We start from the raw sequence: 242329 nt of genomic DNA, 5'->3' as shown, positions 1-242329 counted from the left end.
ATTATATCATTAATATCCCAGGTAAATAGACTCTGTGAGAGAGAAAGCTACACTCAGATTACAGCTATTCCTACAACTGGGAATAGGAATGGTACCAGAACTGTTTCTGCTTCATGTGGCACTGAAAGTAATAAATGATTTAGTAAATACTGTACAGGTCTGACAATTTGAGAAAAAAAATTCTCAGTATCAAAACTTCAACTGACTTCAGTGGGAACAAAACCAAACTGTTGCAGTAACTAGCATCAATTTTAAAAATCTGGATTATGGGTAGCCCTCAATTAAACCTTTTTGATTATATGTTTAAATTATGCTAATACAGCCTTTGAATGTTTTATCAATTCCACTGAGCAACCTGGCTGTCTCCCAGCTGGTTGAAAGCAGGTCAAAGTTAGGCAATGCTTCCAGGGCAAGCTCCTGCCAGAGATGAGTAATTACCTCAAAATCTTACTCCTGAGAACTCTTTCTAAATTATGTGAAAAATAGCCCATGTTAAACTGCATTTTCCAAATTGACATTTTCTCTCCATATCAGGCTTTTAGTTAAGTAGGCCAGGTGTTCATAGGAAAACCCTGGCTGTATTGTAAACCGTTTATTCCTCTGTTTCAGAAAATAGCTTAAAAAAGGAAGGCAAGACAAAGCCTGTTCTTCTACAATGCTACTCAGTTCATTTACCTGCTCCTCCTGAAACAGCAAAATAAAAGTGATGATTCCATGAAACTATAAAATTAACCTTGATACATTTATATAGATTTGTGTTGCAAATAATCCAAATTTGGAAATGGTTGAAAACAGATGTGTGCACTGCATCTGTTTTCCACTGCTCCTACATCCATATATCTACTTTTCCTACTTCGTGGAGATTTTTCTGATTATAAGTTGCTGGCTTGCTTCCTCATTTCCTCTGCCTAAAGTATGTCTTAAGAAGTGAAATGTACATTACCATTATTAAATTTTACATCATGACCTCATGTAATTTCATGAGAAACACAAAATCCCAGTCAAAGGGAATGAGGACAGTGAAATAATGTTTCTCTATTTGTGAGGGGGATGTTGTAGCTATGCTGACGAGGTCTGTCAATTTACTTTGTGTTCTGCAACCTCAAGAGTATTTCACTGCTTGCCTTCATTTAACTGCAGACCATTAATCAGTCAAAAATGTATGTTTTGGCTTTAGAAAGTACTCACAAACCACTAGAGGAAGGCCATAAAATAATATTCAGTATGACCTAATCTGAACTCAGAAGCAAACCCAGTAGATTCTTTTATTACTTCTCCTGTGTTTTTTCTTTGAATTCAGTTAATCTGTATAAAAGATCCACAAAGTTGATCAATAAGGATGTAATTTTATCATTATCTTTTTTAAATCATTTCAGTTTTCAACCTCATCCATTGATGGTAAAAAAAAAATTTAAAAATCTGTCTTAATTGTCTTTTTGCTTCCAGTAACTACATTAATAGTTGTTCTACCTCCTCTACTCTACCACCTCATGTTATTAATTTGATTTTAATTTGGTATTTAGGTGAGCATGATTTGAGGGGTTATTTGCATCCAGTGTATGGCACAAGTGTCACTCAGTTACTTGGGCCACAGCTAACTAAGAGATTTCACAGAACAAGGAAATGAAACTCAAATATCCACAATGCAAATGTTCTTATCCATAGCTAAGACCAGGCTGCCATAGGCACTACCATAGACCTATGGCTGTTGGATCAGTCAGCAGCAGAAATTTGAACAATAGAAGGATCTACCCAGATCACATTCAGATGTGACAGAAATAGAATATAAATTACAGAGCTTATACTGGCTATATATTTTCACATGAGTTTTCAGGGTCTGTCAGAGGACAGGTGATTCCTGTTCTTGTATAATGTGTCATAGTAAGAGACAACTGTTGATATAAATAGCACAAGAGTGACCCAGTAAGTATTTTAAACAAAGCTGAACTATCAGAGAAACTTAATGCCAAAGATCAAAGTTTTGGGTTTCTGCAGCAGCACATTTTTAAACTACTTGTACTAATCCAAAAGCCGAACTTAATATTTTGTTAAACCCTTACCCAAAGTGGTTCTAGCATCTGTGACTCCATGTCTGCAGCATTATACCTCTGATTTTCATAAGTAATGTGGGTGGGTTTTTTAATTTCACTTCTAGTTTATCACCATGGAAGTGCTTATCTGAAACCTTAAATAAACATCACTAGGCAGTAATACCTAAAGATTGGAAAAATCAGTCTAATCTGACATGCAATTTTTTCTCCACATTTAGCCCCTGTGATCTAACAGACATCTTGATCTAGCAGTGAATACCTGAAGCTGTTTGAACCACCAACTTTTCCATGGTGATCCCAACCAAGCACAATATCAGTGTCTGAGCATTGCTTTGAATATTAATCTCTAAAGATTTACCAGTTCATGGTCAATCCTATTAATCATCTGTTTCTGCTCTTCTCCGACTCCATCCCACCATATGCCCCCATCCCAGTCATCTGCAGTCACATATTCACCAACATCACTGAGGTGCATTTCCCTTCACCTTCTGCAGTCCAGTTCTCTTGCTCCCCTACAACATCATGGAGACACAAAAAGCCAGTTTTGAGCAGTAAACACACTAACACATGCTCAGGATAATATTAAAAGACACTGTTTATGTTCATAAAACCTTTAAAGGAAGATAAGAACTCAGTTCAAGTAAATTCTGATGGTTATTTACAAAAAACAACAGTGAAGCAACAATAACAACACTTGGATTTTACAGCTAAGTAACATGGTAAATGACCAACCGCAGATGTAGTTTCAAATGGCAAACTCCAAAGAATTCTACAGATATTTTCAAGCAAAGAATGATTTACAAACTACTCTCAAAAGCAAACATCCACAAAACAAACACCCAGAAGTATCAATCAGCTTATTTCTTACAAGCAATACATACTTTAATCAGTCACATACTAGGCAAAGTCATGATTCAAACACAAAGACTGACTTTTACCATCTGTTTTGAAATTGTTGGACCACCACTTAAAGAAAAAACACAAGCTGGCATTTCGTAAGACTGAAGCCATTAGTGAGAAGAGATTCATTAAGTGCTAGTTTATTTTCTTGCCAAAGAGAATCTTGTACAAATTTAAGATATGGTAGTGTGTGAGTGTTTTCACAGATATTGTTTATTTACCATATTTATATCTCTAGTTTCAGCCTAAGATTTATATCATTTTTTCATATGCATCAAAATGCTAAGCAAGCATGACTCCATTTTGCAAGCAGCACAAAACACATGGTTCTTAAACATTGTCCTTTAAAATAATACTGAATGGGACAAGCAAATGAATATATGAAGATACGCACATCATCATGGCAATGTGCAAGCAACTAAACAGAGCACACAGATGCACTCTGACTTTTGACAGCACTTTTCCCTCAACTCTGAGGTTGATTAAAGCACAAAATGAGCAATGCCTCACCAGTTCCTCCCATCTCTGACACAGCAGTTGTGGAGATAGGTTCTGCTCTAAGAGGAGAAGGGCAATCTTAATACTGTCTGTTATTGTCAGAGAACCAGTCAGTGCTGACTAATTTCAACAGAAAAAAACACTTTCGACTGAACCCTTCCACCCACAGGCTGTTAACTACTCGTTAAAGGCATTGCTTTTCTCCATGCATTCATCCAACACATCCTAAACAGAGTCTAACTCAAAATGGGGGTCACAATTTCAGATGGGAGCACCACTGGCAACAAGCTGTGAAACCAAACATTTTAGGTTCATTTTACCCTTCCATCCAGAGATCCTTTCAAATGTATTGGTTATTTAATATACTTGTCAAACCAGTTATCACAGTGCTTTTAGCAATATCCAAATAGAAGTTTGTTTCTGCCTTTTTAATAATGCAGTGGGTGTAATGAGTCACAATGCAATGAGTGAAAATAAGGAGTACTGACTCATGTCTATTAAAACATGTCTTGACTAGGTGCATGTTGAGTAGGTGATTACACACTAAATAGCATGAGGACATTAGGAAGCAGAAGTGAAGGTCTGCTTGTCCATAAACCTCAAGAAGGATACATCTACACTATCTAGATATGATATTGTTAATCAGCTCCTTCAACACATGGCCATGTGCCTGACAGTAAAATGTGTCCCAAATATATATAAAACTAAAAAGTCTTTCAGCACAGTGAGATGCTAAGATTACACCAGGAGCCCCTGGGCTCTGGCTGTTGGAAGCAGAATTGGCCACATGCATTGGACACTGATGCAGAACGAGATCCCAAATCTTATTCTCATCTGTGATCATGTTGGGAATCACTATTCCTATTTACTGCAGCCCCAAACCACAGGTTCATCCCTAACAACACAACTTACTAAGGCGCAGTAATTCTGAATAATGGATCAAGGAGCACAACATTTTGAATACACATAATCCCTGTGGGATTTGGCAGGATTTACCCCAGCCCCAAATCTGCTGAAATTTATCATTCTTCATATTTGGCCAGGTTTTTTTTTTGTTTGTTTGCTTTGTGGACACAGAGTAAACCATGCTGTGACCCTGGCAAACATCCTGGAGGGGCACAACACAGACCAGCCAGCACTGCAGGGAAACTGAAGGCTCCTACAGCAACAAGATGCACAAGAGTCAACAATATGCTCTGGCACTGAAGAAGGCTGACAGCATTTGGCCTGTGTTAACAGAGCCATAGCAAAATAAGCAAAAGAAGTTATTTTTACCATTTACTTATTACTTGTTGAACCATATCTAGAATAGTGCATCCAGTTTTGGGACACCTTTCTCCTCCAGTACAACAATGACATTGACTAGCTGGAGCAAATCCATCAGAGGACCACCAAGATGGTTAGAGACTGGAGCATTTGCCCTTTGAAGAGAAAATGACTGATCTGGGCTTGTTCAGCCCAGAGAAGACACAGCTCCAGAAGGACTTTGGAGTAGCCTTCTCTAACATAAAAATAAGTGCTGTGCTCTTCACATCTCTGCCCTACCTCTGTGCATGTAAATCCCAACAGATGAAACTAGTTTACCAAGTCCTCTGAACAGAGGACAATAATTTTTGTTACTTTCACTAGCAGCAATTGGCTGTTCATTAGGAAGAAACAGGAAGTATGGAGTTTTCCACTTGTGCTGCTACTGAGATGGAACCCCACTAGTTAAGTACTTGAACAAGAAGCAACACAAAATTAAGTGCCCCTGTTCCATGTTTGCAGGCTGTTCTCCTCCTGGGCCACCCCTAGCAGACAAAAGCATTAACTTTGCAGTGCTCTGCCTGGGCTGGCTCCTAATTTAGCAGCTCTAGATACTATATTTAAATAAAAAAATTTGTGACAGACCTCAAGTTTGAAATGAAAATGAATAGGCCAGTTTGCCCTACTTAAATACTGTGGATATAAGTAAATCAAAACATTTGACTGGAACAACTGGGTACTCCTAACTGCTCTCCCCCCATCCCTAAGCTAACTGCAGGACAAATAACCTTTACTAAATTCCAGTCAAATGAGCTGAAGCCCTCCAACCAGGAAGTACATTTGCTTTAGATGCAAAATTCCTCCATCTTTTTAGTTACTGACAACCATGAGTGCAACTTACAGAAAAGAACAACCCCCCAGTACAACTTCCATCCACCAACACCCTTCCACTTATATGCATGTTTCCTTCATCCAACACATTATCAAAAACATATATATTCATGCTAATGCCAAAGAAAACATTCATGGGTGCACATTTTTTATAATAGCTTTCCAGAAGATGGGAAAATATTTAAAGCCAAATTGTTCATTAAAATGTCTCATGAAAAGTATGTATTGCTCAGGCCTGAGCATTCTCAGATGTTTTCTGTATTAATAGCCATATTAACTAAAGTCAACAGTTCCAAAGGATATTTGCCAGCTCAGATCAAATCTATTAATCACATTTCAGTAGCTATTCTGGGAATTCAAATCCCTAGACAACTTTGAAAATTCTACCCACAGAGTACCTTCAGCATTCAATACAGGATTTACAAATACAACCCCAGAGTATTTTCTGTACGAGACTTCCTTCATTAATTCTTCTGAAGTGTTAAGACTTTCTACCAACATGGGACATTTCATCTACCACCATGCTGCAAAAGAGCTCTGTGAGCAATTACAGTCCTGTCTTCAGGGCGATTCATTCTCTTTAATTAAATGCCCTTGAAATATTTCTGCTATGAATGTCATCAGATGCAGCCTTTGTTTGAAAATAAGATCAAGAAGGACAGAACAAAAGCAGAACTAACTTTCTCAGCCCCAAGAAACTCAGGAATTAATTTTGCACTTTTTTTTTTAAATTATTCTCAGTTCTACAAAACTGAGATTCCCTTACATTTTAATTCCAAAAACTAAGTCCTTCAAAAATGCCTTTTAAGGAATTACCATGTCTGTATTCAGATGAGAATGACCAAGGAGCAACAAAACAAAAGCAAGAACCAATAAACAAAACGCACAATTAACATAGCAATTGAGCCATTACTTAAATGTTTCCTTCAGTGCTATGTCACCCCAGAATTTAGCTTCCATCCTGGGTGCTGGCTGTGTGTTGATGCATCTCATTCTGCCAGTCAAGATAAATCCAAATTTCAGAGGTGTATCTTATGGCAAGGGGCACAGAAGTAAAAGTGTCAGTCTTTAGAAACTTGTTCTCTGTGGCTGATGTACCATTAAAACTAAGAACAGCACACCAGAAACAGATTCTTTTATATTGGGAGGGGTAAACAGGTTCTAATGTGGTTTGCAGGATCAGAGCATTTGCTGTACTTGGCAATTACTTCCAAGTTCTTAATTTGTATTTTAAAGTCACATTCCTTTTTTCATAGGCCAAGAACCATCAGAAGAAAACTAGGGGAGGAAAAAAAAACTTAAACACATAAATACATGCATCAACTCCTGAGATACAGATCTAACCTCCCAGTAACTACAAAGAGAAGCCAGCTCACCCACCATGTCTGAAACCTGTTAGGACTATAACCTGTGAATTACAGGTCCATAAATTTTAAGACTTCTGCAGCATCCTCTTCAGAAGATTCCACAAAAATGTTACAGGGATTTCAGTCCAGATTTCACAGGTTACATTCTAGCCTATTTTGGATGTAGTTCAGGGTAATAATTTTTCTTGGTGAGTTCCAAGAATAACGGTATTTCTTGCTACTTGGCATCTTTTCAAAATACAGACAGCAGCTCTTACAGCCAATTTCAGTTCCCCCTTCCCCCCCGTTTCCACCCCCAGACACATATTTGTTTAGGTGATCCAGGGTCATTTACAGAAAGAGGATACCAATTTCAAAATTATTCCATAACATTTAATTCTGCTGTTTTCTCAGGTTCTATATACAACAAATACTTCATGTGTTCAGTTTCTTGCTAAGAAAATGTAACTACTGCCACTGAAAGTCATGTTTAATATTCTCTGTTTATTCTAAGGACTTGCTGAGCTGGTTTTTGTTCTGTCCTGACTTACATGCATGGGACTAAGGTAGCAGGGGACTACTTAAAAAACTGTACACAGCTTTGACAATTAGAAGTAGATGAAATCTGGACTGGCTAGAAAACCTCCACTGATTTGTACACTTAGGATTGATTATAAGGCATGTAGAGAAGCTGTATTAACCTATTCTCATTACAGTTGTGCAACTCCCATTCCCATTCAAACCTCAAAAGTGTGATCTTGCAAACTCTGAAAACAATCAGCCTCAGTTCAGCACTCCAAGATTATTCTCAAATCTTCCAGCTGGGGTTAAGGCACAAACTGAGGTCATAGAATGCCAAATTGGAAGGGGAGCTCCAGCATCATCTTGTCCAAATCTTCCTGGCAAAAGCAAGAAGTCCCAACACCCTATCCCATTGAATCTTAAATGTGTCCAGCGTTGGGGAATCCAGCACTTCCCTGAGGAGATTATTCCAATAGCTGATTGTTAACAGCTGATAGGATGTAAGCTTACAGCAGATAACCAGGCTGTACTTAAGAGCTCTGGCTTTTTCAATAGGATGATTTTCTGAATGTCTCCAAGACCAGAAAAATGCATACCAGAAGCAATCCTGGCCTTGGGCAGGATGATGAAGCCCTTTCCAAACCTGTTCTCATTGCAAGAAAAGCAGACAGATGTAACTGTTCACAAAATCAACAACTCAATTAACATAGAATGTAATGGGAAAAAGAATCTGACATAGGGAGTTCCACAGCTTACTCCACCTCACCATGGCAAGTAACGACATCATTGTTTTTCTTGATTATGTATAAATTAAATAGTTCTCAGAGAGTACATAGCTTTATGAGGATGGTGTTTCCTACCCACTTCAATCAAGCATATCTTAGAAATAAGCCAGCAAACATCAGTATTTTTCCCCTGCTTAACAGTTCAGCACCAGACCAATCCACACAGTCTTTAAAAGCTCTAGGGGGAAGCAGCACTGCTAACAGCAATAAGAGAAGGACCATCACTTCCCTGTTTGGGCCCATTGTAACAGGTTTTAGCATGTTGGTGTTTATTAGCCTTCTCTTCATGCAGGCAACACATTTTTGAAGGTAATAAAGATGTTATAAAAGACAGTGTCTCCATTCGGAATCTGTTTTTGAGACTTATCCTTGAAACACACAGTTGGGTATTACCTTTCTTCAAAGATAAACAATTTAAAAACAATATATCTGCAAATATAAAAATTAGCTTGAACATGAATTTGCCTATAAAATAATGTACAGAAATGAGACAAAAAGCCATTGGACCAGGAAAATACTAATTTGTCAATAGTCCACAGATCTCAGCCAGTCTAAATAGATAAAATATTTTTGCAATTATGCACCAAGGAAAAAAAAAAAAAACAACCAACCTTTTCTTGATTTTTTCCTTCAGAAAACTATGTAGCATTTTATAATGAAATCTGTCATAAATGGAAACTGTCCAAAAATGTGTCCTCAAAAGCAAAAGCTTCCACCTATGAGCACACCTCCTCAGATGAAAGAGACTACTATAGTCTATATAATTACCCATCAGACACAGGAACAGGCTTTTAGAGTTCCCATTACAGAGTCATTAAACTGGTTATGTCAAAAAGTTGGTTTATATTTTCTTAATTAAAAGGAAAATCATGTCTGAGCAAAAGTAGAAGCAAGAAAATAACTCCCTCAACAAAAAAATTGCACCCAAAGCATCTCTTCTCCATAACTTTGCACCACCTGTTGTACCAGGTTTTATATTCTCATTAACTAATTGCTTCATTATTTATAAAATCAAATATGTAAAGGACTGTGAAGCACTAAGTTTTATTTCGTAAGGTGTCCGTAGTGGGGGATTACCGGAGTGGAGCAGAAGCAGCAAGGAACAGGCTCTGCGAACGGAGCGGGTGCAGAGCACCTCCTGCTAAAGCAGGGGCACGAGTGGGAGCTCTCAGTCACCAGCCGCCAGCACACGGAGCGAGCGGCACTGCTACTGAAAGGGAGGATTATTGCTCCTGCAAACCTTCTGCCGGGATTTAACCAGCGGGAAGCCACACCGATCCAGGGCTGGAGCCTCAAAGCTCGGAGAAGGAAGGAGGCGTGTGCGGGACAATGCGCCTGCAGGGCAAGAGCTGAGCGAGGCGCTGCCACCGCCACGCGCTGAAACCTCACAGCTGAGCCCAACGGGGAAGCAGCCGGGGCACTTGAGGGAAAGCGAATGAGGGGAAACAATAAAAAAACAAAAAGTGCTATCCGGAGCTCACGGGGACCCATAGACCGCCGTGCTCCGGCGGGGTGAGCGCAGCGCCCCGGCTGAGGGACCCCGGCCGGGCCGGGCAGCCCCGCCGGCCCTTCTCGAGCCCAGAGGCGCCCGCCTCCGGCCCGCCAATGCCGCGCGCTGATTGGCGGCCCGTTCGCGCTGTAAGGCGGCCGGCGATTGGCGGCGGTGGGTGCCGCGCTGTAAGGCGGCCGGCGATTGGCGGGCGGGCCGGCCCGTGCGGGCGCTGCCCGGCTTTGTACACGCGCGGCCCTTTAACAATGGGCGCGGCGCGCGGCGCCGCGTGATGGCGGCGGAGCCCCGGGGCCGCCGCGCCGCGCTCGGGTGTCCCGGGCCGCGCCCCGCCGCCTCCCCCGCGGCCGCCGCCACCTCCGCGACCCCCTCACCCGGCCGTGCCCCGCGGCGGGAGGGGGCGGCTTAACGAGCCGCACTTGTGCCCCGCATGGCGGCCAGCTGGGCTGGGGGGCCGGGGGTGCCCCGCGGCAGCTGATCGCGGTTAACCGGGGGCGAGCCAGAAAGGGGCGAGGGTGGCGCTGCCTGTCCCGCCCTCAGCGAGCGCCGCTTCCTCCCCGGTGCCTGGGCCCGGGCGCCGCGCCGCGCCGCCGATGGAGCTGGAGGCGCAGTGGTGGACAGGACAGCTGGCGGCCGATATCCACCAAGCGCTGCGATACAAGGTAGCCCGGGGGCCGCTGGGCTGGGCTGGGCTGGGCTGGGGGGACCCAGCGCCTTTGTGAGGCCCCGGACGGCGGAGCCGCCGCGGGGGCAGCGGGCGGGGAGCGCGCGTGGGGCGGCCTCGCTCTGCCGCCGCGGCTCGGCGGGGTTGGCTTTTGTGAACTCGGAGTCCGCCGTGGCGTCCCTCCGCGGGCGCTGGGGCCGTCTGTCCGTCTGTCCGCGGCCGTGACAGCTGATCGGGATGGCCGGACTGCGCTCCCGCTGCTCTCCGGACAGGGGAAGGGCTCACGGTGCGCCCGCTGCTGCTCTTGAGATGTTTGCAAGGCTTAAACTCGGCAGAAAGCATTGTGGTGTTATTGGAACAAAAAATCCCGACCAACCAAGCAAAAACCCACAGAAGGAAACGCTGGGTGCGTTAATAATAGTAGAGGGTTTAGGCAATTGCTTAGAAGTTGCTTCGACTGTCTCAGAGTTGTCCCTCGGGACTGTTTCCGTAAAGCACATCTTAAATACCCGGGCTGAAAATCAGTTTGCAGTGACTGAACCTACTAAAAACGTGCTTTTGTTGCCTGATGATCCTCGATGAGCGGATTACTTTTCCCGGAGTCTTGATTGCTTTACTCTTTTCCGGTGATAGAGGGAAATAAGGGAAGGACGCGATCATTTACTTGCTGCCAAAGTTATCTTTACTAAAGCTAAGTTAGTGCTGTGAGAGGTGAATTATAAAGCCTAGTAGGTAGGAAGTTAGTTTTGGGCTTTTGTTTCACTTACGTTAAAACTTTGAAAAATTGGTGTGACTCCATTCCAACATGATGTCATTAAGTTAAATTAATCAAGATAATTTCCACTGGAAATGTAATTGTACTCAAAATCCTACTTGAACACAGCGTGTGGGTGCACATTCTGTCTCGTAAATTTATTCATAATATCAGAGGACTGCACTGCTGTTCTGCTGCAAACAAGAAGAGGTAGTGGCTACTCAGCAGTAGCCTGAAGGGATCTTTTTTTTTCTACCAGTCCAAATTTTGTATTCAAAATAGATCATGGCACAGATTTTCTCAAATGCGGTGTTTCTAGGACCTTTGTTTTGTGTGGTACTCCAAATCTGAGACCCTATGAGCTTAACTAACTGCTTTAGAGCACACTGCAGTGTCAGTGTGACATCAATCATATCGGGTCAGTGTTTTAACATACACTTGAGGTGAACGTTGGTTCAATGCACGCCCCGTTCCTCTTCCTAAGGTTCAGCTGGCTGTCAGAGATCTTTTCCTGGAGGCATCGGCAGGAGATCTGGCAGCTCTAGAACACGCAAACACTAAGTGCAAAGTCTGGTTGCCCAGATTGAGCTATAGCAAGAGAGGGGTTGAGTTAAACTATTGAGCTTTGCATTGAAGCAGCTGAGGAATACTTGCATGCCCTTGTACAGCCTTTGCAGCAGAGGTAATACAACAGACATGGTAAAAGCTGAAGTCACTCTGGCTGATTGCCCTAATGAAATATGTTAAATTTTGTTAATATTGTGCAGAAACAAAGTAATTTTTAGTTGTTCTGTAATACAGCAAATAGATTTTGTTCACTGTGAAGGGATATTGAAATGATGAGAAGGGAGAAATCCTTTGAAACTTCTGTTATAAATATTAAAATATCAGCTATATTAATCTGATACCACTTCAAACTAAGTTATGGTTTTAATAACATTACCTGCTGTGGTCCATCTAGGAGCTAAAACTGCCTTCTTACAAAGGCCAGTCTCCCCAGTTACACCTGAGAAGATACTTTGCAGACCTGATTGCCATTGTGAGCAACCGGTTCAGGCTCTGTCCTGCTGCGCGCCACCTGGCTGTGTACCTGCTGGACCTCTTCATGGACCGCTATGACATATCCACACAGCAACTGCACGTGGTTGCTCTGTCCTGTTTACTTTTAGCAAGTAAGTATGTGGCACCCAACTTTAACTAGACTACTACTACTAGATTCTACTGCCAAATGCAAGGTGTGTCCTGGTGGGATGGAGCAGGTGGGGGAAACAAAGTAGTTATAAATGATGAGCAGCGCATACCAGTTTGGCATAATTGGTAGAGCATTTCTTTAGACATGTTTTGATTTCTGTTGGCATCTGATGAAACTGAGGGTGGGAAAAAACAAGCTGTGATTAAAACCTAATGTTTATATTTGTAAACAGATTATTCTAATGTGAACTTTAAGACCTGTGTTGTAGGAACAGAAAGACTGTCTTTCTAGGGGTATCTCAAAATACGTATGTCCTGTGCTGGAAATGAGAAATTTGCATATCTCTGATAAAGAAAGAAATTAAATAAACCACATGTTGACTGCACTGCATTCTGTTGATTGTGCTGTGTAGTTCTGGAATACTCCAGGTTTTGTAAATGTAACTGTTATTTAAGCAAGCTATGCCTAACATAAATCCTGTATTGTCACATATAAAATACATTGGTGAGTACACAATACTCTGAAGACAATTAATTGCAAACATTAATTATAAACAGTGCTGCTTATATTGACCTCAGTTAGATTCTTGTGGCATGTACCCATCTTTCACCATGTGGGGACCCTTTTTCAATATCCCTGAAAAAATAAGGGTACCGTTTGCTGGGAAACCTGCTGGCACTTGTTCTTAGACAAATAAAGTCAGAGAAACTGGTCCTGGCAGCAGAACTAAGTGTTGGTTCAGTTTCTGCTGATCTGTTTCTCTGAATGTATTCTCATTTTCTCCAGTAAGGGCTCTAGGCCCTCTTTGCTACAAAACTGGAGTGCAGTGGTATTGGACAGATTTCATCTTTTCACTGCATCCCGTGTCCACCAATACAGCTATTCAGCAGAGCAGTTAAACCAGAAAAAGAGTTATTTCAGATTCTTCTGAGGGTAGACTTTGACTAGGTGCCACCAGCCAGTCAGTAATCTTCTCTTGGCAAAGACTGTCGTGCCGAGTATGAAAACATTGCCTCAGAAACCACCATAATCCATTTAGGAAAATGGATTGGCTTTGAACTAATGCTGTATTTTCAAATTAAATTCATGTTCTGAAGAGAATTTTTTGCTTTGTTGTGTTTTAAACAAATCTCTGCCATCATTCATGGCAAGCTGCAAGTAGAGATTTGAAAGCTTGGAGTACTCACTCTTCTGAGAAGCACTGTATGGGTTGGTTGAGAGAGAAGCAAAATGCTGTTTTAAACTTTTGCCCTGTGTGGCTTAAACAAGCAGTTTAATCAGTGGTCTAACAAGTTATGACATTGTGGTATATCTGATAAGGTTAAGGAAATAATAAGAGAAATTATTATGTGACTCCTGAAGTTTTTATTTCTGTAATTACTGGAGTATGGGAAACAAAAACTAACAGACTGGCACTGGTATTGGATTAAGTCCTATATAAGTACCTCCATTGTTGAAAAAAGTTCATGTATGTTCCATCCTGCAAAACTCAAAGAATGTACATTTACAGCCTATCATGTAGCACTAAATAGAGAGTGTAAGATGGAAAGAATTTGCAATGAAATTGAAATAGCACAACCATATGGCAAACTGTATAGAAATGTGACACTTGTTTCTCTTATTAATGGGCTTTCTACATACACAGTTTTGCTTTAGGCTAAAAACATACAGGCCTGATAAGTTGAAAGTCCAAGGGAGGTTGCAACAGTGTATGTGGCAGAGGAGGTTTTCAGATGCACGCTGCTGAAATCCACTTGTTTGCCAGATCTCAAGTATAAAACTGCACCTACCATTGCAGGCAATAAAAGCAGCCAGGTTGGCTGGAGCTCTAGCTATGCTCTAATGAGTTTTAGACACAAAAAGGGTGTGTGGGGGTGGGAGGGTGATTAAAGCCAAATGCTCTTGTGGTGTGTGTGCCAAGTCACATCAAAGTGGTATTTCACTGATGATGGGAAACATTATACAATAATTTGGTGACAAAAACTTGCATATGCAGTGTCAGTGATGTCCTAATATTCTGCTCTTGGCAGCTGGCTCCTGTGTGCCAGCATGGGAAAACCAACAGGAAACATGGCACTGCACAATATCCTACACAGTGTTTGACATTATCTGCTGAAATTTAGCTCATTTTAGTACATACCCCTTTTTGTCTCTAATGACATAATCCATTTGAGCTTTGAATCTGCAGGAAAGTCTCAAGCTTGTTTGACACAGTAGAATTGAAATATGACCAACAAGACATTAGCTGCAATCCATTTTATAGTTCATTTGTGCTGAACCTTTTTTTTCCCTTCTCTTTCTGTTCACCTGAAGGTAAATTTGAAGAAAAGGAAGACAGTGTTCCCAAACTTGAACAGTTGAACAGCCTGGGTTGTATGACGAACATGAATTTGGTACTAACAAAACAGAATTTGCTTCATATGGAGTTGTTGTTGCTAGAAACATTTCAGTGGAATTTGTGCCTCCCTACTGCTGCTCATTTCATCGACTATTATCTTTCTATTGCTGTCCATGAGACTGATCTTCATGATGGCTGGCCAATGGTTTGCTTAGAGAAGACTAAGTTATATATGGCAAAATATGCTGATTACTTTCTGGAAGTATCATTGCAAGGTGAGTTACAGATTTCAAATGACTTCTTGGTTGTCTTGACAGACAATGCCAAACTTAAATGAATTTTTTTCTCATTCCTTCTTTCTAGATCATGAATTTTTAAATTATGCCCCTTCTTTAGTTGCTACTGCATGTGTAGCTTCTTCAAGGATTATCTTGCGTCTCTCACCCACGTGGCCTACGCGGCTGCATCACCTGACTGCCTACTCCTGGGACTTCCTGGTGCCGTGTATTGAGCGACTCTTAATGTGAGTTAACACCAGTGGCTTTTTAAAGCCCATTTCTGCATCTGTTGTTACGCTTAATTGCTGCCAATAGTGCAATTACATTTCTTTATAAATTTCCGTTCCTTTGTTCTAAAAATACTTATGTATTAGGGAACACAAGTTTGGTAGATCTTTTTAGGCAATAACTGTCTTGCTCTTTCCAACAGAGAAAACTTTATCAGATCTAATCTCTTTCCTGATCTTTCAACAAATAAACTTATGCCTTGCATTTTCACTGAACATCTGGGATGCTTTGAGCATCTTCAATAGTTTGTTTCCAATCTCTAGTCGGCTCCGAGAGCAAAGAGCTGTTGAAGAGTACTAAAGGCATAGGAGCTTTTATAGAGAAGACTGTATGCCTTCGAAGTTCAAGGCATGCTTCAAAGAGACGATGGATCAAACTTGCAGATTATTTGAGTGGCCAGTTTGGTGGGAGGAAATGACCAGGAGTTTGTATCTATTTTTGCTGTATCCATTTTTGCATTACAACTGACATGAGATAAAAATGTCAGTGAATACCAAGTGAACCTTCCTGGGTAGGCATGTTACACAGTCTGCTTTCCCTTTACAGAAATTTGCTCTTACCCAAGTCTAACATAGTTGTGATCAGCAGATGCATAGCTGTATCTGGAAGAACCACGTCAGCCTTAGAAATGTGACATTATCACCCTTGATGGCCTCTGCTGGCTTCACTTATGTGTATAATGAAAGGAGTAGTACCTAAAGCATGCAAGTGCTGTTACAGAAGTGTTCTCAGTATTGCTCTGGAACAGAGGGAGGGCACCAAAGTTAGGAATGAAATGTGTAGGTGGCATCTGCTTAACCTCAGCGTAGAATTAAAAAAGAGAGTGTGTCTAGATACATTTCAGACAGTTGTAAATCAAAGGTAATTCAGATGAGCCATACTGGATAGGCTAGAAAAAAGGTGAGAGGAAGAAAAAAAAAAAGTCTCTAGAACAGGATCCAATATGAATATGCATACAACAGTAACAGTAGGTATCGCAAACCTTTGTGGTGTCTTTTCTTTAGAAACCTTATGCTGTGTGTAATTTAAATTAGGTTGAAGCAGCAAGTTCAGGTAATCTGGTAATTTATTGGGCTACTAAAGTACAGTAGCAAACTTTATTGCACTGTAATTCTAGATCCCGCTCTACTACATGTATTGTACTTGGCTTTTATCTGTATTTATTGCTATACAGTGAAGTGAAATGCTGGAAAGAGAGACTGTACCCTAACCAGATTTTGAAACCATAGGTGATTGTAAAGGGTAGCTAAAACTGGTTTTGTTTTTTTTTTTTTTAATTATTTTTAAAGTTTTGGAAGCTGTCAGATACTTGTATCATTTTTTAGAGTGCTCTTAAACATTAACTCAAAGGAATTTAAATGATATTAATATATATTTTTATTCATTTTGTCTTTTCAATTTGTTTTAGTGCGCATGATAACGATGTGAAGGAAGCGAACAAGCAGAAAGGACAACAGGCTCAGTCTGCCCAGCACGCTGTGTTTCAGCCCCCAGCTCCAAGTGCCCAGCAGGCCAATGCTCAGCAGCACGTACCACAGTACCTGCAGGCTCATCAGTCTTCCCTGCAGTACCACCACCCAGCATCACAGCAGCCAAGCTGCCAGCAGATATTATCATCCACTCACACAGCCTCTTACCCGCTCCAGACTTGCCCTGCTGCCTTACAGACCAGTGCTCAGGCTCGAGGCCACGTCCAGGGTGCTGCCATGTCGCTGGCTGTGCCACTGGAAGTGAAGCCATGTATAAGTGTCTCCTACAACCGGACGTACCAAGTGAATGGACGATACTCCTGTATTACTCCCTGCTTTGAGAGGTGATAAGTACAAAATGGTTTTGTGCTTGTTTGTTTGGGGCAGAGAGTTGCCTGGAAAATGGTTTCATTTTTTTTTGTTAAACCTCAAAGTTTGAGGGCAAAAAAATTAAATAAAAAAGGTGTCTTCCCAGGAAAAAAAGCAACTGGATTGGCAACTGGTACCACAGCTCAAATAACAGCCTGCAAAAAGTTAGCACACAGACCATCCTCTGAAAAAGAATCTGTATGCATGGGGATAATGCATTCTTACTCTGACTCTCAGAATATTCTGCTTCTAATGTGTGTCTGTGAAATAGTATTCAAAAGAAAAACAACTGTGGACTAACTACAGACTTCTAATGAAGGAGAAATGCAGTATTACTTTGAAGACATTTATGTCATCCCACCGTACAGTATTAACACGTTATACTTACTGAAACTTAAGAATCCACGGAATGCCAGACCTCTGCAGGTACATGGAAATCACAGGAAGAAACAAATCTCATGTGGCTAACTCCATAATCTTGCCCCTGTTTCATGACTTGTGTTGGTTATTTGCTTTAGGGTAACGCATGTGAATTAACTGGTATTTTGGCTAGTTTTTAGGTTTTGTACCTTACAGGACAGACAATATATTTTTGCCTCTTTTATCCTCCCTATCTTTTTTGTGCTTAAAGTAACTCTTTCATACTAACTCAGGGACTTTTCTACTCATTACTCTGTGCTGCTGGTTTGTACACTAATTGGGTATAACTTGGGGAAGGAAGGTAGAGAGGGAAGAGACTAATAGCAAGTGGAGTCAGGGCATCTATGCAGAGTACCAAAGGGATATGTTAGTGTTCACAAAATGTAGATGTGAACTACTGCCCAGCAGTGTGATAATTGAAGAAAAGAGAAGGTTTCAACTGAACTTGTACTGTACCAGAACTACTACAGGGCTATGATTTCTCTGTGTACACACACACAAACACATGAATATTATTAACTAACAGAAAGCATCCTCCAGTTGTACTGACAGTATCATCCCTACAGAAAAACTACACTTAAATGCTGACAGAAATCCAGTTCTGTCATGTTTATAGTGGAGGGAAATTCTCAGGTAATAAAGGGGCAACTTTTTCTTCTACTATTTGGAAGTTCCAGAAGATGTAGAGATTTGCTCTTCCAAGTGGGTGGATCAAAAATATTTTGAAGAGTGAACTGCTTCATCACAAGTAAGGTGCTAATAATATAACTTTATGGAATTACACTATCTCCTGTGGAGTGGGTAGTCTTAGGGTTTTCATCCACCTCTTGGATGAAAATTATAGTAGAGTTATTAATGGAGATGGTTTTTGGGGTTGTGTGTTTGTTGGGGTTTTTTGGGGGGTTTGTTTGTTTGGTTGTTTTTTTTTTTGTTTAAATACAAGAAGATATCAGACTTTCTCCAGTGATAGAATATGGGAGGAAGTGGTATGAATGACAAGATTCTTACTACTTTAAAATATCTTTATAGTATATGGGTTTAAGGCTTTTTTTTTGGTAGTTTCATTTGGTTTTTTACCATCTTCTTCCCTGTCTTAGTGGCAGCACTTAAAATTGTGTACCATCAAATAATACTGAATTATTGTGACTTACAGAAACTGTTTTGAAAGCAGGGGCAATTAAATTACATGATCAATATGAATATGAAAGCTTTATCACCATAATGTTCAGAATGGAGGAAGGACAGCTGTGTTCATTCTTTCTGGGGCTAAATTATAACATGCTACAAAATATGTATTGTTAAGGAGAAGAAATCCTGTTTCTCTCGTTTTGTCTTTTCAATCTCAATTTTTGTTGTGGGCTTTTGTAGCATAGATGTGCAAGTCAAGAAGAATAGGAGGATGAATGGAAAAGACGACCCTCTCCCTTTTATCCTAGAGAATCAACTTTGAAATAGGCATAGTGTGGTCAATTCTTTATTAAAATGAAAGTTGGATTGTTTTTTCCCCTCTCCTCTTTTCATCTCTTAATGAATATTTCCCTGTGTCTGAGAGTAGTGTTAAGTAGAGATTTTCCACCTCCTAAGATGCCATGCTTTTTACTCGGCACTATTACCCATTTTAGAGGGAAATGGTTTCATTTTGTTGAAATGCTGTATCCAAGTCCAGGTGCTCTAACTACCTCTGATGCTATGAATGTACAGTCTTATAATAGACCATGACTTGAAATAACAGCAGATGCCTGTAGCAATTTTTTTTCTGTAAAATCTTCAAATCAGCTAACTTGTCATCTTTTTTTGTGACACAGCAGTATAGGCTCTTCTTTTTTGGGGGGTATTAGTAAATTTATCCCATAGGCATTTGGTATATAAAAAATTAACTAATACTTAACACTGGAATTATAATGGGTGGGGGGCTTATTCAGTTAGTTAATACCACAGCTTTACATATAATAGGGTATTTTTATTTGACTATTTTAAGACATTAGGTCAATTGTAAAAAGATCCACTACATACTGTTTGTTTTTAATTTATTACTTAGTCTGAGTTTTTTCTGACACTACAGCTGCATCATTACTACAGAGAAAATGTACACTGAACAGTTTCAATCTATATTATTTAAAAGGGCTTTATCAGTGTACATTAAAAATACACTGTTCTTACTATTAGAACCAAAATGTGTTTTTTATGGCATAAATAAGAATGGTGCTTCTAAATGCAAAATGTCCAAAACAATGGAATCTTTGTGAGTGCTATGCATTCAACTTATTTTTTAAAATAAAACTAGTTTTGAGTAAGAAGGCTCCAGTGTGTATTATGCTTTGTATTGTTTTTTTTAAATATGTAAACTGTCTTGCTCTGTGTAACTGGCTGAAGCTGTAAGGACTTCCTTCTCTCCCTCCCCCCTTGTTTTCTGTGACATATCGTAAGCTTCAGGAACACTCAGACTTCACAATTGAAAAAAAAAGTAGAAAGGAAATCGTGCAGGAAGGAGCTTTAAAACTAACTGCAGCCACAGCATATGCTAAATATTGTCCACTTCAACAATGAGTCTAGTACACAGCTGTAACAAAGAAATAAAGAACAAAAGAACTCGAGTATTGCAAGAGCCAGTGGGTGGAATTAATTTTGTTCTAACACAAAAAAGCAACCATTAATACTGGCAATCTCAGATTTCTAATACTAGAAATCATTAAGGAGACATAGGAATAACCTCTTGTCAAGAGCTACAAGCACTTGTGTTATTTTCAATAACTGTGAAGGCTCAGTCATGCTGCAGGCACTGTAGAATCACATGATGTATCCTCACAGATATTTTTGATTGTTTTGAACTTCTGATAACTGCTGCTTACTAGAAGTTCTATTTCTTCCTAACACTGTGCACATTTTGTATTTGTAGCAAGGCTGTGATTATGGCCCAAGTCACAAAAATGAATAAGCTTGCTTAAAATTTAATTTGTCTGAAGTTACTCCATTTAGGAGTAAACCACTGATAGTGAAAACCTTTTTGGAGGACCTAGGGCCAGAGGGAGAGCAAGCTGTACTCCATTCCTGTAAGGAACAAGGGCAATGATAGCATGCATATTACATGGATACTTTGATCTGGAAAGTTTGTCCTCACTCTTAAGGCAGCAAAAGTCAAGTCTGTCCAGACTGTGACCTTGAAATCTAAAGTAGTTATATTTTTTTTTCACTGTTATTACAAAATAGGAACTACCCATGACATTTCTGAATCTCCTAACAACTACAGGGACTGCCAAATACTTTCCAACATTTCAGTAGAAGTCTCAGCTTCAGATTTGAAATTGCAAGTCTGAAGCTATTTTTGTGTTTATACATAACAAGAAAAGCCTTATCTCTGCTTCCCATGACCCAGGTTCATTATTTACTTTAAATGGGAGGATATTTATGGTCTTCCAGCATTGCAAATTTAGCTTAAAATATGAATTTTAAAGTCAACATTTTAGTGACTGACACATAATCAGAAAAAAACTCTTCCAATGTAATACTGTGGTGACAATATATATAAGCCAGAAAGTAATGTAGCATATTCCTGCAATAATTTATTAACTCTGCATTCTAAATGTTCACAAGAACAAAAGTCTTGTGAGTAGATAAGACTTTATCTGAGTGAGTGCAAGTGCCTGGTTGGTCATCCTGTATTAAAAGGTTGTCAACAGCAATTTTTCAAAACACCAAGTAAAGCAGCAATAACAAAATACACACTGTTATTTTTAGTCTCCGTCTCAGTGATATTTTAGAAGTTAGGGCACAAGTACAATTTTGAAGCTTACATTAGACTGTTTGCTCTTTGCTGGAATTAAATGTAATGTAAGAAATTTCTATAACTTCAATAGGCATGCATTCTGACAAAAGAAAGCATTTGCTACTGAACATTGAAAAGAAAAACCCTCCCTTCAGTTTGACCTACAGATTTATTAATGAGACTCCATGCAAAAGAGGACAGATTGTCAATGCGCCTGTTGTTAACACAATGTCATGAAAGATTTTGCCAAATGGTGTTCTGATTTACCCTCTCCAACCACTATTAACTATGTTACTTAGAGTTCTCTATTATTTTGTTTTAAGAACACAAAGCTACAGACAGTAGCAAGGCTTTGCTAAGTGCTTCTGTATGCTTGGACAGACAGATTTAGCAGGAGGGTGGATGACACTTCAGACAGCAGTGCTGCAGATCTCCAGAGGTGGAGAAAGTCTTCAGAAATACCACAGAGCCTGAGTTTCCAGGCAAAGTGCCTGTATCTTGGAGAGCAGTTCTATGCTTCTGTCCTTGCATCTCATCTCAGTGTTCACATCTTAGCTCCTGTTTGCTGTGCTGCAATAAGGACAATGTCCAAGGACTTGGATATTCCATTCCCTTTTAGCAGAAACTATGAATACCTTGAAGACTATCTGCACTGACAGATGAAGGAGTAGATTGTGGCCACGCATCCAAAAGAATGCTGAATGGCAAATGGGAAAATTGGATAAGGCCCTACTGGGCAACGGCTTTTCTAACTAGTAGGAAAGTCCCCATTAGACTTCTATACCTGAGTTAAGGTTATGTGCTCTAAAGGGATCCTCCCACCATACAGAGGTGGTTATAAGACTCTTTTGGGAATTTCTTGTAAAGTATCCTAAGACTTAAGAGAACTAGTTGCTAAAAAGGTAGCAAGCATGCAACACTACACCTGCAAGAGACCATCAAGAACTTTTTCCACCTCCTTGATTAACCAGACTGTGACAACACTTTCTCCTGGAAAAAGCTGCCTGTTTTGTTTGTTCCATAAGCCATCCCTGTTTATATGTGCCTGTTTATACTTGATGTTAGTACATGCCTTGTTTTTTTTTAATAGGAAACTATCCTATCTCCACATGCTTAAATTCTCCCCATTCACAATGCAGTAAGTATTCTGGAGAGGATAAAAAAGTATCAAACTGCTCATAACATATCCTCTTGCAATACAGCGCCATTAAGAGATTCCAAAAGAATTTTTCAAGAGTTAGTACAAATGCAATTTTCCCTCCTATATCAACGCAAAATGGATAACAGAAATTACATGTATTTCCATTAGAAAAGTAAAAACACTATTTAGCTTCCTTACATACTTGCAGTAATATAAACAGATTTAAAGCAGCACTTTCTTCTGCAACCTTTTGCAAGTTGTCTATTTCCTTTGGAAAAAAGGTGCAGGACAACTCTGAATAATTTTAAGTCTTTCATATGTTAAAAGAATAATTACAGCAAAAATCACAGCTGCCTCAAATATTACTCTATGTTGAAATAACAGGATTAAAGACAACTTCTGTAAGTATTTAATTTTACCTCACTTCAACTGCAGTGACTGCACTGACAGATTGAAAAAAGTGGTACTGTTTAAAAGAAGATTCTAAGACCAAACTGTAGAGGGATGCAAAATAATAAGATAAAGGAAAAAAACTGTGTTCTTATTCATCTTGCCATAAAAAACAAAAACAAAAACAAACAAACAAAAAACCAAAAAACCAAACAAGGATGATTAAGTAGAACTGAAAGGCTATATATTTAAATCAAAATTAACTAGAACAAATTATCACAGCTTTCAATGAGGGCAAGAGCTTAGCAGGATTTTCAAGAGATTAAGCCCTTACATAGCTAATGAAATCATTCAGGATTTAAGCCAAATACTAATGGAGGTAAGGAAGAAATATCTCTTAATGCAAATTAGTCAGTTGGATCTATGATGGGATTTCTTGCACCTTCCACTCAGTGAATCTGATTAAATGCAGAAAGCAGAGCACTTTCCTAGACTTGATCCAGTTACTTTTCAATACAATTTTGTGGAATAATAGATGTGTATATTCAGTTCAACTGAACACTGCATGTGCTGTATGCTTTCCTAGGCACAGAAATAAAAAAGTGCAAACATTTATTGAATTGAAGGCTTAGTTCTAAAACAGACATTCCCAAAAGCAAATATTATTTTAAAAACACCTTTAGGAATTGTGATAAAAATTACATTTTACTGGTTCAGCTTCCTCAGTCACTACTAGCAAGCTGTCAATTACAGTATTAAATTGTCAGTCAAAGAGTGGGACTTGATGATGCTTGTGGATCCCTTCCAACTCAGAATGTTCAGTGAATCTGTGAAATTCACAAATTATGCTTTTTTTACTGGATGCTAAAATAACTTGAGATCAACATTCAATAGCTCATGGCACATTCAGCACTTTTAATACAGTTCATTACTAAAGCTGTTTTTCCTTCTTTGTTAGACCACAAGTTATTATTTATTCTATTTGGAAATTGTGTTTTATAATTCTTTTAGAAATACATGTTCTTTGAAGAACTATTTTTTTCAGTATCCTATGAACTATAACAGACAAATTACTTTGATTTGTAACTTCAAAGCCTGACTACAGAGGAAAATTATGTAGGTAAATAATATTATGTGCTCCAAGGCATTAGGAAATAAATGTCTAATTCAAGGTGTATCCAAGGAAAACTTGTGGTACAGTCATATGAAATCCACTTCAATTAATGTATTTTTGCTAACATGTCTGTATTGTATAAAATAATTTTAATACAACATAAAATATGGTGTTTAAGGTATTAAATACATTTTACTCATATTATATCACTTGAAATAAAAGGAAAATTTAATTATTTATATCTTCCTCAAAGGATTCTACTTGCTAAGTTCTGTAAAAGGACACCAACACTTGACAAGAAGAACAGTAGTGGACTTTTCCTGTGACAAAATATCTTGGGAAATCCTCCTCTAGTTTCAGAGAAGTAGAATAGACACCTTGGAATAATGCAGTTAAATACTGACAATCTAAGGAACCTGTAAAATTAAATGGACTTGGCAGTCATTTCAACCTACATGATTCTATGGTTCTATTCTATCATGTTAAGACATCTAGTATTCTGCAATTCACTTTCCATAACTCTATTCAAATTGAAAAAGTTAAAAGTTATTTAAAACTTATTTCAATAAAAGGACTCTAAAACAGCCTATTAAACATTTTATTGTTAACAGCCATATTCTAAATATCCTTAATTTAATTTTTTCTTCCAACTTCCTACAGTGTATATGCTCAAGAGAGTCATCAGCTATGAACACAGAGTCTGGAGCTTGAATAGACTAGAATCCACTGAACTTTCTATTCTTCTTGGAATTCCTTGTGTTGCTCAGACAAACTTAATTTCAGCTCCTCCTTGAGGCCTCCATGCTCTCCTCACCATGAGGGAAATATGCTAGCACCTTTCATTGTAGTCACAAATCAGAAAAAGAAGTGCTTCCTTAACAGGATTTGGGAAAAGACTTTGGAATCATGCTACAAAAGTAGGGAGCCGTCTTCATATCTGCTCCAAGACACACAGAGACACCAAGAGCTCTCACAAATACACTGGAGCTGTTGTTATAATATGTACTACTGGACTCTGTAGAATGTCATCACTCTGAAAACCTTATCACCTTGCTTTTATAACAACAAATAAAAAGCTCCTACAGATTTTTTGCAATACCACAGAAATATTTTGTATTTAATTTTGCATGATTTCCAATTGCTCCAGAGGAGCTGAGAACAGAATAACTGATCCAAGCCAGTTCTTTCTCATATGAGTGGCCAACACATAACCTTAAACACATCCTATCAAAAGCAAAGATGATATAACTGTGAACAAAAAGCTAAAACTATTTGTTGGCAGATTGAACAAGAAACAACAGTGCTGCTGGTATAGGTACCAGAAATGGTTCCTCATATGCTAGCTTGGATCTAGCCAGTTTTCTTAGATCATCCAAGATGGAGCACAGAGTCGATGTAGTCATATCATTTCCAAAGCCCACAGAAGTCAGACATGATTTTCATATATTATTGTACTTTGAAGTAAGCACTGCTGGATCCAAAATGATGCAGTGCAAATCAAAGACTCAAGAGTCCTAAGCTTAGAGTTCACCTTTTCAAATTGATACAAAAATGACAGCTAGCCAAAAAAAAAACCCAAAACACAGAAGAGCAAAATAACTATTCCAAATTGTAGTTGCAGTATCCTAGAGCAATTTCAGTATATCAGTTCAAGGGCTCTCAGTTGTGAACACTTTCTCATTTCACCACTCCTCAAACATCCCTTTTCATGGAAAGAGAAGCTGTCTGCTTCACATCAAAGCACCTGGAAAGTTCCCTCTGATGACAGATTTGAACTATCTGGAGAACAGTAATACAGCAGTAGGACAGAACTAGTAATACAGTAGTAACTGAAAACATGGAAACAGAAGTCTTGTAAAGGGGTCTGGAGCTCAGCACAGAGAAAGACGAAAACTTTAAAATACTATAAAGGCAGAGATGTCAGGTTCTGGTTACACAGGTAAAGCTACAATACCAGTGTTTTCCTGCCACCTACTGATAACTTCCAACTCCCTTTTTACCTGGCAGTTTACTCATAAGATGTTCTATAGATTAATAAGTAACTCAGCTGCTTCTGACATCTGCTCATGCAACTATAAATTTCTTTGGAATTACTAGAATCTTAAAATAAGCAAGTGATGAATAGCCCTGTGTACAGCTGCCACTGACAGCGCTCATGTGGACACATCTGTTTACAAGAAAGGTATAAAATAATTTTTAATATCTATAATGATAACAACTGCATAATTAGCCAGGAAGGGATTATTTCATGGTCATTATTATTATTTCAAGGTCACCATGCTACAAAGGGTTTGAAAATTGAGATAATAGATACCTCAAACTATCAGTCTATTGTTTGTACCAATCATCACAGTTTTTATTCCCATTTCTGTTCTCTGCATGATTTGGAAACCCACAACATTTTTTCTGGCCTCATCTGCAACTATCAAGAAAAGCATAAACATTGGCAGGAAACTATAAAAAATCTCCATAAAAACGGACCTCTATGTCAAAAACAAATAACTCTCAGAATATACCCATCCTTTGCATGAAAGAGTTTAAAACCCATTAATTTCATAGCTAATCTTACCATAAAGATAGAGCACTATGAAAGTATTTATTACCAGAAAAATAATCCCTAATTTATTTAGTTCAATGAATGGGAAAGCTTCAGAAAGAGTTGCAAGAAACATTTACAAGAAAACTTGCATTCTAGAGACAGTGAAGAAAGTCAATTTAACTTCATAAACATAGAGTGCCACCAAAAGCCTACAGCTCTACTCAAGAAGATCATATCTAGTATGGGATCCTGAACCAGCAGATATGGGCACACCACAAAAGAATCCAGGAAGCTGACTAGTGATAAATTTAAACTGGAGTACATGATAGAAATAAAGCATTGTGATATCTAAGTATTAGGACAGCTCTTCTAGGGGTGTGATAGATATTTCCTCATGATATCCAATTTTTGAAACAACTAATTGAAAGAGGAGCTGTAAGACTTCTTAATGAAGGAAAAGATAGAAGTTTATATCAGTTGGCTTCTTGAAAAAAACTTCGAGCATTTCAACAACAAAAGTATTTCACAGGATGTCAGGTTCCTTTGTAAAATTCTAAATGTAGCTGAAGAGTTCACACTTTAGAGAACCCAGAATTTTTCCCAAACCAAAAACATTACAAAGGAATAATGTCCATACTGCTGTAGTGCCACTGCCTTTGCTGACTCTTGCTCTGCCTCAGAGCTCCATCTCATGATAAATTGTGGCAGCTCAGTGTGAGGATTCACAAAGTTTCATAGAATATACAATCCCATCAATCAAGAATGTGAAGTATTGCAGTCTACAAAATTCAGCATGCTAGATGCAGTATCTAATAAAAATGTTTGGTTTCAATTACATTTCAAAGTTTTTACCCAGAGCTTCACTTAGTAAACATTTGAGAGAAAAACTGTGAATTTTGTTCAAAGGACCATAGCATCTGACTATGTATCTAATACCTGTAAGTAAAATTTTGCAAGCTATAATAAAATTCTTACTGGATTTTTATCATATAATTGGTACTGTTAAGTAATACATCTAATATGCTTCTAATTATAGTAAATCCAAATGTGTTGAAAGTATCAATAGAGACTTTCAACTTAGGTTGATAGTGAACAAAATTCTCTGCTACATAAACATATAAAAGAACAGAAAAGATTGATTCAGAAAACATAAAAGAAGTCACAGAATAAATGTAACACCACTTATCAAATGTAAGTTTAAAACACAGACTGTATCTGAAACACCAAATTACTGGAATACTGTATGTTGTAGCTACCTATAAACAGAAGTTTTACTACTGCAACAGCTGGAAACATTTACATTTTTTAATAGCTTCTTCAGTAACAAAGTTAAATTCTTCTTGCAGCTGCTCAAAAGTATTTTGGAATGGTTTGTTCCCTGGATCCTGCATACTGTGAAAGAATGTAAGGGCACAGCTGGAGGGCTTTACAAATTGCCTCAATTTCAAAATAACTTTTTTCTTAATTAACCTTTACAGACATTACACAAACTTCTTCAAGACTTCTGATATGTCTTTCTGACTAGCACCAGTAGCATAAGTATATGCTAGTACATGGCTTATCTGAGCCAAAATTATTTATCAGGTCTAATTGAAATCTCTTTTAATTGAAAACAAGTTCACACTTTTTTTTCTGAAGTGAATTTTTGAAAAGTAGAAAAATATGTGTACTTTTACTTTAAATTGTACATAAATATTTTTCTGCATTACAAGCATTTTAAAAATGTCCTCTTCTAAGAAGCAGTGTTGTAAATTAAAGATGTTTCTTACAAAATAATTTCATTTGTTTTTTTCTCTTTTCACTGGATTAGCAGATATTACTGATAATAACCTGTTAGTCACGAGATGCATCACACACAGGGAGCACAAGCAGGTGAGCTGCACAGGACACACATAAATCCAGCACAGCCCTCACACATCCGAACGGAGGCCTGAGCTCTCCAGGGTTAATCTGAGCTCATGCAATAAACCCACTGTGTTCAGAACATCCCAGAGTTACTGAGTGCTCACAGGACATCTGGGTGTCCTGGAGAGGACAGACCTTTATCCCAGGCACACAAGTGACCTTTCCGCAACTGCAGCAGAAGATACAGCTTCCTCTGTGTGGCTGTTCTGGTATGAGACCTAATCTCAGGCAACAGTCCTGCTTTGGGGTTTTAAATAACTGTGATAACTACTTCAGTTTGTTCCCATGCTTTGCTTTTATCCACTGAACTTTTAAAAAACATAACGAGCCTTAACTTGGTCCCTGTTATTTGTAATCTTAAAGCCAAGGAACTTGATGAAAAATATTAAGAGTATCTACAATTACCCTGTCACCTAATACAGTACAGACAATATGTATTTCCTTCTAAAAAAACATGTAGAGGGATTATCAAATCTGCTAAACATTACCATAACTAATTCCATCGTATACGAATACCCTCATACATGAATACTTAGCATATTTGGGATCAAACTCAACTGCTTTAACCCATTTGATAAATCTGTCTGTGACTAAGCCATCAAATTTCAGTAGCTATTTCTGCATTGATATTTCTTGGCACAATAAGATAAAACCATCTATCATTAATTGCAGAACATTTAAAGGAACAAATATTTATGGCAACAGAAATTTCTTATAATGTAGGCAATTTTTAGAACACATTTCAAATTCTGACAGATTAATTAGGTTATCTGGTTTAACATTTCAGTTATTTAAAAAAATAAACTAGGAAGCACTAAGAAACCCTAACCCAACTCGCAAACAGTTCCCACAGATCTGAACATGAAATTCTAACAGATGAGAAAGCTGATAAAACTTAAAAATATGCAATTCATTACCACCTGCATCAAGAAGAATTTATCAGCTGTGAAACAGGAGCTACAGGAAAGCACTTCCTCCATCAGGTGCCTGTGATAAAGCATGCATACCTTTGCCTGACATCAGAGCATGTAGTTTCTTCTTCATCTTGAAAGAAAGGTAAATCAAAATTTGTTGACAGAAGAGAAAAAGCCATTCAATAAGACTGTGTGTATATATATACACATATTTTATATATTTGAAAAGTCATCCTCTCTGCCCCTCCAAATAAAGTGAAACTTCCACTTGATTTTAATGGACCATAGAAACTATGTGGTTTTCGAACAAAATTTACATTTTGCCGCCTCACAGCCATAGCAACTCCACCTGCATTCTGACATCTGAATTGCTGATGAGCTTATATTTCCCTGAAGGAGGATGCTTTCTTGAATTTACAGTTAATGGAGGAGAAAAAATGAATTCTCTAAAACCTTCCGTAAACATGCTCCACAAACAAACACTTGACGAAACAGTTAGAGGTCAATATTGACAGCCTGTCAGATCAGAGTTCAAAGAGGATTCTTTTTGGTGAGGAAATATCATATTCCTCGGTGTCTCCTTTCAGGACAAGGACATGGTGTTCAGAACTCAGCCCAGACCTCATCTGTTTTTTTTGAGCTGTCACTTACTGTAGCTGTAACAGAACTTACCACAGAAAGGGTACAGTTAGAGAACTTGGGCACTTTTAGTACAAAGCATGCTACTTTCACTTCAAATTATTTTACAACCTGTAAAATAAGTAAACTGGCCCACCTTGACTGGTGTAATTTTAAAAGCACCTGAGCACCTCACAACCTTCCCTATGGTTGTTCCAGTAACACTTCATCAGTTAATGAAGTGCCACTCAGCCATTTCAGTACAAAAGAGCAAAAAGATGTACCTACAAAAGCATTAGCTGCTTTTATTCAGGCATTAGTCATTTGACATCTAAATTATTGTCAAAGTGACTATGAAGAACAGTTATACTACCCCCCATTTTTTAAGTAACAATGACTTTTTAATGGCTACAAATGCAAATTTTCATGACTGAGTCGTAAAGAGATCTGCACCATTATGTACGAGTACCTCCTTCCAGCAGCAGATTTTTCTCAGCAATTATTTTAGATCAATTTCAGGTAAGTAGAAAGAAAAGTACTCAAATTTCAGATTATTAAAAATAATGAGCTGTGGATTCCCCGATCCTGGAAGTGTTCAAGCCCAGGTTAGATGGAACTCTGAATAACATGATCTAGTGGAAGGTGTCCCTGTCCATGCAGGGGCTTTGGAACTACATGATCTTTAAGGTCTCTTCAAACCCAAACCATTCTATGACTCTGTGATTATATGATTCAGACATACTACTGATTTCACAGAAAGTGCTTCTGTGTGATAACAATTTATCCCATCTGGTGGCAGTTTTATTAAGGTCTAATTTATTTATCCAAATTTTCATATGTTTAATATATGATTACTAATACTATATATGACAATTCTTTCTGAACTATTATCTGATACTAACACTAAGATTAGTAGTCTTAAAAATATTTAATTAAATTTATCAAATAGGTTTGTAATTTAAATGATTTTTAAAGTAAGATTTACATCAGCTGAATCATCATATTCTGTCATTCAGTCATTGATACAATCTCTTATGTTTTCAGTTCTTGAGGGTTGGTGTCAACCCTCCTACAAGCAATACTATTTCTCTGAACCTTATTATATCAGGACCATGCAAAGCAGAGATATTCACAGTGCAAGTAAATTAGATAACTGTATTTTAGGATTAAGATCAATTTGGTACCCAAATGCTAAGTATCTGATGAATGAATATCTGATATTGATCAGATAGCACTTTAAAAACTAACTAAGGAAGATAGTGATATGCTGAAGACATGCTTACAATTTAAAAATATTTTTATAAAAGACTTGTAGAATTTCCAGTTTATTTGTGTTCCAGCATGTGGTTTACAATCCACAGGAGCTAAAGAAGAAACAAGAGGAAGAGATTTAGTCAGAAAACAGAAACAAAGCACCACAAGATGAATGAAGAATGTCTGAGCAGAGGGGAAGAAAGTCAACTGAAAATTGCAGAAGACTGAATTTAGTACTGGTCCCAGCTTTCAGGTAGAATACCTGGCAGGCAGATGTGCCTAACCTGACCTGGAGAAAAAGGCACAGTTGCTGCAGCAGGCACTGTCATCCTGGACTTGCTCCAAGAGCAGGGGATTGTGAAGAGAGGTTGTTTGTGAACATACACTTAGAGAAACTTAAATGGGGTCACAGTCAGCTCCAGCAGGACCAGGCCATCAGGTTGTCTTAGAAAGTTTCAGAACTTCCTCCAACTACTAACTCTATACAAGTGAGCAACCATTTGTATACTTATTTTCTTCTCATAATATATTTAATAATACAACTAAATACATATACAAGTTTCCTTACTGATCTCAGTAAAATAAATACTTACATGTCCTAAGGAAGACTTGTTCTACCAGATGCTCCATTCAGAATGGTACCATTAAGTCTAGATCAAGGTACAGAACTGTCACTCTAAATGCACATCATTCATGCTAGACCAGATTTTCCAGTTAATAGCAGTGCCATTTGTTTTATGACACAGCGTAAACAGCAGAGAGGATGCAAAAAAAAAAAAAAGGTCTGTCTAGGCACTATTCAATCTCCAATAAAGACAATACAATGCATCTGCAGAACAAGCAAATGATACTTTCTTTAAATACTCTTTAAATTTTAGATAGTCTGTATTTTGCATACTGCTGTACCAACACTGTTCAAGTAGGGGCAAAGTTGAGGCTGAGGTGATGGGGATGGCAGAGACAGCAGCACGGATTCCTTATTTAGGGCAGTGAAAGTATTTACAGAGGTTTGGGTGCATCCAGATCATCTGCAGTTACTAGTACTGCTGCTGAGAGAACAAGAAAACTAAATTCAGAAACTTCTACCTTAAACCATGAGAAATGTCACCAAGTTTAATGGGACTATTCAGTATAAGCACATAAAAATAAAATTAATACATTCCTAACTGACTTGTTAAGTTTTGCTGCACAATAGCAGGAAAATATGTAAATAAGTATTTTTATTGTACTACCTTCCAGCAGGTTCTGATTTACAAGCCATTCCATTTGTCGTATACCAACATCCTCAGCGTCTCCAGCAAGGTGTGCAAAACCAATCAGGACTAACATCCAGTGGAGCACAAACCCCACGTATTTTTTCCCTATACGCTAAATGCTTGCCCAGCGTGTCCCGTTCCCACCGGCGCGGCTTTCAGGAGCCGCAAGGCAGCGCCGCTCCGCCGGGCGAGCCCGAACGCCCGGCCGGGGCGGCGCTGAGGCGCAGGAAATGAAAAGAGCGGCTTTATTTAATCTGCATTGCTTCTGGATGTTGCTGCGTGCTTCCAAAAATCAGAGCAAAGCGATTTCGGGGAAATGCTGTAAAGAACCTACCACGTTCAAACCAATATTTAACACTTACTGCATCAGAAGTATTGGGTAGTGTCACACTGTACTGCCGAACACAGAATTCAGATATTCAGCGGGCTGTTTTAACGTTTTCCTGAAAGTCAAGGTCACCTTTCCAAGATCTTTGGTTTACAGGCACGGCTCAGCCATGATTATTTCATCTTCTTTTAATCTAACAATATAATCAAACTGCCTACAAGCATCCCTCAAAAATGCACAAATATTTATTTGTAACAAGTCAAAGCCAAATCACTTGATGCAAGTTTTCCTTTTTCAAAAAGGACTCTGCTCTCACCTACAATAATGCAAATCCACACATTCAAAAACAAGAGTTATTACTGATCTATACCAGCATTATTAACAAAACGCTGTCTCCTGTCCTTTTCAATTTCTACTGACATCCCAAAGACTAAGATTAAAATGAATTTCAATTAATGATTCAATTAAAAATATAAGTGCTGATGTTTAGTAATTAGGCAGGAAATAAAAATTGTTAAATACTAAACGAAATATGCAAAAATGAAGAGGTACGATCTATTAGTTTGTACTGAGCACCAAGAGGGCTCATCCAATATGGAATGCATCACAAGCAGTATATGGAAAGGGGATCTCTAAGTTCCATACATGAGGCACCTAAAAATTGCTGCCCCAAAGCACTTACTCAAGACTGAAGGAAATATTTCAGGAAAAAAAGATACCACAGAGCAAAGAAAAACGTAGTCGAAATGTACTTGCTCCATGAGCCGTGTTAAAGGATACCGTATCAAGCAGAAATAAAAACGAATTAACAAACAAATTCCGAGGACCAACAGAACAACAGCTGTTTCCCTGTAAATCATGGTTTAACTTTTCGGAACGTGCTTCTAGTACTGACAACCATCCCGGCCTCCTCCCACAGACACCAGCTCAGAGCGGTGCGCAGGTTCACACAGCAGTAACAAACTTCAAGAACTTTTAAAACAAAACCAAATCGGTTAAAGCCTGTGAGGCAGATGATGAGCTGTTTTTTAAATCGGCATGACTCGCACATCCTTGACCACTGCTCTATTCCGAAGCACACGCCCGCAGGACGAGCCCTCACAGCCTCCCCGAGGCTGCGGCGCTCCCGGCCCCGCCCCGCGCACGCGCGGAGCCGCCGCCGCCCCTCGCCCCATTGGCCGCGCGCCCCGCGCCCCGCCCCGCCGCCGCGCAGGCGCAGTCGCGGCCCTTTCGGGAAGGTTCTGTGTCGCACCAGCCTTTCCTTCCTCCGCCAGGGAAATCCTGTCCGGGTACGGGCCGCCCGCAGCCCCGCTCCTCTCCGCCCCGCCCCGCCGCCGCACGGGCTCTTCCCTCTCACCGTCTGCAGCCTGCGCCCTTCCCCTCACAGCCCGCCCGCCTCCCTCCACCGCCGCCTGCCCGCCCCCCGCAGCAGGGCCGCGACCTTCCCCCGCCCCGGTCTCTAGTCTGTCCCTGCCCCGAGCTCAGCCGCTGTCTTGCCCTGGGCCGGCCCCGCAGCCCGTCCTGCCCCGGGGACACGCGGCTGTGCGGGGCAGCCTCAGCAGCGTCATCCGTGGAGCGGGGCCACGGGGGCCGCTCCCCTCGCCCTCCCCAGCCCGGGCCCCCCAGGGTCGGCGGGCGTCCAGCGGGATCGGAGCCGTCTAGGTTAGGGGGGGGCAGGTGATGGTTCTTCATTGCTGAGGTGCCTGCCTCGCCTCTTGCAGCTGCCTGAGGTTCTGCTCGTTGAGACGGGTTCTAACTGGGAGCGCAAGGGCGAATTAGACGGCTCCGAGCCGCAGGAGTGGGACAGAAGGGACTGCCAGGAAGATCTTCGTGCCTGCAGCGCTGCTGCCAGAGTTACAGAGAAACCTGCCGCCTCTCCTCTCTCTTTCTTGTGATCACCTGGAGAGGAGAGGTGAGTTGTCTTTCCCTCTTGTCGTGCTACTGTAGCAGTGGAGAAATAGGCTAGCTTGCAGAGGTGCAGACCTTGTTCAGGACGGCTTCAAGCCCCAGCTGGCTGCTTGGTTTGTTTTATTTGAGACTCAGCCCTATGCAAAGGCCCCACTGATGGAGAAAGAGATTAGCACCGTGTTAACCGCGCGGTTCTCTCTCCTTTGCTGCAGTGCCCACTTTCACCGCTGCCTCCTGCTCTGCCTGCTCCTGCTTTCAGCATGGTAAAGAAGAATACTATCCCTGATGGGTAAGTATCCCTCACACTAAGCAAGAGGCAGGAGCGGGCATCCCACAGAGAGGGGCACTGACTGCCCCAGGCGCTTTCTTGCCTCAAGCATCTTCACCACCTACAGACAGGTTAAGGTAGGTATCTTCTCCAAGACAGGAACAGCCCAGCCATTCATTCCCCAGGTGAGTATAATGCTCCAGCCTGTCTGTGAACACTTCTCCTTCATTGGCCACGCACAGTTCCTTCTTCCTAATCTTCTTGCCCCAAGTGTATGTGTACTGGGGAAATGGGAGAGTAGACCATGCTCCTGACTAGGAATGGCAGAAGAGTTAAGATGGGAGCAAGTGGTTGCATGCACAAGATTAAAGAATATTTTTGTGAATTCATATCCAGAAACATCCCATGTTTGTTTCTAACAAGAGGACGACAGAAATGTATCAGCAAAAATAATCCCAAATTATCCCAAACGCACTATACAGGCCTTGTGATATGTGGATCACAGAATGATGTAATTTAAAACAGATACAGTTCTATTCTTCAGCTCTAAATAAAGCACAACAAAAGAAGTCCAAGTTGAGTTTTAACCCATGTGTTCTTGATTACAGCAATACAAACTTTTTGGATGGGAGGGTGTGCTGAGATATGAAGTCACTCTGGAATGGGGCAATAATTTGCCCTGTTTATACATTATTTGAGGAAATAATTATGCTGGTTTCAAGGGGAGTGTTAAGTAGATTTATTAAAAGCATTCTTAGGAGGACCAATAAGATACAAAAAACATGCAATCCTGTAATATTTGTTGTTCAAAACCCAGTAAATAGAAACAGATGAACAGAATTTAAGAAATAAAGAAGCTGAAGTGTTTTCCATGGCTGAAACTCAGGGATTAAAATTAGACTAAACTTTAAAAAAAACTGTTTAAACATGTCTTTCTTTGAAAACTTCTATGAAATTTCAGTTACATGTTGGATAAAAGTGAGCTAAAATAGGTTAGTTTTTTAAGCAGTGATTCAGAAATCAGAAAGCAATTAATTGTCCTTGTTTTCTTCATCCTTGGAAATTGCTACTAAAACTTTGAGAATCATTTATCCATTCTTTTCCCTCCTTGCATTTAACTAGAGAAGCTTTCAGGTTACATAGATTTCTTAAGTATGGAAGAATCAGTGGACTGTACCTTTGACTTGTACAATTGGAAACTAATGCCTTTCAGGGAGAGAAACGGCTACTGTCAAGTATTTGATTAGAAAGTTAGTATTACCTTCTGACAAAGTCCCTGATACTGAAGTGCTTTCAACTTCTCCATATAGTTTTTTTACAGCTAAGAATTTAAGCTAGACATCCACTGTAACAGGGGTTTGGCAGCAAAGAAGTTGAAGGCCTTTCCAGCCCCTCAGTCTCCTGCAGCATGGTATGGATGTCACCCTTGTGCTAGCACTGCATGTTGTTCTTCACTATCAGTTCAGTAGGCCAGGAAGACATAGAAGTAGAGCCTGGAAGGGACTTAAGGAAACTAATTTGAGTCTAGGTGATCCTGCATATGCAAGTTACTGGTCCCACAAATGGGTGTTGGCAGAAGTGAGATTGTGGTACCCTGGAGCATAAGCACAAGTGCAGACTGTGGAAGCACAACCTCAGTCTCCATGTGTAATAGCAATACTCTCAACTCTTCTGGTTTAATGGTACTGCAAGAGATAAGGAGATAAGGGTAAGTCTTCCTGTTAGTGCCTCAATTCTTAACACTTTTAATCCAAATTTCATTATGCTAATTAAAGTGATAAAATAAATTGGGGGTTTTGGTTAAGGTAGTAAGTAGGAATAGTGCAACTAAACAAGAAATGGTGAACCTTTTTTTAGGACAAGGGGTAATGACTTTAAAGTTGGACAGGTCTTCATCAGATGCAAGGAAGAAATTTTTCAGTATAAGGATGGTGATGCACAAGAATGGGTTTCCCAGAGAAGTTCTGGGTGCCCTTCATTGCAAGTGCTTTCAAGGCTGGTTGGATGGGTCTTTGAGCAACCTGCTCTAGTGGAAGATGTCCCTCCCTGTTACAGGAGAGTTGGAACTAGATGATGCTTAAGGCTTATTCTAACCCAAGCCATTCTATGATAAAGAAAATTAAAATTTTTCTTTTTTACCAGTAATGTCTTGGAGCAGAGCTATGGTGTAGTGTCCATTGCAGTCTCAAACCTACAAAATAGTCCTGGTGAAGTAATTTTGTATCAAAATGAGACATCAGTGTAAAAGAGGGGTTCAAGTGACCCCTTGCACTGTGGTTTCCACATGGAGTCAAGTTCTGGTTCTTCAGTGTCTGAAATCGTTTCAGTTGTTGTACACTGATGTTTTAGTGGAGAATCAGACAGTCCAAGCTGTAACCAGTCAAAAAATGCTATGATGTTTTTACAAATTTATATGCATCTGTGCTTCAGCATCCAAAATTCTGCTGTGTGTATAATTACGTAAACTTCAGTTCAGTTCTGAAGAGCATCTGCAGAAATGTCACCTTCTGGCAAGTTTCCCTTGAACAGTGTAAAAAATACTGAATGGGGTCTTTTTGTTGGAAGGGCAAAGCTGAATTATTTTTGCCTATGCACTATAAACGTACTTCTTTAACTGAATTTTTCCTGTCCAAACTTAAAGCATCAGCATTTTCATTAAGACAGGAATTAAATATTGTGGCATAATGAATTGTGCATGTTCAACAGTGAGTGGGAGAGAAGGATGATATTTTCCTTGTGTTTCCTACCGTCAATTTTGAATCTGGTGTCTATAGAGGTACGGAAATCACCTGGAAAATCAGGCTGCATTTATGTCATGCAGTATAAGTAGCCAAAACAAGGTCAAGAGGTTACAAGTAGTATTTTCTAAATGGTCTTGCTAGAGGTGACAGTAATTGTTAAAGTAAATCTTACTATGAATCAGTTATAAACCAGAAAATTTTTCTGGAAATTAAAGCTTCTGTATGACCTTAACAATGTTAATGTTAAAATAAATTATGAAAAAAAACCATATATTTTCCACAGCTGACTCTATTAAAACTTTAAATGCAAAGCAGATAAAATGTGCAGCTAAATGTAATCCAGAAGCAGTTTCTTCATGTCCAGCCTGGTTTTCACTCAAGCCTCTGTAGCTCTTAGTTACTTGTACAGGGATAGTGATGGTGCCAAGTATTCTGATAACAACTCTGACTCCTGCCTTTCTTCCTTGCACTCATGTTCAAGCAGGATACAAATCACGTGTTACAAGTCTCATTCATACTTGCTAAAATGCTTAGTTGAGTCTTTGTTCCTCTAATTCCTGTTTATGTGACCACCTGCAGCTCATGTTTGCTCATTCTGCCTTTATCTATACTTATTCTGTAGTTTGACTTTCTTTAGTCCAGGCCACTTTTAATTCCCAGCCAGGTTCCTTTGTTGAGAACAGAACAAATGTGAATTTATTTCCTTAGCTAATTTTTGGTTAATTTCAATCTGGTAGTTTTATTTTTAGTTTTGCAGCAGTGTGCTGAAATTTCCTTTTAAAATACCATTTTAAAGATAACATGGAACGCATATCCTTTATATTTTTGGTGAAAAGTGCCTTCTGCTCATTTTCTACCATAGAGCTGTCAGTAGCTTTTGAGTTTCTTGCTCATTGTGCAGATTTTCTTTTTCTGGGAGAATTTAAATGGCTTTAAATACAAGAGAATAAAGCCCCAAGTTTATTAAGGTCTGACAACAAATTGGATAATCCTGGGGTATTGTTCTGTAAATCCCCTAATATGAAAAAAAATCAGAATTTTTACAAAGCCTTTTTTACATTGTTAATTAAATAAAAGATTTTAAAGCCCTTTTTTGGTACTTTCTTTTTAACTTCTAAATGCTCCTATCTCTAATAATTATGGTTTATTTCCACTCATAGGTTTCCAAGACAAAGCATGTTAAAATAGGACTGAATTTCTGATCTTAATTGATTAATGTACAATTTATATCTCTTAAATAGGAGTAAATGGAATATAGTCTCAGATTTTTGTTTTCATACTTCACAGCCAGCATAAAACTACCAGACTCCTGAGTTTACAAACTTGAAAATTCATTTAAGAAGACTTATCCTGCAAAAAAATAGAGAATTTAGTAAAAGATTTTATTGGAAACAGCTTTCGATGATCTCATATCTAGCTTGCCCTTACACTTTCTCTCCCTGTATCTGTCTTCTACAGACCAGCTGTTTGCAATAGCCTTCCTGTTAATGAGTTGTTATTACTCCTTTGTTGCTTCATTTGTTGTCCATTAAATCAAGCACCTGTATGTCTGCACTGTGAGCCTTGATCTGTTCTTTGCCTCATGATGAAGATTAGAGCTAAATTAGTGCTAAAGACATGGCTGTAGAGATTATGTGACAGGTTAATATCAAATACACTTCGGTCACCCTGCTTTGTGTTTCCATTGTTACTTCCAAGCATCTCTGAATGGTGACATTATTTATACACTATGACAGACATAATTATAGATATTTCATTGAGAATTTCTCCAGTGGTTTATTTCATTAAATGGTGTAGTTTTATGGACAACAGAAAGGAAATCTAGAAGCTGTTGGATGCTCCCTTCAAAGGGAGAGATTAATTTAAGCATTAATCAGAAAATTGCGAGGGAATGGACACCAGAGTTAAAGAATCTAATGGGAATGTTTTGTATTTTAATAGTTGAGGTATTAGCCAAAAGTGGAAAAAGCCTGTGTAGATTTTAAGTCATCCAGCTGCACCTTGTTAGGTTATAGAGATAATTTGCACTTGGCAGAAGAACAAATAATAGTTCTAGGTTTAGTAAGTTACCTCTTTGAAGGTAAAATTGATCTGCTGATTCACTTACTTTCCTCTTCAGATAATGCTTTTCATAGTTTTTTTAAAAACCAAAATCTCTGAAATATTAGCTATAATGTTATATATGGGGAGCTTTTTCAGCACAATGTCGAACTTGTGCATATTAGGTCTGTGGTTTTGGAATTACAGGTGTTTTGAGTGTTGTAACAAATCTTATTGGTGATTTGTGGTAGATTTTGGTGGGATGGAATATCCTCTATATTTTCCAAAATGGTAAGAGAAAGTTGAATTAAGAGTGTTTTCTTTGAAAAAGAAGCATATTACAAAGGAAACATTTTTGGAAAATAGAGATGATTTGTATTGTTAATGAAAGTAAACTTTGCATTTCATTGTCAATTAAATGATTGATGTGTGCCTATGGCAACTTTTTTAAGGTGTTTGATTCAGTCATGTTGAAAAATGTCCGCCAACTACAACAATACATTTTTACTTGTTGAACTGTACACATCTGCTTTGCTTTATGTTGGTGCTACTTTGTAAATATTATCCTGCCATTTTGAGGCGAGGAATTTCTTGGAAGTTGAAGAAGAAGGAGAAAGACTCTTTTCAGGTGTCCTGGTGATACTTTGAAACTGCTTGATGGAATAATTGCAAATTTGGGGACCTAATTACACTTTATGATGACAGCAATTTTTGTGCTTTGTGCTGCAGGTGTCTTCTGTTGAATCATGCAACTAGAAAAAATTTTAAAATTAGTATTTCTTTCCTTGCAGATGGCGGAGTTTGACACCCGTTGGACAGCCCATTCCAGGAACGAGATTTATTGCATTCAAAGTACCTTTAAAAGGGGTAGGTATAAAAGTAACTGCAAATTGGCTGTATTAGATAAATTGCAAAAGTAATAAAGATTAGCATGACTATACATGCAAATTTCAAGAAAGTTTTTTAAAAAGTAATTTATTCAGATTTAAGCCTTTTAACCATCTGGCTTTTTAAAATAACATTCTTTTTTTTTCTTATTTTTCTTTATTTCTGATGTTACTCTTTTTATTTATCTTTTTAAAATAATCAAGCTTCTAAATCAATCAGCATACTTCATTTGATCACTATTAAGTGGCCTAAATTCATAATCTTAGTTAATATATTTTCATGGCTTTTTTAAGAAAGTCATATGGAAGAGCTTATGATATGAATAACAGTCTAGGCAATGTAAGCCAAAGTATAGCTTTATGGAAATTAAGCACTCATTGAAGGATACTAGCCACTGCAGAACTTTTAAAATTATAGATCCATACTGGCAATTTCATTAGTGAAAAGCTTCAGTGATCTGTTGGAATGTATTATAGCTGAAAATGAAGTCTTCTTCTATTTTACTAATTAATTAATTTTAAAAGCATTTTTATTAGTATTTCCTTTAGAGTCTTGCTAACAAGAAGTGCCATCCTAAGCTATTAAATACTGAGTTAAATCTTTAAGTTCTTTGTTTCTAAAATATGTGGAGGTTGTCATGTTGAGACTGTTCAGTTCTTTAGTGCCTAGGCCTTTTTGGAGGCATAGGGCAAATTAGTGTTAATTTATACAGTAGGGCAAATAGGACAAGTGCTGCATAAATTGACTTCTATAAGTCCTTGATTTAGATACAGAGAAAATAAAAGTTTCTAATTACTTTCAAAGAAACTACAGTGGTCTGACATAACTCTAGCAGTTAAAGGGAAATGTTATCTCTAAGCTTTTGTCTTCAGATTGCTCTATAGTATTCATACACAAAAACTTTGATTCTTTGTAATATACTACCCATTATGTTTTCAGTCACTATTCAGTTCAATTTTATTAGGAATGATCAAAGTGAAATGCAGGATTTTCTTCCTGCAGCTGCTTTTACAGCTTTAGGATGATGGTTTGGTTCCTTGGACACAAGGATCTCATACTTAGCATGCCATGTTCTCCAAGATGTGGATGGATTGTACAGCAGTCACGTGATTTTCCACCAAGACTGCCAGTCAACAAATCAAGCAGTAAATATGAAATCCAGTAGAGTTACAATTGGCTTCTTTGCTCTTGTCACAAGGACCACTACACATCAGCATGTTACTCATTTCTTGTCCTACTGATCTCACTGGGCCATAGATCTCTGTTCTGGGAAGCTGTCTTGGCCAGACATAAAGTCTGGTACTCAAGGATGCAAAATCTGTACCATTTCTGTCCCTTCAGTTTGTTTGGTCTCAACTGTGCAAGACAGGGAAATGACAAGTCTGCCAGAGACTTGTGCTTGAAGGTCATGGAGTTTGTGGCAGAACACACATAAAATGTGTAACTGGCTAGCCTGTAAAGTCTTTGCAGAGGTGGTCAGTAAATCTGTCTGAAAATGCTGAAGTTCCAATGGGTTATAGTTTGTCAGAAGTTCTATTATTTATTAAATTGGTGGAACAGACCTCTTAAATATGCAGCAGTTTGCTTCTTTGCTGTGTATTAGGAACTTGATTGGTGATTTCTCCCAAAGGGAGACAACATATTTTCAGTATTTGAAGGTACAGGGTTGTTGTCCTAAAAGATAGGCCATTAGTAAAGATCATGTCTTTACTTGGAAGGATTTTCTGTCTTTCCTTTCGCATCACCATTATAATGCTAACCCATGCCATTAGGAGGATTTTTAGAATTGGTTCAGATTTCTCATGTTCTCAAAACCCTATTAAACACCTAAACTACTGAATACTCAGCAGGAGTTTTTCAGAAAATTCTAGCAAGCCTTTCAAAACAGTGTTTCATAACACATTATCAATATGTTTGAAGGTACCTTATTTTTGTAAACTACATTCCTCCTCAGTTTCTGTCATGTCATATAGTAAAAATGCTTTAATATTCTACCATAGACCTTTTGCAGATTCACCTTTGTCACCTCAAAGTTGTTAAGTTCAGTTTCAGATTGTACTGAGTCACTGCTGAGTAGCAGTGACATAACAGACTCATGTTCATTTTGTTAAAATTTCTACGATATCCACTTTATTCAGCAATGTGCTGGTGTCTGAAATGCATAGGACTGAATACTTTATTGCATCCTTTCTATCCTCCTCCTTTCTATGCTCCTTTCAGCTCAAGCTTCCTAGTCACATACCAGCTTTGGTATGACTGCCCTGCTATTTATACTTTACTTCAGTTTCTTGTCTCTGTTTCCACACTTAAGACAAGTGCTTGCTAGCATTTTACATTAGAATCTGTACAGTCAAAACAAGGAATGGTTAGTTACCCTATAGCATCTGTGGTTCTAAGAAGTATGTGGTCTGTGGCTGCCTTCCTTTCCAATAGTTCTGAGTCCAGTCTGCTTGAATTTCTTGTTGACAAAGGAACTGACAGGTGGTTGAGGCTGCTGCATCTTTTACCACTGTCTTTATTGGTTCTGGCTGAGCCTGTGTCAAAAGGCTCTCACAATGGACAAGTGCACTGTTCAGAGAAAATCCAGTCTTGAGTATATGATGCATTTTCATACCTAAAGTGAAGAACACATTTCAAAAACCACAGCTACAATAGGGTGAGTAAACATTTTCTCACTGTTTGAAATGAATTATTCATTATCCACCAACACACAGCTTTCTTAGTCACGATATTTAGTCTTATTTAATATTCCCCAGTCCTAAATGGTATGCAAGTACACTCTGTCAAGAGATAAAGGAGAGAGAAAAATGTCTGCACGACATTTGTGGGAAGAAGGTTAAATCTTTAGAAATGAAGTCTTGTACCACAATTTCTTATGTTTTATGTGAAATACACTTCTAGTTTTAAGTTACTGTGCAGGACAAAATTTGGGGGAAATAGATTGTAGTGTTTGCTTTTTAGTGTGTTTAGTTACATAAAACTCAATATATACATGCTGCATTTTTCAGAATTTTTCTGTCTATCAAATTAGAGCTAATTTCAATAATGTTTGTTAACACTGTGCAAGCAGAAATGCTCACATGGTCTTGCATTTTCATCTAAATAGGAATACATAAATTTTTGCTTTTTTTGGTTCCTCTTACCCATATAATATATGGATGTGGTTCTGATAATTAAACACTCTCTTTTACATATGGTTATTTCCTAGTACTAATTAAAACAGCTGAATACTACAAATGTCTTACTATTAGAATGTAAAAAAAAAAAATTATTTTCCGTTTTCTTCATAGGCAATTAACCAGAGGCTTACCCCAAACCAGAAATTTACACCAAAAGACTTAATTGCTGCAATGAAAGCCCTAAATGTGGAGCTTGGATTAATTATTGATTTAACATATACCACACGATACTATGAAGTTAAGGTAACAAAAGCCTAATACAAATGTACAAATAGTTACTACAACTTTTGTTTTAAAGTGTTTACACATTTTCTTTCCTTGAATTGGAATAGACAAGCTATCTAGACTACTTTTATGTGTCCAATAGGAAAGAAATGTTTTATCACAGAGGAAATAGCTCATTCTCCCATCTGTTTGCATTTATGGCTTATTGGTATTATGGTAACTCAGTAGTGGATGAAGACTTCAGTGCCAGGCACTGCAGAAAAAGTGCAGAAGAGTTATGTCCTGTGTCCTTCAGATATTCTCATGTATTCCTAGGTGGTTCTTTTTACTGATCCTCAGTAGAATCTACTTAAGAAGGTATACATTTTTAAACTACTTTATCAATTTAAAAGTTTTTGCCTGGATGGTTCAAACAACTGTGATTAATCAGCCTCCTGTTGAAAAGGAGAATAAATGACAGTGTTATTATCAGAATGGAGATTTTTGTATGCACATGGGCTCTAGGCATTAAGGGAGTGAATTTGTGAGTATGTACATGATTGTGGGTAGGAGGGACAAATACTAGTAATAATTGTAAAATGGGTTAGAATGGAGTGCCAAGAAACTGCTCCGTTAGTTAATGTGCAGCCTTATTAGCAGGGATAAATAAATCTTATGTGGGAACAGTTCCATGTCTGAGACAGTCTTTAATGTAGAAATGTTACTGGGAGTTTCTGAGCGTGTATCTCTATACAGTTGTGTCAAGATTGTTTTCACTTTCTATTCAGGATTTGAACAACTGGTTTACATTGTCATTATGTTAGATACTGCTTAAGGTTTCTCATTGTTGCAAGACTAAAGTATTTTTTACCATTGCTTTTTTCTTTCTTTGTTAGGATTTACCTAAAAGTGTGCAGTATAAGAAACTTTATACTGTTGGACTGGAAGTCCCTGATAATGCTACTATCCTACAGTTCAAAAAGTGGGTCAGAAAATTCCTTTGGGAAAATGCAGGAAATGGTAAATATCAGCATCCTATGCTGTAAAAAAAAAAAAATCTCACCAAAATTTTATTTCAGTACTAACTGTGTCATTTACTAATTTCAATATTCAATAAAATTTATGACACTAGGGATCTTGGGCTTTCTGCAGCACTTTCCACTTTATTATCATAAGATCCATTTTGCAAACCACTACATATATTTTTCAATCAAAACATGTTGTTTTCAGAAATGACTAGTAACTCAAATGCCCTTCTTAATAGTGTTGCATTTATGTTATGTGTCAAAGTAACTGCAGCAAGGCCTTCCTCTGTGTGACCCAAATTGTTTACCATCAGCTGAGTGTTGCAGCTGCCAGCCTTTGATGGATGTTTTAAATAGCCGTGGGTCTCTGATGGCACTGGGCACTGATTTGTATGAGCATCTTCAGTCCATTTAATCTGATGTAGTGTTCTTTTGACTTAGCAGTCCATTATTGCCCTCGGATCTGAACAGTTCTTGAAAATCTGATTACAGACCCAGTGTCAGTATTTCCACAGTGTGGCTGTGCTGCTATTTCAGTGTCTATGCAACAGGACACTTCTTGCTGAGATTGGATAAGGTGATTTCTGTGAAAATAATTTAGTGTGTATTTTTGCCACAGTATGTTTGTAGCTTTAAACTTCCCACTTCTTTTGGTAGTGATTCTTTATAGGCAGATTTTACCTGTTTGTTTATCCAGTAATGGTGGACCATTCTTTCAGGCCTTTTTTCACATTTGCTGTGGTTCCTTTGGCATTCTCTTTGAAAAAGTAGACACATTTACTGCCCAAATGCATACAGTTTTTACTGCAAAACATAACCAGTGTCTTCCTGTTGGTGATCAACTGTTTTGTGAAAAAGTTCTGACTTAAATTTCAGATCTGAGAGCCTGAATTCGAATTAGTGGGATGATGAAAAAGTGTAAGAAAAAGCCTTTGTCAGGAAGTTAGAAATTTGCTCAGGAAGTTAGTTTGTAGTTCTTCCTTTGCTCTTTTTTGGCTTAAGGAAATTACCTGGTGATTACTAGTTTTCTCTTGGTTTGGATCTAGTGCTGTTTTGTGTGACAAAGAATAGTGTGCATCTGAATCTGATCTTGAGAGAATCTATTCTTGATTTGTTACTGGATGTTGACCTGCAGTTCCAGCTTGTAAGGGCATTTTGGCAGCTTGAGAGACTTGAGAGAACTAATTTGGCCTCTGTTTTAGATAATCCATAAAACATCTCAGAATTCTTTTTACAAATACTTTTTAAGAAGGTGGGTCTCTTTTAGTGTTTGAGTTGTTAGGACATCAACTTGTAATGAAATTCTGTGGCAATTTGACTGTCACGATCTGTGGGAAACACATTTTGTCTCAGTTATATTTTATGTCATTCAAACGTTTATCAATGTCCTGTTTTAAAGACCATCTGTCAGTACTGCCTCTGCCAAAATTTTGTTCTTCTGATGATCATCATTTTTGTTCAAAAATCTAGCCTAAAACCTAATTAGTTATAAATTTATTCTTATATAAGCTTTGCCCTTTAAGTATTGTTCTCTGTCCCCATTATTACATTCAGTACCTCAGATTTGGTTTTACAGGCTAAGATAACCTTCCTTCTTTTATGGCCAACACAGTAATCCTTTCTGTGTGTATATATATATATAACTTGTTTGTTTTTCATTACATTTTAATATGAATATAAATAGTCTGTATGGGGTCATGCAGTGCCTTGCATGGTTGTATTAGGGTTTCCATGTTGCTATTGGAAGTATCTCATTTGTAACACCTTAGCAATAGTAGGTTATTCTGCTTTTTAGCCTTTGGCTGAGTAGCGTAATCTTTTAAAAAATATTTCTGTAGACATTACTGGTCCTTTTTTCTTCCATGTATTAGACTCCTAAGCATTTCATACTTTCAGGTGCATCATACTTTCAGGTGCATTATGTGTAAGTTAAGTTCCTCAGTTTATATATTTGTTTGTTGCGATTTGCTTTCAAACCCATATTTTATTCTTTTTTTCTGTTACTGCAATGGCTGAGGTTAGGTGCTTTACCTGCCATCACTCTTTATTTTTCCTACATTCTGCAGAGTCAATCTCAGCCATCACAGGTTTGGAAGTAGTAAGCTGACAGCTGCTAGAGATCCAGCATGGAAAGGACGTGTCTTGTCTGGATATGTCTCTTGTCTTACAGGAGTGACAGTAGAATTTGTAAATAGCAAGCATTAATTATCATTACTTTGCTAGAAAAGCAGAGATTTTTTTTTTTGTATTGTGCTAGCTTTCTATTGATTTTCTTTCTGAACTATTAAAGACTCTTTCCTTTTTTGATAGAGAAACTCATTGGCGTGCACTGTACTAACGGAATTAATAGAACTGGCTATCTTATATGTAGGTAAGGCTGTATGAAAGCAGAAATTATTCTTCACAAAAAATAGCATCCTTATATTGTTCTCTGTTCCCTTTGGGACAATAACATAGTCATATTTTGATTCAGGTATCTTATTGATGTTGAAGGCTGGGATCCAGAGGCAGCAATTCAAGGTAGGTATATATTTTTTGAACTAAGGCACATGTCAGGTTGTACTTCACAATTACTAAAAACTCACAAATGCAACAATTCTATTTCATTATCTTTTCAGTAATTTCATGTGCTGGCTTATATAGAAGATTTTATAGATGACTGTTGATTCTATTTCAGGCAGGACTTGAACAATAGCAAACTGACAGCATAGGAGGAGTATGTTTTAGCTGTTTAATTTTTTTATTTTTACTTGAAAGAGTTTTCACTCATAGTTTACTACCACTACTAGTTTCAGGGGTCTTTTTAAAAAAATGCTGCAATGATGCCAGCTTGCTGAAGTACTTAATGCCAAGTTAGAATTATTTCAAATTCAGCATCTCATGGGGAACAGAAACTTGCCTTTCATATTTTCATGGCTCAGTTTGACCACATTTCATTAGATTTATTTTTTTCTTTAGCTTTTGGCGATGCCAGAGGTCATCGCATGGATGGCCTTGTGTATCTCACAGATCTCAGGACACAGCCGATGCGAAGGTAAACAAAAGCTTTTAGCTGTATGCTTAAGATCTTCCAGTATGTCTCCTGGCATTTTTTAAAAGTTCACTTCCAGTCCTAAGCCAAAATTATTTCCCTCTTAAACCTCTAATATGAAACTACACATAGATGTAAAACATGTGTAGTTGTTTGTGTATTCTCAGATGAATAACGTAAAGTGCACTGTACTTTGTTAATCTTTTCAATGTATATGGTTTGAAAGATCGTTTTTAGTCTGACAGCTACTACTGAACATTGTTGTGCTTTTATCATACTGTGACAAGTGTATTGAGTCTGTGTTCTCTCAGAAGCTGAAAGGAGCCACTGCAAAGGTATCTTTGTAAGCTCTGTGGTCTGTCTGCTGTTGTTGGCACTGTAGAACAAGACATTAAAAACAAAATAGTAGAACCATTTTAAGAATAAAAAAATACAGGAAAGTGGAACATTGTTCTTGTCCCCTCTGTTCATAGTAGTTGTATTTCTGATGTTTAAAAAGTTTTATGCTTATCATCTTCTAAGAACAGCCAACCTTTATGTCTTCCTAAGGTATTTGTGCCAATGATGCCTTCTAGCAGTAAATGGATTTTAAAATTAATACCTGAGTGATATGTTTCTTTTTAGATTAATTGAAGATCCTTTGTTTTGCTCTTATTGTTGTTTCATAATCTGTGCAAGATTAAGTTGGAGTCATGTCAGATTTTAAAAATAAATGTACAAGATTAGTATTTTCTGAGTTGTATGTAAGTTTTACTTAACATAAAATTTCTGTCATTCAGAACTGAAGAATTTTATGGGAATGGGTTTTTTCTCTGTCAGTACTATGCTTTAAAAAAGGACGCTTATGTGAGCTTTTTTTTCCCCCTCTCATAGTAACCTTGGAATGGATGTATGGGATGCAGATGAAGATATTATCCCACCACCACATGCAATGGAAGGATCTGTAGAGCGGTTCCCAAATGAAGATTTTCAGGGGTAATAGGCTGGAAAATGGAATTCAAAACAAAAAAACAACCAACCAAAAAAAGCCACCAAAAAAGCCAAAAGGGAAAAGAATTGTTTCTTATTGAGAACACCCTAGATACTCTTTATTAATATAGCCTAGTCATGTAAAATGTATTTACATAATTTGATAAAAACAGCAGCAAGATATGGGTAAGAAAGGGAATGTATGCTATTAGAAGTCTGTAAGTAATTGGTTCACTTAGGAGAATTCTGTTTTACTTTGCCTGTCCTTCATTATTCTGCAATGGTCTTTTAATTAATTTTGAATCACTGGTTTTGCCTGTGTAACAAGTACAATAGAATTACAATTGAATGTTTGTCACAGCTTCTGCTTTAACACTGAAAGTTTTATAATGTTACATACAGTTTGGATTATTAATAATTTTGATACCTTCGTATTTGCAATGTCTTTCATGTAAATTCTTGGTTAAAAAGGAATTGTTTTTATTAATGACTTATAGCACTTTTAAGCATGATACTCAATACTTCTCAACAGGTCTGGGAAAAGGTTAAGAATTTATGATGACCACTCTCACAGCGATTTGCAAGGACAGATGCAGTTGCGAGATTTTGACTTCGTTAATAAGGGGCCTGGACAAAGACGAAGATCATTTCATGACCATCAAACTCAGGATGAATTAAGAGCATCAGTGCAGATGAGAAACTGGGACTACAACAGGGGACCAGAACAAAGAGCCTTTACTGATCACCAGTTTTATGATGATTATCAAGAAGACACGCAGCTGAAGGACCTAGACTTCAGTAGCAAGGGACATGGACAGAGTTTGAGACCTTTCCATGGACACCAGTTTCGTGATGATTTGCAAGCAGACAGACAGTCTTTTGACTTCAACAGAGGACGGGAACAGAGGCAGAGATCCTTTCCTGACCATCCATCTCCTAATGATTTGCAGGAAGACAGGCAGTCAAAGGATTTTGATTTTGGTAGCAGGAGCCTTGGCCAGAGGCGAAAACTGTTCCATGACCACCAATCTCATGATGAATTTCAGACTCAAATGCATTTTAAAGAATTGGATTCTGCCAGTAGAGGTCCTGGCCAAAGAGTAAGATCCTTCCATGACTATGAGTCACGTGATGGCTTGCAGACACAGATGCAATTGGGAGATTTTGAATTTGTTAAGAGGGGTCGTGGACAGAGGTTGAGACCTTATAATGATCACCAGCCTCGCAATGACTTAAAAACAGAGATGCAACTGAAAGATTATGATAATAAAGGTCCTGGGCAAAGGTGCAGACCTTTTCATGACCCTCAGCCTTATGATGGCTTACAGGAACAGACTCAATCAAAAGATTTTGATTATGGTAATAAAGGGCACGGACAAAGGCCGAGACCTTTTCATGATCATCCAGGTCACAATGACTTGCCACATGAATGGTGTTCAGACAGGTAAAGCATCCTTGAGCTGTGAGAGCAGAATTAGTGAATAAAAGTGTAAACCTCAGCAGTTTTAACTTAAAATTTAAGTTAAATATTTTTTAATACATTTCTTAAAATCAATTATCTATTTACTATATAAATGCTTGGCTCATTAACTTTTCTTATTTTGACGTACAGAAGGGTTTGATATAAGCTGGAATATTGCAACTTCAAAAGCCAATGTTTTCTTAATTAGAAGGTTGTGCTTCTTTAAAATTTGTGTTTTCTTTGCCTTTTAGTCAACTTGAAGCAAAATTCTTGTCCCACTTTGTTTTGTACAGAAATTTATGCTTAAAAAGAAGTCCTCTGGGCAAAAGAGGATATGAAATTTTATTTATGCCCTCAGCCAAACACAGATAAACAGGAGTGCTACAAGGAAGTTTGATTTGCCTTTCTTTATTCCCAGAGTTAATAATTTGTTAGAAATCTCGTTCAGAACTTGCATTATATTTTCACAAATATATACATCACTTACTAGTAAACCTATTGGGTTCTGACATACTTCAAAATACTTTTAATATTGTAGAACGTATTTCAGATTTATTGGACTAGGTAAGTTTGACTTAATTTGTTCCATTGTACAGCTAAAACAGAAGATGTTATTACAGTGAAGTATATGATTTTGAGGTATTAAATTAATACAGTTATTACAATTTTTATTAAAATAATAAATATTTTATTTCATTTGATGTGTATTTTTTTCCAAATCTTAAAACTGTTGGCAGTCTTCTCAACATTCAATTCTTTTGGTTATTTGCAGAAGTCAGTCCTTTCCTGCCCATGAAAATGTACCAGAACCACATTTTTCCTCATCTCCTTCACTTCACAGAGATTATGGGTCTGATAACGATGACTTTAACAGAAATTATAGGTAAGTATCAGATATCATACATTGTTTTCTTACTTACCTTTGTAGTATTAGTCCCCATATTTCCCAGATAAGAAATACAAATTAAATGCACAGTGTAAAAATCTGTGTCAGTATTTTTGCTTAAATGCAGTTTAACCCATTGCATGTGAGCACTGAGCAAATAATGTGACTAATTTGTGGTCCATTGATACTGAGTTCTGAGTGTTATTATTGTGTGAATCCCTGACATAATCATTGACATGACAAGCACAGTTCAAGTTAATGAACTACATAAATGAAGCATCAGTAAGCAAAAAAAGCAAAGCACGGGTGCCGTATTTAACTCTTAAGCACTGTGTACGAGGAGCTATGGAGTTTTACCGTGTGGGATGGGCGGGCACTGAACTGGGCTGCCCAGAGCCACTGTCCCACATCCTTTAAGAATGGACATAGCCCCTGCACAAACTCATCTAATGAGACTTAGTTTGAGTGACTCTAGCTACTTCTAGAGATCCTTTCCAGTATAAATGAATCTATGGTTCAGTAAGGGAGAAGATTTTAAAATTTTAAAGATTGTTTTGAATTTGCTTTATACACCACTTACTTTACCAAGTAAGGAAGGTATTTGAGAGTAAAGAGAATTGCACTGTGTGTGTGTATATATATACACGCACACATGTGTATATAGCATTTGCATTTTTAGATAATACCATATGTATTTTATAGGAGAGTGAATCTTCTATTGCAGAAGAAATAATAATTAAAATATTTTCCAAAGTATATTATTGCCTGTTGAGACTATGTACTAGAGAGCTATTGTTACATATTGTACACAAAAATGAAAACACGGACTTAGGAAAATATATCCCCTAGGTAAAGATATCCTCAGTAAACAGGTAATTTTAATTGTAAACAGCACTTGAAACTAAACTTTGTTTAGTAGAATTACTTACTGTAAAGAGCTGTAATTTTAATCACTAGAATTGGAAAATTAATACAAACAAATTTGCAATATCCATAGAGAGGATTTTAATTTCAGGGGGTAAAAACAAGAATGAGGGTTTGAATTGTTCTTTCAGTGTTAAACAGTTAATTTCTAGTGGTGGCCTTCAACAAAAAATCAACTGGTTTATTTCTCAGAATTTCACTGTTCATGTTTGTACTTGCAGTAATCGACCACATTGTCCTGAAGACAATAGGAGAATGCATCCCTCAGAAGAATTTAATAGAGTAAAAAACAGATTTGCACCATACTCTTCACGAACAATGCACCCGTCTTCATCCATACACCAAGACGATAGTTCAATAGACTATGAAAGAAAGCCTTTTCAGGGTGAAACTACCAGAAGCATGGAACAAAGTAAAAGATTACCAGTTGTAACAGTTGATTACAATTATGGTCTGCCATTAGACTGTGTACCTGAAGAGGATGAGAGATCCCATTATGATTTACCACCAAGAGATCACTACAACTGGAACTGAATAAAAAGGACAATGTTTGCTCAGCTTAGAATTGCTTTTCCCCATTTCATTTTGTATGTGGACCAATTTTTTTTTAAAGCAAATTAGGTAAAAGAAAATGTTGGTAATGTCAGTAGTAAAGAACAGGTCTCCATTGTAAGATTAGCTTCTGCTGATACTTGGTTCTTTAAATTTATTAGGCTGTATTTATTAAGTGTCATTGGAGACAATGTCTCTGTACACATGGAATTAAAGCAGTCCTTCCTTTTAGTAAAATTGCAACCCTGAAACAAACAACCCCTTAAAACGAGCAACTTTCTGAGTGATTGTGTTTGTTTTTGTTTTACAGTTCTTTAAAATATTTGTGATTTCCAGATGCATAATAAAACACTGCACTATCAGGTAGACTAGCACTGAAATTACAGGGCAAATACTTAGAAATTAATGAAGCCAGGTTATGTCCAGTTCATCCTTTAATTTGAAAACAGAACTTTGAATTACTGCTAAAAGTCACTGCAGCACAACAATTTATTTCCATATTATCTGTACCATCAAATGAACTGACCCAGTTGCATTCTTTTTCATAGCAGAATTTTTCCCAGATTGCTAAGAACATATAAACAAGTGGAATTTGAATATTCTAAATGTCAAGCTTGCTTTTCAGTAATTGGAATAGCTCATCCTGATTGTGTATTTTTTTCCTGATCCCTTAGGTTATCTTATGTTTCAGAATAGTCCACTGCAGGTAAATTTCACCAGTTTCTCAGCAACAGATCCTGAGGAAGGTAGGTCATGTGTGTCACCTTCACTGTCTCGACTGGCCAAGGGCACTGGCACCTATGTACTTAAACTTCCTTGTTTGTCAGTCACATCTGTCCTACTTCTCAGTTCTATTGTTTACTAGTTTCTTCTTACAGCAGAGCAATGTAATCAGAAAACTTACTTCTTCAGGTGAACTCCTTTTAAGGGTCATGTATTGAACAGTCTCCTGAACTGCTTGTGGCTCTCACAAAGGCAGTGCAACAAACAGTAACCGAATTTATGCCAGCAGCTGCATGCTAGCACCAACAGCTCCTACTATGGGTAAGGAAATCATTCCATAGGATGGAAGACAGTATCACTATAATACTTAGGTAAATTTAAATACCTACATTTTTCATTATTACATTTTAATAAAGTAATACTGAAAAGGGTTCCCAATAAATAAGAATAAAGGGAGATCATTATGTTAAAATAAACAATTTAGTGCAAGCTACTTGAGCTTGTTAAGACACTGCCTTAAAAGCAAAGCTTTAAAGCATCAAGCAAGAGGGTGTAGGTATACATTGGAAAACTGGGGGAAAAAATGTTAGTACCAAAACCCAGAGAGGTTTCTTTTTGCTTTTAGTGGCAGCAGAAAACCAAGATTTCTGAATTTGTGGTTCTGTACTAAATAAGAACTAGATTGGACTACCTTGTAACTCCTGTTGTTTTGTATTACATGCAAATAATTCCCCTAGTCAAAGGACTCAATGGATATAAATTCATACTGCAAATGCTTCTACAACTGGTAGAACAACTGTGGCTTTGTTCTTTGTACAAAGTAAATAGTTTTCTCATTTTCACAGCAGCTTTGTATTTCCCATTAAATTGTATTTGCCATCAAATCTGATGGTGAGCTTCATTCATGTGGCCCCAGGAATGAAGCCCTGTCTATATAAACCGGTTGTGGAACTGAACACTAAATGTTACGAAAAGGCATTTGTTCCTTCACTTGCCTTTTTTTTTTTTCTTTTTTTTTTTTTTTAATTGAGCTGTAAGACAAGAATCTTCATCTAGATTTCTTTATCTGGAAGTAAGAAAGATCTGCATCATGGGCTACTATAGTACTAGATCCTGTTGAAAAATCAGCAAAAAACACCCTTCCTGGCATTTTCCAGCAGGGACCCAAGAATTTCAGACTGATATTGCAGACTGATCTTACCTTGTATAAAGTGAATAAAGAGCAGCAAACATTTACCCTTTGTATTTTTGTTCTGGGGGTTTGTTATTTAGGATTGCAGTGACCCTAGAGTCAATCCTTTGCTGCTTCAGACTGGAGAGCTGAAAAGCTGGTGCACTGGAATGCTCAGTGAAGAAGAAATGTGGCATAAGAAGTTAGGATCAGCATCAGCTCTTACCAGCCCTTGTCAGTTCCTGCAGGACTCTGTGAGGGTTTAGGTGCAAACAACCAGGTCGTGCAATTCTGTTATCTAACAAAATGAGCATCACTTTCCTACCTATGTTGAGTGTCTCTCTTCAGGGAATATTGTTAGACATGATGTTTCCACAAATGGTTTTGAGAGGACTATATGAAAATAGATATAATTTTATTTATTTATTTATTTATTTATTATTTAGGATAAAGCTTTCCACCTTATTTTGTTCCTAATGAAATTATGCAGAACTAAGCCCACATAATACATTATGAACTCCAGCTGACATTTATCTCAAATTCCACAGGTGGTTCATCACTGTGTATTCACATCTGCACTATTAATTAATTGCTAATTAAATTCACATGGTAGAGAATGAAATTACATGTTTCTTGTTTTTTTAAGGGGATATTGTATTACATCAGCACTCATAAATAAAACACAATACTTTTATTTATTTCACAGTTGTACAAAAATGTTATAAAATGTTGCTGGTTTCTTTAATGTATGTTTGCAGCAAACAGAACTAGCTGTTGTTGTGTCACAGAGCATAAAAAGCCAGATAGTGTTGGTTACCCACTGCCCTGAGTGTGAGATTTTGAAGAAAAACACAAGAATACAGAAAATTCAGACTGAGCACAAAATTATTTAATGAAATTATAACAGTTCTAATATATATAGCTGTTGAACTCAACTCTCAGAAAACTTCTTTTCTGTTGCTGTCCTGAAGCCATATGTTCACTGGATTTTTATCAGATGGTGAAGTCTTCATGCCAGCTTGCCTGGAGCTATGATGATCTTGAGTTAGGAAATGTTCAGGTGACTCCTGGAAAATACTGAAAGTTCATATGAGCTCTGTGCAGAAGGCTGATTCCCAAGAATGGCTTGGGAAAAGGAGAAGTGAGCTCCAACAGAAAACCAGAACAAAGGATACAAGTAAATTTATACGTAGAAATCTACAATGTACAGCGTTCAGTTTTCTAAGTGAAGAACAAGGTTACCTATAAAAGGGCTAGAATGGTTTGCATGTTTGTTTTTTCTCTCAGCTGAGGCAAAAGGTAAATGACCTACAAGGAGCCACGAGTGTAATTGGGATCCTTCTCTGTTTGCCTCTGCAGTAACTGCTAGCAAGCTGCAGGTTTTCTCTTCGTGTGTGCAAAAATGATCAGTGATGTTACCCTTCAAATTTGGGGTGCACTACAACCAATGTGCAACCAGTGTACAACCAGCAGTTCAATGACCTGAGCAGCATCTTCTCAAAGATCAATTCTTTCTTAAAATGTCTTAGGTGAAGCACCTAGAAATGCAGGCATCCAAAGGTCTTTTGTGGCCTAAGAACCTGGTCAGTGCTGAGAAAAGAAGGAAGGTATCCCCCATCTGGGATTTAGCAAGGGGGTATGAATCTTTGGGTGCTGTGAAGAGCAGTTTATTTAAAACATGTGTGCAAACAAAAAGCAATAGGTTCCATGCTGTCACCAGCCACTAGAGCTTGTTTCCTCTCCAGGATGTTACTTGCACCAGGTATCAGCAGACTGTGCTTTACTGGTTCCAGTGGACAGCAATTACCAAACCAGCAGCTCCCTTTCTTCCTCTTGTGGAGAGCCAGAAAAACAGATGACAAAAACAAACCAGGTGAGAAAGCAACTTGATTCTTTGTCCTCCTGAGATGAGAAGACAATGCAGAGGTTGCAGGGAAAGGAGAGGAAAAGAAATGTTTTAAAAAAGAAAAATGAAGGAGGGAAAATGAAAATGCAAGTATCAGGGGGAGAGAGTATGAGGGAAGAAACGTGCAAAAGGTGCATGTGTAAAAAGCTGATGAAAGATTACTGGGTATAAAAAGAGGACACATGCTGGAGGAGGAGTTCCTGGCAACTTCTTATCTGGGTCTTCTAAGCTGTGCATGTGGCTCTGTGTGAGCTGATGTAAATAAAAGTTATCAAAAAAACACAGGAGCACTCAGATCTCTAATCCTACAGGAAAGTCATGTGGGATCTTAAAACTAATAATGCTTTTCTCTAAGCTTTAAATTTAGTCTATGTGTAGTATAATATCCTGATTATATTCCCTGTAGAATTCAATGAGAATTTCACACAATCAAGTAAGAAACTGCTCCATAAACCTATTCCATCCACATTGAAAATGAGCTCAGTTTTTACTGGGTATCAGGAATCCCATCATTTGAGGAAATCTGTGAATAAAAATTAAATTTGTCTATTACAGGTACATACGTGTCTTATCTCACACTTTCAGGACAGCAGAAAAACACACTATAAAGTTGCTATTACTGTACCCATCACACAAAACTTACAGTTATAAATTAGTTAAAGTGTAACAAACAAATCTAAAGTAACTCTCTAAGAAGTACAACAAGCAGGTCAATACAAGACATACTGAAAGCAGGAGACATTTATTGCTTTATGAGGAACACTCAAGACTGAATGTTCCACAAACGAAGATGAAAGAACCCTCAACACAGATAAGTCTGATAAAGTTGCTACAGATGAGGATGTTCCCCATGTAGTTCTTCAAAGGGCCTCTTCTAACATAAACAGAAGTTTTTTCTTTCAGAGTTATGCTGCCAAACAAAAGTCCATAAGACAAGATAAACTTTTAGGAGAAGAAAACAGAATTCAAACTGTTCAATCTGTTTATGTCAGTCAATCTTTGAGATGCACAAAGTAAATTTTAAAAAAGTATAAAAAGGTATATCCAAATGATGGAGCTGGTTGATGCTTGTTTGCACACCTCAGATGAAAAACAGGATCATCCCATCCTGGTATCAACATCATGCTGTAGATATTAAATAGCAATTCTGGTATACAGTAAATGGTAAATTATGATATTCACACTACATGCTGGAAATCTTTCACAGGCCTAAAATATATTTTGAGAAACAATATTTGCAAATTAAAAGTTACTGCTTTCTATCACTTAAATACAGGAGTTAAAATATATAGAGAGCAAAGAGTACGTGCACCAGACTTGTTTTTAAATCTAATTTAAACTCATTAACTGCTGCAGAACTTGTGATGATGGCAACAGATTAGCTTTCTTTTTTATCTTTGAAAAGCAACAGCTTTTGGAAAGAGCTGGACTAGATGTGAAACCTCTGGCCTTGTTTATTCAGCATTATAGTGTGCTTCTGAATCCTTATGTCCCTGATGACAGAGGTGCTTTTCTATTTATACTCTTTGTATTCAGTTTGTGCACATTGGAATTTTATGCACTTTTTTTTAACTGCACGGACTAATGTCCCTCTTGCATTAGGTCATGAAAAATAAAGAAGAGTCAGACTACTGAAATTAAATAAAGAAAAAGCCCTTAGAACCACACAACTTCAGATAATAGAAAAATTTAGTAAAAGGTCTTTAGTTGTTTCTGTCATGTTATTTTCATGTTGCTTCTTTCTACAGGACTATGTAGAAAGACTTGCAGACTTCTAGGAAGAGTTTGACCTCATTATTTTCCTTTCTCTTTGTCTCTGACTGGCTCCTTTGTGTCTGTTACCTTGATCCAAACAAGCCCAATTAGATACTTGTCATCTTGACATTAGCTTTTCTCCCCTTCAGTTACTGTTAATCTCTTTATACTTCAAAATTAAGTTTATTTACTGAATGTAAATTTACTTTAGTTACTTTCTTGACATAGAAAGTGGTGTAGTTCCATGTGCAGAGACGTCAAAAGAAGGAGGCTCTAAATGTAAACATAACAGCTTGTTTGAAAAAAAGACCAACTGTATGCAATTGATAGATAATACCATTTCCTAAAAATGCCACAGTAACAATAAACTACCCAAACTGTAAAATATTTATTGAACTTAGGATAGCATGGATAACTGCTAGACAAAACTAAGAAATTTACAGGGTTTGTACATAAAAGGTTTTCAAAGGATATGAGTTATTTATGGCTTCATAAGATGGGGTGGCAAACAGAGCTGAGTTAAAAAATGGGAAATTCATGATAATGGAAATATATGCTGAAGAAATTAAAGTCCATGGCTACCAAAAACAAGGTGGTTGTACAACCTTATACATCAAGGCTGATCACTTATACAGAATATCTGTTTAAAATGGAAATAGGCAAGAAGCAACACTTCTGAACAAGTCTGTGCCATCTCATGAGATAAAATCCCTGAGATTAGAAAATTACAAGAAGAGAAACACAAGTTTTCCATCTCTCTTTGTCATATCACGAGCCTCTCATTCAGAAAATTGTCACAAATTGACAATATTAAATATGATCAGAGGTAATGAAATCTAATGAGATAATTACACAGCTCTGGTGACATTGGGAATCTTTTAGATGCTGGTGATTTTCCCTACCTAGTGGTTATTGCAATCCTGTTTGATGTTGAGAAATTGAAGCCCATCAAACATTTTTCAGAAATGTTGCTGCTGCATGTTGTGGGTGGCAATGCTTTGCCCTGATTTGTCTCTCAGAATCCAGCACTTCCTTGGTATCTGAGGTGTTTTTAAACTACTAGAGCTATCAGTCAGCATCCAGCCTCCAGCACTTATTGTGAAGAACTTAAAAGGAAGGCCATGAACAAGTTGACTTTTTATTAAGAGGCTTTCATAACGTTATGCAGCTACTAAAAAACTTCATTGGAGTAAAAATAAGACAATTAAAAGCCATGAGTTGGCATGGAAACTAGTGAAAAATAAATACACCTTTAAATAAAAATCAAACAGAATAGCAAGAGACACTATTAGTTAGAAACAAGAGAATACTCAACTAAAACAATTTTCAGCAATAAGAACTCTGATTTTGACAACACTACTAAAGAGGGGCCTAACCTACAGAGATAAAATGTCAAATAAAAACAAGGAAGATTAAATAATACTTGAAGAAGAAGTAGATAAATGTATAAAAACAAATAAGAATTTTAAAGTTTAAATGTTGGAAATAGTCTACAAGATATCTAGTTTGCAGACCTCAGAACAGATAGCATTCTTAAGAAATACATGTTATAAAGAACCTGAACCATTTTCCTGCATAAGTTCATACTGTATAAATGTATCTCCCAGATTTTTTTTGCACAGATTATCAAAATAATAATAGAGATTAAGACACCGGCAGAGAAGCTGTCTAAGCAAACTGCTAAGAAGGGGCAAGCTTCTAAGACTAACTTGTCTTCAGACAAGTTTTCCAAGGGAATTTGGAAATCAAATAACATAGACACTAAAATACATGTAAGCTATTATGAAAATAGTCTTTTTTTATTAGACTAGAAGGCAGCAAATGTTATACCTACCACTACAGAGAGGCTGATGTAATCCTGAGCAGTACAAATCTTCAAATCTTCAGGACACAAACAAAACTAACTGGAAGTTAGTCCTCTAAGAGTCTAGAACATGTAAAAGATTATGTTATGTCAGGTCTAATCAGGAGGGATTCCACTGAAAAACGGTGTCTCAGTCATCTGCTATTTGCACAGCTGGAGCACTTGGAGGCTGCACCTCTTTCTGCCTGGGCTCTGGCAGCCAACAGGGCACAGACCCGAGCTGCTGTCACTGTGCATCTGCAGCCTGAGCAAGGAGCTCACAAGTGAACACAGCTGGCAGGAGGGAGAAAGCAAAATAAAACCAGTTGAGATGGATGCAGAAAGTACTCATTAAAACATACCAAAGGAGTGTAATTACTGAGTTTTATTTAATTTAGGAGCAGGTTGGAGAGAGTATACTGGCACACAACAGATTTTCAGGGGGGGATTCTTTTAACAGAAGAAGAAGGAAGGAAATGTATAGGTACTCCTTGAAAAATAGGTCCAAAAAATGCAAACAAAATTGGTGTGACTTATAGAGGTGCTGAACAGATGCATGGACAAAGAAGAATTAGTTTTCATAGAGTGTAGGGAAATAATTGAGCAGAAGATACAAGTGAATAGTTAAATAATGATGTGCTTTATATAAATATCACATCAAAATACAAATATATATGGTGTGATACTTGAATGAATTGTGTTTGAGTCCAGAATGCCTGCTATAACAGATCATTCTTTCTGTCTTTTGCAGATTGTTTTGCTGGAAGTGCAGTTTAACATAATTTCAGCAAGTACTCAGTGCATACGACCCACTACCAATATTTTCCCTGCATTTATTTTTATCAGGTAGGAGCTGTTCAAAACATTTTATTGCATATTTGATGTGTCCTCTGCCTTGACTGCTATTAAAATTGTTTTTAAGGAATGTAAGAGGAAATAGGATGTTAGAATTGGAAATACCACCTGAGGATCATTTCAATAACGTCCACAGCAGGACAGGATGGCTGTTGATTCCTGGCTAAACAAACACGGAAATACTATCAGGGATGTTTGCTATGCATCCATGTCAACAGCATCAAACATACAAGGAAAATATCTCTGCCCTCAGTCTGTTGCTTGCTGCTCCCTACCCCAATTCCCTGCTTCCCTCCCCATACTTGTCTAAATCAAACATGGACACACACAGGACAGGAGCAGGCATGTGCCTGGGATCACGGGCAGGGACCCAGGCAAGTGCACCTGCAACACGAGGATATGGGATGGCAGAAAGGAAGGTGTGGGGAGTCTTTGGAGTACTCTGGTGAGTGGCTCTTGTCCTCCAGCTATACCCACTGCACTTTTTGTGTGTATTCAACTACAGAAGGTATACTGAGCTGTTTAAAGGTAGCTACTGCATCAGAGCCATGACAGGCAAAAGGCATTATCTGGGTCATTGAACTGTTGTCACTGTGACAAAACCCACGTCCACCACTGAAAAACAGGTCTGTAGTTTGCTCTGGCCACACTCCGTGCTCAGAGGCCTCAGGCTGACTCTCACTGCCACTGTTTGGGGCCACTCCAATGCCAGTTTTCAGTTGCCACAGTGCTCCCACCAAAGGACAGGAGGGACAGGCAGGAAAGCAGCATGCCTGGCATAGTTTAGGAAAGGCTGAAGTATAGGCTGGACCTGCATGGGTAAGGATAGATTGAAGCATTATCCCAGTGTCTTCAGAGAACTGTCAAAAGCCAGTGATAATGCAGAGAGCATTAGGATGTTTGTTTAGAATATGTGCTCGTGCAGACAGAATGAGTGAGCCATACATGAAGAGTTAACTCTCCGAGGAGAGGGAGACCAACCAGAAAGGCTGGGGCGAGCAGAAATCCCTTTAGAAGGGTTGGGTGTGAAGCACTCACACCACAATGGGCTTCAGAGGAAAACTTTATCATACAGCACTATGCAAATTTATGTTTATCCAAGTCTATGCCATCACAGGAAAAAAAAAATCCATTATTTTGTTTCCAACTTATCACATGAAAGGTTACCTACGTCAGCTAACTTTATGTACCAGTCTGGGACCATTAATTTAAATGATTAGTCGAAGGCTAATTTCTTAATCTGGATCTGATGGAAGCTGATAGCGAGCACTTGGGAGCCTGGTGTGCCTGCCCGCGACAAGGGGCACTGCCGGGATGGGTTCCAGGGCTCTTTCAGCATCGCCGGGCCGGGAGGACGGGCCGCTGCCCCAGCCGGAGCGACGGCTCAGAGCGGGAAACAACGTGGCCCCTCACAGAGAAGCCGTGACCGGGCCGGACCAGCCGCCCCGTCGCTGCCCGGCGTGGCTGGCGACGCTTACAAACCCTTGGGTGTTCCCACGCTCGTGTGCCACAAGCCCTCTGCAGTGCCAGCCCGCTGTGTGACAGCCGCCCCTCACTGCGGGGCTCCGGAGCGGCGCCCGCCCGCAAGGACGGCGGGGCCCGCGGCCGAGCCCGGCCAAGCGCGAGGCATGCCGGGAGTTGTAGTCCCACCGGCAGAGACTTCGCGCCGCAGCACCGGGCATGGCCGATGGACAGCGGACCTCGGCAAGAGCGGGGTGCGGCGTTGGTTCAGCGACTACCGACCGCCCTGTCCCGCCGTGTTGGCGAGGCAGAAGGGTTACCACCCAGTAGACATGGAAGGAAAAGCGTTTACTCCGCGTTCTCGTGTCCTTTTCTCCTCTCAGGGTTCGGGACTGGAACTCTGTCTTTTGTGTTCTTCCCCCCCACCATCGCCGTGCAGGTGGAACGCCCCGGCAGAGGCCGGCACCCCCGCCCCCCCACCACAAGCCGGCCCGGCGGGCTCCATGGCCGATCCTGCTCAGTGCGGGCGCTGCGCGCTCCCGCCCTCCTTGCTCTTAGAAGCGCTCCCGCCATTGGCTGCGGCTGGACGCTCTTGCCAATCAGGAAGCGGCTCTCATGGAGGAAGGGAATAAATACAAGATGGCTGCTCATATAAAACCAGGCATTGGGCTTCGCCCCGGTGATGGGGGAATCGAGGCTTTAACCCGCGCTCCGAGGGTCTTTCGCCGCTCTTGCCCACGCCGCCGCCGCCCCGCCCGGGGGAGCGACACTCCGACCGCCGCCGGGCTCTGCCGCGCTCAGCCGCTGCCCGCGGATCGCCGGCGGGGCCGAGGCCGGGTGCGGCGCCCCAGGCCCGAGCGAGGCCCAGCGCCCTCGGCCCGGGCAGTGCCCCGGCCCCCCCGTCCCGCCGCCCGCCGTCAGCCCGGCCCGGCTCCAGGCGGCCATGGCCGTCTCCAGGTCGGTGGGAGCTGGAAAATTGGGGGGAGTTAGGGCCGACAGCGGCGACTCCCGGCTCTCCGTGTGGCCTCGTGTGGGGGAGGAGGAGGGGTGCCCGCTTTCCGTCTCCTTTTGCTTCGGGAGCCTGCGACCTCGCTGCGGCCGCCCCGCTGGGGCCCGGGGTGCCTGCATGCTGTGGCGCCGGGCTTGGGTCCTGGCCGGGGGTGAGCCCCGTGCCCCCTCCCTCCCTCGGGCCGCAGGGGCTCTGCCTGGGGCGTCTCGGGCTTCCTCCTGAGTTCGACACCTTCGTGTTGTTGGCCAGTCTTTCCTAGGGTGATTAAACTGTTAGGGAATAGGAAGTTACGATATTGAGTCCCAAAAACTGGCGAGAAACCGTTTTTTGCGTTTTAGAGCCCTTGGTTGTAAAGTAACCAAAATGAAACAGGCTTTCATGGAGAAAAGTGATCACGGTATTCTGGCTCTGCCTCAAAATGTTGGGCAGTATCTGCTTGCACACATGTGCTCTGGGGTGTGCCAGCTTTTAAAGCATTCACAGATACAGAGGTGTGTCTTAACCGAGCTACAGAGCTGTTTTATAATAAAAAATGCTGACCACAAATTCCTGCTTTTTTTTTTTTTTTTTTTTTTTTTTTTTTTTTTTTTTTTTTTTTTTTTTTGTGTGTGTGTGCGTGAAACGGCCGGGTTAAGCTTCCGAACAGAATAATTGAAAGGAAACCATAAATCCAAATTAAGCTTGTGATAGATTAGCTCCAAGTCACGTGTTGTAGTATCTCTACCTCCAAAGTGCTATCACAAAAGTAAATTCTGTTTCAGTAGCTGTGTGTGAATAAGTTTGCAATTCTATGTAGCAAAGTAAAGGTGTGCATATTTGTAAGGAAATCAGAATTAATGTCAGCAATGCACCTTTTAGGGGCTTCTAGTAGCAGGTATAACAGATGATTCTTTCTGTCTTTTGCAGATTGTTTTAAGCTTTGTAGTTTGTACAAAGTATCCCTTTGTTTTATTCTACTCTTATTTTTTTATGAACTTGTTATATGTTTGTTGTGGCTTTTTCTCATCCCCCAAATCTGTCCAGAAGAATGTGGAAGTAGTAAGGATTGCTGTAACAAGATTACCGTGTACATTGAAATAAGTCATCATGTAAAGTAGAGGAGTCGTCTAATTACATGAGGTCTGGTCAGTCTGCTTAACCACCTTTGCTGATGTACATGTGATATAGAGGCTAACAGGAATATCAAGATAGAGCGTTTCAACTGTGTGCTGAGGCTGTGTCTGCTCTAAAGGCTGGTTTCCATTTCAGTTGCCAAGGTTGCTTTGGTGGAAAACAGCAGTACAAAGATTTAGTTAACACCGTTTGGGAACTGAAAGTAAAGCTAGATGTGGCTCATTCTAAGATTCAGTGTGAAGCATTGGAAGTTGGTATGTTAATAATAGTGTTAGATGTTGCTTCAGATTATCGTTGTAGTATCCAAATGTTACACAACTGAACACAAGGTATTGAACCTCAGGAGAGGTGCTGTAATACTGGTGAGTTGGTACAGAGTTGTTTCAGCTTCATTTGTAACTTAGGTTACAAGCTGAAAAAAAAGAAAGAAGCTTAAAAAAAAAATACACATTTTGGAGTGCTGTAACATCTTGAGTATTCCTGGTAAGCACCAATGTTAATATAATTGTAAGAAGTAATGATGTGTAAATTTTGTCTGTCTGTGTCCCTTTGAAGTTAGACAGCATCTCCTGATAAATGGAGTTTCCTTTCTGCTGCTGGACCATAGGAACACTCATACAGTGTCAGTACTGCTTTCAGAAAGAAAGATACCTTTCCTCACCTTTTACTTCAGAACATTGAACTTCAAAGGTCCTTCCCTTTCAGACATGTTACAAATAGTTTGTGCACTTGTGTGTATAACTGCATAACTGCTTTTTGTTCGGTTTAGTTGGTCCAGCATCTGTTCTAATTCCACTTGTCCTCTAGGTAGTTACAGTTACTGTATTTTACCATAATATTTCATTGTTGAATGCCTCTTACCTGTACAAGTTTGCAGAGTGAGGAAGAAGCTGACTCAAATTCATCTTTCTCTGAAGTCCACAGTCCTTGGAGTGTATACCAAGCATTACTATTAACAATAATTTCATTAGGGGTAGTTCTATATTGGAACAACTCTTTTAAAAATAACTTATTTTGGAAGTGAGGGTCAAAATAGTTTTACATTCTCAAAACAATAAATTATCAGGTGGTTGTTTTCTCAGGAAGTTTTGTTTCTGCTTTTTGACCAGTTGAAAACCTTTCACAAAATCCTAATCTGTTCAGGGAGATAAAAAAAAAACATAGGGAATGCTTTGAAATCTCCACATTAGATTGAGAATTTGCAGCTTTGCTATTAGTACTGTCATCTTAAAAGTAATTGTAAAATATTGACAAAAAAGTCTGATATTTAATTCTGCAATTTATGTTACATGGATTGAAGACCTCCTTCTATAAAACATTTGTGTTGATGCTGTAGAAAACAGACATAAAGCGAAACAGTAGATACCTCATCCCAAAAGAAGTTGCAGAATATTTGCATTGTATATGTTGATCTCTTTGGTGGTTTATGCTGGAGAGACTAATGAACACCATCCTCCAGAATGGTGATAGGTGGGTGGGAAGGTTGGTTTTCCTTCTGTGAATGTGCAAACTAATTTGGTAGGCCTTAGCTTCTGTCACCAATCTCTGTCACTTACTTCATCTTACAGATGTAGTATAATGTTTGCATAGTTAATAAAAAAATCCCAATGTTTTTGATAGTGGAACTGAGAAGGTAAAAAGGAAGTGAAAAGTTTTGCTTCAGCTTCATTCCTGCAAAGTGCCTGATCCAGGTGAATGATTGCAGATTCAAGGTCACCAGTGATCTTTTGAGATACTTCAGAAGGCAAAATAATACTTCCAAGAGGATGACAACTCAGATTACTCAGAATGGTAGAGTTTCAGTAGGTAATAAAATGATAATAGTCCTCCAGTATCTAATAAAACTTTTTTCCACTTTCTTAATGTGTTTAAAGGCACCCCATGTTATTGTAACACCAAGGTGTTAATGCCTTTCTCCTGTTTTTGGGTGCCTTTGCAGTGTGAAGGAGAACCAATGTAACAAAATTATGAGGCTGGTGAGGTGAATTAAGAGTAAACAATTTTATTTTAGTTGGTATATCCTCTAAGTTCTCCCTGAAATGCCTTGAAGACAACCTCTTCAGGGTGTGTTCAGGATAATTCCTTACAGAAATATAGAGAGCATTATTTGCTGCTCTTGCAACCCATTCTTGATTTGATCTGTGTAAGATTAATACTGTTTTCTAGAGTGTTCAGTGGTTTTATTTGAATTTTTGTATGACTGGTAATATGTAGATTAGGAACCTAGTTTTTATTTTAAAGTGAATAATGTCAGAAGGCTGTGAGAGTAAAGCTCCTGTGAACTAAGCAAGGCTCATTTATTGCTCTCAGCTTTTGAAGTATAGGGCTGTGACTTCCCAAGAACAAGTGGCTGCACTGGCTGGCATCATTACTTATGTAACATTTCAAATTGAATACTGCATCAAAAATTTCTTTCAGAAATTTTTTTGGGGTTATCACAGACTTTGTCTATGAAGAACTCAGCTTTTAGGTTCTGTGGAAGTTATTACTTCATGGCTGCTCTTGCATAAAAAGCAGGAGTTAACCTGAGCAAGTATGTGTTCACTACTGCTTAAAGGCCTATGCCCAAAGCATTACAATAAATGTTCTATAGCCAATGTGCTTATGGGAGTTCAGACTCAAAAGAGGGGAAAGAATAATGTAACTCTTCTCTTGTTGGTGGAGATTAACTTGAAGACCAGAACAGTGGACTGCCTTCTGTGCTGCTCTTTGTGGGAGGGCTGATACAGTCAGGGGAAGGGGGGAAGCAGAGCTGGCATGTGCACTGCTGCCCAAGTGAGATAGAGCTCTCAGTTTCTCAGACACACTTTTCTGATGGACTGAAGGGAAAATTGAAAGTCAGAATTGCTTGCTGATAAGAATGCCAACCTGCTCCAGCAGATGGAATTTGAATAGTCACTGAGGTGTTCACTTTGTAACTTACTGATACACATCTTGTATTAGTCTGTCCTGACAGCTGCTTCAGCTTGCAGTTCTCTCACAGGTTTTGTAATGTAATTTGTCACATTTTGGGGTGCATTGTTAGTTGTAGATACATATGTAATAGTTAACAAGTAAAACTTGTACAGCATAAAGTTGTAGATAATACATAAAACATACAGCCCATATGGAATTAATTATACCAATTTCAGCATTTGGTTGGATTCCATATGCAGTGTATAGTACTGTGACCTGGTGTGGTCATGGAGCTGTTGTCCACAGTCCCACCTTCATAAGTGTTTGCACACCAAGGAGAAGTAAAATCACAATCCATTTTTTGTGTGTCATTGCACTTCTGGGTTTTGTTCTGAATTCTGTTGAGTGGGTTTTTTTTTCTCTTACTGGCTGATTGACTGTTTGAAAGTTGCTTATTTGATTACTTAACTGTTCATATGAGTGAATGTTTAGAGCTGACCAAGCTAGGATTTGACCAAATCATGAAGTGACAGCAGAGGACTGGTAGGTCAACAAGAAGAGTCAGACTCCATTAGAACTTAGGTTGAATTTCACCCTTGTCAAGTCTAAAGTTTAATTTAGAGATGCTTTCAAGGTGTCTGGGCTATTTCTGTATAAAGAAATAGTGCCTGGGAGGAAGGTTTCTGGATGTTGAAAATACCAACTCCTAAGAGGATTCCCTTGCCTTCTGATGGGTGCTAGCTAGCAGCTTTTCAAAGAGCTCTAGGCAGAGCTTGACATTACTGTTCCAGGGACTATGCCACTAAGGATTTTTTGTACAGTCATGCAATTTTAATGGGTTGGAGCATATGCTAAGGTAGTTGCAAGTTGTTCATACCAGATGGCCTTTATTATTAGAGATTGTTCTCAGGACAGTTTAACATGCTGGGGCACAGAGATGTAAAGTCCAAACAGGTCGTTTCATGGGCAGCAGTGACCAGAAAATGGAATCACAGTGGTACCTGGAGAATGCCACCACTTAGTTGTGGTGGTTCTTCTGTAGGTGAAGCATCTCAAATGTTACTGGATGCCTGTACTTAAGCACCTGCATTGATGCCTGTGTCAGAAACATTTCTAATGGACTTTGTGGTAGTGTAAAAGGTGCTTCTTAGAAGAAAAAATTGAGTGGAGTGCTGATCATAAGAACTTCGAATTGTTGCTCTCAGTCATGTCTTTCTGATATACTTCAACAGAGACTAGAAAAGTCTTGGATTTCTAAAGTGTGAGGAAGAAATTACCTCTTTGAGCAAGGTAGTTCTTTGTGCTGAGCTCATACAGCATGAATTCATATCAAAGTCTTATGTGGTTGCTGTCCTGTTGATGAGGTGTAGTTGGTATGGGATAGGAGGATGACAGAAGGATCTAAACCATTGTTTAAAAGTGAAGAACTTCATGTTTTTAAGTTCTGATTGCAGCAGTTAAGTGCAGAAGTAGCTTTAGAGATATCTTTAATTTTTAGCATGCATTTGTATTTAAATTTTCATAATAATTTACAATTCTTTCTCATCATTTATAAATCTTTTTGGTTTTATTCTTTTTCTTCCCCAAAGTATTCATTATGTTTCTGTTGCTTGCTTGTGTCTTCTATAGGCGTAGAATAATTTTTTTTAGAGTTGAAGTATGTAATAAAATAATTAAAAATTTTATCTACATTGTAGGGCATCTCACTCTACGACGTTGCTTCACACTTCTGGGAGTTATGTGAAGCACATGGTGCCCTGCCTACAGCACTGACTAGCATGAGAAGCAGAGAACCACATGCCACTAGAAAACTTGGTTCTCTCTAGTAACGTGTTTAGAGACTGCTAGTTTGTTCGGAAAATGAAAACCTTGTCAGAATTTAGAAAACTTCTTTTTAAACTGAAGGTACTCAAAACTAACTGGTTTGGAATTTTTAGTGAGTTTTTTTTTCATTCTTATTGAAACTCAGACTTGAAAGCTTTAATTTGAAAAACAGACCAACTAGCACTGCTGATCATAGACAACTTTTTCAGTGCTACCCTTCCAACTCGTGCAGAATTGAGGCTCTGCCATACTCTGCTGCAGCAACACTGACACTTAATTTGAAAATCTTAATAGGTCCAAAATATTATAGTTTGGGAATTTTACATCCTCCTGCAGGAGGAAAAGAGAATTATTAGTGTGACCAGGACTACTGTTAGTCAGATGTTGTTGTCTGTGTTTGCTAATCCTATTTCCATGTATTTTGCTGGAGTTGAAAGCTGAAACCTTCCTGTAGTGATGTCAGACAAGTGAAAGATTTTTTTGTTTGTTTGGTTTGCATTTGTGTGTAATTTAAGCAGATTACAATTTAAAATAACAAATTCCAAACCAATCACACTGTAGGTAAAGAAAACTCCCAATGAAACAGAGTGTATTTTGTAGGTAACACAGCTTCAGAAAGTTGTGGGTTTTAGGTGTGAAGATGTAGTGTTGTAACTACATCTGGAATTCAGGTTGAGTTTTTGAGGGTAGGCTGACTTAGTGGTTTCCTCCTGTTTTGACTCATGAAGAGTTCTAGCTGGGGAAGTGGTCACAGTTACGCATTGTCCTTGATTTGAGATTTAAAAAGATAATTTGATAATTAAAGGATCTTGTGGTACTAGATGGCAAACTTGAGTATGGAACACTGAAGTTTCATAGAGAACTTAAGAATGAAGGGGGTGAGAACAAGCAAGTTTGAGCTAACAGTGGTTATTCTGAAAGCCACTGTGTTTTGTACTGAATAATAGTGACTGCTGCAAATTAGGTTGGGTTATTACTGTGAGAAGTACTGAAGAAAAAATACTGGCAACTAATGAGGTACTAGGTATGCTTCGCCTGACTATTGGGGATTCATCTACTGGGGATTCAGAAGTGATGGATCTGTAAAGCTTTTTTCTACTTGATTGTCTGATCACACAAAATTGCTGGATTAGATGTATCTGGGATTTAATTTTTGTGACTTTAAAATAACTTACTAACTAGTAAATCTTAGCAATTGAAAATATTTTTATCTACAGAGATTGAAATAAGCTCACCTATTGCAGTAGTAGGAAGATAATTATTTCTAGGATGGCAGATAGCAGAATTGTGTCTAAAAAGTTATAATTATTTTAAATCTAATAAATACTTAATCTAATACCTCTATTTATGAGAGTATTTGGGTTTTGGTATTGCCTTGGCCCTGCACTGTAGTTCCTATTTTGTTGTGGCCCATTAAGATATACTCAGGATTAAGTGCAGTTTAAGCATGCCAAAGAAAATAGAAAATGCAGTGATGTTGGAAAGAGGTTTTGGTGGATTTTTTAATGTTCTTTTTACATTGTTGGAACTAATGTCAGAGGCAATTTACATGAAATGTAATTAGTAGCAACAGACTAACAGGACAAGGCATTTGTCCTTTCCTGTGTGTGCTCAAACTAAGGATGTGTGTTTATGAAGACAGTTGTCCAGGATATCTATATCTTTATTCTGCCAGGCTGGTCTAGGTGAGCTTCACTGCTGTGTAAGGTCTGGTTTTGTACTGTTGCAGTTCTTGGAGGAGTATTTTTATGATAAGTCTGGAATGAACAATTTTAATTGCACTGTTTGAACAGGTTCTAGATTCTTATTCATAATAATCTCATACTGGCCAATAACTAAAGCATAAACTTGGCACTCATTAGAGAGTTCTGATCAACCCACTGATAGTGGAGGGAATAATGAATACTTCAGTCATGGATTTGAGTATCTAGATAGCTATGTGAATATATACACAAAGATATACTTTATTTCTCACAGTAACAAGAAAGAAATTTATTGTTCTACAAAGAGATGATTTGAGTCTTTCACTAAATACAGAGTTACAGTGGAAACAGATATGCTGGTTAAATCCCTGTATTTTGTGGGAAGACCAGAAGCATCAGATGACTTCCAAGCTGTAAATACAAGAGGTTTTGTTTTATGTATTCCACGTAATTAGGGGGAAAAGACGTGAAAAGTAAAAATTTGTTGTCCTGGAGAAGCAGAGTTTGGTGTTACAGATAACAAGCTGTGTTGTCAATAGAAGTGATAATGCATAATAGGAGCAGATGAGCCCTCTGCTTTTTCTGTCAAATAGAATATAATGATCACTCACAACATATTTATGTTTCAAGATTGAAAATGTTCTATCACAGTAGTAATACAGGATTTTTTTATTGTAACTGAAGATTTTTTAAAACTAGCATTTCTCACAATTACTCTTCTTTTGTTACCGAATTAAATGTGCTTTTAGAACAGCTATGCTTAGTATTAGAAAAATAGTACATTATTCACCCTGCCAACTGACAGTCTTCAGGCAGACATCTCTTCTCTTTGAGTTATATAAACTGAAAAATGTGGGGGAATATTAATAGAAATGGACAGCTGAGCTATGAATAGCATAACTTTTTGGTTTTTGTCAATCACATTTAGGCTTGATCGTCTCTTTATTTTACTGGACACTGGTACAACACCTGTAACAAGAAAAGCAGCTGCACAGCAACTTGGGGAAGTAGTGAAACTGCATCCTCATGAACTGAATAATCTCTTATCTAAAGTAAGCATATGTTTTTCCATAGTACTGTAATGGTGAGAATAAATATAGTTTAAAGGGGTGTGCTTCTGTGGGAAGAAGAAAATGCATTGTGGTCTTGGTTTTTTCAAAAGCAAGAGAATGAAGAAAATTAGGGGCTGCTTCTGTTGCAGGTACTGTTCTGTCAGCTTCTGAAATGATTGTTAGTGAGGTTTCACTTAGCATTCAATATTGATATTCATCATTTGCTGTAAGTTCAGACCTTTTTCTGTAAAGAGAAGCTCTACTGCATTACAAAGATTTCTGCACTTGCCTTTAAAGATTATCACTTGTGTGATAAAACATTAAAAAAGTCCGAGGCTGCATGTCTTTGAAAGGGCTGAAAATTGGGAAGAGTTTTCCGTTAGCTTGAGACTTCAAACTGATCAAGTCTAGTAAAACCACCAAAAATAGTCCATATCTGACAGCTGGAGATGGCTCAGTGACCTCAGTTCTGTTCTTACTGAACAGATGCTCTCACCACAATTGATGTTATCAACAGAGTGGCCAAGGAATCATGAATATCAAACTGCTTTCAGAGAAAGAAGTGGTTTTTCCAGATTGTGACATAGTGATAAATTAGTTTTGAAGAGCATGTATTGCTTCAAGTGATCCATGTTTTATCTCTTCTTGGGTTAAATGACTTCAGGGTTTTAAGGTCTGTTAATCAATTTTGAATGCTTCCTTGTAGAAAAAAAGCCAGCAAGAAACCAACCAACCAAAAAAATAAAACATGTCTCAAGCCTTGTTCAGTACCTGGAGGAAATCAAGCTTCAGTTTAACTGATTGGACTAAATATATCTTACAAAGTCTTAAGGTCTCGCTCTGGCAAGTGTTCTGCTAAGCAGTGAGCAATATAGAGAAGGCTGGTGACATTTATTGGTTTGGTTTTTTTTTGTCCTTTGTGCTTTTGTTTTGAATGTTGTATTAATCCATAGCATTAAAGTAATTGTGTTTTAATAGAGCATAACAGCTGATGGATTTTTTTGGAAGTACATTTTAAGCAAATACTTATTTATTATTCATCTCTCCTTAAAGGTGTTAGTGTATTTAAGAAGTACGAATTGGGATACTCGTATTGCGGCTGGCCAGGCTGTCGAAGCAATAGTGAAAAATGTACCTGAGTGGAATCCAACTCCAAGATCAAAACAAGGTGCTCCTCAAATTAATTGTGTATAACTCATTGTTTATCTTATGCAAACTGTCTGTGATATGAGACTTTTCAAGGCATCTCTGTCATTTGGTTTTCTGTGAGCACAGATTCTTATTTGAATGCTAGTTGTTTGGAGCAGGGTGCTAATAATGCCTATGTTCAGTCCCTGTATGGGCCATTCACTTAAGATCTGCGCTTGATGGTCCTTCTGGGTCCCTTCCAACTCAGACTATTCTATGATTCTGTGAAGTAGACTGTAAGTAAATCTCTTTGGCTTTAGATCCTCCTGATCAGTTGTACCTGACCTTTATTTCTTTCAGAATGCTTGTGCTTTGTACCCTCATAAAGATTTTATAAAGAAAAGGAATAACTAGTAAAATGATAAAATGTTTAACCAATCAACTTTGTCATGATAGTTTGCAGAAACTCTTTTCTTTGTTGTTCCCTTAATCTGAGCACCTTTCTGAGAGAGGTGGATTGGCAGTTTGCTCGAGTCTGTTCTATTTCTTTTCATCTGAAATCATCATGTTGGGGATGTTAGTTTCCTTAATTGTTGAATTATGGATTAAGTGATTTTGTCCAAATCTGTGTCTATGCTCACAACTTTGTGGCACAGGTTCCATAAATTCACTGACTTTTTTAAAAACAGACACACACTCCCTAGAACAGCAACAGTGAAACTTGCATCTGTTTGAGATGATCTCATATTTGTTTCACGTGGTGCCTCTCAGTTCTGTTGGCTTTGAATTTGAGATAAAGTTCTGCATCTTCCTTGTCTGTTGTCTTTATTTTTGTAAACCATCATATTTGCTCTCGTCCAACAACTTCTTTTCATGTTGAAGATTTCCAGTCTCTTTAGTCTTTCCTCACAAGTCAGCTGCTTTGTCTTTTAATAACTTCGTATTTCTCTGTGCTTTCTCTTACTTGTGTCCTCTTTGAGATGCACAGAACTCCACAGAGTCTACCTACATCTCTTGAGTACTGAAATTTACACATAGTGACAACATTATGTGCTTTGTCCTGCCATCACTGTCCTTCCTGGTGAGATCCAGTACTTTGTTGTCTGCTGTGGCTTTCACTGCTTAATAAACAGATGAATACAGAAAACTGTCAGAAATGCCTCTAAGATTGTTACTGAATGCAGTGTTGTGTAGGCATGGTTTAGGTTATTCATTTACACCTTGTGTGCTTATTTGCCCATTAGTCTGTTCTGAGAGTCCTTCTTGGATTCCTTAGTGCCTTTGTGATTTCAGGCTACCCAAAAGAGTTTAGTGTTGCCTGCATGCTTGGAGAAGAGTGCATTAGTGAATGTCTTTTCCATCAGTTAAAGGACTGGTGCCCCAGAGGACTCCAGAACTGATTTCTGTCTTTCAGTTTGTGAAAGGATGTTCTCCCCAGCTCTGTGCTAACCTGGTTCTTTTGATTTATTCTTTCATATGAATCCTTGCCAAAAGCTTTTAAATGTATTATGTTCACTGGATGTCCTCCATCCACTTGTTTCAGCTCTTTAAGGACATTGATAATCACGTTATTGAATTTTTTTTTTCAGAGCAATTCTCTTTCCCAGTGACTAATATTTAACCATATATGTAATTATTTAGTTATAGAATCATAGAATAGTTTGAATTGGAAAAAACCTTAAAGATCATCTAGTTTCAACCCCTTCTACCACAGGTGGGGACTCTGCTACTGTATACTCTATCTTACCAAGGATAGAAGTCCATTTCACTTCTCTAGCTCAAGGATTACTTCCAGCATGCCTTTTGTACATGGAAGTTATGTAACCTGTTAGTCTTAGAGTACAGCATTGTCCAGTTCTGGCAGATCTGCCTATCGGATCATTAATGAAATTGAAAAGTTAATTGTGTGTTTAAGGAAAAGGTACTGTTTGGGAACAGCTCACAGCTAGATGCCTGCAGCCCTTTCTCCCACACCGTTTAGACACTCTCCAGCTTCCCAGTTTTGGATGCTTGGCTGGTAGGGATATGCAGCAGTGTTGGTGTGTTTGTGATCCTATTTGTGAGCCATGTACAGTTCAAAACTGTAAGCTGGCCCTTTGTGTACAGAGAAGGCCTGGTGGTAGGTCAGTGTCTAAGATTTTAAAAAGCTACATTTATCAAGGGAAAAACATTTTTTTCCTTCAGGTATGTTTAGTGACCTATTTCAGTTTGTATTTGTGAAAATGGAGCTTTTATACTTTGAATTAAAATGCTGTATGTCTGATCATTCTTTGGAGGAGAGATATTATTTCTTGCTTTTCTTTCATCTTCTGCCAGAATTTTGAACAAAAATTCCATCATGTCCTTAATATTTTTTTTTATTTCCTACCTAGAACCAGGCTCAGAAAGTCCTAATGAGGATTCACCTTCAACAGATCGGTTGCGTTTTGACAGATTTGATATATGTCGGTTGTTAAAACATGGTGCATCTCTTCTTGGATCTGCTGGTGCAGAATTTGAAGTACAAGATGATAAATCAGGTATCTATATTTTACTTGCAGACAAGAAGGCTTACTGATTTGAAAAAGTTTGTTCTGGTAGCACTATGAACCTAGCCATCCATGGATTCTCAGAATGTTAGGGAATAATGACAGAAACTATTCCCCAACATATGGTTTGTATTTTCTTCCTCAAGTACCGCAGTTTTTTAGGAGGGATGTATTGGTTTTTTGGGTTTTTGCCATAACAGTGTTACTGTGGTACAATGGGGAAGAAGGGGTGGAAACCTGAAAAAGCATCAAAGATTTCTGTAGACTTTTTTAAAAGGGGCAGGCACTATCACTGCTTGTTCTTCACCTAAACAGTGTTCCCACATACAGAAGTAGGATGTGGCTTATTTAAAAGTTTGAAGGTTTCCGAGTATAGAAAGACTGCATGAAAAATACTGTTATAAGACTGCCAAAGTAGGAAGATCAAATACCAGTGCCTGTGTGATGTTTTTTGTTTCAAGAGACTTGTCTAATATTTTTCTGTAATTTTTTAGCTGAGAGTTGTTTTGTCAGTGTAATGGCAAACTGAATTATTTTCATCTAAGCTATTTTTTTTGCTATTACTGTATTTCCCTGTTCTTAATTCCAGGACATCTACCAGTTTCTGTACTAAATTAAGTGATGCTATTGATAAGAATCTGACTGTGTAGCCCTGATTCCTTTGTTCCCTGTGTGTGATGGGTTGTGTGCAGGGTACTCAGAACATCAAGGAGCAGAACTTGTGGCTGCTGAAACTTGAGCAGTGTCCTGTCTCTTCAGGCTGGTAGCTAATTTATTGCTTGCCATCTTTTAAGCTAGATTAATAAAGTGGTGTACAGGTTTCACCTCATCTGATGAAACCCAACACTTGATTTCATAGAAGCCTGGTATTTATTCCAGTGTCACATGATTTCACATAAAAAACTTCAAGAATGAAAATAAGAAATTCAATATCAAAACATAAACAAATGAAACAAAAATCTTTAGTTGCTGCCTTTTTTAGCTCATAGGAAAATGTGCAGTCTGCTTTCTCTTCTGTGTTCTGTAGCAACTTCCCTTTCCAAGAAAGTAGACAACATGAATGGACGTAATGTAACTTAATCTTTATAATAAGCAGTCTTTGACAATTATTCCTGAAATTATGTTATAAAAGAAAAATATTTTTTAAAGAATGGAGTTTGCTTGTATTTGCTTGTCAGCTAAATGTAGTTTAAAAAAACTTAACTGGTATAGACAGTTGTAACTACTAGTTACTACTTAACCTGATGTACACCCCAAAATTGTGTCTGTATTGGTTACCTACCTGAGAGTTTCTGCTGGTAATCAAAAAAAAACCAAAAAAACACAACACCAAGAAAGTAAAGCAACAAAAAACCCTCCTCCTGACTAGTTTCTGTACTGTGCATGTAAAGAGTGAAGTCTGACAGCAAATTTTGGGTTGTTTGGAGGTTTTATTCTACTTGGGTGCTAAAATCTTACATTTTTAATGTAAATGTAGGTGCTCCCGAAGTCCAGATGTTCTATAGCTAGTATTGAAACTTCACACATTCTTGAGGTGGCATCTGTTAATTTTCAAAATGAACCTTACTTGATCACAGTTGAAGTACTTGTGTAGTTACAGTAGCAGAAAAGGTCTTCCTGGGTATCTGTGATGTGTTTTAGAACATTGTATTAGCCAAGTACAATTTAATCCTGTAAATTTTGGCTTTGTTATGTACATTGAGCAGGTCATTAGTGAAATACCCAGTTGGAAATATGACACATCTTATTTTATAATCCCTTTTTAAGGTGAAATTGATCCTAAAGAGAGGATAGCACGACAGAGGAAACTGCTGCAAAAGAAACTTGGCTTAGATATGGGTGCTGCAATTGGAATGAATACTGAGGATCTGTTCAATGATGAAGATTTGGACTATTCTCCTTCTTCAGTTTTACTAGTAAACAAACAACCTGTAGGTAAAACCTTGGGCTATTTGATTGCAAGGAATAATACAGTGGGTTTTCTTTATTTGAGCTTCTGTGGTTATAATATTTCTATCGTAAATAAGACAATTAGCATCTAATGTGGTGTGCTTTGGCGTCCTGAGTTCTTACATCCCATAGTTGCTTGTTAGTATTATTAGATGTCAAACTACTGAAATGTTTGAAATGGAGGGTTGGAGAAGTTGTGAGAGCATTGTGGGTTTGAGAATTTTTCAGGACTTCCATCATAAGAAGAATTGACAATGAATAACTTTTCTTTCAGACTCTTCAGGCTGCTGAGTTAATTGACTCAGAATTTCGAGCTGGTATGAGCAGTAGACAAAAGAATAAAGCCAAAAGAATGGCTAAGCTATTTGCAAAGCAAAGATCCAGAGATGCAGTGGAAGCTAATGAGAAGAGGTATAATAGTGAGCTGGTTTCCTTTTATTTCTGTTAAGCTGGGATTGTGATTTGATTTATCTGTTGAGAAACTTCCTACAGTCTTTGCATCTTAAATCTCTTATGTGCTAATTGTGCTGATGGTGGAAAGTTTGTATGCAGTGCTTGTTCCCAGGAGAGCTTTGTTGAGGACCCATCTTCAGAGGCATCTTGACGTAATGGGATGCTACAGCTGAAATGTGTGGCTTGTCCCTGTTATTAAATATGGCTTGAGAATAAAGCACGAAAATGATGGATTTTAAGAAGATGAACAACTGACAATTTAGGATACAATTTTCTGATGTGTTCTTCACTGTAGTTAGAGTAGCATATTATTGTGTCTACTGTGTTCATAATGAGTGATGAACAAAATTCTTGATCTTATTTAGGAATTGCTGGGTTTCTTGAATAAATCTGAGATAGATTATGAATTTGGGACAGCATTCTGCTGTCTCCTCACTGCATTTTTTTGTTTTTACATGTAAACTCAGCTAACTTGCATATTTCACAATGTTAAACCTCTTTGCTTTGTATTCTTGCCATAGTTTATTGTATCTGAAGACTTAAGTTGTAGATGTAATTACTTCCCTTAAAGCATACCTCGAGTTCATAAACATGTATTTGCTCCTTCTCAGCAATGATAGCACTGATGGGGAACCAGAAGAAAAAAGAAGAAAAGTTGCAAATGTTGTCATCAATCAGCCTGCCACAGACTCCAAAACATTGGTAGAAAATGCTCAGGAAGAGGTATGATGTGTTGTGCTGTTAGCAGGAGTGATTGTTCTGTTTTTTAGCAGAGTAATTTGAAACAACATTCCTTCATGTGCCCAAATTCTTTAGTCCATTTAGCATTCAGGGAAGTGGAATGAAGAATGTCATGGCCAGCTTACTTTTATACATAATGAAGCAAGTGACCTTCTAACTGTGTTACAGCATTGAGGAAGAAAACACATTTAATCCTTTGGTAGCAGTTTGTGACCCAAATTAACACAAGTAGGTGGCTACAGGTGTCAGACCTGGGTATTAAACTGGAAAACTGTGCTAAACATTTACATGGTAGGATTACAGCGAGCCACAAATAATTTGATCTAAATGCTTACCTAATTTTTATTTAATCTTTGCTGTACTTTAATTAGGCTTAATTTAGAATTAAGTTCTATATTTAATTGTTGAAGATTAAAACAACTACCTTAGTCTTGGAAAAAACTGTGTTTGTTTCAATAGACTGAAAAGCTAAAAATTAAGAAATGTTAAACCAGAATATAAATGACACATAGAAGTTTATTTGAGAAGATTATCTAGATAAGTCTGTGTTCTACAAAAATAGTTTTTCAGACATAGTTCAGTAATTAAATTTTTATTTGCATAAAAATGGTTGGAAAACTAATCTGAAATATTAATGATAAGTACAGGCTGAATAGCTGCTGATTTTAGCTGTCTTTGAGTTGCTTTGTGTATTGGATGATGTGAACATACTAATGGAAATAAAAATTCCTTTCCACAGCCTTGTCAATTTCCTTGTAGAAAATTTTGGGGTAGTGGATATGCTTTGGTTTTCATAAAGTGGAATGTGTTTGGAAAAGGGTGCGGTTTATTGGTGGATTCATTGACCTAAGTTTGTTATTTAGTGTGTTTTCAAACTGAGACTTACCCATTATGTTCTTTAAAGACAAAGTTCATAAATTTAAAGGGCCACTGGGTAGAATAAGAAACTCTGCTTAATTTTCTTCTTTAGCATGGTTTCTAAAGGAAAGGTGAATGCCATATCATCAAAATTAATACCCATAGAGAAGAAGTTATACTGTTAACAGAAACTTCATAAACTTCATTAGAGATCCAGTGCTAATCAGTGAAGTTTCTGAGCTGGGGAAGAAGATTGTTTTTTCAATTCTGTCCAGTAATGAAAAGTACTTAAGCTTTTGGAGTTTCTTGTATGCCATTTAAGTATGCAAAGACAACAATATTAGAAGTGTTCATGATTCCTTTCTTTTTTAATCTCATACTTAATAATTTTTTATGGATTTAGGCAAATGAATGGCCCCTGGAAAGCTTTTGTGAAGAGGTGTGCAATGATCTGTTTAACCCTTCTTGGGAGGTAAGACACATGCACTATTTAAGGTGGAGCTAAAAGTTTTTTAAAAAGGGCTTCAACAGAAATATAAACATTTTATGTGTGGGACTTACGAGAATTTTGCCAGATATCAAAACTTAAATAATTTGCGCATACAGATTACATAGCCAAGACAAATTTGCTTCTAGCAAATTTAAGTGGTTTTTAGACTCATTTAAAGGGGAGTGGAAAACGTGTGTAATGTATACTTGTGGAGAGTGAGAAAGATATGAAAAGCAGTCAGTGAGAAAGTGAGAATTTTGGGAGTATTGAAATTCAAGCAAAATAAAATCACATCAATCTATGGTTAAAAAGATTAAGCAATTAAGCTTGGATTTATCAAGACTTTGAGGAATATTATGTGACTGTTGCTGGCAACAGTGGCATGTTTGTCTAATGCTGTGCTAGTAGAAAAGTTACTAAATACTTTAGTAAGTACAAAAACTATATGTTTGGTTGCTTAGACCATTTATTTTCAAGATTCAAAGTGGTTAATATTAACAGCAACTCTTAACATCCTTATGTGTATCTGTAGCACAGTCTCAGTGATGTCAGTATGGCAGAAGCCAGCTTGCTCTCAAACTTGGAAACAGAGATAGATCATATGCAGCCAGCACAATTATTTTGGTCCCAGATAAAGAATCATTATATTTGTGTGGCACATCATTGTATTTGAGCTAAAAAGCCTCACCTTATTTGAAAGCAGGCTGTTTGCAATTGAAGGCCAGGTCCACTTGTCTTCTGGTATATAGATGTTCTCATGGCTTTTTTAGTACATTTGATGTAAGACACGTATGTCTTAATGGGGAAGTAGAACAATACACAATCATTACAGTATGTTCTGGGTGAAAAACAGGCTAACCTGCCTCAAAATTTGTTTAAAGTGGCTCTCTGGCAGCATCTTGCTATGTCTAGAAGCTAACTGGGTGACTACTTCAGACTGCTTGTCATGCTTACAGGCTGTTAAAGTCAGGCAGGATGAATTGGTATTGCCTTTATGCATTTGTGTCTTGCTGGTTGGTATTTGCAGAAGCTGAGAGATTAACTAGCAGAGTCTCCTTCTTTTGACTTGTAAAACTTAGCTCATGAGCTATCTTGGATCAAATAAATTGTTGGTTTATGAACAATTAGGATTTTAAGACTAGATTTCCTGGCTGGTTTTTATTGGCTTGCTTTTAGCTTTAAACAGCAGGCACTGAGCTGTACATACGGCGACATATCTGTTTGTTTTTTATATAAGATACTCTGATGATGGGAGGAGCTACCAAGTACTCAGTTCTAGCTGTTACTGCCATGAAATGAAATGCAACAATTTTCTGCTAGCAACAAGCATGTATATGAACTGTTCTTAAAAAAAAGTGTTAATTCTCTTCCAACTTACGTAAAGACCTCTCAATGAGAGTCCAGTTCAAAACTCTGCTTTTGCAACTTTGCATATCTGTTGAGTGAGCTTTCCTTGAGAAGCCCATTACTAGTCCAATTAGGTATCAAAAATACCCCAAACAGGTGTGTCTTTAGAACATTTTTCTAGTGGTCTTCTTTTATTTCCAGAACTCTTCTCAACATGTTCAGCTGTTCATATTTGGTGAGAGCATGCAAGTGCCTATAATTTGCTTTCCCATATCGTTAGTTCATTTAGTTCTAAAATCCAGTCAAGCAAGGCAGGTTTGTAAGTTATGCAGAATAGAAATTCCCAGAAATTTGTTTTGCAGACTCCAGAATACTCAGTGAGGATCCAAACTATTTTTAAGTGATACAGAGAGTGATATAAAATATTAAACATGAAGTGCTTGGAACTGTAATAATATTGATTTGCTTTAGCTTATAAACTTAATAAAAATTAATATCTTCAAACTTCTCTTTGAAAACTAGTGCCATATAGATAGTGAGATAAAAGTAAATTAATGTTGGCTACATTGCAGCAAATATCATAACATGTTAGAAAATAGAAGCAGTTCTTAATTGCTTCTGTTCATAAACTGGCAGATACTTGGGGACAAGGAGGTTGATTTTTGGACAGGTGAATATTCTAATATGTGATTTGATCTAATAATTCCCGCAAGTCTAAGTAGTTCTAGTTCTGCAGCTCTTGAAGCATCTCTTTTAAGAATACAGTAGTATTATTTTAATTTTCCAGCCTGGGTTTTGTCTTCTGTTGCCTAGTATTTAAAAACTGACTTTTTATTTCACTTTTTTAGGTTCGACATGGTGCAGGTACTGGACTGAGAGAGATACTTAAAGCTCATGGGAAAAGTGGTGGTAAAATGGGAGATAGCTCTTTAGAGGAGGTAAGTTTCCAGTCATGTAGACTTAATATTTTTAAATGAAGTTTAGAAAAGAGACTTCTTAAAATACTTTGTAATAGGTCTGTGATGTGGGGGAGTATAAAGACTTTTCTGCTCAGAATCACCTGGATGACATCACCGTATGCACTGACAAAACATTGTTTTTAAAGGTCAATGCAGAACCCAGTACTACAGTATTATTAGCCATTGTGTTGGTTGTGTATAAAGTTATTAAAAATTAGCTTCCATATTAGAATATACTGTTTTCAAGTCCTGGTAAGACTGTACTGGAACAAAATTGACAAGTTGATTGTGTTACTCTGGTACAGTGTCTCAGACTATCTAACTCTACTTGCTTAAATAGTAAGAGGACTCTACCAACCTGCTCTCTTTATAATAAGAAAAGGAATTAAAATAGTCTTTTTAAAAGGAGAACAATTTTTTAAAAATATCCTGACAGTAATAGCTTGTTTACTAATAGTGAATTTCATCCAGATTCCTACTGACTCACCTGCTGAAGAAGCAGCTGGAAGAGCTTGTGACTTAGAGAGTTGAAGAATGAGATGTAAATCAGTGTACTTCGGCATACTTTGTAAATAGGGAAAGCAAAAACTTCTGTCTCCTTGCTTCCCTGTAGAGTAGTGTTTGTTCCATGGAGATGGCTGGGTGGGTAATAACACAATCTGCAATCATAAAATACTTTAAACCATTTGTTAACTACTTGCGGAAAATGTGTGTACTCCAGCTAGCTTCAAAGCCTGCTGTATATGCCCTATGCTGGGTATAATTTTTTGGCATGTATGGGAATATGAAATCCAAAATATGCTTTGAGTTTTGTTCATTAAAAAGGTAGTTCGCAAGTGAAGTGGTGACCTAGTAGGCACATAGTAGAGATAAGAAAGATGATGCCTGAGCAGTTTTCTTTATGGAACTTCTGCTCTGAGACAGAAAGTTAGATTTATTGATCTCTAGCAGAGACCAAAACTTCAAGGTGAGCTTTGGTAAATCTGAAGGAGATGGGACTGAAAAGAAAGTTCATTTCACTGGGTCTCCCACAATGAAATACTGCTTTAGAGTTTCTTGACTTGTAAATATGCTTCCAGCATATTAATTGACTTGCCTAGGATTTGTTGCTGTTTGTGCTGTGTAGGAATAAATTGTCCACCTTACAAGATGGTCTCAAGCTGTTGTGTTTCAGCTCCAGCAGGCAAGGAAGCATCACAGTCTCTCTCATTCCCCACTTTGGCGGTTATGGGGAGGGTTAGGGCACCATCAGGAAAGAAGCAAAATTCATGGGTTGAGAAAGCAACAGTTTCATAATTGAAACAAAGTAAAATATTGTAATGTTAGTACTAATTGTAGTAACAGTAATAACAGTAGTGAAAAGGAGAGAGATAATTAAAATCCAAGAAAAACAAGTGCTGCACAGTATTATTGCTTACCACCCTCTGATCAATGCCCAGCCCAGCCCTAAGCACTACTCGGCTCCTTCTGGATACCTCCCCCAGTTTATATACTAGACATGACATTCTGTGGTGTGGAATGTCCCTTTTTCACTTATCCCAGATATGCTTGCTCTCTTTTTGTGTACACCCTCACTGGCAGAGCATGAGACATTCAGAAAGTTTTGACTTAGGTCAGCATAATGTAGCAGCAACCAAATCATCAGTGTGGTATCACCATTATTCTTCCACTGACTCCAGAACACAGCACTGTACCAGCTACTGAGAAAAAACCTAACTCTGTCCCAACTGAAAGCAGGACATTAGCCTTTTGATTAAAGTATTGTGTTTTTAGAGGAGAAAACATCCAAGTTATTATGTTTATAATAATCTGAGTTTAATTAGTGCTGACTACTTGGCCTGGACTGTGTCTGCAAGAGAACTATATTGAGTCAATGTGAACATTTGCTGTCATGTCTTTTACAGATTGTAGCTAAGTAAACACATCAGAAATGCTTCATGAATAAATGTAGTCAAGGTGTTCAATTTCTCTTTTCATACAGATGATTCAGCAGCATCAGGAGTGGCTAGAAGACTTGGTTATTAGACTTCTTTGTGTGTTTGCACTAGACAGATTTGGAGACTTTGTTTCAGATGAAGTAAGTTTAAGTTACCTTTGCATGAACAGATAGATCAGCAGGCTTCTGCAGGAGATAACATTGCAGCAGCTTGGCTGTGCCTTGTGTAGTGCTACTGCATGTGCCCCTTAGAACTCCTTACAGATGCTTGTTATAAGGTAGCTGATACATGAGCTTCACCTTGTTTGTATAGCAGTTTGGTCATTTGACTCTTAAGTCAAATTTCATAAAGAAGTATCTGTTTCACTGTTTACTTTTTCCTAGGTAGTGGCACCTGTACGTGAGACTTGTGCTCAGACTTTGGGAGTAGTATTGAAACACATGAATGAAACTGGTGTTCATAAAACTGTGGATGTTCTCCTGAAGCTGCTCACACAGGAACAGTGGGAAGTGAGACATGGTGGTCTCCTAGGAATAAAGTATGCTTTGGCAGTACGTCAGGTAATAACCCTCATGACAAATTGTTGAGAACTTTGGATCAAAAATCTCTGCTCAAAGTAGAGGATGTGGATGATAGTAGCTAGGTGTGATAAAGCAAGCTTGCTTGCAGTGCAGTCCTGTGGGTTGAGGTGTGTGACTACACATTTATAGCCATGCTACAAGTATATAGTGCAAGCTGTGCTTGCAGAAAACATTAGAAATAGAAGATATGCCTGCCTGGTCATGGTGATACTCTCATTTGTAAGGTAACAGAGCAGAGAAGCTTAGGCTATCTGTGGTGGTATTCTGCGGACACTGAGCTTTGTTTGTACCAAAACTGAGCTGATTTACAGTTCATTAAATGTATAACCTATGTTTGGTTTCATGAATGGTAACTTAAAATATTTAGATTACAATGTTGGACCTGTACCATCCTTTTGAAACAAGCAGGTTCTTTCACACACGCAGAGTACATCTTAATTGATTGTATCTTTATAATCTTTGGTTTAAAAATGCTTTTGGTCTTTTTGGCAGGACATGATCAACACTTTGTTGCCTAAAGTGTTGCCTGCGATCATTGAAGGTCTGCAAGATCTGGATGATGATGTCCGAGCTGTTGCTGCAGCATCTTTGGTACCAGTAGTGGAAAGCCTGGTCCAACTTCAATCTCAGAAGGTGACTGAACTATTTTAGGTTCATTTTTGGTCTAAGTGAAGAAGATAATACTTAAAGGCAGCACTGGTTTCATTGTTTTTTGTTTTTTTAATGATAACCCCCCTCTGCTTATTTGTGTAGGTGCCTTTTATCCTTAATACCTTGTGGGATGCACTTCTGGAGTTGGATGACCTGACAGCTTCCACAAACAGTATCATGATCCTTCTTTCATCCCTTCTGACTTACCCTCAGGTCCGCAAATGCAGGTAACTTTTCAATTCGTTTTGCTTCAGTATTCCAGGTCTGAGTGTCCACTTACTGTCAAATTGGAATTATTGGTTTCTTTTGTATTGTGTACCAAGGAGATGATTAATTTAACTCAGTATTTTATTTCTGTTCTGGTTTTTCCGTGAAGTGAAGGCTATGACAGTGCTTCTCTTCTGATTATGTTACTGAAATGCAACAAAGGAACTAAGAATTGTATTAGGCATTGTTAATATGTGATTTTTTTCCCTGTAGAACTTTGGTATTGGAACAGTTCTGAAATAAGCTATAAACATAAATTCACATTGATAGTACGACCAGTAATTCCGACTGGTTGATGACACTGCCTAGTTGCTGTCTCTCTGAGACTCTGACAAATTTAAAGGAACTGCATCTTAGTATGTTAAATTTTTCATAGTACACATGAAAAACTGTAAACTGACAGTATCTGCACTTATATCAAATGTGTACAGTATCTACCTTTTCTCATCATATATGATTAGCACTGTTGAAGTTGGTAAATATAAAATAAAGAATGGAGTTTTCTTACTAATGCAGTCTTTAATTCAGCATGTACTACTTGCATCAGCTGGTATGCCAGTTGCATCAGCTGGTATGCCAGTTGCATCAGTTGATATGCCAGTTCATGCAAAAAAGATGCAAGATTGTTTTAAATTATTTGTAAAGTCATAAATGCTCAACATAAACTTCAGAACAGAAACAGCCCCTTATTTTTTCTAAACAGTTGAACGAAGCCTAACATGTAATCTGGGGAAAAAACATGCCAAAAATACATGCTTAAATTGACTAGTTCTCTATACCAGTTTTAAAAAACACAAACCAGTATTTTCCTGAAAAAAGCTATCAGCTCAAACTATTTTAAATGTATAAGCTGTGGTGATTTAATCCTTCACTTAAAATCCCCAAGTATATGCAATACTTTCTTTTCTTAAAGCTTTCTTTTGGATAAAATGAGAATAAACAAAATTAACTTAGCTCTTTGTGCATGTGTGTTTTTATTCCTGACACTGGCTCTTTCTCTCCCTCTCCTGTAGTATCCAGCAATCCCTGACAGTTTTGGTCCCACGTGTGTGGCCGTTCTTGCATCACACGATATCTTCTGTGCGAAAAGCAGCACTGGAAACATTATTCACACTGTTGTCTACCCAAGACCAGGTAAGAATTAGAGTTATTAATGTCATACTGTGATGCTCATTGGAATATACTTGGTCATATGATATCCTTGTTTCAGAGTTCTTCAACATGGCTGACTCCAATTCTGCAAGACATGTTGAGGCACATATTTCAGTTTTGTATCTTAGAAAGCAACCAAGAAATTCTGGATCTTATTCACAAGGTATTTGCATTACTTTCTCCTGGATGTAGTGCCTGTGTATCCCTCTCTTTCAAATCCTCTGTGCTTTTGTGCAGATGAAGAATAGTGGCTAATGTTAAATACTTCGCAATTGCTCTGTGTGATGCTTTACTGTAGAGCAAATGAGAGTGTTCCTGTGGTTTCTCAGCATGTGTATGATCTTATGTAGACCAGGTACAAATTTATCATGATTTCTACTGTGATTCTTTCCCAAGGTGTGGCTGGAACTGTTAAACAAAGCATCTGTACAGTATGTTGTTGCAGCTGCTTGTCCATGGATGGGAGCCTGGCTCTGCTTAATGATGCAGCCATCTCATTTGCCTATTGACTTAAACATGTTGCTAGAAGTAAAAACCAGGTCCAAAGTAAGTGAAATGTGGTCTCACTGACTGTTCTGAGGAAAGCGGGAAATTGCTTAGCTTTGTATAAAACATGTTCTAAAGACGTTAGAGGGGCGTAGTGGTGCCTTTCTATAGTTCTGAATGTAAACTTGTCTTACAAGCCTCAATTCCACAGAGGAAAAGGGTTCTTGTCAGCTTATCCATGAAGAATTAAGTTCTGTGTAGTGTTCTCTGTGGATGCTTTATAAAAAGTCTTTATTTACATGGCTCTAAAGCCATCTGCTTGCAGGACTGAGTTAAATCCAAAAGCATTGTGTTATTTCTGAAAAGATGCTGAGAGAGCTTTACTTTTTCCTCTGTCTGTTTATCAGCTCTATGTCAAGTATTAACCTTAATATTATAGTGAAGGAATGTAGCATATATTTAATTGGACTACAGAATGCTGTTAATGAAGAGATGATTTACAAGTATTGACTGCTTGAAGAAATCTGTTACCCAAGAAGTGTTCTGTCTTTGTCCAACTTTTCCATGATGCAGTGATTATTTGTATTTTTATGGAATATGAATTCATCTTATCATTGCAAGCACACTTTCAACCTTTCCTTTATTCCACAGGAAAAAGCAGGTGCTAAACTGCGTCAAGGTCAAACCCAGAATAAGGAAGTGATTCAGGAATATATTGCTGGGGCAGACAGCATTGCAGAAGATCCAGCAACCAGGGATTACGTTGTCATGCGTGCTCGGATGATGGCAGCAAAGTCAGTTTACTGGAAATATGAAAAAAAATACATAAAAGCAATGTATTTTTTTCATAACATAGTGTTTTTGCCAAAATCTAATTACCATTTTCACATCTTCATTTTGAATCACTGATTGCAGAGTAATTGTAACATTGAAGTGACTGTTCTTTTTCGTCTTGTTAGGTTGCTGGGAGCACTTTGTTGCTGCATTTGTGACCCAGGTGTAAATACTGTTACTCAAGAAATAAAGCCAGCTGAATCATTAGCTCAGCTACTGCTCTTCCACTTGAATTCAAAATCTGCCTTGCAGAGGATTAGTGTTGCGTTAGTAATCTGTGAGTGGGCAGCCTTGCAAAAGGTAGGATGTTTCTGCAGGAAAAATATATTTTACTTACTATCTCAACCCATTGCTTGTTGTGTGGTACTTAGCTTGAAATAAGATTTCGGAGTTAAGCTAAAATGGTGTTTATAGATCTAAATACCAAAATCTTGATTGTTAGACAATGGAGGAATACAGGACTCAGTAGATAAATGCCAGCTGTCAGAACTATGAGTCAGTAAATATGATCACATTTTTTCTACAAATAAATCTATTCTCAAGATACCTTTATTGAAGGCCAGTGATTCCTTTTAAGATGATTGTCTTTTATCTACTCAGTATCATTTTTAGTGGCAGACTTTTTGTTCCTAATCCTTTATCTTTAATATTCTTGGTTATGAATGTTAATAGTCCCTCTAAAAACTGGATTTTTATAGCTAGATTGAGCTGTCCAAGACTGAACAAAAGAAACTGTGATTATTCAGAAATGCAAATTTTGTTTTTCTGTTACAGGAGTGTACAACTGTGGCTATTTGTGTTCAACCTCGTTTACTTGGAGTCCTTTCTGAGCATCTCTATTATGATGAAATTGCTGTTCCTTTTACACGAATGCAAAATGAATGTAAACAACTCATCTCATTGCTAGCTGATTCGCACATTGACATTGGAAACAGAGTAAACTGCAGTGTATTTACAATAGATCAAGCTAATGAGCTGGTAAGTAGAGGCATGCCTGCATTTCCTCCAAATCTGTTCTTGCCTTGAAATACACCTTCAGCATAATTATTACATAGACAGTAACTTGCAGAAATAATGTGGTGATCTTTGCATATCTCAGGAATAAGATTGTGTAAAGATTCTTACTGTTTCCCCTGATGTGTCTTTACAAAAAATCAAATGCAATGCAAGGTACATACTTAATGGGAGAACCAAACTGAGTGTTCTGATTCCAGGTGTGGATTCACTATTGGAATGTACACACAAGAAAACAAAGCAGGCTTCAAAACCATTGTCAGAAGAATTGTAAATAGACTATGTAAATTCTAGACCTTCTCCCACCTTGCCCCTGACATTTTAATCTTTTTTTAATCTTTTTCCAGTGAAAGATTTAAGCAACAATAGTCAACGATATGTGAGTGGGAAAGGATATGGAAGGTTCTGCATCTACTTTGTTGTGCTTTTTTCTTAGATTTTTATCCTAGTCTCTTTCCTCAAAAGAAAATCAGCTGAGAAACAACTTGTTAGTGTACAGGACCTTGCACAACCTTTCTGGATTATTGTATTCACATTCTTATTTGCTAAACTGTTACATGCATACATATTTCCAGAATATCTAGGTAGAACCAGCAGATATGGGACAATCCAAATTTTTTGGAGTACATGAAACTGTTCTTGTACCTTTGGGAATCTAGGCTTTACGTGTTTATGATACACCTGATTTCTCTTTGATCTGCAGTTCAGGATTCCCAGAAATACGTTTTGGAGCATTTCCTGTTATTTACTGGGAATATGGAGACAGTGATATGTGCTCAAGTGACTCATGTTGTACAATGAAGATATCTTGTTTTATAGTCAATGAAACAGATTTTTAATTCCTTTTTTCCTTTTTCTTAGGTTACTTCTGTTTTCAATGAGGTGACATCATCCTTCACTTTGAATCCCAAAGTTCTGCAACAGTTGGACAGTAAAAGGCAGCAAGTCCAAATGACTGTTACAGAAACAAATCAAGAATGGCAAGTGTTGCATCTGCGAGTCCATACCTTTGCTGCATGTGCAGTTGTGAACTTGCAGCAACTTCCAGAAAAACTTAATCCTGTTATAAAACCCTTAATGGAAGCTATCAAAAAAGAAGAGAATACACTCATACAAAACTATGTGGCTTCATGTATAGCAAAGTTACTTCAGCAGTGTACAACAAGGTCTCCTTGTCCCAACTCAAAGATTGTAAAAAATCTCTGCAACTCCCTGTGTGTGGATCCACATCTTACCCCACTGGCAGCATGTCCTGCACAGCCTCAGAGTAGCCATGAAAACTCAAAAGGTATGACATCTGAGACTGCCAGGATTCTTAATATGTCTGAGCTGTTGAAATGAGTATTTGAATGAGGCTTGTTTCCACTAATTTTTAAAATGCCAGCATCTTAGTATTTATTAATAATGATTCTGTTTATATATTTTAACCTGTGTGCAACTAATGTGTATTGTTTTATGTCTTTAAGGTTTGACTATTGTATGTTCTACTCTTTATTAATGAATGTGTTCTCCTTTATCTCAGAATAAAATAACATTCATATCTGATTGAAAATGAAGCTCTAGTATAAATGGAAACGTCAACAAATGCGAAGATACTGATGGCATCTTTTACTGTATCATGACAGAAATATTGAACTGTTTTAAAGGACACAGAACATAAATTGGTTGGAACTTTAGAACATAATGTGTTCATGTGTTCAAGATAGCATATGTGTTACCTGTGTTCTTCCTGAATTATAATTTCTGGTAGTTTTCACATATCTCATTCAGAGTCTATAATGTGGTCCTAGCACAGTAGCTCTTTGTACAGAAGCTCCATCTTCCTCAAGGATGGAAAAAATTACAGGTTTTTTAAAGCACAATCAGCAGATGACTTGTAGGTAGCTCTCACTTCCTCCTATGTGTTAAACTGCAGCTTAAATTGTTCTCAGCTGTTCTCCCTTTTTTTTTAGGGCCCAACTCTGATAAAGATGGGATGCAGCACACAGTTACTAAGCACAGGGGCATAATTACACTGTACAGACATCAGAAAGCTGCTTTTGCCATCACAAGTCGGCGAGGTCCTACTCCAAAAGCTCCAAAAGCCCCTATTGCAGATCTCCCCACAGGCAGCAGTGGAAGCATTCCAACAGAGCTTGATGAGGTACATTTCAAAAGCTTGAATTTGTAGCTTCACATCTACCCCTCCTTTCCATTACTTTGAATTCACTGGAGTTGACACCATTGCAGTAGGGATGGCAAGGGTTTTGCATCACAAAACAGGAGGTTTTGTGATGCAAGCAGCTTATGGTTGATGTTTTAAATGTTTGACATTAAGAACATTAATAACTCCTGAAATATTGTATTTACTATAGAATATGAATATCCAGTATAAGTTCATGCAGATGGATTTCCACAATGGGGGGAACAAACACAAGAGGATACAAACTGTGCTAGTGTTGGTCCAACTCAGTGCCTGGTGGATGCCTCTGAAGCATTAAAACCAGCAATTGAAATATGATTGTGTAAAACAGCATGTGTGTGTGACTTCCATACTTGATGTCCTAAACTCTTCCCTTTCATTAATTTCAAATTTCAGCATGCTTTAATAAGATTCTAGTCAGGACTGTGAACTTCTAAATAGTGTTGTGGAATTTGTTCTTAATTATTAGTGTCTTTAATAACTTCTGCTTGCCAAAGAGGATGGGAGCAAGAGAAGGGGGATAAATAACAAATCAAGTATTGTAAGTTTTCTAGTATAGTACTGTTCTTGGTATCACTGTATTGGCCATATCTGAGGTTCTGGAACCAGAACCACTTGGAAGCATCTTGTTTAAATGGATCTGCATCAGCAAAGGCCCAATCTCAAATTTATAGACTTTACATAATTGGCTACATAGATTTTTGGTTTTTTACATGTATCTAAAGAATAGAGGAAATAACTTGGGGAAAAAAATCTATTCATTAATGTGTTGTAGGTAGCTATAAACACAATCAGAATTGAATGCCTATGTAATGTCACCCATGACAATAATCGTTATTAAGTGTATCTAACCTTGCTACTTTGAATTGTTTAATTCTAGGCTCAGAAACCTTATGTTGTACAGAGAAGAGGAGCTGAATTTGCCTTATCTACTATAGCGAAACATTTTGGTGCTGAAATGGCAACAGGATTGCCACATCTCTGGGATGCTATGGTTGGTTCGTTAAGGAACAACATTCACATAAATAATTTTGGTAATTACACTTCTGCTTTGAGCTGGGAGGGGTGGCAGGCTGGAGTCGGTATGTCAGTCTTAAACTGAGCACCTTTCTGTTTTTACCAGACCGAAAGGCATTGCTGGAGAAAGGAGATGCTCCTGCCCAGGAGCTGGTGAATTCCTTGCAGGTTTTTGAAACAACAGCAGCTTCAATGGACACTCAGCTACATCCTCTGGTAATTGGCTTTTGTATGAAACACTTAGTCTCTTTCTTGCTAGTGGTTTAAGTGTTCTTTTCTTTTTAAGATGCTTTTCTGATTTTGCTCAAATGGTGTTTTAGTCACTCACTAGCCTGTGTGTTCTCTAAGTCCTTTGTCCTAGTCTTGATAAACTGAACACATAGCTTCCAGCAGTCAAGATGTGCCATTTTAAAGCTGTTCTTTCCCCTTTATTCTGTGGGATGTTAAATTCTGTCGTTTATGCAGGTCGTAGAATAAACCACAAAAGCAAACAGCTACCTAAAAGTTTAGCCTTGGCCTACCCTTTTTTTGAGGAGGTCCTAATCAAGATTGTGTCCCATGTTTGAGTTATGATAATATTTATGTTGTTGTGTTACATTGGAATCAGCATCTCTGCTCTGCTTTATTCTAACTCTGTAGTTCCTAAATCTGGAGAACAGACTGGTAATATGATGCCTTCTGTTTGTTATGAAAATACAGATAAAAATGTGGTTATGCAGAACTGTGTGGCCAACTGAAAGACTTTTTTAGTACGGGCATTTTATATATATACACATAAATGTGGTATGTAGTTATTGTGTAGATTCTTTTGGTGGTGCTAATACTGTATGCAGTTTAAAAAAAGTTTGTAGAAAGTCAAAGAGGCTGAACTTGGTTCATCAAAGCCAATATTTAGGGACTTTCATGCTAGGAAAAACCTGACCATCTGTTTAGGTATCTGATACAAAAGTGTATCTGCACTGATTAAAATGAAGACACATGCACACACCAAAGACACAGATGTATACCCTGCTGAGGAGATGCAGATTTCCTTCTGGGTGTCCTCTTTGTCACACAGAATTATTGAGATTCCCAACATGAGTAATTAATCTGCCTAAACACAAAGGGAATGAGTCTAGGATATATTTGCTAGCTGGAAGGAATTCTTAAATCTGAATATCGGTATTTAAGAAATAATTATTTTCTCTTTAATAAAAAGTTCTGGGTATTTAGTTCTCTATTTTTGGTGTGAAACACTTCCTTGCTAATTAAGGGCTTCATTAATTTTGATTTTGACTGAAATACTGAATATTTTGTTACTCTGAATTTTATCTGCACTGAGGAGTAATACACGTTCAAAGTTCAAATTGCCTTTTTCTTCTGAAATAATTTTTTTTGTTTTAATTATATCTTGCAAATTAGTTGCAAACAATTATATCATTTTAAGCATTCTTAAATTACTTTAAAAGACTCTGTAGTTCAAAAAAGGATCACTTATTTTTTTATAATTAATATTAACCTTTAATCCCCACACCTTTTTGTTTTATTCAGTTAATACAGCATTTGCCTCATCTTTACATGTGCCTTCAACATCCCAGCACTGCTGTGAGACACATGGCTTCCCGTTGTGTGGGTGTTATGAGCAAAATAGCAACCATGGAAACAATGAATATCTTTCTAGAGAAAGTTCTGCCGTGGCTGGGAGCAATAGACGACAACACCAAACAGGAGGGTGCAATTGAAGCACTTGCATGTATCCTTGCTTGGGTATTCAAAAATGCAGAAACTTCTTTACTGTTGTTTCATTTGGGTGAACAAAAATGGGAGGAGGAATGAAATAAAATACTAAGCTGATCTTTCTGCTGTGGAAAGAAACAGAGGAAACTTTCATTTCCATTGCCGTTATTTTATCTACCAAGTGATGTGTTGATGGAGGTAATTCACTTTTTCAAACCATGCTCTTTGCTAGCTAAATATAATTGGGTAGATCAGATTTCCCTGCTTCTGTATTGCTTTGTTACTAGAATTCATTCATGTGAGTGTAACAATTAATTAATGGCTCTTACTGAGTGTGAAATCTCCTGGATGTAGACTTGTCAGACAAACCTGAACTGCTAAAAACTATTTCCTTAATAACCACTCCAGGTGTAATGGAGCAGCTGGATGTTGGTATTGTCCCATACATTGTTCTTCTAGTGGTTCCAGTTCTGGGTAGGATGAGTGATCAGACAAACAGTGTACGTTTTATGGCCACTCAGTGCTTTGCCACACTGATCAGACTGATGCCTCTTGAGGTAAGCTTGAGCTGTAAATATATGGATATGTGAACTGTCCTGTGTCCACTCTCACCAGCTGCAAAGTCCAGGCTTCTGGCTTATTAAATGCTGAATGAGTAACTGGGTTTATAGGTGTTGAGTCTATATCAGAAAATAGATGATGTGCCCTTTTTAAGTAAAATGAACAAAATTAGACAATGTGCTAGCAATTTTCTAATTTAATGTTAAAATAAAATTTTTCTTTATAGGATGCTCATGTCAGCTGTATACATAAAATTAAGTGGTAGATTTTGTGTGTAATGCTGCTTTTCTTAGTTTGGGTTTAAAAGTTTTAGGTGTTCTATGTGCACTCTCCTTGGGTATGTGTGTTGCTGAATATGTTGTCAAGAGAAATGCAAAAAGCAATACTGGTTTAAAAGCCATCAAAAATAACAGTAATAGAAATAGTGTGGGAATAAGTAGGGTCACTTATTACTAGTTTCTAAAATCAAAAAGCACCACCCTACATATTTAGGCAAAATATTGTATATTATGATGCAGTAGTGTTTAATCAGTACAGATCTGCTTCAGTCTTTCACTCCTGCTACAATTTGCATACCTCACGCAAATTCTGATGTTATGCATCAAGGACTGCAATACTTCTAAGTAGCTTAATGTGACCACCAGATGGTAATAGAAGACAGTTTAGAATTTCCACAGCAATAATGAAAGACAATTGACAGCTTAATACATTTTTTGTTCTTTCACTTTTTAATTTAGCATAATAAAATTTTAGAATCTGATAACTAGTGATCTGCCTTAACAGGAGCACACTTACTTTGTGTGCTTACACTGAGATGTTTGACAAGTTGAAAGCGAGCAAAGAACTTAATTCATAGCATGTTCATTGCAGTGCCATTTGCACCAGGGCCCTTCTTCATATGCATCTGAAACACAGTCCTGTGGAATACACATAGCTTAGGGCTTGGGGGCGGGTTAAAGCTATTTTAATAAAGTTTAGTGAGAATTTCTTAAAACATACTGTACTTGTTTTTATTAATTGCATGCATATGCATGATCACTTCATATTTCTTTTCCATAGTTATGGAAGAAGTGCCTTCAAATTTCCCTTTCTGGTTAAGTTCAGTATCACATATTGAACTATATTAAATATGTAAGCATAGAGTGAAGCACATTAATAGTGAGAGAAAAGTCTTGTCATGGAACAGTATTTTATTTAACAATAAATTAATAGCATTGTGAGTGAGTTGGGGAAACTTAAATGTGCTCTGTTTCCTGCATCTTTATGCTCAAATTGATTATTGCTGCAACCATAAAAATGAAAGTATGATTGAAAGAAGGTTTGTAAGATAAATGGTTCAACTTTATCAAACTTGTATTCATAAGCAATTCTGCTGCAAGCTGACAACATATTTGAACCAAATTACCTGCCATAGTGTTCATACTGCAGGTAAGTTCTCAAAGGGAGTGTAGGCAGAGCATTTTGAACCAGGAGGCTGCTGTCTCTGTGTGTGCTTCAATATCATATGGGACATTACTAACATCCCCTTCCTTACTAACCACATACACAGTGGGATTATTTGGCAAAGTTTTTTTTTTTAGCCAGGAGCCCTCTGTAAGTGGGCTTACAGATTAGTAAGATGAGTGTTGAAGTAAAGCTGACTAAAGATGGAAGAGGCCCAGAAAAATGGGATGACAGATGTGATGGTGGGAAAATAGCAGTGCCTTTGCTGCTGCTGTATGTTATTAGCAAGGAAGAATGAGCATATTTGGCCCCCCAAATGCCTTCTTTGGGCTTTTGGCCTGGTATGGGGAGTACTTAGGAAGTAAAGGTCAGCTGTTAAAAACCTAGAGGGGTTTAGGTTTTTTTTTTCTCCTCCTAATAGTTTCCAAATGCTTGAATTCATCCTATGGGTTTCAGTATCACTTTAGATCTAATTCTATTAAGTAGGAAAAAAATCCATCAAACTTTGGATGGTAGCTTGTGGCTCAAGAGGAGTTGGGTATCATGGGATTCTCTAACCAGCCAGATAAACCCTCTGATTAGAGGTAGAATAGCTCAGTCTTTGTAGAATCTTAGAATCTTTGTCTCTTGCACCTTACAACCCTGCATGTGTTGACCTACAATTAATCAAACAAGTATAGCTAACTCTTGTATTTAAGTTCTGAGTTTAGAATCATAGAGTTGAGACGATTGCAGATCTTTGTGTGTTTAAAATATCTGAGTAGTATGAGGTTTAAGTTCTCTGTGTGGCAGTTAAGTCTTATAGCCCTTACATGACTGCTTTAAAAATGTTACCTTAGGCTGGTATACCAGACCCACCAAACATGTCTGAAGAATTAATCAGAATGAAGGCTAAAGAACGTCACTTTCTGGAACAATTACTGGATGGAAAAAAACTGGAAAATTATGAAATTCCAGTACCAATCAAAGCAGAGCTCAGAAAATACCAGCAGGTAACAGCTTATACTTTAAAAGTTCCAGTCTGATACAGCTTCCTGGGGTAGTAGGAGTTGTTCAGATACATTTTTCTTGTGGATTTTTTGAGTGTTTGGTTTCAGTTGTGCAGTGTGTATCTTGGACTTCGGGTAAGGAGGAGCAAATGAAATAATGCATGCTTCTTATACAGTTCTAGTGATGTATTTTCCCATTCCTGGATTTTGCTTTTTTTTTTCTGGGAATGGCCAGTGGGCTGTGCCTTGCTAACACTGACTCTGGCAGCAAATCACTGTCAGGCCTCATTGTACCATTTGGGTGTTTGTTTTTCCCATTATTCCCCCTGCTTTTAGTGAATGGGCTGTAGTAGATGCAGTAGTAGAGTGGGAAACCAACTCCTAGTTTGGCAATGCTGGGTCATTGAACATATGGATGTGTGAACTGAAGCTCAGCTAGCAAAAAGCCAGGTTTTATTTGAGGCACTCTCCTTCTTTTCTGATTTCAGGATGGAGTGAACTGGCTTGCATTTCTCAATAAATACAAACTTCATGGAATTCTTTGTGATGACATGGGCTTAGGAAAAACTTTACAATCCATTTGCATTCTTGCAGGTGATCACTGCCTCAGGTAAGCTTAAACAAATCACATTCTGTCTTAGACTTTAATGTTAGGTCTTGTGTGGTAATCAATCTGGGCATAGTGCTGGGCAGCTGTGACTATATGTGGCTGTGCTTGGATAGGGGGTTTGGACCAGGTGGCCTCCACAGGTCCCTTCCCACCTCAACTGTTCTGTGGAAAACAGTTTTTTTAAAACTGTTTTATACTCTTCAAGGGCTCAAGAATATGCAAGAACAAAACTGGTGGACAGTGTTCCTCTTCCCTCCTTGGTGGTGTGTCCTCCTACACTCACAGGACACTGGGTGGATGAAGTGGGCAAATTTTGCTCAAAAGAATATCTTAATCCATTGCACTATACAGGACCTCCTACTGAGAGAGCAAGGTAACCCATCTTGCATTTATAACTGGTTTAGGGTAAAATATCATACATGGAATTTTTCCATTTACTTCACTACTACTACTGAAGCATAGTTTGTGGGCATGGGAACATTTGTGGTGGTATCTTTAAAGGCTGAAATAATAACATGTAAGGAACACTTAAATTAACTCCTCATTTTTTTTCTTAAGATTGCAACACCAGGTGAAAAGACACAATCTCATAGTGGCTTCATATGATGTTGTAAGAAATGACATTGACTTCTTCAGGTAAGAATTGGCTTGTTTTCTGAGGTGTTTAATCGCTTAGAGTTTTAAATGCTACTTAAGTCTGTGTTCTTCTTTTCTAGAAATATTAAGTTTAATTACTGCATTCTTGATGAAGGCCATGTAATAAAAAATGGAAAAACAAAGTTGTCAAAAGCAGTAAAACAGCTGACTGCTAATTACAGGATAATACTTTCTGGGACACCAATCCAGGTAACTGATTTTCTATTTTGGATGAATAATAGAAAACAAACAAGATAAACCTATCTTACACTCAGTTTTATTGTACCTTTTAACAATCATCTTGTTCAAAGTATACATTGTAAAACAGCTTTTCATTTCTAAATGCTCAAAATTACATCTTTTCCCTTTCCTGGTATACCTCTGTATAGGGAAATGAATGCAAGTTTTGTCATATTAATGGGGTTCAAAAGCTGGCAGCAAGACTTCCTCTCCCACTTCCTCTTTAAGTGTCAGGCAAGGAAGATACCATTTCCCTATGCCTCAAGTAAAATTAGCAGGAAACTCAGTTCTGAGATCTCCAGATTTTGAGCTTTGTCCGAATGACATGGCTGTGCAGTATCTGTCTCACCCAGGACTAAGAGCACTGGTGTGTCCTGGGTTTTGTTAACCAGGAAAACTCTGGGTGTGGCTTAAGGCACTGGGCACAGGGGGAAGTCCATTTTTACATTCAAGTGCATGCAAAGGTATTTCTGTTACTTAGATGGATGAAAGAGCCACCAAAGCTCCAGGAGCTAGGGAGTGGGTTGTGGTGTGAGGCTTGTAGGGTTTTAAATATGTATGGAAATATTTTCTGATACCTTGCAACAACTTATTACTTATGAAAATAATTTGTCAAATCTTTCTTTTATGTTCAGAACAATGTCTTAGAGTTGTGGTCGTTGTTTGACTTCCTAATGCCAGGATTCCTGGGCACTGAGCGCCAGTTTGCAGCTCGTTATGGCAAACCAATCCTGGCAAGCAGAGATGCCCGAAGCTCCAGTCGAGAACAAGAGGCTGGTAAGGATCAAATGTTTCATCTTTAGGCTTTTGGTTTAGCCTTCTAAATGAGAACTGCTAAGAAAAGAAATGTGGTTATTTCTAACAGCAGAGACTGAAGAGATTGTATGTTTTGAAAAATGTTTTTCTTTTAAAACACTGGTGCTGTTGTTCTCACTAGGGGTACTTGCAATGGAAGCTCTGCACCGCCAAGTCCTGCCATTCCTGCTAAGGAGAATGAAAGAGGATGTGCTGCAAGATCTTCCACCCAAAATTATTCAAGATTATTACTGTATTCTCAGTCCTCTACAGGTATGCTTAAAAGGTGGCTGAAAGTTTATTTTTCAGCACATTTAAGACTTCAAAGGCATGAATTCTGTATTCCTGTGTCAATCTGATATCAGCTCTGACATTCTCTGGATGTACTAAAAGAATTTTGTAGTATGTGTTAAAAACACTAATTCCAGTCCTGTAGTAATAGAATGTTTCTTGGGTTTTATTTTGGGCATTGATCAGGAACAACATGTAGGCATCTGCAGATTGTTTTTCAGTAACACTCTCCAAGCTGAAAGAAAACAAATGGCAAGAGATTCTGTTATTAATGTTTATCTTGTGTTACATACGAAATAGCTTTCTTGTATGATAAATCAGAATTTTAACTTGAAACTAAACTCTGAATAGGGCAATCTGTCAGAAAAAACACACTCTTGTCTGGTCTGCAGGTTCAGCTTTACGAAGATTTTGCCAAGTCTCGTGCCAAATGTGATATTGATGAAACAGTTTCTTCAATTTCACTGAATGAAGAAACTGAAAAACCAAAGCTTAAATCTACAGGTCATGTATTTCAGGTACAGATTTTTTCAGTAATTTTTATTGCCGCGTACGTACATTTTTGTTAACTGTATTTATAGGTTTAGTAAAAAATGAAAGTCAGAATAGTAAACTTAGACATTTGTGGTCATATGATCTAAGTAGAGTATTTATGGCTGGAATGTGAAGTATAGCTGTTATGCTTAAATTATGGGTTTGTGCTTTATGAAGCATAACACTACGTCATATTTTTAATGTGATCTGCTTGATTGGTGTTCCGATATTTTATGGATCTTGTAAAAATTAAATACTGAGAGAGCAAAACCTCAGAATGAGGGAAGTAATTCTGATTGCATCCACTCTTGCACTTTAACATTAAAATTCTAAAACATGGACAAAATGTTTCCTTAAACGTAGATATGAATTTATGAAGGTTCATGATCTTTTAGATTTGAAGATTAACTCTTGGTTAATTGGAAACAATTCTTCTCAAACTGTTCCCAAATTCATTTGCTCTACTGCAGACTCAAATGAAAGTGTGGAAAATGGTAATCCTTGCATTTTTCCTGAAAGAAGGGACCAAGATCACAATGAGTGTACCAGTGTTTGGATACAATTTGAAATGCAGGTTTTAAATGTGTAACTTTGAAAATATGCCATAAAGTCCAGATTGTGGAATGTGGCAGAGTGACCCCTGTACTTACAGTTAATTCTGTTAATCTTTTTTTTCTGTGACTGTGTTCTTGATTATTATTTCTTTGAACTTCATTTCTTAAATAATTAAAGGCATTGCAGTACTTGCGGAAGCTCTGCAACCATCCAGCATTAGTGCTTACAACCCAACATCCAGAATACAAGAGAATTACAGAGCAACTTGCAGCTCAGAATTCATCCCTTCGAGATATCCAACATGCACCTAAGCTGTCTGCTTTGAAACAAGTAAGTGGACATGTGTTGTGCTTTAAATTCCCCAAATGTCTCTGCTGCTCTGTCATCAGCTTAGGATGTTTTATTTAAGATTTCATCAATAGAAACACTCTTTTAAATAAAATTAAGTAGTAAATGATAAAGAATGCAAGGGTGTTTCAGGGATATGCCTTATTTTTCCTGATACTTTAAGAGGGAGGGAGAAACACAATCTTTATGGCAATGATGTTTATATAACTTATTGGCATATGAAAAACCTTCTGTTTTATTCTTGTCCCTCTTGTTGCAGATTTTTCTTTAATTTTTATTACACAGGAGACTACTTCCTTGATAAAGTTAGATTGCATTACCATAGCTTTACTTACAATAGAATTTCAGTAAGTGAAGAAAATGTTTTTTTTTTTATTTTTTAATGACTTTCAAGTTTTTCATTTTTTAATGACATTCAAGTTTTTCAAGTTTTTGACAGGGAAGATAAACTTTGCTTTCTTGTTTAAGTGACTGTCATTTAGATACTTCCTTCTGCAGTTTGTTTCTCTAATTTCTACTTTTGATAATCAAGGAATGTCAATATTTACATGAGCTCTACTGTAATTTTAATGATACATTTTAATGTTCTTTTACTTAAAGCTGCTACTAGACTGTGGTTTGGGGAATGGTGGATCTTCAGAAAGTGGTACAGAAGCAGTTGTGGCCCAGCACAGAGTGCTTATCTTCTGTCAGCTGAAGAGTATGCTGGATATAGTGGAGCATGACCTTCTCAGACCTCAGTTACCTTCAGTTACCTACTTACGACTTGATGGTAGCATTCCTGCTGGGCAGAGACATTCTATTGTTTCCCGGTATGCATAACTAGTATGAGCCCAGCTTTAAAGAACTGTATTATTTATATGGTGCAAAATTGGGTTTTTTGTCTGCCTCAGAGCAGATGAGGTTCATAAATTCTTTACTGAAATGAAACTTACCACACTTAACTTTTTCTTGTATGCAGGTTTAATAATGACCCGTCTATAGATGTTCTTTTGCTCACCACTCATGTTGGTGGACTGGGACTTAACTTGACAGGGGCTGACACAGTTGTGTTTGTGGAACATGACTGGAACCCAATGAGAGACCTGCAAGCCATGGATCGGGCACATCGCATTGGGCAGGTGAAAACCTCTTCATTTCCCATAAGGGTGGCTTTTCTCTTGCTGAACTTTGAGAGAGTTTGTAATGTATAACACAGTAACATCTCTAGGTTTCTACCAAGCTTCCATTCATACTTATTTCTTGCAAATATTCCAGCTGCTGAAGTGCATACTTCCTTATTCTACCTGCAGCTTGGCAATTCTTCTCTTCTGTACTTCCTGAGCTGCTGGGGAGAGGCCAGAGAAGAATCATCCTTTGGTGGAGGAAGAGATGACTGAGGACTGAGACAAGGAACTGAAGGGACAGCCCACAGGGTTGTCCTTCTCTGGTGCAAGACAGGGCAAGAATGACTGCTGGTATTCTTCCCCCAGAGCTGTAAAAATCAGTGAATTCTTTCAGAGTACGGAGGCAACTGAAGATGCTTCTACTCTATAGTGGCATAGTCTCATGCTTTCCATCTAATGTCTGTCAGACTCTGAGTAAAGTTACTGAAGGGTGGCTCCAAGCCAAACTGCTTCTAGACTATCCATGAGAGAACACTAAAAGGTTATGGTTTACTGAGTACCTGAGATGATACTTTTTAGCTAAGTGTGCTTTTTCTTTCAGAAACGTGTTGTTAATGTATATCGCCTGATAACCAGAGGAACTCTGGAAGAGAAGATCATGGGTCTTCAAAAGTTCAAAATGAATATTGCAAATACAGTGATCAGCCAAGAAAATGCAAGCCTACAGAGTATGGGAACAGAACAGCTTCTTGATCTGTTCACTCTCGACAAGGTAAAGAAACAGTTTTACAAATCCCTACCAAAAATAGAGTCAGCTTAGGGAGAAGCTTTGCTTTGAAATATAAAATTATTCACATGAATGTTTAAGTTGGACTGATGAATAGTAGATGGCTCTCTGAACAACAGGAGGAATTGATATTATCAGACTTGAAGAATTTATTAGGTTCTTGAAAACATTATTCTGTATATTAACAGGAATTTTTTTCTTTTGTGAAGGATGGCAAAACTGAAAAAGCAGATACCTCTACCTCTTCTGGCAAAGCATCAATGAAATCAGTACTCGAAAACCTTGGAGAACTATGGGATCAAGAGCAGTATGACACTGAATACAGTCTTGAAAACTTTATGCATTCATTAAAGTAACCACCACATATTTGTAATACAACTGCTGCTAGTTCACATATTTTTCTGCTGATATTCAGCAAATTTCAAAGCATATAGAGTGAACCTTTAGCTTAATGTGTAAATAGACGTACTGAAAGAAGAATCTTCAAAAGACTGGCATGAAGTAGTGTCAGCTGTTTCACTGGGAAGTTATTCTGTCTTAAACGTTTGCACTGTATAAAAACTTTAAATGTAAACATTGTGAGGTGGTTTGAATTTTACTTGTTCTGAACAACTGCAAATTCTTACTTGGTAGAAGAATTAAAACAAAGCAGGTTTTTACATCTGTTAACAAGTGTTACTTGTGTTTGCAGTTAAGTCCACCATTATTTCTTTCTGTATCTATAATAGTTTTGTACAGTTGTTTCAGTGAGTACTTCAGGTTGTTCAGTGTACATTTTTCTTTTAAACACAACTTGTTTTTATGGTGTATTTAAAAAGCAGTTTTCAACTTAAGCTTTCATTCAGATCATTTCAGGAATTATGCCACCAGAGGCAAAGCCTAGAAGCCTTGAAAGTATGGAAGAATGGAATGGCACTAGGCCTGTGCACCGACCTTTGTTTATTGACTATATATATATCATGCTCTTCAGTTTTTTGACACCATCTTGTGAGAACAGCTGACTTGAACTTTTTAATGTAATGAGCTCTATTAAATACAGGTAATGGCCTATTTGAGGCCATGTTTGCATCCTGTTAGCAGGGGTGTACTTTTTTAATTTATCTATAAGGCTAGAATATAGCCACTTTGAGAGATGCATGTATTCCATATGTTTCAATCCTATATATTTTTTGTAACTAAAAGAAGAAATTAAATATACAGACAGACATTTTCCAGAAGTAGATTTTACACTGTCTAGGATTCTAAAATCCATGCTAAAAGTGACTGTGTACTAAATTGATGCATGATTTAAAGCTTCTTAAAGGAATAGGGAGGACTTTTTTTCTTTAGGAGAAAATATACATAGAAATACCTACATTCAGCTTGAGGTAATTGAATAGTTAAAGTTGTGTAACAAAGATAGTAAAAGACTTTAATAGCAGTGAGTGAGAATAATATGGCTGTATGTTATGCAGCTTTTTATAAAAAAGGGAGGCAGTATAAGTGTGTTTCTAGATGTGCATATGTACCAGTATATGCACTTTTTATAAATATTAAGTTGTAGATAACTTACAGCAGTTGTCTGAATACATAGAATATATATATAAATATAAAACCTAAGGTTTATAGCTTGCAGTGTGCTTAAGCATCAGAGCTTAAAAACCACCAGAGACCTCAACTATTGTAAAATAAGATTGTTTTAAAACTATATAAATCAAGACAGTTCTATAGCATTGGAGAAGAATTCATGTCACATTTCAGTAGTTATGAACTGCCAGATTGTAACTAAATTAGCATTCCATGAAAATAAAACAAACTGGGAATATAAGTTGCATGTTGGGTTTGTCCATATTTAGTTTTGTTTCTGTAGGGAAGACTTTTTTCTGGCTGTTTAAAAAACCCAATGCTTTTGGAAATTACAGCTGGATTATGAGTGTTATATTAGTTAATTTCTACCTTCAGACTATTTTTATTGTGCTTTCAGCTGATGATCCAAGCAGGGGAGACAAGAAGGGGCTTGGTGGTGTTTGCAGAGAAGTTACAATGCTGGAATAATGCGTACTTGAAAATAACTTGGTGCAGTAACTTGGTGATAGTGCCTAGAAATAACAAGATATTTGAATAAAGAAACTTCTTTAGTGGTAAAAATTGCATATGTTTTTCTTCAAGTGTTTTATTAGGTGCAGTGGTAAGAAACTTTTTGGGTTCTGTTGGGAAAGAAATAGCATAGGACTTTTTAAAGCCACTTATTTATCATATTGAGGTTGCTATGCAACCATAATAATTTTAGCAATGGCTCTCTTGGATATTACATCAAGAACACTTCTGCACCTGAAAAACAGGGGAAAGCAGAACCTAGAATAATTACTTCAAGATTATTACATGTACTGATTGATCTTAAGAGTTCTGTGAATTAATGCTTTGAAATGTAACCCAACAGGAGCACTGCACCAACTATATAAAAAATAGGATTTTATTACCTTAATATTTAACAAAAAGCTCTTCAGTGCTTCTCAAACTAGCAGAGCACTTGCCAGGATCTGGCTTGTTTGTGCAGTGTCCTCAGTGCACAAACTGTATTCACTTACAGCAAAACTCCAGCAGGAAATAGCTCTTCGAATGCCTCTAACTGCATTTGATCTCTTTAACGGGTATTCAGCTGGACCAGACCACAATCTGGGCTGGAATAGGAAAGTTTATTTCTAGACTGAAACAAAACCTTCAGATATGTCAGATTCTTAGCACTGACCATTTTGCTCTCCAGCTCTGCCCCTAGTACAGGTTGTCACTTGCTAATGAGGATGCAACCTAAGCCTTGACTGATTGCAGGTGGAGTCACTGGAGGCCCAAAGAAGCATGAATTGAGTAGAACCATGCGTAGGCTCAGAATGCTTTGGGTTGGAAGCAACCCTAAAGATCATCCAGTTCCAAAGCCCTTCCATGGGCAAGGACACCTTCCAGTACACCAGATTGCTGCAAGATCTGTTCAACCTGTCCCTGAACACTTCCAGGAATGGGCCATCCATATCTTCTCTGGACAACCTGCTCCACTGCCTCATACTTAAGGTTTGATGCATTGTGTGTAATTTGCACCGAGTTAAACTAGTCTCTCGTTTAACAGCATCAATAAACCACTTATAGTCACCAAAGCCAGATCTCCAAACTAATGTAGTTCCTGATTCAGAGCTTGCTAACCTGTGAAAACTAAGTACCTCTGACTGGTGACTACATTCTGGGCTGGAAGGAAATTACTTTGAAACAGCTATACACATAATGCTGCTTTTAAACCAAACTTAAAGGACTGTTTGAAGTCCTACTTAAAACTAAATGGAGAACTGCCTTCTGCAAACATGCACCAGGTCTGCATAAACACACCTTCTGCTGTGTCTGTTGTACTTAGTTTAACCAAGAATTCCATCTAACAAGTCTGTCTTTCTCCATGCATGTTATCTTTCCACTTAGGCAGGAAGCTGCTTGCTTTCTGCAAATTTACTTATAGCTATTGCAAGTTTCTAGGTTGTTTTTTTATCCTCCCTAATGCTTTTGTAAGTCTTTTTTTTCTAGGCTTGCTGAAAGCAAAATTACACCAAATATCCAAGGTATACATAGTGATTTAGTTTAACTCAAATTAGTTCAAGTTGAGTCTTCTGTAAAGATAATGGACTAAAGCAAATCTTACATTTTTACCTTAAGATTACCAGATTTAAAGTCAAATGCTTACATTTACCATTAGTGGTATCCCCAGCTTTCCTACTGTCTTATGGTTCTGCAGGTTGTAAGGCAAAGGCATTTCTAATTAAGCCTTAATTCTAGCAGAAGTAGGGCAATTTTTAGGCTATATTAGAAACTATGGAAAACTTCTAAGATGAAACTATATTCACCTACCAAAGTTTTTATTACCTTGCTTACAAATGGTAAATAATGTAGTGTTAAATCTAGCTTCGTGTGCAGTGTAAACAGAGCTTTGGCATAGGGCAAGTTTTAAAGTTTTTAAGGATCACAGCAGTAACTAAGTTGTGCTAAGTTGCTTTGTAATCAAAAGCTTGGAAGATGGAGTTCTTTCTTTAAACCAGGCAGAGAGGCTTTAGAGTAAAAATTATTTTTCAAATCACACTTAAGTGAATTACTTTCAAGGACAGTTTTCTGAATATAAGGGTTTTTATAGAGATGATAATCCATCTGAATTCTTTCAGTGGTTTGTTAATTGACATGACCTTTGAATTTGTATCAGAAATCCTTTCAGTTGGTTCCCTATCTTCTAGTACCTCTACTAGTTCTCCAGTATTCTCTTCTACAGCAGGTTTGGAAGTATCTGTTCAGTTACACTGTTTTTAAGGCCAACTTCGTGTTCAGGAATCCGGATTTAATTGATACTCTGGCAGCCAGACCAGACTCAGGGATTCTGCCTAGCAAGGGAAAGCTTCCTTTGGTGTGAGACTGACAACCCTACCCTCTGCAGTACAGGAGTTCCACTCCCCTCCTGGGAGGACCAGATAGCAGCAGGGTAACAGAGATCTAAGTTCACACTGACAATCCTGTAATCTTGGATGTCACTCAAAAGGAGATGCTCTTCATCTGCTGTGTGTGTGCACGGGCAGAGCTCTGCTGGTATGAACCCAGAGATGAGCTCTGTTGGTTGGAGCAAGCAGGGTGCTCATAATGCTAAGTCCTCTCCATTCATAAGCCTTATGCAATAACAAACTAACCCTAATTTTCTTCCATTTTAACAGGTACGTTTAACATAAAGAGTAGAAAGTCTGTGCCAAGCACTTCTATATTTTTTTTTCTTGGGTGACACCTAAGTACAGTATGATTACACTGTGCATATGCTGCAGTAGATAGGCAAGAAGACAAGAAAGTTGTCTTTTGCCAAGGTTAAGACATTAACTTCTTGTGGACACTGGGGTCCAAATTTGCAACTTTACATCTCAAGTTGTACCCACCAGCCATGCATCTGCACAAACCAGCACATGTGGGTTTAGGAAATTTGTTAGGCTGTCCTTCCTTAAGGCTATCAAACCTTTAAAAAGTCCTTTGTTCTTTGCTCAGTCATGTGGGTAGCTAACTTGGGTGTCTGACAATATACGAAGTAATCAACAATCACAGACTCTTAAGTGTTTTCTTTTAAAGTAAAATTCAGACCAGGATTCACTAAGTTGTAAGAGTAATTCCACATACTAAAGGAAAACATTTACTGCTTATTTTCCCTTTTCAGATGAGGGAAGGAAGTTGATCCAGAGAGCAGAAACTTCAAACTCATAATTCAGCCTCAGGTGCAAAAGCTGCAGGAAGGGGGAGAAAGGAGGGATACCCTGCATCCTGTCAAATGGCTGCTCAGGGATGCAGCAAAGTGAACTATTCTGCAGTTCAGTGAGAGACTCAGAAATAGCTGAGCTATCAGAACATGCTGGCCATGTCTCCAATATACTTCAGTTCCAGGGCCTTTGCAGGACTATGCTGTGCTGTCCATGCCAAGACTGTGCCTGCCAGAGTTTTCCCATATGTCAGGGTAATTACATTTCACAGTTTATGTAGGCTGGGTGCTTAGCTACTCCATTGAGAAAAGGGAATACTGCTCAGTGGAGCGGCCCAAGCGTTTCATGTGGTTAACTTGTGTGCTTTTTGCTGCTGTTTCAGTGTTAGCTCTCTGAGTAAATACTGTGCTCTCTAGATGCACATTTATGTATTCTCACCCTGTTTCTCATGACTCATACTGCACTTACAGAGATTTAATTATCAATCACAGCCCAGCATCTGAGAAATAAAGCCTTTGAGTAGAAATCTACAATTGTAAGCCAAGGGAAGAGCTAAAGCAGATGTTAAAATCTGCTTTTGCAAGAACAGAGCTCAAAAAGAATTAGTTGAATTTGTCATGATCTCTGCTGTAGCCAGAGAGGGAAGACATTAAAAATACATCAACTCCCAGAAAACGATGCTTTCCAATTCCTGCCTTTCTTGTGAATCAGAGTTGCCTCACTTAACAGCAAAACTGTCTTTTGACTTTGCATTATCAAAACAAGTGTGCCTTTAGGAAGATGCTGCACTGTATTCTGATCTATTTCTTCATGCTGCCCTTGCCTCCACACAGTCCAGATTATAAAACACTTCTGGGACACTTGCAACTGTCCATTCTTGGTCTCTATTTTGCAATTATTATCACTCACAAAGCACAACAATCAAACTTGTCAACTAAACTTTAGGGACTCAGGTGCTATTTCATGTTCATTTGGACACATTTGGATTCATATAAACACAGGCAAAGTTCACTTCTGGGCATAAAGTCAAAATGCAGCCTATGCTCACATTCAAGATATGGCAGAGGAAAGAATCATGCAGAATAACAAACCAGCAGTAAGTGCCAGCCCACCAGCGTCTGTCTGCTTATGACTAATTTAAAGCTCACCCACTTAGGCATCATATCAGTTAAATCATCAATTCATTTGCAAGCTGGAAAGGACAACATGACAGAATTCAAAGTTGGTACTTCTGCTTTCTTTGCTGCCCTGGTGAGAGCTGCAAGATGTGATCAGCATTTCAGGCTTCTCACGGCCGACAGTCAGCAGTAGTTAATTATTGTTTATAAAATGCAGAACTCTGTGTTCTCACAGCTAGAAGTTGCATCAGTCTTTGGCTGTGCCTATTATTTATGAGCTGAAGAGCAAAGGCAGCAAACAAGGCAAAGAGAGTGAAAAAGCACCAAAATCCATGACAGTTTACATGGGCTGTGTAAGGGCAGGGAAAGCAAAGGAGGACGAAGGGACATGAGATGCACTTGCCATCAGCCCATTTTCCCTGGCTCTGTTCAGTTTCCCACTGTGCAGTATTTTTGCCTCCAATATAGATGTGGTCACAGCTGGCAAAGCCACCGCAGTACCGCTGTGGAAGAGATTAGAATGCCTAACCACTGGAAACCTGGTGTGTGCTGCTTCATCCCCTTCCCACTTAAGCAGGAAAAGTGGCTCCAACCACCACCACAGGAGCATGCTGTGCCACCCCAAAGGAGAAAACAAACCAGCCAGACTCTAAGTTCCCATCAGTTTAAGTGGCAGATGGCTACAAACACGCCACAGCTTCTTGCACCTGCACAGAAACTTAGAGAGAAATAACAACCCTTCCACACGAGCTGAGGCCCAACGCCGGCAGTGATACAGAGTCATGACACCAAAGTATCCTGAATTGAAAGGGACGCACGAGGCTCCTGGCCCTGCGCAGGGCTGCCCTGAGAGCCACGCTGTGTTCCGAAGGCGTTGTGCAAGCAGCTCTTGAACTCTTGTCAGGGTTGGTGCTGTGACCACTTCCCTGGAGAGACTGCTCAGTGCCCAAACACCCCGTGGGTGAAGAACCTTGTCCTAATATCCAACCTAACCCTCCCTGCCTTCACACCCTCGCTACCCCTCACTCTCCAAGTGGCATAACAGAAGAAAGGGCCTCAGAACCGCGAGTCTCTCCCTGCTCCTGGGGCTCGGGCCATCGCCCTCACGGGGCGAGGGATGGAGGGCTGCCCCTCAGTGCTGCGGGCTGGGCACGCTGTGGGATCCTGGCAGCGTCCCCCGCCCTCGGAGGTCCCGCTGATGGCGGCTGCCCAGCGCAAGCCGGCCTCAAATTCCGTCTTCCCATTTCATCCCCCTGCCGGGTTTGCCGGTGTGAGCCCCAGAATCCAGCCCTGGCCCCAAGCCCGGAGCAAGGCGGGCAGGGCTGGCGCTGCGCGGGCCCGGGCGGTGCCTCCGCGCTCTCGGGGCGTTTGCAGACAGCGAAAGCGACGGCTCCAGCTGCGGGTTTTTTTGGATTTGTTTGGATTGCTGGTAGGTGAGCATCACCCCAGATCTGGGGCCCACTTGTACACTTTGTGGGCTTTTCTAGTTACAAGGTCTCTGAAGGCAAGGAGGGCCCCTCTCCGTTTCCTTAGCCTGCTGCTGATCTGTCAGAGTAAGACATGCATCCGTGACAAGAGATGTATTCAAGGCACTAAATGGCTTTTGCAATTATTAGATGCCTTTATCAGCTTTGCTTTGGCACTTAATCAGCCACAAAAGCTATTTATTGCCTCATAAACTCCTCTGCAGCAAACATTATCGTGTAATTAATCCCTGAAAATTACAAAAGCTGATGAGGTAACCCCTTTTTCACACCACCCAGTTAAAATGAGGAGGATTTGTTGCTGTTTTCCCCTTTAATTTTGTTTTTAGACGTTTGTCAGCTGTCTCAGCCAGAGGGCTTGTTAGGACAGGTAGTAGCAATTAAGCAGCATGTCCCAGGTAACAAATACCAGCCAAATCACTGAGCAGTGAGGATTATTCACAGTTGAGAAAGTTAGGAGATGAGTAAAAGTTAAACCTTAATTTAACTCACATTAGAATAGGAAAGGCAATGTCAATGGCATGTTACTGCAGAGTTAAAGGATGTTACAGACTCATTAAAAGATTGGACCAGTTGCTAATTAAGATTTTTTTAAGCTAAGGACACAATGGCAGAAGTAGATTTCTTGCATACTGAGAGACTTTGGATGCATTCTTGCCTTGTATATCATTAACTTTTGTATATCAACACTCAGAGGAATTCAAAGTAACTGAAGAGCATCAAGATCTTTCTCTGTCTGCGACAACTCAATACCTTAAAATTTTCACTAGAATAGTGTTTTTTAATCTGGATACAAGTTTTCTGTACAAGACAGACATAAATTTCTGCTATTTCCCCATACTCCAACCCATACCTCCATCAGATTCAGACATTAGTTTTAAAGTAGTTCACAAAATAAGAAAAATGTTAGGCATCACTATTTCAAACTTTTATCTGACCTTATGAGAACTAGAATTGTTGTGTAGCTGGAAATTCAATGCTGTTATAAACGTGTCAATTCTACTTTACAGGGGGATGAGAGGAGCAAGAAGCATTCCCCTAAATATTTGGGAGTTGGAAATTGTCTTCTCTTCCCATGGATGACTGATAATTGTTGGGGAATTACCATTGGCTGCTTGAAAACACGATGTCAAGAGAGAAAGTGTTACATCCAGGTCAGTTGCTGAGTTGCAAAAAGTTGTTGGGACCATGTAATCAGCCAGTTCTCTGCAAATGTGCAGAAAATGTTTCATGAACTGTAAATTGTATTTTAGGAAGTACCTAGTGATGCAGGTAGTTCAGGTAAAATAAATTTGGTGGGGGACATGAAGTATAGGAAGGAGGGTTGCTCTAAAAATTATTGCAACAAATTTCCCCATCAGCATTTAAAGTTTCCAAAACAAATTCTGAAAGGGGGGAAAAAATCTCTTGTGTTTGAGAAGTGGGAAAAGAGAAAACAGAAAAAAAATATTGCCTTCTATGTCTCTTAAAGCTCTTTATTTTTCCTCTTCATTGAAAGAAAAAACACAACCCAAACCCACAAAAACCTCAACTTTGTTCTAATCCTAGCTCACAGCTGCTAGGGAATTTACATCTCCTGTGGCAGGTGTTAATCGTGGTGAGACTAAAGAGCAGTTCCACTTCAGTGAGTCTTTCTGTGTGTTGGTAGGTGGTAGCATAGTCAGGACTCAAATTATAAGAGATTATGTTTTCAGAGATGTGTTGAAAACCCCAACCCAGCAATTATGTTTTCCAAAGTAGTCCATTTGTTACTGCTGGAGACATCCTGCATTGCTGAGTGGTGCGTTCTTGCCACCTGAGTTTCTGAAACACAAGTAGAGGGGGAAAGGATTAGGTAGGTGAATTCTGCTAAAGCAAAACTTTGGAAGCTAGAAAGTCTGAGGCTTTACATCCTGGGAGGAGTTGTGGTGAGGTGCAGCTGGTGCAGTTTTTTGCAGGGTTAGATGGTCCAGCAGCCATCTTGCTGTCCTGCTGGGGGTGGAGGGCAGGGCTCTGCAGCGGCCAGTGACAGTCCAGTCACCTCCTCCAGCCCCAGGAACAGTCACATAGGCAGTGGGACACACCCCAGGGTGCAGGGGCACCTCAGTACCTGGAGCCTGCAGCTTCTTGAAATTAAAGGAACCACAGTTCATTGAGAGTTATAGTGGATAACTGAGTTAGTTCTAGTTTAAGATACTTCTGAATTAACTGTGGTAATAAGAACACATGCTCAGGAGCAGTGACATTCAGGACTCCCAGGTCTGTATCTTACCTTTTGGCTAAAGATGAGGCCAAAGGTCCAGACCTGTGAGTAACCTCACCTGAGGAAATGCCAGCAGAGGTCCCTCACTGTGACTCTCAGGTTTGGTGTTTCTATGCATTTAGTTGCAGCTTTCTCATATGTCTGTAACTTCCTTTCTGAGCAATTTGGTATTTTCGTCATGCCTAAACCAAAGGATTTGGATTTAGGAATAATGTTCCTCATCTTGGTTGCATAACAGAGCACAAATGCCAGCTGCTGTCCCTTTCCTTTAGAGCACAGCTGGAACACCACAGGGAAATGGCAGTCTCAGTCCTATTTCCATTTTTATGGACTAGAGTGATTGTTCAGTGATGTTCATGTAAAGGCCTGCAATATACTGGGATATGAGTGGGATTTGTGTGGGATTCCTTTCACCCTGAAACTTTTCCACAATGCAACACAATCTGAAGTATCAGATTGTGAGAGTGAATGTGAAAGTGAATGTGTAAGGATATCAGGCTGTTTGCTCTAGTCTGGGTTTTATGTGTATCCCTATGGAAGAGAGGTTGTGATTGTGTCTCTGCATCACAGACTGTTCATTTTATGCATGTTAAAGCAAAACTTCCTTTGGCTAAAGTGCAAAAGTCCTGGTAATGTAATTGCTACTTACCTACAGCTACTTGAAAAGCATTCTCTTGACTCTCCAGGGGATACAGAAAGAGAAGGGAGTTTGTTTCCCCCAAATCACATCACATCACACAATTTTTTATTAATCTTCTTTCCAGTGTAAAGAACATCCCTGTTGTTTCAAAAAGATGACAACATGCTGCTCAGTGGGCCAAAGGAATGATAACAGACTCTTAGAGCATGAGGAAATCAGCATTGTTAGCTCTTCTTCCAAGGATAAAGTTGAGCAAAAAGGTTAATACAGGGTTGAATCCTTTAGAGTAATTCATCAAATATGTTAATAAGAGCACCACTTTGTTATCATTTCTAAAAAAGAGAGATTGGATCAGAACAACTTGAAATTAGAAACAATCTCAACATACTGACTCTAGGACTTGATAAGATATAGAGACTCAAAGCTGCTTGAGGAGTCCCCTGCATCACTGAGCCCAGCCTTGCCCCACCAGAAAATCTACAAGCAGGAAGCTGAAGGTGAAGTTTCTGTGAGTGTCCTGGGTGGGGGGGAGGGGGCATTGTCTCCTGCAGCTCCAGCAGCAGTGAGGTGCAAGAGGCAGATAAAGGCAGAGCTGTTATTTATGCTTTATTTGGTACAAACAAAGCATTTTAACCTGCCTAACAGAAACTGAGCGAGACTGAGTCAGAGCTGTTGGGAACTTGGATTCCTGAGTTGTTCCTAATGTCTGAGCAAACCTTTTCTTCCAGCTTCTGCCAATCTGATTTGCAATCTGAAGGGGTTTGTAGAGTTAACCTAAGTGCATTGAATAGTTTTGACTAATTCAGTCTCAGTTGGAAATGAGTGTGTATGTAATAGGATATTGCTGAGAAACAGCTTCTTGTATTGTGCTTTTCTGTGTACAAGTTTTGTTTGAATGCTGCCAGTCCTTATTGGACATCACAGCCATGTCTTTGAAACATTGACAAAATAAAATCCAGTGCTGGGGATAGAGAGCTCTCTACCCAACACAGTCCTTTCAAAGAGGGATCAGACTTTCAACCTCAGTTCTTTTACACAATGAGAAAGAAGCAGCAATTAAAGCTCCTTATATCCTTGTTAAGTACAGAAATTAAATGATACCAATATGTGTTCTCTACAATGGAGATGGGGGCAGAAAAAGATCATCACATTAATTAGTTTTTTTCTTTTGGAAAAAAGACTGGCTTTATTAAGTATTACAGGTGAGACCAGTGCATTCCTGAGTGGCTGTAAGATCTCAGAGAAGTTATTTCTTTTTTGTCCTTTTGTTACTTTTATGTGCGCATTTTGTTTTTCGTGCTTAGACTAGAAGTGCTTCAGGACAGAATCTCACTCTCTCTGCCTTATGCAATGCCAGCCCTAACAAAATTTGCTTTGCTTTGGGGCCTTTAGACACTGATGAAACACAAATACTTTCAAAGATAATTAACTACACTGACTTTGAATGGAAAGTTATAGTCTGGCCTGAGAAAGAGGAATCTTTACTGCTCTGCCCTATCTGCTAATGAGTATTCTCTTGGAAAGGAGGAGACTGGAAATTTTTTGCAAACATGCTAAATGTTCAAGATGCTTTCAGAGTTGCAGCTGAGTCTGAAGGAGCTGGAATGTGAGTGGTTAAATTGTGTTCAGCTGAATTATATTTTTTTCCTATTATTTTTATCAAAACAGCACCTAAGAGTCCAGTAAGCATAAAGAGCAAGGCAACATACAAATCCTGCCATAAAATTCTGCTCTTCCTCTGAAGCACAGTTGGTCTTAGGGCACAATAAGAAGGGCAAATTAAGTTGCTCAAGAGATGCTTGGTCTGACTACACTTTATGACTTTTTCTTCTCCAGAAGTTCTTGTCATGTCAGTTCTACCAGCTGATCTACTTTTTAAAATTTTTTTCCAGCTTGAGTTTTTCATAGAGTGAGATTGCATTCTGTAGTAATTAGATAGATAAGAGCTGAGATAGCTGGAACTCTGTCAGAGATGTAGCGTTAAGTGTCCAGGGAGCGGAAACTTCTTAACCATGAGCAGCAGCAGAAAACAGCAAATGAACATGCACTGATTAGATTAAGCCAGCCCAGATGACACAGGTGTGGGAAATAAGTGCAGTCAGAAATTCCTTCTCATTGAGTTAGTGTCAGGCTGTGATGAGGAGTACCTGCAAAGACAGTTACTGTTGCAATTACTCTGGCCCTTAATTTCTTTCTTTTAAAAACTAAAGGAAGTCTCCCCTCCAAAACATTTTAATAAACAGAGTGACTGATGAATCATAGGAGGGCACATTTAAATATGGGAAGAGTATATACAGTTTGCTTTGCCCTACTTCTCCTGAACAATGCACTTTAAATGTAGGAAGTGACACTAATTAGTCCACAGATGCAACACAACAATTTTGGTCTATGTGTTTTCCCTCAGAAGATTTGTGACTACCAGAATGTCTTCTGTAATCAGAGAAAATATTTCTGTCATGGGAGTGGTCCAGGTTTAGATGCTCTGTTGGTATTATCATGGTAGGCTATTCTAATTTGCCTTCTAGTTTGATAACAAGCATTACTAGTAATTGCAAGTTTTTGAGAAATAACACCAGGTCACTAGACCTGCTGATCCTCAAGGCAGGCTCATAAATCACTTACCTGTAGTGCATATAAGGGAAGCTAATAATATCTCATAAACCCAGTAGGGCAGGTGCATCTTTATAGGCTGTTGGATGCCTGTTGGGTGGTTGGGGAATTCTGAACCTGCCCCCTGTTGAGGGCAGTTCATGCTTTCATACTTGGCAATGCAACTTCAGGAGGAGCTAAGAGGAGGAGCTAAGTGGACAGCAGTACACCTGACATCTTGCCCTTCTGTTGCATGTGGCAATGTCACGTGGAACTTACACGTGTGTCCTTGCAGTCATCTAATTTTTTTTCTTTCTTCTTGAATATATCTTGCAACTGAAGCTTTCTTATGAATAGTGAGAAAAGGTGGAGGATTGGTGGTGGGAAATGAAAGTGTGCAATGCAGGTCTACAAAAGCATTTGCTCTTTGGATTTTGGTACTCTTCAGGCAGCTACTATACAGTGACCTACTCTGCTTTGCCAGGGCAGGTAGTTCTGGGTCTGTGCAGAGGCACCTTTAGGCAATTTAGCCAGAGAGTTCAGACAGCTTCAAGGTTATGCAGCAGCTGAGTAGGAATTTTCAGGAACAGTTTTGGACTTTAATTTTTAATTACATCCTTTTTTATTTTTTTCAGTTTGGCCCTACAGTGAAATTTGATTAAGACAGTACTAAATGTTTTTCCACACCAACAATTTCACCTTCAAAGGCATTTGCAGCTGTGACCTCAGATATTGTCCCTGTTTCATGTATTTCTCCTCTACTGACAGAAGGAGGAATTCATGTTCACTGCTCATAAATAGGATCATGTCAGAGAACATCCTGACTCTGTGCAATCTCTCTGCCTGCAGTCTGCTTGATCTGCCAACCCTGAATTTTCAGCTCCCCACCTGATGTGAAAAGGGGCAGATATTAGCTTTTCTCTGAAATGAACTGCTGAATTAACAACTCTCTCATCTAAGGGCCGCAAATTGAAAGGAAGGGCTAGTTCCCTGTGCTGTGGCACTCAGCTCTGAATGATGTGGCAGGCACTCAGAGCAATGTGTATGATATTCTGAGAAACCATTTTGATGAGGTGTCATTACATCAGTTGGGAGCAAATGCAGACGAAGGGCTCAAGGATAAAAAACCAGAGGAGTTTTCCTTCAGTCCAAGGTTCGTGCCCTCATTCAGAAGTTGGATTTAGAATCTGCTTGTCCTGCATGTCATCAGACTGCATTTTGAAAGCACACACACAGCTGTCCAGAAAATCTGAGAGGCTTGCTGGCTGGCTCATTTGTGTTCACAGGTTACAGCTGGCTTTAATGAACTGCACATACATGCCTAGATCTTTGTCCAGGTGGACAAATGTCTAGTTAAATGTTTAGGAATAGGTCCTTCATAGCCTTTCAGTCAAGGGCTTCAGTTACATATTAATGGCACAGGTCTTTGTGCGGGTTCAAGAACAGGAACATTGGGACATACAGGAGGAGGGAGTGTTTTGGCTCACCGTGTCAGATATAGCTGTTGACCCCAGTTTGGCAATTACTTCAGTGTCCATGTAATTTTAAGCACATAAGTCATTCCAGTCAGTCAGGCTTGTGTTTAAAAGTGCATTGCTGACTGGGGAATTTCTGGCTTCTATAGCTCTTCTAATCTTGGCTCCCAGGAGTCTTCCTCCAAATTTAACAACATTTCTGCTTTACTCTCTCGTGATAGAAGACTGGTAACCTGCTTTGCTCTGTCAGCACAGACAGCAAATCTGCTTTAGTTTTCATCCTGTGAAACTCTGTCATTTATGCATTGGACAGATACCTTGATTGGAATAAACTAGGATGGTTTACTTGAGAGGCCATACAATGTGGATTGCTGAAGCTGAGACTTCTTGAATAAAACTGAACACAGACAGCTGGCAAAAATTTTACACACACGTTTACGAAGCTGGGTGTAGGTATTCTCAATTCAGTCAGAGAGAAAACAAAGGTTTCTAACCAGGCAGAAGTCTGGGAAACAGTTGGGAAAGAATGTAAATAATTCGTTATCTGTCTTGTTGTTTACATTGTTTATAGATAAATTCTGCCACTCTGTGTCATTCACTGCACACAAATGGTGTCAGATGTTTTTACTTCAGGACCAATAGAATTGGTCTAAACAAAGCTCTCTATAAAAAGAGCAGTGTATTTGAAATAAATCAGAGTTCTGATCTGGAGCCATTTCATACCGTCCTGCTTCAACAGCATCAGCTGGGTGGTTCTTTCACAAAGTTTAGAAGTAGGGCAGTACAGGAGCCAGAAGACGTATTGGAAATGGAATTGCTTTTGCACCAGGATTGGGAGAGAAATGTGTAAGCTCTTTTGAACTGGTACATGAAGCTACATCAGCTCCATGCTATACGTGAGATAAATATTGTTCATAGCAGTGGGGAGAAGATATAGTAGCTTAAATCTTAAGGGAGAGGAAGAACTGGGACATTTGTAAGTAAGGGAAATATATTGAAAGCTAATGTGCTATTCCTGATGGTTTTTTTTTAATGGATCCTTCACTGTATTGCACCATAACCTGTACAAGTGAGGGAGTTTCTTCTTTCTTCTGGGAAGTGTTTTTTTTTGTATCTTTATTTTTTATTATTACTCCCTTGTACTAAGAAATGTCTGCAGGCCATCAGCCATTTCCTCTTGGCCATGGAAGAATGAGCATATAATAGGAAGACAGTACTGCCTTACTGTGTAGTCCTTTCTCTTCCTTTTTAACCATATCTCTCCCTTGAAGAGCAGAGCCTGTTCAGCCTGGCCCAGGTCAAAATGGGAGAATGGCAAAAGCAGATTTCCTTGGGAAGTTTTTTTTCCATTTACAGCTAAGTGTGTAACTTCACATCAGAGTTGGTCTAGCTAAATGAGCACCTTGGCCACCACCGTCCCCACTACATCCTAGCTGACTTCCTCATCTTCAGCTTTTCTCCAGCTTGAAAAGCCACAAGTAGCTGTACTGACAGAACTACAGTCAGCAAATGTACAGCTGTTTCCAGGTGCACCCCAAATATTTCCAAGCAAAGCAGTGAGAAGTGGGATTCAGTTTCTGACACATTTTCCTGGCTACTGTAGAATATATGGGAGCATGCAGCTCGGTGGGTTGCATCAGACAGCCCAGTGAGGTTTTGCTCTGTCCCTTCCTCAGCTGTGCACTTGAGGCTTCTGTTCATACTTCAGAGCAAGGATGATCTGAGGAGAGGTTATGTGTAAGGGTCTAGAGCATGACTGGGACTGTGCTCGTGGGGAGAGGTGGAACTGACAGAGCAGTGATATCAGCCACTTCTAAAGCCTCAGAAGGGATATCATGTTCTTTAGATCTAGAGAGAGCCAGCATCTTCCCTGACTGCCTTGTCCCACTGCCAGGGGGAGGCTATTACAAGTAAATGGCTGGGTAATAGGAGGAGCTGCAGAAGGGCCCGAGGAGCCCAAGCAGGTGGTACAGCTGGTGATGACAGGCTCAGTCTGTGGGAACAGTATGTGTGCTGGAGATAGCCAGGGAGAACCCATTTTAGCAAGAGCTGAGCAGACTCACAGTCACATGGCTCTGGCTCAGCTGTACAGCCTGAGCTTTAGGAAGCCAAGAGAACCAAGTTTTCAGAATTTGCATATTGCAGCTGAGTGACTCCACTGACTCCATTTCCTGAGGCCAATAAGTTGTTCTCATAGACCTGTTTCTGAAAGAATCACAAAATGGATGACAAACCCTCCAAATTTCTAATCTGATAGTGTATTTGAAATTGATGTTGAAATTGGGCAAAGATTCAGCTTGAGTATTTGATATGAAGTGCTCATTTCTGGCTAATGCTATTTCTGTTACATTCCTCCTTCAGAGCATGATTTAAGAGGACTGTCTGAGAGAAGGGCAATACAACTTGCTGACTCTGTGTTACCTCCTGCAGCATTTTGAATGCAGCTTAATTCCCCTGTGAAAAGAACTGATACAACCAGTCCCCACGAACTCTTCACACTTGACAGAAATACAAGTGAAGAGGGTGATCCATAATAATTAGGAAATTGGGATCAAAAGTGAGCAGGCTTAGCTCGATCTGTTTTGCTCAGAGGCAATACTGCAGCTTATAATACACAACTTAATTACTAGAGAACATCCTTTCTGCAAGTGAAGGCAATTTCCAGAGTGGAAAAGCTGCTATAAATATAGCTCTAAATTCTACTCAAAACTAGGTTAGGAGAGCATAAGCTTGAGTAGTATTTAAAAGAGTAAAAGGAGAATGTCATTAGTGTCCTATTTCTGGCATCACTCCTCAGTGGAAAGGCCATTGTAACCTATCTGCCCTCGTATGTCGTTCAGAAACAAGAAATCAAACACAAGATAGAAATGATGGTCCTTAAGACCCCTTTCCAAACAAAAGTGGTTGTCCTACTTAAGGGCAGTGGCAGACATCTTCAGCTCAGGGCTGCAGTTGTGCTGTCAAAGGCAGACTGAGCTATGTTTGTGTGAAGTCCTTTTGTGTGTCACAGCTACTTTGTTAATAAAAGTCTAAACTGCAGAAGAGGTCCATCCCCACATTTTTCTGCTTTTCCTCTTACTTCATACATGCACTTTACACTCTGTAGGCTCTGTTCAGTGGAGTTAAGACTCACAAGATGGAAGTAAATTTAAGATTTAAGGGTTATCTAATATGTTGTGTAAGAATAGTCTGACAAATGCAGAAGATAGCACATATCTTAGCATTTGTTTCCCTTTGTCTCTTACAACCCCCAATTTCATTGAGGATGAGATGTCAATAGTCATTACACAGCAGGGAGTTAATTACAGAAGTTACTGAGTTATATAATAGTGATTTCCAGATTTCCAGACTCAGTAAGGCGTATCTCATGACCAGGATTTTTGCTGGCCGCCTTGCTGTATAGTCTATACTAAACTTTTTTTTTCAGGGCACTGATTGAAATAGTTTTACCGAAAGAATTTTAGCACTGAAGTTCCCTGGTATCTGATGGATTTTTCCAGAACTAACCATTAGCAAGAGAAATTACAGTTTGCCATGCTTATATCTTATCCTGCTCTGAGGATAGTTCTTTCATTATATGGCCATAAAGTAATGGTACTTCTCTGCCTCTAAACTCTCTTGACAGAAAAGTGCTTAAAAATTCTATTTCTGGATTTGCTTTTTTTGTCCTTTGTAGGATTGGGATGAGGGGCATGGAGGGGTGCGAGGGGGTGTGGTTGCATTATCAGTTGTTTTATGTTTTGCCTCATTGAGTGCAGGTTCTTCAGCACTTCAAGACTTTAGAGTAATTTTCCTCTGTGTGGCAGTTAATTTTTTGTCAGTACTTGTTGGAGTATGTATTTTCTGCTGCTGTCTGGCATCAATATTTAGCACGTTTGAGTAGGACAACCTAAGCACCTAATGTACACATTTAATAAAAATCTGAACTGAGAAAAACAAGTCAAGGTCTCAAAGCTGAATCTCCAAATTATACCAGTGATGTTGAATTTGAACATCACTGTGTCTAATTGTTTAGCTTGTGGTGGCCACAGCATAATCCTTGTCCTTGAGTTAGGCACCTGTAAGTAAATGTGATGCAGAGCTACTCAAGATGCTTTAGGATGGGCTAATTTAGTTGCTTTTTTATCACACAGAGTGTATTACACTCACAACAGTAGTGCTTACTTGCATCATGCTGTGACTGGAGTAAGGCTTTTGCTTTCTGTTGTTCTACTTTACATAAATCAAGATTCTCTGGACTAAGAGGGTGGAGCATAGGAATGACTTACTAACTGAAAGCCTTGTACTTGGGAGGGAGGAGTTGCTGGTTCTGGTTTCTGTCCTGTTTCTGAATTCAATGTAATCATCAAATATTCTTTCTTATTTCTGCCAGAGTGACTGAAATGTGCCCATTTACAAATGGTAGCATGCAGGTGCAGTCAGAAGCAAGAAAGGTAGAGGCAGATTGCTCAGCAGGACGTTTCTGGCACATGTGTCTATGCTGTGATTCTGTGGGCACTGAGTACAACAATATGCACAAGGCACAGTTGGAGGAATTAGGTACATTGTGAACAAGATTTTGCCCATCTCCTAGAATTTCATGGTTATTTGACCGTGTTCTGTAGTTTGACAATGAGATTAGAGGGTGTTTTATAATTCTGAAAGGCAAAGATTTTGAAGGACAGATGAAATGAGATCATATATCTTTGCAATGACTTTTGGCAGTGTTTTGCAGAATTATTTTGCATATGAATTGTACCAGCTCTGTCTCTTTTTCTGACTTCCATTTCAGTGAGTACACGTTGAAGCTGGCAAAGAAGTCAAGAAGGTGTATCAGAGGGCACGATCTTGTTACATATAATGTTATGAACAACTACTTTGATTTACCTTAATGGTGATGCTTGTGCTCTTCCAGAAACCATTCTTCTTCACTTGGTAGAGAGCAAAATATGTATCACAAAATAGTAGAGTAGTTGCCACACCCATGAGTAAATAGGTTTAGTTCTTGCTCCATAGTGCAGGAAATTTTGAAAAAGAAAATAGTAAAAAATAAAGATATCCATAAGTGTTTTGACTACTCAGACTATTGGACAGAGAAGGAGAAATACACCTCTGTTCTCCAGTATGTGAAACATGATAAATACACTTGTAAGTGCTTTCTATATTTAGGCCTGCAGGTAGAAAAAAATACAGGAAAATACCCTGAGAATCTAAGTAGATCTTGGGTTATTGAACAATTGTGAAGTATTATGACACAAGCAGCTTTATATATTCCTATATATGTTTATATGTTATATATAAACATTATATATAAATATAAGCAGCCATATAAAAATATATAAAGATAACAAATATTTTTATTTGTTTAATATTTATTTACAAATATTCTATATAATATGTATATTTATATATATATATAAAAATATGAGCAGCTATATTCCTATATATATGTTCACAAAAACAGGCCCAAGTAACACTAGGGCAGCAGCTCAAAGGGAATTTTAGGAAGTTGGTAGCAAATAAACATCACTCAAGCTCCTAAATGGAGACCTGGTTTTACTGATTTAGTCCCATAGTACTCAAGTAATGGTAGCCACAGACACACTGGGAAGCTTCTGTGCTCTGGGTGGAACAGCACGAATTCTTTCCCAGCTGTTGCCAAGGTCCTGCCATATGACTTTATACTCGCTGATAGTTTATTTCTCCTTCAGAAACAGGAAAAGGGGGAGATTTCTGGACCTTTATCATGTTTCCTTCTCTAATTGCTGTATGAGCAGTTTGTCACCCAAAATAAACTGCAAAAACTTGCTTGCCCCAGGGGAGAGAGGATTCCTTCGTGCAGGCATTGTCTGTGTGTGCAGCATTCAAATTTCTCCTGTGTTCAGAATTGAATTGTGTGTTATAAGAGTTTTTCAAGTAGCTTGTAACATTTTTATGAAAACAGGTTACATAGGTTTCTTGTTTTAAAACCCATTTCTTGGTTCATTCCTGGGAGAGAACACAGCAATTCTGCCCCTGTGCTCATGCTCTTTATCTTTTGCTAAACAGAGAAAAGCAGATTATGGCTTTTGAGAGCTAAGCTTCAGCTTTTCTGCAGGACTGTGTGAGGGGGAACACGTTGCTTTGGTACCTTCAGTGCAAAAATGTTTAACTTGGGAGCATGTGTAAATAAGCTTAATACACTACCACAGTCACATAGGTGACTATTTTAGTTCAGTTTAAGTTTGCCAAAATAACACATACCAAGCAAAAGTAAAAGAGGCCATGCAACCTTTTGTAAAGTGCACTGGTTTAAATTAAGTTACTGCAGCCTTTTTTTAATGCAGACAAAGGCTGAGGTAAATGCTGTAACCAGCTGGAGAAGGGAGTTGTCAGTATCAGTGTACACTGCCAGCAGCATGGCTGACTTTATCAAGAAAAGGACTGAGGATTAGAAGGTTCAAAGGAGCTGCACTTCTTCCCACAACTGTTCTCTTTAATTGAGGAGGGGCTAAACTCAGATTGATTTTTGTCCAGATGGACTTGGACTATTGTACTGTGAGAGGCCACACTAAACAATTAATTGGAAGGTGTTTTTAAAAACTCCCTTTTTAAATTTAGCTCTGAAGGAAGAAGCTCACAGCTTGTCATAGATTCTATTCAGTCCAGGAATGAATATTACAGATCACTGCCTTGTAAAAGCACTTCTCCTGGCAGAGCAGTCAGCATTCCCCTGAAAGTTACAGTTACTCACTACCAGTTTGAAAAGAAGTCAGTTTGAAAAGAAGTCAGCGTGTAATTTCTAGTGCTGATAGTTCAGCAGGGCTCTTGAGCTGCATTTATGCAGACACTGAAAGAAAGCAATGACAGACCATGAACTATTCTTGAGGCTTTCACTTGCCCTGACGTATAATTCACATTTTTTCAAGGAAGTGTCCTGCGGCATTCCGAACAGCTGTATTGCTGAGTTTTGTCTCTTATTCTTAAAAAATAAACTTGTACAAACTTCTGTTGCTTTTTTTCCTTTTTTTTTTTTTAACTGATCAGTCTAATTTCTGCCTGCAATCACTGTTAAACTGCTAATAAGAATGCAGTAACTTAGGCAGCAACTTTTCTTTAGCCCGGAGAAAATAATTCAACAGTTCCTTTTCTAAAGGCACTTGATTCTACATTCCCAGAAATATTTTCATCATGGATATTTTTGTATTTACATTCAGTTTAGCATAATAAATACCTCTTTAAGGTGGCTTTTCCATTTTAGAGAGAATACATAATTGGACCATTTACTTGCATTATAAAATAACTAGAAAAGACAGCTTGTGTGCATGTAAGGTGTATCTTTGCTTAACCTTATCTACAAAACAGTTTTCCAGTACAAGATTTGGGGGTTTCATATCTAGTTTACATTCCCATAATGCATATCCCAAGATTTCCTTAGCATGTGCAAAGGATGACAAATATCAGTACTTCATACAACTATATTTAATAAGTTATTACAGAAAAAAATAAAGTTCAAACTACAAAGTTTAAGCAGTTGTAAGCAATAGCAGCATTGAGCTCCATGTTTAGTCACAGTACTGCAGTTCCATACAAGCATTAGTCCAAGCCAAAAAGGAAGAAGCCTTGTTAGAATTACTAGCAAAAACAATCTAAGAGAACATGTAATAAAAGATACAGTACATTTAAAATTAGTTGAAAAACAAGTACAGAGATCTTAGCTGTGAATGCTCTAAAAGTTATGTCCATTAGTTTGACAGTAAAATTACAAATATCTAATACTTTATACCCCAACAGAACTACATCCAGGAAAGAAAAAAGAGCAAAATTATCTCTTGTTAGCACCCTGGTTTTCTACTTACTGATGAACTTTTTGTCATGTAAATTTGAGTGTGTCAGACTTATGTGACCAATGTGATTTCTGACCAGCTACCCATTTGGGGTATAGAGTAGTCACTAACATGAATATAAAATACTCCGTGGTATGATAGAACACTATAGCAGCAGAGATTAAGAAGTTTGTCTGTTTTAAAAAAAAGAAAGGAAGGAAGGAAAAGAAAAAGGGTTTAGCTGACATCATACAAACCAGCAGAAAAGCAACTACATACAAGCCAGATTAAACAAAAGAGACATTTCTACAAATCTGTGACTAATCTTTCACTCATACCTTGCAAGTAGAGATGTCACAATACTGAAATATTAACATGGGAGCTTTTCCCAGTTAAGCGCCTTTTTTTTTTTGTCTTTTTTTTGTCTTTTTATTTTTTTTACTACTCTAACAGTGAAATCAGCAAAGTTATTTGCTAACTGCATATTTGCAATACAATTTGTTTTAGCCCATGCCTTGCTAGCAGGCTATAAAATACAAGCATGTCAGCAGAAATATAAGCATAAACTTTGTACCACTTAGCAGGAATTTTTTATTCCCTCTTCATTCCTTAATCTCCTTTGTTTGCAATTTGTGTACATTCCAACCAGTAGTACCTAATTTGAGTCTAAATTTTACTTCACTATTTGATCTAGTCTATACATTACTTACAGAACTGAACACACAGAGGATACACAATAGACCAACTCTGGGCACATTTCTTCCCACAAGTTACGGACGAGCCACTCTAACACTCGAGCAGAAGTTAAGTCTAAAAGGTCATCTGCAACTTGTGGAAGCGAGAGTTTTGTCTAGAGAAAGTCCTTGTATGCCCTGTTTACGCAACACCAGTTTTAGTCTGGATTGTTTCAGGTGCCAGAACAGAGTCACTGGCTTCAGGAAGGGGTTTCTTCTGGCTGCATAGGGAAACAAAGGTGATGGAAATGGAGGTGAAAAGCGTTTTGATACTGGCCCTTGGTATTGCCAATACAGAAGAAAAAAAGGACAAAGACACAAAAGAGGCAGAGAAGAACGGAGAAAGACAAAGAAGCTGAACGGATGTTCAGACGTGGTGGCAATATGAGTTACTGCATTGCTACCAGGGGATGGACAGAGAGTGTTTTGCATTAACTTGGCAGCTCCCACCCACGTGGGGCGGCTGGGTTAGGAAATGCTGTGGGCACTGACAGTCTGCTCCACGCTGCCACTGAGAAACGCATGCAGAGAGGGACTTGTGCAGGAAAGGGGCAATTTCGTTAAATAAATAACACGGTGGCAAAATACAATGAAGAATATATATTTTAGGAGGTTCAATCTAAAGCTATTGAAAAGAGAGTTTATTGAGTTCATGACAAGAAAAGTAATGAAGAATTATGCTGAATGGGCAGGGTCAAAAACCCATTGTTCAATAGATTTAGTTCCTTATAACGGCAATAGTATTTCATCAACACTGGTGGTGTATAAATCTAGACAGCGAACTGGTACTGTGACATCCCTATTATCTCCCTAAATCATTTTGATAAAGGAAAAGGCTTTTCAAAATATCACGTTTTTTCTGCTTCATTCTGTCATTTTATTGCCCAATTCTTTGTTACAATTTTCCAATCACTTTACATAACCAACCATTTTCATCATTGCCACACTATTGTAAACCACATCAGCAAGTTAATACATAAAGCTTTGCATTTCAAAAAACTAGACACTTTAGTAACAATATTACAAAGATTTTAGCTTCAAAAATAACTGAAAATGAAAAAAATAAACTTTTAAAGAATCAGCATCATAAAATTAATTTATTCCAAGTAAAAATACAAAATAATATTAATGACATTGACCAGATATGAAAGTCTCTCCCAGAAACAACTATATTAATGGTTGAGAAAGCACTCCTTAAAGAAAATACGAAATAAAAATGAAAAATATGTAAATATGTTTAATTTTTTTCTTAGCAAAAAATCTTTCTAAAAATAACAATGAAAATTTGTCTCAGTACAAAGGCTACATTACTATTGAAAAAATACCAGCATGAAGAAAAGGTACATATTTGACAGTAGAAAAATGATTTTAGTGAATCACAATGTCTAAAGTCTGCAATGAAAATAAATCTGCAATAAAGATTTATGCCTTTTTTCTTTTCATTTTTCTTTTTTTTTATACAAACAGTACAAACAGTATTGCACATAACAACAAATAGTCGAGGTTAGGTTAGCCTTCAAAAAAATCGACTAGTTCAAGTCTCACATCAGAAAAGGCCACAATAGGACCTGTTGTACCCAGGGGCTTCTTAGTCAAGTTGCAGTTCAGAACTCCATATTTTAAAAAATAACTTTTTTTTGAAGGACCCTCTTTTAATATAACATATTAACAACTCAGGGGCACATTCATTTACAAAACAAAAGGGAGCATGTCATAATTTAATAAACTAAAAAAAGTTCTCTTTAAAAAAATACAAACAGAAGAACTCTCACAATTCTGGTCAGTCGTGCATAATCACACTTGATTATAAATATACAAATTAAGGGAAAATATTTTTTCACCTTCTATTCACAACTTTCAGCACCAAATGGAGTTTGTGTTTACACCTGTTCTTTATGATGACTTTGTTTCAGATTTAATCCCACATTATGCTATATTGTACATCTTCCAGCTTCTCTCGCTCTCTTTCTCTCTGGGAGTATTTTTCTACATGAAAGAGGGGTATTTCTTCAAAAAGGTTTACTTTCACATAATTAGGTAGACTTCTGTAGGTTAGCTATGATCTTTAATATTACAGTTATAAAGCTCTAACTTCTTCATTTTCAAAAAAACTCAAATAAGCATGAAAAAAATAAAGTTACCCATCTGTTAAATCATTTTTCTTGCAGAATTAAATTAATATATATTTTTCTGAATAAACTTACTTAGAAAATATCATTTTCTTTCCTATATTTCAAAATTGAGGTATTGCAAAAGATCATGTCAGTCAGAAAGCATGCCTTTTTCTTTAAAAAAAATCATCAGCCAACTGTTGAAAACTGTCTAGATACAAAAAGTAGTGCATAACAAAATGTCTTGTACAGATGAAAAAAAACAGAAAAGACACCTGGGCTGGGAAAAGCAATATCACAAAACCGCCCAGAAGTAACTTCAAAAGGGATAATTATAATAAGCATTTTAAACCAGTAAAAAACTATTTTTTCTTTTTTTTTTCTCCAAAAACAGAAAAAATCCTTTCAAAGCCAATACTTGCAACTAAACATTGGGAAAACCAACTTACTAAATTAGACACAAAGAAGGACATCACAACAAACAAAACCCAGAACATTTAAATCTACTATGCGGTGTCATATCCAGTCAGATTGTCCCCAGAACTGCAAAAACAAAGGAGGAAAAAGAAAAAAAAAATAGTGTACACATTCTCACAATCATTAGTATACCAAGTGTGTTTATATTTATATGCTATCTGCAGCCCCATAGTTCATGCTAAAAAAATGTCCACTGTGTTAGCAGGTCTTAATTGTATTCAAGCTTCACAGGATACATCCAGGGATTAGAGAGATAACGCCACATCCACAGAGCAGACATCTCATGTTACTTTAATATGTAGACATTTCTTTAGCACCACTGTGTTTCCTAACTTCCTTAAATGTGCCTAGGTTAGTAGTTTGACAGACTATCTAATCGGTAGTGTATGTACGCCAGCATGAGCTCTTTGGTTTTCTGGACAAGGTCTGCAGCTACGTAAATGATGCAAGCATTAGGAAAGATTGTAATTAAGAGCTCATTTCTGTTTATGTACCTGTTATGAACTGTCAAAAATGTGTTAATGTCAGATACAGAGGCTTTAACAGTTAAGTTTGATCACAGTACTAGACATAATCACTTTACTATATAAAATAAATTGCACAATATATAACAGAGCACCGCAAAGTACTTCATCTACCATCCACAAATTTTTTTTTAAGAATATCCTACAGCTAGTTTTTATATTTGTTGTAATATAGATCATTCTGTAATGGGCTGATCCTAATTTCAGAAGCATTACATTTACTGAGGCATGCCTTCCTCCAGTCAGTAATCAATTTTTTTTGTTACTGAGCATTTTGTAGCCTACGTAGATTCATAATTTGTGCATTGTGGGAAGGTTTTATATTAGACATATATAAAATTTATTGCATGCAGCAACCTGATTAAGTAAACATGCAGTCAAAAAATATTGACCTTCCTTGGAAGCTTTTCTGTATGCTATACTGATCTCCTTTCAGCAGCCATCACTATTTTAATCACATATTCATTTTTAATTGATACCCTAGCCTGAATAGAGTATTATGGTATTAGTAATACCATTTTAATAGCAGCAAAAGCTATTGCAGCATACATTTACATAACACTAAAAGACCTAACAGAACAAAACAAAAAAACCCAACAAAACAGAACAAACAAACAAAAAAAACCCTCAGCAAAATAAAAGAAAAAAGTCTGATCCAGCTTATGAGGTATCATCCTTACAAGTCAAAATCGAGAGCAACTAAAGGCTTATTTTCTTTAAGGGTTATTACTATTCTAAATGACCCAAACTAATGATTGCTGAATATCTGTTTAAGTTTTTGCTACATCTGCCACCTACTCGTGAATATTACCTTTGGTAAGTCATCTGCTAGGGGCAAGTCTAAATTTCTGAAAATAAGTGCATGCTCCAGTTTAAAAATAAAAATAATTATAATTACAATAAAAAAATCTTTATCACATACGCATCAGCCTAGTGAAGACTGATGAGAATGGCAGTCTACATAATGTCACTAGTGACAAGTCTTGTGTAGGAAATTAAGGTACCAAGCAGATGTTTGTGTGAATCAAAGTGCAAAATCAGTACAGTTACACTCTGCCGGTTTGTATTATACTGGACACTGAGTTCAGTAATGTGACTGTAAATAATAATAATAGTAATAAAAAGACCCATATCTTCATTAAAGTCGAGGACGAATGCACAGATTTCCAGAACACTAAGCCCTGAGGCAGCGCTCTCTTTTCACTCAATTTTATTTACTCCAGTACTTCTTGCTGGGTGCAGCCGGGGTTCAGCTCCAGCGGAACGGGACGTGGCGGGGTCGGTCACCTCCCTCCTTTACCAGTGGTTTGTGGAACTCCCGCCCAGCACGAGAGTGTATGCTGGCCCAGCAGTATTCACAGTAATACTGCAAACAGGTAACATTGGCACAAAAGAACGGAGCAAATTTTCCACCACAGCGAGTGCCCTGGCATTCATCACACATCTGATCATCCAGCACATATGGCTTCACTTCCACCTGCACCAAGGACAAGAAAACAACTGTAAGAATGTTTCATAGTTTTGCTAAGCGACAACACAAACCCCAATATTTTAATTTTTTCTGTTTCTTCTGACGGGTTTCAGCTGATGCAGTATTAATCCAAGAGGCTGGCAGTTAAATTTTCATACCATGCGCTTTACCCATCAGAAAATATCAAGAAAGAAGGGTGTGCTTTTGTAACTATTCAACATTCCTTAGAAAAGCAGGACTGATGCATGATTAGGCACTTGCAATAATGCTATTACAGACATTGAATATGTTCCTATGAATTGTGCCTACTTATTTAAACTGAGTGTTCATTCAGTACAGGGAAATCATCAGTTCATGCATGTCTAATTCTTATGGCTCTCTGATGCTATTTATTAAGTGGTTTAAGTACAATCAACTGCACTAGAAAAGATAGAAAAATTAAAGTATACATGTGCTAGCAAGTGCTAGTCCAGCACAATTTGTATATTGCAAGGAAAACCTGAGCCTAGTAACAACACTTAAATACACAGAGGTTTAAAGAAACATAGAATAAAATGTTAAGCTGAAAGACAAGAAACATTCTACAAAATAGCTTTATGCTGAATTTACTTCAGCTTATCCTGATCACACTTCAATAAATGTTACTCCTTTGAAATAAAGCTTCTATACTAAGTTGTATTTCTTGCCTAAGGAACAGCTTGGGCTGCCAATCTATTTTTTTTAATTACACCCTGCTACTAGTATTGCATGGAACAAGTCTGAATAACTGCCATTTTGCATATCAGATGCCATATCACTAAAATTAGAAGCATCATGTAAAATAAAACAGCGCTGTCTCAAATGATATTGGAAGAAAGCAGGTCCAATGTCCAGCACAGCTCTAGATCCCCACCTACTCAAATTTCCCAAGCATGAATTGTGAAGGTCTCAAATGTAGTCTCTTTCTATCTCTCTCTGTCTCATCTCTTCTTGTATTGGTTACTAGTGAAATAATTTTAAGAAAGTTGGCTGTGCCATTCAGGGATTTGAATCTATTAGATTAAAATTTAAGAACATATCAAGAGACTTCATACTTCTTCAAACTCACACATAAATCTATTTTTAAAATAGATAAAAGATAACTAAATAAATTATCAGTCCACCAAATGAAAAAGAACATACTGATGAAAAAAATTACTAGCTAGTGACCTTTTGTGGCTTTAGCCTAAAGCTTAGAAAGTACCCTTTAGCAAGCATGGCTGATGTATAAATCTCAAAGGGTTCAACATGTGATTAATACTCCAAAAGTAATCTTCTTAATCTCTCTGAAAGATTTTTCAGAATCTAATGGACAAGAAATGTTTAGGAATAGCCTTGTCATAGTTAATGTAATATGGTGCAAAGCACCATACACAAATTGTTTGAGGAATTGTAACTCCATGACCTTCTTGAAACTGAGAAAAAGTACAATTCAGATTTGTAAGGATAAAGTCAAAATAGTTTGAACTTTGCAGCTGTGTAGCTTTATATGCATATTACACATAATAGACACACCCAGTACCTGTTAAACTGACTTCTGGAGAAACCATTTACACCAGATTAAGGAGAAAACAAACCATCCCTATCAGAAAAATACATAGCAGCAGTCCATGCCATGTGTCCTTTTGAATAATTCTAAATGCAGAGCCCTCAAAGTATGGATGTTGTTTGTATGTGTAATCAAGAGGTGAAGACAGAAGCTCTAAAGGAAAAAAAAATCTGGATAGTAAGTAATGCTTTCTTTTAATGTGTTCAAGTCAAATTTCAGTGAATTCTGTAACTTTACTCCATATTTGAAAAGCCCTTTAGAGATTTCACATGGACTGAAAAAAATAATCTCATTTCTCCCCCTACTGCCCATCAAGCATCTCTTGGCATTTGGCTTTAGTTAAATAATTCTGAAGACTTTTGAGGTCAGCATTACCTATTTTAATTGCTATAAACCTGTTCTTTAAGGACCTCAGCTCTAGACATACACTGCTGACAGAAAATGGCCTAATAATAGCAAAACTGTCAGAAGCTACACAAGTAGTCACTAAACTAAACTAAAAGCACAATGAACAAACAACTAAAGGAAGAAAAAGAAGCTGGGAAATGCTATGGAATTTCACCCATGGAATTCAAAAGAGAACTAAGGACAAATGAGCTTACAATCAACTATTTTCTGGGTTTAGCACTAAACAGTTATTTAAGATGTTTAAAGTATTTTTTCACTCTGCTTTAGATGCTTAAATAAGCTTTCAAAAAATTGACAAATGTCATCTGAAAAACAGAACTTACACTTCTGTTCAGAGCTTACCTTGTGTTCCAACACAATGCTAATAAAGATTTATTAAATACCTGTACAGTCTGGTAACAACCATTGTGCTCCATGCTGTTTTACTTACCCGTTTATCAATGTCATTGTGTTGGAGCTGGACAAAGCGAGCACTGATAGCAGCAATATAGCTCTGCTGATTGGAGAAAGCCACTCTGCCAGCACCTTTTGGGTACTTCAGCTCTGGGTCTGTATCAATGCCAGCATAGCAGACACCTCCATATAAACGGTCCATAATCATTGCCAATTCAACTGCAAGAAGTCAATTGTTAAATATAATAGATTTAACATAAATCATGGTGTTGCACTTGGATGGTTGCATTTTAAAAAGCACCATTTGCCTTATCAGATGTGTCTTCCAAAGTCTAAAATTCCAAAGTAAAACACAGATTCAATCAACCTTACATGAATTATAGTAAACTATAAAGGCAAAAACCAGAATCTGTAAAAAGTTGATGTAGCTGAAGTGAGGAAAAAAAAATACAGACTTATTCTGTTAAAATAGGTATCAGATGAACAAGAATTTACAATATTGCATATTAAAGCTCAGATACTTGGTACACTTTTTAATGTTACTGTACATGTAAGATCACATAGGAATATTCCTGTTTGTAGAATCTGATATTTTGCCCTAAGTACTAAGGTTCAAAAGATCAAATATGTGTTTCACATTTGAAACAAAAACGTGTGAAACATCCAAAGTTCCTGCAGCTAAAGCAATCCTACATTATAGATGCAATTTAAAAAGGGTATTTTGGTAGAACATTATCTTGGTTGTGGATTTTTGAAATGGATTTTGCTTTTTATATTATTAACAATAACTCTAAAGAAGTTACAAATATCACTCATAAAGTCAGACAGTTAAGTGCATGGCTGAGGAACATACAGAAGGAAAGTTAAGGGAAAGAACTGAAGGAAGTAGTAAAGAGGCTGAAGGAAACAGGGAAGAGCCATTTAAATTGTGCAAGGTTATATGGCCACTGAGCCAAGCTCTCTGTAAAACCTCATAGGCCAACAAATGTATCAGATGGACAATGCAAGAACTGAGACCTGTGCAGGCCCTGCCAAGTCAGCCATTTTATAGTGTCTGACTAATGTGTGAAAACACTTTCTGTAGCAAGTCACCATTTAACTACCCAAAATAAAATTTAAACTCACAAATACAAAACATTTAAATTCCCATAGTTGTCCCAAAATTCTCATTAGTAAATTCACTAAAAATATGTGTTTGTATAAATCTGTGTGCAGGTAAGACCATATGCTAATTTGTTCATTTGCAACAAGCAAACCAATATCTGACTCATTCTACCAAACAGGTAATACTTTTGCTCCAAGAAGTAAGGAAAAACTACCAGCATCATGTAATGATAAATAGATTCTTCTGCTTTCTAACTATTTGGAATCATCACTTGGGTAGTGGTCTCACAAAGTGACAGTACAGAATAAACATCATGAACACAATTACAATAGTAGCTCCACTAAGTCACTCTTGCCAACAGAGAAAGAATATATAGGATTTCAGGGCAAAGAAACCAGGCAGTGCTCAAATATCTTAGGAAGAACTTCTGTATCTGATCTTTAAAGCTGCAAACAAGAAGAAATTGAAACTGTTTGTCTGCTTTGGAGAAGTTACCTATTTAAAGGCATCGTTTTTCAAATGTAATGCATTTCAAATGTGATCCGTGACAGGCCAAATGGCACACAGTTTTATAAAGGCAGTCATTAGGAATGAGCTAATGTTTAATTGTTACTATTTACATAATTACTACCTTACAGTTGGCATTATTTTAAGATGATGAGGAAAGTGAAAACTGCCAAGAAATCTAGAATAAGAGAAATCTTACTGTCAGCAATGGCTGGGGGATGTTGGTAGAGTTTGCCAAAAGACTCAGGATCAGGCACAATATAAAGTGAGAAGCTGAAGTTCCAGTGGGCTGGAAAGTGGCTGCTGAAGGAAACTGAGGCTACAAGGAAAGTCTTTCTTCCAGACAGTGACTGAGAGGCCTTATCTACTACAGTTTTCCAGGATTAGGATTAGGGTTGAGCCGATAAGACAAACCATGCAGCTGCCTTGGAGTGAGGATGGAAAGGGAGTATAAACAGAAGTGAGGGCTGCCAAAAGATCTGGCTAGGAGAAATGTTTTAAATTACTTCATGACTCTGTCATTGGCTCACCAAAAATGTCAGGATTTAGAAGAAAGGAATTTGGGTTGAGCTACAATTGGGAGCAGTCCTCAAATGGGGCCTTCAAAATGAGGACTGCCAGGAGTCCTGGGCTGGGATAAATCTTTCCTCTGGCCAAAACCTAAGGAGTCTTGTCTATGGCTCTGCAAATAAAAGTGAAGAAAAAGAGCTGAGGGTGAAGAAAAAAAATTGAGGGAAGGAAGCTACATTAGGAGTAAGTCTGAAAAATGCTCTTTCACGTGAGGCCACCAAGAGACCTCTGGTGGGAGAAAATTTTCTTCGGGACAATAGTTGAGAGGCCATATCCATAGCTCCATGGAAGAATTAAGGTAATGGCTGAATAAAAGGGAACAGAAATCACAGGGCTGAGGTTGGAATTGGTTTGGAAAGGGTGTGGGAGAAGGGTCTGGTCTTTGTCTTCTAGTTAAAGGATAGGGAAACCTGTCGGTGGCCCAGCAAACAAATCAGGGCTCAGATTAAGACGGTCTACATTACAAAAAAAACCAGCCAAGATCTAGGATATTATGCAAAGCCAGGGAAAGCTCTTTCTACTGGCAATCCTAATTAGTAACCTTATTTAAAAGATAAAAAAACTGTCACCGTTTGTATTTTGTAAAAATGAAGATACTCCTTGTCTTAGAAAGCAAGCTGTGATTTTTGGGAAACACAAAGTCCATTTTCTGATCTTTTATAGATGCTGTTTCTCTTTCCTCATCTTTTCTGCTTAGTCTGCTACATGTCCTACATTTTTCTTCTACTCACCAGCTCGGAGAGGCCGTGGAACTCCTCCCACAAAGATTGTTTTTCTTGGATCCAGTGGCTGAGACCCATCCATCACAAAGTCACTGTCACTTAGGTTCCAAGGTCGAATTTGCACCTGTATTAAGGATCATTTTTAGCAGAGGAACTTGGCCACTTAACTAAAATTAAGAAAAACATGTAAAATCTTCCTACAATTAAAAACAAAATCTGAACTTTTCAAAAGCAGTAAGTTGGTTTTATAAGAATGAAGACAATTTGAGAATGTGTGTTATTGAAGTATCTGAAAGAAGGGGGACAACTCATTTATCACCTCTAGAGGCCAGGCTTGAGTTAAGTGTCCTCATGACAAACTCCAACGCTCATTAATTCTCTGCCCCTAATCGCTATCATAGGAAGAAACCTGTGAAAGGAAGTTTTCAGAACATTTTACCATGTATGTAGAATTACAGCTGCAGTTTGGGCTTTTGGCTTTCCTGAAATCACATACAGTAATCCATAAATTTAAAAGCACTGATAGGAGCTGATAAAATTACTTTCCGTGCTTGGATACGAAAGGAATTTGTATAATACGTGAATGCCTATTTCTATTGAGCAGCAAGCAACACAGCTGATAAGAAATCTTCAGATTAAACAGAAAAAAACTGCTCAGAAGTTATTTAGATAAAGCTGTTCATTAATCTATTTTTTTGATCCTAGGAATCACACAAGCCTGCTCACTGTGCTGCAATCCTGGGTTGTTCATTCAACTCTGCAAGATTTTTAATAGTACTTTTAAAAGGCAGCATATTTTTTATCTTATTTGCCTGCAGTTTTCACCTCATTTGTATATCTCCATAGGCACAAAAAAGGACCAGCATTAAGGAATGCTAGAGATGTGTACAATAAAAACAGGCTACCATCTTCTATTCTGCTACAGCTGTCTGCAACAGTTGATTTTACCCCATAGTTTCTATAAGGCAAATGAGGCCTAAATTATAAATTTATTAGCTATTGAATGCATAAAAATAATAATTAAAAAACCTAACAAAATACAGGGGATATTTGATGCTATCTAGATTTTGATTTGGCAGGGTTAAGTTTCTTCATCACATAAGGTTTTCTTTTCTCTCAAATCAAATAGATGAAAAATTACCATTCCATTGTTTTACAGCTAACACTGTAAAAGGCACACATTCCTCAAGCATACCAAGAGTACCAAATATAAAAGTTAATTGAACATGTCATTTATCAGAAAAACACAAATTTTAAAGCCATGGTATGCTGATACAGGAAGTCAAGTCAACGTAACAGCAAGGTCAGAAACAGGGAGTGACAAGTAATTAACTCTAAGTATTGTTTATTTATTTATGAGCTGAAAAGAGTAACAGCAAATGGGTTAGCAACCAGCATAACTGTTATGGCATAAGCTGCTTACTGGTTTATCCTTGATTGTGGGACTTGACACACATAGGTAAAGTTTTCCATCTTCTTCCAGACAGGCATCTATCAGAGCTTGTACAGAACTTTCTTCCTGGAACAGCAGAAAGGCGTAGCCTTGGAAAGGATAAGGGCACAAGAAAGAAAAGCAACAGATCAATTTATAGAACATTTTTAAACAAACAAACCAGAGAAATGGGTAAAATATACAAATTACAAATAACTGTTGAGGTTGGTAGTTTGTTTCCATAAATTAAATTCACCCCCTCATTACAGATCCCCATGGTACTGATTTCAGAATAGAGACGAGTATTTACTGCATCTGAGGATGCTTATTTGATTAATTAATTATTCTGAGCAGTGAGAATATAGGCTGGTGAATGAGGGTTTCTATTATCCAACAACTGTATTGGGCTATTTATCAGTGGTATCTACCGGTATCAGTGATTAACATTTTACAATGGAGGCACAAAATATGTACTTACTATATGCAATTAATAAAGTCTAGAAGAGGGCTAAGAAAGTGGATAGATAAACAGGAAACTATTCTATGCATACACGCCTAAATATGATAAAATTGTTCACTAAAAACAGTAAAGCCCAGTGAAAAAGAACAACATGCTTTGTGCTTTACTATTAATAAAAGACCTGCTGTTGTTACTTGTATTTAAATAAAGCAGTTCAAAATAAAGAAGAAAGTCTACTAAAATTCATGTCAACTAAAGTCTAAATTCAAGTCTACTAAATTTCATGTCATTCAGAATTTTAGGACTTTAGATTAGCCAGTAAACCTAAGTGAGTAGCACTCAGTGCTTTGCTGAATGCAGCTGCCAAAAAAACTTTCTTGAGTTCTATTTAATGTTGTTAAATCTACATGAAGAGCTGACCCAAGCAGCCCATGCTTCTGCTACCTGAGAAGTGAAACTAATACAGCACTCTGCACTCAGCAAAGCCAGGTAACTACAGGCTGCTGGATCACTGCAGCTGCCTGGCCAAGAGGACTCCCATGGAGCAGGCACTGCTTCTCTGCTCCACACTCACTACAGCACAGCTTTCTCAATGCGAACATGTTGGGTGTGACCTTTGTCATTTGCCACTTTTGTGTCTTTTTTGGGGGGGGTTTCTAGATCATTGTGAGGGGTTACACGTATGGTAGATGGTGTTGATCGCTCTTTGGGGGTACAGTAGATGATATGATCATAATTTCCCCAAACAGTTAAAATTAACCAAACAGTTAAAATTAACCAAACACGAAATGTTTTTGTTATTTTTCTCTGGTTGCTAGATTAGAAGAGTAGTCCAAGCTGGTGCAGTTTCAGTTTTCTAACCTGAGGCTAGAGCCTGCCATGAAGTTCAGTGAGGTAAAAGCTCCTCACTTCTTTAGACCTCTGTGAATAAACCATTCTCCTGGATCCACCAAAGACACAGAGGCCGTTTACAGAGCAGCCTTGTGCTAACCTAGAATAGCAGGAGGCTGGACTAGCATGACATGATGTCCAGCACTACTTCAACACCTGGGAACTGCACATCTATTCCAATCACTTAAGGATTTCTGGTACTGAAGAGTAACAAAGATTACATGAAAATGAAAAATAAAGAACAGAACTTCAGATAATATTAGGATCATAGAAGTTGATATGGTCAAGAAAGATACCTGCCAAAGTTAAAGGTATTTTTACTCATTTTCTAGAAGCACATAGGCATGCAGAAACCTTAAATTCAGAAGGGTGCAGCTTTTCTCCATGAGCAGTTCTAGGCATTGTTACTACTGAAGACTTACCCTCTTCATCACAATGCCACTGTTCAGAGCTGCATCTACTTGTTTATCTAGGAAAACATGTACTTCCATGGATGCACCTCATTGATTGGAACTGTCTAGCAGAAAATGCACTTTGAATTCAGGCTCCACTATAAAAAAATAAATTGGACAATACCTATGCCAAAATTGGCATTGAATAAAGAATTATCACACACTAGGTGCAATTTAGCAAATGCTGAAAGTTGCTTCAAATTCCCCAGCATCATGTGCTTTAGTAGGTTCTCCTATCCATGCTTCACAAATATTGTATCACTTTAAAAAGCATCAATTTTTTCCCAAGAAGTGAAAGATTTGATAAACCTCAAAATTTTAATGCCCTATGGCAGAATTTTGGTAGCACACTGTGGTAGTAGTTTGCAGTCAGACTTCAGCAGTGCTCCTTTCTTACCTCATCTCACATTCCAAAGGTTTCAGGGCTCAAGGGACTGCCCTTGACTCACATTCCATAAAGTAAAAGAAGCAAGATATTTGAGGCCTCAAAAACCAGCAACCTGACTACAGCTGACTGTTCTCTATCCACAGATATTTGGATTCTTGGCAGGGGAGAAGCAATCCAGCTCCTCCTCTGCTGTTGGTACAACACATCACTGAAGTGCTGCCAATAAGCATTGGAATTCTCTGGGAAAAGGCAACAATGTATTTTGGTGTAAGAAAAGTCCCTACAACTTTTCAAAGGGTACAGCAGAGGGAGGATAAGGAGAAAATTAATTTCCCTAGTTTATGAATCCAGCCAAGGAGATCCTTGACCCTGAGCAAGCTCCTTTGTACATGTCCTATTCTGACATCTAAACAGTGACACAATTTCCATATGAAAGGGTAATTTAGTCCAGTTGGTCTAATTTCAGTTAACCTTGCTGAGAATAAACTGAAAAATCTGGCATACTCACTGTGTCCCACAAACTCGAAACAAGGTTGCCACTTGAAATGCAAGATACACTTGGAACTAAATAAAGTTGTCTGGCAAAAGCATTTTTGCCAGCCTAAGCAGTAAAAAAAAAAAAAAAAAATAAATCTCTATTTCAATTAATAGCAACATTGGCATATCTCCTCTAATGATGGGAACTTTTCTGTATTACTGAAAGCACAGTTTGTAATAAGACTTCAGTGACCTCCTTCTTCAAAACAAACACACTAGATCGAAAGTGTATTAAGGTGCCTATTCTGCCTTTCTAATAAAGATCTTGATATTCATACTTTATGTTAAAAACTAGCACATTGGTACAAATTACAGGCAGTCATACTGGAGTTTTAGCTAATAGTGCATTATGTATGTATTCTGCCCATCTTTCCTCAACACTATTAACTGAAAAGAATTACTTATTTACCTTTATTACAGCAGAATGTGCATTATATGTATTAGGCATGTGAGAGAAAATAAACTTACTGGCCCTGTAGACACCATTCAAGCCATAGCTGGTAGAGTTTATGAGAAAAGACCTAAAGCAAAATATTTCTCAAGAGTTAAAGAATATCCAGCTTCACGCCTGCCATGGCTGACCAGAAAAGGCCTGACTGCATTTCACAGCATTCATAGAAAGAGCATGTTTACAAAAAGAAAAGGTTTTCTTTTATTCTTCTAAATCTGGTAACATATTCCTTTTACAGCTCCATGGCTAGGCACAGTTTGGTGGAGTAAAAGGAAATCGCTGACTGTGTTTTGTAACCTATGGGGGAAGGCAGGAACAAAGCTTATTAGAATTTTTATACTCTGTTCAGTTTAAGTGATTCATTACAAACATTATGAGAGTAAAGGTTATCTGAACAGTCTCTAGTTATTTAGTGGTACAGGAGGAGTATTTCAGAAAGGTACTGATGGAGTAAAAGTACAGATCTGTCAAATGAAGTCCACAGCAGATTGAGTTTAATCAAGAGATTTTCTTTGGAATTTCAATTAATTGTGAATTAGTTCAATTCTATTATAATACCTGAAGGGTACCATTTTATACTCAACTTGTGAATACTGAATGTAATTAATAATTTAAGTTCCTGCATTTGAGAACAACAGTAGATAAATTGTTGTTCAAATGCATCAACCATGAGCTGAATCTTCTGGTACAAAGCCAGCATTTGGCATGCAAATGTTATATAGCCAACAGGGAAGGATTAACCTATTTCTGGTTCTTAGAATCTGGGCTCTTTTCAAACAAAGTGAAATACTGTAATGAAGAGTTATATATAAGGTCAAAGAGTATTTGAATCTCCATGTCACATGTCTGCATATCATTTATTGATTTAATATGTAATTAATCTGAAATCCATACTTCCCAAAATTCAGCCCATTTGCAAAATCAGACAAAGGAGTCATAATCTAAGGGCCATGTGTTTTCAGCTTTATAACACTGAGGCTGGGTGGCAGAATTAAGAGAATGAAGAGAAGAACTTCCTCTTTACATTGTACATAGCAAGTCAGAAAAGACTTGGGTAGTCACATGCACTGATTTCCTCTGCAAAAGGGAAGGGCAACTTATGCTTGAAACAAACTGAACTACCTTCAAAGCACAACTTTCATCCATTTAGAGTGTCTTTTCTGATGATTTTATAAGCTTCAGATTTACAATAAAATCTAGCATTGACCTCATATTTCTTATAAAAAGTATTTCAATATATAAATCTACCTCATATTATGTAAAAAAAGGAGGCAAAGAAAATTACCGTTCTAGTCTCATTTCTTTAGGGTTATTTTTAGATGGTTGAGATGGCTACCTCAAAGAAGTAAATCTAAATAGATTTAACATTTTCATGAAATATATATTTCACTTTCTTTTTTTCTTTCTTTTTTTACTAGATTTTAAAAATTAGCTTTGAACTGAATTATAGTGGTATTTACTAGAACTTTTAGAATAAAGTTGTTTTAAAATCCCACAGGAAAGGAACATTTAGAAACAGTGTGAACCAAATTTCTAAATCAGTTAATGTGATGACAAAGGTCACTGCTCAAAGTCACCTTAGTAATCTTATTAGAAGATGCTTTGAACATGAATAAAACACATTTTAAAATCTGAAGATGAAACTACTATTAAAAATTAAACTCATTTTTGAAAAATAAAAATCCGAGGTGTTAAAAAAGCTGCAGAGTTTCCTTTAAACATTGCAGTGACATGACTGCATTTTCAAAAAAAAACTTCAAAGGCTTTAAATACTTAAGAAACCTCAAAATAGAAAAGGCTGTAATCTCACTTAGCTACTGCAGAAGAGTGAAATTATGTATTAGTCAGGGCTGCAAATATTAATTTCTTTTAGTCAGTCTAGTTTTATATGGCAGTGTTTGACCCTGTCAGCTGATTCTTTTCTCTTTAAAACAAAGGTGTATAAGAAATAGGAACAGTCTAGAATCTTACAGTGACTCTTCTATTTCTGCACATTTACATTTTTACATGTTTTTCATGAATACCAGACGAAGCCTGGTTGGTGTGATATGTAAGAAATTCCTCATATGCCACATTACAGACAGGTACTAGGGAAGGGTTTGTTTGATTTTAATTAAAGGATTGTACTCTATATCCTCAGTTACACTGAAAAATAATTGGATCCTGAATGTTAACAGCAATAAAATGAAGCATACATGTCAAATGGAAGACAGGAAACATAAGAGAAGTCAGCAATGGAGTGGATCATAGAGAAGAGCTGAATGAAAACTGAGGCTCTGTGTCAGTAGTTCTGTAAAATAAATTGCATGTCTTCATAATTCCAGTCTTAGCATTAAATAGCCCATATCATGAAATCACCAAAAGAATTGAAACTAACACTTAACCCTTACTAATAATGATCTTACCATATCACAAATAACAGAGAAAATAGAAACCTTCTATTTTGTCATAAATATTATGGAACATTTTTCTCCATATCTTCAATATAAGTTGAAGGAGAAAGCCACAGAACCTCTGCTTTCTGGACATGCACTATTTGTGGGACATGGGAGAGGTGCCCCAGTGCTTCCTCAGCAGAAAGGACACCATTTCTCTAGTGCTGTAGTAAATACATAAAGCTAAAGATTTATAGTCTTTTCAGTTCCAAAACATGTCAAAAAGCAGAAAGATTTTCTAGTCATCATTACTTTACTTTCACCACTTATTGATAAAAAAAGCCCCAAATGAACAGTATACATATGCCATCTCAGTTTGTCCTGTTGAAAAAATTCTCCCACCCACCTGTATTAAAAAAGAAAAGACTGAAATAAATTACTTGCATTTTTTGTGTTTTTCTTTTTTTAACCAAAAAGAATATTCCACAGGCATACTAAAGCCTCTCTTTATCTGGCATTTTACTTCTAAACTAGTGTAAAACATTGCAACAGCAAATTTATAGTGTCTCCTCTTTCAAAGGTCACAGCCATTTTCAACATCAGACTTCAGACTGCAACATGATCTATAGCAGCTATAAATCAGAATTAAAGGATATAAAAGCATAAAAGAAAGGCTCTAATATACAATTTGGTTACTGTAGTTGTAAGAGTAGTTACATGGATTTCATATGAGAAAGACTAAATATTTGATGAGGTGGAAACTATCTTTGTGAAATTTACTGAGTCAGCAGCATGAAAAAAAGCATTCAAACTGGTAAGTATATAAAAAACCAACTACATTCAGAATTTAATTTTTAAAATTTTTATTTTCAAGGGCAGTACGCAATGGTGACTGCTCCAGGCAGAGCAGCTCATGGTCATCATCTGGAGGGGGTCAGGTCTGCTGCTGCTTTTACTCTGAACAGATGGCTCAAGAGAGATCTGTTTCCAGTTTGAACAAAACCTGTTACTCTTCTTTGCAAAAAAACCATTTTCCAGTCCTACTCCAACCAATATTACCATGAGAAAATTCTACAGAAATATAAATGCTCTGCTTGATTTCAGGTTCTATTTCAAGCACAGTATCAGCAAGAGGTAAAAAAAAAAAAAAAATCAAAGAAAGAAAGCACTGGTCCAAAAATCCAGGCTAGCTGGATTTCAGTTAGTTTAAATTAAATTTGATATTGGGTTTTACAATAAAAATAGTTTTCACTTTAAATTATATGTTTTTCTTAACAAAGAAAGCAAACAGCACTTGCTGCTTATCCCAAAATATTTGGGACTGTTGTCAAGACCTTCAAAGCAAAGTACTTCAATCAAAAAGAAAAAGACACCCCATGTTATTTGCACAGATGAAACCAGTAACATATTTTATGATTTTTGTATGATTGTAACTCTCCTGTGACCTGTAGAGCATTTCTAAATGCAAAATGCAGAGCTTCAGTACTAAGCTTTGACTTCCCTTCTTTTAATCAAGCAATCAATTAGTCATTTGCTGCTGTGGTGCTGCTAATAACCAGTCTGAATGTTCACTCACATGTGGATTGTTTTCAGGTTCTGGTTTGTTAAAATTTCTTATTTTCGTTGACTGTAAGAAAAACATGCAGCTTGAAAAACCCTCCTTAATAACAGAAGGATTTTTTTCCAAAACTGGATTATGTTGGACAACAAATTCCTCTCAAAACCAAAGAAAACCTAAATCTGTTTCTGGTGAATAAGAGTATGCATGTCCCTGGGAGATCAGATTAGTATATAAAAAAAAAAAACAAAAAAAAAACAAAAAATAAAAATACTGGACTTACCAAATCCTCTAAAAAATTATGTGTTTACGTTTATTATAGGAACTGCCCAACCTCCACTGGCATACAGCTGACTACTGGTTACATGCCTGGTACAATCAGTAGTCAGATACACTGTAGGTCCCAAAACCAGGTAGGATTTGCAGGGTGTGGAGCAGACACAATCTGCCAAGCACAGCACTGAGACAGCTGAGGGAAACAGCAGCTCTGAGCTGCTCCCAGCTTTTGAGACCAGAGACAGACAGAAGCACTACCTTGGGCAGAGGCACCCACAGCCCCTGAAATACACTGCCAGTCTTAACCTCTCATTTGAGAGGACACAAGTATAATTAGGGGTATAACCTTTGATAAATTTATGATGTGTGTATTCCAATGATCTTGCACCAATTTTAGATTACTGCATCATTATTTTAGGGGTAGAATCACCGAAGTGATCCTAAGAACCAAATACATAATTTTATAAATGTAATGCATGTAGGACTTTTAAATAAAAGACTTCTAGTTTTTAATGCATTAAATAATTACAACTGATTGGAGGTGGGAGTAGGGAACAACTTTGTTTTTAGATGACCATGAGAACAATGCATCACCAACTGCAACAACCTCTTCAACATATTTCCATGATTTGAAAGGATAGTTTAGTGCTTCATAAGTTACTAGCAAAACAAGACAGCAAAAGCTATTACAAAGCAAAAAATAATATTAAGTCCTCAACATAAACACCATTCAAAGGACAGCTTTTATCCTGAAGCCCATAATACTTACAGATCAATTAATGTATCTCCATTTATAAAACAAAACAAAAGGTGTCATTTAATAAAAACATTATTGGGGACGGATGAGAGGTACAAAATCTACTTGGGTTTTAGGAGATGTTAATGAGAATAAAACAAATATTTAATTCCTTCCATTTGACAAAAGTGGTCTGCCTACCTCTACAGATAAACATGGAAACCTTTTACGTACTTAGATATGTTCAAATTATTGAAAAAGGGTCAAATGCTTGCAAAAATTGTGGCTTCTTCTATAGCAACCTAGAAATTCTGAAAGAACGTAGGATCTGTTGAAAGCAACATGAAAGCTGGGAGAGAATAATCCTGCAATGCTAGTTGAGAATCACATTTGTTCTGCCTAGGCTTGGATGGCTCAGAAATACTTTTGTATTTTGCCTTACCAGATTCTTGTTTTCCCCTAGAAAAAAGAAGTTGCAAATAACATCATTTTAGAGACAGCAAGCTCCTTGAATGCTCCTAGATACCTGGCACAGCAGTCTCAAAGACAGACATTCAAAAAATCAACATTATCAGTACACCACCAAGAATCCTCAAATATTTAGGACAAGACAGGAAACATTGTTAAGAGCTTAAAAAGGGAGGCTCAAACAAAAGTCACCAAAAGCCTTAAAGAAAATTCTCTGCAAAGCAAGCTAAAGCCACACACCTACAGAGGAGCCCATGAGTGTGTACTGCATTTTGCCACCACACATTTTGTGACTTGCATTGATTTGAGATTATGCTGCCCTGCTGTGGGAAGACACAGGGACTACAAATTACAGACACGGCCTCAGATGTCAGTGGTTACAACAACTCACACTGCACACAGATCCCTGTGTTGGAACATACGTAAACAACATCTAAAAACCCTTCCAGAATCCCTCTTTGCCATACAATGCAATTGTGGATAGGGAATGTCAGGGAATGTCAGTTTCCATTGTAACAAAAATTGTGATGTCTGACTTCAGTTTTTTAAATACCAAAATTGGCTCGGCATTTCATGCTGGACTGTGGTGGTATCGTATTTGATCAGTTAAGCCAAAGCAGGCAGTTTTCTAGAATAGACTGCTGTATTTGCATACAGATACCTTCTTGTGAATATAACTAATGAAATTGGAATGATTCCATACTTTCTCCTTGCAACTGTTCACTCTTGTTCCTCTGGCAGAAACTACAACTGCCACTGCAGTGGCAATGGAATTAACCATGGAAATGGTCTTCATCCATGAAATTAAGATCAGTAAGAAGACTACAACAGTGTTCCCATCTAAACAGTACTTTGGACAGAATCAGAGAGGTTCACACTCTGTCCCACCAACTGTTTCTAAATTAAAGCATGAGAATAATTTCATGTGTACTTTGTGCAACTTTGCTTACACTGTTCTGTTTTTCATGAGCTCTCTCTCATCTTAGTGTGTCCCATATGGAACAGAAGGGACAAATGTGCTTAATCTTATCAGATAACAGCAAAACGAACTGAAGAACAGGGAAAACACAAAAGGATCAGACTGCTGCATCACACATCTGAATCAACTTTTGTAAAGCCAAAGCATTCCTCCCATTCCAATCCCATCCTATCTTCAAGCTCTGCCATGCTTCATTTTCTAACTCTAATTCTTGTCTCTATCCAAATATCAATCTTTCTAAATTAAAAAAAAGGAAAATTTTTGCATAAGTTTTGGCATTTTAAAACACATGGTGCAGTTCTTAGTGATTACTAGAAAAATCATAGTTATCACAAGGAAAAAAACAGTGAAGAGTTTTTTAAAAGTTGTTTTAAAGCTAGCAATCTGTTAAAGAAAAAAAACAACTGAAAAAAATGTTTTTGAAACAGTTGGCACCATCTGTTTAATAAAATAAAAGGAAAGAAAAAAATTACTGTAGTTAGGGTTAAGCATTGCTTAACTCAGCACACCAGCAAATAACTGAAAACCCCATCAATTTATATTTAAATAAAACATGAATTATCTGGATTTTGTCAGAGATAAATAGACTGTGACATGGTAATGTGCAACTACTTTTGATAGCATCCTTTAATATATATTTCTTTATTTCTCAGTGTCTCATAGGTACTCAAAAGATACTTAACCAAAAACCAGAGTTAATTCCCACATTCTGGGGTGAAAGCCAAGTAAACACATTATGAACTGGGCATCTGCTTATCCAAGACAAACACATGGCATTTATAATTTTGCCAGTTCAGTTAGTAACATGTCCAAACAGATGCCAAAGGAAGTGATCCAAAGATTTCTCAGGCAACAGGAATGAATTAGCCTTATTCAGAGGCAAAGCATTAAAAACCACCTCATACATGACACAAACATAAAAACATGGTGCTAAGCTTTACAATGCATAGGAGGGGTAAAAAGAAATGTTAAGGCAATAATGCAGATGCTCAGAACTAGAAATAGGAGCCTCTTCCACACATTGTCAGCTGTTGACAGCTTCTCTTGCCCAAGTGCACAATATTCACTTTCAGTGACAAGAGCATCCCTGCTCTCTCGGCAACCTAAATATGGAACTCCCTGGCAACCAAGGTAAGGTAAGTTGTGCTTGATCTACAGAATGGTTTTGGGTTTGCTGTTACAATGCTCAAAACTCAAACACTGACAAAGGCAGACTGCTTTCACAAGCACTGATACTATATTCTGTGACATCAGGGAAGATTCAGTAAGGGTAACAAACCTCTAGAACATCTCAGAAAACAGAAAAACCTGAGTAATACAGATAGCAATGATGTGTTTGAGGAATATGTTACACATACATCTGTGTTGCTGTGCCATCCTCCAAGGTTCAAAATGGCATTGTTAACCTCACACTGGGATAAACCTGGAGTTACTCACCATGCTGGAGATCCCAGCTCAGCATCATTTCACACACATTTATGTCCACCAGGCCCAGCACTAATCTGAGGTCTGCCTAAGCAGACCTGTGATGACACCATCCTGCTCAGGATGCCAAATCCAGGAAAACCTTTGTTCAAGCTCAGTGCTGTAGGAATGTTTCTGAACCCCAACTGGTCCCAATGATATCTTACATGCCACTGCAGCTAAGCTAATCAACCCCACCAACTAATAAATTAGCTAACAAGGCTTGCTGGAACTGACTACACATGTGTGGCATGACTCGCTCACTAAACTAACCAGATCAAGCCCTTGGGGGACTGGTGGTGGTGGTGGAGGTCACCAGACTGTAAGCAACATTTTAATCTTTCAGATTTCATGCTTGATCAGATTAGCCATGGCTAATGGTTTCTGCAGCCTTCTTTTCCTACCTCTAAGAATATCAACAGAGTGCCCCTAATACAGGCTGACTACAGGGAGTTCATGTCTTGCACCAGCATAGCAAACACTCCAAAATCCAATAAATCATACAAACAAGTTGATACTGGAAATTTGTATTGATTCACTCAGGACTGCAAGGAATGTTGTATCACCTGGATGTAACTGAAGACAGAAAACCATGATGTGAAGCAGCTGCAGCATAAAACTTCACTGCCTGTGCTGACCCATGGCATCACCTACTGATGTCTGCCCCAAACCTCTCAGTGAACACTTACCAAAGCAGACAAAAATCCTGAACCTTGCTGAAAGACCAGACACTGCCCAGTGACCTGACTCTCCAGTAATGGAAAAGGCCATCCATCAAAAGGCCACTGAAGTCCATCTGGAGGTGATGACATAAGTCCAGAAAGAGCAGGGCTCAATTTTACTGCCCCTGGGGCACATTCAGGGAGGTGGGAGAAGCCTTGAAGGTCAGGCTTTATCAATGTGTGAATAGCCTCTGCATCATGCCCGCTTCATTCCAACAATTCATCTTTCTTGTTTTTTTTCAAGCTTGCTAACATACAAACCCCAGCTCATTCTCTCCTCTGTAATTTCATTTGTCCTCTGTTTTTTTTGGACATGTTTTCCATTTGAAAGACTCATATTCAAAATGTCAGAAATTTTACAGACTAGCAATGCAACGTGGAAGACAAGACATCTAGAAAAATGAATGGAGAAAACATTTGAATTCATGAGTATTTGACAGCTGCATAAATCTCACTGAATTTTGCACCAAGCATAATTTCAAATATTTCTTTTTGTATTTTTTAAGGAAATGTCCAATAATGTACCAAAACAGCTTAAAATAAAAAAGTAAAACAAAAACAAAAACAAAAAAACAAAACCAAAGCCCACGAACTTAAATTTTAAGTCTGAAGGAACTTCTGATAAAATGAGCATTGGAGACATTTTACTGTGGTACTTCTGAAAATGATTCCATAATAACTTTGAAAAGTAAGTACTCTTTATTAAAAAAAAAATACCAAAAAGCTGTGAAAAAATTAGAACAGACATTCAAACTTTACCCTCTGACTCCTGGAAATAATATTCAGTCTTCTGTGTAGGTGCTGCCTATACAGGATCAGTAAATCAAGTACATTTGACCTACAGAGCTTACCATGACTGTAAGTGAATGTCAGAGCCAGGCATGCAGGATGTCTGATGCTGCAGCCCTGACTGATAACTAAGAAGTCAGATATAAATAAATCTGGAACAGTTGGGATTGACTGTTGTTTAGCACTTTCAGACAGACGTTCAGGGCAACTGGCAGGGGCTTTGAAAGCTGTTTCCTATATTAGAATCATGACAAAAATAGAAGTGAGGCTGCATTCCCTTGTCTTCTGCTAAAATAAATCTTACTCAAAAACATTTTACAAGTTTGTCAAGGCATAACTAGTCCACAGTCAGAAAGAGAACAAAATCAAAATTGGAAGTCCCATGTTAATTCAACAAATACTTACTTATTAAATTAATAAGAGGAAAAAAAATTAAAAAGGAAAAACAAGTAGAAAATACTAAGAGATAATAAGGACAAGGAAAAGCCAGCTTTTCTAATTAAAAAAAAACCAAAAAAAACCAAACAAACCTTTTAAGTGAAGGCACAATTAGAATTCACTAGCCAGAAAGACCCCAGAGATCTTTAAAAATAACATAAAAAGGGAGAAGCATATATTTTACCAACTGTCTTTAAGAATATTGCATTTGAGGTTTGGGGTGGGGTTTTGTTGTTTTTGGGGCTGTTTGATTTGTTTCTAAATTCATGAACAGATGCTGCATAACTGCTGACAGCAAGGCTGAGTGGTGAGAATGGAACAGGAAAGAGGAAGCATGTATGGGCTTCTCTTCTGATTTTAAGTGTCCCAAATACTGTTCACACGGCAAGTATTTGTCACAGTGTTATCTCGCCTCCAGCAATTAAGTTTACAAATAAATTAAGCTGGCTTTTATTTGTGTTTTTTTACAGTCAAACTCCATCTATCAAAATATTTCAGGATTAACTAGTTCAGTGACTGAATAGCTCATTGTTCTGCCAAAATAATCATTGGCCTTAATGAGCAATTAAGAGATTCCAGGGTCAATGAGAAATGAAAATCTTTGCATATAGACCAGAAATTTTGTGTAAAACTTCCTGCTACTGTTTCAGATCATGAGTGAACTCAGGAACTACATACAAGAGGCATATGTGAAAAAGAATAGAATGTATTGTACAAAATAAGAGAGAGCAGTGTACAGTAAGAGCAGTTTGATTTAACCAAGTAACCCTCCCAAAGAGATTTCCCATAAGCTGTTCTTTCTCACCCAAAGCAGGTGTGCATAACCTTGTGCTGCCCAATCAGAGGTTGCCCCACCTGCTCACACTCTGGCCCACTCCTGTGCCCAGAGCCCAGGGAGCCCTGATGTGGAGCAGGACCACAGCTCCTGGGTCACAGCTCGCGCTGGAGTTGCTTCACTGCAAGCCCCGGGCACCCAACCCAGTGACCCAACCCAAGGGACTTCCTTTCTTACTCCCACAGGTTTTGCAACGTGCAAACCACAACAGAATCAACTATGACATTTCTGCAACTTGCATTCTACCTTGCATTTGTACTGCTGGGACAAATTAAGGCATAATTCAAGGGTTCAAGGTGTGCTGAAGCAGTACACACAGAGGAGCACATTCCAATAACCCAATTGTGAAATTTTTTCCCATCAGGACAATGGCTGAAAATATGCTTGATGAAAGATAGAAAATCACCAAGAAGAGTAAAAATTCTGCTTTATTGCCACATGGCAAATGTAATTTCCTTTTACCAGAACAGCCTTCTCAAGTGTATTTTAAACTAATTACCTTTAGGTGGAAAATATGACTTGCTTTCAGCTTTGTGAGGCCAGTCCACCACAAGAGGTCCAAACCTACGAAAACTGGCAGTGATCTCATCTACAAAAAAACCAGATGAGGCAGCTTAGAGAGAACATAAAAACTGACAGTGGCAAGATAAAAAGGTCTTACTTAAAAAACAAAACAAGAACAGTGAAAACTGCAATGATGTCCATAGCAGATTCTTTCATCTCTGTGCTGTACATGGCTGCTTAAAAAAGTGATTTTACATTCCACTAGTGGAAGTCTGCAGCAGGATTAAATGCAAACATGATCTATCAGAAGTGAATATGCTTCAGCTGCAGTCTATTTCTAATTATAGCCACAAAGCAGGGTCAGATGCAGCCACATGGGACTGATGGAGGAGCTCCATGTCAGCACGGCTGCTCCTTGCAGCCTGCCCTAGAAAGAGGCTGCAGCAGGTCATGCCACTGTGGGTATTTCACCTTCCTCAGGCCCTTCAGGAAACCTGCCTTGAATTACCAAGTTTATTCTTCACTTTTTAAGCATCAGCTTTGAACCACCACGTAACACACATCACAAGCTATCCTATAGGGAAATTTTTACATGTAAATCCTTCAGAAAAAAAGTATTTAAAATTCATTTTGAAAAAAATCTTTCTCAATACATTTTAAAACGTACTTTAAAGAAAGAATTAGTTTAAAATCATGTCTCATGTCATGTTAGGTGGATCAGAGTAACAAGCCATCAAAAGAAAGGGCAGTGGAATTTTACAATTTCTGGATTGCTGTTTGAGATGTGTCCAGTTTCTCTGACCCCATGAATTGCTCACCAGATTCTTCAATCATCTGGAGACAGAACACACATGTTGTGTACCTGAAGAGCTGAAGGATAACAGGTTACTGAAGGAGACCTCTCAGGAAAGAGGGTGAAAGCTCCCAGGTCACCCTGCTGCTTCCTCACAGACAGACTGGGCATGTATTTTGATTCTGAGTGACCCAACAATGTGCACATCAGCTGTCCCTTTGGGGCTGCTGCTTCTTACAGCTGCAAGTCCAGATTACCCACCAGACCCCGTAAAACAGCCCTGCAACTCTGGGTGTGACATAGGGACTGCATTTGAGGTGTTGGTAAACATAGACTGGCAACTCATACTATTTCTTCATTAAAACTGTACATGGTTTAGGCTTAGATTAGATTAGAGATCTCCCTCATTTCATTATAAGGCATCCTCAAATTCCCTGTGTATGCCTATTGAAGCTAGACAGTGGTGGATTCCAGCTATACTCCAGCCATGAAAAATACACCAAAAACTGTCATGATTTTATTTTGGGAGTAAGGGTTTGTGGGGACACATGCAGGTAGAGCAGATAATGATTGAGAAAAACTCTGACCATCCTTGCTAAGTAGGTTTTTACTTTGTAGCCATATTATTACGCTGTATTTATCATCTGAACCCTGCATACACGCTGGGTATAAGGGCTGGTTATTTAAAGCCCACGGTATTTTGCTAAGAACTCCATTAAGTCTTTAAAGTCAACCAACCACATCCAAGAATAGGAGAAGACTATGGAGGAGAGACAGTACCCACTAAGTTCCCTTTTTCAGCTTTCCCACTTGACAGTCGTGGGAAGACATGCAGAGCAGAAGAGCTGCTAGGCAGCCACTTCTGTCTCCATCTCTTCTGATCTACAGTACACAAGAACGTCAGGTAAACTCTCGGGTGTGGCAGGGTGTGTTCTAAGTACTGCCACAAGCACCACAAGAGACACACCTGGGAAAATCCATTTGCTTCTATGAAAATATGACCTCTTTAACAGTAATTCTATGAAAGCCAATCCCCACATCTCAGCAATGCACGTGATTCGCAGTACCTTCATCAATGTCAGGAGGAAGACCTCCAACAAACACCTTTCTAGAATAGCGTTCCACTCTCTCCCCATTTTGACAGCGCGTCGGAGAGCTGAGACCCGAGGACAACGACTGATCACCATGGCTGTCGTCTAGGAACCCATCCTCAAAAGGAAACAGTGAAGACCGACCTGGAACAGATTTTGTAGGATCTATAGTTAACGCTATTTCCTGGAGAATGAAATACTTCAGTAAAAAACTTTCCCTTTTACTGTTTTACTTTAACAGAACTTGCATTAAAGGACCCAGCTTTTTTTCCAGTTCATGTTCATTAGTATTGTTTCCATTTTTCCAAGAGAGTATTACCCTTACAAGACAATAAACCTCATTTAGCTTTAAAACAAACCTTGCGAATGGACAGAAATGAAAAGTAAGTTATCTGATGAAATTATGTGTCATAGCTATAGAAATAACCTTTGTAAGATTTACATTTCCAACCCCTTCCATAAAAGATCTTGAAGGAATGATCTCAAGATCCCTCAAGCCACTGCACTGCAGAGCAGGACAGTCCTTTGAGTGGTGTACAGGATCCTGACAGCAAGGGCTGCAGCACTTCCACTGCCATGAACACTGGCCCATGCTGAGTAGGGGGGCAAACAGCAAAATAAACATGGAAAAGCTTTGGATTGTGCATATTAAGCAGGAAGTAAAGAGAGTCACTGAACAAGAAAAAAATCTTTTAAATAAACCACAAAGAACTTGCACTTGAAGGAAAACATTGTTAGCTAGAACAGCCTGTCAGCCTGTTTGTTACTGAGTTAAAACAGCCTTTCAGTAATGAATGAGCAAAATCAACATAAATGTTTGCTACTCAGTTTGTTAATGAAAAGTAAAGAATTTATTTGTAACCATCTGATGCAATTAACTTGTTGCTATTACTAACATAGTACACACACATTACCTTAAGAACAGATTTATTAACAAGGAAGGTAAAAGAATATTTAAAGACTGCATATAAGGAACACTTGCCAACTTTGAAATTTAACAATTCCCTATACCTGAGTTGAAAAATACATCCTGCAATACGGGGAGATGTATAAATGGGAACCACAGCTCAACTCTGAAAAGGCTACTTGTCCCCTCATGCCATGGAGGATTTCTCCCAGGGATGGAATTATAATTAATTGATATAAAAAAGTTATAGGGGGTTGATTACCAATATAAATGTTTTGTAAATGCATGTAATTAAACTCAAAGGTAATGAATCACATGAAATTGACGTAGCAAGAACCAAGGTTTAATACCATACTGGCATTGGCAGCACAGGAAGTGAAGGAAATAAAAACAGGGGCAAGGAGAAAAATCAAGGCAGAGGGACGGCAGTCAGAAAAACATACACACTGAAAATATCAGTAATTGTCTCCAGAAGCAAAGGACAGATTAAAAAAAGCAGTAAGTCTGTAAAGGGAAAACGAGCTAACCAAGTCAGGAAAGTCACTGACATGCAACACCAGCCTGATCTTTTACTACAAACATCAGGCACCAGAAAAGTGCTGATTAAAAATAATACCTTGAATTTTAACCAATGAAAGAGATTACAGACACAAAAATCCATTGAAGTAAAAATCCTACCATGCATTTACACATCAACATAAAAAATGCCACAATCAGAGAAGGATGTAGAGATGCTACCTATCAAAGACTTGTTGTCAGAAATGTTGGGCTTAGAGCATAAAACAGGAAAGACTTTTGATGAATATTCCATTAATGGACAAACACATCATGCACATGTATAAGCATATACATTTTAACATAAAAGAGAACATCTGCATGAGAGAAAAAATAATTAAGAATAATAAAACTGTATAAAAATATCAAATCAGAGCACTCATTGAAAAGCAGGAAATCTGAAAATAACTCCGAGACTGACATTACTGGAGAGATAAATAATCTTTTAATTCCTGCCCATGTACCTATCTTCTTGTAAAAAAGTAAACAAACAACAAACATGGGCCATTAGTGGAAGATGACATATCAAATTAATAACAAGTTGTTCAAATAAAATACAAATCTGCAGAGGAGACTGAGTTCTGAAGGAAATAGTAAAAATTCATAGCAACTTGGAAAGCAAGGTATCACCTCTAAGCACCATGCCAGACACTTGGTGATGTACAAGCACCACACTCACCTTACATAAACACAACTGATGTTCTATAAGTTATAGCTAAGTCAAGTATAGAGCTAAATGTAAGAAGAATACATTTGAAATAATGGAAAGCATCCAGACAAGAGAATAGGGAATGACTGTTCACAGTCTGCTCCAGTAAGGGAAAAATAAACTGCATTGAACACAATCAGTACATGCCAAGGCTGAAAGCAAGGCAAACTTTGGAAACCCTTGCTACAGACTTTTTGGGATGTTTAAAAATTTATGTAGGCTTAGAAAATGGAATGAGTAAGAACAGGAGAAAAATACAATCTAAAGCAATAAATATTAAAACATCACCTCAAGAGACCCCCTGAGCAAATTTCTGGGAGAACATTATGGGAAAGCATCACTAAATGCACTTTTTTGGTAACATACTCCTGTACCCCTCCCTGGGCGTCTCTGAGTTGTCAGTGTAGCAAAATAGTTTGGGTTGATTTCCCACAGCAGTGCTTATATCTGTACCTGAAAAACTGGTTGTAAAAGTTAAAAAACAAGGTACCAAGAACATGACTCAACAGCTCTAAATGTGATACCTAAAAAGAAATGTTCATCTCTTTTCTCAAAGGAAACAGAGAATCAAGTAGGGAACTGAGAGTTTATGGCAAGCCTCAAGAATGTCTGACAAAACTCCTTCTCATTACAGATGCTTAGTCACAGTGACAGAATCAAACACTAATTAAAATATTTAAGTTTAGCAAACATAAAATGAGTCCTTGCACAGACTTGCCTGTGGTTACTCTGCATATTATCCCAATGCAAATGGTAAAAGCAATAATAGAGAGGGATATATGAGAATATTTGATAACCAACACATTATTTAACAGACTTGTAGAATTTCATGCTTAAGGTTAAGGAAGCTCAGAACTAACATTATAAAAGTCAAGGTAATGATAAAGCATGAAAATAATATGAATGAGGCAAGTCAAAATTCCTAACATTAATGACAAGACGCACACACACAAATCTAGTTGTTAGTATGGAAAAGCCTTCATTTCATACAGGAAACAAGTCTTGTGAAATGAAACATGCTTCTTGGTACTGAGAAAAGAAAATCTGAAAAGCCAGCACATTCAGAACTTGTTTGCCCTGTTTTGTCTTCACTAATATTTGTATAAAACAGCCTAAATTACATTCATCCCAATTACTTATGCATTACTGTATTTTGCTTCTTCAATTACAAGTTGCCAGTAATTTATATCATCTTACTGATTCCTACCTCCTTTTCTACTTTGGTGGCATTTGATCAATCTGGACATACCTGACACAATCTTAAAATAAAATTAACTAGTGCTCACGTGCACAGAGAATAATTTTGTGATGAAAATTTGAATCTTTTGTTTCAAATTTAGCTATCAAATAAACACTAAAATGTGTCAGCTTTGAACAAAATCGGAGCAAATTCTTTATTACAAACTGTGTTAGCATGGCCTGTACAGCCCCACCACCTCAAGCCATACAATTACAAGTCCTTAGACACTACTGGTTTGTGTGATGGATACATCTGTCTCTAAGGTTCTTCACAAATGTGATGCAAATTCTACATTTGGAAAAGGGGAAAATATCACCTACATAGCTGGCGGAGAACTTCATGGAAAGGAAGATAAAATTAAGTTTAATGCTGAGGTACCCGATGCAGATGGCACTGCCTAAACATAATTGTAAAAAGCTGCCATTTTCACTGATATTTTCTCAATAACAACCAGTCTGTGTAAGCTACAGCACAGGACATAAATGTAAGCTGCATTAGTGGCTTGCTCAGTACAGCTGTTGGACTTGCTTTTGTCTTTGTTCCTTCATCTCTCAGAATAAACTGATATGCAGCACTGTACATTTATAAAATATTTTCAGGTCCCTTTTATGTTTTAAGGCCTGTCTATGATGAAATACTGTTAAAATGTGCTCAAATACTGTACCTTTTCAAAAGGATTATCAATATTCACTGTTGAGGACAGCTACTAGTATTGGTATTGACACATGTTCTATCTGAGGCAATTCAATGTTATGAAGTCCAATATTCAGCGAAAGCTGTTTCACGTAAGAAAAGTAATTTTCAAATGTTCAATGCAGCAGTTAAACATTGGACTTCTACAAAACAAATAAACACCAAACATAAACCCAAAACTGATCTTTGTTTGTAACACTGTGCATTTCAAGTCACAAATACATGTCTTGAGAGTCTTTACATTCAGTCATCCTCCAGTTCTCTAGTAACAGCAACACACTTGAAGCTATCAGCTCAGGATCATCATTGCTTTAAGATGCTGTTAAAAGGGAGCTGTTTTGCAAGGGAAGAATATGAGATTGATTTATACAAAGCAATTGATCAATAACGTTAGAATTGGTAACATCATCTTACCACAAGAAAACTAAATATTTATTTCTCCCACTATTCAGCAAACAAAACATTTAGTTAAATACTTTTACCTCTTCTCCGCCCATAGCTCCTGGCTGCATGTAAACACAGAAGAAAATTGTCGGTACAGCTGTCATTAGATTTAGCTCCAAAAGCAAAGAAAATGTAGCTTCTACCTCTTCTCTTTTTCCCCTCCCACCATAAAGAAGGAAAAGACATTTAAAAGTGCAGGATGAAATTGAAACAACCCAAGACAAGAAAAAAAAGTTAATGATACAGCCAGGGAAGTAAAAAAAAAAAAACCAACAAAAAAAGACCATACCTGCTGTGCAATTTTTCTACATAGCAAAGGGCAAAGGTATTAAAAAATCAGGCATATAGCACAGTATTATAAAATAATAATTTAGAATTATGGTTTTAAATGACAATAAACACAATCAATAGTAATCTAGTAATTCTACTAAAAGAACTACTTTTGCATTTTACTAAATAGTTGTGGAGAACATATTTTTCAATTATGTTTCAATTTAGTAATTAACCATATGTAAATACAAAAATCCTACTAAAACAATATGAATTCAATAGCCAGTACGTTCAGATGAATAAAAGTAGATTGACAAAATGCCTTCATAACTACCAGCATTTTAATGAGACATGTAACAATAGCAAATCCACAATGTTGGACAACTTTAGAACTGCATTTTGTGATGTAGTGGAAAATGCAAAACCCAAAATTTTTGATCTGAAGTTTTAGAAAAAACAGAAAATAATCCGGAAAAGTGTGTCTTCTACACAGGATCTCTGAAATATCACAAAAGCCATCTATCCTTCCGAGGTAATCAAATGTGGAAGGCTGGGGTTGATCAAGTGGGTTTTTCAACAGAAGTGAGCTTAGGTAAGAGGTAACAGCTTTCTTTGGTTTCCTTCTCTCCTCATTGTAACACTCAGTGCTCCTGCTCCTCCCCAACCCCATCTCTTATCTCTGACACAGCGCCCAACAGTCCTGCCCTACACACCCGGGTGTCCCACCAGACCCTCAGCCTTCCCTGGCTCTCGGCTTCTGAGGAGGGCCCTGGGGCTAACCCAGAGCCAGGCTCGCCCTCTTCAGCTCAAGAACCTCTCTTCTACCCGAGCACCTTCCTCCTCCAGCCCTGAAGAAACACCATACCTCTACACCTTTTTTCTTCCACTACCAATGAGGTCACAAAAAGGCAACTACATGAGTATGTCATTAGGGGGGATTAAAAAATTTCAAGGACTATGATGAACTGCTCCTCAATTAATGTTTAACACGAAGAGAGCAGGGGCTGTTTGTGTGAACAGCTACTCAGCCACAGTGAGGTGCTTGCTAAGCCCTGAGAGAGACTCTGCTTTTTGCATAGCGGAAAATAATGAGAATTAACACTAGAGCTGGCTTTACAGCAAGAATAAAATTAGTCCTCCTGCTTTCTAGTTTTTGCCCCATTCATTGTCAGATCTCTTGTAGCAAGTTGTTGTCCTGATGAATGCCCACATTCGCAAAAAAAGCATATTTCAGGGTATAGTTATGGACACGTTCTGAGAGCAATTTATCTGAAAAATGTTTCTCAGAATGCTACCAATCTAAAAACTAAATAGAGTATGTCATGAAAAAGATTCTTGTGTTTCTTCTGAAGAAAACAAAGCTTTATATGCTTAATGCAAACTTTTAGGCTGTGATCAAGATCAGTACATGATGGCAGAAATCTACCACAGGCTTCTGTAAATTTTAGAATGCCCTACTGCTACTCATATATTATTGCACTTACATGCAATACTGCACTGCAGAATAATACTTTGATCTTATCCTTGCACTCACACACAATCTTTACGTTCATAAAAGTTACCAAAACTCACTGAAGGTAATTTGCCTGCAAATTCCAGGGGCAAAATAGTGCAATTCACTTAAATAGGAAGAAAGGCAAGTCAGTTTTTGGTGATTTAAAAATATTGCCTCATATTTAAACACTCAAGAAGGTGAAGTTTCACCATGGGTGTTTATATTTTATATACATATACACATAATTTGAAAATTATCTCAGTTTTAACTAGTATTTATACTAAAATGTTAACTTTTTCCAAGAAGCTGAGTTATTCAGCATGACAACTTCAGAATGTCAATGCACACTTTATTATGTTGCCTTCTCAAGATGTGAAGTTTGAATGTGTATTTTGAAACAAGTTAAATAAAAAATACCCATCTTGCTCACAAGTCAAAATTCACAACACAGCAGGTTAAATAACAGGAATAGTTAATTGGGTAAATTTCATAATGCCTCCAGTTTGAGTAAATACTTTAGAATTTTGAAATTATTCCTGAATGAAGACATTTGGGAGAAAATAAGATTACTGCACTATGACAAACAATGAAATTACCAGACCTATGTATATCAAATTACTTTCTCTCTTTGGCAACTCAAACAGAAGACAAAAAGCAACTGAGAGCTCCTTGAACTGTACCCCCATTAATGCATCTGCTCCCCATGTATGGTTTTGGTGCCACATGTAAATGTCCTCTGGCACAGAAAACCACCTCCTGAAATGTTTCTAAATTCAACAAAATTATTCTTTCCTAGGTACTCCTAGATCATGACATATTAAGGCGAACCCAGGTGCTGTAGGAGGGGATAAGCACATTTTCCTATGTAGGAAGTGCACTGATGGATTGTGCAGCTCGCAGCAGGATCGTCCCTGCGCTGCTGTTTGTCCATCCTCAGCAACGCTCTGGAACTGTCAGGTATGAAGTTACATAACTGCTGTGTCCCACATTGCACAGCCTCAAATGCAAGGGAACAACAGATTCTTTTTCATCACTGATAACTCTCCTGAAACTATTAGCTCACCTCATCCCAGAAGCCAAGTGTATTTTTATGAACATGAAACTGTGCCATGAAGGACAGCACTTTAAGCTTTTAACAAACCAGCAGAACAAACTCCCCAAACCTTAAATCTTGCAATGCAATCAAGAAAACTCAGTGTTAATGCTTGGGAATTCCCCAAAGCCTGCAGCTAATATTGCCCATTGTTGCAGTAAATCAAAACTCACTCAAATTTTTAACTGCATCTCAAGGCTACATGAAAGTGATGAAAAAGACTTTTCTGGGATTTTTTGACTGTTTTATGATAATGTGGGACTGAAACTGCAGCTTGTATTTGCATCAAATAATTAAAAGTCCTAGGAAACAGTAAATTTGTGAATCCATAAAACATTTGCTCAAAAGGACTAGATCTACATGCCTTCCATATCATAACTTAAAATGAATTTGATAATGTAACTTCAAATTTAGAAACAGGCAACAACATTTATTTGTATTATCATATTTCATGGAAGACTTAATAGAAAGTATTTTGAAACTTTTAAGAACATTATTTCTTCACTTCTGTTATTTATTTTTTTCATGCAGTAATATGGCCACAATATCAAAGATGCACACTTCAAAGAAATTTTAAAGACACATCTTAAATTGATGTAAAATAGCATTACCTCTATGAAAAAAAAAAAGAGTTCAACATTTCCAGACTAGAAATTTTGGAGCTATACTGGCTAAAGGAAAGTTTATTTGACAAGGCTGGGAAGCTCCTTGATTTATAAGGTACCAGAATCTTATTTCTAGCTTGGAACACTCATTTGTATTCTTGAAGCAGTCAGCAGTTCAGAACAATACTTGCTTTAGGACATTGTGAGTTATGCAATGATTTTCTAAGATCAGAAAAGAAAATATGTCAAGCTTTTGCTTTTGAACAGAGGGTCTCTGAAGTTCTTAGGGATCTGGAAGTTTACAAGTGAATTAAAATACCAAGGAAATGCATTCATGAACTGAGGGAAGGTGATAGAATCAAGTAGAATTATGCAATGTGTTTTCTGCAAGGGAGGGATCATCCAGAACTGCAGAGATGGACACTCATCTACGAGTGGTTCAAAAGGTGCTTCTCAGCTTCCACTGATAGATGGGCTGGATGTGCAGATGGGCACTACAATAATTTGGTTGTATGAACTTCAACAGTCCCTTGTGGTTGATTTTTTTTTTCCCAATATTAACAATGCAAGTGTTGCAGCAATCTCCCCTCTAACATATGCTCACATACATATAACAGCTGAATCCCAGCACCAGAAAAACACAATCTACATGTAAGCTGTAGGCAGCTAAGTCCCACACACTGGGCCTCAAACACTTGATCAAACACATGAACTGCATTCAATACCCAAAACCAGCTTAGGAGCTTAGGTGTCCCTTCCTGAGGCATGCAAGCAGCCAAGCAACTGTGCAAGAGGGAAGGTTTGTCTATTTTCATTTTAGTTTAAAAAAATGTGTTACCAATAAAATTCACATTTTTTACAGCCAGGCTGCTTCATATCTTCTAGCACCATATATAATGCTCTTGGAGTAGCCTGACAAATCTTAAAATTCAGAGGAAACAGATGGCACTAACCCACAATAGAGAGGATCAAAAAGATGAAAGGAAAGCACATTGGTGAGGTTGTGAGGCAGGAAAAGTGGTGGGGAAAACAAACAAACAAACAAGAAGGTATTAAAGAGCTATCAAGTTGGATTAAAAGGAAGACAATTTAAGAAATCTTCCTCTGCTAGAAAAAGCCTTTAGCAGCCATTGATAAGAGATTCTGCCTTCAGTAACAGCCAAATTGGATCTCTGGAAGTACACATGCCAATATAAAAAACTGAAAGGAAGAAAGAAAAAAAAAAAAGCATGAACTTACTATTGCTCTCCTGCTTCCCCCTTCACCTTTTTAAAATTTAAATAGGTACAGAAGGGACTTTGAGATATCAGCAAGGCTGCAAGGCAGCATCAATACCAACTGCTTGTACAGCTGGTTCTGAGAAACCTAACAAGGTGATGTGCAAAGTGACAGCTCCCACACTCTGGGACTCCTCTGAACCCTGCTGCCTTTGCTATCTCACAATTCACATCAGGCATTTTTTCCCTCCACTTATATTCACTCAGATCTCTTCACAGCTAAATCAGGTCTAGTTTTGCAGACCTTGTAAATTCTCTAGTGTTTTTTATTCCTTTCTGTTTTTCTATATATGCTATTAAGATGGTGACACATTAGTAACCCAACCTGGCAACTGGGCTAAAGAGCTCAAAAAATTTCCATAGGCAAGAACTAAACTATTAGATGAGATTGATGCCTCCTGGAATTTAGTCACACATTTGCCCAGAATGTTATCACTACAAAAATACAGTTTTTATTAGCTGTTAAACTGCTAACCTAAGATCTTGCAAGACAAAAGTAATTCAACAAGCTTTCAATTTGGAGCAGTTTATTTCAAGGTATAACAGTAGCATTGGCAAAATGTTTAAATATAAAATGCTACTTCAGCAACTTTTATATCCAAACACTATATGTGTTTGAAAACAGCACATAAGGAAGTGCTAATTACAATAGCTCTTAAGGAGACAAGGCAATTTAAAAAACAACAGAAATATGGAAATAATTCCGGAAATATGGAAATAAAAAATGAAATCATTTTTTGTCATTACATTTCTTGTCATGACAACTTCCTTACATAAATGGGATTAATAACACAAAAACCAAAATCTCAACACAGACATCTAAACAAGTGCCCCAAATACTTTCCTTGATGTCTTTTTCTAATTATTTTACTCTGAATAAATAGAACTAAATTACACTAATGAAAAGACAGTCAGATGGAGGGTAAATAGTACCAGACCTCACAGATGACACATTTTTGTATGAGACAATAATGAACAGTGGAAGCAGATGGAACATTTGTAGCCCAACAGGACTGCAAAGTCACTGTGCAGAGGAGCTTTATAAAAAATAAAATTTCAGCATTTCACAAAGGGGTTTCATTTAACTACCTTTAGACTACATTTATTTTACTGAAGATTATCAGGGATCTCAGCACAACACTTCAGTGCTTCCTTACAGAGATCACACGCCCTCATTTATTCTCATCTTCCTTTTTCACCCGCCACACTTCTCTCCCACTGAAGTCACTGAGGCTTTCTGGAGTTCCCAAGGAGCCCTAAAGACAGCTCACCACCTGCCATGTAGGTGACTATGCATTCATGCTGATCACTCTGTCCTAGTTACTCAGCTAATTAGAAAGGAGCATATATTCAAGAGAAGCAATGACTGCAGAAATGTATGGCTACAGAAGGTACTGAATATTAGCAAGAGAAAGGATGGAGGACAACTTTGTGTTAAATTTATACCGCGTTTCCCCTACAAATTACAGTATCAATTATTTTAATAAGGTTCTGTAGATGAAAAAATTCTCGTACTGTTTAGCTCAGTATCAACTAAAAAATTACTTTACATCACTAATTGATTCTAAACACTATTTCAATTAGAGAAATTTCATTTAGATCTAGTACAGAAAAAAGCTATACCATTTCGCCTTCAAAAATGCTTCCATCTAATATTTGCATCTTGCTTTTGTTTAGCTACTGTTTAGGATTATGCTCAGATCTCTCTGAATATTTGAAAATTACATTCCTCAACAGAAGCCTAATTCTGAACTTCAAGAGCATTTATGATATAAACATGTTTATTATACACATGTGCAACTCTGTATGTACACAAGCATAATGCCACTAATGACACTAAGAGATCCATAGTAATTAGGCATTTAAATGTCATCTCTTTTACCCCATGAATTTAGTTATTTCAGAGCTAAGTGTTTTAAGCCGGTGGTGATTTAGCCTTGCACAATGAACAGAACAGTGGTGGCATGCTCCCCCTGTGCTGCCAGCTGAGCAACACCTTCGCTCAAAGCAAACAATGCCCTCCAACATCTACAGACAGCAGCTCAAGACAGGCAGGCAGGAAAATCCCCAGTTTCAAAAGGCTGTAATGAGTAAACAGGAATAACAGCTGAAGGAGAGTTGGAAGTGCTGCCACAGAGGATGAAGAGCTAGAGACAAACAATTCCCAAAAACTTCCCTTCTCCCTACAGCATCTGAAGTTTTGCATTGCTGTTGGCATGAGCACATGTTGTCTCCCACCTTCAAAAGATTGCCTACATTGTCAGTGTGAAATTGAGCTCTGAGTAATAAATCTTAAAGACTATTACTATGTCTTCACAGGAAAAGAGAAAAATGCTTATGAAGCAATGACTTGAAATAGAATGTGAAGGTTGGATTTGCAGACTCAGCAGAGAATGCCTGGTTTCACAGAAATTAAACATAGACGTGACAAGTATTATGATCAAAAGACATTACATAAGTTCTCAAAATTATTCTAAAAAATACTGTGATTAAGTATCTTTTGGGAATTTTTATTTTTTTTAACCTAAATCACAGCCATTCCAGCACAGAAAAGAATATTTCTTCTTTAACTCACTTTCCTTGGTATATTTCCCCACTAGAGGGAAAAGGTAATGAATGACACAGGAATTACCTAGTTCTAAATTTTTCAAGTTTAGCTACATACAAAAAAGTATTTCAATCACAGAAGGTAATTTTTAAGCTTATGTACTTGAATATTTGCTTTTATTCTCAGCTCTTCAAAGATTTAAAAGCAAAATCCAACAGGTTTCACAGTACAATACTTCTAGCTAAGGGCTGTCATTGATGGCCAAAAATGGCATGGCCTTGCCTATTATAGAAAAGAAGGGAAAAGAGTTGCAGAAGAGAAAAAATATATGGGAACTTATTCAGGCTGTGGATTTGTGCTTAATTTCATTTTGCATAAATTGCACATTTATGATTCCAGGCTTATTTAAGTCTTTAAACAGTTAATATTTGAATAAACCCATAATATTTTAAGTAATGCAAATGCATACATATATATAGTTTTGATCCCTCAGTTAGCTATGCTGATATGTTAACCATGCTACAGGACTATAGCTAAAAAAGATTATTGTTTTTTATAAACTATTAGAGTATATAGCTGCAGTAAAAAATTCAAAGATATTAGACAGGAAAAAGGTTATTTCCATTATTTTCATCAAAAAGAAATCAGAATAAAAGACATCATTCATTAAAGAAAAAAGCAAGTTGTCCCAAAATAGTATAACTTTTTGTTTCAGTTTTTCATTCCCATCTTTGTAAAATCTCTGTTAGACTTTGTAAGAAATGCTACTATATATTTAATCATAACTGTCAATTTGTAAAGGTAACTCAGAATTTAATCATAGTATCCCTTCTTCACAAATATATTTCTATTGTAGTTAACTTGTTGAAATGCCCACTGTAGAACAGTCTGAGACCAGAATTCATGTCAAACACCTGTGTACTGTGCAGACCTTATTTACACAGAGAGGCATGAACAGCTTCCTCTTTATTTTAATAAAGTCTTTAATTAAACAAAACATTTCTCCTAGTTAATGATTTGATTTCCCGTAATTTCATGTGCCGTAAGAAAATAGGGTTTATCTGCTAACTATGAGAACAAAACCTCCCCAAAATATCACCTCACCATTAACATGTAAAACTAAGAAGGGGACAAGCAAAGTCTTATGGTTTCAAAAGCTGGCCTTAAAAGCCAGCTGGCTTTAAAAGCCAAATGTTAAACACCTTCCATCTTGTCTATTACAAATTTTTGGTTCTTCACATCTGTAAGTTATTTTTTGCTTGCTGCTATACAAAAAAAAAAAACCACTCTGCAGTTTTCAGCTATACACTGTCTAACTTACATAGATAAAGTAAGTCTTAGTGCAAAGGCAAAAAATTTTAGAGAAATTCATAAGTAATCCCAAAATATCTAATACAACACAGTAAACAAACATTGACATTTCAAAACAGTTAGCATTTCTCAGGATTAGACAGACAAATACTCTGATTTGCACTGTTCAGTTCAGCATTCTGCTGGTGCTGCCTGACACCCTGTCCCCCACCCTCCCCACACAGGAACTGTCTTCTAGATCCATTCTGCCAGGTTTTTTGAGTCCTTATGTTCATGACTGAACTTTTAATTTTACTTTTATTTCCTGACAGAAAAAAAAGCAATAATCTCTCAGTGAAGTGCAGTTTTCCTCATTATTTGGATGTCTAAACATTCTCTCAATTCCGATCTACATAATGGAAACCAACAAAGCAAACACTGTCAGTCCATGTAATTGTATGCAAAACTTGTAACAGCTCATCCCAACAGGAAGAAATATGTCTGGAGAGATGTCAGAAATCAAAGTTACAGCTTTAACACACATACACACCCACGAAAGAGGGAACAAGAGAGACTATTCTGTAATATTTTCCATAGCAGGCATTATGAAGGTTCCAGTGAAACACATAAAGACATTACAAGTTAATATAAAGAATCAAAGGTGATTGACTTATGGAAAGCATTCTCAGAGAATGAACATGAACTTCTATGCAAACATTACACATATTTATGACTGACTGTGCAGCTACACACACAACAGATGTAAGAAATAATATTCTACATGGCAATATAAATCACTAGACATTAACTACTTACTGTTAAGAGCCATGATATTGTCTGTTCCTGGATGATGGAAGTTTATTCCCATACGCCCTGCAATGTAAGTAAAAGCTATTTTCAATGTTTTTATTTCAAAATAAAATTAAATTCATTAATATGAAAAATTTCTAAAGGGAATGAAGAGTCAGGGTAGCTGAATCTTCCACCTACTGAAGACAACTTCCCAAGAATACACATCTAAAATATTTAACACCACCATATCTTCAGTATTACGTACTTAAAATATAAACAAAAAACAATTACTTTAATACATTCCTTTATTTTGCACTAAGAAAGCATTATGCTTACCCTTTCAAAACAAGACCTCAACTTCGGCCTTGCTGCAGTTATGCCATTTATAGTTCGCTTCCAATAATGAGTACAGCATTACAAAACTCCATTTAATTGGTAAAAATAAATCACTATTTTTCATACTACATACAGCACCAGAAGCTTTCAAGTTAACACAGTTGGAGAGGGACTTCTTACCCTGGTTTTGCATTCCTCCCTAACAATCTCCCATCACCAACCACTTCTGGTAAGACACTGGGTTGGAAGGAATATTGTTCTCAAGCAGTACATTCATATGCACTTTGAAAAATAGATATTCTTGACCTAGAGGACACTTAGTCCAGAGAAACCTACTTTTACTGTTAGAGCAAGAAATAAGCCAACAGCAGCAGTGCTGTTCAGTTTAGTTTCAGATACTTTTGAACTGAGTTGAAGTATTAAACCTCACCCTGAAGATGCTCTGTCATAGGACTTTTTAAATTAAACCACCTAAGAAAATCTGCAAACTGTAATTTGTATTGCTCCTTACTTGGAAAAAACATGTAAAAAGATGATTATAGTCACATAAAAAATTATTTCAATTAAGTAATGTGAGCAACTTTATGTATATAATGTAATTCCATTTAATAGACTTCTCCTATCTCTAGGTCTGTGGCTACATTTGGGAGCTAAGGAAGAGGTCACTTTACATTTCTTCACTACATGGACACTCAAATATGGGAGCTCAGGATCCACTCACTGCACTGAAAAAATCAATAAAATGGTTATGTTGCTGTACTTCCGCAAACACAAATTTTAACAAACTCTGACAAAGCAGACCTAAATCCAATCCTCTCCAACATTTTTAGTTCCTATTGATAATCAAAACTTTCTATTTCCAGTTACAGAAACTGCTGTGCTGTAATGAATATTCTTTCTGAACAGATGCAGCATGACGTTTCAATATACTTCTGAAACTAAGTCATAAGCAGGATAAAAAAGTAAATCAATCTTTTCTTCACATTGAAGTTTTCCTCTTCTTTTAGAAAAAAATGTCACCACAATAAGGCTATGAAGCAAAGAGCACCTCCAGAAAGAAGTGAGAAACAAGGTAAATAGAATTTCCATTTTTACTTCCAGCTCCTTGAGGAAGGCTTCTTTAAGAGATGATCTTCATTAACCACTTCACATTTCCTAATTACAGACATAATTCTATACATATTTTCACATTAATCTGGCACTACAGAAACATTAACACTGCTATTATTTCATTCAGTATAACCTTTGCTCATATACTTCAGACATCCCCAGATGAACATTAATCCTCTTTTCCTTAGCAGTGTATTAATGAGTGTGAGGTTACAGGTATTGCTTGAAAAGAGAAAAGGTGTCTCTACTAATTTGTACCTTAAAATTAATACTTGGAATAGAAGGGGAAAAAAACAACTATGAAAAAATAGAGTAAAATTTGAATCCATAATGCTTGGATGGCTCCTTCTCTTTGCCTTTGCTGAAGCTGAAATTCTGCTGTTCAACCAACTTCAGAAATAGAATCCTATCTGTGACATCTGGGTTTGGTTTTTTCCTCCCTCCAGGCTGTCACTGGACCAGGTGCTGCTTGTGTGACATTTTGTCACCTGCCCTTGGCCTGCTATTTTTAAACAGCTCTTGTCAGCTATCTTTTAAGAGGAGCAGAAAATACAGAGCAGCACAAGCAGAAGGACATGTTCTCCCACTGAGCTAAACCAGCATGCAGGATAATTCTGTACATCTTCAGAGGTCCCTCGTGCAACTCTACAGAAACAGATTAATGGAATCCTTTCAAAACACACCTGTACTAAAAGCATTCAAAAGAGACTGGCAATATACCAATAATGAGACAACAAATTAATTATGAAGAATTACACAGCCTTTCATATTGGTAATAATGTTTTAGTATTTTGTTACTTGAAACAAATTATTCAATTGAAAAAAGAGGCCATCTGTAGACTACAAAACTGCATAATTATTGAAGGAACAAGAGAGCACAAAAAGGAAATTATAATTTTTTAATTTAAAGGTGAAATGTAGAACTGTGAAACAATTAAGAATATGTACTATCAAAAACCTATTTAGGTGAAACACATAAATGACTACTGGAAAACAATCAATTTTAGGAAAAACACATGTATGATATCTGAACATTAACAAAATCTATATAAGTACATATTTCTAATTATAGTTATAAAACAAAATCTCTCAATAAAGAGTTTACTTTTCAAGAATATTAAGAACACTAAACAGAAACTTAGGGAATTTAAGAGCACAGAAGTTATGGATTCCAGCAGTTCAGTGAAATCATAAATAGATTTCTTTAATCATAAATAGATTTCTTTCTAACCTTCCAGTAACAACAGCCCCAGTACTTGCATTCAGTGTACATCTGCCATTTTCAGTCTGCCTGTCTTGGTTTCATAACTATTTACTGAGTATATTTTCAATTACGTGCTTTTATAACATACACTTAGAGTACTGCAGTTAGGCTAAAACAATAATCCTCTTTTATGTCTTTTCAACTCCTAGTTTAGAAAGACAAACATCTAGCTGTATACTGCTTGCTCTTTAAACACTTCAGAGCATAAACAAGCGCTCGATGATTCTTGTAGAGTCCAGGCAGCATTGTTGCTCATCTTACATCGTTACATTTCTTAAATTATCTCTCCTAACGTTTGGAGAGACTTTTCTAGCTGGACTGCTTGGGTGCTCTGCTGCATGTGCAGTATCATACTTGCCATGGCAGAGAGCCCAATTCCTCTTTAGAACCCATCCTCTCTTCTGTATTGTACAGGAAATGAGGTGGTAAATAGAATTTAACTTTACTTATCTTTGTAAAAGTACTTACTGGTCTTGAATGAATTCTGAAATCTTTCTAACAATTTCAGGAAGCATATCCTTCCCACATAGGAATCTTTTTTGATTCTTTCACAAATACTTTTTTTAATTGTCTGGGTAATTTTGAGTTACATGACCAGTTTAGAGAAATAATGCTGTTCCAGAAATAGTAAACATGAGTATCAGACAGAGTTTTACCACTATTGAATTTCTTCTTTTATTCATTTACTCTTCCTAAGGGCTTTATGGTATTTTGAACTTGTGTAACCCTAATCAGCAGCTGGGTATGAACACTCACATAGTGAAGGACTTTTAAGATTACAGTTACCTATTCTAACCTTTCTTATGTTACAATCAACAATCCAAGAAATCATGTTCATTGCTTATATTATTCAGTAAAACTTCTTGCACATTATACTTCATGATTTGCACCAAGATTGACCATTTCTACCAATTCAGCTATTAGTATTTTGTATAAGATTTGCTAGAAAACAGCAAAGTTGGTATGCTTTTGACCTGTCCTGAACTTTCTGGGAATGAGAACTTCCTTGGACTGAGAACTTCCTCTCACATAGTTCTTCAGATCATTGTTGATATCAATTACAATTTATGACTGTATAATCCTGTGGCAAAGTCAAATTAAACTGGCAACAGGACTAGGCCTGCTCTATTTCTTTAGTAATAGTAACTCCTTTATCACTCTTATCTTTTCTATAATTTCCAAGTTACTGCCAACAAAAGGCACTAAAAACCAGCAATATTTATTTGGATAGATAGGTAGCAAGTGGGGCAGGGTAAAGTTTAGACACAGAAGAGTGCAAAATCCACAGCACAACCAGAATATTACCCCAAACGTGAACTAGTATTATTCATCTGACTGGGAGACCAGAAAACAGCACAACCTACAACTCCACACAGCCTCCCTCATCTCCCCACACCCCCAGCTCAGCTCCAGGATTCACAAATGGCCACAAAGCATGAAGCACATGTGCATATAGAAGAATTTTAACAGTTTTTACTTGAATAGACCTTAGACCATTCTCTCTCCTTTTCCCCAAAATTACAGACATGTGAAGCTATGCTACATTAACTCAACAGATATGCCCAAGACAACTTCAACACCAAGCATATTGTACGCAAGGGTCCACATAAAAAAATATAAAAATAGGTAGCTCTCTGAAGAAGGTTATTGAGTTTATTCTCTCACCTCTTTTTATGTATATTTGTCATTTGTTCACACCCATAATTTAAACACCCACTCTTACAGATCTTTAAAAAAAATTAAAATACTGAGCAGAACAAAAGTGCTATTGTTTGCCAGAAGAGAAATATGAAGAACTATTACTGAGTTCACATGTATATACTTTAACTGTGCAAAAACATATTGTGGCAATGTGAAGAAAAGTGTATAATTATCAGCTATAAATATCAGTAATAAAACTTCTTCCTATCACTGACTAAGCATATATATCCTACCAGTAGGTAAAATAAAACAGCATAAAATAAAACAGCATATACATTACAGTGAAATGGAGACTTTATAAGTAAATTACATTGCTTCAATAAAACAGAGCAGTCTTGCACACATTTAAGTTGTGCAAACATTTTTAGCTTGAAAACAAAGCATGACTTGAAGTTAAAGTTAAATTTTGCATTACTCATAAGTAGTAGACAAGTATTTGTACACATATGCTCATTCTACATAAAGTTCTAGAACTGTATTCAAAAGAGCAATATTGGTATTTTTCATTGGTGTGTTTGGGAGGACTAAAATTAAACAATAGCAAAGCAGACTTGACCATTAGCAATCCATACTAAAATATACAAAACCCTCCAAACTGTAGCAAAGTGACAAGGAAAGCAAGCAAAACAGCTATAGGTCTTTGTGAGGCCAGTCTTCACTAGCACAATGAAAAAAGGGAAATAGAGAAGGAAAATTTGCTATCTCTACAACCACTTCTTAAACTAAATAAAGCAAGCAAGAAAACCCCACCACTTCTGACCAAACAGATTCAGCAGGTCAAAGACAAGGACATTCTGGTTGCCAGCAGCAAATCAGGAAGTATGACCATACTACAGGATTGTTGCAAAAAGCACTTATTTAATTTTAAAATTATGAACCATTTAATAACCATATTCTGTCCTGAAAAAAAATATTAAAGAGGATTTTTTAAAATAAGCAGAATTTCAAATTGAAAGGCAACATACTCTTTCCTTCAAAAGGATTAGCATGAGGGGCCTAATTTTAAACACAAATACATGTGCAAGCACATCTGTCTGCTCACTCTGTTTTCCATGACCATTTACAGAAAGAAATCTAATGAGCATCGAGATTTTGGGAAATGCTGGTACACTGCACTTTTTTCCTAATGAAGTGTTGCAAAAAGCTCCAACAGCGTAGCACCATTTCTAGCACTGAGATGACAACATTTGTTCTATTTGCATGACCTTTGTGTTCAGCTGCCGACTGCAAACACAAATATGATCCATTCACCTTCACTTTTCTTAGGTCATGTGGAAAACTTAGTGCTTTGCTTTCAAAAAAACTTAGGAACCCTTGCAGCTGAACAAAATCAGGTGGCATGTACTGAAATGAATGGAAATCAAAGTGGAAAAGTGAAGGTCCATTCTGTACATATTACAACAGTCTTAAGTTGCATGTAATCTTCAAACTTGGCTGTCAAAAATGTGAGTAATTTAAATGTAAACAAGAAATCCTAAGTTTTTGCTTAGTTTTCATATGACCTGATAGAGTCTTCACAAAAGTTATGAAATAGTAACCCTAAATTCAGTTTTGTGTTTCACAAATAAATGGGTAACATTAAGTACTGAAAATCAAGATAAAGTTTCCCCATAGATGCTGTTTCTGCCTGTGAACTGTTGTATATTTATATTCAATATCTTGATCTCTACCGAAATATTGTGACATAATCAACACATGCTTTGTCTATCTTTCTACAATATGATATCCATTAAAATTAGGTATATTAAAGCCTACTCTTGAAACCTCCCTTTGCATGTGTTGTCACCAATTATTTATATTTGAAGTTGTGTCACACTGATACTTAAAAAAAAAATCACAATTTTTGTTAGGTAGAGATTTGTAAATTACAAAGTTTGTTTCTGTTCTGATTTAGAACAAAACATCAAATATTACTGTTATCTAGTGTAACAATAAATTTGAAATAACTACTTTAAAGGGCATGATTTCTTTCCTCAGTTTTATACTTAGTTTCATGATCTGTCAGTAGCACATGTGCACAGCATATGATCTAACACAGCTGAAATATTTTATTTAATTATTTAAAAATAGAACAAAGGCAGCTGCTAGTTACTTCTGATCAAAATATTTTTATAGATCAGAATACCTCTGTTTGTGTTGTAATGCAATAGTTTGACACAAATAAACATATTGCAACAGTGACATATTACACCACAGACAGGAGACACTTTTATGTAGGAAAGAAATGGTCTGGTCAGTGATAAGTGTCATCTACCCACAGCCATTCTGATAATTTACTTTTGCCCTACACCTTTAGTCAAAGCAGAATGTAAATAAAAAGGGTTATAAAATACTGCAAATACAACCTTTCGTCATTAAAGTAAAACTGCTGCTCATACTTTTGTAGTGTATAATAAACTTATTGGCCATTCAGAAAATAAATAAGACTTCAGGAAAAACATCTTAGGAGATACTGCACATTTCTGTCAAAGAGGCCTTGTTATGACTGAGATACCTTGGGCTGTACACTGTAATTTGTCATTAACCAAGAGAAGCTTAACAATTCCTTTACTCAACTTTTTCCCTCTTTTTTTTTTTCTTCCTTTTGAAAGAAGGAAAGTATTTATGAGTATTGACTGAAAGAAAATAAAAGAAAAATGTTGAAGCTGGTCTTGATGGTAGAGAAAGCAGGTAGGGAAGTCTGCCAAAGGGTTGTGGGCCAAATGAAAATAAGAATTCCTTTTCAACTAATTTATATTCCTTAAATCTCAAAGCACGAAAATGCTTTTAAGGTTGCACAGTTCCCAGACTATGAGGACAGAAAGCCAGGAACATACAGAAGGGTTCCCCTCTCTGCAGGAAAAGCTGAGAAAACAGTTTTAGAAACAAAACAAGAGCTGACACTGAGCACCTTCTTGCAAGACTGGGCTCATGATAAAATGCAACTTAGATGGATATGCTGGTAATTGAGGTCCAGAAACCTCAGAGCTAGATTTCAAATCTCTTTTACAGCAAGAAATACACAAAAAGAACTGAGTGACCCTGGCTGTCCTCACTGGAGAGCACCAAGCCAGCCTGCAAATCAGACTGGCTCAATGTAAGTAACTCACCATTGCAGGAGTGAGGATCAGATCATTTCTGCTGCACCAATAATCTGCCAGACTTGCTCTGCTCCACACTTGAAAGCAATAAAAAAGTCCCTCCCCAAAAAATGTCAGTCAATCACATGTCCTCTCAAGGTCAAGTGGATCATGCTTTAAAAGAAGGGATCTGCTTTGCTGACCTTGATATAAACTCAATTTCCATGGCTGGCTGGACAAAGCCTGGCCATACCTCAGACTGAGAAGGGTATGAAGCTTCAGCAACTATAAACAAGAGTCTCTCCCTTTCTCACCTCAAGCTTCTCCACTACCTCCTCTGAACCAAACAGAGCATGAGGACCTCAGACCCCAGAACAAGAACAAAATATCCCAGAAGCATTTCAATTTGGTCTTCCCATCAGAACCTTTTATGGTTAATCCTCCCACCCACCTTCTAATTAAGAGCTCTCATTCCATAACCAAGAAGGTGATTTTTTTTTCCAAGTATCTGCTGGGACATGAAGGACATACATGCCAAGAAAGATGATGTTCCAAGCAAAGTTTCAAACTTCAGATAAACTGCTTGCAATATTTTACTCATTAATGCATATACAGACAGTACTTCCAAAAGTAAGTATTTTCTTGCAGCAGCAGGTTGAAATGATCCTGAAACAGGGACCTGTTTCAGGCTCTGTAACATGCATTGGAGGCCCCAAGAAATATACAGTCTTTCTAGAATAAAATCTTCCTGTATTTTCAAAATCAGAGGATTTTGGTACTCACCCTTTTCATACTTTACACTTAAAAATCTGGATGGTAAATGTATGGCAAACTGACCTGTAAGTGCTGCTAGCTGTGATTGTTTGAGAAAAAACGGCTCATTTACACAAGCAGAATTAAAGAAAAACAATTTTTAAAAGTAATTTGAAAGCCATCTCATTGCTTTTATTTTTAAATTAGGATTTTTGTATCTACAGAAGAAATAGTGCATAAACCTAAGAGAGGACAATCAGATGCAAGAGGAAGTAAATATTTAAAGTGAATAAACAGTTTACTATGAAAGACAGAGGTGGTAAAATGAAGAGGAACTAGCTCAGAGAGTTGGTTAAGTTAATAATATTCCAGAAGTTTCACACAAGAGGCCTTCACACAAGTTTGTCTACAAGGAACTGAAAAAAATTAAGCTGAAGTACATAACGCATATATTTTAAAAACGCGTCAAGGTGACAAAACCCAAAAATTTGGCAATGACTAAAGAGCAAGCAGCACTGATAACTTACTTTCTGAATGTGGTAGCAGACTAAAATGTCCTACTACCTTAAGGGGGAGAGTCAGAGGAGAGTGGAATAAATAAGAAAAAGCAAATGAGTTCAGAAGACAACAAAGTGAAATGTGGGGAAGGTGCAGAGAAGGACAGCAGTGGAAACTTTCTGCACCTTTGCAGAGAAAAAGTAGTAGGATGTACAGGAAAAGTCAAGACCAATTTTCACAGAAAAAGAAACAGCAAAATGTAGTATGAAACTGAATTCAGGACTCAAATCAGTTTTTTGCAGAAGAATAGTTTTCAGGAAAAGGATTCAGCTAAAATAGTAACATAGATCTGTTCAACACAGAGGAAGGCAATGCCTCTTGCAAGGGAGAATGAACATGCCCTGAAAGAGCTGCTCCTACAAATATTCCCAGTTACACTGCAGTGTGAAAACGGGCAGGGAAAGTGCACAGGGGGCAAGGGCAAGGCTGGGGGCTGGCAAACTCAGTCCTGTACTTAGATGGAAGAGAAAAAAGAAACACAGGGAAAGCAAAGGTATCACTGGGGGAAAAAACCCACAGGCAGAGACACAGGGAGGTAGCTAATAGAAAAGCAGTCCAACTTCAATAATTAATACCCACTCCAATTTCTAACCCCATCTTTTTCAGTTTTTCCACACTCAGATTCATGTGGAAATTAATTCTTAAAAAATTAGTCTCTATTTGTAAATGTAAATAAATACTGAAAAAACCCGTTAAAATAATGAGAGTTTTAGCTAAATTACAATTAATCTAACAAGATACAATAATACTTAACTGTATTTACTAGCAATTTGAATTTTATTTATTGTTCTAATGCGAACCACATGAAACATATATCCAGTAGAAATTTCAAATTTGTTGGGCTTGGGTTTTTAAGTTCAACTTTGACCCTTATTTCAGAAGTTTATGATCAGAATAGACATGAGACTGTATTCCTTGACATTTTAGATAGATGAATAATGGTTAAAACACATGAAGGCTATGGCACAGCAAATTTCAAGATAACAGTGGTACAGAAGCCAGTTTGGTTGGGTTGTGAATAAAATCTGTACCCAGAAGAGATGGTAAAAATGGCAAAATACCTTTGACCAGGAAAAAATATTTTACAAATGGAGAGGAGAGTAAATGAGGCAATCATGACACCAAAAAACATGTATATAAGCATTAGCATAGGAAGTGCTATACCCAGCTAAATTTCTTCTTTGTGTTCTGACTTCCTAGTATTTGGGAATCATTTCTTATTCAATACTTCCTTGGTATATGGCTTACAACTATCCTCAGTCTTAAAAGTCAGAAAGAATGCATATCAGAAAGAATGTGTACCTATTTTAAACACAACCAGTGAAAGATAAAAACAAAGGAAGGTGCAGGCTGATCAGGAATTCAATGAAATGCTGCCACACCTTTTCCTATACTATCAGCCAAGTATTACAAATGGTTTCATCCTTAATGCCAACACCTGGTAGAACAGAGTTTGACAGCATAAATAATCAACACTTGCCCAGCACTTAACAATACCTGATATCTTTTGGCTCCCCCTAACAATTTGAAATCCAAATTAAGATAAATTTGTTTAAAAGAAACCTGAAATAACTACAGAGAATAACCTTAATATAGTGGTTGGTTTAGGACCAGTGCATCCTAGTTGATAATCCACACTTAAGTAGAACCTTTGGAAAAGATGTTGAACACAATGTTCCATGAAACATTTTTTGAAGTGACTGCAGCAAGAGATCTTGCTCTACAATTTGTTGATACAAAATCCCATGTTTCAGATATGCCAGTCAGATAATACTATGATTGTACACTTACAATAAATGGATACACATTTCACCTTATCTTCTTAGTAGAGAAGTTTATCTTAAGATGGGAAACAGAAATTTCACAAAACTGGAAACTCATTCATTAATAAAAAGTTTATAGAAATACTGAAAAGCTGATTTTTGTTTAAACACCAAGCAAGCATGGACATATGAATATTCCTAACCTGTAAAATGATTCCTCCACATTATATCAGCGAAACTCATTGGTGGGCCACTGGGAGGGTAGTGTTTACCTTTCAGAGGCTCATGATCAGTCCTTATCATATCCATTAAGGAATTTTCCAAAGAGTGCAAGTTAAAAGTGTCATAGGGCCTATTCCGGTCCTGGAAAAAAGGAGAAAAAGGAAGAAAAGACATGTGTCAATGAAAAACTTAATTTTCTAACATAGGCTCATTCCTTGTTATATAAATTCCAGCATCCAGTTCTACATTACTTCTTGATAGAAGTTTCTATCAGAAGAAAAATTATAAATATGTCTACAGTTGTTTAAAATTATATCCTTCATTTTGCAACTGCTGTTTTCACCAGTACAGCTATGCAAAGAGGCTTTTAAGTATTTCTAAAATTATACATATAAGCAACAGCTAATTCTAAACATTGTCATTTAAATAAGAACTTGGAAATAAAGCAGTATTAACAGTTACACTGGAGAAGTGAAATTGTTTCAGAGATACTTGTTTTACAGCTTCATCATCTGCTTTCTGTCACTGTGCTACCTTAATATCAGAGCAGAAGCAAGCAATTCTCAATACCAGCAGGCAGCTTTGTGCCAGAAAGTACCAATTAATTCTTCAAATGTCTAACATTAACCAGACAGGTTTAAGGAAAGTACATTAGGTGCAAGAAAAAATAGCAACAAGCTAGGATAACACTTCCACTGTAGGGCACTCAAAAAGCTGAGCAAGGGCTGGTCTGTATTGCTTGAACCTCCCATTTTAAATTCACTGTAACTATGCTTCTGCTTTTGGTAAGTAAAAGGGAAAAAGAAAAGAAAAACAAAACCCAGAATCAGTCTTTAGCAGGCCTACTAGAACAACCAGTTTCAAAGTTCAGGAGCAATTCCATGGAGGAAACAATCTACCAATGCCCATGTGTCCAGAGTACTGTGCACCATAAAACAGCATAATAGATTGGCCACTTGTAGTCACCCTGTTGCTAAAAATATTTGTTTGCCTACTCTCATAACTATAATTAAAAGAAAGGGGAGTGTTGTATACTATATTATGCTACAGTTTATAAAGAGTGGTATAACAGTCAGCCCTGCAAACTGAAACCTTTGTTGTAATATGCTCCCAAAATTCCGGGAACAATGTTTCTCACATGCTGGTTACTACAAGATATTCTTGCTTGCAAAACTAGTATTTCAAATCCTCTGAGAAAAAGCAGTAGCCATAGAAAAGGTAATAAAATTCTGTCTTAATAAACATTATTTCTCTTGAACAAGCTTGTTCTTAGGTTGTCTTTAAATAAAACTAAAGGACTGAATATTGGTATAAATTAAGCTTTCTTTTAATATTCTTGTTCTGGAATTAAAATAAATACACATCATTAAAAGCTTGCTGTTACAGAAAACTCTGAAATACAGATAACCTTACTGTCAAAAATCCCATGTTCCCACAGTGCCTGCTCTAAACTGAAGACCCAATTTCCCTTACCCAATGTGCTAATGATGTCGTTTCTATAAGTGGACTACCATTATTTTCTATACACATTTATTTAATCTACTGAGCATTTCTGGCAGTCAAACATGATGTTCAAAGATTAATACTGGATTTCTGTCAGAAGCTATACTAAGTACTGAAGTTCAAAAGAGCTCACTCATTTTCAATTCTCTTTGTTGACAATTCTTGTCTTCTACAGCTGCTTAGAATTCCATCATTTGTGTACTGTATTTAAAAGAGTACTTGCTCACCTATCCAAATGGATCAATAAATTGAAACATAACATTTATGTCCAGCAAATCCAAAGTAGATCCTAGGGATTGAAAAAAAAAAATCAAACCAAACAAAAACATCCAAAATGTTTTTGGACAAAATAAGGTTGGGTTTTTTTCCCAAAAAAGAAAACCTTATTTGGTTAAAACAATCCACTTCTTAGTAATATGCACTGGTAGAGAAGAGTTTGTTCTATTTCATAATCACTTCCTTAAAAAAAATGCAAGGGTAAATTGAAAAGAAAAAACACTAACTTTGATGAAAAAAAACATTCTAGTGTTGTATTAGTAAACTGATTAAATAGAATCCATATCATTCCTTCAAAGCATGAATTTTTGTTGGCTTTTTCTATTTGCATCTTTTAGATACATGTACTGCATGTAAGTGAAGAGGTCAGATGCTTCAATACCCAACTACAACATCCTTTTGAAGAGAAAATATTAATGCAAAGATATAGTTTATATCCTAAATAGGGGTAAGGAAGTATTTTTCAGTCAGATGTGTGCCCTGATCTGGTTTACAATACAGCCATAGCAGAGCTGAGCTGGCAAAACCAACACTGGCAGGCGAGCAAAAGGGCAGGACTGCTGCTTTTGCCACACTGGTAGTTTATTCCAGCTTCAAACATTCCTGAGATTACAGTCTTAGAGGTCAGAAGGCGTGAGTTCAGAAGAGGACACAGCCTACAAATTGAATTTAATTGCCCTTTATTAACCTATGTATGTTATATTTTAACTATGCTACTATAGCAGCAAATCCCTGGGAGGTCCTGCTTTGTTCTGTAACCTGCCAAGGAGCTGTGCTCATGGACACAAGTGGAAAAAGGGAAAAAGAAATTGTAGCATGGCAGCAAGGCTGCAGGGCAGGCTTGTTAGAATGCTGCATCTTCCTAACCTTTTAAGGGGCTCACAAACCTGCAGTATATTTTCAAGATTAAAACAGACCTACATTAGACACAGGAAGATCAATTTAATCAAAACCCTTTACCAGGCAATTGTAACACTTCCCATTATAGCACTTGAGCAAGATATATCTAGTAAATTTTAGACTCAACAGATTTTATGAGTATGTTGTGGCAGTGCATAAGTATAATGCACGCTGACTACAGGCTTTGCAGTGTGGGTGATAAAACACAAGTAAGGGGTAACATTCTAGCTCCTAAATAAAAGGGCTATACCATTTTTCTCAGTAGCAACTCATTTGTACTCAGCAGATTTGAAAACTGTTTTTTTTAAATTCAGCAATTTGTTCCAAGATGACTGGTGTTTCTGCACACACACACACAATTATGTTTCCTCATTTCTCAGCATGAACAGGTTCTTCTGGTTTTGTGAACTGATACTGTTCCAGCTCCTGATTTGGCTTTTGCATTGTTTCCATAGGCCACCAATCTATTGCCAAACAATCCCAACAACATAAACAATTCATAGAAGTCCTTAGCAGCACATGAGAACTTTGCAAGACCGTTTTGGGACAAGGACCATGAACTAAAATCAAAACACATACAGAACACAGAGTGAAAGAGCATTAAAAATAACTTAGGAAAGAAGTTTTAAAATCTAGCCAGTCTGGAAGATTTGCTGGGATATCTTCCTACAGAAGACAAAGCTCCTAAGACCTACTTAGATAAACTGCATTGTGGATAAAAGAGAAATCTCCAGCTACCAGGCACTGCCTTTGGCTACACAATAATCATTAAGTCAGCAAAAGATTAAGTCCAGCCTGCCCATGTTGGATTGTATTTCTGCTGTGTGCAGACAGCAGTTCCTTCATTGTTAGCTGCTGGTGTATACTGCAGCTTATTTCAGTTCTTAGAATTCTCCAGACTTGAAAGAAAGAAAAACAGTTTAGCAATAAGAGCTCTTAAAGAAGAGATGAGTCCCAAAACTTTAAATCCCAGCCCTTCATGGCTGTTATCTATACATTCATCCATGCCATGGATTCCTTGAAGTGGGCATCAATATAGTGAAAAATCACAAATGCATATCAGGATCAGATTTTGAAGGATCAAAGTGAAATGGACGTTTAGTTGGAGTTGGGTCTCAACTTTCTACCTCTAAATATCTTAATTGTAAGTCTGATAAAAAATGTCACCTAACACAGTGTCTATAATCTTTTAATTAAAAAAAAAATCAAAACCGAAGCATGCCAAAAATAACTGCAGAGTCAAAACATTGAAATAAAGTGAGAAAATACAACTATTTTAATTTTATCTGAATCTTACACTTTTACATATGTATTATGCTAGTCTTTAATTTCACAGCCATGATAATTATTCAGAAGTCTCCAGTCTCCATCCAACACACATCATGAACAAGCTCTAGGAGTGAATCAAAACAGTGCTTTGAAGAGGCCTGCTTATCTCTAGGACAGCTGCCTATGTTGCTTACTCCAGGAGATGGCTGAGTTGTAATAAGTGCATCGGCAAATTCCAGGAAGGCAAAAGTAATTTTGAAAGTTATCTTATTTACAAAACAAATATTACTTAGCAGTACTGAAGTATTGACACATTTGTAACATAAATAACTTTTTCCTATTTGTTGTACCCTGTAACATGGTAGGCTTTGTTCTGCTCCCTTCAGACTCACAGCAGGGGTATGTAAGGGCAGGGCATACCCAGCACTACTTCAGATCCCTCTCAGTAGACACACAAACCATGTCTTTACTGCTGAGAGGGAAAGATAAAGAATGAGAAAAAAATATATGGCTACATCACAAACAACAATGTCAAGACCAAATCTATAGCTAGGAGCCTAACAGGTGAGAAGTCAATCTTAATACAGCCCGATTTCCTCATTAACTCTCTCAGCTTGAACAGGTAGCCCAAAGAAATTGGAACTAATGAACTAAAAAAGGAAGCGACTGACCTATGCTATGGAAGAGACATGGAGAAAATACATCTTGCTCCAAAACCTGACGCTATATAATTTTCTTCTAACTCTGCAGAGGATTATGGCAGAAAAGACACTTGACCATTAATTATTTAAGTGCAGTTAAAAAGTGACAAGTTTTATCCTAAGAATGCATGCCAGCAGTCTAACTCATGGTACCCAAACCCAGCTATCATCCATACTCAGAATCCTAAACCATGAAACACACGGTTGCATGTGTTAAATCCTTGTTAGAGTGGTCATCTACATCTCCAGCACGAAATACAAATGCAGTTGAGAGACACCCCTCATCTGCACATTTCTTACTGTGCAAGCAACAAATCCTCAGGTATCTGGACCCTCCCAAAGACACATTTCCCAGGGTCCACATATTTCAGTTAACTGACTTCCTTCTAAGCTTCCTATATTCTTAACACTGTCTCAGTTTCAGTAACTTATTTCAGTATTCTTCATTTTCATGCTACCCTAGATTTTTCAGCTTTCTGCACCAGCATGTGGCACAACACAACCCAACTCTGCTGAGCAACAAGATGGCATCGACTCACATCGAAATATAAACTGATTCCAGAACACCACAACTCCAGTGAGGTTCCCAGGAGTCATCAGAGCCTGCGACATTACGTATAGTATTTTGATCAGAAAATGAGATCTAGGAAACAGCCAAAACTCTTATGGCTTAAACAACTCTCCCATCAATGCAAACCTTTTCACAGGGGTCACTGCTGTGCTATGTTATTTATCCATAAACTTGGATTTGGCTGGACAGGATTGCTAAGCATTGCCAATGAAAGTCAATGGAAGCACAGCCCTGAATAAATACAGGGTAAAGTGCCAGCACTGTTTCAAACAGGGCTCACTCACTCTGTTCTAGCACCTGCAGCACAGGTAATTACTAAGAACACAAGGAAAACAAGTTTGTCTTGTTTCAGTATCTTAATTCAAAATAGCAAAACCAACAACTGCAAAGAAAAAAAAAAAAAGTATTCTGAAGTTTAGCTTGGGACATGCTCAACATGCCATGATGGTGCACATGAATGATCACATACAGCATGCTCTAAATGCTTGCTGGGCAGTCCTTCACTTCTCACATCTTCAGGTGGGATGCAATCCCACTTGCATTCTCAGGGAAATTAGATTTCCTATATTTTGAAAAACATTTTTGAGGAATATGGTCACCTGGTAAAGTAAAATTACCACTGTCAAAAGAATAAAAATTGTAAATAGCATTACTTCCTTTGCAGCTTGGTGCTGGAATGCTGCCAACAGCAATATGACTGACAACCCAGATACATAAAATGTAGGTAGGATGGAACAATAGGGTAAATTTGTCTATGCCCATAATGAGGTATAGCTGGTAACACCAAGTCTTAATGGAATTTTATTTGAATTCCACTTTCTTTTTTACCTTTCCAGTTAATTTTGGGTAGCAGTAAAGTAAGGTGGATTTATTGTATTCCTTTACTGGAACAAATTGGGCAATGTTTTCTTATGTTATTTTTGCTCTTGGAATGTACACAGAACACATCAACTTCTTATATATTAGCCTTCTTTCAACATGACCAACTGTAGCACATTTTATTTTCAAAGGTGTTTGGAAGTTCATTGGGTAAAAGGTGAATTATTTAAAGCCTTTTTAGAAGGCTTCTATGACAAATAAGGAATATTAATATTCATATAAAACAATATCTAACTGTATAAAGATTATGGCAAAATTTCCATGTCATTTGAAAAATAATATTTCAAAAATCTAGTTAGTATTTAGTCACCTTGTCTGTGCTATATAAACTTTTATAGTTAACATGTAAGAACTCAGACTGAACCCAAAAGCCTTGAAAGCTTGACCTATTCAAGCAATTTTTCCACAAAGAAATGTAAAGTTGTATTCAAACTTTTAACATCTTATAAATTCCAAGTTCTAAAATCTTTTAGTGAAATGTTTGTAATTTTTATTTTCAGATTAACTAAAAAGCGCAGAAATATGAAGAGATACAATCACAATCAGTATTATAAAGAATTACAACAATTAATAAGATTATATTATTTGGTCCCTTTACTTTGCAGTCAAGATTCCCTTTTTGCACACCCTTAATGTACATGTTCAAAATATATAGAAGAAGGTTCAAACTTTATAGCTATAAGACTTGGCATCATACCCATTAAACTGGACTATCCTGTCACGTTCCTGAATATTCAATATTTGCTTGCAAGTGGGGGAAGAAAATAATTCAATTTACCCTGCATTTTCCTAAAAACAGCTGATAACTTAGTTCTTCTTCCAACACACATTTTTATAATATGCCAAGCACATTGTTTATATGATCACTCGTTATTTCTCTGTTCAACGACAGTCAAGCACAAAGAGTCAACTGCTCCAATGGGGGAACACCATCCTATACCTTGCTTCCATCTTTGCAAATAGAAATATGACCATATAACACAGTATCTCAAACATCATCTTTTGCCATGAAAACAATTGAACAGCATATTTCAAAAACCCAAAAACCCCACAAAAACAAAGAAAAAAAATCAGAAGAATCAACAAAACATCTATTATTTTTACAGCCATTACACTACTGTAGGGAATGATCTGCAGACAGTACACCTGACTGAGCACTCAGTGATAGGATTTATGTTTAGTCATATTTTGTTCAATGGGATGCTTTAGATAAAAATCTGCTCATCAGTCCTGCTGCTGAATGCATCTCAAAAAAGCTGATGTATCCACTTTCTATTATAGTTACTGATTCCAGTAACAAACAGTTCTAACACTTGTAAAATATAGGATTAAAGTAGTTACACCCAAGATGACCATCAATTCACAAAAACAAGCAAGTGGAAAAAAAAATATGCCAGCTGTAGAATTTATAAACCCATTCATTATACCTTTGAGCTATTAAAATGACATAATTTAGCTGGTTCATTGGCCTTCCATGCAAGAGTTCAGCACTGATAAGTTACCTTTGGGCTCCTACCTGTCTGTTCAGTAGAATGTTGCCTGTGTCCCATAGCAAGGAAAAAGGAACACTGACCTAAGAACTCCTTGCCAGACAAATCAGCACAAGTGCAAACCTCAAATCACAAAATGAAAGCACTGCAGAGATGCAAAGGAGGAGGGAGTACTGAGGATGCTACAGCACAAAAGGATCAGAATAATCCCATTCTGCAGGCTGGACCACAGAATGTAAAAGACAGTGGAGACATGTCGTAAAAGGAAGCTATTGTCTCAAAGATTTACAATCTGTCTGTGGTATGAAAGCCTAACAAGACAAAATGGGAGATAGAAAAGAACACAAGTAATCACTGTCAAACAGATCTCTGAGCACCACTGCCCAGTAGCTTCATTTACTATGGCCACCAAGCAAAGGAGACTCAAAGATTTCTCTGAAACAGTGGTTTTATCTATAGTTACTGACCATCAGTGACAAGGAATCTATGGGTAAGAGGGGGAAAAAAAAGGGTCACTGAAATGTTTAAGCCTGATGACAAAATATTGTCTCTCACCCTAAAACACAGTGCTTTTAAGAAAAATGTGACTAATATAACATCTAACTGACACATTCCATGTCACACTCCTGTTTCATTTCAGTTGTGCTAGGAAATAGTGCCTCCTGACAAAAATCTTGTAGATACCAGAACTCCAGTAGCTGTTTCAACAAAAGAGAGATACCACATTTCACCTGCTCACACAGGACCAGAGCCTCACCTATAGGTCTGGAGAACTGCCCTTAGAGACAGTCATGTTCCATTTCAGAAGAGGAAATGGTACAGTGGGGATTGTGGGGCATAAGGCCTGGGAGGGAACTGGGGCTATGCCCCAATATTTACTCATAGGGCTAAAGAAGGCCAGAAACACTGGCAATGAAAAACAGCTGCCAGAGAAGACAAGGAGGTGATGTCACCTTCGCAGTGTGACATCACTTTGCATCCAGCAGGATTTAAAGAAAAAATTTAACCTATTACTTGCAATATACTTTTAATTACTAATTACTTACCAATTACTCATGTGAACTACCCAAGTCCCAACTTTATACTATTATATAGCGCGATTAATATGCATGATAAATTGTGGCACACAACAACCCACTCTGTCTCCTTCTTCCTAAGAGGATTTAGAATGGTCAGGTAGCAACTCTTGTCCATCCTGAGACTTGATCAAGGACATAATCAATTGCAGAATCCCAAACTGCCTCACACACCTTCATGTAAGAAAAAAAAAAACTACAGGCTTTCTCAAGCTGTGCACATACTTCTAAACATGAGCTAAAAACTCCTGCATAGCCACTGAGATACCAGGCAAACCCTTTCCTAAAGTGTCATTATGTTAGAAACTCTAAAAATATTTGCTATTACATATTTGATCATCAGCAAAATTACCAAAGGCTGCATATATGGAACTGACCAGGCAGGAAACAGCAAATAGTAGCAATCCGAAAACCACTTGTAACATCAAGCTCCACTTAGAGGAAGGAAGGACAGAAGCAGAGCAAAAAAATCCCAGTCCAAAATTATGTTTTAATTAGAAGCAACTCTTCAGATCAAAATACTGAATCATACCACATGAAAAAAAGGTCAATTTAATAACAAATTCAGAATTAATTTCATAAATACATTACCTTCATATGATAATATATTAAAATAGTAACTGAATCATACTTCCATCTTTTATTGCCTAAGGAACTTAAAGGCATAGTGATATGAAGACTAAGTATAATAATAACTAAGTATATTGTGTATAAAATGCCTGAATGTTTAAATTAAAATTCTTTAAAATAACCAGAATAAAAAAATCTTCCTCCTAGATAAGAAGAGGCCATGAGCAGTTGTGTTGTCAGGTAGGTGTTATGCATTCAAATTACTGCTGCACATTTGGATTTAATTGAAATAATTCAGAAATCACTTACAAGACACAAGTATGAACAGCCAATTAACCAAAAGGAAACCTTCTTTATGCAGAAATTGAAAACCATATTCATAGGAGTAGGAAAAGCACTTTCTTTTTACATCATAAGAGCTAAACTGATTAGCACATGGCAAATTTAGCCAAGATTGCTCCACACAGGAAAAATGTCCTGACATAAAAGCCTACCTGATTTGCAACAGAATTCTCCTTTTTTTTTTGCACAGCATAATGAAAATTGACAGGCGCCTAAGAAAATGTTGCTACAAGGAAAGAACCAAGATGTTCAGCCACTTACACATATTTAGGGAAACTGTAAGAAGGTCAGCATGAATATCTTTGACAACAAATGTCTAGAAAAACCCTAGTGAGACTGACAAAAAAAATTAAAACACCAGAAGTCAGGAGAAAATAATGTAGCCTCCATAACTGCTCTTCACATTCATAGAGGAAAATCAGGTAAACAAGGGTAAATAGAGAAGACAGATAAATAGTAAGAGAAAGCAGCATCATCTATCCCACTCAGAAACTGATGAGGAGCATGGCAACATCGTAATCAAAAGGATCCAGAGTGAGTAAGGCCGTCAGTGGAACCACTAAAGCTAGTCCAAGTAACAATGTCAGTACTGTGTATATCTGAGCAGCAAAATAAAAATTAAAGAACTGCAATAACTGCAGCAGGGTATGAAACTACAGATGACAAAACACTGTTTCTAGCTTTAATGATGGAAATTCAAGGATTTTGTCTCTTAGGAAGTACAGTGCAGAAATAATGTAGCACTGTGCATTACTGACACAATATCTTGGAAAAGGTGATTCCTGCTTCTTGAAAGATTAGGATATGGTTGATCTAAGGAGGACTTCCACAGAGCATTTCACATGCTGCTACAGGCAAAATAACCACATAAATGGAGGCAAAAAGTAACCAGTGCAACTGAGGTAAGAAAATGACCAAACGGGAAAGAACTGCTAATGCTCAACAGAACCTGCTAAAGAAGTGTGAATAATGCAGTTTCTTAAGGGCAAATCTTGAGACCAGTTTCATCGAGATCACTTGAGATACTTGAAATGAGTAATGTTGGTTATTAAAGTAGAAACATAATAACAATATTTACAAAAGATCGTCAACCCAGAAGAGGTAAGCTCATCATAAAAAAGAGCTGAAGACCTACAGCAAAGCAGACTGATATTTAATAGCACTAACTACAAGGTCATGACCTCAAGAACTCAATCTCCACCATAAAGTAGGACCTCATCAATCAGTAAGAAAGACAGAAAATAGAAATACAGGAGTTTTTTAGTTGATTTCTGGACAATTATAAACCACAAATATAAATGTTATGTGTGAAAAGATAAACAAAATTGTAGGTTGTATGATAAACTATGCATTTCATATGGTTGTCTTTTGCATCTATACATGTCTATATTCATTAAGAAAGTTACTTTCACTGTGTTTGCTCTTTTAAATTAATTCTCCTTACTCTACATGTCCAGTGGAGCTAAGGACTGAGCAACATTTTGAGACATTCATCAGTTCAAGTTTATATTCAAACAAGGCTACTGCGAGCAAAATAATTTGCAAGAAAACTTTCCAGTTCCTATAAAAAAGTGAAGCTTTTCAAAACACCTGTAAAATTGACTACAATCCATTTCCAAGTAGTTTGAATGGCAATCACAACATTCTGTACTTCTCCCTTGCCTAGCAAGAAAAATTTGTTATATAAGTAACCTACTACTTTGTAAAACCATGTAAGAAGAGTGTGTTTCTGTTTAGACAAGGGAGATGAGTCTGTCTGCAGAAACTTGCATCATAACATCACCTGTAAAATCTGCTGACAATTATGGATGATTTTTTTACTCAGAAGTCACAGGTACAGCTTCACTTATTAGCCACCTGAGGACCCTCACCACTAAATGTTGAATCTGGTCCAAACTTTTCAAGATTTTATTTGCAGAGATTCTCATCTGCAGAAAGTGAACAGGTACATTGTCATGTTGCATTGCCATATTTGAAAATGCCACAGCTCCCCTTCCATTCTGTACTATAAAAGTCCTACTTTTTCTTGTTCCTGACTTTTGTTTCCTCTACTCTCTTTTTCTTTCTTAGTCTTCCTGCTACACAGTCACCTGCTACTTCAGGCTTTGTAAATTTTAAGAAAAACCCTTTCAGTTACTATCAGAGGTCTCACTGTTCTCAATTTTTTTTTTTTTCAATTGTCACAGGACGAAACAGTATGATCCTGGAGAGAATACATGAGCAAAAGAATTCTTTAGTGAGGTGAAATAATTAGGTCAGACTGTTGTGGGTGTCATGATTTAAAACTGGAAGTTATCTTTATAAGCAGTTTTAAAAAATTTCAAACCCACAAAGCATGCTATAAATATTTTACACACTTGGTTATTACACACCTTAACACTTACTAAGCACATCAATAGATGATATTAGATTTGCTTATAAGCCATCTGTTAACATGCTAACAATCAGTTAATACATAAGTAATTTGTTAACCCTTTACAGATGTTAAGGTCATGCAGTAAATGGGAGTAACACTAGCTGCGTCCATGTTAATTCATTTAACACATCTCTTTCACAAAGCAAGATAGTTCAGCAGCATGAAGCAGCATTTTCAACAAGGAATTAGGAAATTTTCATTTAATCCAAAACAATATTTAACCACTCAAGTGTTTTAAAACAAAATGTTTGCTCTGTTTATTTCAGCAATTTTGGGAAGCTACAATTCCAAAGACTTTCTTCAAGAAATGAGTCTTACTTGCAAAAAAAGAGCCTCAGTCAGAGAATAAAACCCAGAGAGCTTTGGTGGGTGAATTTCTTTGTTGTCTGACATTTCTCAGTAAATGATCAGCTTTAAGTTGCCTACAGTGTTGCCAAAAATAACTTTTTAGGATTAATCTTTTTAAGCTGAGCACCTTCACAATAATTCTACATTGAAAAGGTGAAATTCAGCACAGCATCCATTTATGACTATGATATAAAACAAAATCATATATAAAAAGTCCATGGTAAAGCCAAAATTAACGCTTCTCTCATTTATGTCAGAAGTGGTTTTTTTGTCAATCTGTGTGAAAATCCATCCCAAGTCATACATTTTGGAAGCTCAGTTTGGGCATGGGGAAAGAAAATCAGTTCTGCATGTTCAGACTAAGTTAGCACATGGTTAAAATGTCTGAATTTCTAGCATTCAGAACTTCTAGCCAGTATTTCTGAAAATTCGATTCTCCCTGAATTTGATTAAACCTACTTTTAAAACCCCTCATGCTATTAATTTTGCACAAGACTAAGTGAACATGACTGCAGGGATTTATTGGGCTTTCCTCTGTAACCTGAAGCTTTGACTCAGAAATAGGGAATAGGGGAGGCCAACTCAAACAAGAAGCCTCATTGAAAAAAAAATCAAAATTCAGGAACAGGAAGGAATAGATGTTTGAAAGCAGCTGAAAACAGATCAAGGGTGGATAAAACAAAGAAAATGGGCCATGCCCACTGAAACCTATTGACAGTGTTCTGTACACATAACTTTCATTAACTTTGTTAAACCAAGAACAAAGAACTATAGAGTTGATCAAAAGCTTCTTAACTTGGGTGATGAATGACATGAAGTTTATGATTCTAACATGCAACAGAATCTGTAGTTTTGCTTAAGTAGTTTATTTAGACTACAGTAGTTTAAAAGAAAACTGTTGCAAATTCTTGCATATTTTGCAAAGTCATCCAAAAAAAAAGAATTAGGAACAACGGGAGTAATACTTTTCCAGAATCTTAAAGATGTACAGAGAACAACATACACAGTTGAAGGAAAAGCTGGTATCAAAGAATTGAAATATTTTGCTTCTTTTCCTTGATGAAAAATTCTTAATTCCTGAGTAATTGCTATGTAACAGGAATTGAAAATTTTCACAGGAACCAATTTTTGTCTTCAATTTTTCATGCCTAATTTGAGATTAACAGAAACAGTAAACTTAAGAGACTGCAGTGGATGTTCTGTTTTCAAATACCTATATTCTAAATATTTCAGAAAAAAAAAAAACAATTTTTTAGTCTTATCAGATTGAGCATTGAGAAGAAAATAAATTTCCTCAACTCTGTGCCTCTTATTTACCTCTGTAGAATGGACTTCACATCATCCCTTCTAACACTTGTGCAAAGCAGATCAGTATCTATCCTGATTGGCACAGTGCTTCTCTCCTATAAGATCTTAGAAAAACTGTCAACTCTATCTCTGGAATGAGCTTGAAAAACATGCAATAAAGGGACAAAGCCACTTTTCCACAACAAGGAGGAAAAGGAAGACAACAATTAATTGTGATTTACAAACGTTACTTGTAGCTTGTAGGAAAGGACAGAATAATATAACTGAAACTTATGAAAATGAAAATGTTGACCAAGTCTGAACAAACACAAGCAAAGTTTCTGTGACCTTTCACAACTTGCATTTTTTAAATTCTAAAATTTACACACAACAATAAAATGATTACACAAATTAAGATCTAATTCTATATACAAAAATTTTACATTCTTCTAACTATTGAGACAACTGCTTAGTACTAGCATGTGCAGCATTCTAACAACTGCTTAAAAGCAATACTTTTGTGAAACATGGAAAAATTAAGTTAAAAAAATAATGAAACAAAACATGGTAGTGCTCCTAAATTTAGGTACAGAATGTGTAAGATATCACAATAGCCTAAAAACTGTGAAGTCTAGAATAGAAGCAAAATTCAGACGTGTACTGTTTAAGGTAAGATCACTTTCAAACTTTAAACTAAACAGCGCTATATTTTAGCTTCCCCTTTGTACAGGTCTGCTAGACATTACTTTTGAGTGACCTTAATGAAAGGAGAGCTATTTTACCAACAGCTAACAAATGGAAATATTCACTATTCACTCAGCAAACTCTTTTTTTAACCACGGGAACCTGAAAACACTACTTTTCCAGGTCTTTCTTCCTCTTACATTCCATTCACAAAAGCAGTCTAGGCAAATAGATGTAAACTGGGAGAGATAATCCAAGAGGGGAAATAGCAAAATTAACTCCATGCCCTTTCCCTTCCACTGATCCTCCCAGAGAAAGATAAATCTTTTATCAAATCTTTAAGACAGAATTATTGATTCACTGTTTGATATTAATACCTTTAATGTCTTTAAAGAAGTCCTGTCTATGTAGAATTGATCAGAACATCAGTTGCCTACTGAACTCAGACCTTTGCTCTACATTGAGAGATTAACTATGATTGATTACTTAAAATCAAAACTCTGATCAATAAGCAGTGAGTGCTCAATCATCATACTTTGAATATAAAACAGCCATGTGCATTTTCCTTGTACTATTACTATGTTTTAGTTAATTTGAAAATGCAGATATTTACAATTCAATCAAATTTAAAATCTAACAAAAAATTATAAAATACTTCAGAACTACTTAGAACATCATGTGTCACTTGTGTCTATTACACTGGAAGACTACTGAAATACCACAATATGTGCTTCCACATTTTAATATTCAGAATCTAGCTACAAGCAGTGCTAGTTAATAGTACCAACAGAAGTATGTATGAAAGGCTGGGGGGGAAAAAAGCAGACCAAGGTACTTTCCTCCTTTTTTTTTTTTTTTTTCCCTTTCTGCCCATAAAGTTGCAGGCTGCCAGTGCTTATGCATCATCATGCAAGAAAAATTAACACCGGACTACGTGTTAAGAAATAGTTTTTATGGTAACAGTAACACTACTTACTGGTTACCTACTAAACTGCGAAGAAGCTAGAGCCCAAAATGACAAATTTGGACTAAAGAAATACAGTGTTTTAAAAATTAATCTTTAAATGCAACTATTGCTGACTGAAAAAAACCCTCTAGATTTAAAAGAGGTTTTTAAAATTAGTCACCAGAGTGTATTAGCCAGTAAAGCTCCTTTACTCATAAACACAGAACTTTAATTGTTACATTCATGAATGTTCCAATACCTGAACTCTATACTTATACATATATATGCACTGATATTTAAACACAAACTCACTGCATGTTAGAATTGGCATTTTGTTTAAGTACTAAATATTGAAGTTACATATAATTCCTAAATTTAGCTTAAAATTTTATCTGGTCCAGACTAATGCCAACTGAAAACAATGAAGTAAAAAACAGTACACCAAAACAATTCCCCAGAAATCCTTTCTCAGTCTCCCTGCAAAAGACAGCATGTTAAAACTATCTTTATACACAATAAACACCACTTTTTTTATTTCTGCTAGAGTAATATTTATCAGTAAAGCTGCCAAGAATGGTTTGATGCATACCAGAATCTTCAGAGCACAAACTGCAATGCATTTTTTTGTTTCTAAAGAGCATTACTTGGAAAACTGCAACACTCAGCACAGTTTCCAGAAAATTGTTACAGTGTTGCTATAATTAAAAATCTGCAAGGTAGACATACTTAATTAGAATACTGGTCTGCAAACATTTCATTCCTTCTCTATCTTCCCTGCAAAGAGAATTTCTTATCCTTGCCTCCAAGGGTCTATTTCAGGCACCATGAATCCTAACTCCACAAACTGTGTCCCAATATCTTCACTTGGCCAAAAGCCGAGAGAAATACATCATTTACCTGAGACAAGTGAAGGGAAAGAGAAGCTCAGAAGCAGGAGATGACAAGAGTTCTGTACAAGCCCCAGCTCTCTGCTGGAAAATGGAACTGAGCCACTGCTGGGAGAATGGCATCCTAGGGACAATCAGTTAATGCCAGCCTCAAATGCCAGAGCTGAGGATCACCTAACATAATAGCACAACACAACTGCTTGCCACATGACAGGCAGAGACCCTGCACCTGAACCACTCAGAAGCCAAAAAATACTCAGAAGAACAAACTAGCCATGTTTTTGTATTTCCTCTCTGGACTAGTTCCACACCTGTTCCCATGATCTTGTCTCCAACTCTTCCTTGCTATATTACATTTCATTCTAGACTGATCGCTTCTCCTTTTCCTTTCAACTATCAGCTGTGTACCTACATTTTTTTTTTAATATACATTGCAGTTGATTTTTTTTCCAGAGCGTATGAATGTAGTCTCCCTCAAAGTATTTTTAGTGGCTTTTCCACACCAATCACAAGGTAAACACTAGCAGAGCTCCTACCAAGTGGTATCTTGAATTTTCTGGTATGTTCTGCAGCACAACTCCTTGGGACAGACACCAATTGGTTTTGATATACAAGATGCACAAAAGTATTACTCAAATTAAGGGATGAAAATATCTAGCATATTGCTTTATATACATGTTTTAAGAGTATTTTCAAATTGAACATTTTTTCCTAGAACAAGATCTATCAATAGCTGAGTATCAACTGTCTTCAAATATTACAGACTCAGAACACAAATCTCAGTTACAGATCTTTTCTGATCAATATTTTTGATCACTGCAAAGATCTGAACTACAAAACGGTTTTCCCTGATGTTATTTCAAACAGTGAACATATTAATAACTTTCTTCTTTCCTAGAAAGCCTAATAATCCTAACATAAAATAACAGGTTAACACAAAGAACTTGCTAATGTACATAAGTGTGTTGCTAGGAAGTTTACTGGAAGGTATTTCTAAAGTTGCTCAAAACCACACAGTTATGGAGGGTGGCAGATGTAAACAGATAAACCTGCCAGAACTACTTGATAGTGCTGACAAGCAGAACTTACTGTGTCAACATATTGCCCAATTTAGGGGTGAGGGGAAGAAGAAAAAAGACAACCAGAACCTTGGCAGCAAATATTAAAATCTTAGACTAATTTGAATTTCATTTTTATCAGCGCAACTAAACAGTTGCCTCCTACTAATAGTATGGTTTCAAGATGTCTTTGGCATTTCATTAACCATAGCAGCAATCAACAGTAACCCAGATTACAATTTTTAATAAGCAATAATCAGCAGCTTGCATTAAATAAAAAAGGAGCCTAATAGGAAAAAAAAAATACAAGTGTTCTCAGTCTCTGAAATCAGACTGTTATACCAGCTGGTGCTGAGAATAGCCTACGCATTTGCTTTCAGTTGAACATGAAAATACCAGGTTAAATTCACAGAGAAGAAAACAAGTTTCTAATTTACATATTGGCTGATAGTTTAGTTTTTTTGAAACCTTAATTTCAAAAGAACTTTTCTTTAAAAGCAGTTAGCTATTTTTTTCCTTGTGATGAGTAAATATCTGCCAGTTTAATTTGTGATAATTTAGTCATAATAATAAAGTTCTGTATTCATTAAAGATGTATCTCACTAACCAAACCACAGAAATAAGACCATCTACTTTTGTTTCCACTACTAATTCAAATATACCAAGATTTGTAATGTCTTACATGTAGACAATTCAGAATACTTGTAAATTGACACACATTTCCCACTTCTAAAAAATGACTGGGAGCTATTAGCTTTTGTGGTACTGTGCTCTGGTGCAACATAGTATTTACAGCAGGCGCATTGTGTCTAAAGTGTATTCCTCCTCCAGCCTTCAGTGCTTCAGAGACATTAACCAGCAGCTCACCAGAAGCCACTCCACCTTCATTTAGGGCAGCCAATAAAAAAATTGCAACTCTCCCTTTAAACAGAATGAAGCAGCAAAATGAAATTTCAGGGCTGACTATAAGATGTCCTCTTTGAATAGGACTGGAAAGTGCATATGTTTTACTTCAACAGTCTCCTAAAATAATAGGGGTGGGGATGCATTTGTTTGATTTCTTTTTTTACTGTGTTTCTAAAACTAAATATCAATCTAAATGCCATTCTTACCAAATTGGTAAATTAAAGATGTTTGAGAGGTAATACTTTCTTGAGAAAACAACTACCCAAAGACCAAGCATATATGAATAATTTAACTGTATTTCAAAGCAGAAAATTTTGACTTGTCTGACACCAAAACAGCTAACCTAGAAAAGGTCCGAGATTCACTTCACCTAGTATAGATATAACTGCAAGTGCAAGCTCTGCTTTTTTCCAACTTAAAATGGATTTCACACCATGACAGGTTTCATTCTGCATTAAAATTGCAAATCTTCCATTTGGCCCAGTTTCAGCTGCAATTGATCTGCTTTGTCGTCATAGATTTAAAAAAAAAAAGTGAAGGGCACTGCAGCTTTAAATATTTCAGAGCTATGTAGCTAGTAAATAGACTCCATTGCAATATGGCTCTGAAGGTCGTGTCCTATTGTCTCTTTTCTCTGCAAATATTCGGAACAGCATAAAATGGTTTATTTTATACAATACTTTCCTGCCATTTCTAAATCGTGTCAATTGTATTAGGCATTTCCTTACTGGAAAGGACAGATACGCCACTCTTTCCATACACACCCACGCTGCTTCGAGATGTATTCAAAACGTCCACTGTGAATATAACAGCAGGGTGTACGTATTAGATGTACACAGCTTTTCATATGGATGCCTTATGTGAACAGACTCCCTGTTAAATCCCACCACAACATAAGGACAATTAGTTATTGCAAAGGTGATAAAATAATTAACTGAATTTCAGGTCAAGAAGCATCTTTGGTTAAAATTAACAGCCCAGTTAGAAAACTGAACCAGCAATTTCAACATCTCAGCTCTCTCAAATATGGGAGAATAGGAAAAAAATTCTAACACAGCACCAAGGGAATGCAGTCTGCCAAACCTGTTTTTCATGAAGGCTGCTACCTTTCAGATGCTAAAAAAAGAGCAAAAAGCAACAACAAAAAACCCCAGACACCACATTTAACAATAAGCTACAAGAAAAATAAGACTTTAAACCTTAAGCTAGAATTGGAAATCCTTGTGTATGCACTCCCTAGGTTCAACCCCACTTCTTTCATGAAAGGCGACTATTTGATGAAAACGTGAGTTATGGAGGTGCCACTGAGAACAGTAACATGAAACACAGCCCTGCAAAAAACAGAAATTTGTGATAGCTGTCATCATGCAGAAGGTGCGTGTAGTCATTTACCTGAAAAGGCAACAGATTGTTGCCATTGTCCGTCCTGAACGCGTTGTCTTCCATCCAGGATTTGGGGGTTAAGGGTGCAGCCCGTGGGAACTTCGGAGGGGCAATGACATTGCTGGAGAAGGGTTTTTTAAGGGGTGAAATGGGATTGAGGGGGGAGGGCACACCGACTCCCACTCCCACGCCAACCCCCACTCCAACTGCCCTTCGAGGGTCCCTACCAGCCTGCAGCCCACCCCAAGGGTTGGAAGGTGTACTCCAAGCTGCGTTTTGATGGTTATTCCAGCTGGAGGAGGAAGAAGAAGAGGCAGAGGAGGAAGACGGTTTGCTGGTCATGATGGGCTGATGGCTGTAAGCAGCATTTCTCTGGGCAAAAGGTGCCTGATTAGGACTCACAGGTGACCTCCGCTGCTGCTGCTGCTGCTGAGCTTGCTGCTGCTGCTGCTGATGTTGGTGGTGTTGAGTCTGAGCTAGGCCAATCTGAGGTGAGAAAGTGCCACCAAATACAGGGTTGACATGGTGTGGAAAATTCTGGAAAAGCATTGTCCCATTGACTGGAGTAATCCCTTGGAAAAAGCTATCATCCACCGTGTTTGTGGTCCCTGTAGACCAGGTGCTGCCAAACGAGGGAGACAAGGAGGTGCCGGCTGCAGGTTCTTGTTGAGGCTGGTGAAAGCTCAAGCCAGGCAAAATGGGAGACTCCATCTGCATCTTCTCCTTGCTATTTTGGGAAGGAGCCGATGTGCCGATACTAGTCACTGAACTGTTGTCTTCTGGTTTGGGTGTCTCCGACGAGATGGGTGTAGAGGGGGCTTCTGCTGAGTTTGGATCTTGCTGCTGCTGCTGCTGCCGCTGCTGCTGGGGCTGGGCTTTGCTTTTGTCCATCAGTAAATCATCCTGCATGGTTTGCGCAGCTGAAACAGTAGGGGAAAAAACCACAAAGACAGATTATTAGCATTGTCATTCATACCACAAGCCAGTCTGTTTTAATCATTTGCCAGCCAAAAATCTCGTCCTATTGCTAGTACTGTGCTACAGCATATTGCAAGGCAAACCCGCGTAATCTTCCCCCTCCCCCATTTAGGAATATGTAACCTTTGATCGTGCTGGATTGCCCTTAAAATATTTTTTAAGATGCTTCACCCTTTTTGATGCCTTGTTTCCCTTCAATCTAAATGAGAGATGTGCTTATAGGGCAGAGATATACAGCAATTTCGCCACGTCTCTTTTCTCTTACACCGGAACTCAGAGCTCTCACCCTGCAATGAGAAACTGATTCTGGTTCCTGTTTTTCCAAGCACCCTCCTCCTCCACCTCCTCCCCCTAGTTATTTGCATACGTCAATAAATACTGCTGCGTCCTTCAGCAAGGTTAAAAAGACACCAGTCTTCGCTCTTCTCCACCCCCTTTTCTATTAGGGGACCTTTAAAGGAGCCGGGTACCGATTTTCCTTAATGAACAAGCAAGCTTGCAGTGATTGAGGCTGATCAGAGCGAAAGCGCACAGGGACGAACGCTCGCCGATGCGGGAGCGGCTCCTCGCTGCACAATCGCTTCCTGCCCGTCCCTGCGCGCAGCCGGCTCCGGGCAGCCGAGGCGATGGCACAGCCGGGAAGGGGGGCCGGGGGGCGGAGACACTTCGCGTACAAAGCCAACCATGGGTGTTGGATTTGCCTTCGGTGACCTTACCATCTCTCCGCGTAAATTGCTATTTTACATCAAAGCAGTCCTTTACTTGAAGGTATAGCTATCTACTCGCTCTATTTATACACACACCCGCTCTATTTATACACATACATATGAAATCATCGGTGATTTCTCCATTAGAAAACCGTAGGGTCTAAATCAGCAGACCGGGGAGATATTATTAGACTGTGATCTTTCTAATGCTTTCAAATGAAATATAAAACCAGGGGAAATCGAAACATTTACAATACAGACATGCTGCATGTTAAAAATCATCTTTATATGTGCAAGACAAGGACAAGTGTTGCAAATTATTTGCTAAATCAATACATAAGTTCAAACTTCAGAAAGGAAATGTGTACGGAATGGTTGAGGCTTATATATGCTAGAAAATGTGCTCCATATGAAACAGGGCAGATCACATAATTTTATAATGATTTTGAGACCCAATAGTATTAACAATACAGACATCAATGAACAGCAATTGTATGAAATCACAACAGGAACCTCCACATTTTGCAGGCTTTTATTCTATTGAGGAGATCATTCTTAATCTCAAAAATATTTTAAATGTGTCCCAAATCACTTACTTTTATTGAGTAACTATGCCAAAGATGGCCATCGCTGAATACCTAACTGCATTGCTATTGAGTTAATCATATGACATTTACATGGCAAAGACTGTATTTTTTAGGATTGTTTTTGTAAGGTAACAATGTATAGCCAAATCAATTAACTGTTTAAGAAAGGCGGCAAAGTGTGAAACTGTCTACACTGTCCTTTCTGACATCAAATGGTCCAGGTGTATCTTACAATTTTTGTTCTTTCCTTTAAATATCTTCTGAGGCATGCACACACATTTTGGTTAAAATGAATTCCAGGAGAGGTTTCTGGTATCTAGTAAGTTACTGCTTATGCTCCCCCTGATTTACCAGTTCAATATGTAAAGTGAGCAGCAAGGCTTCCTGAGCAGACCATGCTGTGAGACAACATTAAGCTCCTAAGGACGGGGTAAACCATTGCATCTGTTCCAGGCAGTGCTGCTGCTGCTGCTGGGAGTGCAGAAAACCTTGCAAGGCATTTTAAAGCAATACTGCAGTAAACCACAATACACCAAGCTCTGTCTGTGTAACTTTCCATTAGCTTCACTTCTACCCACATCAGTATTACTCCTAAGGCTACATAAAACTACTGATGACTCCACATCAGAGGGAGAAAAAGATTATGTATATCCCTCTCCCCTGGGTCTGACCTATCAGTATAAAAATACATTTAGAGAGAAAAACACAGCAGCTGAAATGTTAAAATTCTGTCATCAATAAAGTTATATTTAAATTAGTTAGTCACCAGGTTATCTATAGTGGCTAGTACAGCAGTTGCTTCAAATATGCACCTTGACTTAGCTAGCTGGTTTTGAACTTTATCCTAAGGACTGTGATTCACATTCCCTTCCATATTGCTTCTTAAAGGCAAAAATCACTGCACCGTTCAACCTCTTGTCAAGGTCAAGACCTTCCTTTAATGAATGAAGCCAGTCCAAATGAAAAAATACTGGTTAATAAACTACTTTGAAAGACAGGCCAGCCAATGTCTAATGTGGGACTAGTATGCAGTACTCTTGATTATTTGGTGTAAGTATTTGTACAAATTTACAATCCAGTACAGGAAATCTATATCCCCATAGCAATACCAGATCCATTTGCATGCAGAAACCCACGCAGCCAACACAGAAACGTTTAAGGAACAGTTACCTTCGGATTTTCTGTATTTAAATATCAAAAAAAGGACAGTATATTTATTTTCTTCTTTCAGGTTTAGTATATGACAAATAGTCGACCAGTCTGGCAAGAGCACTTTGACAACTGGAAGCTTTCAGCGCATGCTCTCCCATGGAATCATGGGGTTTGAAGTCTTACCGATAGACAGCATTGCACTGCTGCTTCCTGAAAGGAAGAGAGCTCGACAGGGAAAAAAAAATACGGGCACACTCCCTCTTCCCAGGGAAAACTGCTGCAATCTGAATCATCAGCTCTGAGGAAATATCTGTCAGACTGAGCTGAAAGTGACTAACTAAACATGCGCTTTTAAATAGTTTGATTTAGAAGCCCAGATCAAATAGCCACCTATTCCAAACAATTGCTAGACAAAGAAATAGTTCCAGTATTTCCACACTTCCCTTACAAACTCCTAGCATAAGAAATTAATTATAAGCTCATACCAGCTATAAAGTTTACAGCTATTACAAAGGAAATCATGCCACGTTGCTTAGCTGAAGAATATATTAAATAATCATGTGCCATAATATAATTTCTAAATATATTCTGAAACTCAAACACAAATAGGTCAAGTATGAAAATTTAAAAATAAATCAAAAAAAAAAAAAAAAGCTGCTCAGAAGAAAATCAAGGTGTGAATGTTACTATTTAACATTCCATCTATTCTGTACATGGTGGTGCCACACTTCACCTCCCTCCCTTTCACTACCCACCATCTACATAATCCAGCCTCCCCATCAATACACAGCCTGACAGGAGTTCCTCTCATAAGATATTAATATAGTGATCATTCATGTAGGTCAGGTAAAATTCTCAGAATTTCATTCACGGACACTTGGTGTTCTGTTTTGCACTAGTCCATGAATTATTCTGCATATTTATTCTGGGTAATTCGTAATACTAATTATTCAGACCAAACAGTAATGCTCATAAGGAAATACACTGTTGAAATCAGAAGTGTGAAAATAACAGTGTTTAATAAAAGTGCAGGCTGATTTTCCAACGATGAAATATGCATAGCTTTGTGCATGAAAGAGAGATGACTAAAGCTGAGAAAAATAAATTAGGGCAGTTGAAAGTGAGTTGTTCCAACACTTACGTCTCTGCTTTCTGCACTCTGTTTATGTTGGACTGTCTGGTCTGCCTGCCCTAAATCAACTGTGTAATTAAGAGTTTCTCAACACTTGCTCTAACCTGTTTGTGCTACTCTGAATCATTAAAGGCAGCAAAACGTTTTTCTTACAGCGACAGAAAATACTTAATTTTATGAACTATCCCACCTCTCAAAGGGCTCGCTCTACGCATTCTATGCCCTCCTTTATGTCCCTATTTACTTGTGGGTTATTGCTTTTCAGATGATTTGAGGATTCACATGCAAGGGACCGCACTGTTTCTGTCAGTTCTTCCCAGGAAACAGTTTCACTTGATAGATCAAACATTAGGATAAAGAAAAGCACTCCAGAACTAAAGAAAATAAAGATGTAAAGAGAGTTTCCAATCAACTAGCTAATAGAATAATTTTTGTTTGTTTGTTTCCAGCCACCAGCTCCCTCATAACTGGAAGTTAAAAGATAGTAACAACAGCTGAATCAGAACACAAGAGCTTAATTCAATCTGCTATATGAATCATTTGACCTGGGCCAGTTCCAAAGAAATAAATGTAAAAAAGGACCAGAATAAACCAAGCTAATTCAATTAACATTGTATAAGGTGTATTTTTTTAAGCAATTCATTATGAAGCAATTTAAGCCTCTTTACACCTCCTGTGACTAACAAACCATGCTAGTTTTTTTGACAGAAAGTGACTATTCCAGCTGGCTTGAAGGTTAAAATGAAGTGTTACAGTACTGAAAAAAACCCCAAGTTTCATTGTAGAAACACCTTTTTTGACTTAGATTCATTTCATTTTAGACTAAGGGCTACTTATCTTTTAAAAAATGGAACCAAGTAAATGAAAAATGCCTAACTGATCTTGTAATTCAATTTTACACATCACTATCATAGCAGTTAATATTTAGATTTGCCAAAATAGAATATTCCTATATTGCCAGATTACTTAGCTTTATTGTAAACAGCTAATAATTTCCACAGTTTTAATACTGCAAGTTCAGAAGAACCATATAAAGGTACAGCTTCTTATGTATTTGTCCTCTTTTCCAGGTCTCACTGAAATAGTCATCTATACATATATATTTAATCTACCTCCATGTCATTCTTCCAGTACTTGCTTGTCAGCTTCTTTATTAAGCTTAAATCTGCATACATTTGTTATCAAACCATTTCATATCTTTAAAAGCTGATATTTTGAAGTAAATCTGATAGCCAATTTTGGGAGTCAATTTTAAGCCCTAAATAGCTTATATTTGGTGATTTTCATTAAGTTCTATACTTGCCTTCAAATGCGCAGTTCTACTTAATTTACTTAAAATGGCTGCTACCTCCAGTCAGTGTCTGGGAGCTGAGCTGTGGCAGAGCTCCAGGAAGAGCAGCCACTTTCCCTCACTCTGCACTGGCCAAACAGAGCCTGCTCCCAGGAGACTTCTCTCGGCTCAAATGTAGCCACTCACTGCCAGGCGCAGGTAAGAGATGACAGAGTGAGGCAGAGTGCAGTGAACATCAGAGAAATGGAAGGAAGAAAGAAAGAAGGATCTATTAAGGGATGATATAGGAAGCAATAGTTAAAAAATGAAAACAAAATGCAAGAGGCAATCTGAGACTTACAGTGGAAACTGCCAATGCAAAGAAGGAAGTATAAAGAACAAAAAGCAGAAAGAAAATAAAAAGAAAAGGAGGATGAGGGAGAGTGAAGGAGGTGATTGTAGGGGAGAATAAAGCAAGCATTTTAATAGAGCAGCTGCATATCCAGTCTTGTTAAAGAGAATAGAGAAGGATAAAATGACAATTCTTGCTCTGTCTGGAAGTAAGGAAGTGTTTTTTGACAAATTCAAAACCAGTTGGTAATATTTGTATTTTAGGATCACACTTTGATTCTGGAAAGAGCGGATAAAGAACATATATCCCAAGCTGTCCAACAGTTTCCACAAATCAGTTTTTGGATTTCAGAATCTTTAAGCTATTTATGGGATGTTAAGGGGTCTGCCATTATAGAATGCTTTGTGCTGTAAAAGACCTTTAAAGCTCCTATAGTCCAACCTCCCTGCACTGAGGGATGTCTTCAACCAGATCAAGTTGCTTAACCTGACCTTAAATGTTTCCAGGAACAAGGAATCTACCCTCTCTCTGGACAATCTGTGCCAGTATTTTGCCACTCTCATAGTAAAAGATTCGTTCCTTATGTTCAATCTAAATCTACTGTCTTTTAGTTTGAAACCACTAAAGCTTGTCCAATTATGCTTTTATGTATCCTATTACATTTTTATTTTTCATGTTTGGAAAAAATATTAAATTGAAAAAAAGTCCAAACCTACTGACTGTTCACTATTTGACCTGATATTCAAGTTTTGTCCATTCCAGTCTTGTCATACCTTTCTTTGCCAGTGGTAGAGCAAATCAGTCATCTTTGTTACAGACAGTTCTATAGCCTCAAATGGTAGCCAAGTGCTCCTGGGTTCTGGTTCCATTTCTTCAGGTAAATATTCTTCACATCTATTATTAGCCACTATGACCTTTATCATAAATGGCAGGCAACCAGCATATCCTTTCAACACCAAAGCAAAAATACAGAAATTGCACAAACCACATACTCCTAGAAATAAAACCAGCTTCCCTCTTTCCATTTGTAACACTTCAGAATAAATATAAATAACCTAAACTAGGCTAGCCTAGCTGCTCAATGTTCTGGCCATTAGGCAATGATCTTAGTCCAGACCAAGAATAGGAACCAGAAACACTTGATATCCAATAGTGCTCTTACATGCCACGGACAGCTGTAATTGGGACAGTGTGTATTAGGATCTCTTCCAGGAGGTCATGCCCATGTGGTTTACTCAGGCCACTGTACATCCAACACTCCTCAGTTGGACTCAGCAGTGAATTTTATGGCCCCAAGTATAAGAACAAAAGAAATTTTCTGGGACAGGATGTCAGTGCCTTCTTCCTACCTGTTTCTATACCTCCTGAAAGGAATATCTACATCTCTGTAAATACTTCAGCATTCCTCTTTATGATATTTGTAGCAATTAGAAAATAAACAACACCCTTACTACTATACACTACTTACTACTATGCACATAATACTGCTTACAGGTCCAAGGCCAGGTGTTTTACACACATATTGACAACAATTTTCTCTCCCCAAAGACTCTCAAAACCAGAACGATTTGTCCTTAGCTAAGGGAGCAGAGCCAAAGAATCCAGTATATTCCCTAAACTTGCCTTCCTGTTACACCTGATGTCTGTTGTCACATACAAGCAAAAGCTTGATCTCAGCCAAGAATAGCTCTAGGTTGGTGCAGCTGCACAGCTGCACCCGGGGCTTGGCCCTGTAAATTGCAACCTTGAACAGCAACTGCAGTGCAATTCGCACAAGGTACAGGAACTAGTTTCATATAGCAAGTAAGCACTATTCTTTAAAAATATAACCTGAAAAGGAAAATTAAAAGTTGATTTATACTAAGCAGTCTTTCCAAGAATCTGTCATGTCACAACAGCCTCTGACAAACAGAACTATTGCCTTTGCTTCAGGAGCGTGACATGAAGGCAGGAGACAAACACCCATGGTGGAGATCATTGGAAAGGCAACTTCTTTCCAGATCCACCTCTTTGCTCTATAAAGGCTCTTCAGCTTCTAAATTTCCAGTTTTTCAGATTGTGATGCTCTACATTGACTTCTGAACATACAACAAATTCTAAAAGCACCTTAGAAAGATTTTTTTTCCCACACCACCAAAAGAGAGCTTTAGCCATTACCACTGGCCGTGCCATCCCTCACCCCACTTGCACACAGAAGCCAGTGGTCACCGGGCCTCCATCGAGCACCAAGTCCCACTTACAAGGGCGCTTGTCCTTGTCATCGACAACACCACCACTGAAACGGATTAATTTCCCTTCCACCGCTCCAGCCACCGCCCTTCTGGGCAGCCGGGTCGGGGCTGGCAGCCGGCAGGGTCCCCTCCGCCCTGAGGGCAGCCCGCGGGGCCCGGGGCCAAGCAGCGGCGGGGGCCGCCTGCACCTGTTCGGCAGGGAGGGACCGGGAGATGCTCCTGCCCGAGGGGTCCCTGCGGGAGCGGGGACGGGGCAGAGCAGGCGGCCCAGCCTCTCCCTCCCTCCCTCCACCCGCGAGGGTCCCGGCCGGCGGCGGGGGACGGCAGGAGGGGCAGCAGCCGCCGGGCGCGAACCCTCCCCCGCAGACCCCGCTCGGCCGCCCCGCCGCGGTCTCGTACCTGCCCCGCGCGCGGAGCCGGGCAGCGACTGCGCGACGGCGGCGGCGAGGAGAGACATGGGCAGGGCAGGGGGAGCGCCCCGCCGGACCTTTAAACCCGCGCCGGCGGCGGGACTACAGCTCCCAGCGGCGGCAGGACTGCGGCGGGATCGCGGCGGGACTACGGCAAGACTACAGCTCCCGGCGGTCCCGGAGAGCCGGGCACGGGCTCTGCCCTGGGCGCAGGCGCGCTGCGGGGCCGGGCGGCGGTGACGGCGGCGCGGTAGCGCTCAGCGCTCGCCGCCTCTCCCCGCGGCGGCCCGGCCGCTCCGTCCTGCCCCGGCCACCGGCTTGCGCCGCGTCCCACCTGCTGAAGGAGGGGCCGTCCCGCGGAAGGGCGGATTTGCCGCCTTCCCGTTCGCTCCCCTTTGTCCGCCGCCGCACGCGTGACGCCTTTGTCAGGCTCCGGGCCCTCGGCTGGGCCCGCTCCTCCGCCCGGGGCCATGGCCGAGCAGACGGGCTTGGCGCTGCCGCAGACCATGGACAGGTACGGGGAGGGAGCGTTCGGGCTGGGCCTGTGAGCCCCCGCGCGGGGTTGGGGGCCGGTGTCGCGGTTTCGTGTTTTGCCTTGGTGTGCGGACAGAAGTTGTGCGAGGTACCGCGGGCAGCTGAGGGGCTCGGAGGGATCGTGCCGCGGCCCTCAGGGGGTGCGGGTGTGCCTGGGCCGGGCCGGGCTCTGGGGCAGCCGGGGGCTGCAGTCCCTGTCCCTGGGTCTAGGGGAGCGCACTGACGTGCACGAACAGTGAGGCACGGAAAGATGACCTAAGCTTAGCCGGCCTTGTGTGTTTTGTTGCTGGTTTTATGATCTGAATAAAGCCTACAATTGCTTTCTGGTGCGTTCTTAAAAATTACAACCTTAGAAGTATCATTACTTAAGCATCTTTCCTCGTCTATTATTACTAACTTGTAAATTCTGTTTATTATATTTGTTTTCTCTAAATACTTTTATTTGAATATGTAGCACTTTCACCCTGTTCCACTTAGCACTTCAGATTTTGACTCATCCAGGAAGCCCTTGCAAGCTATTCCTACAAACAATTGCAGGAGTTGTAATAGCCTGGTATCTCAGAAGGTGGGGATCCAGAAACAGCCAGGCTTCTGTTGATGAATCTGTCAAATTTTCATCATAAGGAATCAAAAAGAACCCTGGTGGTTTTGTCCTTTCCAGGTTGCTTTTAAGGGAAGAGTATTTAATGAAATACAGGTGATGGAACTACAAACTATGGGAGGCAGGGATAGAACTTATTCATCCTGGAAGGTGGGAATGAGATGTTCTTGTTTGATATAGAAAGAGGATAAAAGTGATCTGGGGAGGGAAAGTTTACTTCTAGAAAAACTGAAAAAGTAAGAGATGACAAAAGGATGATTTATGTTATAAAAGTATTGCTGAATCAACTCCTCTTAAACTAAAAAAAAAAACAAACAAACAAACAAAAAACAACAACAACAAACTTTTATCTACATCCTGAATTCTGTAGTCCAGTAATACATATTTAGAATTCTAGGAAACCATAATGTTTTGAGTGGAAGCCCTGATGCCCGTGGCTATTGTATCACACTCTGAAGTCCTAGTTCACCCTATTGGGAAGTGGCTGTGAGGTTATGTTTATAATCATTGTTGTGACCCACTGTTAAATTAAACAGTTAATAATAATAAAAAAAAAAAAAAAAAAGAAAAAAAAAGAAAAAAAAAAAAAAAGAAAAAAAAAAAAAGAGGAAATTAGTTACCTGGTTGCCAAACCAGTTTACTGCTCTTCAGTTGTTACCTGTAATAGAGATGTGGGCTTTGATGTACATTTAATATTCTGTATCCTTTCAAGTTTGTGAAATTATAATTTGTGTCTCTGGCTCATTTCAAAGACTTTTTTTTTGTATACTTGGAGTAGCTTGATATGTAAAACAATTGGACAGCGTCTCTGATTTCCTTAATATCAGGGACAGCAGGGAAAGAATTTGGAGTACCTAAGTAGCATAAAAGGAAGTATGAAGAGAGGCTGGAGCTTTCATATAAGAATTCCTTTGGCTCATTATAGGAAACTTTAGAAACAGGAGAGTCACAAGGGATGAATGTAGTAGTAAGAAGGAACCAAGTATTTAAGATTTTAATTTCGTTCAGAGTGTATAACAACATCAATAGAAGGATTTTGGACTAACCAAGACCTCAAAATGCAGTTGATGTAAATAATTTTTCTGCTTTATATTGGGTTTATGGAGCAGGGTTACATTTGAATAAAGAGATTTTTATGCATCTGATGTTTCTGAAGATTGTACATAACTGTTGTTGTGTTGTTGGTAGTGATGATCAAGATAAGCCTTCAGCATTTCATCCTAATGGACATACCCCATGGTTAAATTATCTGTGTCTATCTTGGGATTATGAGGAATAGAAATACTTCTTCTGCCCTGTTATCTTTTTTGCTCGTGACAGATATTTGTTTTCCTCAGTAAGAAAAAAGATGCAAAATCTTTAATTGCTAATGATTATAGCTAAACACAAAGTGCATACTTCAAAATAAAATACAGGCCTTTTAGTGATGATGACTTTCATTTGGATTCTAATAGTTAAGGAGGGGAAAAAGAAGGGTTTTCTTCTGTTTCCAGTACCTAGATCACCTCTGAGAGTGGTGACATGCTGTTGTATCAGGAATCAGGTGTTGCAGTAGATCTGAGTGCATGCACTGCTTTGTGAACAAGGGTCAGACCTCCCAGAGCAAGTTCTTTAACTCTGTGCTTGTGAGAGGGAACAGCTGGATTCTTCTCTTGACTCTTAGATTCTGTACCTGTATGTAAGAACTTATATAACAGGTTTATTTCCTTAATAAAGTTGGATTTCTCCAGTGCAAGGACTGACTTGATAGCATCATCACATTGTTGCCTGGGATTCATCTTTCTTTGATGTGTTTTGTGCTCCACCCTTTATTTGCCTGCATAATTTCAGTCTAGGAAGCAATCCATGGATTTATAAGAAAGAAGGTAAATAGTTGTTAAGATGTAAGGAGTCTGTTACTCAAAATTTCAAACTAAGGATTTTATACTTACCGGAAGGATTCATTGTAACATAAATACAAGAAGCATGAGTGTGAAGTGACACTACATTGTGGATTGTCTCATCTGCAGCATTTAGGAAACTAATCCATATGATTGACATCATCTTTATTAGCCTCAAAATCAGAATTTCCATCCCTCTTGTAATTTTTTTCTCTTCTCTTTCATGTCCAGATAACAGTTCCAGATAATAATTCTTAAGATACTGTTCCTTTTCTGCAAGCAGAAATCTCTTTTTACTCTATGGCGAAACCCCATATTTCTGGAGTAATGTGTACACTTTTAAGGCATGTATTAGTAATCTGGCTAAATTGTGAGATTTTATTATTTCATTATTTTAATGCCTTTGTTCTTGTTAGTTTACTGCATAAATTACAGAATTTAAGTAATCTTCAATAAAACTTGAAATTATGTGCCAATTGGGTTTTTATGTTCTGTTAATGTGAGCTGTAATGCTGAAATGTACTCATATTTTTAAGCTTTATTTTCTTGACTTCAGTTGAATTACGTGTGGATTACTCTTACAGCTGATTATGCCAAGGCTTCAGAATTCTGGGGTTCTGTTTTTAAAAGCATATCCTGTGCTAGTGATTTGTGGTATTTCATATACTATGCAAATTAAAGACAACTGCTCCCTTCTTTCCATATATTTGCCACCATGGTCAGAACATGGTCACCATTGCTTTCTGTTACCTCAGTCTTTAGAGATGTCAGTCAACATTTGATGGATAATCTTTTGAATGCTTGTCCAGGTACATGCTGAAGAATCAACATAGTGATAATTTTAGCATGGTTTCGTTTTTGAATTAGCATTCATAATTTTCTGCCTGGGTAGTAGTTGCTCAGTTGTGGTCAGTATTCTTGTTAAAAACTAGAGTAAGATGATGTGACTTTAAGTCTCTACCCTTGCCTTTTCCCGTTGAAAGGAGACAAGAGAGCCGAAATTGCTGGTAGACTTTAAAAGCAATTAAACAATAAATTGTAGCTTGCTTAAGAAATTACTTTTACTATCAAGAGATGAGTATTGTTGCAATTAAATTTTCTGTTTTCCATATCATTGATTTATTGAAAAAATGCTAGCAATTGTAGTTGAAAAATTGCAAAATGGAGTTGGATTTTCTATTTCAGTTTTTTGAACTGTCATCTGATCCCATAGTAATTTTATTTTTTTTTCCCAAGAAAAAAGTGCAGGCACCGGTTTAGTTTTTTTTCCACAATTAACTGTTGATACTTTAGTAAGCTAATACACAGTTTTGGATTAAGACCCTAATGCTACAGCCTCAACAGTGTGATTAGTGCAGCGTGGTCCTTGATTAAAGGTGTTTATTCTGAACGTCTCAGACTTGTACTGTATGTTGTGCTCTCTCTCACTGATGGAAGCTACACACAAGTAATTCTTTGTAGGAGTGGAGTTCACCCAGATAAGATATGCAGAGTAATAAGCAACATAAAACACAATACAGGATTTATGTATTACCTTTATTTTTCACAGAATGTCATCTCTGCAGTTACTCAGTCTGTTTGTTCTACTTGTACTGATTAAGCATGTCTCTCTTCCTTGTCCTACCTCAGGTAATTATTTTCTTTCTTCACAACAGAGTTCAACTCTTTGGAGAGAGGTCTTCTTAACTTTTGGTCAAAGTCTGTCAGTGTCTGGAAGTACCCGGCTTTCTATTCTTCCTTGAGAGTAGGTTATTCATGCTCAGAAGGAAAGGGTATGTGAGAGCGGAGAATGGACTATGCTGGGTTAATCTCTACCAAGGAAAGAAGGGGTTTGTTTTTCCCTGTCCTTAGTCCAACTATTTGAAAGTTGATGTTGATACAGGATGGAAAAAGCAAAATCACACATCTTGGAGAGTGGGTTTTAAGAAAGAAAGCTTGAAACATTAATAGCTTTATAATAGCTTGGCTTTCTCATTGCTCCTTCATCCCAGGTACATCCCTTAGTATTTTGCTTCACTTTATCGTGAAGGTTCTATGTAGGTTGACTTCTTCCTGTGTCTTACCAGTAAAGATGATTAGTGGAGTCTTAGTGCAGACCTGTACACTGCCTTTTGCCCATGTGAAATATTGCAAGTGTCAGCGTGCTATTTATAAACTATCTTAACCTTTTGACTGTTGTCTAATATATTTATTTTTTCTGTCTTTGATGTTTGCTTTCATATGCTTAGGAACAAATGTACGTGTTTCAGTTGCTGCTTAACAATTAACTTCTACCTGCAGACAGTAGGTAATTATTCTTCTGATTCAAGTGTGAAGAAACTCCTGAGAAACAACTTACAAGTTTTTTGTACTCAAACTATTGGCATCCCATGTATTATGAAGGCACTCAGATAATATTTTCATTTGTTGCATTCCCTTTTTCTAAAAAGGCTGTACAAACTCCTGTTTATTATCTCTTCCATATAGAAGTGTTCAGACTCTGTAATAGTGCTTAAAGCTTTAATGGTTTCCTTTGCCATAGTGTCTAAGTGCCCACTGAAGTGGAAACTTCTGACAGTTTATGCAAATGTATTGAATAAATATATGTATAATACTTTACAGACAAATATCAAAAAGGTTAAGGTTTCAATTTTGGAACAACTTTTTAAAGTAATATTTAAAGTGGTAATAAATATGCCAGCTGTTACGGTCTTTGTGCATTGCACAAAGGGTGGAAAATTCCTCATGTGAAAATAAGTGCTTTCTAATGAACATTTGTGTTTTCCTCTGAGTAGCAGAATGGACCAAGTACTAGATTTTTATAGGATGTAAATACCTACCTTTATCAAAAGAATGTGTGACTTGTTCGTGCTTTTACCCTGGCATTTGTCATTTACCCCAAGTAGCAAGTTCATTGCCAGTGCAAAAGAATAAGAGGACTCAGTCTGGAGCGGTTAAGGCAAACTGCTTCTGGCTGATGTTTCTAAACAAAACTGTTGAGATTACATAAGCTGGTGACACGGCTGGAGCACATGACTTACTAGAAAAAGCTAGAGGGAGCTAAGCCTGCCTGAAGAAAGGATGGTTTGGGAGGTCTGATAACCTTCTTCATATCAAGAAGGTTGTTCAGAAGACTGACTGTGAAGGTTCCTGGCAGGATGATGAGAATCATCTGTAAATTTGAATAGAGAAGTTTTCAGCACGTGAGGATGGGAATGATGCGGTTGAGCTTGGGAACAAGTTGCCCAGTGCAGATGTGGATCAGCCCATGGGGCTTTTCAGGACCCAGCTGGAGAACACTCTGCTGTCTGGTCTGAATTTGGTGTTGTTTCTATCTTGGGCAGGAGGTCTGACAAGATCTCCTGTGGCCCCTTCTGAGCTGTAATTCTGTGATACCAAGTCTAGATGCAATCCCAGTTTAAGGGAACACAGCCCTGTATCATTTGCACTGCATAACTTAAACATACTATGCTGGAGGTACACCTTCTAGCAAACCTGCACTTGGTCTTTTTTAGCACCAGCTCTGAAATTTGTACCTAAAAGTTAACTTTCTCTCTAGTTGGACTGGAAATTTGCTTTTTTCACTTAAGAATTTTTGCTCCTGTCATATTAATGCTAATATGAATGATTTTTCTCAAAAATTCCTAAAACTGAATGCAAGTGCTTATGCTCAGGATTTTTGTGTCAGCGATTCTGGGGGAAGGATTAGACACTTCCTGCCTAAGACTACTGTAGGATAAAAAAACTTACAATCAAAATGTCCATTTCTAAATGCTACTTAAAAATATTGCACTGAAGTTGTATTAAATCAGGGGCTAGCTGTTCATTTGTTTCTAAGTTAACATAAAAATTAAACTGGCCTGCTGTATAATAGTTTTCCCTATAACAAGTAAATACTAGTTGATTTAAGGGCTAACCAGGGAATCCTTGTATGTGCTTTTACTTGGAAACAGCTTTCACAGAAGGATAAGTGCTGTTAATGTTTCTAGGTTTTCAGGTGATTGCTTATGGAAAGTATGGACTGTTTAGAGTTCTCTGTTTAGTTTATGTATCTCTGCCTCTTTCCTCCTATGACTATGCAGCTCTTCTTCAATGTGTACATAGTAAAAGAAATTGCTAAAACAGTGGGAAGATGGTAAATAAAAGAGTTGTCATGGACAAGAGGGGCTGGCATTCAGTGGTATTTTTTTTTAAGCCATGTTGATATAATTATTTCTTCACATTCTAGAAAAAAGACAATACCCTATATTTTAAACCTGTAATGTGGTCATTATGTACCTTCCAGATCTCTTCTCATTTGTTTCTTCTAAGTGCCTCCTGGAATGTGAATATTTTTGTTTAGAAGTGGATTTTTTTTATTGGCCTAAAATGTGCCAACATTTAGTTAGCTTTCTGTGAGGGATGTAATTACAGAAGACCATGTGCAGGGTGCTTGTGACTGTTCTACTGGTGAGTCACGCAGTCAGTTCCACAGCTTGTCGAGGAGAGTTACTTAATGTTATCATCAGACACCTTGCAATTTTGTTGACATTTATTCAGACTAAAGACATTTCCAAATTTTCAATGTCTGCCACATTTGATAAGTGGTTTTTGTTCTTTTGTGGTCCTTTTTGTTGCCCAAGAATTTATCTTGTGGGCATTTAAAATTTTTTGGTAATTTTTAGGTCAGAAATTGTTCCTTTTTTATTATTAGGATTATATAAGATGACTGACTTAAGTATGGCTTTTTGGTTTGTTCTGTTATACTGTAAATTTTCCATGAAAAAATAGAAATTGTAAACTGAGAATAACTTGAGTAATAGTATCTGTCATAAACTCTTGAGTTTAAAGCAATTTGTTTGCTTTGGAGTCTTCTACTTTTTGCAGTTGGAGGACTATAGTTCCATTTTTTTTTTCCTTTTTTTTTTTTTTTGGAAGAACACAACAGGAAGACTGCTTATCCTGTATGGTCAGTTTAACCATGAAACTCTCTAGGAATACATTAAAAAAAAAAAAAATCAAACTTCTATTTCACAAGTACTTTCCTTAAAAATTGAATGTAAAGCAAGGAACCACATTTGGTTTCTGACAGATGTCTATGCTAATGTACTTGGTTTTGTAACTAAAGTTACTGTGCCTAAAGATTAATTTGTACATCTGCATTAACTGACACTGGGAAATGGCTGAAGGAGATGGAGCTCATGAGATACAGACTCAGTGAATAACTTTGTGTTTCTTATCACAGCAACAGCTTAATGTCAAGATGGTTACAGTTTTAGGCTGGTCAAACTTGACCTATTTTATATGTAGGGCATTCCTGATATTTGTAGCATCTGTCATCTACTCTGTGCATGGCACCACAAATTACCAGTATTGGTATTTTTCTGATGCAACTCCCTTCCCCTTTCCCCCAGTGCAAAATAGCATTGTTGTTTAATAGAAACTACATATCTTTGTCTTCATTTTGTGTCTGGTCATCTTAGAGGTAATTAATAAGTAATTAAGATGCTTAAAGTCACATTCAAGGAAGTAACTTTAAATAGCCTCTAATGCGTAATTTCCTTGTTGCTTCACATCTCTCCTGTGTTTGGGATTATTGACAGATTTGTCAAACAAGGCAAGAGAAAATGTTTTCCCTGTATCATATCATATGCTATCTGCAATATAAAAAAAAAATCCATTAAATTTTTAAAGCATTAACTTAATGCTATTAGAATTCTTGGCTGTTTGCTATATATGTACTTGACGATTGTTCAACTTTCTGTTCAAAGCATGTTTCTGTTTTGGAAGTAAATAGTTATGTGTATGTGGTTCTTTGTTTAGGTTTTGTTTGGTTGATTTTTCTTTTTCCACTTAGTTTTAGTCACTTTTGTTTTTCTTGCTAAGATGGTAAGAATCAGTGTTACCCACCCCCAGCAGGCACTCAGTAGCTTTTATTGTTAGCTGTAGGCCAAGCCACTAATATACATTAGTAAGAGTTCAGTTAGCAAAATGTATAATGTTTTAGTAATAAAGTGCTTATTGTATGACTAGTAGTTTTTCCTGATCTGTCCTTTGTACATGTCTAGAAGGGCCCTGTTCTCCCTCCCTCACTTAGAAAATAAAACAAATGTTTCTAACATCAAAATTCATTGCACATTTAAAGGCTGATAGCAAGGCCACTGAGCTTTGGTGATTTCTCAGCTTTTCCTTTTGAAAAAGAGTATGGCAATACTAAAGCCTTTAAGATAACTGAATTTTGAAGACTTAGTAAAAAGAACATGTCTGAATAACTTGTTGAAAAAGTTTAATTTATCCAGAATGAAATCTAATTTTTTACTGACAATCTAGATTTTGGCAAACTAGAGACCAAAACCTGGCAAGACAGCTAGAACTGAGGAGGGTTTCCTCATTCTAAGCTGGCTAGAAGCAAAGACCATAAAACAATAAGGCTGAATTTAAGCACAATAGGTGATGCCTGGCAGTCAAAGGTTTAATTTTATCCACAAGCTAGAAAGCAGCCAGCAGGATTCAGTGAACTGTCCTTTACTCATATCTCTGCTTTATGCAATGAACTCAATTGTAAAATATTTACCCTTGTTTTAAGCTGAAATGAAGGATATAACAAATCTTGAATTGAACTTCTGATAATCAGTATATCTTTCTGGTGCACTTTCTAGTTAATGATTCTATGGGGTTTAAATGTGTTTGTTTACTGAGTTTTAGTTATCCACATACTTTTTAATAAAAGCTTTTTAAAATCTAATTTATACGATGTCATCTTGAGGTTAGAGGAAGTCAGAACCTACATATAAACACCACTTCTGTATGTTCACACCAACATTAGCTTGATTTTCTGTACTTGAGCTGTTTCTATTGAAAGCTTTGCTTTTGTGGTAAATTGTAGTTACTGTTGTGTCTAGACTCTTAACAGTGTCTCCTTTACTCAGCTTTGCAGGCTGTCTTTGATGACTAGGCAGAGTAGAATGGGTTATAAGGTCATGACTTTCAGGACTTCCTCTGAGAATTTTAGACTTTGTTTCAAGGTGACAACATGTTTTCTAGCTGAGTGATACAGGCTGGCATATGGCTGCTATGCCATGCTGCCTTAAAAGCATCTGCTGAAGTCCCCAAGGAGCATCTAAGACTGCTATTTTTGCACGGATGTCTGTTCTTCACTCAGTGTATTTCCCTTGTGAGTTTTTCCTTTTAGGATAGTGTAAGGGTGTTTTGGATTGAAGATTGAAGTATTTTCTACTGTGTTTGTTGGCCAGGAAAATATTGGGGAAAGAGCAATGTTCCATCCAGCAAGGAGGTTCATCTCTTCTGGCACTTCATCTCCTCTGTGAAGCATGACATAAGCTAACATTTCTCAGGTTAATGGTATTCCTTTGTAGCCTTTATCAGGGGCTGGTAGGCTAGGCTTGCATTCTCTCTAGAGCAGGCAGTGTCCCTCTAGCACAAGATCCTATTGCTGCTGGTTTTTCACACACAGGGAAAGAAAATGCTTAGTGGTAACATTTGCAATGAGGTGTTTCTTTTGCTTTTTGAGAGAACAGTTTACTGTTCCCCTACTAAAATTCCAGCCAACTCCAAAGCAGCCTAATGCTACTAGATAACTCTATTTTTCTGACATCCTAGTCTTCCAACTTGAACATGAGCTTGTAGTACTTAGAGTGATCTAAGTTGTCTAGATTCATCTTTGATGATAAACAGTGATAAGCTTTACACTAAACTTGCCAGATGGCAAGTTTAGTGTAAAGCTTATCGCTATTCATCATCAAAGATATTTTATCTGTCAACATAGACTATGCATAAAAAGTTGTTAATAGAAGCTCATGAAAAATCGCCTCTTCCAAGCAGCAGACTTATGGGTCATCATTTAGAACAGTGCCTTTTTATGGCTAGTTATTGGAACTCTTTCAGTCATTTGTTTCAAGGTACCTTTTCACTCCTCACTGGTTCTCTGTGCTGTTGTTCCTATCAGTTATGTTTCAGCCTTTTCACTTTCTTCTCTTTGGATGTGAAATTCAATTGCAATAAGCTGCTCAGACACCTTGTGCTTAGCAGGACAAGCATGCTTTACTCTTGCCAGATATCAGCAAATTCCTGCCACTTTAGGAAAAAGAGCTTTATGATGTGAGAGAAATGCAGAAAATTTCTTGTTTTATGAAGGAATTGTAATGAGAGGAAAAATGTGTTTCTAGCTCATGATTCCAGAGCATGTCATGCATGTTCAAATTTGCATTTCCCACGGTAAGACTCAGGTCTAAAAGTCAAGTAGAGCTTTCTTTTCTGAGAAGTTTTCTGATTTTGCTAACCAGTCATATTTGTATGGCACTGAATATGAGGGGAAAAATTCTAAGATGTTCCCATTCCCATTTCAGTACTGAATATTTGAAACCAGATCATAAAACAGCTGTGCTGTCCCAGTCTAGCAAGTGTTTATCCATTAAGTGTTGTGGATACAAGGATATCTGCTGGGCTTGTGTTACTTTGAAAGTTTTTACAAACTTTTTACTTGTGTGTATAGAGAATCAACATACTGCTTTTAAAATACTTTTTTGTATTGCTTTACACAGTCATGCCTGATTGAAAACAAAACTGTTTCATTATGGATTCAGCTTTCACAAATTGAGTCAGATTTTATTTAAATAACATGAATTAGATACTGTCTTCCCTCCCATCTAAGACTGGTTTTGGAAAAAAGTAACCTTTAGAAGGGGTATAGCTTACTAAAAAGGAGAGCAGTCTAGATATGTCTGATACTGGAGGTCTTAGGGATGTGTTGGAGCTGTAGCTCCAGCCAGGCAGCAGAGAGGAGGCTCCTTACTGGTAAGAAACTTGTGTTTTGGAGGAACCTGGTTTTAGGCAGGCCTTGGCTTTCTAGCCATGTAACATTTGGAGTATAGGATCTCTAATCTTCAATACAACTTTCTCCCCATCTGCTTTGCTCTTAACACAGGCAGTGCCTTGAAAAGAGTGTGTCTTCTCTAGAGAAAGAATAGATGCAAAAAATGCTTTATTCTTAGAGTCAGAATAGAATTTTTGAGACTGGAAAGCTTCTTCTGCTGGGGAGCTGAATCTAAAAGACATTTGCAACCTTATATTCAGAGCTGCAGTAGTGATATTGGTCTGGAGTTTTGTATGTTTTGTTTTGATTTTTTTTTTTTTTTTTTGGAGCCAAGGAAGTGTGGAAAAATACATTAGTGTTATTGATTTGGCTATGTAGAAAGTCATCAAGGAAAAAGGTTCGAGTTTCTATCAGAAACAATGCTTTGTTCCACCTTTTCAGCCCTTTCTATTTCAGGTTATCTGAGTAGCAGCCTGATTCAGTGGTAAGAATCAAGGTCATATTTTATTCAGTACAAGAAAATGGAAAATCTGGCAAGAGCCTAGATACCTGTTTTGAAATGGCTTTATTTAGTCCTTACTGCTACAGCTGCTGTCAATGGAAAGAGATAAGGCTGATGACAGTATACAGAGAATTTACTTTTCATTATTCATCACTTGCTAAAGGTTTAAGTCTGTGAAGGATTTTGTTATTAATTTAATAGGTCTTTCAGGTTTTCAGGTATGATTGGCTGGCAAGAAATTGGATGAAGCAATTAAAGAAAAGATGCAATTTTTTTTTACTTACTAACCTCGACAGAGAACTTGAGAACAGAATTTAATCTATAACCATTGTCATGGACAAATTCACTAGTTAAAATTGCAGTGTAGCAAGATTATGCTTATGCTTAAATCTGTCATTATTTGAATAAACTCTAGACTTGTATTTTGTGATGGTATCCTCAGACCTAACTAGCTCTGTTGTGAAGCCTTTACTTTATAAATAAAAATCTGAATTACAAATTTAGAGCAGTTGTAGGCTTAAATAGGATGTGAAATGAATGAGTGAATGTTTACCTGTAAGGTAGAAAGAACCTTCTGAAGAGGAACAATTATCTGTAGTGTTGTATAGTATTATTTGTTCTTACAGTAAATTTGTGGATTCTTAGTGTAAATAAAAATTAATGAACAATGCCAGAACTTGTATTCCGTAAGAACTTGATATTGAGTGCAAGGAATCAAAATGCCAGCCATGCTTTCTAATCCTTACAAATCTTAGTTGTGGTCTCAGCTTTTTCATCTAGATCCTTACTAACTTGTGGCTTGTCTGTCTTTGCTCCTCCTGCTTAGGAAGGTTAATGTGTTCTTTCATTTGGGACTGCAGTAGGTGCACGTTGGGAGCATCAAGGCAAAAAGAAGGGTGGTGTTACAGGAGTGAATAGCATGACAGTTTTGATAAAAACCAGTGTGGGGAAGGACAGAAAAAAGACAAGTCAGGCTTTGATTTTACCTTCCCATTAAGATGAATGGAAGAAACTTCAATTCTGATTGCAGATGTCAGTCATCAACTGAAAAGCTTGAGTTTTAGACCACCACAGTTTAAATTTACATCTGTACCTACTATAATGTGTTCTGTACTTACCACTGGACATGTGGACATTACAGGTTCATTTTATGGATTGTTCAATATTAATTATTATTAAACTGGAATCTGAATCTCAAATTGTATTCCCTTTTACAAATATGCTAGTAATAAATTGCTACATGTTGCCTTCTGCTCTGACACACTTGCAACTTTTTCAGCATACTACTACTACTGTAGATATTAAAAAGATTTAGTGCTTTAAAGAATGTCTAGCAAGTACTTTATCAGAACAGTAATTTCTATTAAAAAAGCATGGGTATTCTTCTGTAAAGGAACACTTTCAATTTACAAATAGAATACTACCCAAAATAGTGAGGTCTTAAAAGCAAAGCTGTTGGACAACACTATTTTTCATTTCTTGAAGTTGGAGCCTGACAAAATTAAATTTCCCATTGCAGATTCCCCCTTCTTTTTCCTCGAAGAAAAGTTAAACAAAAGGAAAAGTGAGAGGAAAAAGCATAATGAACCACTGTAACATCCTGGCATAGAATCCACAATCATTATTCTCAAATAATAAAATTATTTTGTTTGCGAGCATCAAAGCATTTCTCAGTTTCTTCTTCCTCAGTTACTGTCTGTTACTTTTTGCACATAAGAAACCTTTTAGTGTTTTGTCTTAATGATGTTACCCAAGTTGTTAAGTGAACAAAACTTCATCATCAAAATTGTGATGTTAAACTTCAGTTCGGTCGCAGTGTCTAATTAGTTTGTGTCTTGGTAGTTAAATTATAGGGAGGCTGTTGCTGTGCTCCTTTATAAGGGTATAATTATGATTGTAGTGGCTTGCATAAAATATATATTTTTTAAATCAAACCATTATAAATATATATATATATGTATTTATAGTAATATTCTTATATTGATAGACTCTGGTTTATTATATAAATTTAAATATCTTCATTATGGGAATTAGAAAATTGTTTCACATTAAAAATTACTGGCTGAACATATCTGATATTTTCCTAGTTTAGATCCGTATTTTGCTTTCTTTTATAAGTTGGCCAAAAATCTGGCCTAATCATCAGACCAGATATCTGTGAGTTCCTGGTTCTGTGCTCCCTTCAGATGAGGTTGTATAGACTGTCTTGTGTTTTCTCCTTACAGAATTAATGTGTTTGAATTTTCATGTCCACATAATTGTCCAAAGCAGAAATTTCCTCCTCTATTAGTCCAACAGTATTCTTGAAGTAATTTGTAATTTAATTTATATTATACAAAGTCAACTTGTTTGAACTAAACACTTCATCTTTTCAAAGAGACAAAATGAATTTTATATAATTGCTTAGAGTTTTTTTGTGATATATTGTATCATTTGTGTTGTTTTACCATTTAAGTGGATTTGACTTTGTTTCCACAGTAACAGACTGCAGTATTGATTTTATATTTTTAAAATGAAAAAACTTACCAAAATGTTGTAGAAGCAGATGATAAAACATTAAAAAATATGGATTTTCCATATGTTGAATTATTCAAAGATTGGACTATAGTCTCAATGCTTTTTAATCATAAATTATCTAAAAGTTTAATTAATAATTCAGAAGGTGGAAAGCAGTTGTTTAGCTATCTGAAAAATTATGTTTATTATGTTGATTTTATAGCAAAACTGGGGTACAAAATACTTACACTTCTGGTGATTAAGAGTGAAATAATAACCATCATCTCCTCTAGGTGCACATTTTCTTAAGCTGTATGCTTTCACATGTGAATGTTTATTTTATAGCAGAAAATATCTTTTTTTTTCCCTTCCTGTGATTACAGAAGCTGCTGGGTTTGTTTTGCTACCGATGAGGATGATCGGACAGCAGAGTGGGTGAGACCCTGCAGGTGCAGGGGCTCCACCAAATGGGTGCATCAGACTTGTCTGCAGCGCTGGGTGGATGAAAAGCAAAGAGGAAACAGTACTGCTAGAGTTGCTTGTCCTCAGTGCAATGCAGAATATTTAATAGTATTTCCAAAACTAGGTAAGATGCAGATAATGTAAATTGTTGCTTATCTATTTGTTCTTGCTTTCTTTGTTTTTTTCCTTTCTTGTGCTTGGATCACCACCTCTGTTGGAAACTTGTCTATTCTCTTTTCCAGGCAGAAAGAAATAACTTTATATTCTGCTTGCATCCTATTTGGTAGCTTAGTTAAATAGCTTTAAAAATTTTGGATGTATTCCACTTAGGTATATAGATAAATCTTGCCATTGACCTGTAATTATTTCCTGGCTAATGGGATTATTTTTCTTGTTGAGCAGAATGTGACTTCTTTCAGCAGTTGCCACACAGCACATAAACACATACTTTTTTTGACTCAGCTTGCAGAGACACTTACCAGAGGAAATCCAGATGAGAATTTCCTAAGCAGCACATGGTATTACTGGAAAAACATACTTTCACTTTGATCAGGAGGTGTTTCTGAGGCAATATTGCCCTATAATCAAGAGGCAGAATATTTATGATTGCTGGGTATGGCTCTAGCTCTGTTTGTCAAGGTGAAAAAAAAAGTTGGACCTTAGCAAAATAAGTTGGTAAGGTCTTCCAGTCTCTTACTTGAGTAGCCAAGTAGGATAATGCACAGTATGTTGCATGTATTTAAATTAGCAGTGCTTGCTGTTATTTTTGCCCTTGCTTGCCCATGTGTTCTATGGGATATATTAAGCCCATATATAAATCAAGGAAATGAAATGTTGCCATGGAAACTTAAATTTTGTTTAAAAGTAAAACTGCTTGTTATAGAAATGGTGATGTAGCAATTGAGTGCAGGCATTTAGAGGATTTTAAAGAAGATTTTTTTAAAGCATCTTATTTCTGTAATAATAGAGCTGAAAATAACTCACTGTCAGTCCTTTGGGACAGGACCTCTTATTCGCTTAAGGGCTGACGAAATTAAGGTGTTAGGGGAATTTTGAGTGATGACATTTACTTCCATGATAGAACACTGAGTAAGAGGAAAGAAAAGATACACAACAGTACTGCATTGTTGATATAAAAAAAGACATAAACCAGTATGAAACTTACTGCAAATTATTTGTATAACAACCACAATTTGGCTTCGCTGAATAAGGTAACTCTCCATCATAAAGAAGGTATCAAATGATTGCATTTAGCATTGGCTTTGAGCAGAAAACTGGGTTTTCATCTGGACACCGAATGCACCACAAAACTTGACACTGTTTGAAATTCTTGTTTGTATCTTGACTGATGAAACTGTAATGTGAGATGCATTTGCATTTTATTTTGACAATGGTGAAAAGGGGTAGCAACTATAATTTGGACAGGATACATTAACATAACAGGCATTTTAATTTGTTCCTGCAATTCATGGCATACTATATTTGAAAGCTTAGATTCTAACATTCCTGGATTCTGAAGCTGGTCTAAAATTCTTTCATGAGGTTGTTCAGCTCTTGCATGCAAGTGAGACTCCCTTCATGTCTTTTGATATATTTTTCCTAATAATACCATCTTTTTCCATTTTTAAAGATAAGGGCATAAAAGTTCAGACTTGTACAAGTGTGCACAAGACATCAGTAGTAGAGCAGGGAAATTAATCTGGGTCCATGGAACATCAGTTATGACCTTGAAGTGCCTTAAACAAGTGAGCCAGCCTTGCCCTTTTGTAACTCCTTCTAGTAACCCAAAGCTGTTATAGCACAATTCAGCTACAAGTCAATCAAGGTCACACCAGGCAGAGTAAGGACAGTAAGAACTTTCCAAGAAGCCTTGCTAGTGGCCCTATTTCTTCTGCAGCAGGTGTCTTTTGAAGACAGTATTAGTCATACCCTTCCCTGAGCCATCACAGTTCAGAAACTTACTTAAAGACTTCCCTAATGTACTGCTGGAAACTTTTTTCTAAAAATTCTGTGAAAGGATACCCCCAACACAAATTTTCATTTATGATTATAGTTTAGAAGTAATATCAACTTGAGGAGACATCAGTGGATATAAGTAACAGTGGGTGTTTTTTATATATTTACTAGTTCAAAACAACCTCTCATGAAATATCTCAAAATCATAATTCTATTTTAGATTTGATAGTGCCGATCAGTTCTGGTGATTACTTGTAATTATGTTCCTGTGAGCTGTTTTCTGCTCTTTTGAGAGCTTTCATTAAATAGAAAAATCTTGTTACCACTTTGAAAGTAACAAAAGTATCTCTTAGATAATTACCTCAGTTTAATAAAAAGGAAACAGTTTGGCAGAAAAAGCTCTTTAAAGCATGATATATTTTTCAAAATGAAAGATATTTTTGTTTCATATTTCCTTCTTTAATTTGGGTATCAGTTATATTTATTTTCCTGTTTCTTGCTCAGTACCACCTTAAAAAGCAAAAACAGTTTTGTCCTCCTTTCTCACTACTTCCTTCTTAAGAGCTAATTAAAAGATTTTTTCAACAATTTTTTTCTAGTATTTTCTCAAGATTCAATACCTGATTCTCTAGCCAGGTTTCTCTTAATGATTAGTTTCAGTAGGTGAAATTTATTAGTACTTGTTTTATAAGGCAACCTTCATTTGAATCTCCTGTGTTCAAACATAAGTTTTCAAAATGGAACAACCAATTTTTTCAGTGACTCTGGGAAACAGTCAAGGTGTGTAAACTACTGTGCATTTAGTACTTGCAGTTATGACCTTGTTGGTACTTCCAGCATACTGATAGACTTCCCCGCACCTTCTTAAGTGTGCTCTGGAAAGTCAAACACAACTGTTAAGAGTTGAACTGGATGTTCCTGTTGCTTTTTTTCCACCAGCTGACTTGAGCTGAGTAGAACTGGGGCTTTTGAAATCATTCACAATAGAGCTATTCTCTAGAAAAATAAGAACTAACTAAGTCATGAAACAGGAGTCACAATTTTGTCACTGTGGGTAAACTTTGAGAGACATGGAGGATTAGTTACTTGAGGAATGCCTGTAGGCTGGTTTTGAGAATTGTCACTGATTTTTGGTTGGAAAAAGTAGGAGGGAGCTCACAGGAACTGTTCATGCATATGAGCTGTGGGAGGACAGTCTGTATATAGAATTTGTTGACAAATACAAAAGTAATGCAGATTATGGTGATGGTGGTTTTCACTTTCAGTGAAAGTGAACATACATTTCAGTGTTCTGGCTTTTGCTTCACTCCTGCTCTTGCAGTCCCTCAAAGAAAAGATGCAGGCATTGCCCTTGTTTCCCTCACCAGAGGTAGTCAGGGTATTTATGTATTGTCTTGCCCTGTGTAAGTCTGGAAAGTGCAGTTGTACATAGACAGAATAATGAACCTATTCATGTGTTGTTGTCAAAGGCACTGAATAACCTGAATAGGAGTGTTTTTTCCTCCAGTGTTTTGAGAGGTGATCCTTTACAAATACTGAATGCAGCTGCTTCCAGTGGAAGGAGTCTTTTGTATTAACTGTGCTACTTTTTACTACATAGCAGGATAGTTTAGTGACAGAATTTTCAGGTGAAGCTGTCAAAGATAAGGACATGAAGTACATTATAACAAATCGGTATTTTTCCTTAGAAAACTAAAATATCTAACAAATAAAAAAGGCACTAAGCCTAAAGTGGTTTCTACAAAAGAACAATTCTTACTCAACACAAAGGAAGCTAATCGGTGGGTAAATTAATGCTTTAAGCAGTGTATCAATCTCCTGGAAAGATTATGTGGTAAATGAAATGGTAGGTAGGCAGAAGTTACAAGTTTAGCTTAATAGCTTTTTAATTATATATTCTCAGTTAAACAGCACGTGTGGTATGTCAGACTTGTACTTTGCCTCGTTTGTTCTTTCTTACTGGTGATAGATGCTGACTTTTCTACAGTATGCTTTTATCCGTGTGTATCTATATATATCTATCTTGAAACCTTACTTTTCCTTTATCATAGGTCCAGTTGTTTACGTTTTGGATCTTGCAGATCGCCTGATCTCAAAGGCATGTCCCTTTGCTGCAGCTGGTATCATGGTGGGCTCTATATACTGGACAGCCGTTACGTACGGAGCGGTGACTGTCATGCAGGTACACACATCTTCCCTCTTCCTGCCAGCTCTGAAAGCAAGAGTCAGTTCAGACTCCTCTTTCATTGGCTTCAAACATGCTGAGCTGCTTTCAGTGTAGTTACCAGTGAATTGAAGATGGTTTTTCACGTTTAGTTGGTCATAGTTTATAACTGCAAGTATGCCTGTTCAGGCATGGTTCAGTCTGCAGCTAACAAAATCCACTACTGCTCTAGCTGGCTGCCCTGTGTATGGCAGACTGGTGAACCCAATTTGTTCTCATGGGAAAAGTGCCATTACCACCTAGCTACCAATAATGAGTAACTCTTCAGTAAAGACATGAGATTTAATCTTTTCTTTTACGTAGAGAAAAGCTTTGCTAGTAATATTCAAAGGGTTGAAACTGAAACATGGCAAATTATTTTCTGGATAATGTGATTTTAAAAAAAATTGTATAAAGGAAAATACATGCCCTAAATGATGCAATTCATTCATAAACAAGAAATGCAAAACACTGCAGATTAATGTTCTAATTACTTCAGACTGTATAATTAGTTGAAAGGGGAAAAATAGTTTTCCTCCTTCTGTTCTTATGAACTTGCTGTTAAATAGAAAAGTAATATTGACAGGTGGTACACTATTAACTATGGAAAGACTTGTTCATGGCAATTCTAGTTCAACCACAAGACCAGAGTTTTCAGAGATTGTACAGTCAGAAGCACTTTTGTTACCCTTGTAGTTGTTGAGTCCTATATTGAGTCTATAACCTGTGTTTTGCCTGAAACCATAAAAGCATTTCTGATGCTAATTCAGCTGTAGATAGAATTAACAAACCAGTGTGTTAATAAATACACCTCTGCACAGTTCTATTTTTAAATATAAAACATGGTTATTCTCTCATAAGTCATTTGGGTCTAGTTCTTGGGATGTGTGGTACTGCCCTGCACTTCTGCAGGTCACTCCCTGTCAAGATGGTGTGCTGTTTTGGTTCAGTTTCTGTGTGAGCTGTGTCATCTGAAAGCAGAAATGGAGCCCAAATGAGTGGTTGCAGTTTCCCTGTACCAATGTGGCTGAGGGTAGGGCAGCTGCATAGGTGATGTGTAATGGCTTTCAGTGCCACCTGCATTCCAGCGGATGATTCTGTATTACAGAGTGGTACACTTAAGTATTTTTTCATTGGATATTTTGTTCTTGTGGCTCCAAGAGGAGCATTACAACCATGTGTAATACTACAACAAAACTTTGGAAATGCACCAGTCCTTTTCTCCTTGCTCACTGCTACACTGAGCTCTTTTTCTGTAGGAAATTGTGACCTTTTTAGCCACCCTAGAACTCCAAATGGAAAAATAAATGCTTTATTCTGAAGTCGTTTTGCTTTTAAAGTGAGGCTCTGTCTAAACATTAGTTTAGGCAGCTGGTCAAATGCCACGTATGAAGAATTGGCTATTTTCATGATTTAGTGTTTTGATTGTATGGATGGCATGCTGGGCAAGACAATAATTTAGTTTTGCTTGTCAGGGAGGAGATTGAGCAGGCAGTAGAAGAGAAACTGTTCCACCACTTTTGCCACCCCAGCTTTGCTAGGTTTAATGCAGTTTTTCTCCTGATGCATTTCAGACTCCTTTCCTTTAGTTGAAGGGCCAGAGAGAAGCACAGAAGCTATTTTTGGACTTCAGGCGCAGAAAAATAAATACAGAATTGACATTGTGGTAGCTAAGTCAGTAACAAGTCAGATGGAGTTACTGAAAGCAGAGAAATACAGTAATCTAAAGCAGAGAGAGACAAGATACTGAGGTATTTTTTTATGGGCAATGTCTATAAGGAGAAAAAGGATAGTGTCAGACTTCACAGCTTGAGTAGAAGATACTGAAGAAGCTGGAAGACAAATGCTGAATGTTTTTTCAGGAATAATCTTTTGGCAGCAACAATATTGGTTATGCCTATTTTTAGAGGCTGTGGTATAGAACATAACTTCCTGTTCTAGAGGTGTAACATGGAATGCTTTTCAGAGCAAGGCAAAAATGTTTGAAGGTACTGTGGTACATTACTATAGCTTCTTCTCTGTGTCCTACCTATTCCAGAAGTACTGTTTTAGTTATTTTCCTTTTTTAAAATTTTGCTGTTGTTTTATGTTCTTACCTCCTAATTCTAATTCTTGTGCAATTGAAGACCTGGTAGGTTATTGTACTTGTGGGGAAAACAAGAAGTCAATGAAAGCACATCAGAAAATACAGTGCCTGACAAACATAATTATTATTTTAGTGTTTTTAGTCCTCCCATATTCTTACAGAAAAAGTAATGAAAGAGCCTGTTCTTCCTGGAAGCAATTCAAGGACTGTATTAGCATTTATACTGCTTAAATTGTGACAAATTCAGAGGATATCTACCACTCTAAGATAATTTTTTATCCTCAGTTCTATTAGATTTATTTAAAATTAAAACATACTTTTTAGAAAACATAAGGCACCATTCTGTTACCGTTTTAACATGTGCATTTTATAAATGGAAAAATCTGATTTATATTTTTGGATATCAGAAGAAAAGTGTAGACACAACAGTATTAATGATCCTTTAAAATCCTTGAACTAACTACATTTGAAAATAAGGTACATGTGAAGATATGTTGCTATTTCCACTACAGTTGAAAATAATGTTCATCTTCCTGCATTGTCCAGAGAAACAATAGCTAAATACTGTGATCTCTGTTATGTAAGGTATTCCTAAAAACCATAAAATTTTGAGAGAAACGTCCTGAGGTATCTGCTATCAATTTATCCTTTGAACAGTAGTATCTGATCAGTTTCTGAGTGAAGAATTAATTGTTGTAAAACTGTAAATTCTTAAATGCATTTTGGAAAGCCTGCTGTATTATTAGTGTTTCAGATGTTTAGGCTTTTATTTACACAGAAACACATGAAACCTTTCTTGAGATGGTAGGGAATTCTGTTACAGCTCTCTGCAAGATTAGTGATCTGCAAAATAGGGCTGGTAGCTCACCTGCATAATGCTCCATAAGCAAACAAGGATACAAAGAGAAAACAGTAAATTAGAAAAGAGAGTGTTCTTTTTTCTTTAACTTAAAACATGTGGGCAGCTTCAAACAAACTCAGCTTTTAAGTTACATTTTTGTTCATTTGTACATTGTAACATCGATGTGGCCTTTGTTTTGTTCCTCAACTATATGCATATTTTCTAGGTTGTGGGTCACAAAGAAGGTCTTGATGTGATGGAGAGAGCTGATCCTTTGTTCCTTTTGATTGGCCTTCCCACTATCCCAGTCATGCTAATACTGGGCAAGATGATCCGCTGGGAGGACTATGTGCTCAGACTGTGGCGCAAATACTCTAATAAGCTACAAATTTTGAACAGCATATTTCCAGGTAATGTGATTACATTTAAAAGGAAATGCCAAGAGAAGAGACATAGTTCTCAAAAAGTAGTTGGGCTATAGATTCATAGTGGAGTGGGCAGTGGGCAGTAATGTACTTTCTGTGTTCTTTTTTGAGGCAGTGGCTGTGTAACCTTTTCTTCCCCCATTCTAATCCCTTTAGGCATTGGATGTCCTGTTCCTCGTATCCCAGCAGAGGCCAACCCTTTGGCAGATCACGTTTCTGCCACGCGTATTCTGTGTGGAGCTCTAGTCTTCCCTACTATTGCCACAATAGTTGGCAAGCTGATGTTCAGCAGTGTTAACTCAAATTTACAAAGGACAATCTTGGTAAGATTCAATACTCTTTGTTTCATAAATTATTTTAATACAGGAATATGAAGTGTTGTGAAGGAGGGAGGCAAAGGAAAAAGGAACATAAATTGATCCAGTATTTTAAGAGCAGCATTTGATTAAAGGAAGAGGTTTTTTTTAAGGTTGCCTGTCTTAACAGTGGACAAACATCATGTGTGTGAAAGACTGTCTTTATGACTTTCATGACAAGTTCATGACAAGGATGAAAGTTTTATGTGGCACTATAGTAGGCAGGCCTTAGCAGTAATTAAGGCTGACAATGAAGATGAGGAGCCAGCATCTTCTAAGAGCAGTTTTTGTAAGGGAAGACTGGGGTTTATATTATAAACCTTTCAAAATTAGCTTTTGTTTACTGATTTTGAGAGAAACCCTTCGTTTCTTATTTTAATAAGGAGGGGAAAATTAACTCTCCATATAATTCAAATGGAGAGGGTATGAATGACAATCTCTTCCTTTGTGAATAACCTCTCTGGTTACAGACTTTCAAGGACAAGTACACTGAGTTTGGTAATATGGAATCCCTGCTTATCTGAATATCACCATAGCCCATTTTCAATTCCTGCATGTTTATGCATCCCTCTTTTATACAGAACAAACGGTGATACTGCAAATGTTCATGCAGACTAAAAGCTTCTTGGTGTCTCATTTTGAAGACTTGAGATAAACATATTGTAAAGCTTTCTAGGGGGAAAAATAGTTTGTTTTACAAAAATAGATTTTATTTTACTCCACTTTTGGCAAGTGCCATTTTTCACAGTCTAGTTATAGAATGGTTATCAGTGTACTATTCCTTGTGCCTTGTATAGTATACATTCAGAGAAGGGAGGAAAGTAGATACATATCTGCATTTTCTTTGTTCTTTAAATAAGATTTCGATTTTTAAAATTTAGAATACTGGTGAGACTTCCAAGGAAATAAAAGTTTCTATAGTTTCAATCTGTAATCCCTTTAACTAATGTTTGCCTCTGTAATAGTGCATTGTGACAGAAAACTCTGAGATACTCATTTGGATCTGTATTCATTAGTTAATCTTTAGAAGAAAATGCCATATGTTTAGAAAACAAATCTCTGACTGGAAATTTTTAAGAACATTTGCAGTGATATGGCACTGTACTGTGCAGGTTTTCAAAATATCTTTTTATTTCAGGGTGGAATTGCTTTTGTTGCTATAAAAGGAGCTTTTAAGGTTTACTTCAAGCAGCAGCAATATTTGCGCCAAGCTCACCGCAAAATTTTAAATTATCCTGAACAAGAAGGAGCGTAAGGCTGTAACCTCCAGATGTCACAGAGTCTCACCTAACAGGTTTCCATGTTGTATTGGTTCCATTGTTATTGCACAGTAGTGGAAAATTGTGATAAGTTGCTGCTCCTCTATTTTTTTTCTTTAAATACAATAAAGCACTGTCTTGTGGCAGGGTAAATCCTTTCAGCAACCACTGAACCTGAGAATGTGATTTAGCTTTCATTATTTTTTGGGTATTTCTGTTGGGCAATAGGCTTTTGAATTATTTTCTTTAAGCCAATATACTGAATGGAAAAAAAAATCAACTACAGAATATTTTAAGTGTAGTTAGGTAAGTTATATCCAAATGCCTTTTCTATAGGTATTTTCATACCACACTGTCATTCAGTTTAGCATTTCACACAGTGAAGGGAGATTGTTTTACAAGGGGAATGTGAGTCATTACCAAGGAGAAATAATTTTCCTTGGGTTTTTCTGGTATCAAATGGGGAGTGTGAAGTACCCAAATGACAGAAAAAGCAGAAGATGATCACTCCCTACAGGACTTGTATGTCAGCTTTAACCACCTAAATATTAGGTGTTAAAATCAGCATGGCTTTCAGGTAACTTTTATTACTGGTAATTTTCAGTGTCCTGTTGTATCTTCTGCAGTGCCTAGTGTCATTTTCTCATGGCTCTACTGGTTTGTAACTGGTGCTGGATAGCATTTTTTCCTCCACAGTAAAATAATTACAAGGGGGAAATAAATTTCAGTTGCTTATTTTGTAGTTAAGTATTAGAGACTTGTTTAGTTTCCATATTCCTTTATGTTGTGTAAATACCCACAGAAATCCTGTGAGAAAGCAGCATTGAACACTAAAGCTCCATTTGAACTGCCAGAGCAGGGCATCCCCTGAAACATCCAGACCTGAGTGTGTAACTCAGCTGTGCTCAGGACTAGGCTCCATGCCCTAGTGGAAGTGCTGGCTGCAAGGGGCTGACACTACACTTTGGGTACCTGAGCTGAGCATCCTGCCAGCAGGGCACTTGGCTTAAGGTAACTTGGCTCCATTTTGTAAAACACTAAGGATAAATCTTAAATGTGTAATGAAGTTTATTTAGACAGTAAGCTTTACTGTTCCCATATGTCTAAAGTAGTCAGCTGAAGGAGACATTAGCACTTCCATTATTTGATGTATTCCTAAACCTAATTTCAACAGAAATTGACTGTTCTGTGAAGTTAAATTCTGACAAACATAATATGGCCATTGCATATTCATACCAGACCTAATCTGGATTTCATATTTGAAGTTCTTTCTTAAGAACAATTTCTTTGTTTTTCTCCCAAGTTTTTTCTTGTTTATATTAGTATGTCAAATGCATGAAGAATAGCTTAAAAAATCTTTGAGTGGAATTATTCATAAGTAAATATTTCTTCTCAACAGAAATTAAGTAAATGCAGAATGGACTTCCTATTTGACTGCAATAATGTATGTTAGGAGAAATTCAAAGTAAGGTACCTTTTCTATAGTACATTTATCTTAATTACCAAGATGTAATATTTTAAAACTGTACAGAATTGTATATAAAGGCCAATTAGTATTAAAAATCTATACAGGTGTTAAAAATTATACACTCAATCAATATCAAATACTTTTGATGCTCTTGCTGTAATGGAAGAATTATATAACATTGTAAGTCTGCTGATTATATTTGTCTTAGTGGGCTCACTTTTATATAAAACCTAAACTGAGTAGCAGCCTCTGAAAGTTGCTACACTCTGTAAGATACTCTTGAAACAATATAATATGTATTTCTTACAGAATTCCTCGTTTCAAGAAAACAGCTTTTCAGTGGTCTTCACTGTATATATTTCCAAACAATTTATTACTGTTTTTTAAAGTCTCTTGGAGAAAATTGAATGATGCTAATTAGTGGGTTTGAAACTTGTTTAATGGGAAAGCTCATTGTCTTCTTTGGAAGTTAAAGATATTGTAAAAATACAACTATAAAATACTGTATGGACTGTAAGATTATTTCACATGAGTGGTTAAAGGTCATTACTCTGTAAATCTTGTTTTTAAGTATTGAAAATTGTAGTTACGTTGAATTAGGTTGAATAAATATTTTTTACACTCCTTAGTGTATTTTGTCAGTTGAACAAAAAGCCTGTAGCAGAACTTCTGAATGGAAACTGTGTTTTGTTTTAATGCATACCTGAAGATTTATATAATTCATTTTTAGTTGATGGACTAAAGAAATATCTTTGTGATAAAGAAAGAATTCCTTTAAGACTTAAATCTGACATCAGGTTTTTTTCCGTCTCTCTTGTGATGAATAAGTGATATAGGGGAATGTGTTTCCTAAACATTTAAAGCAAAAGAACTGTTGCAATATGGTCAACTTCCAGTAGCACAGAACTGTGGTTGGAAGTGACTACATATCTTTAGGCTGGCTGATGTGCAACTTTGATTTGGGCAATACATTAATCCCTCTTAGTCAAGAAAGATAATACTGGCTGAAGGAACTGTATTTTTCACTGATGGCCAATTTATGTGTCATTACTTTCAGAACAGGGACTATGAAATGTTGTCTGGCTCTGTATACTCACACCTGTCACATGGTTTCTCTTAGACTGCCATTACATCGACATAAGAGCACAAATTACCTGCGCTGTGATTATGTAAATACACAGAAGATGCTTCTCCCCTTCTCTCTTCTGCCTTAAACTCTTAGATTTAAATGGACTCCTACTTCACTTGTTTGGTTTTTTGTTTTTGTTTTTTGTTGTTTTGTTTTTGTTTGTTTGTTTGTTTTGCTTGTGTGGTTCTTTTTTGTAAAACTTGGAAGTCTGTGTGCCAAAACTTGCCAAGCATTCTTCCTGCTTTACTAAGATAGAGAAGTCCAGATAGGCTTTATCAATTAATTTCAAGGCTTACTCAAGAGCTTGAGTGATACAACTCACTCTCCAGAAGGGCAGCTGCCCACTACACGTGCACAAAGTATTGCTGTGAGCGGAAAGTGTGCTCTGCAAACAGGGGTGAACTTCCCATTGGACCATGGCTCCTAGACTTTCAGAAGGGTTGAAGACTTGTGGCCACTTTTTCCATTCTTGCCAGTTAGTTATTCACATGCTCTGGATATTTTATTGCTTTTGCTCCTCTGAATATTGTGACTATAAAGCAGTTCTTTCTGGTGTGCTGTACTAAGTTGTTCAGTAGAAAAATTCCATTCCAGAACCACTAAAAGCAAACAACTGCCTCAACCAAACAACTCAGGAGCACCTGTCAAAACATATCGTGCAGGCATCTCATTTAATGCTGGATGACTAAGCCATGGAAAAGCAATTACCTAAGCAGTGGTCCTCCATAGGAAGTACTGTGCTTTTAAAATAAAAAATAAACGCAATTCCTGGCTTCAGACCACTCTGTGGTAGAGCATACACAGCTTGATGTTTGGGGTGTTTAGTGTTTTTCAATTGCTCCTCTGCTATACTACAACTCAGTAAGACTTGGCTGCAGTTTAATGGGAGCTGATTAAGGATCACACTGCTCTGAGTATTTACTGCATGTCTAAGGACTGTTTTGTCAGCAGTTGTCATTTCTCTGACGTGAATCATTACAAGAAGCCACCTCTGAAAGAACCTCCCCTTCCTAATCTTCTAGATACTTCTCATGCAAAGATAGAATATATAAAAATAGAGTTAAAATCATTTTTAGTTTGATGAAAGGAAGAATGATTTTTGGGCTTTTTTCTGCAGCAAAATGGTGGCTGGCTCAGAGGTGTTGACTAACTTGATGGAATAAAGTCTCTTCCACATTACCTTTCTTGCACAGTTCTAGGTTAACCTAGATAATTCCCTTGGGTAGTTCACAGTTTGTTACTAATCATAATTTGCTGCATTTCTGTTGCTTTTTTCTGTTTCAAACAAGACCACAGTGCAGAAGGAAAGTCCTGCTTATCCAATATATTTGTACTTCAGGTTTTATGTCTTTTATTTTATTAAGCCAAAACAGATGCTGGTTACGTATAGATAAAATATTACAATAACTGCCTCAAGAGCACTGCAGTAGCTCTATGGAACACAAGGTACATGATGAAAGGCATTTGGGGTAGGGCGGATGTGTGTAGGAATATAAAGAGAGATAGAAGAAAATACCATTTAGACACACAGAATCTGAAACTTAGACCCAATTCCCTTAGCATGAAGCTATGAAAGGCTGGTGGGATTTGCAATGAAGATGAGCAATTCTTTTGGATTTGCTGAGAGGAGCATGGAAAATTGGTGCTAGCCTATAGAAATATTTCACTTTCAATTTCATTAAACAAAGATTTCAGGTTTGAAATTTTTTGTATACCTTTTAAATGCAAAACAGGTTTTTTTCGTGTGTGTGTGTTCTCATGTTGGTTTCTTTTGAAAGAGCAAATGCCATCTTTTACAAGCAGAATTCTCTACCCCAGCATGTATTTAAATTTCAAGGTACTGTGAAAAAGAAAGTGCTTTCCACTTAGCATTAATTCTATACTGGGGAATACAACTGGCCTTACCCCATTACCAATCTCCAAGTGTCTCCTACTGCAGACACAGAATTGTGCTATGGATTTATGCTACATAGCTCCTTACTTATAATTGGGCTGTTTTTCCCATCTCATTTCAAAGATGAATTAAAATACAGACAAAATTAAAGAGTAAATTCACAAGTAATTTCAAAAGTATGGGTGCTTCCAATTCTTTTTTCAGCTCTAGATACTTTTTTAAGAGAGATTTTTTATTTTCCTTTCTAAAGGGGTGCAAAAGTGCTAAGGCTCATTACATCCATTTATTTTATTTTTTTGAAGTACAGGTACAATATTTACATAGAGGTACTGTATGCCAAATGACAGAAAACTGTGTATTTCCTGAGCCCTGAGGCCAGAAGCTCTTTGGGTAGAGTCGGAGTAAGTGATCACAAATAAGTCTATAACATTCCTCTAGCAACTCAGTTCTTGCTGAGCTAAATGACACACACTCTGTGTTGAAATCCCTTTATGTAACACTGAAGAGGAGAATTATTACCAACCCACAGAAATATTTAGCCCTAATCTACAGATTAGGACCAAGAAAAACTAAACCAGCTTTACTAGTGGCATCTAGGGAACATTTTAGAACTGATTCCATCAACAGATGATGGAAGTTGCCCCACATGTCAGGGAAATCATCTTGTCTCTTCAAAAATCTGAGCAGCACAGGGCATGAGTCTTGTACATCCCTTGCAAAGGGCAGCATCATGTGGCTTGTTGCACTGAGCTCTCTGTGCCTCAGTCTTTTCAACCAAGTACCAAGATGGGCATAAACCTTTGCCTTGCAGCTAATGGAAATACAGAATATTCTTAGGAAAGGAAACAAGAGTGCCAACGCCTCCCAAAACTCTATGGAGGTGCATATAGTAACTCATGTTACTGGCTTCTTATTTCAAAATGATGGCCCAGTCCTTATTTATTGCATCTGGCATTCAGATGTTACATAAGGAACTATTTGCAAACCTCCAGCGGACAAGCAGAAGGTATCTTTCATGGTTATCTTATTTTTCCTTGTTACCACATTAATTAACTCCCATAAACTCCCTTAGACTGTCTCATTATTGAGGAGTACATCCATTTATGGCATCCACATATGAAGAGCTTTAAAAAAGTAATAAAAAAATCATTCTGTATAATAAGCTGGACACCTTCAAAAGCCTGTTAGACTGTCAGCTTTAGGAGCCTCATTACAGGGTAATCAGCTGCATCTGGATATTCCTCACGAGCAAATTAACAAAGCATTTCAAAAAGTAGTGCTTAGGATGAATTCATCCCTTTTGGCAGCTGCATAATCATCATCTGGGAAGTCCTGTAATCCTTTCCTTGCACCTTATGAATGGCATTCACTGAGCCAGTGTTAAAACACACTGGCAGACCTATGAGCATGACCAGGAGAAATGGAGTATTTCTGCATCAGCCATGATGTGCAGCTTGGAGGGTGATTTGTAGTTTTGGTTTGGTACTATTCTGTTTTTAAAAGAACAAGGCTTATCGTATTGCACACCCCAGGAGAGGCACAAAAGGCATAAGCAAGCTGAATTGATCAGCATGTGGCAGTTCTGCTGAAGTCAAAAAGCAAATAAATAAGCTGAAACATTACTAGGATAAGTCAAATGTACACCACAATTGCCTGGCTCATGGTAGGCAGGCTCCAGAAGTGTATTTTTGCATTGTAAAAATCCTGTATTCTCAAAGCAAATTCTTTTCTTATGATCGCATTTTTGAGATGTAATTAGATGGCTTCAAAATACGCTTTTTTTCTGTAATAACCCTTTCTTGAAAAGTCAAGTATCTTTTTTTACTAATTAACTTATGGAGGAACAGAACAGTATTACCATCAGAATACAGTAACTACACTTGATATTCCCTGTCCAGTAGGTAAGAAAGCAGAAGGATGGAGAGACTGTACAATGAAATTAAATTCTTATACGATTAACAGGTGAATTTGGTGCTGTCTTGAGTAGTGCACATAATTAATTTTGTCTTTTTAAATCTATTTTCTTTTTAAAAAAAAATTAACATTAATCAGCATTAGATAAACCACGACACCCATGCTCACACACACACACAAACCCTGCCTTTTTGTTCAAAACTGATGCCAAAGCAAAAGTGAGATCCAGAGTGGGAGCCAAGTGCCTTGTCCATGCTGCCCCTTGGAACTCTGCTCTGTGCACCTTGGTGGGTCCCGCTGGCTGGAGGAAGCAGCTCTGCTGCACAGCAGGAGTTTGGGAAGAACCCCTTGAGACAAAATCTGCAGGTGACTCAGGCGTGTGAGGTGCTACAGGCAGCGACTGCAGGGCCACTTTTAGCTGCACAGTCTGGTTTTTGAGTCCCAGAAGTCCTACAAATGCCCTTTTCCATCTATAGAAACAAAGCAACCACCTGTCAACATAAGCTCTCAATCACAGAGGACTGGGATTCTTTTAGCACCTCTGATAAATCTATCACAGCTGGATGTTGTTACTGATTAAATATCAGCTGGTTTAACTGCAGTTACACAGCTCAGGAATGATGGCTCCTGGCCAAGCAGATGCACAAGCAGTAATTGTGTGACTGTATGAGCCATGGATGGATATGCCACCTGATGCTTCAAATTCTACTACACCTTGCCCATTGCTACTTTCCACATGGTTGCTGGATGGTGTTGGGAATCTTTCAGGTGAGACCCTGATGCTCCAGCCTCTGTGCTCAGCTGCCTCCCCAGGTGCTTCCTTCCCCAGCTGCCTTCCCCAGCTGCCATGGCTGTACTGGGAGAGCACAACTGAAATGCAAACAGCTGAGCTGGCTGTTACTTGCTTTGAATGGGCCTAAGAGTAATCTGACCTATGGAACAAGCTTCTTTCTTCCCAGAAGGTACTACATTTAAATCCACCATAATGCACTCTAGTGGTGCATTATAAGTCTCTGACCTCAATGCAGACAGACCACAGTACAACTTTACAGAAGCCAGGTTGGCCTCAGAGTGGGCAAAAGATGGAAATGAGAGTGGCTGTGGCAGAATTCTGGAACTCTACCAACTGCTTGGAAAAAAGAGATTCGGATTTCATGTAATGTCTAGAACAAGATTATCCCTCCTTATCACAGCAATGTAAGCCTAGAGCAGATGCTGGAATTCAGAATTCTGCACGAGCTGAAAGCAGATCTAAGTCCCCGGCAGGTAAAATTCTGCACTTGCCAGCACTGGCTTCTGCTGCTCCTGCCAGTAGCTGAAGTTATTAAAGTTATTTTAAAAGGTCAGAGATAAAGATAGTTGGATTTGGATTTGCAGTCCTGAACACATGTGGTATCTGGGAAGATCTGATCTCATATTCTGGTTCAGTCCTTTTATAGTTAATCTCCCCATTTTCCAACTGTGTAGGAATTGTACATTTTGCCTAATCCTCGTATGCCTCTGGTGGTTGGAGATTTTTCCATTGACAGCAGTTCATCAGTACAGCTAAACAAAATCACTGTAAGCTGTCAAACAGAAGACAAATGAGAGCTTAGAAAATAGAATACTCACTGAACTGAGACAACGCTTCAGCGCCGACAATGATGATGGCAGGGGAGCAGAGACTATCTAGTTATAATTGCCAATTTAGCAACAGCTGAGCCTGTACTTATCTGAATTAGTATTTCTGCTAAATTCATGATGTTTTGTCCTGTTCTAAGCCTTGACGTTAGCAGACACAAAACAAATGCAGTGTTCCAGGGATAACTCCTCTCAAAAGCAGCAGGATGTTATTAGTCTGAGGACTGAGTCCTAAGGGAAGGTCTCTTTTTTTTTTTCCCCCTTATGTGGGCACCTGCTGTTGAGCTGAGATTTTTTGAATCTGCTTGCAAGCCTCAAGGTGATGAGCATGCACTATTTTCTTCAGTAGATGTTTGTTCTAGCCTTCACCTTTCTCTATAAGCCCAAAATATGAATTCATTTTTGTTTAAACTTGCATTTCAGGTTTGTGAGGTCTTGATAACAGCTATCTTTGGATTGTACCTCATAAATCCAGCATTCTGTTTCATTGTGAAGGGGTTACCACCACACACTAGTGGCTTATTCTACCAAGGATAGGTGATTTGTGGGAGGTAATTACTGTTATATGCTTTCTCACCAAAAGATGCTCCAAATTAATGAAGTGTTAAAAGGATATATAAAAATATGCAAAGCCTATTTATTTCTCAGAAATAAATTTTGCTCCAGAGCACCAAAGTGCAGATGAGTGAAGCAGCAAAACGTGCCTGCCCTTTAAAATGAAGAATGGCAGCTCAGGGAAATTTATATGGCAGCAATCATTCTCATAATTAAAAATAGTCATCAACTATAATATTAGGTGCTTTGATGATATGAGTATACAACATGGCATACATAAATCAGGAAGAGAATACAGAATCCTGAAATTAAAATTTGACTATTCAAGAATAGGAGGCAGCAAGAAACCAGAGTAAGAAACAAATCTTTCCACCTTTCCTGTACAGGCATCCATATCCTGCTGTCCATTTTAGGACAGGAAGCTTCCAACAGTCTTCTAACCCCCATTACATACAAGAGAAAATGTGTCCTTTCTCCAAGGTGGCAGTTATTTTAGTCCCATAAATATCTTGCTGTAAATTATGCCACAGAACAATAAAATTGCAGGGATGACACAAAAATCAGCTATATGATCCATAAAAACAGAGAAATTTATCTTCAGCTGAAATTTGAAATGTTGCAAACCTATGTAGCACATCCTAAAAGGCTTTGACAGGCCTGTCATCAGCACAGCAGTAATTTCCTTTCCTAGCATGTATTCTCTAAGCCATGGCTGCAGGCCTTTCTTGTTTCAGTATGGGTAGCACGTTTGGTTTGCAGTGTGGATATGAGGCAGATCATATGAAAGGGTCAGTGAACAATGCCTGTGGTCTGAAGCATTAATATTTGATGCAGCTTTGACCACATTTGCTGCACTGGAGCTCATGTGGTGGGTGGGAGGGGAAGGGGCTGGCAGCACAGTCTGTCCAAGGCCTGACTCAGGCAGCTGCCCAGTCCAGCTTCAAAAGCAGCTGTTTGTGTACAGATTTCACTCTCATATTGCAAAGTCATAGCAATCTGTGCCATAATCATGTCCAGGATTGCAAATAGGGCTGTACATTCACAGCTGATGCTGTTACTTATGTAACTGCTACTTAAAAATTTAAGGAGACTTCAGATTTACAAAGTTGAATTTAAAAGTGAATGAAGAAAGGTGCTGGAACAAGAGATTCATCTACTCTTTTTATACTGTGTGTAACATCATATTAAACTTCCCACAAATCTGCATGGGCAGGGGCACGGTTTAAGCTAAGCCAGGGTACTAATGGTTTGTACTGTCCTTCCTAGCAGGACTTGTTTGAGTTGCTCATTCCCAGCTCCTGGCTGAGGCCCAGTAATGTGAGGTGGGTGGCTGGAAAGGCGGATGCAGATACACACCTGATCCCCCTGATACAGCCATGAGACCGATGCAGTCACTCATGAAACCACCCTTCAGACTCACCCCTTCTCACTTTTTCCTTTGCTCCCAGATTTAGATTATTCATTACAGCTCTGTGAGTGTGAATCTGACCTGTTTGCCATGACAGGCTGTAGCAGAGAAGGTCAGAACAAAGCTGAGCAAGGAAGCTTGAGTTTTCTCAGTCTTGCTCTTTAAGATGCAAGGAGCATCACTTGAGACTTGCATCTGGGTAGTCAGCAGGGATAAGTGCAGGTCTAAGGCCATTCAAGCTGACAAATCTCTGACTCATCTCTCATCTCTACTGGGGTGATACACTTTGTCTATTACTGAGGCCTTTGAAATAAAAAACGGACAAAGGAAAGACAAAAGGGAATTTAACACAATGTCATAATTAATTCAACAACATTTTAAATCACTAACTGCAGTGTTATTCAATTTTGGTGAATGGGAAATTAAGTCATTTTTTTTCAAATCTCAAAGAGCTGAAACCTCAAAAGTTTAGATCAATCTTTAGAGAGGTATTTCTAATGGACAGGATTTCTCTCAAGCCAAGAACATTCATTATCTCTACAATGTTCTTTTCAAGCTTACAGCTCTGGAGAGTGCAATTTATTCATCTGTCAGATTTTATGCGCTTCTTGCCAGGCTATCATTTATATATTATTTCTCCAAACCAGGAAAAGTATTTTTGGAAAGGGAGAACAAGCATAATAAAGCTTTTAAATACAAATCAGCTGATTCAGAGTCCCTTCTCCATTTTCTATCTCCTTCAACCATATTGCCTTGTATTTACCCTTAAGTTAAACCAGTCAGATGAGCTTTTGCTCTCTGTGACAGAATTACAGAAAACAGGATAAGCAGTTTATCCTTTCAATGTG

General features: G+C 37.7%; 5 protein-coding genes and 1 long non-coding RNA gene across 20 annotated transcripts; 5 read left to right on the top strand and 1 right to left on the bottom strand.

Annotated features, from left to right (window-relative positions):
* The first annotated feature begins 10181 nt into the window (after window positions 1-10181).
* Window positions 10182-17710, top strand: CCNJ (cyclin J). Of its 2 annotated transcripts, none has more exons than XM_021536260.3 (5): window positions 10182-10407; window positions 12125-12335; window positions 14669-14968; window positions 15090-15216; window positions 16668-17710. In XM_021536260.3, exons 1-5 carry the CDS (start codon window positions 10339-10341, stop codon window positions 17074-17076), a joined length of 1116 nt encoding a protein of 371 aa, XP_021391935.1. In that variant the 5' UTR covers window positions 10182-10338; the 3' UTR covers window positions 17077-17710. The 2 variants fall into 2 exon arrangements, with proteins under 2 accessions (XP_021391935.1, XP_021391934.1); XM_021536259.3 differs by having other exon boundaries at window positions 10183-10407; window positions 15057-15216.
* Window positions 17711-33950: 16240 nt separating this feature from the next.
* Window positions 33951-53091, top strand: DUSP11 (dual specificity phosphatase 11). 4 transcript variants are annotated; one of them, XM_077784643.1, is made up of 13 exons: window positions 33951-34028; window positions 34461-34651; window positions 34860-34936; window positions 40488-40563; window positions 43875-44006; window positions 44864-44987; window positions 47303-47363; window positions 47466-47512; window positions 47951-48026; window positions 48897-48998; window positions 49525-50436; window positions 51227-51337; window positions 52486-53091. In XM_077784643.1, exons 3-13 carry the CDS (start codon window positions 34908-34910, stop codon window positions 52796-52798), a joined length of 1983 nt encoding a protein of 660 aa, XP_077640769.1. In that variant the 5' UTR covers window positions 33951-34028; window positions 34461-34651; window positions 34860-34907; the 3' UTR covers window positions 52799-53091. The 4 variants fall into 4 exon arrangements, with proteins under 4 accessions (XP_077640769.1, XP_021392139.2, XP_077640771.1 ...); XM_021536464.2 differs by lacking the exon at window positions 34461-34651 and having other exon boundaries at window positions 33968-34028; XM_077784644.1 differs by lacking the exons at window positions 33951-34028; window positions 34461-34651; window positions 34860-34936; window positions 40488-40563 and adding an exon at window positions 41591-43240.
* A 9924-nt stretch (window positions 53092-63015) lies between these two features.
* On the top strand, window positions 63016-105444 carry BTAF1 (B-TFIID TATA-box binding protein associated factor 1). The gene is made up of 38 exons (XM_021536465.3): window positions 63016-63487; window positions 72003-72126; window positions 73180-73294; window positions 75627-75773; window positions 77550-77713; window positions 78007-78143; window positions 78797-78908; window positions 80188-80256; window positions 82470-82559; window positions 84562-84657; window positions 84901-85077; window positions 85591-85731; window positions 85852-85976; window positions 87030-87150; window positions 87227-87331; window positions 87565-87714; window positions 88306-88448; window positions 88614-88788; window positions 89263-89466; window positions 90364-90790; window positions 91455-91645; window positions 92565-92718; window positions 92808-92917; window positions 94232-94433; window positions 94826-94974; window positions 97261-97413; window positions 97899-98020; window positions 98226-98393; window positions 98579-98656; window positions 98737-98866; window positions 99532-99673; window positions 99834-99964; window positions 100375-100500; window positions 101249-101401; window positions 102020-102231; window positions 102381-102540; window positions 103127-103297; window positions 103522-105444. The coding sequence occupies exons 1-38, from the start codon at window positions 63474-63476 to the stop codon at window positions 103666-103668; spliced, it is 5535 nt and encodes a 1844-aa protein (XP_021392140.2). The 5' UTR covers window positions 63016-63473; the 3' UTR covers window positions 103669-105444.
* Window positions 105445-125516: 20072 nt separating this feature from the next.
* CPEB3 (cytoplasmic polyadenylation element binding protein 3) lies at window positions 125517-207245 on the bottom strand. 11 transcript variants are annotated; one of them, XM_021536466.2, is made up of 11 exons: window positions 207091-207245; window positions 198292-199202; window positions 178772-178931; window positions 168049-168105; window positions 158693-158716; window positions 154083-154250; window positions 152218-152307; window positions 137891-138009; window positions 136477-136591; window positions 133601-133782; window positions 125517-131201 (listed from the first exon to the last, which is right to left on the bottom strand). In XM_021536466.2, exons 1-11 carry the CDS (start codon window positions 207146-207148, stop codon window positions 130974-130976), a joined length of 2112 nt encoding a protein of 703 aa, XP_021392141.1. In that variant the 5' UTR covers window positions 207149-207245; the 3' UTR covers window positions 125517-130973. The 11 variants fall into 11 exon arrangements, with proteins under 11 accessions (XP_021392141.1, XP_021392149.1, XP_021392151.1 ...); XM_021536474.2 differs by having other exon boundaries at window positions 178841-178931; XM_021536476.2 differs by lacking the exon at window positions 207091-207245 and adding an exon at window positions 206701-206823.
* On the top strand, window positions 199941-203443 carry LOC116183812 (uncharacterized). Its single transcript, XR_004148509.2, has 2 exons — window positions 199941-200028; window positions 203288-203443. It is a non-coding gene; the product is annotated as an uncharacterized LOC116183812 (long non-coding RNA).
* Window positions 207246-207333: 88 nt separating the features above from the next.
* Window positions 207334-233585, top strand: MARCHF5 (membrane associated ring-CH-type finger 5). The gene is made up of 6 exons (XM_021536478.3): window positions 207334-207615; window positions 222289-222491; window positions 226375-226505; window positions 229680-229863; window positions 230035-230201; window positions 231373-233585. The coding sequence occupies exons 1-6, from the start codon at window positions 207572-207574 to the stop codon at window positions 231487-231489; spliced, it is 846 nt and encodes a 281-aa protein (XP_021392153.1). The 5' UTR covers window positions 207334-207571; the 3' UTR covers window positions 231490-233585.
* Window positions 233586-242329: the final 8744 nt, after the last annotated feature.

Source organism: Lonchura striata, chromosome 7, assembly GCF_046129695.1.
Source record: "Lonchura striata isolate bLonStr1 chromosome 7, bLonStr1.mat, whole genome shotgun sequence".
In the NCBI taxonomy this organism is placed as follows: domain Eukaryota; kingdom Metazoa; phylum Chordata; class Aves; order Passeriformes; family Estrildidae; genus Lonchura; species Lonchura striata.
This window is presented reverse-complemented; position numbering and strand designations above follow the sequence as displayed.

Excerpts from the sequence above, each read along its gene's own strand:
- BTAF1 (XM_021536465.3), top strand. Across the intron at positions 85,732-85,851 it reads TCCAACTTCAATCTCAGAAG|GTGCCTTTTATCCTTAATAC; the intron begins GTGACTGAACTA and ends TTATTTGTGTAG. Across the intron at positions 98,867-99,531 it reads TTTCTGGGACACCAATCCAG|AACAATGTCTTAGAGTTGTG; the intron begins GTAACTGATTTT and ends TTTTATGTTCAG.
- CPEB3 (XM_021536470.2), bottom strand. The coding sequence starts at position 199,625 with ATGCAAATAACTAGGGGGAGGAGGTGGAGGAGGAGGGTGCTTGGAAAA. Across the intron at positions 168,106-178,771 it reads GTGGAGGAATCATTTTACAG|GGCGTATGGGAATAAACTTC; the intron begins GTTAGGAATATT and ends CTTACATTGCAG. Across the intron at positions 136,592-137,890 it reads CCACAATCAAGGATAAACCA|GTGCAAATTCGACCTTGGAA; the intron begins GTAAGCAGCTTA and ends TCCTTAATACAG.
- CCNJ (XM_021536259.3), top strand. The coding sequence starts at position 10,339 with ATGGAGCTGGAGGCGCAGTGGTGGACAGGACAGCTGGCGGCCGATATC. Across the intron at positions 10,408-12,124 it reads ACCAAGCGCTGCGATACAAG|GAGCTAAAACTGCCTTCTTA; the intron begins GTAGCCCGGGGG and ends TGGTCCATCTAG. Across the intron at positions 15,217-16,667 it reads TGTATTGAGCGACTCTTAAT|TGCGCATGATAACGATGTGA; the intron begins GTGAGTTAACAC and ends AATTTGTTTTAG.
- DUSP11 (XM_077784643.1), top strand. The coding sequence starts at position 34,908 with ATGGTAAAGAAGAATACTATCCCTGATGG. Across the intron at positions 44,007-44,863 it reads CACGATACTATGAAGTTAAG|GATTTACCTAAAAGTGTGCA; the intron begins GTAACAAAAGCC and ends TTTCTTTGTTAG. Across the intron at positions 44,988-47,302 it reads TTGGGAAAATGCAGGAAATG|AGAAACTCATTGGCGTGCAC; the intron begins GTAAATATCAGC and ends CTTTTTTGATAG.
- MARCHF5 (XM_021536478.3), top strand. The coding sequence starts at position 207,572 with ATGGCCGAGCAGACGGGCTTGGCGCTGCCGCAGACCATGGACAG. Across the intron at positions 207,616-222,288 it reads CTGCCGCAGACCATGGACAG|AAGCTGCTGGGTTTGTTTTG; the intron begins GTACGGGGAGGG and ends CTGTGATTACAG. Across the intron at positions 229,864-230,034 it reads TTTGAACAGCATATTTCCAG|GCATTGGATGTCCTGTTCCT; the intron begins GTAATGTGATTA and ends TAATCCCTTTAG.